This window comes from Pempheris klunzingeri, chromosome 1 (assembly GCF_042242105.1).
Source record: "Pempheris klunzingeri isolate RE-2024b chromosome 1, fPemKlu1.hap1, whole genome shotgun sequence".
NCBI lineage: Eukaryota > Metazoa > Chordata > Actinopteri > Acropomatiformes > Pempheridae > Pempheris > Pempheris klunzingeri.
Window position 1 is genome coordinate 21,581,909 of NC_092012.1, and position 288,358 is coordinate 21,870,266.

Sequence of the window (288,358 nt, forward strand, 5' to 3'; positions counted from 1 at the left end):
GTCATTAACCTGAGCTCATTGCATTACCAATACCTTTATTGCAGAGCTGTTTGACTTTGGAAGGACTATTATGCATGTCTGTGTTACATATCTTGACTTTTACTCAACTTGGAACACAAAGTAAAACAGCTCTTAGAAATATAACATACAACAGAAACACTATTGTGGTGCTGCCACTGAAAGGCTGTGAGAGGGTTTATTGTTCTATGTGTGATGTATGTACTTTTTGTCTTTCCATGCTTTGTATCTGAAAGTATTTCAACAGAGGGAAGTGTTTGAAGCTGTGCACTTCTAGATATTGGTTGCAGAGAAGATATTAAAGTTGGGATTTGACTTCATGCATATTGGAAGACTTTCACATACACCTGTAGTGAACCTTAGAGGTCAGCATACAGGCACAGGTAGTGATTTATGCGCTTTGTTTGATTCTTAAAGCTCCTCTCTTGGTGTCAGTCGTTTTACTGTAATACTGTGTGAGCTAACACTGTAGAGAAGGTGAGAATAATGAGAATTTATAGGTCTGCATCCAAACACATGTTTAGCACAATACAAATAACTGATAAATAATTGAATAATAATAATTATTGAAATAATTGAACAAATACAATAGTGATCTCCTGTTTTATTCATTTCGGGCTCATGTCTTAGTGCTGATTTCTAACAGCAGACACCAGCACAAGAGAGGGAGCTCCGGTTACAGGCATAATCATATGAATAACATTAACACTAGGCGCAGCGAGCATCAGAGACATGAGATCGCTCATCACAAAATTAATTGTCAAATTAGTTCTGATCTCATTGCTTATTATGTCATGTCTGTGTTTGCCAATGAATATAAAAAAGACAATATGCTATATCTGCAATATACAGGCCAGGGCAGTAATTCGAGACACCTGTGTTTAATGACTATGTATGCGGGGGCCATATTTGCAAATCATTTTAAATACCAATGAATGAGACATAACTGACTGACCTCTATGTAAGTCTGCTAACAATTACACCTTAGCTTAGCTCAGATAACATCACCTCCCTCAACAAGTAGGGGGCAGGGAAATATATCGCAAAAAAGGTCCAAGTGTAAGAAAGTGTAGGTCAGTTTTTATAGTTGGTTATTACCAGCTTTTTATTATGCAAAACAAATTTCACCCTCCACAACGAACTATTGCAGTCATTTTTATTCCAGTTCACTCTCCCAAGACCTCCATCTCACTCCCCGCTGGTCTTTAATAGGCCGAGGTCCTCTCTGTGACACCATCACTCACTCACACGTCTCTGCCGAGGCAATCGCTCTCTTTCCTTTATCACCAGGACTCTCCATCCTCCGCTGCAGCCACAACGAGGCAAACAATCTCTCATGAACGGCTTTCAAATGTTTAGACACAAGTCTTTATTCGCCTTCACTTTGACTCTATGTCAGCTTGGCACTTCCAACACTTACACACTTTTCCCTGCAGCATTCACACAAACAACCAGACATCAGAGGGATGCACCAAAGATCAAATACAGGCCTCGGTCATAATAGGGTCCAGTGTGGTGCATGTCATTTACGTGACCCTGGCAGGGCAGTGGAAGGGGAAGTAATGAATTAGAGTGGAGCTCGGAAGGCATTAGAGATTAGGCAGCCGAGTGGGTTCCACTGAGGAACGACTGCAAGGTCAAGGGTTAGGCATATACCACCAACAGTTGTCAGACAACCTCAGCATGTTTATTAAGCAAAGTTCTGCTTATTGTGCAGTTGAGAGGGAATGAATAGACTTGTTTCTACAGCAAAGTCAAAAGCTTGCCCAGTTTTCCCCAAATGATACAAGCAATATATTTCAGGATGGCATATACACCTCTATGTGAGCTGCTTACACAAAACAGAAAATCATATAGTATCTAAAGATTTCATGCCAGCTGACGTGGATGAGGAGAAATTACTTATAGATAATTGAAGTACAGCAACATAGTAAAAGAGGAAACAGTGATCATTTTAAACTATATATAATTCTATCAGCCCTCCTTTTTTAGGAATGATGAAATGACTCTAGGAGTAATTATATATGACAAATAGGTGTATAAACAGAGTTACAAATGAAATGTTCTAAGTTGCGCCTGGAATTTGTTTCTGATATGTACACCAGAATGTAAGTCTTTCTTCATACTTAAATAAATACTTGATTCATGATTGGAGATCTGATCCTTCCCGTTTTTGAATTTAAGGAAACACTCACAGGATCCTGACCACGTATAAATTGTACAATACTCTGTGAGAAAGAACTCGTTCTCCCTCCCTGGCTGCCTGCCCCCATAGGTGCGATAAGTAAAGCATCCTCATAAATCTGCAATCATCAAAGAAGTTCTGCTTCCAGGCATCGTAACTACAGACTCTGATCTAAGACACAGAGGGGTCAGGAGCACAGGGCGTCCTGACTCACCCAGAGGACGGCAATAACAAACTTCTTCCCCGACCGGCCAACGTCGTGCACTGGGTTCGTCTGACACATCATTTTTGTTATTCCTACAGTGAAACATTACACAGTAAAGCCATCTGACGAAGTCATAAATGACGAACAGAGCCAGACGTGGGAATCTGAGTAACTCTCAGAAGCCAGCCAGGCTTGTTGTGATGTAATTTCCTGGTGCAATGACGATAACTGATGACATGTGTTTGCTGTTAATCACTAGATGCGTCCTTTCCTGACAGTTGTTTAGTGTTTTTATACAAAAATCAAGTCCTTTGACCGTAAGATCACATAGACCTGGATGTCAGGGATGGGAACTTGAGCTCCTTGTATTTTCTGTCAACACACAATGAACAGTATAAAGGTATATAGGTGGAACACTTGTTTAAATAGTATTTTACTGTTTAAGTGCACTAAACACATGTACAGGAGCTACAGATTCCTGAAAAGACATTTGAAGATTTTACATTACTGTACATTAACAATGTCATATTTTTCTGGTTTCAATTTTTTAATGGTTTTTTAAATGAATTTTCTGAGGTTTGAGAAAAGCAGGGGAGTCTGATGGTGGCTGTATTAGCTATTTATTGCCAGCTCTTAGTTGTTGTTTTACTAATTATAGGTATTGCTTGACTCATTATTCTGGATGTTTCTTTTATTTAGTTAGAGGGGCAGCAGGAACCACGGTCTCTCTGTTCTTCTGTTTGCTTGCTTGTTTTTCAAGATATAAACTATAAGAAACGCAGAAACTTGGCATGGACAATGGACGTCTTTTATCTGCATGCACCACATGCACATAGTGCGTCAGTGGCCCTTTGATTCTAAGTGTGATTCAAGTTCGATTTTGATTTTTCACAAATGGCCACGACAGAACCTTTTCCTTGCATTTGAATTAAAGCTTCCATGACAAAAACAATTCTAGAGAAAGGAAGGCAGAGAGAGAATATCATATATCATTGACAAATCTGATTATAATGCTAATTTATGCAGTTTTGTGACCAGAATACAAATGATGAAAAAATATGATGATATGATTTAATGTCTTGTTTGTACAAATAATAAAACACTGGACATGCCTACTAATTGGCATTAAGACAAGCCTGCCGCCCAATCCGTGACGGGTCAAAGTTGTGTCCTGCTTTAACATGAAAGAAGCATGAATGGTGTGACTCCTCTCTGAAGCCCGGCTGTGCAGCCATGGCTAATGTCAATTAAACAGAGTGGCTTAGTGACTGTGACCTAAGGATGATAGCTGGTGTCAGCTACTGGCCAAGGTCATGCCACAGTGTTAACAAGATTTGATCCTCCGAGCTCTCCGCTACACTTTCCTTGCTCCTCTCTGTTTATCCTTTCTATGTGTCCCATCTCTCATAATGATATTTCACTGTCAGTTCTCGTTGCTCTTGGTTTTTTACTATACACTCTCTTTCTCTCTCCTCTTTGCACTTTGTCTTCCTCAATCCCCCCTTCTCATTTCCGTGTCTGCAGAATCGTTTTAATCAACAAGATGCCAGGTGACATTCATTGTCTCACCCGTTCCATTTTGCTCCATCGCAGATAAAACGTTCAGCATGTTGTGATTTGTGACTTGCTGTCCCTCCTCTACAAGCATCAACATAAAAGTTCATTTATCACCCTGGGCACTACATGTTCAATGAATGTAGTTAAATACTCATTTAAATATGTTCTTCGCTATAATGAGAGTACAGGAACCAAGCCCCTATGTCCCTATTTACTGGGAAAGAAATATGGCTGAAAGCTTTGTCTTTGGCTAAATGTTTATGCTGAGAGGGATTAAAATGACAGCATAAACTAACACATCAGTGTTAAATCATGTTTACTTGTCCAATGATATGTTTTATTTTCAATTTAAAATTTCAACAAAATGAAGTTATAAAGCTTTGAATTAAAAAGTGTGTCAATATCTACCATTTGGAGAAGTGATTTTGCCTGGGCTTATTGTTCATTCCATTGTCAGAACACACATCTGTACGAGAGGAAAAATCAAGAAAATTAAATCCAAAATAGGCCTCTTTTTATATAGCAGGCATTCTGACTTGTTGTACCATGAAAAACAGTCAGCCATGACAGTGTGACAGCGAAGCAGCTTGACAATGTCTGAAAAAGAAGCAACTAAATGAAATTAATCAATCATTAATTTTATTATTGTGGAATTTATTATATGTGGAAACATGGCCAAGCCAACCTTCCTGCTGAGTTCCTTCAAAAACTGTGCAAATGAACCTGAAGAACTGATGCTGTTGGCAAAGGGAGGTCACAGCAAATATTGATTTGATTTAGGTTTTTCTTCTGTTCACTCAATTTTGCAGTTTATAAATTGATAAAAAATAATTTATTTTTATGTTTTTGAAAGCATTCTTACTTTACATTTCTTGCCTAAGACTTTTGCACAGTACTGTATCTCTTTTTTCTTACTAAATAACTAAAGTAACCCCATTCCAATTTGAGAATCTCAAATGGCTCAAATGCCATATTTTAGCACTGTTTCCATGACTCACAGTAGACAGTACCTGCAGCCACTGATCCACCATCAGGAAATCCATTGATTTTCATCAGACGTACAAACAGCCATACATCCATCTGTGGTAAGTGATGCTTAGATCATCACTCAGGCTCAGTAAAATGATTACTCAGCTCAATAAAGACATTTTTATTATAACAAAAAAGCATTTCCTAATAAAGCCATGGTCTAGCAAACAGGCAGGCACACACACACACACACAAACACACATGCACATTCATTGTTGCAGGCCTTTCCCATATGCATGTGGCACATGTTCATACACACACTAAATACACTAAACAGTAAACAGAGAGAAAGTTGGACAAATGCACACATATAATAACCGACTCTTAAAGCTGAGTGGCACACACACACACACAAACACACACACACACACACACACACACACACACACACACAAACATGGAAGCAGACATACGCACACAATCACATTCAGTATCATAACAGCACTTTGTCTCACAAATATAGATAAGCTTGCAACCCATATAACTATATAATACACATTATGGAACCTCATACACAGCCATACACTGTCTCTTGTTGGTTAGAGGGTGGACAGCAACACCAGTATTATCTTCATCAGCAGCAGCAGCAGCATTAAAGCATCACTGAGCTGTGCAGGTCTCACTTAGATGATGTGATTATCTGCTCCACTGGCCACTGTCTCCTGGCTTGTTGGCTGGCTGAAACACATTAGCGACTGGGATGTTTCTGCCTGGCAGAACCGTTACCCCAAGCCTCACTGAGACCTCTGTGTGTGTGTGTGTGTGTGTGTGTGTGTGTGTGTTTGTGTCTATAAATGGTTGCACTGGCTGGCTGGAACGCATTAGCGATGTGGATATTTCTGCCTAGCAGGGCCAGTGCTCCTGTGTGGAAGGAGAATATGTTTCCTGGTAGAGTAGAGCCATCAGTCAGAGTATTTGTATGTTAGGGTGTCTGTGTATTTGCTTGTATGTGTGTGCATTCTTACGTCCCTGTCAGAACCTTGTGCAAACTAGGGTTATTTCATTTCTAGATAAGGAGATGGATTTAGGTCAGCACTAAAGGTAGGCATGTCTGAAGTGAACCGAAGGTCCTGAGACGCCAGTGCCACAAACATGTACATGCATGCATGCAGGCAGTGCCTATGAGAAGGCCCCCTGCGGACAAAAAAAACTCACTAGTTTCCTCTCAGTCAGTGAGGCAGTGAGACTGAGACATCAGTCAGACATAATGGGTTGAGACCTGCTGGAGCTTCCTGCTGGCCCACCAGAGGCTCACCCAGACGCAGCAGCACTGTACAAACAGCCTTTAACACACCTGCATGCTTCACTGAAGCCACCACAAGTGTGAATATCTCAGCCCACGCTCACTTGACATGAATACTCCACTGAAAATATGATGATGGCTGCTTGGCCGTATGATGCAGCCAACAATGTTGAACTTTGTGTTTGGAAAATCTTTGTGCTGAATTTAAAGTCTTACACGTTTTGAAAATAAATGACTGATTATTTATCACTCAGACATCATTAATGTAATGAAGTTACATGATAAATATTTTGGAAGCAGTGGAAGTATTTAAAATCATGTCCATTGTTGGTTTTGTTTTCATGCCAACTGCCCAGAGCTCGCATGTTTGACTTAGGTAATAAACCCCTGATGTTCAAAGTAATAATCTGGAATATTTCCATTTGAATTAATGTCTGTTAATTCATTATCTATTACCATGTATATACAGTATAGTCAGTATATATATATATATATACTGTTGCCCATAAAGTTGGACTAAAATGTTTTTTACCTCTTCTCATGGAATGATTGTGACAATGTGATTTATTCTTGATAAATAAAGTGTATATCTTCTCAACTTTATTGATCAAACTCTTCCAAACATATCACAGTGAAACTTAAACCACAATTAACCTTTGCAAACTGTGTATTCAGGCTTTAACAAAATTGGGGGTATTGAACAGTTATTCCAACTTTATGGGCAAAAGTGTATATATATATATATATATATGTATATACATATGTGTATATATTTTGCCCTCTCTTTTAATTAAATTAAATTCAATTTTATTTGTATAGTCCAATATCACAACAGAGTGTCTCATAGTGCTTTACAAAGTTCACTGAAATAAACAAGTGTAAGCGAACAAACAATCTAATAAAGAGTCCAGCAGTCGATGAGGCCAAAGGATCAGTCCGGTGGATCAGTCCGAGGCATCACCTGCCCTTTATGACCCTCCTTCTTCGGGAAGGAAAAACTCTTAAAAAACTTTTAGACATAATGTAGTTGAAAAGTAGAAATAGTATACAAGAAGTGAAACACAATCCCACTGTCGTTAAATCATCTCAAATAGTTTACTACTCTTTGCACTAAATATTTCTGTAACCTCCACCGTTTGGAAAAGATGACAGACTTCCATGCCAACACAGCAGTTAATCACCATCCAAAATCGTCCCCTGGCAGGACATATTGTTGTCAAGGTGTTATTTTTCTGAATACATACTGTGCCTTGAAAAAAACGTTCCTTGTGGAGCCTCACATATTGTGCTGTCATACATAAGAACAAATGTTCGAACGTGTGTGTGCTTTAGCAGGGGGTGTTGCTGCTCACTCTTAACACTCCTCACTGGAGCTGGCGGACGATTTCTGGAAACTCCTCAAAATTTGATTTAGTGTGCATGTGGGAAAGGAGCTTGGGAGGGATGGCAAGAATGAGATTGGACATGAGGGGGGGAAAGACAAAACATGGGTAGAAAATAGCGGAGGGGATAAAGGGTAAAAAGAAAGGTGATAGAAAAGCAGATATTGGTCGCTATTGTAGCCCAGCAGCCACCTCCGCCAACTCAGTGTGAATGAGCGCTGTGTTAACTTCTGAAGCCAATTTTATGCCAGTCAGTGGCTTCTGGATGGCCTTCCCTGTACCATTTTCACGCCTCTTACCGTGACCACTGCTCAGCTGCTGCTCATGCCAATATAGTCGTCACCCTTCTCTCTCCTCCCATCAACTGCTTCCACTCTATAGACCCATACACTGTTAAATTTATGGCATGCTCTCTCTCTGAGGCCGGCGCTGCCATCAGTCTGTCAACAGATTGCCAAGAAACCTGTTGCCTGAGGTGAAAAGTCCACACTCGTCTTTTTGTCTATTTAAGTCCCTTCACACAGATCCTTGGCTTTGGTAATTCGCCTCCAGCCTTGGGTTTGTATCTACAGCATAACCGCATGTAAGAGCATCTGGCAGCATACACAGACCAACACACACTACACAATATAAGCCTCTGTTCCTGTCCTTCTAGTACCTCTCCTGCAGATACCAAACCACCCTGTGCTCAGGGATCCAGGACGTGTTTGACAGCAGATGGTATGAATTATTTGCTGGAGTTTCATCCAAGGCTTCTTGGCATCTTGGTTTTTTTTTAGGTGAAATATTTATGGGGCCAGTGGTAGCCAGTGCAGACGGGTACCTCACTGTGTCGTTGTTGTGTGCTAGTGAGGAAATGAAGGACGACCACAAACACAAGGGAGTGGATCTCTCTACTAGATGAGTTCTGACTGCTCTCTCATGTGCTATCAGCACTGACGAGTCGGCCAATGTTAGATGTCAGATAGGTTTAGATCAGGCCATGCCGAGAAGCCCTCCATGCACACAAATGGTAAGAGATAGGCCGTCTCAATGTGCTGCAGCCTGCCAGGGCTCATATCATCTCTGCTGCTGGATGAAACCTCATATCTCCACCTCCTGTCCCCAAAAGCCAGGTCTCCAGTGGAAAGTTTTGACATATCACAAACTGTTTTGAATTTAGATAGAACATCATTGCATTGACTCCATTGTAATATATTTTAACAGTATATGACTATGGCAAATACAAAGAACATTGCATACAAAATTATAATTAGTATAATTAAGTGACATATTATTTATCAATTGTAGGTGATATCTGGGCTTTTTTCTTGGAAAATTTGGACATTATTATTGTTCTATGAGGGTGGCCAAATAATTTGGTGGAAAGGAGCCTGTCATACTGAACATCAGCAGACATTTTTAGGTTATTGTGAAATGGATAGCAATGTAAAGGTATTCATTCATTCTCTGAATAACTTTACTTTTATATAATTGACTGCCAATATCTTTCACCTTAAATCCTAAAACCAACAGAAAACTATTATCTGTTATGTTTTTCTATAATCTGCTGTGTTTTTGGCCTTTCAGGCCTCGTCCAATGCTCTCCCCTCTGCTCACACACTTCTGCCTGCGACTCTTACAGCCCTTCACTCGGGCAATACATCTTCTGGTATCTTATCAATCTACAGGCCACAAATGTGCCATTGTTAGAGCTCATTAGCCTTAAATGTATCACTAACCTCAAATTAAAGACAGTAAAGAGCAATAAATAAAAGTAAGTGAGGAGAATTTACAGTAAATTACTTGATTTTTGAAATTTCTTTTTTTTGTTTACATGTAAAGAAATCCCAGTGAGATAATACAAAGGTAAAGCTTGTGTTCATGCCCATTTACTATCAGGGTTCCTGTGCATCCATGTTTATAGATTTCAACTTGAACCTTGTAAACATTATTCTAGATAACAGAATATCTTCGACAAGCATAATATATATTAAACGTTTTATGGAGGCTAGCTGTCTGAGCAGCATGTGTTTAGTTTTGAAACTCTTATCCTCCTGTTGACAGATGAGGTGAGTTTTTCCATGACAACCCCAGCCAGGCCACCTAACAATAGCTCCCCCAGTCTCATGTCTGCTAACAGGCTACAGCAGCACGTTATGAGGACAAGGAGAGAAAGGTCTCCTTCAGCACCATTGCTGTTGGCGCTACAAAGAGAAAACTAAACGCTAAAATGGAATCTTTCATTATGTTTCTCAGTAGTTGAACCAGTTGTGGACACGTACAGGCCTCTGTCCTAGGCACATGCTGTGTTCCATTTACAGCAGGGATATATTCACAGTAGGAAAAACAGTGTGACAATAAATAAGTAACAAATGCTAACAATGTCTCACAACGGTGGACATCCAGCAATAATATCTATTAATATCACAACTGCTAAAGCATCCAGTGTCAACAGGCATACATACTGTGTACTGAACTCAAAACACAAAACATAAATACACTCCCCTCCAAAAGTATTGGAACAGTGAGGCAAATTCCTTTATTTTTGCTGTAGACTGAAAACATTTGGGTTTGACATCAAAAGATGAATATGAGACAAGAGATCAACATTTCAGCTTTTATTTCCAGGTATTTACATCTGGATCTGATACACAACTTAGAAGTTAGCACCTTTTGTTTGAACCCACCCATTTTTCATGTGAGCAAAAGTATTGGAACATGTAACTGACAGGTGTGTTTTGTTGCCCTGGTGTGTCCTGTTACATTGATTATTCAAACAATAAATAGTGCTGAATGTCTATGTTCAGTTTCAGATTTAGGTTTTGCCTGTGCAGACTGCATTTATAGTTAGAGGCGTAACCAACAAGAAAACCAGAGAGCTGTCCATGGGTGAAAAACAAGCAATTGTGAAGCTGAGAGAAGATGGAAAATCAATCAGTCATTGCACAAACATTGGCCATAGCCAGTACAACCATTTGGAATGTCCTGAAGAAGAAAGAAACCACTGGTGTACTAAGTAACAGACGTCGAACAGGTAGGCCAAGGAACAGCTGCAGTTGATGACAGAAACATTGTGAGAGCTGTAAAGAAAGACCCTAAAACAACTGTTGACATCAGCATCAACCTCCAGAGGGCAGGAGAGAAGGTGTCACAGTCTACTGTTCGCAGAAGACTTCATGAACAAAAGTACAGAGGCCACACCAGAAGATGCAAACCACTCATTAGCAAGAAGAATAGGAAGGCCAGGCTGGAATTTGCCAAAAAGTCCAGAGACAAGCCTAAAAATTCTGGGACAAAGTTTTATGGACCGATGAGACAAAGATGAACCTTTACCAAAGTGATGGAAAGGCTAAAGTTTGGAGAAAGAGAGGATCTGCTCATGATCCCAAACATACAAGCTCATCTGTGAAACACAGTGGAGGTAATGTCATGGCTTGGGCTTGCATGGCTTCTTCTGGGATGGGCTCATTCATCTTCATTGATGATGTAACACATGATGGCAGCAGCAAAATGAGCTCAGAAGTCTACAGAAACATTTTGTCTGCCAATTTAAAGAAAGATGCAACCAAACTGATTGGGAGATCCTTCATGGTGCAGCAAGATAATGACTCAAAACACACTGCCAAAACAACAAAGGAGTTCATCAGGGGCAAGAAGTGGGAGGTTTTAGACTGGCCAAGTCAATCTCCAGACTTCAACCCTATAGAGCATGCATTTTACCTGCTAAAGAGCAGACTGAAGGGAGAAACCCCCCAAAACAAATCACAACTGAAAGAGGCTGCAGTGAAAGCCTGGAAAAGCATCACAAAAGCAGAATGTAAAAGTTTGGCGATGTCAATGGGTCACAGGCTTGATGCAGCTATTGCAAGCAAAGGATTTGCAACTAAATATTAAGTCTTTTCACGTTAATGTATTTTAAGTCTATCTGTTCCAATACTTTTGCTCGCCTAAAAATTTGGTGTTCCGTTACAAATAATGCTATCTTCTAAGTTGTGTATCAGATCCAGATGTAAATACCTGGAAATAAAAGCTGAAATGTTGCTCTCTTGTCTCATATTCATCTTTTGATGTCAAACCCAAATGTTTTCAGTCAAAATAAAGGAACTGGCCTCACTGTTCCAATACTTTTGGAGGGGAGTGTATATCCCATATCTGCAAGTTTTCCTTATTTAAACGAGGTACACACTTTTTGTGTTGGTCTGTTTTTAGTGACTTCTGGTTTTTGACACCTGCTGAAATGCATTTTGTAGTCCCACATTGGTGGGCTGCATGCCACCCAATCTGGTGTCTTAGCCCACACTGAGAGAGAGAGCCAGACCAACCTCCTTAGAGTAGGATCAATCCCTGAAGGCTATTAAAAAGCCATTTGTCTCAATACAAATGGCAGCCAGTCATACGCAGCCCAAGTGTTGCTTGCTATATTTTAACCCTGTAGTTTGTCTCCTGTCAGGCAAAATGCTGCTTATGTTACACCAGACTCTCCAGATAAAAAAAATCATGGCTGTTCTCTGCTCACTTATCCTCGAGGTGCTGCCAACCCCTTCTGCTGACTGTTCAGCTGGTAATACACACAATTAACAAAAAGAGCTTCAGCAAAACACAAAAAGCTATTAAGTATATAGAAACAGATGATTATTGTGACCCCAAACTGATATTATTTGGATTTTAACCCGACCAGCTAGTAGGACAATTTTGCAATTTTTTCAATTAAACAAAAATTATATTAATGTTGTCACCTCCATTTCAGCTGGTTACAAACAAGTGCCATTGTGTATGTGTTTGTAAAAGCTTTTAAATGTCATCTTTTTAAATTACAGTATCTTATCATGCACTTAAAATAGTAATTAAAAACACTTGGTAGTGCTGGACATCAGACCTTCCCACCAGAGCTTAGACGCTGCATAAAGGTTCATATTTTTGGCATCTTTGCCGAAGTGATCTCTTTTGGCCAGACTGCACTTTAAAACTCTGTGCATAAGAGCATCTTCACGTTTTGTAATTGGTATCAGAATTGTGTAATTAGGAAACAGTAGCTTAGATACACAGCAAATTATCTGTTTTTGTACGAGTGGTGAGTTGCACAGTGTGCTGACTAAAGCTGTGAGGATGTCCAGAGGTTTTAAGGGAGAACTGCACAGGTAGCACATCAGCAATAACCTGATATGTAATTATTCCATGGGCATTTACTTACTACATTTAATGACGTGTGTCAGACTGTGATGTTTACAGCAATGCAATCTTACTTAATTACTCACAGTATATTGGTGCTGATGTTACTTGATCAGTCTGTGATCATTTCACTTAACAGCCACTGAAAAGCTGAATAACAACAACGAAGTGAAATACTTCATAAAGATACATTCATACTGTTTTCAATTATCTATATTAATCTTTTACATTTCAGTTCAAGAATCTCTTCCATTCTCCTTCTTTTAATTCAATCACCTACAATGAGCAGGAGTCCTAAATGTAATGCCCTGGATGTTTCAAGATTCAAGATTCAAGACCTTTATTTGTCACATACACAGTTATACACAGTATAATGTGCAGTGAAATGTTTTGAGTGCCTGTTCCAGACAGAAACAACAATAAAATAAAATAAATGTAAAATAACACACAAAATGAAACGATAAGAGTAGAAACACAAGATAAATATATATATATATATACAGGTGCTGGTCATATAATTAGAATATCATGAAAAAGTTGATTTATTTCAGTAATTCCATTCAAAAAGTGAAATTTGTATATTATATTCATTCATTACACACAGACTGATATATTTCAAGTGTTTATTTCTTTTACTTTTGATGATTATAACTGACAACTAATGAAAAACCCAAATTCAGTATCTCAGAAAATTAGAATATTACTTAAGACTGATACAAAAAAAAGATTTCTAGAAATGTTGGCCAACTGAAAGGTATGAACATGAAAAGTATGAGCATGTACAGCACTCAATACTTAGTTGGGGCTCCTTTGGCCTGAATTACTGCAGCAATGCGGCGTGGCATGGAGTCGATTAGTCTTTGGCACTGCTCAGGTGTTGTGAGAGCCCAGGTTGCTCTGATAGTGGCCTTCAGCTCTTCTGCATTGTTGGGTCTGGCGTATCGCATTTTCCTCTTCACAATACCCCATAGATTTTCTATGGGATTAAGGTCAGGCGAGTTTGCTGGTCAATTAAGAACTGGTCCTTAAACCAGGTACTGGTAGCTTTGGCACTGTGTGCAGGTGCCAAGTCCTGTTGGAAAATGAAATCTGCATCTCCATAAAGTTGGTCAGCAGCAGGAAGCATGAAGTGCTCAAAAACTTCCTGGTAGACGGCTGCATTGACCTTGGACCTAAGAAAACACAGTGGACCAACACCAGCAGATGACATGGCACCCCAAACCATCACTGACTGTGGAAACTTTACACTCGACTTCAAGCAACGTCGATTCTGTGCCTCTCCTCTCTTCCTCCAGACTCTGGGACCTTGATTTCCAAAGGACATGCAAAATTTACTTTCATCAGAGAACATAACTTTGGACCACTCAGCAGCAGTCCAGTCCTTTTTGTCTTTAGCCCAGGCGAGACGCTTGTGACGCTGTCTCTTGTTCAAGAGTGGCTTGACACAAGGAATGCGACAGCTGAAACCCATGTCTTGCATATGTCTGTGCGTGGTGGTTCTTGAAGCTCTGACTCCAGCTGCAGTCCACTCTTTGTGAATCTCCCCCACATTTTTGAATGGATTTTGTTTCACAATCCTCTCCAGGTTGCGGTTATCGCTATTGCTTGTACGCTTTTTTCTACCGCATCTTTTCCTTCCCTTGGCCTCTCTATTAATGTGCTTGGACACAGAGCTCTGTGAACAGCCAGCCTCTTTAGCAATGACCTTTTGTGTCTTGCCCTCCTTGTGCAAGGTGTCAATGGTCATCTTTTGGACAACTGTCAGGTCAGCAGTCTTCCCCATGATTGTGTAGCCTACAGAATTAGACTGAGAGACCATTTAAAGGCCTTTGCAGGTGTTTTGAGTTAATTAGCTGATTAGAGTGTGGCACCAGGTGTCTTCAATATTGAACCTTTCCACAATATTCTAATTTTCTGAGATACTGAATTTGGGTTTTTCATTAGTTGTCAGTTATAATCATCAAAATTAAAAGAAATAAACACTTGAAATATATCAGTCTGTGTGTGACGAATGAATATAATATACAAATTTCACTTTTTGAATGGAATTACTGAAATAAATCAACTTTTTCATGATATTCTAATTATATGACCAGCACCTGTATATATATATATATACACGTATAAAGATAGAATAGGATGTTAGCGAAGACTGCTTATATTTTAAATATACATACATTTACACATTTCACCTGAGTGTATAAAGCAAAAAAGGTGGTTTATCAATAACATGACAAAGCTGTTGCCATTGGACTGCATGGCCTTTGTTATGACTGAGGCCAGACAGAGATGGAGACAGTAGTGGAGAGAATGACAGATGACAACAGCGAGGGAGAGAAGACGAAAAAGGGATAAGGATAGAGACAAAGGGAGGGTGAGAGCGAGAGTTGTAGAGAGCAAGCAGGTTGGAGTGTGCTGGCTGAGCCCCAGTGGAGCCATCGATCCAGGCTGGCCTTACATCAGAGACAGGAAACCTGAGCTGCATGCTTCACCACCTTCCCCACGGAGTCCTCCCTCTCTCCTCGCGTCTAAATCGTTCCACACAACCCTCTCCTCTCCTCTCCTCTCCTCTCCTCTCCTCTCCTCTCCTCTCCTCTCCTCTCCTCTCCTATCCTCTGATCCAGGGCCCGTCAGCCGCTACTACAAGATGCTGTCAATTCATCACTCTATGGCCGAGGCTGGCTGCATCCGGCACTAAGTGCACACAGCAGTCCATTCGTAACCGTTCATTCATTATGCCCCTTTAGCATGTGTGTCTGTATGCACTTGTGGCTTTCAGTGTGTGAACATGTGCGCACGTCAGTGTGTATATTATGCACAACCTGTCTCGTCTGTCTGCTTAAGCAATTGTTTTGCAGGGAGGGGGGTGTATTATGGAGGCCAGTGCCAAGCAACTTGGGGGTAACAAGGTTAGGTTATCAAATTTGTTTAGGCGTCACAGTCCCCTGTGGGAGTCAGCTCAACCCCCACACTCCACTACCTCAACCCCCATCCCTCACTCTAACATATCTCAGCAGGTCAGTGTCATGGGGTCTGTTGTGTAGCAGCTTGGGCATTTGCTTCTGTATGTTTCAAGCACTGTAAGACTCCATTTAATATATAGTTTAAGAAATGGTATCATTTACACTCTGTAATTAGCAAACAGTTGAGTGCCGTTACAATGTCTCAGGTTTCACTGCTGTGCCTGACAATAGTGACTGGTACAGACACGCTTCAAGCCAAGAGAATGACAGGAGAAGTTAGAATTGAGATATAATAACATTAGATTAAACATAAAGTAATGTTTTGATTATTTGAAGTGCTTTTGTCTCTTTAACATAACCTCAAGCAGGACTCCATCCACTCACAGCAGTTGTGCGTTACTTAAAACTGTCTGTGATGGAAAAACTGTGCTGCCTGAAATCAATCTCACGACATTTCCCCTCACAGGGGAACTGGAAACACAGATCAGTGGCAGATTAAGTACATTCTAGGTGACAGGGTTGAACAGTGAGCAAAATAATGTTTAATCAGTTTCATTATTTCCGTATTGTTAACCAAAAAAAAGATGGTACAGACTTTGTTGAATACCAATGGTGTGGGTGATCCCTCAACTTTTGCTCTAGCGCCACCATGAGGTTGACGATGAGTGACATATCTTGACAACTATTGGATGGATTGTAATGAAATTTGGTACAAATATCCATGGTGCACAGGCGACCTTTCTTACTGACTTTGGATCATTTCTGCATTTAAATGTCCAGGGAAACCCCAATCCAGATTTGGTCTTGAGTCCAGTACCGTATTTCAGACCACACATTCTGCACAACACACACTTTGTGATACTCTCAGCTTTCACAGGGAGACATGAGCCTAATGAACAACCCAAACAGGACAAACACACTTTTTCTCCCCTCACAAGCTATATTGATTTATTCTGTTGATATCATACCCCCCCCCCCTCTCTCTCACTCACACACACACACACACGTTTACACTCTTGGTGGTCTGTCTGTCTGGTCTGTGATTCCTCACACATCACTCGCACCAAGCAACAATATCTAAAAATATAACATTATTAAATGAAACAATTCATCCTGAATTCCCTGTCTTCATCTTTATATCCTCATCCTGTACATCCTGTTCATCTGCTCTCCTGATCAATGCTGGTGGAATTCCCTCGATGAAACCAGTGGAAGAAAAACACATATATACATTTTCCCATGAATAATACATTGACTATGAACTGCAAGATGACATCAGTGTGTGCAGCTGTGTGTGGTTGTCTTGGAGAGGGTGGATTAACCAACTGCAACTGCATTTTGGGATTTATAACCTTGTAGTCTTGATGTGGATCTAATCACCTCTGTGTTGTCACACTAAAAGCTACGCATACGCTCAGTCACCCTTTAAGTGCAGACTAAATCAATAAAACCTAAGTTTTGAAAGAACTGTTTCATCCTGTTGAACTCTTGTGTTTTAAATTCAGTGAATCTCAAATAATGTAGCTTTTGTTCAGAAAAGTGATTATCTGCCCCATGGTGACATGGCAGACAGAGACAGACAGAGAATGAAGCCACTACAATACAGGAACACTGACTGAGTCAGATGTATGAGGGCCACTGAGGGCAGAGCCCATATGAAATATTATCCAAGAAGCCAGTTTGGCTGTCATGGCTAACTGGACTATTCTGAAAGGGCATTAGCCTGTCCTTTTCACATGCATGGCTAGTTGGTGCATTTGGCCCCTCAGATGAATTTTTCAACATTGCAGGTAGGTTCAGGAGCCTGATAATGTAAAAAAAAAATGCAGACACTAACAGAAGCTGAAAGCCCAGGCTTTAGTGTCGGGGCAAACAGATTTCTGGGATATGAATAATGCAAAAACCAGAAGAGAGGAGATACGTAAATAGCCGAGAGAAGAAGAAGAAGATATGGCTACATCTCCTGCTGATGGCATGTAGGAGAGAAACATGTGCTGTCCTGGTGGATAGCAATGCTGCAAATGTTCTCGTCTCAACACTGTGTATGAAAATTGTCCATGATATTTGCAACATGTCACTTTTTCCACTGTTTACTTTAACATAAAAGGCATACAATTGTTTTAAAAAATGAAGGCCCTGGGCAATATTTTTGTTGTTGTCATCAAATTCCATAAAAAGAACAAAACAAGCAATGTGTTAGTCTTAATCTCCCAATCCTTTCCAAGGTCCCCAGCATGTGTGTGGTTCCCAGCTCCAAGCCTATTCATTCCTACAAAAGATGTGTAGATGTGGTCATGTTGATAGAATTTCATTATTCAAAAGGGCAGCACAATTTCCCAAACAGCTGAGAGCTGTAGTTTTAAGTGAACTACACTCAAACAGTAGTAGGAATTTGTTGGGGACTATTTTCAGCTGTGGATTTGGTTCTTTAGTGAGTATGACTTGCATTAGGGCTGCATATAAACTACAGAGCCCATAATCATTATAATGAAGGGTTGTGTTACCCATTACAACTTTGTGTGTTTCTAATTACTTTTGGACATAATGACAAAGGAATAAGATTATGATTTGAATCTACAGACGATACCTGTTAGATGGTAGCTTTTTCTGGTTTTGATGTTTGGGTTTGTTGAAAATTAGAAATGTATAGAATATCATCAGACTTCTAAACAAAACATAGTTGTCATCAGCAGTCCTAAAAGGCCGCAGTGCCATCTCTATCCAACTAAGAACCTTCATGGTAGGTCTTGCTTTGCCCCCCACGTAGCCACAGAGTGAGTAAATGGTCATCATGATCAATATCTATTTCCTGTGGTGTCAGATTTCAGAATAATGTCCATATTGAACTGATGTTTCAGCAGACTCCCACCACAGTTTTTCTCCCCAGCCCTCCACCGTTTCCGTTGCTAAAGGAGAGAAAATCCCTACAAATCAGATTAAACAAATGATTTTCAGAGAGGCCATTGATCATCCATCTTGCTCCACTAGCCTAACTGGGAGATCCTAACAGTGCAGAATGGGCATCTGAGAAGGGAATGTGCCTCTAATCTGGTTTGCAATTCCTGTTTATCCTGCACAGATCAGCACTGTTAACTTAATAGGTGGAAACTCTTGATCTCACTGCCACTCTGAGCTCCAGAAAATCTACCCTAAAACAAAAGAGAGAGAAGCTTTTGATTTGTGAACACAACTGTAAACCAGACACTGTAACCTGTGATCTCAGTAAAGCCAGTTTACCTGCCTGACATTTCTGTGGATTCTGTGAATTTTATGAAATTTACTGTAGGTCAGGTCACTGTCTTGCCTTGCTATAAGGGGTTCATGATGGCTAATCTTGGCTATACTTTGTTTCCAACTGTGGGAAAGAGCTTGAGATTGACATGCCAAGATCAAAGAAACAAGAAACGTACCTTCTGTTCAAAGGTGGATTTTCATCTTCAGAAAGATTTTTCTCCAAGACATCACTGTGACGGTGAGTGGACCTCCCTGTTACTACTTCACCCTGCTGGAAATCTTTGTAATACTAAAAACCAGCTCATGCAAAATGCATTTCTACATCAGTAAACTGAGTTATTACTCTTATGGGAAACAAAAAAGCCAGAACCCATGTAAAGCACTAGTAAGCCAATCAATGTACAGTCTGTGCTAAAAGCACAAATCGGGGAAGGGGGAACCTACTTAAAAGCCTGCACTTTAATGCCTTAATCAATTTATGGGTGTACTGGTCATTCTGTTTAAGCCAATAAACGGGTGGATTACCTTGAAATACTGCTTCGCCTATTGACCATCTATGTTTATGATGCAAGTTACAGAGGCGTGTGTGCACATATGTGTGAGTGTGTTTTTCTGTTTAGATTTAGGCTTGACATGGTGGCTAGTGTCTATATTAGACTATGGGAGCTGCCCTGAAAAACAATTATTCTACCTCTCATTTGATTTATTATGTAGGTAACATTCTTCTAATGAGTTTATGGTCTCAATCCCTAGTTTCAAGTCTTTTTCAACATGAATGATGTGTGATTTGTGGTTTTGTGTTCATACATTATGGTCCCATTTGGAGTAAAATAGACGATAAAGCAGGATACGCTTTATGGCTTGTGACTAATCAGAGGCGGAGTATCTTCTGGTTTCACAACTCCAAACTTCAAAGTCCACAAACCAATGGGTGATGTCCACCACTTATATACAGTCTATGGTTTTTTCTCGATAGTTTGAAGTGGATGTAGCTTGTTTAGAAAAAGATGATGTCATGTGCCTAAGCACATCACATCCGGATTTAACAATATTTAAATCAAAATGTGTTCACAATTGTATGGTTTTCTATTTAGCCAGCCATGCATGGTAAAATCACACTTGCATAGTCCTGATGAAGGACTTAGCTGACATTTTGAAATGTTAAATTCTGACCCACAGGGGTCTATTGCTGTTCACACTATACATTAATAACATAATTCATCCTAATCAGTACTCCAATGTCCATTTTTAATAATTTGTCCAATTTTTAATTTGACTCAAAAATCAAAAATCAAACTGGGTGTCCTGTAAAGGATTAAAGGTTGTCTGTCTCCATTCAATCGTAAACCTATTGTGCAATCAACCTTTATGTCTATTCTGGACTGTGGAGATATTCTGTATTGTCATGCGGCCCCATCAACTCTTCAGAAGTTGAACCCTGTGTAAACAGAGCATCACGCTTTATCACATATGACAAATTCAGGACTCATCATTGTTCTCTGTGTCAGAACATTGGATGGACGTCCTTACAGACTAGAAGAAACAGCCACCTCATATTGCTCATTTACAAAGCTCTGCTGTTGAAGCTTCCAGATTACCTCACATGTCTTCTGTTTTTTAAATCCACCAACTTCAGTACACGATCCAGTGCCTACCTAACTTCCCTCACACCCACACTAACGTTGGCAGAACTGTGTTCAGGTATAACGCACCCTTTAAATGGAATGAGCAACAATCTGCCCTCAAACTGGAGTCACTCATCACCCTTAGAAAATGTAAAGCCTTATTACCTGATGTATTTGTTGATTCTTGCGTCGTGTAACCACTCTTTATTTCTCGTTTAATTTTAATTTAGTTTTGTGTAAATTCCTGTTGTGTGTTTGTCTTGTGTTTTGTTCTACGGGTTTTTGTGCACATTTTTGTGAATGTTGCTTGTTCTCAGGTCTCTCTTGTAAAAGAGATGTTAATCTCAATGAGACTGCCTGACTAGATTAAGATTAAACAAACAAAAATTAAATATAATTTTCAATTTAAATTTTACTTCTATTGAGTCAAATATTGAGTGTAAAGGAAAATGCATAAGATTTGTAACTAAGTTTTGAGTGGCTTTGAATGCTTTACAAATAATCTATGAAGAGTTTTTTCAACTGTACTTTAACTTTACTTCAACTTTAATTTAGTGTTCAACGTTAATTTTTACTTATGTAGTCATGACATGCTTATGACACTTACAAAGTCAATAGTTTGGCAAGACGATCCACGCCTGATCGAGGAAACTGTTCTGCAAGCTGTGACTGATGTTTAGAACAGACAGTTTGGGTGCTGATTGTACAATCCACCTTTCTTTTCTCTTCCACATTGGTTTGGCTAACCTGAGAAGTTGACAGATCTGTTATTACTATATGACAGAAATGGCAAAAACACAGCAACAGGAAAGTATCCTCTGACATATGCAGCACAACAGAGATACTCAGATGTTAGAAATAGGATTGACATTTTCACTGTGTCAGCAACAAATGACCTGCTCAAACTTGAAGCATCTTTCATGGCTGTACATTTGCATGCACGTGCCCTTTGTCATGACACACACTCACTCGAGCCATTTTGTTCAGAGGTCCTGTGCTTAATGTCCAATCCTCATTCGGTTTCTTTTTCAGTCTCTCACACTTTCCTTCTGCCTTCCTGTCCTCCTGTCCTCCCACTCCTCTCTCTTTCTCTCTCTTGTGCTCTGGCAGGCAGGAAGTGTCAGGTCAGGCCAGGTTATTTCAGGCCTAATTGGGAGATTGATGTTTCTCCAGAAACCTGGCACCTTGACATGCCTTTCATCCTCCCTCATGCACTTCCTCCCAAATGGCAAGAGCCAGACATGTTGACGGCTCGGTGAAACACAGTCAACCGTCCTTTTTGAGGACTTTTCTCAGCCAGTCAAACGCAGGGATGATACTGGAGTGACAAACAGCATCAGCGGGGGAAACCGCAAGAGGTCAGAAGGTCTCTCAAGAAATCACTGCTTGTGCTAACCACCTTTATCTCCCACGATTCCATAGCACCAGTCTTATCTATTACCGAGGCTATAGAAATGCTAAAAGGAAGAAAGTATCCCTGAATGAGCTGGAAGAATAGGGGCATCGGTCCCAGCTAATGAGGCTATTTGTGGGGAATGTCTGGAGGGGAATAGTGGGGGCAGTGGCTCTGTCGTGGCCCTTATCACCAGGCCACGTTGCAGCACGCCGAAACCTGAACCCCACATACACCACTTCTACAAAACAAGCGACAAGCAGCTGGGGCAGTGGAGCATGTCCTGGCCAGAGATATATTTTCTCACAGTCAGTCGGTCAGTATGTTTCAACCAAAGTTCTTGTTGGTCCACCAAACAGCATCTGAACACATTTACAAAACTTTCCAATGTCGATATTATGACCGACAATCAATCAGACATTCACACCCACTTCATTAGCCTGGTGTGCAGAGGTAAGAAAAGAGGCAGGCTTGGAACTTCTCTCTCAAAGTGTGTGGCATCATCACAGTCTAAATAAACTACTACTGCATCTGGCCCTTGGAGTGGAGTGTGGCCAACCATAAAGGTTTCATTGGAATTACTGTATGACAAGCAAAGACATAGTCCCTCAGAGTCTAAATACAGGGATAGTGTAATATCATGGATACAATTACCTATCCTTCAGATTAGATATTGTACATAATCATATGCCACTTCTCATACACCTCTGTAATCCTTACCTTTAACATGTTTGGACATTGTATATTTGGATTTGCACCTTACCGTTCACTGGATGTCAATCTGTCACTGTCTGTCTACGACTTAAGGTTAACTTAAGTATGTACATGGTAAACAGTATACCTGACAAATATTAGCGTGTTAACATTAGTTTAAAACACCTCTGCACAGTATGTAGACCAGTCTATTGGGTAGTCTTCATGAACACCACAAACTACATGTGATCAAACACAAACACAGTATTTCCAAGCAGGAAGCTGCTGTTCATGTCCCATGTGAAAACAAGTCAGTGTTGACTTACTTTAAGTTAACCATGATCTTTTCCTAAATCTAACTGAGTAATTTTAGTGCCTCAACCTAAACAAACCAACAATTTCAAGGGTATCAGCACATCATTTTAACACATTACGTGCCATAACTACATCATGTGGTGTTAAGAGGTTGTGGTCATTTCTGTATTTCTATGAGATCACATAGGTTATTTAATTTGGGTGAACCAACCTGTTAAGAACAGTGATTAAACTTCTCTAGAAATTCAATTTGGCATGATTTCAAATGAGTTATTTGGGAAAAAAACAACACCCAAAATTGTGTGGTTACCTGCTGATGTCAGTAAATTGAACACATGCAACACTGGAAACTACAGGGATCTTGAATGATTTCAGTTACCCTTTAACTTCACAGCTCTGGGCTTTACTGACCTAAAGCCAAAAAAAAAAGAACACCAGCACCAGTGGCCACAGCTAGATGTCCATCCATGACAAGATGGGCAACTGAAATTACCAATTAGTTTACCAATTGGCTGCAGCGGATTCGATTGGTTTGTAATTAATTCTAGTTACTGGCCCGTAGAGCAGGACGGATGGCGCCATGCCTTTGTCCTACTGACACACTATCCCACAGAGCTGGGCCTCGGGGGGAGGCAGCAGACATCAATACATGGCCCTGCAGCTACTGAGCCCTCCACCTCCTCCTCAACGCACACACACACAGAAAATACAGAGACAGCCTGCTCATGCTCACACACACTTAGACACACAATACCTTACACACACTCACACTCTGATACGCAAACACACACAGATGGACCCCCTTGCAGCGCTCGGCTGATTCCGGAGAAGGCGAAACCTCAACCGCCTGAGAAGGTGCTGACGACAAACAAAGACAACAGAAATCTTCTGTTTTGAGACCCCGACCCTCTCAGTGTGTGTGTGTGTGTGTGTGTGGGTGTGTGGAGTGGAAAGGGGACTTTATACTTTCCTACATTTTTTTCTATTATTGTTACCTTTGCATAAGTACATTTTTGCATGTACAAGCAGGTGTTTGTGACTGTGTGTGTATTTGTGAGTGTGAGAGAACAGTGTAGTAGCAGTGGCCCAGAGCGGAGGTCACATGGCTCATTGATACCTCCCACACTGAAGGTCAAGGCTTCTACACTCAGGAGCAGGGGAGGAGAGGTTGAAACAGATCGATGATCCAGATAAAAATACACTGCACCTCAGCTAGTCTGCTTTATGAACACACAGACACACACATTCACAAACATATTCACACACTCTCAACAAATGACTTAAATGGCACTACAAATGATCCTGCCCTGCTTTTAATGAAAGTGATATCAAAGGCAGAGCCCGCAGCAGTGACTGCTGGCTTTTAGGAGAACGATACAGTAATGGAAGACCATTAAAAGATCATAACAGCTTAAACGATGAGGTCTCTATTGTTGCTCTGGCCTAAACCTCCTGCAATCAAACCACAGTTTGCACTCAATAGAAAGGGGCACAGGTTGGGAGGTAAAGTTACTTCTTCTCATAATGGCACTACATCGACATCCACAGAGCATGTTGGTCAAAAAAGTCTCTGTGGGGCAAAGGAAGAAAGTGCAGTGGGTGAGTGGACTGAGACAGAGAGAGAGGGAATCAGACAAGAGAGCAGGCCATGAAAGACGACAATGTGTGATTTATGTGAGCAGTGAAAGGAGTGGTAATTGGGAGTAAAGCTCCTCAATGCTTTTAGTTAATGACAAGTCGACTAGTGAAAGATGTCTGCGCCACCACCACTCCTTATTATGGATGCTGGTTAACAGTGGGTAGAGGGCCGTGCCTTTGAGCACTCATCAGGAAATGAATGAAGAGATGGGGGCCATGGCAGCTAGAGATTAGAAGACAAGACAGTATGTAATTTCCTATTCAGGCAACCTTCCTTATTGCCCATCTGGCCTGTACATTTAAGAAAGCTGCCAAAAATGATCTGATAATGTTGGCCGGTGACAGGTTTTGGCTCAGAACATAGAAAAAAATGAATGACAGCAATAGCTGTGCCCTTTGCTGCTGTTCCATCAAACATATGTTAGAATATTATAAAATGCTAATAAAACATGGTGCTGCCTCAGTGACTAAGTTCCCTCAAGTCAACCAGGTGGGTGGATGGGTCAAACACTGGGTATCACCCACGACTGGGTATCGTTGCCCATGTGACACCAAAAGTCAACGTAGATTTATTTCAATTAAATAAAAAATACATTTCGTCACATACATGAAGTCAGTGCAGTTCAAGTCTGTTTTTCTGGTGTATTTACACACATAAATGATGGACACAAACTTTTTACAACAACCTTTAGAACCCATATGGCTGACAATGGGGACTGGTAAGAAGAACAACCTACCGACTTTGCTTTTATGATGATTAACTAACTGATGATTATCATTATTACTGATGGTAATGTTCTGATGTATGTAATGACTGACTTTACTATGGTGACCAAAATTACTGTATCATTTGGATCAGAGTATTTCTGGATGGGAGAATGACCTTAAAAGTTGGGCCCCTGTTTTGATATTTAAAGGCCTCTTAAAATACATTCTGACACTTAGGTAACAATCATTTTATATTCAAGAGTTGATTTCTATGATCAAACTATTGTAACATTGAACTTTGAAGACAACACTGTGTTTTAGTCTGGTCCAAAGATTGTAAAAATTGTTTGGTATTTGAGATAAACTATGGTATGTAGGGCTTTGAATAAAATGTTTTTAATAATCCAGCCCATATCAACAAGGCTTTATAACTGCTGGTTGAAGAGAAGAGCTCACATCACACCCTGTTGCTTTTAGCTTTGGGTGAAAATGCTACTGAATGATACACATGCCGACTGTAGATAAGTAGGTATGTGCTAGACAGCTGCGTATACACCACTGGCCTAAATCTAACCAAGCTGCCACCATTTCACAACATTAGCCCCGTGTTTATTATTGTCACCACGACGACTGTCTGGTAACGGTACACCTGTCACTGCGGACAAACCTGTTGATAGTATGAGACGATAGGAACCTTCTGGCCTACTGGTGGCTGCTGTCATACCTGTCTGAAGCATTCTTGTGGTAGTGATATCAACTGATATTATTATTGAATGGGCTCATAACATCCTAACTGGGTGGACAACTTTGGTTTCATTCACATGCTGGTGTGTTTGGCAACAAATTACACAAATAGCATCCATTAACAAGACAGTCACAAGTGCCTGACCTATAATATGTGCGGAGAAATAAATAGACGAGGTAGGCGACAGTGTGGTAAAAGCTAATTAGGTATTTATGCTCTGAGTTAAGGAGGTCTTGGTGTTATTGAAACAAATTAATCATGATGTGAATGTCAGTGGAAGATATAACGACAGGAGCATGAGTGAGCACATGCTGACATTTTTGCTGATGTTGCTAAAACAGAGAGGACACTCAAGACACTGACGGTATCTAATCTGCTGTTTTGTGTCATGAAACTGATCGTTTTAATAGAATGTGAGAATATCGACAGTAAAAGAAATAAACCCAGTGTCACCATTTACATTCTCATGATTTTTTTCAGAATAGTGGATAAACTGTAAAAAGTATCGCTGTGGCTTTTATCTACAAAGCTGCAGATTCATCACATGATTATAAGTTTAGAATTGCAGTTGGTCACTCAAGGATTCTCTGAGGACATTAATATCTGTCCAATCCCATAATGTAAAGTAAATTTGTTTACTCTGTCAGTGGACCTGGTTTTAAGTAAATCAAGTTGAAATAAGTTAAAGTAATATTACCTTTTGGTTTAGGGGTGCACATGAATGCACATAGCTGTAGGCTGCGCTCATCTTAATGTCACAGAACGAGAGAGCTTCTAGTTTCTTACAGGTTGAAAAATTCCTGAAAAAGCATAATAACACTAACAAAACCACAATCAATAGTTCCATTGTGTCATGACAAGAATCAGGCACAGTCCAGGTTAAATACATCACATTAAACAATCAACCTGATGTTGAATGAGATGTCCCCATTTCACCACGACTGTATCAGAACTGCTCAAGCTTGCAAAGCATACTGAGAGGGGACAGAGAGAGCGGAGGTTGCTCAGAGCATGCCTGTGGCAAACCTCCGTCAGATATTGTTTGTGTTTAGCGCTGGGCCCCATGAAGAATTGATGAAGCTCTCTGGAATGGTGCTATCATCAGGACGGGGAAGAATCAGAGCATGGCAAAAAAAACTGCATCTCTGCCTCCCCCGTGCAAAAGCTCCCACCATTTATGAGAGCCATCCATTAGCTCCAGCCAGGGGGGCCAACTCCTGTACGCATCCGCGGTCACTGTGGTGAGAGGGTGAGTGTGTGTGTGCACATGGCAGCACAAAAAAGAGAACAAGTCAGCCAAACAAGAAGAGGGAGAACAAGGTGAAGTATCATAGATTGTATTTCATGTCTGTGAAGACTCGGTCAGTCAAGCAGGAAGCTGATTGGTTGAAAACATTTAGCTGCATATTAAAGTATATGCTGTGGCGAATGCATAGACTCTCACGCAGTAGGGCCATTAGTACTGGTGACTTGTTTGGAGCCTAAGGCACTTCCCAAATGCTCAGTGGTAAAAGTGTGTGCTTGTGTGTGTGTGTGTGTGTGTGTTTGTTGAACTGTGTGTGTAAAGAATGAAAAGAAAAGAATAAAAGCAGCAGAGAAGTAACAAGAAAGATAGACATAATGTGCAGGAAGAGATACAAAGCATAAAGAAAGGGCACAGCAGTGGTAGAAGACAAACGCTGCACACACACACACACACACACACACACACACACTTACACAGCTGATCTTCTTACACAGCCTTGGCTGTCTGTAGGCTAACCACAATCCTGCTCCCTGCAGTGCTGACCGCAAAGCAGTCAACAGAGGCACACTGGGCCTTATCCTGCATGACACGCTGGTCGATAATCATGCACACCACCGCATAGCACAACACCACTGTAACTGCAATACCTGGGCCTGCCTGCCTGTCTGCATAAACAAACACGTCTGGAAGGAGCCACACTCACACTAACAGTCAGTCATCGTGTGGAAATGTAGATTTTTTTAAGATGAATGAATATTTGATCTCTTCTTACTGTGTACAGTGCACATGAGATAAAAATCAGTCTGAAGGCAGATCCACATCGACTGTGTGGAGAAATAAAAGACTGCATGACAAGAACCCCTCCGATAGTATCTGATGTACTGTATGACTTTGTGGTGAGAAACGCCTCCTCAGCCACATCTGTGTGATGAATGTTCATTCATTTGTTTAAATTTGAGGTGAATTTGAAGCATTTAGAGCACAAATCACTCCAATCAGTCTAGATATTGAAATAATACCTGATCATCTTTGCTCCTTCCTCCTCATTTGGCTGAATTGTTGTAGATGTAGAACATAATGAATGTTAGCGGTAGAGGAATAGTGGAATAGATGGAATAGTTTTGGTTGTGAAAACCCAAAAATGCTCTGCTGTTCATCGTGGTTTTACTAGTTAGAAACAACTAGGACAGTTTGTCACGCTATGGCCCTTAAAGATAAATTAAAGAAGATGCATTCTTGCAAAAAACAAATTGGTTTTTTTGAAATGTAGTGTTAAATAAGTGTGTAGTGAGTTAAGATATGGATACATAATTAACATGGTCATTCTTTAGTTGATTGAATGCCTACTCCAATCTCTCTAATTCTACAAACCATACATTAGTACGCATAATGCCTATGTCACTGTAGTAATACACAGCAGCATTTATTATTCATTAGCTGTTCTCTCATATATTTTGCTGGCTTAACAAACAGGGTAAAGGAAGGCAAAGTAGGTAAAGAAAAGAACCGTTGAATAACTCTAAGACTACTGCCTCCATCTTTCCCCGTTGTAATACTGTAAAATGTTGCCTGCACCGTCCTCAGTTTTACCATTCCTATAAAGTGTCTGATGGATCACCAACAACCGGCCCTGCGCCGCACATCAAAGACAAACTGTCACATAAAGCTGATGATGCAGCCCATACCCAAGTTCTACGTCTGCATGCACCACCAAATTACAAAGTTTGAGAGCTAAACCTCAGTTTATTTCATTTTTTTCCAGACATCAACTGACGTAAGAAATAATCAGCAGTTTTAGTACTGTATAGAACTTGGCAATTTGCTTGTTAAAGTCTAAACAGAGTCAAACATGTGCAGTACAAATATAGGTGCGTGTGACCATTGCTCACCTCTGCTCTTTGGGACGTTCTCTCACCTTTGCATACAGAAAAACTAGAAATGCATCACACAGATGACAGACAGGGAGGTTAAAAGAAAAGGGTATAAAAGAATATCTACTCTTCGCCATATAGTATGTGATTTACTAATGTGGTTCACAGACAACTTTGCCATGGGTTTAGATCCGAGGGTAAAGTCAATGAGAAACATCTCAGTTCTTAAATAATGGTGCTGTGCTCTTGAATAAGAAATAATAAGTCTTTCAATGCGAAGCTTCCAGGTATGAATGAGCGCTGCAGAGCTTTGCAGAGATCTGGTCTACATAATCACTCAGATAAAGGTCTGAAAAAGCCTCATTGATTTTTTAATAATCTGAGTGCATATATTGTGTTCTTTGTGTTTTGTCACAGCTTTTTGACAATTCTGTTCGTGAACACCTTTGACTCTGGATTATCACTCTTCCCTGTGAGTGGTGCACGAGAGGAGCAGCCGGTACCATTCGCTGTGAGACTGAACAGAAATCAAAAGGAATGTGGACAGAGAGCTGCAAAAGGCACCAAACTCAAACAACAAATTCAGAAACTCGACAGCCCCACCTGCTGCTTCATATGTGCACTGTCCTCAGGGTTCAAGTTCTCTCATGTCCAGAGGTAACTATACAAAGAGTTCAAAGCAGGAAAAGAAACAACAATATGGCTACTCCACTTATTTTACACATGCTTCAGCATCACAAATACTGTTCAGTCCATAGAAACAAATGTATTTATCCCTTCACTGTGGTTCTGTAAGGTGCTTTCCACAGTTTGAATTAATAACCCTAAAAAATAACTTAGATCAGAGTTATCTCGACTTGGAGTTGAGACTTAAGGTGGGTGTCTGATGAAATACGCATCATCGTGCACTGTAGGAAACATGGGATCAAGTGTTTTTGTGACCCTTGCTAGGAACTAAAAGTCAGGATGTCTCTGCCTCTGCTGCTTTGATTTTGACATTTTGGTACGTCTCCACAATAATACATTATCTTAAAACTCAATTAATCATGAAAATTAAATTAGATTTATGTATCTTAATTTTCTCAGGCACATTATCTAAAGTATGAGAGCCAACAATCAGAGGTGAAATCACATTAGGTTAGAATGTTATAGCTTGGTGGCAGACCAATCCAGTTTTCAATCCAGTCAATTTTAACTTTTTTAACATTTTTGTTTTATTTTGAAATTTATTTCATTGCATTTCATAGAAGTTGGGATTGCTATTGCCTTTTAAAAACACAATTACAGTAAACAAGAGAAGAAGTGAAACAAGAAAAATTATTTTTCAGTAATAAAGATTTAATACTGCTTTCTTTTTAAAAGTTCATCGGCTTGAACAAACTATTTAATTTGAATTGACAAAAGATGATTATTTCCTGTGTAATTTCATTCAGAAAATGGTTTGGACAGTAATGTCAAGCCAGCCACAAATTGCTCACTTATCCTGTAAAGCAAGATGAAACTTGGACATGTAAGCGTGAGATACTGATGAACAGCAAAGAAAACAAAATAAACACCTTTTCTCAGTATGTCAGATCTCAGGGCACTTTCCAATTTATAGCCCATGCAAAGGGGAGATTGTAGAAGCACACACACAACCCATTATCTTCCACTGAGCAAACATAAACTAAACCTGCGCGCACTACATACATGCACACACATATGCGAACACAACAACAAAAGAAAAAAAATCTGGCTTTTTGAACAAAAGCAACGAAGCAGGAAGAGAGCCGGTCCAGACGGAGTGGCCACATGTGTTGGCCAGCATCTGGGCAGACTATGACTCCCCATGTGGCGTGGATCAGAGGAGCGAAGCCGAGCAGAATCTCTGTCCTCCGTCTGATGGATGAAACCAATTAGCAAATTAGCAGTTGTCCCTTTCTAGCTTTACAGCACACACATGGATACACAGAGCAAACACAGGTATGTACACAAGCACACACATCTGCACAAACAACCCAGCAGCATGGGGTGGTAAAAGGCCTGGTCATGAGAGACTCGCAGGATTAGAAACATGTAGAGGCTGGAGAGAGAAAGAGTGAGAGCAGAAGGGGGAGTAAGCATGAATGAGGCGAGAGGAGGATGATGACATGAGGAAAAGGGAAGTTTGGAGTAGAAAAAACTGAGAGGAGAAGAAGATGGTCAGGAGGTGTAAGGAAAGGGAGCAAGGGAAGAGGGGAGGACGCGGGGGCAGGTGAGGAGGAAAGGGTGTGTCCCTGTGGAGAGAATGGCCGCTGGGCAAATTAGTGTAACACCAAAATCCAATCTGCTGAAGGGACCATGTGGGGGGAGAGAGGAGCAGGATAAGGGGGGAAATGCCTGTGGCACGCATCCTTTTTACAGAGGTCACCACCAGTACACATCAGCGCCAACGTACAGACACACACATGCACGCAAGCCCTCACACACATTTCTACTAACATACAAACTAATATGTGTGCTCGCACTTGGAGGTATTTAAAGATGTTTCTTAAAATCATCAAATAAACAGAAACACGGATATGATCGCATTATGTGACATCAGTGCTAATTAATTATTTATAAAGAGGAAAATCCACACAAAGATACATACTAGGTGTGTGTGTGTGTGTGTGTGTGTGTGTGTGCCTGTACTGCCTTCATCCTAATGTCCAGAGAATCACATCAGGGAATAATGGACACATTAGGATCAAATTGATTAACACCAGAGTATTTAGCAGTTATACTGAGGATTAAGACAGCTACTAAATGTTTCATTTAAAGCCAGACGTACATCAAACGTGAGAAAGCCCCCCCGGCTTGCTCTCTGGGGTTAGTGTGATTCTGCTCTTCCATCTACTCCTCCTCCTTTTCCTCCTTCTCCTCCTTCTCCTCCTTCTTCTTCAGCTGTTGGTTTTCAGCTATATTATGACAGCCACTACAGATCGACTCACTAGCAACTACAGGCCCTGCCCTTGTGCCTACACATCATTAGCCGTACATCTGTCAGCTTCCTAACAGGTTCCCATTAATGCAGCCAAGGACTCACTTCACTGCATTCCTATCCAACAGGCAGCAGCAGTCAGCGAAGGGCTCTGCTCTGTCCCATTCGATTTAGAAGCTCTCTTTTCTTTGACTTTTACTCTTCTCTCCTTCACTTCTTCTGATTCCCTGCTTTCTCCTCCTCATTTCATCACTTTCCTCTTCCATCCTCTTTGCCTAGCCTCTCAGCCTCGCTCTCCCCCACCTCATCCACTTTTAACATTTCCACTCCACTCCTCTCCTCCTCCTCTTCCTCCTCTTCTCCTCAGGCTTGTTCCCTGAAGTATCTGGTGAGATTCAGGGCTGATGCCAGTGGTCAACAGGGGATTAGCAAGAATGGAGGTTGAAGAATGTGTGAAAAGTCATACGCACACTCACAAACACAAGCACAGATAACCCACATGTGCACAGACCCAAACAAGCGTCACATGTTTATCTCTCAGCACACACACATGGTCCAGACCTCAACTACTGAATGGAATATAGGCGCACAAAATAAATACAAATAATTACTGCAGCTGAAATCATCTGTGGGCTTCAAAATTAAAATAAAAAACATAGAAATGTACATCAGAAAGCACAGAAAGATGTAGTGGCTAATGGCAGCGACGGTGACACTAGTCCTGGCAAATGGGCTTTGTGGCTGTGTGTGTAACTCTATCTGTGGAGGGGGAATACAGCAGTGGTTGGGTAATGGAAAGGTCATTTAGCCAATCCCCCAGGTAGGGGGGCTGGTCTGACACGGCTCGTTTGTCACAGTTCAATAACTGCCACTCAGGGGAGTGTGAGGTAGAGAGAGAAAAGGAGTGATAGAGGGGTAGCAAACTTAAGTGTGTGTGTGTGTGTGTGTGTGTGTGTGTGTGTCACTGTGTGTGTGTGGTGTGCGATAACTGCAGCACAGCTGATTCCCAGAGCTTGTCCCTCCATTAGAGGCCTCAAACGGGGTCACAGCGAAGGCCAAGCACCACCAAGTCAGCCGTCTCACTGTGAAGACTTGTAAGCCTTGGCCTGGAAGGATTATCTTCGCTCTAACTGCTAGATGTTTGGTTTTCCAAGTGGGAAAACAGAATTCTTACAACCTCTCGAACCCAAAGATTTCCATTCCAGAAGACTACGGCAAGAATAGGCTGTGTACAGTACAATCTATTCTCTGTACTAAGTATGAACTAATTGCATCTATACTGAGCCCATTTCATCGGTTCTCACCATACCATAATCTGACACATTGGTAACTCTTTGGATCGCTGTCCAATGAAAACCACATATCTCCAAATTTGGTGATTTTTATTTTTTCAGATAAACTGAAGATTGAACTCTAATTATAATCCCTTAATGGGTTAAGAACATTATCTTCTTAAACTAAATAAATCTTTTATCAACCCATTTGATAATCTGAATGTATAATCACAAAACTCAAAACGGATCTGTTTTCTTAACTCATGACAAGTTTTTTACAGTTTTAACACTTTTTTACCTGACATGGCCGTAGCCCGCCCAGACTACACTTTGTCTGTACAAATGTAGCTCAGAGTAGTTGTGTATTTTTTCAAAAAAGCATATAAATGTAAAATTAATAAAGAGATTAAAAGACCCTATTATTCTCAGTTGGCTGTATTGATTTGTTCCGTTCTTTTAACATGTCGTTAGGTGTGTGACAGAATGATCCCACAGCTTTGTGAGAAAGCCAAAGATTTTCACACATCTCATTGAGCGACTGGTGAGAGACACCACAGTGTGTCCTTCTCCTCACTTTGAAAATCAATAATAAGCTTCTCTGTGCTCATTCTCGTGTCTCCATGTGCTCCCGGGGAGATGGTTGAAGTACAGATTTGTATTCATCTCAGCTGCATCGAGGGATTCGGATTTTTATGTTCGACCCCTCGTGGAGATTTAAGAAGTACTGACTCAATAGGATGTGAGGGTTTGATGCCATGTGATACTACAATGCTGGGCTTGTTCAAGATGGCTTATAAAGGTCTGTGTCTCCCCCTTGTGGTCATCATGGGAGTGGACAATACAACTGTTGGGAAAAAATGTGCATGATAATAAAAAACAACTTTCCTTTGAGATCCATCCATCCATTGTCTGTACTGCTTATGCTGTTCAGGGTCCCAGGGGGGCTGGAGCCAATCCTAGCTGACTTTAGGAGGGGTACACCCTGGAATGGTGGCCAGTCAATCACAGGGCCAGTAGAGACAGACAAACATTCACACTCACACTATGGGCAATTTAGTGACACCAATTGCTTGCCTTTAGCCAGTGCTAACCACAGCACCACCATGCTGCCCTTTTAGAGATAATAATGTAGGTGGTGTAGGTGTAGGTAGAAAACTACCTTCAGCCAGAAGTCACAGTATTACTGACGACAGCTGTGACTGAAACCATTCTGTATGTCTGTTAGTCACAAGCAAACATTTTTTTCATCTGCAGCAAACAGGTTATATCACACACACACACACACACACACTCACCTAAAAACAGACATGTACAGTATAAATCATCTGCTGAAGTGTGAGATGAAGCCTTACACTACCTCTAGACAACACATTCACTTCCAGCCACCAAATGATAGTGAAAGAGATGCTGTTTCACACATGGGCTGAGCTTGCTGTGGTCAGTGACATCATGGGACAGAAGTTCTTCCTCATTCAAAATGACTCACAGACATTTGAGCCACCACGGGTTTAAGTGCAGTGTACTTGGCCAAGCAACAACTTTATTTAAGTTGTTGGCGAGTGAGTACAAAACGTTCATTCTGTGCTCAGTTCAAGGTAACACCTGAGATGTCACCTTTGATGTTTAAAGATGCTTTCTGGGTAAGTCCATTTCTGTGGTCTCGTGCTTTACTAAAGTTGTTCTGGTTGAAAATCAAATTGAAAGATCTTGTTACAGTGTGTTACACACATTTTGTAGTAAAGTAGTCGTGTGTTGTACAGGTCCTAAATCCCACAAAGTGTTTTCATTCATTCATGCTGCAAGTCTTCCTCAGTGTTTAACTTATTATAATGTGTTGAACCACAAGTTTTTGCATTTGCCTTATTTGACTCTCTACTCTCCTAATAAGAGGAGGGTTTTTTTTAAGTACTGTGTGTCTCTGTATCACTAGCTTTGCTCAGTGCTAGTTCTGCATTTTAACACGTAGTGCGTTAAGGATTGGCACAAGGACATGTTGCAGTAGTTGTTGAGTAACGGCGCTCTTCATTGCAGTATTTCTATGTCTTCTCAATACAGGGGTCTGAATTCACTTGCCATGCTGGGTATGATGCTGTGATCCAACGCTTACGAGATGGAAGGCAAATGTGCAAAGATGTGGAAGAGCTTTTAAAAATGAGGTAGCACCAGTCTGTGGTTCAATAGATGAACACAAAACAGACCATCCAACTTTGGGTCATTGCAAGGTTTCTTTCTGTGAGGCACAAATACTCACAAATACCACCTCTAACGCTGATTACCTAGACAGTGTGGAATATAAATGAGTGCATTTACTTATGTACTGTACTCAAATACAATTTTGACATACTTAGACTTAGAAATACTAAATAAATTTCTACTTCTAGCCCACAACATTTCAGAGAGAACTGCACTCCACTATATTCATTTGACACGTATAGTTACTAGTAAGCTTTTATATAAAATATGACACACTTTTATGATATTGTGCAATACTATAATATACTATTACAACAAATTTACTGAAAAATAGTATGACAAAGTATATTAGTAATGACAAACTTCAACATTGAAATGCTCTTACATTTGTAGAGAAGAGAGAATTCTAAAATATTCTATAATAGTATAACGTTGTTAAAGAAGACAGTATGCATAAGAAGTATTTCTACTTTTGATACTTCAAGTACATTTTTCTGATGATTCTTCTGTACCTTTACTTAACAAACATTTTACTTGTAATGGAGTATTTTCACACTATGATGTTTCTATTCTGACTTAAGTGAAGAACCTGAGTACTTCACTCACCACTGTGCCGAGATAAAGAATACACAGTAAATGAGGATAGTAGATTCATAGAAAGAGAGAAAGAGAAAAAGATCTAAATTATGATATTACTATCTAATTCATCTGTAATGACATAAAATCTACGATTGTAAAGTGTTGCTGCTGTCAAATGGTTTAAAAAGATAATGCAGTGTTACTTAAAGGCATAAGCTTACATGGTAACAGAGGGAAAAGTGCAAATGACATAAATAACAGAAGGCAGTTCAGTTTTACAAATAAATAGTAAAACGCAAACTGTGGGCTGCAGAGTAATGTGTCGTCTGCTCATACTGCACAGGGCACTGGCAGAGGAGAAGTATGGGAAGGAACTGGTGACTATTGCTCGCAAAGCTGGAAGCCACACAGAGATCAGGTACACATGTCACATTCACAGTCTGATGGCCATGAGCTCCAGTTCATGTGCTGTATCCACACACTATGCATTTGGTACAGAAGAGTTTAAACTCCAGTTTGAAAAAATACTTTACATATCTACTTTGTTAAAAGATAATGTGATGAGTCACTGTTAATGCTGCTACTGGCCTGCAACATACAATGACATCAGTCAGCTGCCTGTGAGTCTTATTATACAAAATTCTGTGTCTGCGAGACAGGGAGAGAGAGAGACAAAAAGAGACAGGGTGTGTGAGTGTGTGTACAGCACCTACTTCAGCGACCCCTCTCTCACTATACAGGAGGTCGTCGTCTGCAGCCAGTTTCCTGTTCTCTGATAAAACAATGAGTCATAGTTTACCCTCTTTTCGCAAATGCCAGTGAGGTGACCTTGGTGCTACTTTGCTCTGTTCATACTTCTCTTCTTCTCTGGTGTAGCTGCTTAGCCACACGGTTAAGTTGTGACTATGTGTTCTGAAGAAGAAATAGGAAGAAGCACATGAAACTCATGATCAACAGCCCTGGCCCGAATTTAAAAATAATTAGTTTGCAAGGGTCATATGTCTCTACAGAAAATGTACGTGATCACTGAATTATCTCTGATCTTGAATGTGCACTGCTTTTCCAGCACCTTGAGAGCATCCTTGGAACAATTAAAAACACGTGAGTTCACCCTGTCATTTTGTGCCCTGGACAAATCCAACTAAAGCATCAAATACTGCTGCTATTGCTTCAGTTTGTTGTTTCTGTGGAAACTGTGTTGTGGAATTTTATTTTTGGCTGCAGAAATCGAGAACATTGGGAACTTTCACATCCAATTGTCTGACATATTGAAAGAGGAGGTGAAAAAGATTGAGACATTCAAAGAACGGCAGAAAGAGCAGAGGAAGAAGGTACTGGGCAATAGTTGTTACTTAACTAGTGACTTACTGTCCACAAATATGGCAGCAGTTTGATTGCTCTGATGAACAATGATGTGGGGTTTGATGGCTTACTGTAGCTTGCACATAAATCATTCGTCTCTACCGATATGCAGATTGTACAGGCACACAGGTAAATAGATGTCTGTGAAGATTACAATGTTCAGTTTTTGCTCACAATGAATCAGAGAAATGTCGAGTCAACCCTTTGGTCATTTAAATCCCTTGAAATCTGTTAATTTTGTCGCTTCTGTTGTAGTTTCAAAACATCATGGAGAAGGTTCAGAAGAAAAAGGTTTCTTTGTACAAGAAGACCATGGAGGTAGTAAAACAGCCACCGCTGTCTCATTGAAATGAGCATTTTACATTTAATCCAGAAATCAAACACGTCAAACTTTCACACTGTAAGCAAACTGATTTGATGTCTCTCTGCGTCTCTGGCCGTCATTTGGCGTGAGCAGAAAACACTACACTGCTCCTCCAGTCCTTGGTGGGCCTTTGTAGCTTCTGTTGTTTCTGTTTCTGTCTTTCACAGTCTAAGAGGAACTATGCGCTGAGATGCAGGGAGGCGGACGAGGCAGAACACGTGGCTGAGAAGACAGCTGCTACAGCCAAAAACCCAGAAAAGGTGCGTTAACTAAATGAGCTGCCTCACTATACAAGAAACTTCAATACAAAAGGGGATTTAGATACAGACTTTTAAGGCACCTCATGTAGACCTTCATCCGTCCACCCTACCCCACCACAACACTGACCATCCCTTCTGTTTAGGAAGTTTCCAGCTGACAGGAGGGCAATGTGTGTGGTGTGAATTTTCTGCTATTGTGCACAGTGATGCAATGGTGCTACATCAAGTAAAGGAGGAACTGTAGTGCATTCATGCACAACTGTGTGACCTCTGTCATCTCTTTTTAAGTACATTCAGTCTTGTGCAATTTTGCAAAATGACCCTAATTATACTTTTACTTGCACTTTTGCACATTCAGGAAAGGTGTCAAAGTAACCTTTGGAACATGTCTGTTGATGTTGTAATGTCTCACCAGACCATGATCAGAGCTTGTCACACGGCTCATGCATGTCGCTTCCTGTAATTGTCTTGTAATATTTGCCACACAGATATGTCACAGGGCCAAGCACTGCAGACAGGCAGCCAATGAAGCAGGTATGACACAGAATCACGTTACGTCGCCATTTGCATCTGTGACATTCCCCAGAGCGGTTACCACTTATTATTATCTGTGTTTGGAGAATACTTTATAAGAAATCTGCACTGTTCATTTATTTGGCAGATCTTGAAAGAGACTGGACAAAGTTTACAGTTTGTGCTCATTGCAGTGTTTCATTTATCCGTCTAACTGTAACCATTCATGATGACATTCTAATCTCCCACAGAGAAGCTTTACTTTAACAGTGTTGTTCAGCTAGAAAGTGTTCGCCAGGACTGGGAAGAAACACACAAAAGCACATGCGAGGTACTGTGGATTATATTCCTCTAACATAGTTGCAACCCAGAACAAATGCTTCTGATTACAGACTGAAACCCACACCCACACCCACACCCACATCCCCTCTATCTGTAAAAAGTCTGATTATTCTCAGGGAACCTGCTACTGCTGACCAATGAAGAAGCATGTTCTATCGTGCTACATTTTTTTCATCTAATGCTAAAAATGGAACAACAAACCCACAATCACAAAGAACGACACGTCATCACACAAGTCCTGCAAGTTGTTTTACACAACAAGAATCAAGTCTCTGCAGATATGAAAGTATCAATACTACATTTGTGGTTCAGTGGTGTCTACACATTTCTAAGGTGTTCCAGCAACTGGAGGGAGATCGCATCAGCATGCTCAGGTGTGCTCTCTGGGATCACTGCAATCATTTCTCCATGCAGTGTGTCAAAGATGATGAGGTGAGCTCATTTTCTCTTCATATTTCATTTTAGATGGCTGCAAATCTCGCTTAATCCCAGCATCTCTCATGACAGCTTGAAGTATTAATCTAATTTTATTAGCAATTTATCATCAGACATTTAGCATCCTCTTTTGTATGTAATAGATTTTGAGTTTTGGCCACATTTTAGTACACTGAGTTGACATTTTCAAACATGAATGAATCTTTTTTTAATCCTTATTATGTAATAAAGCACATGTCTCTATGGATGATAAAATCAGTCTGTCGGTTGGTCGCTCCACCACTTTGGTCCTGCCTGAAATATGTCAAAAACCATAACAACTACTGAATGAATCGCTATGACATTCTGTACTGACTTCTATGGTCCTGAGAGGATGTGCTGGTTAGTAAAGACAGTGAACATGGTACCTAGTGGTACAACATGGTGCATTTTACATGCAAACCATCATCATGTTTGCCTTTAGCTCAGAGCACAGCTGTAGCTAAATACAGCCTCACTGCTATGGCTGAACATCTGTACACACTCTTTCTTGAAAGCAAGAGCAAAGAGCACATGGTGTCAGCCATTTGGGGGATGATTTATTTATTTATTTACAGTATTGAGTTGCACAGGAACTATGGAACGTTCTGATTTAAAAGGAATTACCTCCTGTTTTCAGTATTACGAGGAGGTGAGGAAGCTGCTGGAACAATGTGACATTGTGGTAGACAACAACTGTTTCATAGAGATGAAAGGCACGGGGTCGAGGCCTCCAGGTGAGCTGCGATGGTGGGCCATGTATTTGACATAATGACAGGAGAAGTGAGAAAAAGTGCCATTACGTTCCTGGATTCAGAGTGATACTCTTCTTCTAGCCTGTCTCTTTAAACGGACACACAGTCAACACTTCTTCAGCTTCCCTTTTCCTCTCACAGAGCCCATAGTGTTTGAGAGCTATTACGAGACAGAGACGTCCGGGGACAACAATGGCCAAGCTCATTTCGCAGGAGGAGGAGAAGACATGATGATGAGGTCTGACACAATCCACCTTGGGTGCTCTGATTCCCCTCTCTCGAGTGCTGTGAACATCAGCGTGGACAGTCTTCAAAACTCAGAGCCAGCACTGACATCTGTTGGTGACCGTGAGTACTGCAGTCACCTGTTAGCCCCACTGTGCTCCTGTTGGATTTTAATTGGAATATGGATTCACATAATCTGAATTCTGGTTTCATAATCTTATCACTGACCTTTTGGCAACCACCAAAGTGATCTGGATGCATTGAAATAAAACCACGATACAGTAATGAATCATTTTACTGTAGACAAGTACGGAAAAGGAGGGTGACACATTTTTCTTTTGTATCTCTAGCTTCAGTTGAGATGTCAGATGGAGGACGTGCACCCCCTCCGGGCCTCCACTATGCCGCATCACTGGCCCCAGTTTCAGCTGATGAAGACAGATACATTGTACTTTATGAATTCACTGCACAGGTGATCACTATGAACGCCTTATTTAGTCTTATCATTATAGACAATACTAAATAATAACACTAACGTACCGTGGCTCTGATTGTCTGGTATCAGTCAGATAATGTCACTCATTTGTAACTAAAGTTTGTCATCTTCTCTCATACTGACCGGTCAGGAAGAGGATGAATTGTCTGTCAGTAGAGGGGACGTGGTCCAAGTGCTAGTACGAGGAGAAGATGGCTGGTGGACAGCAGAGAGGAAGGGGCTGACTGGACTGGTGCCGGGGAACTATCTGGGCAAAATCTGAAAACACACACGCACACACACACACATCCAAACAAAATACAGACAAATAACACACACATAGACATACACCAAAACATATGCATGTGCATATGCTTTAAGGCAAGTATGCATCATTCATGAACAGACACACATGGCACTTCGCCCACACTCTCACATGTCCGCTCATGCACACACACACACACACACACACACACACGTCCATGTCAGGCTTCCTCGATAAGCTTTTCACAATCCCTGCTAATGTCCAAACTTGTGTCTTTATTGTTTTCTGATGCGTTTGCGAGCTGGGAAGGACAAGAGGATCGCAGCACGTGTCGTATGTACTCATATGTTGTTGTTCAGAGGCTGTTTTCTGTGAGCCCTGGGTAAACCATCAGCTACTGTACCGTGGAGATCAAAATACAAAAAGAATTGACGGATTAAACAGTATTTCTTCTGTAAATATGGTCACACTGGCAACATATTTACTGTCATATAAAAGCATGTGGATGAAATAGGCATTCAACAGTCATATTGAAATGTGTTTATTTGTCTCCCGACTGCTCTTCCATCCATACACAACTGTTTATCGTACTTTTTCTGTGGCACTAGCTAAATATCTAGGGGTCAACTTAACAGCTCAAAAATATTAAAACAGTGCACAGTTTCACAAGAATGTATAAAATAATGTGTTCTGGATCTTTCTAGCAGGTTTGTAACTAACAAACTAAACAGAAGGAATCCTCTGAGTGAAACAAACTGAATCTACACATACACAATCTTTAGATAACACTTAGAATACTTCTACTAATAGCACTGGAGACTAAAAGGTTCAGTCACAATTTATATATTGGCAATGCCTCACTTCTGAAGCCTGATTCAGACAACATCTACACCAAAACAGAATGTACATTATTCACAACCCGGATGTTTGTGAACATGAAGAACTCTTTCTACCAAACGTGGCTGAGAGACAAAACACAGAGCTGCTCCACATACTAAAGGTTCAACAGTGAAATAAAAACATTGAATCTGTCCTTTCTGTGGTCAAAAGTTGTTTTCCATTTTCACAAAGTCTGGTCAAACTACGTTTTTAGGAATAGTGTACATTTTCCTTTTAGCATAGATTTTCCATTTAAACAACCATGAAATACCTCCAGAGCTCCAACCTTAGTGCAAATGAGCACACAAGGAAATACATTCCATAGAACACTCATCATTTTACACATTTGCTCCAAATAACTTCTCATCATCCTCATGGGGGATGAGCCCAAATTTTATGAAGCCATTAAATTAAAAAGGAAAAAAAATCTGCATCAATATCAATAATGTCAATAAGCCATATACAACTTTGGCTTCTGGAACTATTTCAGCATTTGTAAAAAAAAAAAAAAAAAAGAACATTTAAAGTAACAGTAACTTACAAAGCATGTCAATAAATAACTGGTTTCCCCTTGAACCAACCAAACCATCAGTGTTTGCTACTTTATCATGAATTGTGCAAGGTGTGCTTGAGCTTATATAACTACGGTTGAAATCTACTGTGGACATGTCTGGTGACGCTCCTCTTGATTTGCTGAGTGCTTCGTTGGCTGCCTGCGTCCTTCATGCATAGCTGTTGGTTGTGACCAGCAGCTCGTACGCTGGGTCATGACTCCTCCTGCACAGCACCACACAGGCACAGAGCATGCCCAGCATCTGCAAGCAGGCACCACGGGAACAAGAGAAAAGCTGTTATTTGCGTCCCTATATCCTTCAGCAAATGTGTGCAATCAAAATGCAAGAACTAATGTTCTTTAAATTCTTTAACGCCTGGATCTAAAAATTAATTTCTTTCTGCCACTAAACTAATAGGAAATCACTGTGAATAAGCAAGTAATGTTAAACCAAGAAGCATCTTCCTTTGCATGGTACATTCTAATGAGCATGTTTGAGTGTAACGTTAGCGCCACGCTGTCTTTGTCACTGCTTTGGGAGCTGCTGCCATGCTGAGCTGATCAACACAGCAGAAATCCTTTGACACAATTAGGTCAGAGCTGCTGTCAGCTCGGTTTGCAGCTTTAACTGGGCTCCCAATTAACATGCTTTTGCCTTGATTTAAACATAGTCATTTAATAAGAAGTCTTATATGGGTTTCTTTGCGGCGAGGCAGCTGGGCAATGAATCAACTAGTTATACTAACTAACTAGTTATACTGGCAGTAGTTCTTTATCAGATTAAAGATCACTGTCACCTTTTCCCTTCAAGATACAATCCCATACACCTAATCCTAGTTTCATGCTTTACAACAAAATCTATTTGAGCAACATCTGCAGCTCAGCTGTATCATTTAATCGCTTTATTTGCAAGGAAAAACTAAGGTCTGCACGCTTGAAATGTCCACTGAACTGTAACCCTTTGTCAGACACTACCACAGTAAGTACGGTAGGTCAGAGATGAACTAGGAAATAGCTCGTAAAAACTACCAGACATCTACAGCAGGTTATTTGGAGATTCATTTTAATGTTCACCCGGGTGTTCACTTCCAAATAAGTGGCAGAGAACTAGGGCTTTGTTTGAAACCTGTGTGACTGCTCATGTCGCTTACGCCGATTAGCTCCACTAAAAACACAGTTTTCCATTTTCCCTGCTGATAGTGTCACTTTTCAGGTAACGCTCTCCGTCCTTCTTACCTGTATAGACGCAAAAGTGAGCGCAGCCCATATGACATACATCATGATCTCCTTTAACTTCTTCACAACAAGAGCTTCACAACCCTACAACAGAAAATATATGGCATGAACAACAGTTCCATTCATAACTTATCTTATCTCTGTTCAGTGGCTTTATGCCCCTACACCAGCGCATCATGTTTGTACCTCCTGGTAGAGATCTCCTGGTCTAGTGAGATTGCCAGTACAGTTAGTAATGCTGGGCTGGCAGCAGCTGACTGGGACACTGTTGTTCTTTGATTCTTTAAACCAGCGGGTGTTCCTCCAGTCAGAGTAGTTGTGAATGCCGCAGCAGTGGAGCTAACATGAGAGAGTGGAGAAGAACGGTGAGTGGAAATCTTCACAGTCTGGATGTGAATTTCAGCTGACAAAAGGAAAATGTTTGACACAGCAGACTTTTCCTCTCACCTGCCTCTGCACATAATCAATAGCACGGCTGGGAGCGTCAGTGTTGGTGCCGTTGTATTCGTTGTAAACCTTCTGGATGGAGTGATTCACTTCATCTTCTACCTGAAATAAAAAAGCACAGCAGCTGATATTGTCGTTGTTCAGCAGCTGCACATTTTTATGCTTTCCTCTTCACATTATTAGAAACTCATTTACAATGCAGGCCCTGAGGCAGCACTCTTACTCAAAAGGGATATGTAATATGTGTGTGCAGCTAAACAGATTAATATTAATTTATCACAGCAAACCATAGAAGTAGACACACAAAATACAGTATCACACAATATGTAGTTGCAAAAATTGAGAACAGTCTCAAATCCCAATTACTGCAAACTTTCAGCAGCACTTTCACATATCTTAACTTCTGCATTAGAGTACTGCTGTCACCCAATGGGACTGTGTTTACCTTTGCCCTGTAAATGTAGCCAAGCACAACCACCACACACTCGGTGACAAATACCAGCAGGAGAATGGCAGCAAACTGAAATGACAAAGACACATTGGTCAGAGGCTACTTGATCATGCGAGTTAAAGAAAAACCCAAGTCTTATGCTGCTTTGTGTCTTCCTTGTAACAGCAATGTTGCATTCAGTTGACTGTAAGGGTGCAAGTCAAAGGATCCACACTCACAGTTGCCAGACCGCAGGAGCTTTCGCGTATTGTCGCGCAGCAGCCAATCAAGCCAATGATGAAGAGAAGAGTCCCGACAGCTATTATGATGACAGCGGGAATCAAAGTGTACACATCTTCAAAGAAGTGGTCGTAGTCGTCGTATGTGATGAACACATAGGCTCCGATGTAGCATAGAATTCCAGCTGCAGCCTGCAGAGAGACAAAGAAACAGGAGTGAGGCAGAGAGACAGGCCCTACAGAATCTGCCTCCTCCTCCTCATCTTTTCATTTTGATTATGCATTTATATGTCTTCTTCCTGCTATTTCATGAAATATACTAAACAGTACAGTCACTCAGCTGGGTGGTATACGACAGAGCATGCTGCAGGTGCAGACAGCACTGGGAATATAGGACTGCAGTGCTGTGTTGTGTTGTGTAGGATTCCCCTCACATTCAGAACCATTATACTCGCATTGTCAATCTGTTTTGATATGTTGCATTTAAACATTTCTGAACAACTTGTGCCACATTCCAAAGACACGAAAGAACAAATTTAGCTTAATGTAGAGTCAAAGATCCAGGAGATGTAAAGACTCAGACACCCTGTGTGTGCACTACTGTCCTAAGCAGACCCATTCCCAGCTCTGTCCGTCCTGTTCTCAGTGCTGATGTGCGCCTGTGCTCTGGTGACCTCAGGAGGACTGAGGCTCAGACAGCACTGCAGCTTGGCCGCTGCCTGCTGCTGCATAACGTCATAGCTCCAGCTTGTGGGCGGCAGCAGGGACACCGTCACATCACAGCTTCTCCTGGGAGCGAACCCCCACCCACACCCACACCCACACCCACCCCCCCACCAACTGAGCGTCCAGGTCACCCTGTGTCCGTGGTGATGTGGGCTCCGGAAGCTGCCCCTCTGCCTCTCTGGGGCTCTGGCGCAGTTTGCTAGCTTGCTAACGCTCCGTCCGTGGCCTCACTGACTGGCTGATGGCTGCTGCTCATTGTTAAACGCCCGCCGCGTCCTTACCCAGAAGATGAGGTTGAGAAACACCAAGACGGTTTTGGATGACGTGATTCCACACTGGCCCATGGCGTCGTGAGCTCTGAACGTAATAAAACTGTTGCTATAAAAATATATATTGATGCACCTGCACCTTTGCTGATATAATAATAAAATGGCTTCGGTGGTCCTGCCCCACTGTGCAGATTCTTCTGGGCTCCACCAATGAAATCGCCGCACAAGTCATGTGCTCCGATGACATCACAATTCAAAACAAACAGCGTGGTGGAGGCACAGCTCTGTCACACCTCTACACCACATTAGCCTGGGCAGCCTGTCTGTTTCCTGTCAGTGTGTTTGAAATGTATGCTGTTTACAACACACAGTGTCCACAGCAAGCACAGGCCGTCAGATGGTTATTCTGTACAATGCTATTTCATTCTTGATTTAGAATCTAATCTATCATTTCTATTTTACCTGGAGCTGTTGTTCAGCTTTACATGTGCACCACAGAATGGATGTAGATTGTTACAGCGGGATGGGCTGTGTCATAAGCAATGAGAAGAATGTGATGAAAAAATAATGACAAGCAACTAAGAGTGTGCTAAAAGTGTATCCAGTGCTGTCTCCATCACTGAGTGCCATCTGCCAAAGCAGATATCTGGTGCTGCGTTGGTAATGGCAGGACATGAATTTAGGCAGCAGGCCTTGAATGACTCAACTATGATCCCTTGTGGCTCGGCTTGAACTGATTTTGGTCAGCTGGATTGTTTTTCCTGTTTTTTCACTGTGTCTAGATATGTGTCCCCCCTCTATGAACACATACTGTAAGCCTGGCAGCGACGGTCAGATGTGGTGGCGTGCTGCAGTGTGGGTCTCTGTGCCAGGGGGTGGCAGTGTAGCACTGCTAGTTTTACACTTGCATAAAATGTGTGAGAGGAAGATGTATGGTATGATCTCAACCATATGATCTTCCCTATGCTGACTACACACAGTCCCTTGGCCAAAATGACTGAGTACAATGACATTTGACATGTGACACAGCCCATCTTTCCTCACTTAAACCTATGAGACCTGTTCATCTCCTATGAGGACAGGAATGATTACTCAATTGAAAAATGAATGCCTTTGGGGCACTGAGTCAATAATGACTTGGACTGGTGCCTGAGGCCTTGGTTTTATTGAGTTAAAGCCTGCCGCACATGTCTCTGTCAGCTTTTGGTGTTCAAATTGAGCGAGAGTAAGCAGGGGCTACATCTGTTGACACTATATGCATTCACATTGTGAATTATGCATCAGGGCTACAAATGAAGTCATTATTTAAAACAAAGACCAATATGAAGCAAAGACACAAGCAGATAAGTAGGGAGACAAAGACAGGGCACCTAAAGACGTAGACATATGCTCATCACTTTGGGTCATATGCTTACAACTCATTACCTTCCACTGAATACACCATTGACTGGATTCAGCTATGGATAGTGACGGCTGCTTGGTTGATGATGTGGTTAATTATGTTCGTTAAGTTTAGAGTAAGTCTTCACTTATTGACAAAGCAAATGGCCTTGGCTCAGTCCCCACATCTTGCTCCTCTTTTATATGTCAGAAAACATTTGAAGACATCTGTTTTCACACAAGTGCGTTCAAATTTCCAGTTTGGCGTTATGAATCATTCTCACAAAAGTGCACATTGAGTTGCCCAGACAGGTTATCACTATTTGCATGGTAAGCAGGGTGATCTCCTACTGTCCGTTATGAATGTTCAAATTAAAATGCCCTCACACAACACATGAAACCCATATCCAGCTACATTTTTAATTAGAGACAGACAAAACTGTCCAAGAAACACTGCCATGGAAACAAATGATATCCTGTAAGTCATATTGCTGTTTGATTGTTTTTTTTATGACTTTTCCCTTCCTGAGTTTAGTTTCTATTTCAATTTCGTTGTGCATTCATTGTACAATGACAATAAAAAAATTCTGATTCTGATTCTGATTCTGATAACAGGTCACCATTTGGACACAGCAGCAGTTAGAAATGCTACATGGCCAATATTAGTCTCCCTGATGTAGGGAAATAGAAATATTTGCATTAACATCCCATGTAATTTATTTAACCTAATATTGATTAATCAAATATTAGGGACATCTTTTTGAGAATAACTTTTGTACAACCCATGTCTCAGTAGCCACAAATATTAAAGTGCTTCTCTGACTCATCTTAGCTTTCTCCTCTGCTGTCAGATTTATAGAGATTTCTCTTGGGGTAATAAATCATAATTACTTTTGACTGGATTCACTCCAACCAATAAAAGTGAAAAATGAATGAATAAAATCATATCTGGGCATAATGTTCTCTTTGGCAAGCATCGAATCTCCCGTGAATTTAGAGACATGAAGTTGTTCATTTGTGTAGGTAGAGAGTTCAAAGGATTACTACAGAAATCTGAGCACATAAAGGAGCAGAGCATTTACTGTCAGAGATGCTAAATTGAATCTCTCATTCCCTACGGAGCGAGGGAGCATATGTCATGGGAGATTTGTGCACGCTTAAATTGTGTGAAGAAGTCATCTTCCTCAGCACTTCACAGTCTGCAACATGTTTGGAACTGCAATTTTAATTCATTAGAGGACAGTTATATTCACTGATTCTCACACAAAAATAAAAGATTAATAATTGTTTCAACACATGGAGCAGCAATGGGCAACAGCCTGGCTTGCTGACATTTCAAACAGATGAATAAAAGACCGTGTTTGTGCTTGAAGAACAATCAAATCCAGACGGGCACTTATTGTGTATTTGTATAGAAAGTTACTCCCTCTCTTCTCTAAAGTTTTGAATGCTTTTCTTCAGGGTCTTAAATTTCCTATAACCTATTTAGTTGACTTATTTCTCAAATTGTACCCAATTTTCCAGCCTACTGACCCACTTGTGTACAATGCTGCGCACCTGAAAGTCCCAGGATCTCAAGGTTGTTTGGCAAATAATGATATTTTAAAATGTGTATTCACGGAGAGAGACAACAATTTCCTTTATATTGAACTCTGAACAATGACCTGGTAGGACTTCCTGTGTGGCAAATTTACTGAGAGCATAATCTGAAATTTCTAAACTAAAATGAATGCAGTCTAATGCGAAATAATGAAGTTATCCACTTAAAGGTGATTTGGGATGAGTGCTGAGGGGGTAGAAAAATGATTGAAAACACCTCTTAAGATAGGGCAGTACAATTTAACAGCACCACAGACTCCAGCCGCTGAACTGAGCGTAGATAGTATTCATTTTAGTGTACCTAATAAACAGGCAAGCATGTGTGCTCTTTATGCTGAGTGTGTTCTTTTCTCCAATGAGAGACATCTATCTGGGCTTCCATCCTCTCCTCTGTTACACCTGATTAGTGCACATGTTTCCTCCTACTTCTCTCTAGGACGCAGAGCATGTTCCTCTCCTTGAAAATGATGTACGAGGAATTGTGGGAGAGACATTAAAATAGCCCACAAGTTACTACGATGGATTAGCCCGAGGCAAAGGAAAGGCCATCTCACTTTCACCACTATGGATCGAGAGAACGTGTCATCCCTTTATGCAAAGGACGGGGAAAGTACAAAAGATAATATCGATTTCATGTCGAAATATTCAGAAAAATAGAGAATGTGATTTATATAAGCTGCCTACATTTGTATTTATGTAAGTGTTATTTTGGAAATGCCTTTGGCAGGATAAAAAAAAAAATCTTCCTCATGCTGAACAATCAGTGTCAGTGTTGGGCCTATAAATACGGGCTGTGAAGGTCACATGTAGGCTACCAGATCTCTGTGGAGGAGAACTCAGCAGGAGTGTTTTCATGCTGTGAAGCCCAGACTAAAACATAGTTAGAATTACAGAAGGTAATTACTGTAGTTACGATCTTTCTGAAGCCACAGTGAAATTCAGTGAGTGTCACTAAAGGGCCGCCTGAGGTCTTTTCCCCATGATCATGCTCCACCAGTGTTAACGCAGTGATCAGTGTTCCCTAACAGCTCTTCTGCTGTTTGTGCTGCTGTTTGATGGGACACAATTAACCACAACGTATTCTATCAATGTGTCATCATTTACCTGCCAAAGTCACAGCAGTGCAAATCGTTATTTTATTCAATATAAATAACTTTGAACGACAGGACAAAGTCACATATCATCAAAACAAAAAAGAAAAAACCTTTACGCGTATTGCAAATGGTACATGAGCTATAGGCTAAGAATGACAGCTACAGTAAATTACAATCATGTTGAACAGGAGACAGCAGGCTGTGCCTAATTTATTAGTTTGAACCCACGAGGCCAGACCTTCTTCCTCTGTATCACTTTCTACTTTGGATGTAGCTTTCTAAAATCTTCATCAGCAGTTCCGCCTCCTGAAACAAAGAGTCCACAACATCAAATTCAGTTACAGGATGATCATTTCAGCCGTTTTTAAATGCACAAAACCCCTGGACCCATGGACACTGCTGGTTCTCACCTGATTTTTTGAGCGGCTCTCCTGTGTGTCCACCTGCGCTTGTAACGCCACCCGCAGGAACTCTTGGAAAAGCTCCCCGAGAGCGCTCTGGTCCGCGGGCAGGGTGACATCCAGCGCATCAGCACCGAGCCCCTCCGCTGAAGGCAGCAGGGGGGTGTCCATCACGCTCTTCTTGCCCATGAAATGTCCTGCCAAGGCAAAGAAAACGACTCAGATGTAAGTGAGACCCGCAGGGGAGAAAATCATTTCAGGAACGGCACAAAATTAACATCGCATTTAAGTTCAAATTAATTTATTACATATGGAAGAAGAAAAAAAACGTGAAATAAATTCATCGGATTCATCCCCATGCAAACATGACCATTCGGTCCATAGCTGTGAGATGAGAAGATGGCTCTTACCTGTAGCCCAAAGATTGCCCCTTGGATTCACTTTAATTTTAGCAACTTTATTCCTAAGCTCAGTCAGGTCGAAACTGACTGCAGTGGTAAAAGACACGAAGGAAAAGAAAACAAGGTAAGTAAATAAGCCACACTGGCAGACATTACTCAGAGCAAACCCTTTCATCTCAACGTGCAGTGGCGAACTGTCCTCCAGGGCGCAAATGTCCAAGTATCTCCTGTTGGTCGTGGATTGCTGAGACTCACCCAGCTTTTATAGGCTCTCCTGCGCGGGGTGGGCTCTGTTTATGTTGCGTGTACTTTTTTAGTCAGTCAGCTGCATGAATCGAAACATACCCAGTCGAATCCTTATCAAGGTTTCGTTGGAGCGCGCCTCTGGCTGTGCGCTGTTTACGCATCGCACGATTCAAGACAGATGTGAATGTTTGCTGAAAACCTGACTTTTCAGCCACCCAGGTAGATGGGCAGCAATATATTAGTGCACACAAGTTCAGGAGGGGTTGATCAATTAAGGGTTAGTCTTATTTCCCCTGTTAAAGGCTGGAATGATTTTCAGAAGTTTTTTGGGGGATGGGTAGTACATTTATAGCTTTGGTAGAAGTGGCCGCAGATATTCATCACGCTCTTACAGCTCATGATAAACTGGCACATACTCCTATCACGTTTTAGGGGTTGCGCACTGTTGGTGGGGATAAATGATCCTTAATTCTAGAGCAACACATACAGTAATTTCCTGCCCATGCTCCTCTACTAGTCCCCCCACCCCCCTCTGAGGGCCAGACCCCTTACAATGAGCAACATGACATTTGGCCAGTTGCAGCATGCTGCTGTGATCACCATCAGTCCTCTGGCGACAGGAGAACCTGCTGATTCTGACCGCTAATTTAGAGCTGATAAGACAGACAACCTCTTTGTCACTTCAGGGTGCAAAAGTTACAAGTTTAGTGGAAGCGCTGCAGCTTGGATCTTGCTCTTTTCATAACCTTTGGCATTCACACACACATGTACTTGTGATTTCAAACTTTCTGCACAGCTGAATGTCAGTCTAATTAGAAGATGTCTGACTATCATAGCATCACTCTCACTATATTTACAGATTAGATGAACTGTGACAGCCGTAGTTTTTGTTTCAACACCCCATTTTCCTTAAATGACATGATGGGCATTTACATGTCAGGCTCAATACAGCTGATTGGGAGCACAATTCATTTTTTGATGAGGTGCTGAAAATATCAGTGACCCCGCCCCTGTAAAACAGGCAGCAAGGTCAAGGTCAGTGAGGTCTAATGAAGATGGCAGCCAAAGGAATTCAATTCAAAGTCAAAGTTCAAGTACCTCAATAGAATTTAAAGTGGATCTATTTTATACTGTATGTTGGGAAAGATTACTGTATGATTACATGCTGGTGTTGGGTGGCCTCTGTTAAATCCCTCTTTGATTGCAGGAACACTTAAGTGAGCTCACACTGTATAAACAAAGAGAACAGCAGCAAGGTTAATGCTCAAAGCATGTCTGCACTCATGAAGGGCCCAGCCCACTTCAGAAGAGGCCGAGTCTTTCAGAATGATTTCCAGGAGAGATATTGTCTTATCATCTCTGGAAGGAATACTGGACCGAACACAAACATGTCCGTTTGTCCATTTACTCTGATTCTGTATATTAATCTAAAACAGATGTCGTGGATGGACTTTTTTTCCAGATTACTATTGCTCTATCACCTTAAACAAATGTTATTTCCACCACTGCAGGGTAGACATCCTCTGCAGTGGCTGTTGAAGTAGAACTAGGGCCAAAAGAGGAGGAGACAAGGAGTTGAAATAGTGGATGGTAACCAGGTTTCATATTTAATATCATTCATATTCAGTTGTCATAAAATACTTCACATCTTTTCCAAAGACAATGAATCAAAAGGAAAGAAACGACTTAATTTATCAAATGCTGTCTCACATTCTGAGGATTACAAATAAAGATCAATTTGAAACTAAATCTAGCCTAGTTCCCTCACAAAAATATCTTTAAAGCTTGGATTTTTCAAATGTAAACACCCTATCCACATTTCTACAAAATGTTCAAACAAATGGTACAAAAAGCCAGTTGGGTTTGACAAAGTCTAACTTAATTCTGTTTTTGAAAGGCATGACTGAGGTTTCCTGGACGTAGTTTACTCTCCATGAGTCCTGACGTTTGGGTGCCTCACTCTCGATGGACCAACACAAAGAGGCCCAACATGAAGAGAACAGCATACTGCAGGATGAAAGCAAAGGACATTTAAGAAATAAGATGGTCACAATGAAGTGTTTAGTTTAAAAAGAAGCAAATCTTATAAACTGGGACTAATGTGACGGGGGTGACCAACTTACTTTGAACTTGGGGTAATCATTCATGAGAATGGTGACGATTCCAATGTACGGCACAAACCTGGAGATGACAAAAATGCTTTCATTGATGCATCATGTGTTATGTTTGTAACTGATAACATTTCCTACATTACTGAAAAGGTCTACAACTTAAATCATTCCACTAAATATGTTTTTACGACATTTGTTAACATAATGAATGTAACCTAACACCACAGAAAGCACAAATTAACAAAGCCTAAGCAGTAACATTAGAGATTCCTGTTGATGAATGAAGTTCAAACCACCAAAATAACTTAAGTATGGCAATTTTTTGTGTTTTGTTAATTGTTTTTTAATGTCTGAATTGATATTTTAGCCTATGGAGCGTTTATTGCTGTAGTCTATGACATATGTGCCTCTAGAAAAACAATGCCGAAGAGAGAAATCAGCACTGTCTTTTCTTCAACTGTATCTGTTGGTATGCATCAAAATACCAAGACAAACTGTGTGTGAAACCTTAAACCTGATTCTGACTCTTATTTTCTGTTGACCACTATCTTTTGTCCAGTTTCACCACATCACACACAGCATCTTATAACTGAGACTTGTCTCAGTCACAGCAAACAACCAATTCTGACTCTTCGTTTTAACACAGCATGTCAGACAGAATACACCATCCCTCTCAGGGCCTAATTGTGATCTTTGATAGTCGTTGCAACAGCGTCCCTCTCATGCACCTGGACAAGCACTGATGAAGAGGATGTTCAATACACCTACCTTGTTCAATATAAATAAACTAGCAAAGATAACAGAACAACCCTAATCCCCTAATCTCTCCTAATCACTTCTTAAAACAGCAGACATGTGAAATTGCTCCTTTTTGCATATGACCTTGTCAGTGTGATTGGGTCATTGTGCTCAACCCTTCAGATATGTCGTTCTTTCATCTTTCCTGTAAAGACTTCTGAATTGAATACATGTTCTATGCTGGGCTTTTCAAGCTTCAGTGGGCTGCAACTCTTCTCCAATTCTGATTCTGACACCTTATTGTTTACTTGTGGCTTCTACTCAATCCTTTCACATTATGGAGATAAATGTACTAATACAGTTTTTTTCCCAATAGAGGTGCTTACCCCCTAGCTCGTCCCACCACATCTTTTTTCTCCAGCCAGTGTTGGCCCTGCTTGTACAGTCCTCTGTCATCCACTGCATTGTTGTCGCCTTTGGTCAAGAACTTAATGTCTCCATTGTCTCTGTGGACAGAAATATCAGCATGATTATAGAACACAATGTACACCATGTAATTTTTCCTCCTTTTCAATACATCTATGTCTGGATGAAGATGCATGATAAGTGTCGAATATCGAGCATTTTTAGGTGGCTTTTCAATACAGGTCACACTATGAATGGCATTCTCAGGTTTGCTACACAGGCATGAGACTCAGTGATACTGAAAGTACAACTTGGACGTGGACAACAAGACTAATAAAATACATATTCATACTTTTCATGGATCTTAAGTACTCTGTGTACTATTGGGATCTCTCTGCCTTCTATCCTGAAGACAACAATCTCTCCAACTCTGATGGGATCCTCTACTCGGTTGGTCAGAAACAGCAGGTCTCCTCTGTGGAACGCTGGCTCCATACTGCCACTGAAATGAGTGGGAAATACACATTATCAAAATTAGTTTGATCATTTAAATATTACATTTCCTCTCATAATGAATAATATGCCATGCTAATCTAAACCTTTGTTACCCGTGTTTACTGGGATTGTATGGCTTGCATTAAAACTAAAGGTCAACTAAACTAACTACATATTTCAGTCAGAGGAATGACTTCACTGAAGAATCATTTGGTAGAATAAACAACACAGTCTATCCTTAGTTGTGCCAATATTATTATCAATAGATCAACAGTTAATCGATAGCTTGTGTGTAATATTACTACTCAGACTGAGCTGAAAAACGAGAGAAGTCCATGACGCCATACATACATCCATTACAGTTACATTCATGACAGCTGTTTTGCTTGTCACCCTGAGGACTCAGCACCCGGGGCATCGCAGACGGGCTCTAGGGACATGGAATGTCACCTCTCTGACGGGGAAGCCGGAGTTGGTGCAGGAGGCTGAGCGGTACCAGCTAGATATAGTTGGGCTCGCTTCTACGCAGAGTGTCGGCTCTAGAACCAAACTCCTGGAGAGGGGCTGGACCCTCTCCTTTACGCCGGGCAGGTGTAAGGATATTCATGAGTCCCCTGGCTGAGGGCCACTGTGTTGGAGTTCTCCCAGGTGAAGGAGAGGGCCGTCTCCATGTGACTACAGGTTGCTAGTTACAGGTAAGGCTCTGACTGTTGTGTGTGCTTATGCACCGAACAGCAGTTCGGAGTATCCTGCCTTCTTGGAGCCTGTACATGGCATCCTGGAAGGGGCTCCATCAGGGGACTCTATAGTTCTACTGGGAGACTTCAACGTTCACATGAGTAATGATGGAGAAACCTGGGGGAGGTTGGGGACATGGAATCTGAGTGAGTTGTTCAAAGCCTCCATTGTAGAAGCGGCTGCTAGGAGCTGTGGTCAGAAGGTCATTGATGCTGGTTGGGCCAGCTACCTAAGAACCCACTGGTGGACACCAGAGGTGAGGGAGGACTTGGGGGAAGCCTCAAACAAATCCCTGAGGTCTCCGAGGTAGTTAAAAATTTCCATGGTGGCAAGGTGCCAGGGGTGGATGAGATTCACCCTGAGATGCTGAAGGCTCTGGACATTGTTGGGCTGTCATGGTTGACAAACTTGTTCAGTGTCACGTGGAGGTTGGGGACAGTGTCTGGATTGGCAAACTGGGGTGGTGGTCCCCATTTTCAAAAGAGGGGACCGGAGGGTGTGCTCCAAATATCAGGGCATCACACTACTCAGCCTCCACAGGAAAGTCTACTCCAGGGTGCTGGAAAGGAGGCTCCGCCCAATTGACGAACCTCAGGTTCAAGAGGAACAATGCGGATTCCATCCTGGTCGGTGAAAGAGTGGACCAACTCTTTACCCTTGCAGGGTTTTTGGAGGGGTCATGGGAGTTCGCCCATCCAGTCTATATATGCTCTGTGAACCTGGAGAAGGCCTGTGACTGTGTCCCTCAAGTCCTGTGGGGGGTACTGCAGGAGTATAGGGTACCAGGTTTGCTGCTACAAGCCATCCGGTCCCTGAATAACCAAAGTGAGAGCTGTGTCTGCATTCTCGGCACAAAGTCAAGCACGTTCTCTGTGGGTGTTGGACTCCGCCATGGCTGCACCTTGTCACCAATCCTGTTTATGATATTCATGGCCAGGATCTCAAGGCGCAGCCGGGGTGAGAAGAGCGTCCAGTTTGGGGACCTCAGAATTGTATCTCTGCTTTTTGCAGATGATGTGGTTCTGTTGGCTTCCTCAGACCGTGAACTTCAGCATGCGCTGGGGCAGTTTGCAGTTGAGTGTGAAGCAGTCAGGATGAGAGTCAACACCTCCAAGTCTGAGGCCATGGTTCTCTGCTGGACAACAGTGGATTGCTGTCTCCAGGTTGGGAACGAGCTGCTGCCCCAAGTGGGGGTGTTTAAGTATCTCGGGGTTCACACGTGGGGGTAAAATGGAGTATGAGAGTAACAGACAGATTGTTGCAGAAACAGCAGTAATGTGGGCGCTGTACTGGTCCATCTTGGTGAAGAGGGAGCAGAGCCACAGTGCGAAGCTCTCGATTTACAAGTCGAGCTACGTTTCAACCCTCACCTATGGTCATGAGCTCTGGGTAATGACCGAAAGAACAAGGTCACAGATACAAGCTGCCAAAATGACTCTGACTGTAAAACAATTGCCTATGATGTTTATATAAGCCATCAATAAAAATATTCTTGATTGCATTTTCAGATTAGTTTATTAAAATATTTCTCAAAGAGGAGAGAGATGCCTAGCGTTGATAAAGAAGACAGTCAGGTAATGTCACTTTAGCTAGGGAGGGGGTCAAGGTTCTTAAATATGCCCCAACATTTCTATGGGAAAGGAATGCCTTCTAGTTCTACAATATCTGAGGTTAGTGATGGCTGCTACAATATCTTAATGGTCTTACTGGTTGTGTGATCAAATATTTGTGGTGTGAGAAAATCATCTACTGTTACTCATTCTCAAATATAACCTTGATAGACAAATAGAGACGCAGGAGTAGTGGAGGCGAGTGGAGCAGGAGAGGACTGTGCAGGAAGAGAAAAGAATATGTATATTCTAAAGTTTGTTTAATCGCATCACCCAGGTGCAACACAACCCTTTCCATCTGCTGAAAAAACCCCATGAGGAAACAGTGGCATGGCTAGATAAAATCAGAGATAACAAATGGACTTTAGACAGACCTCTCTTAACAGTGACACTTATGTGATCTTTGGGAGAGTCACGGTTTTTAGACAAAAGCCAACAAAAACTAATTCTGTGCTCATGGAACAGCAGCGTAAGCAGCTCTTCAAGACTGTTGGCTACTCTAACTCTTATAGTTTAATTCAGACTGTGGGCATGAGTGATGCTCACCACATGAGCATTTAAATCCCAAATTCACAGTACAGACAGGTGCTATAGGTGTGCTGGTACCAACTAGATGGAGGATGTGAGGACAGAATGGGGAAAAATGAAAACAAGATGAGATTAAGTGGCTGACCCACTTTTCCAGAAAGACATGTGTTGTGGTACAATGCATGTTTGTACAAACCCACAGATATCATTACTGTATCTACTGTTGAGGTCAAATACAGCAGCATGAAGCAAACAGTGGCTTACTTGTTATAAATAACCATTTGTAACTTCTGTACAAAACCTTGTGAACATTCCCATGCAGAACTCACCCCTCGAGGAAATTCTCTGCAACACTAACTCAAGCAGACACTAGAAATGCCAAATCAAGGCAAAGCGAGATTCAAAATTCAACTTACCTGAGAACAACAACAATTGGACTCTCACTGCCAGTGACAACCATCAGTCCTTTCCAGATCATCAGTGCAGAGGAAACAATCATACCAAAGTTCAGCACCTGGTAATAGAGCTGCAGACAAAAAGGGAAATATTAGTGACACCCCTTCAGAACACATCTGTGCTTGTTTCAGCTGTAAACTAGCTCAAGTTGGTACCAACTTGGTACTTAAGTCTAGAATCGTACAGCACATGTTGAGACTACATTAGAATCACTAGAGGTTCAGTGGAGATCAAACCTGGCGTTAGCTAACAGAACCATGACAATAGTGTGGGAAACCGAGGAAAATAGCTAGCTCCACTGACGGCAGCTTTATTCTTCAAAAAGCTTTCTGGGTGTCTTTTTAAGCTGCACTTTACAGCGGCGACTCATGTGAAACGTTCATGTGCACACAACAGCGACAGTGACAGACCGGCTCCAACGGTAGAAAAAGCAGTCGTCGGCTAGTTAACGTTAGCTCGGAGGTCCCCCCCCCATACAAAGAGGCGGTCAGAGAAAACTAACGCTCGGTACCAACCTGCCGCTTATTCATGCGACGAACATCGTCGAGAAAGTCTAAAGATAACATTGTTGCGAATACTACTGGGTAGAAAAAGCACTCAAATCACATAGAAACGTTCAATGTAACGAGCATATGGATGCACCGTCGGACAGCGAAACTTGCATCCGAATCTTCCGGGTGCGCTCAACCGGAAGTCCCGCCTCCGCGAGAGCTGCTGTGTTGAGGTGTCAGTTCAGGATACGAGAGAGCGGGGGGGGGGGGGGGCTCTGAGGCACTGCACTGAGGGGGAACATGTGGCTGCCTCTGGGTTTTATATCCGTGGCATCAGGACAATAATGTCAGAATCAGCTTTATTAAACATGTGTGCCCTCACAGGGACATGGAGTCGGATAAAGAGTTTGATAAAGAAAACAATAGGAAAGGTTTGGGTACAAAATATAATATATTCAGTGTGCTTAGATATATATATTGTTTTAAACAGCAGAAGATCAGTTATTACTGTGTCAGCCTCAATTTATTATTCTCTTTTTATAGATTATAATAGATAGAGAGCTGTACTGTAGATTTTTTGTAGATGTCTTTATCAATGTTGCACATTTGTGTGGTAGGTTAAAACCATGCCTATCGAATGACACCCACAATAATCAAGCCAAGGCAGCTACATGCATTACCTTAGATGTCTGTCATTTGTTTGTCGTTGTTTTTGCAAAAGCACTGAAATGCACTTGTAATTAATATTGGAATATCCAACATTAAAGCAGTGTACTGAAATTCTCAAAACCAGATTAAGGAAATAAAACATGACCTGCCTTAAAGAAAACACATTTTCTGTTGCCTGTCTGTTTCCATTCATTTGGAGTATGTCCCCTTTTTTTAAATGCCCGTTTTGGTCTCTACCAACTCCTCTGGGCTTATCTGTAGCTGCTAAATGCCCTACTTTCTTTACTAGCAGGTTATCAACTTTGTCCGTCACATGGTGAAGGGCAGGAGGCATTCACTGAGCTTATTAGAACTTTCTCCTTGCAAACAGGTGCCTGTTGCTGACGGAAATGAGGCCGATGAAATTAATGAAACTGAGGCAAAATAGATTAGATAGATGAGCTAGGTGACATTTTTCTGTTCTAGCCTTATGAATCAGTGGTTATCATTAACCAAACAACCCTGAATAGAATGAATTAATAATGTATGACATATTAATGGCTGCCTCTGAAGGTAGGTAAACCTTATTCCACAAATAAAACAGTACACTGGGTGAATGGAGGTGAGTTTACTTTCCACTACAACCTTAATTAACACCTGGACTCTCTTTATCAAAATCTCAGTTGACAAGTGAGAAGCTTTCATCACAACTAATTATTAACTGCTTTATTTAATCGTGGGCCACATCTAATTTCCTAGAGGAAGTGAGTTTAACTAAGTGTGTGATTAGTAATTAGTGACCCCCCATTAAAGCCACCAGCCATTTTCGGTTGTTGACTGAGCCTGTGGAGATTATTAGTAACACATATGTTACATGTGTTTGACCCATCATAACAAATTTATGTTGGCATTTATGTGACTCATTTTTAATTGGGTTTTTCCCCCAGTGTTTAAAAGTTCATATTAATTTTATAGTATGTTCTTAGACATTGTTGACTGTGTGTTTTTCTGAATTGTGTTTTTTTTATTTATTGTTCCTTGATGCAACACTGTTCCTGGGGACACACACATTTGTAGTGACATTCATAATGACAGGGCTCATGTTGCTCTAACATGGAATATTGGAAATTTGCCTTAAAATAAACTGTAACCCTAAAGATTTGTATTTAAAAAAATATGTTTTAAAGTTTTATTTTACTCCACTGAAGAAATGAAGAAAGATGTATACTGTATGTTAATAATTGTTGGCGTGTAGCTCAAGATTATCAATATATGTGCAATCAATATGCTCTTGGATATTTATCCATGAATGTGCTAGTGTATTTATGGCAGCTGTTCAGTCCCACACGTTGCAGTAGATCAAATATTCACTGATCTACGCATCCATTGGGCACCTTCAAACCTTAAATTAATCTTTGAATTCTCTGTTTTTGTTTCTGCTTTCTTGAATATTCTTTGAAGAGCAACACGTCACTCACCTTTGGCTGTCTGAAGTCACACACCCATATATGCTCAATCTACATATAAGCATGAATCAAAAAATATGTGAAAGATCTTTGTTCAAATCAAAGAGAGGGCTGCACAGCCCTATTAGACTGCACTGCATCATGTGCATAAGCAGGCATATATAGCATTTAGATACTGATTTTATTCAAATTTAGCCTTTATGTACCCCCATGAGAGGAAATGATATGAGATATGCATCAGAATGTCATTATTTCATAGTCAGCAAAAGCTTGCTGTGATACGGCAGATCAACTCAGCACTGACAGTCAACTTAGCGATGGCACCGAGACCAGTGGCAGCCTGCGACTTTTGGTGGACTGGAGATAAAAGTTTTTTCAAATGTCAACTAGTCTGTGGCATTTAGGGATGTGTGATCCTTTTCATACAATCTGCCTAAATGGTCACAACTACCTTGGCCTGCCAATGGTAATTGAGGTCAGTCAGACACAACAATACAAGGTCAGAATCACAGGCAGCCTTGTGAGAGAGTGGCCACACTTGCAAGTCACTGTTTCTGTTTTTCCATTTGATTTAATAAACTCTTACAAACTGTGCATTGTTACTATGTGTCTAATGAAAGACATAATGTTGGGCTGAATGTAGTTATGATATTCTATTTCCTGGTATAGCCTTGTACAGCTTTTATAGACAATTTTTGCTTGCTGTTGCTGGTGGCAAAACTGCCAAAATGAAATGCAAATGCGATTTTCTATGTGAATCATATTTTTACATGCTGTCACATAATGAGCCTGAATGTGAGACTGAACACTGCAAATGTGTTTAATGTGCTAAAGATTCAGGCTCTGAGTTTGAGATTTTCACATTAACTCAACATTATGTCCTATTAAATGAAATGGCAATTACTTAGGCCTAAATGTACACACAAAATTTCTACAGTTAGTGACTAACAATTCTCTCATTTGCTGTGTCTTATCATGAGTATTAATGCTAAGATTACTGTGAGTGATCCTGTGCTCTTTATAGCATTCCCTCAGAGCTCCTCAGTGCAGCAGGAAGAGCTGTGCCAATGCATCTTTTCCCTGTAATTTCCACGCTTTGCTCATAATTTTTTCAGTAATGCCTTGCAGGATACTCATTCTGATTAAGGCCTGTCACAGACAGACAAATGAGATGTTTCAAATAGTGAAGACATAGACAATGTGAAGAGATCTTATCTTACAAAATGAGCATGTAAGGTATGAAATGTTTGCTCTATCTCCCAAATAATAGTGATTTGACATATTTTTGTCATTCAGCGATCCGTTTATGCACACTATTGATGCCTTTATTTTGTGCACATTTTGAGATGGGTATGCCCCACCCCCCTCCTTTGTACACTATTGGGCTTGTTTATCATTGCCAATTTGAAAACTGCTAACCAGTGGCAAAATATTTCATTCATTGAACCCATAAAAAGCATAAAAAGTGTAATAGCAGCAGCACTTAGCATGGGCAGATATGATGTAGATTGTGAAAAATGCCTGAAGCCACTTTCCCAGATAACTCAAACACTCGTATCCAACATCACTTTATAGACAGTTTGGTGAAACAAAAACAGCCATCATCCGACACTGCTTCACTTCATCAATGGTGCAGTGATTGAACTAACAGTAGGTGGCAGGAGTGTCTTGTTTCATGATAGTCATCTTCTTCATGTTATTATCACACTTCAGTTACACATTTAATAATCTAGGATACCTCCCGAGTCTCCTGAACAGAGTAATAACCATGTGGACACAAGGTGGAAATCAGTGAATTAATGAGAGTCATGGGCCAAATATCATTCAGATTTGTTCTATTTACTGTTGCATAATGGTTGGTTCTAATTGTTATGGAAATGGTTTCCTTTTGCTCAAAAGATGAAGCACAATGAAAAATCTGTGAATGCCATTATCCAAAATAACTCATGGTAGTGCATGAGTAGTATTGCAAGTGTTATTACTTGCTTTTCAAACAAATATCATGAAGAGGTCTATTTTGTTGCATTTTGCTGCAGATAGTCGTGTACTTTCAGGCTGATAATAAGGTAATGGGTATTTGTCACTTGCATCTTTGAGATGTGTGAGGTGTGAGACCCAAAGTTTAATGAGTTTAAATGTTCCTATGGTGTGCTGGCTGTCCTTCTATTTTTGTCCTGCTGCCAACACAGAAGATGTGTCACACTTCATAACAAAACAGTAATGTGTAAGAAGTATGGACTATATAACAGGAGCATCAGCTATCTCACACTAAAGTCTGTCATCTCTTCCCTCTGTTGACAGCATCTGACCCTCTCATGCTGCTGGACGACATCAGAAGTGACACTAAGTGAACTTTTTTGGTTAAGCATACATTTAGCTTCCCAGCACTGTTCACACTTGTGTGTGAGGCCACTGCTTACATAAAGGATGACTCACTAATGACTGGGAATCACAAATGATTATCATGATGAAGTTAGCCTTTCACCCTGTAAACACACACTGGTTGCGACAACACTTCATTCTCTTGTTTCTGTGAGGGAATATGACTTGCCCCTGAGTGGTAGTGGTATTAACCATGGCTGCAAGAACAGGTCTTTTTTTTTTAAACTAGCCACAATCTATGTCTTTCTTTGTGTTAGATGTCATATCATAACATGCTATGGCATAAAACTCTAAACTACAATGGAGACGTTTCATCCATCCATTCATTTTCCTCCGCTTATCTAGGACCAGGCTGTGGTGGCAGCAGACAAGGAATTCCAGTTGCCTTCTCCCCAGCAACACTTTCGAGCTCTTTCCAGTGGCCAGGTGGGATTCTGGCCTCCCAGTCGCCGTCCCTTAAGGCCTGGGAGGCATCCTAATCAGATCCCCGAACCACCTCACCTGGCTCTGTCCCAATCTCCCTCCAGATGTCCAAGGTCCTCACCCTATGTCTTAAGCTGAGTGCAGTCTCCATAGGGACGAAACTCAATTTGGCTGCTTGTATCTCCTTCTCATTGTTTCAGTCACTACCCAAAGCTTATGACTAAGGTGAGGAATGGAATGTAGATTTAGAGTTAAATCAAAAGCTCCCTCTTCCCCACAACAGACCGACACAGCAGCCACAGTATAACCTTGGTACTATAACTCTGTGGTAGTTAAGAAGCTCCTCAGTGGCTGAGTGTGGATGAGATTCACCCTGAGGTGCTGAAGGCTCTGGACCTTGTTGGCTGTCTTGGCTGACAAGCCTTTTCAGTGTAACATGAAGGTCACGGACAGTACCTGTGGTGGTCCTCATTTTCTAAAAGGGGGACTAGAGGGTTTGCCTCCAATTATCGGGGTTTTACACTGCACAGCCTCCCCATGAGAGTTTATTTCAGGGGCCTGGAAAGGGGGGTCATGTGAGTTCGCCCATCCAGTTTACATTTGTTTTGTGGACTTGGAGAAGGCTTAAGACCATTACCCCTGAGTACCTGGAGGGTACTGCTACAAGCCATCAAGTCGTTGTGTATCCAAAATGAGGGGGGTGTACTGGAGTGGTTTGCAGTGGAGTGTGAAGCTTTTGGGATAAAACAGACCTGCTAGACCTACAACTTCTTATCTCGAGGGGTTATTATACCGATACAGCTCAGTCTTGGAAAGCTGCAAGCATGTCAGTGGACTCTCAGTCTTCTTTTAATATTTATTCTTCCCCTTGATGTATTTGTGCACTTTTGTTGAGTGTACTTTTGTCTTTTGTCTTGCCAACAAGGCCTAAGGCCTAAAGGGCCTACAAGTGTTTTAAAAAATGAGCCCAAATATGGCAAGCCTTTTCTTAGACAGTCATGCTATAAATAATGGGTGCATATCAGTATGATGACAGAAAGAAATGTGATGCAGTCCTCTCAGATAATAGGAGTCACTGAGATAACACTGGGTTACTTATCTTTCCAGACGATATATATGATAATGAGAGACTGCTAATGTCAGATAGACTGGATGGGATGGCTTTCATCGGAGTGATTCAGCCCACTCCATAATATGCTCATTTGTATTAATACTGACACTCAGAATTTAAAAAGCCTCCAAACATACAAGGCATAATCATACATTTTATTTTTACAGCCAGTTGCATTCAGGGGTGCAGTTTCTAAAAATGCAGTGCAATGTAGAACAGCAGCATGACAGGTTATAATATAAAAGCATAGCACCATTAGGCACTGTACAACAGTGTCATGTGAAGCTGCATGTGGCTTTTCTTGAAAAAAAAAAAAAACAAACTCCCAGCCGTTAAAACATGCTATATGACCATGGGCCTGACTGCGTATGCATCTCATGGTTTTACTTCAACTACAAAAGTACTCCTCTACATTCTCACAAAGGTGAGCATGAAAGATACATGTCTGTGCTTTTACATTGAAAATTACATAAAGACATACAATGCCACTTCAGTTCAAATGTTTCACCTTCCACATTCATTTAGAACAAATAAACTGACCTGAGATCGGGATTCACAATCTGTGACCTACAGTGGTACATGGATTGATAGAATACAAACCCAGGAAAGCTATTACTCACTACTACACTGTAGTTTCAACCCTAAGATTTGATGAATGTGGGATGCAACAGATAAACACCACAACATGTGAGGGCATCAATCCACAATAATTGATAATGGCACGGAATGGTGGCTGTTCAAATAAAGAAGTCCTATTATTTATTAATCTCTCTCCTGGTCTTAAAATTACAGATGTCATCAGCCCTCTGTCTTTCTTCCAGCTCCTCCTGGGTTATTTTCCTGATACATCCTCAAGAGTGAACGACTTCATTTGATCAGGGCATTGTTCTTTTGAGAAAATCCGTCATCTTTAATGTCTTTTTGAGTGACATCTACTCTAATCCATCTTTACAACTGTGGGGGCATCAGCAGCTTTTTGTTTGGTGGGGGTATTTCTGCCCTCTTGCTCAGCCTTCCGGGGCAGCCTGGGGCTGCCAGCAGCTTTCCTGCCGGTCTGAGGGCTGGAGGACCCTGCAGCCATTTTGCGTTGAAGTAACGGACTCTTGGAGCCTTTGGGCTTCACTGGCGTCAATAAAGACTCCATGACTTTTAGTGACCTCAGGCTGAGCAGACCACAGAAGTAGTTACACTGATGCTGGGAGACAAACTGTTCAAAAACTTTGGGACTCCCTTCAACAGATAGACCTTGATGCCTGCAGTAACACACAAAAAAGCCAAATGATACAGGCGTGAGTGACACAAATGTAAATTACCTGTAAAATTTGGTTTCCACACTACAATTTACAGAGGCAACACAATACAAATATACTAACCCTGTTGATCTGACTGAAATACCGACACGGGTGATCTTAGTGTCAACACCTGCAAAATAACACCACACAATTACTTTATTTTTCTGTTGTTCAGGTAATATATTCAGAAGTGACAGACATGCAATGTAAATTGTCACCACGTTTAGTCCAGCACTAAAAAATGGTACAAAAGGTAGAAAAAAAGTCCTCAGGACACCACAAAACATAATATATATTATAATGAGTAAAGGACCCAAAGGTTTTCAAAATACCTCGCTTAATTTTAAGATCACACACTTTTCCTCATGCTCTTACACTTTAACTTATTGTAAGCAATATTTTACTTCATTCATTAGTTTTGGTTATTTGTGTAATACATCAACCAATTTTGAGCTTCACGTGTACACAACTACTGATTTTAATATAAACTTGTTACAGTAAATGCTTGCTGTGGGATGAACCAGGAGGTAACTAAAGAATTTGACCTCTGTTTCTCAGTATTGAATGTCTCAAGGCATCACCATATTCTTAAATACTTTAGCCACAAATATGGGAAAAACATATTTCACATCACTCAAGTGTCAGCTTACCCTCTAGCCGAGTGAGCAACAGGTTGCCACTGGTCCACTGAAATATCCAGTGCTGTAAGGCACAGCACTTCAGCTCCACCTCAGACCCAGTTCTCATTTCTAGTCTGCCTGTATGATCCAGGACAGAGTATTTCTGATAGACTCCTGTCAGATCAGCCTCCACTGTGGCAAAAGGGACAGTGTTTGCAGGTCGGTACATCAAGTAGACTGGAATCACTCTGTGTAACAAAGATTGTCATGATATGACAATGATTGTGTGAGGCTTTATGGTCCATGTGTTGTAAATAACACTCAAAGAGGATGTTTACTGAAGATGAAGAGTAAAGTTGTCTTACTCACTCAAGAATGGCACCAAAGTTTTCAATCACTCTTGCCTCTGCGGAGAAGATTTTGCAGTATTCACGAGCCAAGTTCTGAATTTTACACTCCTGTGTGCAGAACATTGGAGAATAGCCAGTAAAGATAAGTCCAATGTACACCAGTATATTTGTTCTGTCTTCATTTGATTACTGCAACAGTAATCCTACGTGGGTGCTGGGAATTAATCATGGTAGTGATTCATGGTAATGATTTGTTTATTGAATGACATTTACATTTAAAATAAGAATAAGTTACAAAATCAAACCTGTCTTACACACCTGCTTGGTAATATCCAGGTTCCTGTCTATAAGGCAGCTTTCTCCTTTGCCTTCATAGGCGATGGGGTTACGTACTTTAATGATACATGTGTTTCCAGACTCAAACACAGGCTCCAGCCCATAGATGACTTTTGCCCTCCAGACTTTATGAGAACAGCCATCACCAATATGAGATTCCTGCATCATTATACGGCCAAAGAATTTGTTACCCCAGACCGCAGAATCAGCCACACCCTTGTGGAATATCATGGGTGTCATCTCGATTTCTTCTCCGACTGCACACAGATGAAGATAAAAACGGCAGTGAGAAAAAACATTTGAGCGTTGATACAGGAAAATGATGATCTGTAAAATGTTATCTTACCACCGAGGTCCTCACGTAGGGACATTGCAGCCATCCCTTCAACACAGTGAGAAAGAAGACGGAGTGAGACTGGTTGTGGCCCAGTAATGCAAAGGAAACTGTTTATCTTATGCCAAATGTAAGGTAAGAGACATGTACAAACCCTCTGCACTAAGAAGAAAATCTGTTGAGTCTGTCCCATGTTCATTTGTGATTGTGCAGCCGTAAACACCAGAGTCTTTGCATGATGCCTGAACAATTGCAAGATTGACCTGAGTTTCATCCCCTGCACTGAGAAAGAAAGAAATAACAAATAACTCAGAATGCTTCAGAAAATGTGCAGGACTTTGCAGGTATATGAGTAAAACATGTTTATTATGTTACATGAAGTAATTTGAAGCAGCATTTTATAGGAAGCTTCCAAATATTGTATTTCTGGTGAACCTATAAATAGTTACACTGGAAACTTACTTTCTTTTAATCTGAGTAATCCCCTCCTCATTTCTGTACCAGCTGATCGTAGAGTCACTTAGAACATTGAAGAACTGACACCATAGTTTGAAATGTCCTGAGGCTTCTGCGAAGGTTTCGGCCCTGATCTTACGAATAACTTGAGGAGCTGAAGGGAGATCCAACATGGACAACACAGTGAAAACACACTTCTCCATGGACTAAGGATCAAGCACCCTTGATGTATGCTGTCTGATACTGTATGTGCTATGTATACAAATTAAAACTGATGTTTCTATTCAAAAATTCACCATCCTGTGCACCACCTGTGAAGCAGCATGCATTGCTGTCTGCCACTGTGTCTGTTTTGATACTACTACTGGGGAAGCCAAAGTAGTAAGAATTTCCATATTGTAACAACTTCTAACAATTCCTAATAAAGCAATGACTCTTTAGGCAACATCTGAAATTCTATCACAACGTGAAGGCAATTTTACCTTTGAATGGGTCATGCTTGTTCTTCTCTGCAGGTTTCCCCTCAGCTTTGGGGGTGTGTATCTCCCCACTGGCCTGCTGGCTTGGTGCTTGAGTATCAGATACCATCTTCTTCCTGTTCAACAATGGAGAACGCCTTTCTGCAGGGGAGGTCTGACCACCAGGGGGCTGAAGTGATGGTGTCCGTTGTGGAAGGCTTGGAGACATCAAGAGGGTCACAGGACTGGCAGAAAGTTTGCTGCTCTGTGAAAAACCCTCATTTTTCGGAGTCTGACTATCAAGTGGTGATGTGGCCTCTGAGGCCTCCTCAAGGTTGGGCTTGGGAGTTAGGATTTTACGTCGAGCCCCAGAGGCGAGCTCTTGTGGAGTAGCAGAAGGAATGGGAGAAACACAATTTCTTTTCTTTAACAGTGGACTAGCCTCAGGAGTTGGACTGACTAAGGAGTCAGCCCTTGAAAATTCTTCAGCCACAGAGCTGTCCTGCTGTATAGGTTGAAGATTATTCTCTTGTGTATCTGTGCCGAGTACACTTTGCTTTTGTACGCTTTTAGAGTTGTGTTCTTCCATTTTGCACCGATCAAGAAGTCCTGTGGAACTCATTTCAGCAATCCCCCTTTCAGTTTGGCTGGTGAGTTTAATTTCTGGAGTTAATCTTTCTGTAAATCCTAAGTCTTTGCCTTGAGCAGGTTCATCTTTAACTCGCTCCAAAGCAGAGTTTGTCTCTTGACTACTGGCCTTTATAGGTGGCTCTATGAGGGGAGGCCCAGATACTTGACTGACAGCTCCAGATAGCTTTGAAATTGATGTATTGGTCAGTTTGTCCTCAGAAGTTGAAGGAGAAAAAATGAATTTTACATTGTCATTCCCAGAAAGAGAAACAACAGGGCAATCTTTCTGAGCGGCTGGGGTCGATGCTTTAGTTTTCTGGCAGATGTCCATAATACCTTCACCGTATTGTTTGGTGCTGCCTTCATTCTCTACAGTGGTGCCAGTGTCCACAACAGAAATAGGTGGGATAACAAGAGATTTTTGTAAAGGTTGAACAGGTGGTGAAGTTGCACCTTGAGTCTGAATTTGTTCCTGATCAGTTTTGTGTAGTTGATGATAAACCTCCATGAGTGTTTCCTTTATGTTTTTCAGAGGAGCATCGTCAGTAATTGTCTCAGTTTTCCTGTCAGCCATTGACTTCTTCTTCTCTGGTTTATATTTACTGTCATCATTTTTCAACTCCTTGCATATTTGTGTAGCAGCTGCAGTTGGATCTTGTCTACAGTCAGCATGGAGTGATGTGGTGGTCGCTGGATTTTCTTGTGTAGAATCAAGAGCTTTTATTTGTGATCTCAAGAGTTCAGCTATAGATATGACTTTTGTTACAGGTTTCTGAATTTCTTGGAAATCAGATAAGTTTGTCTTCTCTGGAGTTTTTGTTGGGAGTCGGATGGCAGGCTTGACTGACTTCAGATTCTCTAATTCTGAACTAGTTTCCTCTGCCCATTTTGATATATGTGCATTCTTCTCCGTTTCTTTATCAAATGCATGTGCAATGATAACATCAGTGTCTTTATCTGTTGAATCTTTGCTCTTCTCTGTTTCAGTGTGTTCAATCACATGTAGAGCAGCACTTTCAGTCTCCATCTCATTTGGGGCTGCACTCTTAGCCTGCACTAAAACCTTACCTACCTTGTTACCCTCTAAATTCTCATCAACTTGTATTTCTGTCCCTTCAACAGTTTTTATAGCTGTATCAACTTGGCTTTGCTGGGTGCTGGGTGAAACATTACACCCTAGGGTGTTCTCACCACCATCCGGGCTTTGGAGGGGTGACTTCTGTGTGCCTGTAAAAAGGGCTGTATAGCTTTCATTTGATCCCCTGGAATGATCCCATATGTCTCGTGTCATTTTGTCAATGGCTGCTTGAACACCATGCTGCAAAGAAAGGGTCTGGATGTCATCTGTCGTGGTCTCTCTTTCAGACGCAGTCTTTTGTGGTGGCTGTGCAGTCATCGTACACTGGCCGGGTGAAAGCTCAAGGTTGACAGGTGCATTGTTCCTATTCATCTTTGTATGGGCCTGTGTAACCTTGGGACATAATACAAGCAGAGGTTCCATGCTGTAAATACTTATTCCTTTATCCCTGAGTATGTTGGACATGGATAAACACGTGTAATATTAAAACTAGCAACTGTGTAACCAGCAACAAACAGAGAACGGAATGGAAAGACCTTAGAGCAAAAAGAAAAGAATAAAGCAGAGAGAAGCTATAAGTAAGTGAAGGTAACAAGAGACCTTTTCTTCACCTGTTGTACTGGCAAAGATCACATGGCTGTCAGTGAAGCAGCAAGTAGGGAGGCTTGCAAACCAATCTTATCATTATTTTTTTTAATTTTTTGAATAAGAAAATATTAATAAAATGTCAGTTCATCTTCACTCTGAATTCAAATCCAGCACATTAACACATGACTGAGATTCTACATTGTGCCATGACACTGCAAAGCTGCACAGTAGTATGATATCTTTGATGTACAATATAATGAAACTTAAGAATAGTACACTGCTCTGTTTAATTGGGCTGTGCCATACAAACCTGCTTCTTCAGTGTTGCCTTTATTATATCTCTATGTTCCTTTAAATAGCAGCTGCAAAACTGTCATTAACTATAGAGTCTTACAGTATACAGTATACAGTCTTTGTCTCTAATTCTGATATTGTGAGGCCTTTTCACAAGTAAGGTGGCTACTTTACATTGATATGTGGCCAGAAAGGAATGTGAATCATTTTAAGAGATGCTTCAGCCATGTTAAGTTTTGTCTCAGCTCTCAGTGCTGTCAGTATTCAGCCATGCAGCTTGAGTCAGGATGATTGCATAAGCAGTGGACTATAAAGATTCACAGTCCACATAGTAAAACAAGCATCTTATTTGAAAACAAGGAAATTACTTCCTAATTTTCTTTGTCATGACAAAATACACGTGTATTTAAATTTGTTGCATGCACTTACTTATGTAACATCATCAGTCAGATCACCGACACAACACCCCCCATTCACTTTTACTTTAACAATAAGTAGTTTTTGGAGAAATATGCTTATTCACAGAGTTAGATTTGGTCTACTACAGCGTACACATTTACTTATAGCTAAAGCAGGCAGCTTAGCAGTTTAGGAGTTTGTTTTATTGTTATTTGTTGGAATTTGAACAAATGACAAAAAAAACAAAAAAAAAGTACCAGCTGAAACAGCCAGACAAGCTGAGTCCTCTGTAAATTAGCTGCTGCTTATCTTCTCACCAAACTCTCTGAAACTAAGCGGATGAGTGTATTTCCCAAAATGTCACACTTTACAGGAAATATGCTATATCCATGTCATATCACTACATAGCGCCAAATTCTAATTTTAATTACAAATATCTGCAATGGCCAACTCCCAGGCCTTTGATCTTATGATATCAAATGCACTGCATCAATATATCTGCTGCATCTGTCAACATGTGCGTCATTCAATTTTTGTCACACAGCGAGGCATACTTGTAAAAGCTATACATAGCTCCAGGATGCTTGTATTAATGATGAGGCCTGTGTTGGCAGCACAAAGCACTCATGAGCTCATGCAAAAAGGTTCACTCACCTCAGTCAGCAGTGCTGGCAGGGGCACAGACATGTTTTTTTGGCAGGGGCTTGTTTCCTTCTCAGACAGCTGAACTCCAGCCTGTTGACATGGACGCTGAGGTAAAGCAGTCCCGCTTTCACTCCGTGTGTACGCTGAGTGGACGTCTCTGTGTGCTAAAGATCCAACAGGGGAAGTATTTGACTTCTCGTCAACATCCATGACTGTGACATGTTCTGTTTCAGTAATGTCCTCCCCCACTATGTTTAGAGGTTGTTGGGGAACTGCTGCAGCTCTTGACTTTGGTTGTTTTGAGGTGATGTAATGACTTTTGGGCAGCATTTCCAAATGTTTCTCTGTGTCTTTGCATCCAGGTTCCTTCTTGTGCTCTGCAGGTCCTGATGCAGTATGACTTGTGGATGTAATTGTGGCAGGGCGCACTGAGGCAGTGAGCTGTTGTCTCTGTGAAGTCACCTCAACACAATCATCCTTTGAAGCCCTTTCAACAAGGAAACCTTTCCTTATTTCTGATTTCAGTTTCTTGTTTCCGGAGTCTGAATCCAGAACTGCTGAGCTAACAGTGTTCTCTACTTCCATAACCTCTTCTGAAGTCTCCTTAGACTGTACTGACTCTGTGCAGACCAGGGCTACAGAGTCTGACGTCTCATCTTTTTCCCTTCTCTCCTCAGATTTATCCATTTTTGCGCTGTTAGAAATTTTAATCTTCTTTTTAACAAAAGGTGTTTTGGGTTGGTGTGCCGTGAAAATCTTCTGGGCAGAGTCATACATATATGTCCCGCTTTTGCCACCGTTTTCAATGATGGCCTGTCCATTAGTTACTGCAGACACCGCTCCATTAGTAACTGGGACTGTCTTTTCTTGCACCTCCTCCACAGCTGCCTCCTGTAACCTGGCCTCAGTCTCTACAGCTATGGCCTGATGGCTCTCCTCATTGCCCTCATCCTCCATGGAGCTTGGCGTGCTGAGAAAGGCCTCCATCGTGGAGCGGCGTTTTCTCTGCGTACGGTCTGGACTGATGGTCCGTAGCGGCTCCTGGTTTTCTTTACCTTCTGCTTCCCTTCGTCTGTTCTCAGCCTTTTGCTTGAGCTTGGCAAAGTAGCGCTGGTGGATCTTGAACTCGTTCATTTCACCCACCTCCAGAACCCCAGAGCAGGACACAATACCTTTGCTGTTGCTGGCTGAGGCCTGGTATATAGCTGCATCCTCCACTGTGCAACTGCCAAGGAAAGCCAGTTTAAGTTGCCTTAATAATACAATTAAAACTATATCAGGAAAAACAAAAGTAAACATTGCTGACAAGGAAGACTGGTGTGTTGGCTAAACTCTACTCAGCTATTTAGCTGTAGGTTTCCTTAATATACTATAGGTTAGAATGTCAAGGCATCCTCCTAGTATTCTGGACTACTTCAGTACAGAGAGATCAGAATAATACACCATGGTTTGGTTGCCTCCATCAGAGTTCCCTTTGCTGCGTAGTAATTTAACTTTTTGTAGAAAGTTTGAACAGGCTAATAAAACTGTGATCTCAGTGGTATCTTTGTAGAATAAGTGATCATATGTTGTTCCAAACATACATACTTGTAAATGTGGAGGGAATGCATTTGTCCATTGCGGAAAACTTCATATTTAGGCAGCCCACAGTATCTGTCCAACTGCACATCATCCTTATACCAAATAACTTGAGGAGTAGGGTATCCTGAAAAAGGAGCAAAGACAAAAATCAGGACATCAGGGCAAACAATGTCTGTATCAACTAAAAAGGGCAGCTGGTTAGTTTACAGTTGCTTCACTTCATCAAGTACGATATGTTTCCATTAAGTCACAAACATTTAACATAAAGCCACAAGTAAAGTTTTACACAATGTAATCTGCGAAGCACTTTTTACCTGTAACCACACAAGAGAACTTCACATTGCAATTCTCTGACACTGCTTTTGACTTGAGGGTTATTTCGAAGGAGGGCTGTGTTTCCTCAGTCAGCTGTGCCATCACACTGCACAGGGTGCTCCTGTGTGGGAGAGAGGAGCTGGTCACTTACACTGTTAAGGTGTTTTTCTAAGGTTAACATAACATACTGGATTATTGTTCGTGTAGATGAGCAGTTTGAGAGTACTATCATTCTGAAGTGGGATGGATATAAAATCTGAAATAAAAATACAAGAACTTGCACCCATTGCCTCCAGCAGATGAAAACTGATGCTGATGATGGCAGCTAATGCTGCTCAGAGACCATTTCTGATTAAAACTAAAAATTTCTCTAAAAACCACCATAGAAAGACATAGACCATAGTTTAAAAAGCATGGAAACAAATGTTTTAAGACAGCTTGCCACCATCTGGCTAGTTATGATGGACCATAACTAGAAATCCAACATTATGTTATATAATCTGGGGATTTAAATCACCACACAAATTTCCTCTAAAAAAGTTTTTTCCTCTAAATTTGTGTTTTATGTGTTACATGTTCATGAAATGAAATGATAACAGAGGTAAATCTTACACAGATCACATAATAGACAAACTGAGGAAAAGTTCTCCAGTTCAGTATGAGCAGTTGTTTGGAGTGTCCTCAGAGAGGTCTAATTAGTCCGCATGACTCCAATTATAAAAATTAACACATCACCATAAACATGAAGGTTCAAGAACATTGAACCATTACAGCATGTGGAAATGCAGAGGGCACATCACACACATACAATAACATAAACTGATGTGATGTGAGCTTGCATGCATGTTATAAGAGCATTATGGTAGTGTGTGTTTGTATGTATTCCGTGCAGCTGATCCATGTCTGGTGTTGACATCCATTTTAGTTCAGTGCACAGTTAAAGGATACTGTTACACTTGGCTGCTTGTTACTCATGATTAGGCAAACTAAACAAGACACTAATACTAAAGACAGTCACAGATTATATACTGCGCATCCTATATGGCACGCAGCATGCACTATGTAGTGCTGTTTATCAGATTGATATTCAATGCTGACCTACTGTAAATACGATGAAAGCACTAGTTAGTTAGTTTAGAGTACATTTCTAAGCTGAAGACATTTCAGTTTTGCATGAATTTTGATTGCAGCATTTGCTGTTCATCATTTCAGAAAGGCTCCAACTCCTGCTGGCAACAATACCTATGTCCATTGTCACAATTGTCGCATATCATTTCACAGTGATAACACGTGATCAACACAAGCAATACTCTTGTTAAAGTTAACAAAGGGTGACAAGGAATTAGAAGTCAAGTTTAAGGGCTGAGGGGAAATGGCTAGTGGTCTCAAAAGGCTCCGTAGAGGCTTTTCCTATGAACTGAGGTATCATTAAAAAGTTTCATGTTTGGGGGAAGAGGGGTGACAGTCAGATGTGCCAATCCGCGTTTATTCTGTATTTTTGTTTCTTGTGCTGTGCATCACACTGTCTGTCTAAAATGTTCAAAATGTTCTATAAATAAAGTTGGGGAAAAAAAAAAAAGTTTCATGTTAAGGTCTAAACACTGCTTGTTTCATGAACAAATCTTTCCATGCAGAAGCTGTTGTTAGAATACTGCTGTGAAATGGGGCCCATGCTGCATAACTGAGATGCTGTTCTTAATCAGTAGTTTATTTAGACTCTGGTGACCATGGCAACAAACAAAGAAATAACATGCTACACATGTTCAGTCCAGGTAGCACACTGGACTAACATTTCAACAAATAGGACAACACGCTGCATTAATGCTCAGTTTGTACCTGTTTTCTGGCCTCACATTAGAGAGGTAGCTGCAGCCATTAGGCCGGCTATTCCCGCTGATATTATCTCCATTGCTAGATCTTCCATTGCCAAAAGAGGGCCGTGTCGTTGTCCTCCGTGAACCCATTTTCCTCCAGATAAAGGAACGCTCCAGGAAAAAACGTTCTCCAGGAGAAAAAAGTTTGTGTTGTTACTTTTTGGGCTTTCTTGAGAGATTATTAAGAACTAAAAGAGAACAAAGAGTGAAAACATGACCACAGACAGAATAACAGACAGTTATCTCAGATAAACTTGTGTTAAAGTTCTATACTATTTTGTGTTGTTCTATAGTTTGGGATTAGAAACACACATCAGCAAAGGATGCTCTGTAAAACTACATCTCTCATACATGCTATCCTGTTCATTAGTCCTATATACAACATTCAACAGCCTATTTTAAACAGTTAACTCACCATTCACAGGTTTCTTTCCCTCCTTTGACAGATACCCCACAGCACTGACTTAAGGCTCTGCAATTTCCAATCAAACACGAGCATGCGTAGGCTGCTGAACTATTTATAGTTGGCCTGCAAATAGGCACTAGAGCACATCACACTTTCCAAAACTTGCCTTTGGACCATTTTTAAAAAAAAAAACAATATGCCAGCAGCAAACCATGAAAATCCACGTGGTAAAAAGAAACAAGAAAATCTTTTTGAAGGAGAAAAATCCACAATGATTCCAAGTCAAATACAAGGTCATCAAAGGGTTGGTAGATCCCTGAATAGGAGAATAGGAGATTTTAAAAGCAGGGCTAGTCTGTTCCCAATGGAACTACACGCACCCGGAGAGGAGACGGATCACTCGTGTGGTCGGGAGTTGGCTGCTCTTCTCAGGAAACTTTTGAGCACTGTGTACAGACTGTAGTAAAGAATCATATGAGCCTGTCAGTTGAATGACGCCTTCTTTGAAGTGTATTAATATGAGCACTAGTCACATCCAGTCACACAAGCTTACTTTCCACATAACATAAAAACTGTGCAGTTACAATGTTACTGACAGAGAGAAGGCTACAAGCAGAACCTTACAAAACAGCCCCAGTTGGTACCTTTTTCCCTCTTTGTTTTAAAAATATAAAAGAACATTATGATAATCTAATAAGGATGGTGAAGCCTACCAAGCTCTCAGGCATGCACTGTCCAGGGAGTGACAATTGCAATGTATCCCCAAAGGAAAAGCAGTAGGAATAGACTAGCCTTATATAGGCAGATCCCCCTGACTGCCAAACAGCTATGGGCTCTTATCTTTATACAAGCATGCACATACACACAGTCTCTCTCACACACAAATCAGTGATTAGTTAGTTCGTTTTTTTTGTACTTTACATGATGCACTCATTTTGTTAAACGTGATTCGTGATTCATACAACTTTGACTTTGCACATAGGTACTCTGTTGGCATTTTTTTTAGCATATAAATCATAATTAAAGTAACCTGTAGGGTTAACAACAAGCTATTGAAATAACCTACGGATAACAAAATGTTCTGGTTTCTACTTGAACTTGTTTTTCGCCTGGTAAACAAACTACAGACCCTCCAAGTCTTCTATGAAGTGTAACTGGCACTAGTGCTACTATGAATTACAGCTTCAATCAAGTTCAAAGGTATCAATCCGAATATTCTCTGCTGTTACCACATGTACTCATCATATTACACATGCCTATGTGCCTTCTGTTCAGCTATTTTAATTTTTTTGTTCCGCCCCTCCATCATGGCTTTCTGCAACTCCCACACTTCCTACGTTCCTTGCCAGGCTGGTGATATACTGACTCAAGTTAAAGACCAAGACTAACTGAAGAATTTAATGCCAAATTAAAAGAAAAATCCCAACACATTTTCTGGATGAAAAAAAAAAGTTCCTTCATGAAAAAACTAAACAATGGGGGACCTTTAACCCCCCAAATGGATGCACAGTCTGGCATTTCAGTATGGATTCCATGAGTGACTACCATACAACACAACCTATGTACACACCATAGTGATTGACGTGTATGGGCTGCAGAGCCTTGTGTGCCACTGGGAAACACAGCTGCCTCAGCATGGTCTGGATATTCTGGACAGGCTCTGCACAGAGAGATCAAAGCACAACAGTATGTGGAAACACGACTGATTGGAGACCCATGTGACTGTTTGACAGTGTATCCCCGTAAGCATGTCACCAAACTGCGGGAGAGATTTCCTAATGCCGACCCACATATGTGAAGATACAGAAAAAGTGCAGTTAAGAGTATAAAAAACGACTGAAGTGCAGCTCTGCACATCAAAACGCAACCAATAGAAATCAAAGATTGTTCAGGTGTTCCTACTCTGATAGACGTCCAAGTGTAGCTTTTCCAACAAGTTTTGTTTCCATGTGTTTCTGCCATCCAAGTCATATCATGCCCCCTTCCCCTGAAAAGAATCATGACATCAATGTTTTAATTAACAATCCCTCTTCAAATCTGATTTCAGATGGGGTCCGTGAGGGGCGGGTATGATTTCAACATTGCACGCCCATTGCCTCATGCTTTGCTATGTATAGCACTTCTCAAAATCCTGTTGTGGCTTAGTCTGGCTGATTTATAGGGGGGGGCTACAGATGATGCTCACTGAGATCACTACCTCTGGCTTTGTTGGTTCCATTATCTGTCTTTTGCAAACATAACTGTGCACAGAAATAGATAGAGGTTACCATGGCAAATGTAAATTGTTATAATGAGTCATTAGAATGAGAGTGGTAATGGACAAGACCAGGTCCAGAGGACTGTTGTTGTTCAGGGTGTGTGTTTAGATAGGGAAAGACCAAAAGGTATGAAGCATGTTGGACAACTGTCAGCTCTTCAGTTTCACTGTGGTATTCATTTACCAGCTCCATAGACATCCAATAAATAGTGACCTTTCAGCGTGTGGTCACAAACCTTTCACTCAAAATTTTCTCTGGTCCCTTGCTCTTTCCCCGGTTATAATGTCACTTGCACAACTAAAGAGAAAATTGTTAAATCTTCGCAGAAATCACCTCACCAATCTTTGTCCTTTTTTGTGTAACTGCCTATCAGAGAACACCTGCCTCCAGCCCAGCAAATCACTGTGCCCCTGACTCACAGGCGGTGTCAGCCAAAATGAATGTCAGTGTTGTGTCATTTTTATGTGTAATTAAACATCAAAAACATTTTTGATATGAACAGGTGCTGTCTGTAACTTCTCACCAGGCAAAGCAGCATCACAACACGTACCTCTGTGTTGAATGATGAAGCTCTAAGATTTTCCAGTGGAGTTAGAATGGGTAATGTGTGTAGCTCCATTGGTTGTTGTGGTTATCTTCTGAAAAGATTTGTGAGGTGATGTAAACTTGGCCTGACCCATTTTAGTGACCAGTACCAGTGTTTCCTGTTGTTTGGTTCTGTTGGCTAATCAAGTGATTGAGTGCATTCATTTTAGTTTGTAATGTCAGTTGCTGAAAAACATTTTTGCAGGTGATGCTCCAAATGAACTTTGAATTATTATTATGGTGAGAGATTTGTTAAAAAAAAAAAAAAAAAAAAAAAAAAGCCTCAGTGCTTAATAACACGCCGGCTGGGTTTTGTCCTTTTTTTCAAACTTTGCAAACTTGATAATGTGAAAGTAGAGATGAACTGTTTGGTGTTGCTACCTGTGAGGCAAACAAACTCCTGAGATAAAGCACCACCACTAAAGCTGCACCAAACACCAGCTGCATGGGAACATGCTGTTCAAATCCAACTGGGATATTGCAGCACCACATTCAAGATGATCTGAGTGGTGAGGTGTCAACACAGACAGAGAGGGAGAGGGGCTCACCAGTGAACAGGCAGCTAAGATTAGGATTTGATCATACATTGATATAATATACATATTTGTGAGTGTGTTATAATACCTGAGACCTAAATTCCAGAATATAGCTGGTGTACTGACCAGACTGTTGTCTCTCATAACATCTCGGAAATCATTAAACAAACCTGTCAGTCAGCTGAGTGACGGCCAGACCCGCGTGGCTCGGTCATGAGAGTTTTTGGCAGGGTGGCCTGGTGCCAAGTGTTCCTCTAAACACCCTCCCATATGCTTGCATAGTTGGACAGCAGATTGTTTTGATGTTTGACAGGTCTCTGTGGAAACTGAGCTTGGCTTTGTATAGGCGTGCTGGCCTGCTGTTGAGTTTGTGACATCATCTTCTGGATATTCACACCAGTGTCAGCTCCAAGGAAGCAGAAACAGGAGAAGACTTGACCTCCAAGGACAGCTGTGTGTCCCACACACATACACACATCTTGACTTTACGCAGCACTGCCCCGCTCACACCACCTTCAGCCAATCACAGGACGACTGTAAACATACAGTATGTGAAATATTGAGTATAGTGACTAATGGGCCACAGTTAATATTGCAGCACTCCACTGATGGCTGTTGCATTGAGTGGGATTAAGTTAGCCTATTTATGTTTTTAAATGAACATTTTAGGAATTAAGATGCTGAAAAGTGAGTTTCAATTGAGATTCTGGTTTGGATCGCTGCAAACTGGAGGTAAAATAGACCTTTACGTGTGATAACTACAACATTAAATATGACAAAATAATATAAATAATGCAGAAAATGTTTTCAACTGTTGAGATTAACTGGAAAATGAATAGATTTCCTAAAGTGAACAGATCAGATTAATGCCTCTTTCACTTGACCAGTTCCCTCAGTAAATTATATTCAGCCCAAGTGAAAAACAACAGGAGACCTTTCTGCAGGTAGAATTACGGTGACCTCTAGTGGAAACACTGGCCGCTCTACAACACCACCACTGTGCTGGATAACATTTTCAGTTTGATGTTTCACTACATAAGCAGGACAATGGGCATCAAGTCACACTATTACACAATAATTTGATACTTTAGCTATCAAATGGACATTGAAGAGATCACTTGTGAAAACTGGGAACATGTATGAATTTTAATTGAATACACCCGAGCATGCGCACAAAGTAAGGAGTAGAATAATGACATTGGATTTTTTGGGGTGAAGCAGTAAGACATTTTATCGTTTCAGATCCAAACTACAGTAAAAAGGCCAACTTCTGAGTCAGACACAACCTGGACCCTTCAAACCAGATGGGACCGTCCGTCTTTATATATTTTAAGTTGATCTCCATGTCAGAAACATTTTTCAAGTACACTTCTGATCTAACCTAGTTTAGCTAACACCCACTTTTAAAAATTAAAGAAATAAATGCAATATAAAAAGTTACAATAAAAACATCAGCAACATGTATATATTCATTATTCATCATAATTCGTCTACATTGTAGTAAACAGGAACTCTATTGCTTGTATTGGTTTGTGCAAACATTACTTCTTTTTCTCTTTCTTCTTCAGCATGTCCACAACAGATGGAGCCATACGCTTTTTACCTAGAAGAATATAAGAAATATTGAAGTAGGACTTTCTGTAAACGTGACAAACATCAAAAGGAGATGAACCTCTCATAAAGCATACTTGCAATACCTTGCTTTTTGCTGGCTGATTCTTCTGGGTTTGCAGATCTCTTGGCATAAGCTGCCTTCATCCTCTGGATGTTCTTCTTGCTGATCACTTCATGTTCTACAATAGGATGTGGATAGTCTTTACCCACAATGCATCCTGCTGCCTGCTGGACACTGCGTGGAGCTTTCCAGGGTTCATAGATATACTGAGCAGGGAACTTCTTCAGAAGAGGAAGGTACTTCCTGGAAAGCAAAGTAGAGGTGAAATGATTACATATGATACCATCTGTGGTACTTTGGCCTTGTTAGGGTTATGATCTTACTTGATGTAGTCTCCATTTTTGTCTGTCTTCTTGCCAAAAGCGACAGGGGAGTAGACCCTGAAGAACTGGTGGAAGAAGGCACTTGCTGAGAGCCACTGCCAGTTTCCAGCATTCAGAGCCCAGTCACCATCCAATAAAAGCTCTTCAAACACCTTCAGGAGCAATGAATGCAATGTTAGAGGAGTGCTCCAGTGATTTAGAACTGCTCTCCTAAAACGCACTCAAAATGCACAGTTAATCTACAACAGCTATAAAGGCAGGCTTGTTGACACACCCTCTGCCCTTCTTCCCAGCTGATCCACAGGTCTCCCCTGGTGAGGAAACAAGCGACAGCATGTCTGGCCAGGTGGTGGATCCAGCCCTCCTGCCTCAGCTGAGTCATGATGGCATCGATGAAGGGGAAACCAGTCCGAGCCTTAAGGGGAATACGTCCAGGATGACAGCAAATATTTATAATACCTCTCTCACTAATTAGCTCTCATTTCCATTTAAAATCATTTCGGAAGGACTCAGCACCTCTGTCCATGCGGCCAGGTGTTCGGGGTTTGTGTCCCAGTCCACCTGGGTACACACAGGGTTGCCCTCCATCTTGTTAAAGTTAGGGATCCCCACACTTGCTGTGTAGAAGAACTCTCTCCACAGTAGCTGGCCGTGCAGGGAAACTGGAGGATCTGAATGTTTCTTCTGAAAATGCAACACAAGCACACAACAGTCGATGTCATAGAAAGTTAGGACCAAGATCAACATCTAGCCTATATTTTACTGTTGAAGTGTGTTAAACATGAAAGAAATCTTGTCAACTGTGCAGCTGTATCTATAGTGTAGCATTCTACCTCCACCAACTGTAATGTGCTGGCGACACTCACCCCTTGGTAGACGTCAGTCAGTCTCCACCAGAAGGTGCGAGCAGAGAGGCAGCCAAAGGTCACATATGGACTGAGAACAGTGGTGCTCGGGCGCAAAGAGTTGGGAGAAGTCTGCGGCTTCTCAAAGCTACACACCCATCCCTGATGTAAGAGAACAGGTGGGACGTAAATGCAACACATTCTCACAAGATGTCTGAAATGATCTTATTTCTGTACTCAGCGGCAGAATGTCTTCTAGCTGGTTCACACCCGTCAGTCGTGTAGCGAGACAGAATACATGTGCATGAAAGTGGAGTACCGTTCTTTTCATATGCTCCTCCAGTCTCTTCAGAGCCTCCTGTTCTCCTCCTGGGAATTGCTCCTCTCCCAGAGCTGAGGTGTCCTGGCCGAGCTCCTCCAGTGTCAGCATCCCATATTTCTTCTCATGGCTTTCTGAGTGAGGGGTCTTCACATCTTTTGACATAAAGAATAATTCTGTTAACCCCTGTTTGGGTTCTACACACGTGTGTATGATGATTCACTAGCTTTCTCCAGTGGTGTTTGTCGTACCTTTGATATCTTCAGTGGTGGGGGCAGGGATCGGCCTCTTAGGGGGGCCAAGGGTCTTCACTATTGCCTGCATACGGTTGTAAGTGAGGGGAGCCTTCCCATTGTTTTCCTCAATGATCCTATGGAGACATGACAATCAGTGACATGCAGCAGCTTAAACACTCTGAACCCCCCAGTGTGTGCACGTGCCATGTGTGAGTAATACCTCTCTATATCATAAAGAGTGTGTGAGATCTTGTAGATGACTTCAACTCCGTGCTGTTTGGCTAGCGAGGTCACCGTCCTGTCCCGGCTCAGACTGTAGGGCTCTGTGTCATACTCATAGGTCAACTTTGTCACTCTCCACTCCTTGAAGAGCTTGGGGAACACATCCTCCGGCTTCCCTCTCACTACAAATAGCCTGAAGGAGTCGAGCACAGCACAATGTGACGATGCAGCAATATGTACACGATAGCAGCAGCACAACCAGTCTGACTTTAATCTAGAATAGCAATCATAATAGCTTTACCTGGAGTTGAGTTTCCTCAGGCTGCAGTCCAGCTCTTTGAGGGCTCCGATGAGGAACCTCCAGCGGTTGATTCCCACACAGCTGTGGTTATGAAGGTGAGGGTCCAGGATGAACACAGGGTAGAGCTCCTTACAGTCCCTCAGAGCGGCCATCAGTGCTGGGTTGTCATGCAGCCTGAGTCCCTTGCGGAACCAGTGAATACATGTATGAGCCATTCCTGTGAACACATCAGTCAGACAATCCTCGTTTATTCCACTACGACTCCTGAAGGAGGTATGTGGGCACAGTTACACAGACAATACATGCAGGGGGGTGGAAGCTAAGAAGATCACATGTGCAGTATTATCTGCATGTCCAAGCAGTAGTAGATGCAAAGCTATGAAGTTTTTTTTTTACCAACATCAGATTTCACAGACCTGCTTAAGAGAGCATAGATTTATCAGCAGGAACCAACAGCGTGCTGAGAAAGGCTTCAGCTCGGATGGAATGCATGATGAGAGTTACCACAGATGGGTCACGGCTGAGAGGAGATACTTTACCTTAAGTGTTCTTTAACACAGTTACGTCTTACTCGGCTCTGTGTTTACGGTGAAACTTGGGTTTGATAACCAGCGCGTTGACGATGTTACAAAACGGGAAGCGCTGCTACGTCATCAGCAAAATCAGCCAATCATAGGAGAGCTGGTGAAGCCACATGTAGCACCAGCAGTTTGTCAGTTTGTCCACCAGGGGTCGTTGTTGTCCAATCAACACCGGGGGTTAATGATGACGTCACTGCCACACCGCGGACTCTTACCTGTTAATGAGAGCTGTTACCTGCCGGAGGACGGCCTCACCCGAAACCCCTCAGGGTGTCTGGGAGTTTACCCAGCAGCACGCTGCCTCGCTTCAATATTGTTAAGGGGGGTCACGGCTCTCGCCCCCTGATTGATTATCCATGAAAAAGGAACAGAAGGCAGTCACAGAGTAAATACTCATGTTTCCTCCGTAGACCAAGAGCTCCCAGTCAACAGACCCGCCGGGTCTATTGAAGACACCACGTTGTGTCCCCCCCTTTCCCATCAGCCCATCGTAGCTCGCCGTGATCGTATAGTGGTTAGTACTCTGCGTTGTGGCCGCAGCAACCCCGGTTCGAATCCGGGTCACGGCATTGTGGGACAATGTCACGGCAGATGGCTGAACTTTTTCTCCTGCAGCACAACGACGAGAGTAACAGCTACAATAAGTATGTCCGTTCAGTCTGACAAACAACGGAGTACAGTGGCTCTATATGTTACGCGGAAGTTTTTCCCTCCGGCTCATTGCCGTTAGCACGAAGCCCCATCAGAGGGAGGCACAGTCAAGGAAAAGCAGACTGCTGTGAACAGGTTTGGTGATAATGGTGAAAATGAGGAAAAGTACATTTAGAAAAAGTACAACTTCTAATTCCAAATGGGCTCTTCTATGAAACTGACTGCTTACATGAAACAGGAGACAGAACAGCGATGGAGTCGGAACAGTAGACTGTTACACTATTAGACGTTATTGGCGTCGTGCTGACGTCACGGGGAGAGATCAGTCTGTGGACGGTAGAGTGTGAGAGGTGTTGCTGCCTTCACGCTCTGTAGGAAATATTTCGATTAAACAAAGCACGCGGGCCAACAAAGTGGTAAATGTGAAAATGTGACGATGTGGCGATATGGCCACTGACATGTGCCACTGAACGCCAAACATATTATGATTAGAGTTATTAAAAAGAATCATTTGGGTGTATATTTTAGTGTTTTTCACATGTTGGTGTCACTTAGGCCATTGTTCCGTTGATCAACTTCTGCAGCAGCATAAAGCCTCCCTATCTGACTTGTGAAACTACAACCCTCCCTCCTCCCACTGTGTTATTATTCCTAGCCACGTGGCTGTAGTCACGACGAACACCAGCCTATCGGAATCTGGGCTCCGCTGGTTGACTCAGTGAAGGCAGCATCTCGTCACTCCGTTGGCTCGCAGACTCGCCATTCACCAACCTCCACCCGCCCAGCAGCATTAGAGCGGCATGGCAACGGCGGGGAGACGGGGGGGTGGGGGAGGCAGTCTAACCGGACCGGAGAGAGAGCAGCAGCAGCTACAGCACTGTTTCCACTGACTAAAGGAACGCACCGTGTGCCCCCCCCCCCCACTCCGACCACCCGGCGCTCTCACTCTGAGGACAGCGATGCACCCCCGCCGCCGCTCCGCACTGCCGCTGCCGCTGACCAGGTGTTGGACCCAGGATCAGGGACGTCGTTAACGTGACAGAAGATCAAACTTGCATGGTCCCGTACGCAGACGACCGAGAAGATGCTGAGCCGACTGATGAGCAGCAGCATCAGGAGTCTGGACAGGGAGTGCAACTGCACTGTGAGGCTGCTGGACGATTCGGAGTACACCTGCACCATCCAGGTCAGTGGGGACAACAGTTCCTCTGTCTCACATCACCTTGTTGTGGAGGACGTGCTACTGACACATAGGGGGTGGTGGTGATCAGGTAAAACAACCAATAACCCCCAACCCCACCGTATGCTGCTCACAGAAGACGTTGAGATTAAAGGCATTTGCACCTTCATTGGCACAGTGTGTGACTGTTGCTATGTGCGTGTGGCCAGACGTCTGTCACCAGTGGGCTGCAGATGTTCCCTCCATCAGAGATGTTACCTGTGTGGACATCACGTGGTGTGCATTGCGTAGCATTATTAACCAGCACTATGTGGAATTTCCATCAGAAGCTGTGAAATAATAAAATACAACAAAATCAAATCTCTGTACAGCTGATTTCATTTGAGCCGCTTCACGCTTGCATTGATTTAAAGGCATTATGAGACAATTCTGGATAATCTCATCTTGAACACTTTCAGTGGAGAGTGGATTTCTTGATCCTCTGGCTACACGAGACAGGCCGCAGGCTCAGGAGGGTTCGGTCTGTACCCAAGGAGAGGTTTGAATGTTGTTTAGATTCTAATCAGCCTTCATAGAGGGAGGGCATATCTTATTTGTCTTAACAAAGCAGGTGTCAAACCCTCAGTTGTCAATTTGCCCTTCAGTGTGACCCTGGGTTTGACCATGGAGCATCACTTTGCTTTTCCTCTTGGACCCCAGGAAGAACAGCCTCAGTTTTAAAGGGATACATTATACAAATATATCCTTACAAATATAGGGTGATCAGGAGGCTTCCTCTGCCTAATCTATCTTGTTGCTTTTCAGTCTGGTATTATTAGTTGTCAGAACACAGCATGCGTTAGCATCTTCCATCACTAAAGACAACTGAAGTAGTGCTGTAAGAAGAAATAAAATGACACTAGAATACATTTAGAAAGCAGAATGTTGGAAATGTTTAGCTTTAAAACAAAGTAGCTTTTGAAGTCCTTTGGTCTAATGTCTTACTTCCCTTATTTTCACCGCCACTGGTTATTTGTTTCAGCTGTTATAGGAGTCTTTTGTTGGTCTTTATTTGCTGTTGATACAGTGACAAAGACCCACTGATTCTACCATATGGTCACCCCTGAGTCTGTAGTTTGTAGTACTGTTATATAACGTGGAATATTTTATTGCATTATCTATCCTCTGGTTACCTGGTGTAGGTGTAGATCAGTGTCCTTTGTTCTTTTCTCAGGTTTACTGATAGGTCATCCACGTACTCTGGTAGTGCAGAGTAATGCTGCACATCTGATTAGTCATTCACTCAGTTATTAACTCCCTTGCAGACTTGGTTAAAGCATTTTTCTTTATTTCTTGAACCCTGAGTTGTCTCAAAAATCAATTGTTGTATTGACATGGATAAAGGCGAGACACGACTAGAGTCAGTAAGTGTGTGTTTGCAGTGAGAGAGCAAAGGAGTAAGAGCACGTAATTAATGTCTGTTACCTCCTTTGGAAATCGAGTGTGTGTGTGTGCCTCCCTGTAACGTCTTAAGTGCGACTGCAGCATTGAGAAGTCTGTTGTTTGCATCATCTAACCCGGCTGCTTGAGTTGCTGGAGCTGCGTTTGATGCTTGTTACTGGAAGGGATTCCATTGCTTTTGAATTGGATATGACAGCACACAAAGACCATCACCACCTGTTCACTTCTAGGATCTGACGGCAAAGGCAACGGCAGCCTTTCAGCATCTAACAACTTAAAGTGGCAGCGCTGGGGAGGGGGCAGATGAAAGGGTGATTTCATGTCAGGCTTTTCCCTGCAGGCCCGTCCTCATCCTGTCTCCACCTGAATATTAAATAGCACCAACAAGTTGGATTTCATACATGTTTTTAATGTAAGGTTTAGGAGTGCACAGGCAGTTGCACTTTAATTAGTGACTGAGCTTAGTGTTAACTTTTTGCTGTGTGACTGCTTAGGGGACTTGGTGTGCCCAGTGTTCTCTGATGAGTTGTGTTCACCAAAGTAGCCCCTCACTTGTTCCCCGTTGACTTCTGAGCAGCTCCTTCACCCAGTCATGATGCAAAGGGTTTCCCTGTCAAGATATGCTGATCCCAACCTTTTAGCAACTGAAAGCACACAGCAGGGACAGAATGCTTAATTTCTACTGGAGTGTCTATTGAGAGGGATTAGCTCTCTATTGGCATATTTCATTATTTCCACCTTGGGGAAATAATGAAATATGCCATTATTTCACACTATGGGGCTCTTGATGAAACACAACTGGTCTAAATGGAAACATAATTAGGATCATCGTCTATTCTTTAAGACAACATTGCCATGTATTTGCAGGCATTAGAAAGTGTGAACATGACATTTAGGGGGCTGTATTTGTATCGAGCCTTTCTAGTCATTTTGACCACTCAAAGCGCTTTTACATCACATCCTCATTCACCCATTCACACATCATTCATTCAGGAGGAATCACTATTCCTTCACACACATTGACACTGAAGTTATGCTTCAGGACACTTTGACACGCTGACTCATAGGAGCCGGGGATCGAACCAGCCACCTTCCGATTGATGGACGACCCACTCTACCTCTAATTATATTCTACACAGTGTCTGCTAAGCTAAATGAGAGCAGGTATACATGTCATTTTTCATCTCTGTAAAAGACATTACAGTGACCTTACTGGAGCATGACAACATTTTTGGCTGACTGAAAATGGGAGTGGATGGCTGCTGTCCTTTCCTGCACACCTTGGAGATATGGCCCAGAATAAAGGGCCCTCATGAGACTCAACAAGGGTCACAATCTCCATTTAGCTCAATTAGCCTTTTTCCTTGAACGAGGCTGGTATACTGAAATCACAGGTATGACCTTCATAAATGGAAAGAAAGTCTTACTGTGAAGGCTTTGTGGAGTGGAAAATAAAGCAACCAGGCTTAGATGAAGCAAACCGTTCCTATTTTTTAACACAAACACAGAGCTCCAGACCTCTGTCTTTGCCCATAAGTCAGGGTTGACCTAAGGTATCATCACATTCCACTACCACCACACCATTCATCTCACCCATGCTGTGTGCCTGTCCGCCTCCCTACTGGTGACATTGTTGCTGATGACATCGTGACCCTGGAAGCATGTTGTGGAAAATCTCCTCCCACTCCAACCCCCTCTACCTGCCTCACTGTTTCCTGAATGGGGGAAGCCCTGAATCTTTACTGGCAGCCAACTCACCTGTGGGCAACCCCTTTTTCAGAGAACAAAGAAGCTGGCTGGCCTACCATGGATGCTTCATCCCTCGGATAGTTTCTGTGTTTATGATATAGAAAACCAGTTAAACTGTCGTAATAAAAGAATGGGCTGGAACGCCTGCCTGTGCTCCTGTGTCCTATGTACCTTCATCCCAGACATTTACCACATGGGGAGACTCATATTCATTGATTTCATATTCTCATATTCATTCCTCCAGGACATCCACAGGCTTCTCATGGCCACAGGTCGCAATACAATCTCTCAAAACAATCAATCAATCAATCTAGGATTGATACACAGCAGAGAATTCGGCCAGAATGTGACTTTATGGGCTGCTGTGGGAAACCAGTGGAGGCTAGAAGCTTTGGGAAGCCCTAGATAGGCACTTGGAGGCCTCTAGCAGTAAGGAAAATAGGCTCAGGAGAAACAGGGCATTGGTATTATGTTTGTAACTGAGTCTACAAGTACCTTCAACAAGTCCAGTTGACTTTTGCTCAACTCCTAAGGAATAACTATGACCTGGATGACTGAGAATCTTCACAGACACAATCCTATATACACCGTCCTTAAGACGAAACTACCACGCAAAGCAGCTGAACTATACAATACACAGGGAGGGAAAGGCTGTGCTGGTGTGTCTCCATAGTTTGCAGAGAGCAGGCCACAGAGAGTGAGAACTTTACAGAATTTTGTGATTATTAGTGTATTAGGTTGGTGGGTTCATTGCTTCCTTCACGTGGCAAAATAACTCATTAAGTTACTGTCCATTTTGTTTCTTTTATTCTGGAAATTATTTACAGTGTGTCTGTACTTCAGATTTAGCCTCAGTCTTTTCAGCATACAGCAGAGTCATGATGAAGCTATATCCAGGGCCTGTGCAGACTTCCTCATATCTTCAAATATTTAGACATTTTCTGTCAGTGAAACGGTGAAGTGTGGTTAAACAGCTTCAGTCTAGCAGCGCTAATCAGCAGCGTTTCACCTCCCCACATTCCACATAGTTCCATTTGATTTGTTTATTTTAGGAACATGTAAGGTGTGTGGTTAAGCTCAAAGTCAGTCTAACGTTGTTCTGTGAGTCATGTGGAACAAGGTAGCATCCTGTATACGGCTCATCTTCTGATGAGCAACATGCCATCCAGTCTGGGAGTCATACTTTGGAGGAAGATTAATATTACTTCTGTGAACCAAAAGATGGATATTTGAGATTGACAGCAAGATGGGTGACGGAATAGCATTGATCCAGAGAGATGTACCACATCACTGTGAGTAAGTGATTCAGTCGCCTGGCATCAACTTAAATCCTGTGTTGGCCACCAGTGAAATTAGGATCGTTCTTTTGAAGCCAAATGCACAACTTGGAAGGAGCTCCTCTTGCTTTGTGTTGTGAATGCATTATTGAAATAGGTTGCTCTTATCTCTTAAGTGGTCTCTCTGCATATCTCATACTGTTTTCTTCTTAGTGTGCGCTGCTAAAATTGGAATCGAGGTTGTAACATTTTGTTTTGATACACACAAGAGTCTGCTCCTCTGCTTATGTTGCCTCCTCACTGAAATAATGATAATGGATGGATTTAGCAGCATTTTACCTTCAAAGCAGATCATTTTTTCATCATTTATATTTGTCCAAAACAGACTTCAATCAAATACTAATGTGGAAATGCTTTTTATTTTTTATTTCTTTAGCTCAGAAGAAGAATCCAGAGAGTGCTGGAGCATTTAGATCAACCTTGAAATTCACTTTTACTGCCTGTGTGGTATTTTCATGCCAAGTATAGAGTGCATGATGCACGGGTGAGAGGAGACAAGCAAACAGGTGGGAGGTTCATTGAAATGAGGCAGCACAAAGCAAGTCGTGGGTATTTTGGTGCAAACCAGGTCTTAAAGAGTAGATGTCTCCAAACCACATCTGTTTCTGACGCAATGTCACTTCTCTGCTACTTTAATGATTTCGTAAAGAAGATCAAACTAAACTGCATCAAATGCAAATAAATAACAGAATAATCCTTAAAATAAATTTAAAAAAAAACAGTAGATGCATTTAAATCAGTGTCAGTGATTCTCACAGTATCTGTTGTCCACCAGTGCTGTAGGCTGTATGAAGAATCCCTGCAGTCACATAAAGGAAGCAGGACAGCTGTGCTGATAAATCTGCAGCCTCTGATTGGAGATGTGCCACTCTAGAGTGCACTGGCATTACATGTGGCCATCCACCGTGTTTAGCTTGATTAAAGTACATGCAAATGGCACCAAGCTGAATAACCACACACACCGTTATAACTCTATATTCTGTTGGTTATACGGAAGTCAGATTAAAACAGCTCATCAGTCCTGTATATCAGTGCCTCCTTTCATGTTTTATCCTTCATACATAACTTACATAGTACACATAACTGGTGTAGGGGTTTGGTACCTTGCCTCACACGGCAGCACCTAAATGTTGTGCTAATGGTACCTTGTATGGGGCAATTTGACTATCAGAAATAATTAATAACCATCAAAAGGTAATTAATGATTAAATAAATTAATGGGACTTGTAAAGTCCACCTCGATTGGGGCACCACCTCGATAAATGAGGAAAAAGTTTTAATTGATTTAACTGATTCAGTCTCATAAAATACTAAACTATCAGTTTGGTATTCTGCTTAATAATTAACTTAATAACTCAAACCAAAATTACCATATTGACAGCTAGTGGAAGGATTTCTTGACAGAGTAGAGGTTAGCCGTATTCACTCTTGTACAATATTAAAGAAGACAGCATGTGGATTAAAACATTTATTAAGACATAACAAAATCATACATACTAACAAACTAACTAAGTGTGATTAGCTAACAAACAATAGGGAGAGTGTGTGTGTGTGTGTGTGTGTGTGTGAGAGGGTGTCGGTGGAGAACAAAAGGTGGGGAAACCACATGGTGACTCCCTTCAAAATGGCCACCAGACCCCCTGGTGTGTGGGTCAGCGGCAGACAAAGGAAAGCTAAGTGCTGCAGCTGTTAGCTTAGCTTTGTCTCTCAGTCGAGGCCTATTTGTAAAACTGTATGTGTGAGTGTGAAGGATAAAGGTACCAGGTTAGGAGAGGATGGTTAGTCTGCAGACTCTGTGTCTATGAGAGCAAACTAACCTCAACTTAACTTTATGGCTGCACAGTAAACTACAACACATCACAATGATCAAACACTGTGAGCATTAAAGCAAATCAAAACCAATACATGTATACAGTAATGCTCTGCTATTTATGCCCAGTTAGAGTTTGTTACCAGTCCTCAAAAGGGAAGAAGAAGGTGGTGCTGGTGTGCTCCTGTTGCTCTGAAGATCAGCTGGCAGACTTTGGGTCATGCCTGCTGGTGCTGATAAGCTTGGTTCAGGCAGGATTTTCTTAAAATCAATTCTAAAACTCACAGGTGGCCAGTGAAGGGCAATGAGGACCGGTGTGATGTGGCCACTTTTCTCAGTACCTATTAAAAGCCTGGCAGCAGGGTTTTGTGTTAACTGCAGTCTTTGGATATTTCGCCTGCTGAATCCAGACTAAAGTGCGTTACAATATTCAAGTCATAGAATAGAATCATGGATGACCTTTTCAACCATAAACAGTCTGCAGGGGAGAGGACTGACCTAATATTTGTGAGCTGTCTAAGTTAGGCAAAGCAAGATTGTACCACCTTAGTCACCTGAGCATCAAAGATAAGTCTGAGTTGAAACTAGCACCCAGGTTACGGGCCTCTTTCCCAACATTACCCCATAAGGCACCCACACTAGAGGAGAGGTAGTTGATGGTATTAGCGCTGGGGCCACAGGGGGTGATTATAATTACCTCAGATTTGGAGTCACTCAACTGAAGGACATTTTTGGACATCCAATTTCTACCGTCAGAGGATAGAGGAAATATCAGTGGACTACATCAGCAATCTGTGCCAACTCCACTAAATCCACCTTGTATTACATTAGTAATAAGGAATGTGATAATATGATTAACAGAATATTGTTTAGGCTACAAATGGAGCCACTAGTGTATGAGTAATGTTTCTGATCTTTGTTCTCTGTTTGTGTCTGTTTGTGCACACAGTGCCGAAAGTTTCACCAGTTACAACCTGTAAAATAACCAAGCAGACACTCTCGGAGTCGGAGCTCTGTACAAGGTTTTATCCAGTAAGATTCTTTGTTGTTACCTGACCAGCCTTTAGGTACTGTGTACATACACGAGCATTTGCCCTGCTGTGTTAGCCTCCAAGGCTACAGATAAAGATCAGCTGGGTGGACCAGACACCAACTGGTAACTTTCACTTTCATCACTACCCAGCTGATTGTCTCCTGTGGGAACTAATTCCTAGTTTCTAGTTCAACATCATTTTTTTTATATTGATGTTAAACTTTAGAAGAAGAAGAAAGCTTAGGCTGTTCAGTTGTCACTTGACACAACACTTAGTGGTGAAATATGATATTACCAGTCATTACCAGTTATAGAGCTTAATAAGGAAATTTAGACATTGCCTAAAACCTAACTCTAATAACTACAGATGGGCAATTGTCAATATTTAGGGCATTTTGTTGACAGCAGACCGTATTTGTAATCAGACAAAGAAATAATCATTATGCTGCAGAGTATAACAGCTTTGGGAAACTGACAGCCAAAATTTTGAGACCTAGTTCAGTCAATGGACAATGACTGTGGTTTGCCTGTGTGTGCATTCTGTGCACATGACTAAATCCTGGATATTCTGAGACATGCATGAATGCTCTGACTTCACTGGGAAACTACTGTCAAAATGTCTTTGATCAGGGCTCTCAGTCTCAGCTCCAGTGGATCTGCTCAGCAGCTGATAACAGAAATCTGCTTGGATTGGGAAGCTCCCAGGTGTAGACTAAATGAGCTAAATCGGAAATATTATATGGTGTTCTGCTGATAGCCTGTCTCTCACACCACAGCTAAAGGTGCCGAGGTAGCACCTTTAACTGTATGAACAAGGGTGCTACTAAAAGGGCGTGCATGCTCAGTCAGTCTTCCTTGATAAAGGTTAAGCTTACAGTATTTAGCATATAGTTACTAGCTAGATGAATCTGAATTTCATCTGACGTCCAAACAGTCAGCCTGTGGCTCACAACCATGGGACTGGAGAGCTCTCTGCCCATACTAATCCACAGTCTGGGAATGCTGGTCCCCTAAGTAGATTTTTTTCTAACCTGTAATGGCTTAATATAGAATAAAAGTAGGATGTGCTTTAGACAGAGCTCCTGCTTATTAACCTCCCTGCCAGCTATGTGCCACCCTGCTGGAATCTACATGTCTTCCTGATGTGAAGGCGCCCTGCTAAATGATATGTTAATCTATAATGTGGAGAAATGGTGAGATATTAGTGTCACGACTGTTGGCCGTGACACTAATATCTCACCATGTCTATGACTTCAGTGATGTCATGGCTTCAACTCCACTTACCACACTGACTGATTGTTTTTGTCAGCACATATACCCTCATAGCACTGTACAGATTGATTGTGATGAGATTTAACCCACTGATTAAATCCAAACTCAAATACTCTGCCCAAGTTCACCTAATAGGTTTATAGAAAACCAAGACATTACAGTGTTTTGGCTACTTTGTGATGATGAGCAATCAGTGAGGATTACTTTCAGTTGATGCCAATTCCAATTAATGTTAAATTAGTGTGGCTTTATCATTTTCAATACAATCAGTAGGCTTTTAACTAATGACTATTCCACAGCTCATTACACAGATGATTTCTTTGTCTTTACTGACAGACACCTTTGCAAGTTCAAGCCTTCATATAAAGTCATAAATTCGAATAAATTCACTGCAAGGTGCATTGATGTTTCACATATCCCAGATAAGGTTAGAAATACATTTAAGATATATATTACTTTGCTGGGAAAATGCAAATCCTTTTGTGAATAAGATATGTCCGAGTATGACTTGTTTTAATTTCCATACAGATTCTTAATAATCTTTATTCATCTTTATCTGCAGTGGGATTTATAGTCCAGATGGAGCAGGGGTTATTTAGCCTCAGAGGCACTTGCGCCTCCGTGTTCTGTCAAAGGCTCACATACAGAAATCACGCCAGTGAGGATGACTGAAAGTCTGCATTTACAATTGAGGTTTCTGGCTTGTTGGCTTTCCAAGTGTGTGTGATATGAGTGAATATTTAATGCAGGTTATCTCTGATGCACATGTTTCTGGAGTTGTTTGACGGAGTCCAGCCTATAGTGCAGCGGTGATAGGAGAACCTGCCAGTGCACAGAGCTGCTTCACAGTGATGTCACTGGTTTTAATGTATAGCAGCATCTGAAGGAGCCATAACTCATAGTAAAGCAAAGCATACTCTTACTCTCTTTTTCTTTCTACCTATCTGTCTCTCTTTTTCTCTCCCCTCTGATGTCTCTTTTATGCTTCTTTTTTGTGCTCCTTCTCCTGGCTGGCTGTTCAATTCCACAAAATCCCCCCCTTTGTCCCTTTTCACTTTTATTTCTCCTCCTCTTCTCTCCGTCTTTGTCTCTTTCCTCTCTCAGCCATTCGGACTGCAGCTGAACAGATTAATGAGCTTGCCCTGACTGAACCTGACACCAACAGACAACACAGCAAAGACATGTTCTACGTGCCCCAGCAGTAAGGATGTTGGAGGCATTTCACTGAAGGCTGTAAAAGCATTACATTCATTGTTAGCCACTTAGACGGCTTAAAGTATGCAACTGAGTCAATGCTTTGTAAATGGATATACAGCGGTGTCTGTTTTCTCTAGGAAGGCAATGTTGGTCCATTGCAATGATATTCGTGGTTCCCAGAGGATGTATCCTACTGACTTCAGTGATTCTCTGACTTTTCCTGTAGCACCATAATGAGGTTCATAATGGGTGGTTTGCCATAAATGTGACCAATTCAACATTCAAGAAATTTAAAATATCTTTGGTGATTCCTTCAACATTGATCTTTGCCATCATCAGGTCAACATTTAAACGTGAGCAATACTTTGGTTCATAACATTCCCATCATTCTCAGCTGGACTGTGTGTTTGGTGCTACTCAGCAAATGTTAGCATGTTAACAGACTAAAATAAGATAGTGTTATACAGTGTAACCGCTAAACATCAGCATGTTAGCATTTTGAGCATGCTAGCATGCTGCCTGCATTTAGAGCGAAGCAAAATTGTGCCAAGGTTACTCCTCAACATTGTCATGCTCACAATGGACCGATTATTAAGTATCAAAATTGATGCAGCAGGACCAGACATTACCCACGATGCAACACAACTGTGGATACAGTATTGATGGTGAGGCTCCATGGCTCAGTGGCAGATGAAGTCTAAAAGCAACTCCTGCTGTAAAGAAAATAGTTGTATGAAATGTACTGCACATGATACACACATAATACCCCAAAGTTTGCTTTTGTCCTCCGCTAACATGAATAGGAATAAAATGATTCAGTTGTGCAGGTCCTTTAGACTGTCCAAATGTTATTGGACTGAATGGATCAAATTCTTACAGTGAATCAAGTAATTGTGCAGTTTGTGACTCTCTAAGAAAATATTCTACAGTTTTACAGCTTTTTCCATGATTGTGTGTGGGAAAAATGCTTTTGGGGCCCAATGGCAACATTTGATGGACACCATTGTTGCAATTATAAGGTTTGGTCATTATATCAAATTTGCTTCAAAGCTCGGTGGACTTCATGGGGGCTTTGTCCATGATCGAACCTGTGGGGTTTTACTTCATGACAGAAATCTTCTTTAACAGCAGCATCACAGGCTGATGTTAATACACTGAGAAACAGTCCATAGTCACTACATGGTAGCTAATTGGCACTGTTTTTCACTCATCTCATTTCATTCATTTCATATACCTGTCCATACTGTACATTTATGTTCATAGTGTATATATTTATTTAGCATTACAATATATATTTATTTACTGTTGCTTATTTTTCTACTGTTGTTTATTTTATTTCTTTCCTCTTCTATTACTGCTTATCCTGCCCCTCCCTCTGTTGCTGCTGTAACATGTGAATTTCCCCCTATGGGGGATCAATAAAGTTAAGTCTAAAGTCTAAATGCCCACATAGATAATTGGTTTACATAGAACAGGAATGCCCAGTAGCTACTGAGCAAAAAAAAGCAGTCACCAGCTGTTGATCCTGATCGATGTAAACAATGATCCATGAGGCTCTGGGCTCTTCCAAACTGACCGGGCTGCTGTGGGTCCCTCCATGTTGTACATACAGGTGGATGTGATGCAGCAGGAACTGACATACGGAGATATCACAAGATGGCTATACTCCCCATCGTGACTACTTTGTGGAACAGACAGTCATCTCCTCTTCTGTTTGTCTTTTTGAGAACCATAAACAGATCAATGCATTTAGGGGCTGTACGGGAGCGCATTTAGCCTTGCTTATGTATGATCTTCTGTTTGGTTTGTGATCTTTCTTCCTTCCTCTGGTAAACACTGGTTGCTTGTTTGTTCACCCCCTGGCATTTTGGAGAATTACCACAGTGCACAAAATATTACAAAAACGCCAATGAGGCACTTGTACACCATCTGTGGAGGTGCCACAGTGTCTCATGTGAGTATAAACAAAGCTTTGATTTTGAATGTCCGTGCTGGCGTGTTGCTTAGTGAGCGCAGCGATGAAGGGCAGGGTTCTTTTAAACCACCGTGTTACAAAAGCAGTGGTTCAGTGGTGATGACTGCCGTACGTCAGCAATGGCCGAAACCTTTTGTAGGGCATCAAAATGCCTGATTAATCACCTGGCTGATAAACAATCTGGCTCTCTGATGATGGGATGGATTTCTGGCATGTCAGAAACTTTGAGCTTGTTTTAACACTATTGGAATAGTATTTTACATGTTATTTGAAACTGCTGTCTTGTGATTGTTGTGGTGTAAAACTGGAAACTGAAATCTGTTTTGTATTGTAGTTTTGTAGGCACACTACTGTACATTCTGTTGTCCACTGCTTTACCCAAACCAACCTTATTTTTCTCTCAAACCAAAGTTTCATGGTAGCCAACAAGTAATGTGCAATATATTCATTCTCTGCATCTTTTTCACGGTGATGACTTATGTCTCTCAGGGAGGCGGTTCATCTGTGTAGTTGCCTTAGATGCTTTCAGACATAAAAATGGGAGTGAGGAGAGTGGAAACTTTTTTCGACACTTCAAGGTAAAGACAAGTCTCTTTGTAGCGTGCTGACACATTAGGGTGCTCAAGTCCAAGCAAACTCAAAAGGAAATGAAGAAGATGTTATTACAGAAGAGTAGGTCAAGAGCACATTGAGTCAAGCTGAGCTTCATCAGTTTGATTAAAATCTTAACAATTAGCATTACAGATTTTCTGCACCACATAGTGTGAATAGAAGTCCCCTCTATGGGTCCATTTAATTTTGCAGCTGAAATGTAATTAAGTAATTTTCCTGTCATATTTGGGAGATTGTGGTTTAATGTGGGGAGCTGAGCAGTAGCCAGACAGTAAACAGCCAAACTATCATCCTGCTGCATGTATAAGAGCAGTTACAGCTCTGGGGTTATGTAGTAGCTTATGTTGAAGCTCCAAAGGAAAAAAGTTCTTGAAATGGATGGTCCTTAGTTTTATAATTCTCTCTGCTTATGTGTCTCTTTCTGTCATCTTTTCACATTTCACTCAATTAGCGCATTCTGTCACTAATCCATCCACAACATTTGGCCCAGCTACAGTTCGGTGTTAGGGGTACACCGTGTCTTTACAGAGCTGGGCTGAGGCTCTGAAGATTAGCAGAATGCATGTGTATTAGCCTCTCAACACTGCTTCACTTTCTCAGCCTAGCCTTATGGCAGGGAAATCTTAGAGGCTTTACGGAAAAAAGAGAGTGGTTTCGTGTTCTCACTGGAGGGCTGCTCCTCTTCCTCTTTTCTCTTTTCTCTCCTCTTTTATGTCACACTTGAAAGGGGAGACGAGGCTTATTTGGGAAAGGCAGAGATTGCTGCGGAGTTGAGGACGTCAGCTGAGATGGGGAGATCAGGCGCAGTGGTGATTTTGTATAGACTCGTGTCGGCTGCACTGGAACTTGGAAATCATTCTGTTGTGATTTTTGCTCAGACATGGGCCTCATGTGTTATTCATGATTCAGTTCCTTCTGGCTCCAATGCTTGACATTTAATCACCATACTAATGATGTTTTCACTGAGGCGCCCTTAATTGTTAGTATGCGTGTGTCTCTGCGTGTGTGTGTCTTCTCTTTCTTTGTGTGTGTGAATGTATGTGTGGCAGCATTTGCATGCGTCAGTGTGAAAGAAAGAGTTTACTTGCATATGTCATTTTCATCTGCGCAGTATTTGTGTGAATTCACACATACATAAAAGATGGCACCAAAAGATGTTGCCGGTGTCATGTGTACACTGATGCTTTGAGAAGAAAAGGCAGCAAGCTTTAATTACACACGGATGCTGACGTCCTGTAGGGCTGCCTGCTGGTTCGGCACATTACAGACAACAGTATCCTGAGTGTGCATGCACATCCTGTGTGTGTGTGTGTGTGTGTGTGTGTGTGTGTTCGTGCTTGTCTGCTTTATGAAGGAAGGTTTACATTAGACAAGAGGAAATGGAGTCATTACACCATAAAGATGAGTGTAATGACTCTCACATGGGTAACACGCTGTGTCTGCTAATTGCTCTGCAGCACAGTGACAAAATGCAAATCCACTAATGTTAATGAGAACGAGCAGAGACTTCCTAATGCAGTACCATATATGATATATACGATATAGATATACTGAATCTTCAAGATATATATATCTTGAAGATTCATTATTATTTACTCAGTATCTTTCTGTGTGGTGTGTGGTCAGTGTAGGCCATGTGTTGTGGTCTGTGGTGTGTGTGTGTTTATGTTCCAGCTGGCTTGTTTGCCGTCTCTTGGGCATGTCTGTGTGGTAATGTGGGATGATGATGTTCCTCCTACTGGATCCACAGAGCCAGTGTAAGAGTAAAGCCGCAGAGTCTTGTTAATAATAAGGACAACAGTTGTCTCCTGGGCACTGTTGTGGTGCCCTTGAGCAAGTTATCAGTCAATCAATCAATCAATCAATCAGTCAGTCAGTCAGCCTTTACTTATATAACGCTAATTCATAAGAGAAGAAGTGCTCGGGGCACATTCTTCTTCTTCTTCACATTTCTTCTTCTTCTTCTTCTTCTCCTTCAGTCTATGTTTACACTGTACAATAGTATTTGAAGCATCAGTGTTTTTATTCACAAGCAGAATCAGAATTCTTCAATCACTAAGGACGTCGTATTATGATTCTGTCAGCATATACAGTGTTTAGCTTCATTTGAAGGGCAAGAGTGAACATGCAAGATGTACAGTGAAGTTGTGGTATGTTTATATTCACTTGTTAAGCACAGAGCTCCTGCTTAGAACATGATTTGTCTGTGTCTAAAGTCAATTCACGATGGTCCTGTCAGACAGAGCAGAATGAATTGTCCCTGTTATAGAGAGGCGTTGGTCTAGCAGCAGACACACAACTTGGAGCCTGGCAAGATGGATATTTGTGTGATGGTGATCTTGCAAATGCAGCTGCCCTGCAAGGTAAACGTTTTGCAGGACTGAGTTCATTTTAGCTGCACGTACCTAATAAACTGTCAAGTAAGTGTGTGTGTTACGTCATCCACAGCAGGATAGACGACAAATGTCGAGGCATTGCATCATGTTTGTGCTGCTTTCTAACCTTGTATTGCCTTTTTAAAAGGTTGTGTGCAGAACCATTATTTGGTTAAAAACTTCAGTTCAGCGGGTGTGAAAGGCGTGTAAGACCACATCCTTTGTTCATTCACACTGCTCCCTGTGACAGTGCAATGAGTGAATGAGAGATTCAAGGTAAGAAATACAAGGCGTATGAGAATGAGTTTATTGTATCAAATCACAATAATTACAGTAAGAAAAACATTAAGAATTGGTGCTACACTCACATATATCACTGCAATTTCAGTAGTCAGCAAATCTGCACACACACACACACACAGTTTCTATGTTTCGAAGCTCATATTCAGCAGTTATTCTTTTTCTGTTTCTGTTCCAGCTAAAATGCTGATTGAACTTGTTCACAGAATTTAAGTCATTTTCCACATTTTAGTTTATTTTGAAAGGCATGCATAATGAGACCCTGAGATGGCACAGTGTTCTTCCTGCTATAGAGACACAAATCTAGACTGCTGATTAAGCAATGTGACCCATGCTCCTGTTCTTACTTTTACTGTTAGAGGCCTCACTGTGTCCTGATCTGCTGCCATTGATCATACTCACTTCCCATATGTTCCCACTGGCTCTGCACATTACAGTAAAAGCCTTTTACTAATCAAACACCTGAAGGCTTTTATTGTGAATCAGCTACGGTGTAGCCTCGGTCACAGATTCTACATAAATCATTGTTCGATTAAAACTTGTCAACATATGTAAAGGTTTTTAGTCGTGTTTATCACCAGGTGAATGGTTCAGCAACAAACAACACCGTTGCTGCGATCACAGTGCTTCATTGATGGATGGACAGACAGATGTTGGACAAGTCATATTTTCGTTATTTTCATTACCACCAAATGAAAACTCCCTCTGTCAAAATCTTGAATGATGATGAGACAGACCCAGACTTCCTGCAGCTCTTACTTCATTAGCCTTTTTTGGTAGCTGAAGCTTTGCTGAAGTGTTGTGAATGCCTCTTGGGGAAATATTGGAACAGAAGTAAAACAAACCTCTCCAGTCCTTCAGATGGATGAATGGAATCTAATTTTCACTCAAGAGTTCAACTGGGAGAATAGCAAAACTCTAGCTGCAGCTTGCACTGATATACATTTCATTTAGACTTATCAATTTTTCACAGGGCTTCAGAGGAGAGAATTAAATCTATTTGGTTGGTCCCAAGCATTTCATAAAGGAGCAACTGAATTTAGCAAGATAAGATATTTCTGCAGTACGGAACATTACAATTTGTTGTTTTATTATTGTTTGAATGTAGATTTATGGGGTTCCTCACGAGACAAGTTGTGTGGCTTTAATAGTACCGTTGCAAATGAACTGATCTTTTTTATACACTGTGCTGCATATGCTGCTCAAAAGATTTTCTTCTTTTTGCATCGTGCCTCTGTATATATCTCCAGAAACTTGATGAAAGTAATCAAACTTATGACACTGGCCTAAATGTGGCAGTCTGTGCCAGTGTGCTGTGCAGTTGATGTGTATCTGTGCAATGCCAGATATGAATATAGACCTGTTCACAGCAGGGATATAGTGCTAAAGGAATACTTGTTGTTTGAGAGATAGTTCAGACTGATGACACTTAGCTTGGTGTGAAGACTGGAAACATGGGGAAACAGCTGTCCTTGTGTGAGAATAAAATTTTGGTCCATATGCTAATTAGGTTCATAGGTTCAAACAGTTCAAAGGTTAACTTCTCTGTGACATGTTGATGTGGTGTTCTGTAAAAAACAGTTTTCTGGCCATAATTCAATGATTATTCTGGAACAGAAGGGGACATAGTGACCATATTTCATATTTGAACAGATGCTGACTTGGTGACACTAATCTCTGGTGCCCACCATGAAACTGTGGTGACTGTATGTCTTCTGTGCTGCCAGATTAAAGATCCATGTGAGGCATGCACTATTTAGAATTCATAGCTTCTTTACAGCAACATCCATATTTGAATTGTTGTCTATTTTCATGTCTACAACCCTGTGTTCTATCAGAATCAGCTTTATTAGTCAAGCATGTGAACACATACAATGCATTTGAATCTGTGGTTTGGTTCTCTCAGTGAACTGAATGAAGACTAATAGACATACAGCAGTGTTCAGTCCAGTATTTTGTTGGACAGTTCCTCTCCTTAGATCACAGCCAGGGCAGGGGGGTCCTGTTCCTCTGGTAGTCCACCACAAGCTCATTGCTTTTGCTGATATTAAGCATAAGGTGATTGTGATTGAAGTTATTGACTGAAATCATATGGTTGATATAGTGATTACTCCCATGTCACTACAAAATACACTAATACATTTGATCAGATTCTCTACATATATTATCTGCGTGTAGACAGACATGGATGTAAACTGCAACTTGATTGGTGGACAGAGACACACAACCATGAGATGGTAATTCTACTTTATTTACCATAGATGTTTCAGAAGGCTTGAATGAATTGAATTTGTATCAATTCAATATGAATTTGTATTGAATTTGCAATCTTACCACCAACATAAAGGATGTATAGTAGACACCAATCAGAGCAGAGTATGCGTTAGATTTTTCCAAAGCCCTTTTAACAGCAGGGATACGGTCAATAATCATCTTTACCAAGAGCAAAGTCATCCATCTTCCTCCTCTTCATTTCATCCAGACCAGTCTGATGAGATCCCCCTCATTGTATGCGACTGCGCACTCTTTTTAGCTCAGCTCTTCAGCCCACAAATCTGCTGCCGTCTATTTTTAAACTCTTGCTATAGCGGAGCAACTGTATGTGTGTGGAATATTGAGCACTGCTCCTCTAACTCACTCTCACTCATCCCCTGTAACTGCGGGTAACTGTATTCATCATCGGCTCAGTTCCATACAGAACAGTGCACACTTCAGTCAAGTGCCAGCCAGAAGAGCCCTCGCTTTTTCTTCCTGGCTTTCCCTTGCGCACTCTTCCATACACACACACACACACACACACACACACACACACACACACAATCACTCTGCCATCTTTTCATCTATACATCATCTCTCGTTTTCTCTCCTCTTTTCCTCTCAAATATTCTCTTTGTCTCTGTGCTGAGTTTAGTTAATTCAGCCTCTTCTGGCATGGAAAGCAGTGGCATCAATGAGCAGACTGGCTAACAGACCATTCTGTAATCTCACGATATCTCGGAGAGAGGTGCTGTTGCAGGGCTAATCAGTTCTGCCTTTCACTAAGTCTGTGTGTGTGTGTGTGTGTGTGTGTGCTTCTTAAAACTAGAGGAAGGAAGAGGCAGCACAGGTCTGACCTCTGGGAGCTCTTTCTTCTTCTCTCCATCTGTCTCCAGAGATGGACAGCATGAGAATGAATCACTGAGAGGGATTGATCCCGGCCTGCTCTCCTCTTAGGTATCGGCATCCAGTACATATAGCTGCTGACATTTTGTGGAACATGTTGTTCCATGTTAAAATGAAATGGCTATTTTGGATGTTTATGGACCAAGCTGTTCTTCCAGAATGCAACGGTTTGTGTTTGTGCATCACAATATAGAGGTTTGAATAATACCTAACTAAAACGGAGGGAGTCTCTGTCTGTTTGTATATACGTAGGTATATCTGTCCTTTGTTTTTCCTGACAATCCTAATAGGGGACCCCCATTAACTGTTCCTTGACTTACCATTGAACGGCATGCTGGGTAAAGCTTACTCCAGTACATTCAAGAACACAAGAAGAGAGACCGGAGATGTTACATTGCTACAAACTCAAACGTTTCAAGCACCAGCGATGTACATTTCAGAGTGAATGCTGTGGTTCCTGGAAATAGCCTGGCCACTGCACTAGCTGATTTGAAACAGAGGTGTGGTCTTGCAGGCAGACAGTAAATTGTGAAAAACATCCAAAGTCTTAAAGTAGAATCAACACTGAATGCTAATAACATTGTTTGACATTTCCTGCACACATGAATGCTAAACTGACCTTACACTTCTTCAGGTATACAAAAAGACACACGTGAAGGCACACACATTCACTGTGAACTACGCCACACAGTCAGGCCTTCTGTCATCAGCACCACAGCAGGCAATTCATCTATTCCAGACACATTTTTCATCAATCACTGCAGCTCCAGTGGTCACAGTATGAAATACAGATTTGGACATCACCAGAAAATCTAATTGGTTAGATTGGCACTCAGCCCTGATGAGATCTCTGTGGCTTTTGTAAGAATCTGACTCTTAAGATAATCATTAAAAACTGAGAGAGCCAGAGGCTTTGGTAGTCACCTGTCTGTGGAGGGGTTTGAACTGACTGATCCTTGATCTGATCTTTGATGGGGAAGTTATTATTTAATTAATTATTATCTACTTCCCAAAAATTCTGTCTGTCAGCTGCATTGGGTTTTTCTGTATCATTTTGTCTCACCTGACTAAATAAGTTACAATTTAAGTTAAAGTTTGTAAAAAAAATACATCAAAATACATATTAAACACTACGATTCTTATTTTCCAGAACTCAGAATTGGGTTTCATTTGTTCATATTTGACTGACAATGCTGGCAACATGACCAATATTGCTAAACAAATGAGCCAAAGCACACAGCAAGAACAAAAACCAAAATGCAGAATATTTCTCATATGGAATAACCAAAACTGTTCCAGTTATGGCAGATTATAATATGTTCTTGTAGGGTCACATCACCAATACTAAGGAACTTGTTGAGAAAATTGGTTTTCAGGGCCTTTAACCTGCTGCAAAATATTGCATAATTTCAGAGGCAAAAGCACGACAGGGTCAGGTTTGGCCACCCAGGGGAATCACATTGCAGTTCCTGCATCTGAATGTAAGTATGTAGGTAATTGGCTTGTCATTAATTAAGGAGATATATAACCAATAGAGCTGTGAGGCAAGAGGGAGTGCTGGTTCCAGTGTTGTTTCCCATTCTGTGTTCACACTTCAGTTTCTTTCTTTAAACAGTAGCCTCAGGGCTACTGATCATAAAGACATGGGACTCTCCTGAATGATGTAACAATATTAAAGGTTTATCTTATGGCCACCCGTTTTAATTATGTCAACTTTTTCTTTTTCAGACTTTTTCAGAGAAATCTTTTTTTTTTGTACATAATGTTTGCATGGCTGATGGGTCTAAGACAGTGGTCCCCAAACTACGGCCCACGGGCCGGATACAGCCCGCCTCCACATTTGGCCCGGCCCCCTGAACAATACCAGAGACGCATTATGATTTTTTTTTCAGTCTGGCCACGCGATCGAGACTAATACACGCATAGAAAGTGACATTCTATTCCACCCTTCTGCAGTCTGTGCCCCTATCTGAACCCCCCCCCCCAGAAAAAAAATCTTTGATTTGAAATTTTATTGATTTCATAAATAGTGTAATTTTATTTCAGAAATAGTGTTATTTATTTCCTGACTTTTTTTTCTGTGAAGATCCCGGAAAGGGTTATTAATATTTGGTTATGTGTGGCTTTCTGGAAAACAATAAATGTTTACGTTTAGGCACCCCTGCAATCGTCACACTTCTTCTGTTAGCCCCATCAGAGAAGGGAAAAGTTACGTGGCCCTCACTTCCCATGATCATTGATTGCTGTTGCCATGGAGGACAGGTCAGTCAGAAGCATGAATTCAAAACTCTTTGTTGTGACGTTTGAAAACAGAACACAGCACCGTAATTGTTGTGTTCAGTCACAAGACTGAAATTTAAAAGTGAGTTGACTTAAGCTGCAGACTGTGTGCTGTCACCTGTACTCCACCTGCTGCTAACAGCACATGCAACAAAATTATAAGCTGAGTGACTGGATGACTGGATGTTTCTTGTTGGGAGTTGCGAATGTGTGTTGTGGTTGTAGTGCAACCTGGAATTTGCTGTCATGGCCTCAGTCATTAACCTTTAAATCCTTATTGCATGCTTAATCAAATGTCACATCTTCTTCCATGATTTTGTGGCTGTCCAAACGGATGAGGAGAAACTTATTGTTGAGGGAGAAACATACTCAGGCCTCAATGTCCCACAGTCCAGGCGAGAAAATATTAACTTGAGCAAATTACAGTGAAGAGGTTTGCTCCTCAGGTGACGAGTCGAGTGAAATTACTCCCAAAAGGGTCCCGAATCCAGGGCAGCAGTTCAATTTCACTTGGTCCTGCATATTATATACGGAGAATGCTTTGCTGACCAGTTGACTGCACCACAGTGCTTCCTATCTTTGCTGGACACTACTTGGATGTTTTCAGGTTGTCTGAATGTGAATGAACGTGTGTGTGCATTACCACTTGCAACTTGCAGCATTCTGTATCTTATATAGACAGCTTCATATTGTCATTTATTTAAAAAGAAATCCCTCAAAACACTTTTGGAATGTGAAATGTTTTCATGTACTACTTATTTCTAATACAAACAGAAATCTAATGGGATTCCTGAGCTTGGTTTCTGGTCCTCACAGACTTCAAGGCGAGGGCACCACCTCATTTCCATGTTTTGAAACAATCCCCAGCCTTTAACTGATGATGCAGGCTGCTGCAAGCTCTTTTTTCTCCACTCTTTGTTTCCCATAGCTTTCTTTCTCTTACCGTCTTAATCCTTTATGTCTGTCTCTTTCTAGAGCCGAATCTGTTTCTCAAATCATCCATATCAAAAGAATGAGGAGGGTCCTTGCCTCAATTTGGGATGAATACTGACTCAGAGGAGCACATAATAGACACACTGCTGTTGTGGGTTCATAAAACTTTCCTTCATTTACATTTGCGCTACATGACTAATGTGATGAAAGACAGCGGAGACTCATTTGAAATGCAGGTTTTCTATTTTCCCCAACCACTTTCCCCTAACTCAGTTCCAAGCAGCTGCTTGATTGGAAGACTTCCTCACTGACTTTTGGGAAATCCCAACACAGTTTCTGTTTTGGGCTTCTTGTGCCTTTCTCATGAAGCTAAAGGTCTGTTTTCTAATGTTTTATCCCTCCTGTAAGAATAGCCTGACAATGTGTATTCTATCACACTTCTATTATTATTGTTTGTAAAAATCAGTTTTTAGTAATATAATGAGCTACCATGAACTTTATACTTCACACATTAGCTTGGTGAGAAGTGAGTGAGGTGTGAGTTTGGATGTCCCTGTACTATTGGCTGTGCACCATCCTGTCATAGCAGTACTATGTCCCAGCCAGCCAACCCAGTGACTTTCCACCGCCCTTGGAATTTTGGAGATGCTGGGGAACCACAGGTCTCCATGGCAACAAGATTATTACATCACTACTCTCCAGCTGCTGTCGTCAAGCTGGTGTTTGGCCAAGCTCTGCGGCAGCCCGACAATGACTCCACACACTCATCACACACACACACACACACACACACACACAAACACAGACTCACACAGACACACACACACACAAACAGTAAGATTGTAAAAGAAATTCCTGCATTTATAAACGTGGCCATATTTGGATTTTGGACTGGTGGTCTGACAAAAATGGAAATTTGTAGACATTACCATGCGCTTCCAGCAATTGTGATGGCCATTTTTTTCTTTTTTCTGATAACAATTAATGGATTGAGCTTTTAAAGAAAACGGTCAAAGCATTATTCTATGCTGGTAAAATAAGAAAGGAAAGAAAAACATGGAGAAAGGAGAAAAATAAGAACAAAATAAAAGCAATAAATCTAAACAAAGTTTACATTTTATGTTAACTAAACTATTTTAAGGGAACTAATAGTAGTACAAAAATCCCATAAACTGAGATGTTTTTCCTCCGTCAGATTCTGTTGGCTCTCGTCTCCACTTGTAGCCTCCTTTGCCCCAGTTTGGTTTTCGCCTTAGGGAAGGTTAGTGCTTAAAACATTTGGCACTGTTTAAATGGGGTTAACAGTCTCTGTTAGCCCAATTTTCAGTAGGTTGGGTCCCTGTGGATGTCTGTGATAGATGGCCACATGAAAGCAAGCCAACTGTGATGTGCGGAGGATAGGGTTGTGATTGGTATAAAAAGGTCCAACAGCATCAGGTGTGTCATTTGCGTAGCTTCAGCACAGCTGGTTCCTTTTTCTTAATCCCTGTCTTTGCCAGACAGTTTTTTTTCAAGTGCAAGAAGGTTGAAAAATCCACCTTGTCCCTCAGCTACATCATTCATCAAGTTGCTATTACTGCCGCAGACAGGACAGTATATCCCAGAAGGCCTTGTGTACTTCCTGCTTCAGCAGAGGTCAGAGTGACCTTACTGCCTGACTGAACTCTCTCTACTCTGACTATGGTCCCTCAGCCATTGAACATTTATGTGTGCACAGCATGCTGGAAGCCCTGGGGTCCAACTAAAAGGAGAGAGTTGAGGATAAATGTGAAAAGAGGGGGGTTAGAAACCTCCAGGTGAGTCCCACCTGACTCGTTGTGGCTGTGCTGCAGCCTACCTGACATAATTTTACTGGATATAACAAAGTAGAATTGTATTTTCAATAAGATAGGCATTTTAAAATACTATTTTAAAATGATCCTGTCATTTTGATATGGTTGTTACACATCATCCTCTTGCCCTTGCTCGTCCAGTTCTTACGTAATTCAGGTACATTTTAGAGCAAATCTAAAATAAGAATTACGATGTCAGCACATATATCTGCAGAACAGTCATGGGTGGTGTGGATTAAAAATTAATAAATTGTCAGAAGGTGGAGGATAATGCAGGAGAATGAGAGGTGACGTCCAGGCAGATATGTGTGGGTAAGAGAAACAGAGGGAACGGAGAGGGGAAAGGAGGAATGTCAAGAAGGGAGAGGGAGAATTAAATAATTACAAATTTTTTCCAGGCCTGTGCCTTATTGAACAGAATTTTAGCCCATTTGTCATAGTTTACTCATGCCTTAAAGAAGAGATCATGACTCACCTCTTTAATGTCAGCATGTCAGCCAAAGAACGTAAACTTCTGACAGGCTTCAGTATGGACCAGTATGGGCCTCATTGTACATATTTTGGGTTTCTATAACAAACGCAGGAGTTACTGCCTCGATGAATTAGTTTGTGTTATTGTATGACTTTGGTGTTTTAAAGGATTAGTTCAGTTCAGTTCTGAACTAGGATGTTAAAACACCAACTTTACAGCAACTACATTAGCAACTCCTGTGTTCTGCAAAGTAAAATTCCTATTTTTGTCAATGGAGTCTGGTGGCTTTGAACCGAGGGATATAACTACCAATAACTACCTAATATAACTGCCAAAGTTAATATTCCTGAATTAATATTTATTGCATTCATTAATATTAACACTGGAGCACCTATTTTGGGCAGGTCACGGGAAGTCAGAGAACCTCTGTAAAATCATAGAAAATAGAGGAAGCCCTCTCCTCCAGCATCATTTACATTTTCTCTGAAGTCTCCTCTGCACTGTATAGATTTGGCTCAGCTGTTGTCACTCATTAATTAGTCAGTGAGTTCTGACTTTGCAGAAATACCTGATCCCAGTTTCCTACCTGGATGCTTGGTTGGATCGTTAATTTGCTCTTGTGGGGATAAACCACTATGAAAGTGCTTATCGTGAATTCTGGATCATGTTGGAAGACGACTGTTGGGTTCTTCTGTATGTGATTAATCAGCAACAATACTCTCATCCAAGGAAAATACTCTTCCTTTGGGGATGGAAATGCAAGTTTTGTTCCCCCACATTTACAGTTTCAGTTTAGCTGGAATCTCTTCAAACAGTATTGTCTTACTGTCCAAATGCCAAAATCCAGATGAGGGAGGCTCTTAGTTGATTAACATGTTTATACTCTCCTCTAGTTTGCCTCAATTATTGCAGTGTACTCTAGGGGTGGGAATCACAGAAGAACTCTCAATACAATACTATCATGATGCACTGCAGATGGTATCACAATACAGCGATACTGCAATACTTGATATAATGCAAGACAGGTGCCATCAGACCAGACATCACCCGGTCAGGTTGGAGAGTTTTTGACACCATGGACAATGAGAGGTTCATCTGGGAAGTGGAGAAACATTTTCACTTTAGCCTGTTGAGTCTGTGCTACAGCTCAACAAAGCAGTAAATACCTACAAGAAACAGACAAAATAAGAAACGTAGCCTGTTTGCTCATGTTAGTAGCATGAAAGGAAACATGAGCAAATCAACGACAAGCCTGAGTAAGTCAACAAGCCAGGCAAAACACTCCTCTCCTGAAACACTTCAATCTCAGTGGGATATGCCAAATAGAATAGTTTCTTCTTTTACACTACATTCACATACATGCTATGCCTCAGGAGCAAGTTAGGGTTAAGTTTATACCCAAGGACACTTCAACATGCGGACTGGAGATGGGATTGAACCGCCAATCTTCCAATTGGTGGTCAACTCTCCCCACAGCCAAAAGGAGGACAGTGTAAAAACCAGACGATGGATTTCAGGACAACACAAACATACGTAAAATACACACATAACAAATGAATATGTTCATATATTTATGAAGATGAATATATGCATATGCATACAGATATGCATAATTTCGCTGTGTAGTTAATAATACACACACATATATATATATATATATATATATATATATATACACTGTTGCCCATAAAGTTGGAATAATTGTTCAATACCCACAATTTTGTTAAAGCCTGAATCCACAGTTTGCAAATCTTAATTGTGGTTTAAGTTTCACTGTGATATGTTTGGAAGACTTTGATCAATAAAGTTGAGAAGATATACACTTTATTTATCAAGAATAAATCACATTGTCACAATCATTTCATGAGAAGAGGTAAAAAACATTTTATTCCAACTTTATGGGCAACAGTATATATATATACACCGTGTGTGTGTGTGTGTGTGTGTGTGTGTGTGTGTGTATTATTAACTACACAGCGAAATTTAAGTGTCTAACCAAAGATATCACAGTAAATCCATCCAGTGGTTGTCAAGACATTTCACTGAAAATCAAACATGTCACCCTCATGGTAGCACTACTGGAGATGTCATTATGTCAGGGGATTCATCCCCTGGGGAGCATGGTTATCTGTTTGAAATTTAGTGGCAAGCCATCCAATAGTTGTTTAGATATAGATAGATTGTGGCTAAAAACAACATCAAGTTAAAACCCTTTGACGGTGAAGGGATTATTTTGGAGGCTAGCATTAGTCCACATTCCACCAAGCAGTAGAGTGGTTTGGTACTTCTCGTGTAATCCAGTATATTTTAATTCAATGGTTGTCATACTACCTCTCCCCTCCACGCCCAGCAAGGCTAAAGACCTTTAGAATGCATCTAAAAGTCAATTACCAACTCAAAGGATCAATAATTACTCTGTTCTTTACAAAGAACAGAGTCTAATAATGCCTCTGGGACCTCAAAACCCAATTTGCTCATGGCTAATCTCTGTGTTTTTTTAACAGACTTGCTCCCAGTCTGGTAGGCTATTTTACTCCAAACATCATATAATTTGTTCATTTGACATTTGTTCAATATTGCAGCAGTAGAGCAATGATGAAAGTTTATCAAGTCTCACTATTACTGAGAAACACTGCAGCTCACCTCACAAGTTATGTGAGTGCATTCAGTTTAGGGGATGTATGTGCTGCACTGCTCAATGCTACGTAACTGTTCTCCTTCAGATGGAACATTAGTAATACCAACACTGGCTCTGATGGCTTAAACAGGGTTTATTTGTCTGTCAGTCATCCTCGCTAATGCAGAGAAATGCAGTTTGCTATGTTAGAGGCTTGGTATCATGTGATCACATGGAGCTTGGCAATTAGTTGCCATTTAAGGCTGTCTGCTTTTCCTCCTTAGTGCACAGTGGGAGTGACGCAATTGTCAGATGTACTGGAGCCTTTAATTGAAAGACTCGTACTGGAAGTATCTGTCCTAAATGAAGTCTTGTCTCAATGGGATAGTCACTCTCCCTCCTCAGCCAGGTACATGAGCTCAACCGTAACTCCTACTAGCATTCTGTGTAGATGTTCACTTTTCACATTGCCATAAGATATAAGTACGGAAGACAGTCATCCAAATAAATGTATATAGGCCATTTTCATTCTCTGCAATGCTCTCATGGCATATTAAAAGAGAAGAGGAATCGACCAACCAATGGAGACCTCTGTGATGCCTTTGCTCAATGTAGAATAAAGTGTTCTGGCTCTTTAGCGACTAAATACTCCACTATGCTAAGAAACTAGTTGCTTACATTGTCTGTTTGTTGTTTGATGCTGGGCAGGTAGTGTGCAGTTGGAAAAGCAATGTGGTAAAAAGATGATACAAGGCTCTGCAGAGCTGAGGGAAACAGTACAGTTGGGTGATAATTATCTTAGTTTGTCACTACAAGTGACCCCTTCACATGCTTGAAGTCATTTGATCCATTGTGGATATGAATGTATTCTTGAAATAGATTAAATAAATAAATTAGATGAAATATTAGTATAATTAGCTGATATAAGATATGGTGGTTACAGAGTTGAATGGTTACTATAGCAACAAGCAACTCAGGGTCTCGGGCAGAAGATGGCTGTGAATTCAGAAGTTGGGGTCTCATAAGCATAGTCCGTATAAAACAACCAGTGCGTGCCATTTTATTCTTTGGTGTCAACTCGACTTTGACCTCTTCAGGGCTCTAAAATCCTTTAAATGAAACAAGAGACAATGTATGAAGCCAGAAAGGTTGGGAGCCATAGTAATAAAGCACAGGTAACGGGTCGTCATGGTCAATGGTTGCCTCCAGAATAACATCATCATATCTCTCTCTCTTCAATCTCCGTACATGTCCTCTGGTTCGTAAAGCTACATTCTAAGGGGAATGGACTGGTCATTCCTCTGTTGTGTTGGTCATTGCATTGGCTCAGGTTGCTTGTGCTGTGCTGTTTAGCCATATTAACACTGCTTACAATTCCCTACAAGAGGAAGCTGGCATGGCTGCTGGGTTCAGCCGGCATGTGCCCTCAGAGGAGGCTTAAACTCACACTGGGGCAGCAGGCAATGCCCTGTGAAATGAGCCAGCTTGGCCCTGTGTGAGATTGTGTCTTTAGATGTTGCCTTAAATGAAATAGCTGACTGTCTGACCTGTGGCCCTGGATCAAGCTGCACTTCAAGCTTCATGCTTACTGTAGCAGACTTATATATTGTCACTCAGTCAATGGTAGTTGAAAATAACAACTTTACAGGGTGAGGGGCGAAACTATAACAGCAGAAAGACAAGAAACAACATTAATCGTCAAACAGACAGAAAACGAGTTAGTAGTATTCTGCTTCTGTTCGGCTGTTTCTCGACATGTCTGTCTTGTTGCACATTGTGTCAGGCCCAAGCATAAACCATTTGATTTCTCTTCCCTCTCCGCCAGTAAGGTTTATGTGTGAGGAGTGTGTTGTTGAGCTGAGGGCTGTGTGACAGGAATAAGAACGACTCCTGGTTGTCCTCTCAAGGGCTCAGTGAATCTCTGCAGCTCTGCAGCTAATTGTCTCCCCCACTGCTGTGTGTCTGCATTTTCGATACTGCAACAACATTGTTCCTGTCACAGGCTGCTCTGCTTTGCTTGTGATATTATGTGCCTCACCTGTGAAGATGTGAATAGGACGTCATATGATAAAAACATCACTTTTAAGAATTTGAAACAATAACTGTCTCTGGAATGTCTGTCTCAAGCGTGCTTCTGTAGTTCCATAACAGCATTTCTCCGTCCTGCCCTGCATGTTTTAGGTGGTTTCCTGCTCCAACACACCTGATTCAAATGCTGGGCTCGTCATCCTGATAATGAGCCTGATAATGAGACAGTGGACGTCTAGGAGCAGGATCGGGAAACACTGTTCCATGAAATTAAACCAGTAAGATCCCAATAACGTCCAGAAAGAGCAGTTGTCAGGAATCAGAGGGCTAACTTATACCTTCCTCAGTGTCATTTTACTGTAGCGGTGTGCTAATTTACATCTGTATGAGTTTGTGCTTGTGCTTGTCTTTGTGTCAGAGCAAGCACTCACTCTTTATGTATATGTTTCTTCCACTGTGTGTGTGTGTGTGTGTGTGGGTGTGTGTGTGTGTGTGTGTGTGTGTGTGTGTGTGTGTGTGTCTGCCAGAAGATTGACCAGCTCCATTGTCTTTAAACGAGAGCATTATCCTGCACCCTGGAATTGACCAGTCCCAGAGAGCAGAATGAGAAATGGGGTAAAACAAATGTGTGCAGTCTGTCTCAACTTTTACCGTAAATGACAACGTAAGATAAGGAACAAGCCAGTAGAGTCAGCAATATTTCAAGTTAATTTCCACCGTTCCTTGTGGTTATTACATACTAGATCTAAGTAATGTTATATTTATGACTGAGCAGACCATCTGTCAGTCCACTTCAGCAGTCAATCAGCCCTGCTTGTCAGCTGAAATGATTGTATGTATCCATCTACTCATGCGTACATTTCTGCAAAGATGTGGTGGAACTACATCCATGCTTTTTTCAATCAATTCAACACATTAAGCCATCCCCTTTTGCAGTCAAAATAATGTCACTGTGTAAAAACAATGTACTGTTAATAGTTTTTTATGATTGAAAGGGAGGGTTTTATGACAATCCAAGCTGTAGAGGAGCTACGACTGTAGCTCATAATATTGTTTATTTGCTCATAGTACAGTTTGATGAATAAATAGGGAACGCCATCATAAAAACGACATTCTTTTTATACCCACAGGACATGTGATTTACAGTGTACATGTATTCTGTAGCAGACAAAACATGCAGTTTCATTTGGACTAAAACTCACCGCCTATAGCAGATGATGTTTTTAGTCCTTCAGTGTAAAGCTGAGATGAAGTCATTGTGACTGACGGGTGTAATATACTGTCTTTCTTCATTTGTCTGTGCCTTGCCTTGAGTCAGCTGAACACGACTGAATATACATTGTATGTGTTTATTTCTGTCTAGCACACTTGCTGTGTTGCAACTGAGTTGCATTTTAGTGACTCAGCAAAATCTGTCTTTCTCTGCATCCCTCCTGGTATTTGCAGGCCGCTGTGATTGTGTACACTGCCAGCAAACGCTATCTCTGAAGTTGTAGTTTACAGCATTGTGTTTCCCATTGTTCATGACAGTATTCAGAAGGCTGCTATGATTTAGGGAAATTAATCCGGAGTCACCACACAACACAGGCTTTAACAAATGAAACATTTTGGGAATTAATTAAAAAAAAAAAAATCTGAATGGAAATGATTTATTGAAATAACACTATTGTGCAAAAACATTGCCAATGTAAAAGAAAAGCATGTTAAAATGTATCAAAATGTTGAAACTAGGAGTCATCTTTGCTTTAAACCATCTGCTGGCTGAATCTCACTGAATTTTATTAGGCAAAATATTTCCAATACAATAACTTCTGCAGACTGTATGTTATTAAATCAGCTTTCCTCAGGTTTGCCATAAATCGAAGTCTTTCCTTTCCAATGTGAAATGTACAGTCTCCACAGATTATAAAACACACTTTGTATATTTCCAACATTTGTCTTACACAAACATAGTTTGTTCTGCTGAGTCTTGTGATCCATTCTTTTTTTGGACCAGTTTATTGTCTCTGGAGCAGTAAATCAGCATTATATCTCAAATAAAAAATGACCAAATTCCCTTACCATATGTCTATTGTAGTGATTTAGCAACACAGCCTGAAACAACGATGCAGTTTTTCATGCATTTTCTAAAGCTGATACTCTGAATGATACTCTGCAAGCTACTCTTCCTGTCAGCTAGAACTTAATCTTTAGTTTAGAAGTTTAGAGAAATTCTGGACTGCTAATTTTATACTTTTGCAAAGCAGACATGATGAGTTCTCCTCAAAAGCTCTTCAGCTAATGGAATCCAGCAGGCTGAATATATTGACATGATGTGACCAGACTTTCATGTAGTTATATGAGTTGGTTTGCAGTAACTCTTGTCATCAGCGATATATGATTCTGACGCTGGAGATGTAATGTGACAGAGCTGGAGGATGACTAGAGCAGCAGAGAAGGGAAATGAAAGAGTACTGACCCTCATCTCAATGCTTTGGTGCAGATCTGGGAAAACGTGTTTTGCAGTAATTCAAGTGAATGTTGATGTTGTTCTACAAAAAAGAAGCAGTGTCTGTGTCTGCACCTGCTGACATTCAAACACTATGGGTTTTAATGTGATAGGTCCCAGTTAACTCTGCACTGGAGGATGTAATTGTACTGTGAGCTGTTGGCTAAAAGACAGCTGGCTGTGTCCCTGTGATGTGATGTGATTTTGAAGGAAAAACATAAAAATTGTGCGTAAATCTTGCCGTTAAATTGATGAGACACAATGTCTTCTCTTACTGTCATATTTGTGCTACTCTGCCCTCCAGGCATTCATTCTCTTAATCGCTAGATGTTTAAGAGACATTAGAAATACCTGGGAATGAGCACCCTTTTTGTGTGTTCTTCAAATAAACACTGATGGGAAAATATCCAGTACTTCAAAAGAAGAAAGTACACTTTTCATCTTTAAATAGAATGTTTGACAAACTCTAATAGCCTCTAGTTGAAGAGGTTATGCTTTCAGAGTGCAGCCCTTCAGCAGACGGAGCAGACTAGAGGTTGGAGAGATGGATAACAGCTCAACAGGGGGATAGAGAGCCTTTGATAGTGCTCCTTTATCCTGCAGGCCCCTGCTTTCTTGTTCAGGACCTCATGTCTGCTTGTCTGTACCAGGTTTCAACTTTGATACAAAATTTCTTAAACTCTCTTCCTCTTTCTCCAGCTCAGTGGTAATGTGAATTGTTAAGACTACTCATGTAGAAGACTACTTTTCTGACACACACTCCCTCTCTAGTTGTAAGGTGTCAACGTCCTTCACTGTCAGCTGTCATTTTGTCATCTCTGCTGTTTACATTGAAAGACCCAGATCTCCCTGCACAGTGTCAGAGCTGATAATCATGCTGTTTTTCAGAATTTGAAACCCCTCCCTGCTCTTCTGGCTTCAGCTGTTCAGCGCTACTGTAATTCATTAAGATAATTTCTTCAAAGGATCTAATTGTCAAAATCCGGCTTCTATTTAGTCAGTCATGCAATTAAAATGGCATTCATTTTTCACTCAACATTTTCGTTTCAAAAGCATCACCAGCAACACATTTATATGACCGTGAAATTCAGTTTTAGTATTTTTGATCCATGAGGCATGAGCCTGACTGGAAGGTAAGAGAAGGTTCAGTGCAAACAAGTTAGCACAAGGTGAGATGTTGGTATGTAACCAAAGAAAACACACTAAATGTGTTACTACTGTACCACATAATCACACATAATGCTTGTGTGGATCATTGTTTTGCTCCATGAAATGTCATAGTTACACGTGGTAAATAATAATAATGACCGCTGGGCTTTTATTTAATCAATAGCTGCAAAATATTGCATGTAATCTTTAAATGGTGCCTAAAATAACATGATCACAGATAGTTTATTGTTTATGAGCTGCAGGAGTTTTCTTCGATGATTTACTATGAGTTTGTTGTCCTCCGCCGTGGACCACCAGCTTTCTTACATCCTGCGTTTCAGAATTTCATATAAAAACATGTATTTCCAAGCTGTGCTCTCACATTTGTGCGTATACAGTGTTAAAGGTCCTATGTGGGTGGTTAGTCACTGCTCATGTGCCAAGGTTACATGGATGAGAAGAACACAGCAGAGGGCTTGCATGCCTTCAGGTAAAAACACTGGAAAGTAGTGCATTGTAGTGTTGTGTGCAGAGCAGGGTTATAAAATGAAAAACCTTGCACAGAAAGCATCAGGTTTTCAAAAATAAAGAGTTGATATTAATTCATTTTTAGACTGAAGAGCATTTATATACAAATGTAGCATGTAAACTTCTGGACAAAGACAATCCTCTAATCTGTAACTAAGAACAGTGTCACCTTACTGTACAAAACTGCTGCTCATAAATACACCAACTGTTTCTGGCATTTGTGATGTAAACAAAGGTGTTCAAACAGAGAGGGTTTTCCAATTGTGTCAATTTTCCGTGTGGGTAAATGCTAAGATAGTAACTAAAGTGTGTGGGCCATTATGCCATCAAAAAATTAGAATTAGACCTGGAAAAATATTTGTCTTAAGAACAATAGAAAGAATCCCTATAACTCCAAGGACCCACAGTGGCTACTAAATGCATGTGACGTTATTCTGTTCTGGAGGATCACAGTAACAAGGGGAAGTAATGCCAGTGCTTAGACGTAAGGCTTGTTCGAAATAGTTTTCCCCATGGAATTTGGCTGCATTGCTGTGAATCACATGATGCGGAGGTCAGAACCTCTGTGAGATGCATGCATACTCACAACAAAACAATGTTTTCATCTCAGCAGCCAATGCGATCCACACAGTTCATCTTTTTGTAGTAAGAAGAATAGGTTCAAGACTTTTCCTGACACAACGCACCATCCTCTGAGTTGGTGCTCAGGGTTCTCTTCTCTGGCCTTTTTCTCATCACATCCACCCACAACAATGACCATAACTGGAGGGGAAATGGCTCAGTGTGAGCTCAGCTGGTGTGAAGTTGCTTCAGTCGAAATTGCCTGAAAAAGTGGTGTTCTCCCATTGTGAGACCTTGTTGTGCTCTATTCTAGGTGCAGGACCCTAGATGTTAAGATCAGTGATGGGTTACTGAGGTGCTCTTTTCTTCCCTCGCAGCAAAAGAAGCACAACTGCTTTGGTTTCCCTGCTTGTCTCACTGGTATGTCCAGACCCCTTTATCAACACATCGGTACAACAGGGAAGCTGTTCTGCTGCTGCTCTGGCTCAGTTCCCCATTCACAAAACCTATTTGGCAGCATTCTGACTGTTATGACAGCACACTGACGGTCACATTGTCCCCAAAGGAAATAAACCAATTCATCCAGTGTGTGCTCATGCTGCTTTCTGGGGAGTATGAGGGAAGGTAATGAAAAGCCTTTTTTGTGGAGGATACACTGCATCTGTATTGTCTGATAGTAAGCATACATTCTGGTACTTCAATGAAATAAGATGATGATACATTTTGTGCATGTTTGTATGCATGTGCCTGCATGTATATAGTACATGTGTGTGTGTGAGCATGGTTGTGGATACCTCAGCCTCAGCGCCTGGTGTGTGTGTGAGCCCTGAAACACCACAGTGTCCTTCTGAATCCTTGTCTGGATGCAAGCGCAGCAGATGCAGGACGCCTCTTTCAATCACGGGCCGTGATCAGTAACACGTTTGACCTGCTGTCTGCTCAGTCAGGGCAACAGTATCGGCTGTTAGCACTTTCTACAGAACAAACCACTGCCTGTGGTGTCAGAGCACTAAGCCCTCTGTTCCAGCGGGGCCCTAGGGCACTGCTTACAGCATGCAGCCAGTGTCTTACCAGAGAGAAGTACATGCTTTTACTTAATATGAAGCTGTGTCTTGTGGTCACATTAAATCTTTTTGCAGCATACGCTCTCTGTTCTGCACGCCCCATTTAGTTTGTAGAAATGGTTTTCCTTTGTGTATCTTGTTCACTCCCCAATTCAACCACGATCTTATGCAGTGAATCATATCACTTGCCTTTTCATGTTGAGCCAAATGGTTGCTCAGCTATGTATTAGCAATGTTGCTTGAGTTAATCTCTTGAGCGTAATGCCATTATAGGGCCTAGGAATCAGAGTAATTGTTGGGTAAAGTGACCTCTGGGCATACAACACAGTTCAACTTATTTAAACCACTTATTTCTGCCACTTTGCATGGCTGAAAACACATTGACATCATCATCTATACTGTGCTGACATTTGTTGTTCCTACAAAACACTGTGAATAAGTCAGTTAAAAAAAAAATCACTTTTATGCTCAACTATAATACAACCTCTGAAGGATGGAGATTTATGTTTTACACCAGCATTATATAATGTGTCACAGAGGATATGCCGTACTAGATGCAAGTCAAGTAGACACTTGAATACAGATACCCTCAACACTCCTATCAGTGAAGAAAGCAAGCCACAATTTTAGCTGGATCCCCTGTCACTTAATATTTAATGTTTTAGAGGAAAGCACTGTGACTGATGTTATTCATTGTGACATTGTTTTTGAAAGGATGAATATTGCTCAGATTCTTTTTTTAAGATGCATACTTGCCAAACTAGACTGTAGTTTAGTAAGCTTCAAGGTGTTGGGATTGATAATACGTGAACTATGATGAATAATGGAATGAAAGTTTTATTAGATTTGCGACTGGTAGTTTTAAGTTGTCTCTTGCTCCGTTTATTGTGATTGGTTCTTAATTAGTTGTTCTCTGTCTAGTTCTTCTTGCTTTGTGATTTCTTGGAGAACTGCTCAGCATCTGCTGAGCTCAAAGCTGGTAGCTCAGCTCACAGTCAAGTTTGTGTAGACTTCATAGAGTTGAGACTGATTTGGACCCTGGATGAAGGTTTAGCTTAATAAAGATTGGATTTTTTTTCCTTCATTGTAAAGCGTTCTGTTTGTTGCTCTGTAGGTCTGTCGTACTATAGGTTTTTTGGTCTGTAGATCTGTTGTTCTGTAAGTCTCTTGGTCTGTAGGTCTGGTCTGTTGGTCTGAAGGTCTGTTGTTCTGTTGGTCTGTAGGTCTGTGGGTATGTTGGTCTGTAGGTCTGCAGGTCTGTTGGTGTGTTGGTCTGTAGGTCTGTTGGTCTGCAGGTCTGTTGGTGTGTTGGTCTGTAGGTCTGCAGGTCTGTAGGTCTGTTGGTCTGTAGGCCTGTGGGTGTGTTGGTCTGTAGGTCTGTGGGTGTGTTGGTCTGTAGGTCTGTAGGTCTGCAGGTCTGTTGGTGTGTTGGTCTGTAGGTCTGCAGGTCTGTTGGTGTGTTGGTCTGTAGGTCTGTTGGCCTGTTGGTGTGTTGGTCAGTCCATCACTTTGGTCCAGACATTGGTATCTCAACAACTATTACAGGATCAAAGAAGACACAGCAGCAGCACCTGAAGCTGTAGCAAAGTCCACATCAGTTTGTTGAGCTGTGCTCACTTCTTGTTGGTGCACTCTGAGGCTCCTACTGTCACTACGCATGCAAGACAATATTATCCTGTCAATATCATTGAACTGAAGATGAGTGATGTGTTATTTTCTGTTTACCTGATTTTTATTTGACTGTGAGCCGTCAGCATGCTCTGCTGTAATGAGCTTTCTATTGGAGCCAGAGGCGCCTGTGGGTTCTACTAGTGTCCTACACTCTGTCGGACACCAGATGGTACCCGTACGAAGGAGTTTGTTTGCAGTGATGCTTCAAATGCATCTGAAGGAACATAATTTAGACAATGTAAACTCATGATATGGAATTATACTATCTCCATGAATACTATCTACCATAAAGTAACGTTGGTCAATCATGTATCTGCTCATCTTAGATCTACAGCCAACAGGAATTGCTCAATTAGGTTTGTAATTCTATGGCTAAATATGCTCCAAGACTGAAGTAAGGTCTCTTGCAGAAAAAAACCAGACTAATAAATGAAAGTGTGGAGAACATTACATTTCTATTTGCAGAAAGTCTCTTGTGATCAGGACCAATGTTCCAGATTTTTGGCACAGTTTAGTGGATCCACTTTAGAATGACTCCTCATTTCTTAAGAGGCTCTGTTCAGAATGGCAGTCATAATTTAATGTGAGGAAATTTAGCCGTCAGGAATATCAGAGTCCAGAGTCAATGCTATTTCTTTTTGTAACTGAAAATGATGTAGATGTGTAATACACTTGAAATGATACTGTATATACATAGTATACATACTTAATGCACTCAGACTGATGAATGTAATCAAATAAATGTCAAGCAAGTATTTTTAAGAACTAAACGTAAAATATTTAGTAATTCAATCAAACTAAAGTTAAACTAAGATATACATTACACATTTACTTTTTTAAATGTAGTTTAAAGCCCTGGATTTCCCTCCAGTTCGTGTATTTTCAGATTACCTGCTTTGGTTAGCTAAAATAGCATGAAATAAGTGAAAAAGAATAAACTGTAACTTCTTAGGTGGACCTGGTGTTATCCACATTTACAGTTTATCTTGTCTTATCTGTGCTGACGGAGATGGCATGATATACCAGGATGTGCCACTGTTATTGATTCTGTATGTTCTGCCCTTGGTGTATCTGTTTAAGTCATACCAGTCATATCAATGGTAGAAACAGCACTCTCAAATGCAGCTGACAATGCGTGTGTTAAAACCACTACATGGAATGTAATCCTAATAATTCATCAGGCTATATTTTCCCACTATGACCTTCATCACCTGTGTGCAGTTTGTACATTTAAAACCAGCGAGAAACTCTAAACACTTTCTCACTTTCTCTCCATTCCCACTTTCAAGTTCTTTTCTGATCTTCACCTGAAAGGAAGTATTCTACAGCTCTGCCTTCATTCAAAAATATCTTTTTTCCAAGTCAAACTGTCTTTACATATTTATTTAACTCTCCTGTGTTTGAAATACCACTATTTTCCCCTGTAGACATGTTTTACTTGCTGTGTGTGCTTTTTTTGTATAACAAAAATTTGACTATGAACCTGCAGTGAAAATGCACATCGCTGCAGAGCTTGTTTAAATGCCAGACACAGCACCAGCTCTTACCTTTTTCTCCAGAGAGCAAGCGTTCGGCTGCACTTGATTTGAAACATTCACCTGGTCTGAATTCTTTCTTCACTTGCTCTCTTCTGATCATTTGTTTGCAGCTGCTTTCTCAATGATTATGTGCACATCATAAACCAGTGACACCAGAATGAGTTGTGTGATGGCGTGATGGAGCATCCTGTTTTGAATGACGTAATAGGCTAATTAACTGATCAACTTCCTTTCAATCTCAGCCTAGCTTACTGCTTCTGTACAAGTTAAATGTGGTTAAATGCATTCCCTTTTGTAGTGGTCTGCCATCAAGTGGTGAGCTTGTATGGCCCCCGACAGTGCGTGGCGCTCTTCTTACAATCACTTCTTGTGCGATCTTACATCAGCCATTAGGGACAAAGGGCTGCTGACTCAAGAGGAGCATCCTGGCTCCTGCTGATACAGACCCTGTATCAGCAGACCAGTGTTCTATAACTGTAATACCTGGCTAAGGTATTATTAGCACTTTATCACCATAACAACTTTAAGTGGGGGTCAAAAAGTCTCCATGTCCCCCCATTCCTGCATTAGTGTCATAAACTCTTAACCTCACAGAGGGCAACTTTGATATCACACCTTGATAGAGATGATCCCTATTGGTGTCTTGTCAGTGTGTTTTGATTGACTCTCAACAGTTATATGAGTAACAATACAATGAGTGCAACTTAACACCAAGAAAACATATGAAACATCCATCAATTCCTGTACATAGAGGAGAGTTGAATTGTTCCAGGTTAGTGTGTGAGGGCAGTAAACATGATTACAACTTTGACAATAGGTCAACAGAGGTCAACAGAGATAGTCTAAAAATCAACCACATAAGCAACCGACGCATGTTTTTTTCTCCATATTTTGACTAGATTAAAAGACTTCAGATGTGGTGAAACAAAAAAAAGATTCAAAATTCCAGGCTGAAAAAGTGTAGAAAAATACCCTAACCCTAAGCTTTAAGGTTCTTCAAGGACTTCTCTGAAGAACACTGCTCAGTCCAATCCAGCTGGAGGGTTAACGGAAGGACAGAGAAAAGAGGTGGTCAGGTTTGGCTTCGTTTGATGGCAGGTACATCATTGCCCTTGTCTTTTTTTGGAGAAAAGCCCTGAGAGACGCTCAACTTGGGCAACAAGACCCTGTTTCTCTCTCTTTTTGTACTGTTGCTTTCTCCTCTGCTCTTCTGCTGCTGTTTGTTAACTTTTCCTTTATTATTTCCCTCTTCCACTTTCCTTCATTGTACTACACCCACCTTCCTTTTCCACATTTTATTATTTATTATTACTCTCTCTTTTGTACAATGCCCCTCTTCTTTCCCCTCCAACATCATTCATAGCCAGCGTGTTTAACCAGTGGTAAGAAATCAGAGTACAGTTTCCACTAGAGCTTTTATTGGTTTCCCTCTCTCAGGGACACTTCTCCTCTGTGGCAGCTCTGCACTGGCACCAGCGGGATCCTAAGCCTCTGTCTGAACACTGATTGTGACCTACAGACTGTGGCATCACTTCAGTCAAAGGGCTATAAGATGGCAGCCTGCTGACAGTGAACATCTTTTTAAGAGGATTGCTGTCTTTCCATCTTGTAGCTGAGGAGTTTGTAGGGGCATGTAAGTGAACATAAAATGGCTATGATAGAAGTGTATTACACTGAATCTTCAGTCAACTAAGTCATGAAAGCATGTTGTTTTGGCTGGTAATGCATTGTACGGTTGTCTTTGAGGATGTAATGTGATGATGTACAGTTTTAGTATAAATTAAATTGACAGCACAGAGTGACACCACGGTACATTGTGGCCATTGGTGGGTGGTTTCAGTACAAACCAACACTCATAGGAATGCTGCACTGGTTTGTTTGTCAGTATCATTACTGTCTTTCAGACTGGAAAGGATGAAGTGTTGGTTTCTACGTTGATGTATTTGAGTTCTTATGCGTAGTTTTACAACCATGTGCCAGACACATTTGTAAGTGTGTGAACTGACAATAAGCTTGGTAAAAGTAATAAAGAACGTCTTGAGCAAAAGGGGGAAAGAGAGAAGAAACAGAAAGGTGTAAAGTAACAGTTCAACCAGGTCAACATATACACTGTACTAGCTTCAGATGAAAGAGTAAGACGAAATATGGATATCAGTATAAAAAGTGAAGCAGGCAGAAACTAGCTAAACTCTGTCCTAAGTTTTTTAAAAAATGGCCACCAACACACCTAAAGCTCACAGACTAAAAGACTGTAATTTGGTTGTTTAATTTTACACAAAAAATATGAGATATGAAACCAAATTACTTACTGTAGTCCTTGCCTAGGGTTTCCTCGAGTCTAGTCATGGGATGTAGATCTTCCTAAAACCACCAAATTGATTTGGATTAAGAACAAATAGTGAGTTAGTGAATTGATTAATGAGCTTTAGAGAAGCTGGTAGGCATATTTTTGAACTTTGGAAAGAGACAGGCAAGTTGTTAATCTGCTCTTTAGTCTTAATACTAAGCTAAACTAAACTTATCAGATCCTGGCTCTGGCTTCATAAGCCTATAAGAAACTACTATCTGCAAGCGTTTAGCACAACTTAAATTGTCAGAGCAGGAATTGTTCACCAAATATGTCTGCAGGGTAATGCAGTCTGAAGTATAAAGAAAATGTTTTAGGAAAATGTTTGTGCAAATGCAAATTCTGCTGAAAATGATTTGAAATACCTCAGTTTAAAGAAAAATGAAATAAAGCAGCTCTACTGTGGAAGCCCAGGAACATGAAACAGCATTATTTCACACACAGTGTTATTTCTGGACTCTTGTTGAGGTTAAATCTGAGGATGAATAATATACCATGAGCAAGTTAAGTAAGTGCCTGTGTGCTCTGCAGCAAGAATGAATCACCAGCATGCAGCCAATGTAAAGTATTGGCTGTGCACTTAAACAAAGATCCAATCCTTTACAGTGTTTTGCAATTACATGGAGAGGAGAGAGTCTAATCTATAAGCACGAGTCTTCCCCATAGGATGAACAGTTAGTAGGGTTTATTCACAGTTTTGCCATTGTCAGCATTTTGTATTGGTTGTGGCCTTATGTTTTTGAATGAGTTACAGCTAACACTTGTAGAATAACATCTTCCTCTATGCTCTTCTTGATCACAGTGCTGAAAAAAAACACTCCCACTCAGTGTTTTGGTCCCTTACTTTGGGTTCATAGAGTCCTCAGGTTGGGGCCCTGGAATTTTTTTAAAGGGAAGTTAAGCTAAGGAATTTTGGAAAATACAACAAAATTTTATATATATATATATATAAATATATATATATATATATATATATATATATAGTATAGTATATTTTGATATTGAAGTTATTTTGGGTAAAATGCACAAAAAACAGCAATTGCAGGTCTCATGGCATGTTTTGGTTAAACGTATGCCCATATAATTAAACCACAGCCATGCATTCAGCAGTGCAGTCTACTGATCATTTGCCAGCATCCCATTCAAGAGGAATTTAGCAACATTACAACCTTCTGCACGTACAGTGCATTAACATGTCCTCCTATAACATGTGAAACCCACATCACTGCCAAGACTACAGCACCGTTTGAGCTAAACAGAGAAATGCTTTCTAAGCTTTAATTGTATCACTGGCATGAATATTATATAATATTATATTTTTTTATGATAGGCCTATTTCAGTTAACCAGCAGAAAGCAAAGCAGCATAATCAATCAATCAATCAATCAATCAATCACAAACAAACAGCAAACACGACTAATATCAGTAAAAACTGTCGGTGGCTGACGATCCACAGCAGGATCCAGAGGAACCAGAGAATCACAGCAGGAGAACCAGGACCAGGATCCACAGGAACCTGGGAGATGAGAAAAGCACAGAAAGGCTCTGGGGAAGATACCAAGTTAGTAACAGACATTAAAGAGACATGAAGCATCAGGATGGAGAGGAAGACAAGGAGAGAGGAGCCTAGTGCATCATGGGAATCCCCCCGCAGTCTGAGTCTATAGCAGCATAACTAGGGGCTGGTCCAAAGCCTGAACCAGCCCTAAACTATAACCTTTATCAAAAAGGAAGGTTTTTAGCCCACTCTTAAATGTAGAGAGGGTGTCTGCCCTCCGAACCCAAATTGGAAGGAGATTCCAGCCTGATAGCTGAAAGATCTGCCTCCTGCACTACTTTAGAGGACTTTAGGAACCACCAGTAGACCTGCATTCTGGGAGCGCAGTGCTCCAGTGGGGTAGTACGGTACTATGAGCTCTTTAAGATATGATGGAGCCTGACCATTAAGAGCCTTGTAGGTGAGGAGAAGGATTTTAAACTTTGGATTTCAATTCTGGTTTTACTGGAAAATCCTCAAATAGACTTTTGGAATGTAGAAAGTTACACAGCTGATTGGCTACTACTTTCTCAAGGATCTTGGAGAGAAAGGGAAGGATGGATAAAGGTCTATAGTTGGATAATACACCTCAATCAAAAGTAGGCTTGTTCAGAAGAGGTTTAATTATCGCTACTTTAAAGGACTAAGGTACGTAGCCTGTTAGTAAAGATTGATTGATCACATCCAGTAAGGACGTGTTAATTAAGGGCAGGACTTCCTTAAGTAGCCCAGTAGTAATAGGGTCTAGGAGACAGGTTGACGGTTTGGATGAGGAAATCATTGAAGCCAATTCAGGAAGATCAATTGGAGAAAACTAGTCCAAATGCACAGTAAGCCCAACAGCTGTTTCCTAAGGTTGAGGTTAAATCAGAGCCTGTTGAGGGCAGGAGGTGATGAATTTAGTCTCTAATAGTTAGAATTTTATCATTAAGGAAGCTCATGAAATCGTTGCTACTGAGCTCTAAAGGAATACAAAGATCAAGGGGTTCTGGCTCTGTCAATGAGTAATAGGCATTACAGAGGGCCTTCCTATAGGTTTTCAGACTGTCTTGCCAGATAAAGCATGATTCTTCTAATTTGGTGGCACGCCATATCCTTTCAAGTTTTTGCTAATTTTGCTCAAGTTTGTGGGTCTGCGAATCATATCAGGGAGCTTGTTTCTTTTCTTTAATTATCTTCTTTTTTAGAGGGGCGGTGGAGTCGAGTGTCATTCGCAGCACTATCGACCAGATAATCAATTTGGGAGGGCCTATGATTAGGATAGGGGTCTTCTATTGTATTGAGACATAGCATTAGCTTAAATACTGATGGAATCCCTTCTTCACTATCAGATAAGCATCTGGATAAGACATTTTTATCACATGGTGCATAGTCTAGTAACAAGAAATCAGACGTTATCAGGTAATGGTCCGATAAATAGAGTTTAGTGGGAAGACTGTTAACTGTTCAATTTCAATACCTTATGCTAGAACAAGGTCAAGGGTGTAGTTAAAGCAACGAGTGGGTTCATTGAGTCCAATAATGAGATGAAAGCCGCGCTAAGACCATTATTATCATCATCCACATGAATATTAATGTCACCTACTATAATTACTTTATCTAGGACTAAATTTGATTGAAGTACACAGTAACTTGTTAACACCTTCTGCTAATTTGCTAGCGAGCTGTTATTATGTGATAACGTGCTTGATAAAGCATGCTAGTTTAAGAGTTAATCTTTTTCCATGTATTCTTTATTGTAAAACGTTTATTTTCATAAATTAGTTGTTCACTTTAAATTCTAAATATACAGTCCACATTGGCTACTTGAATTTTGTACCTTTTTCCATTAGTTGCCAGCTAGGTAACTCACCACACAACACATTTGAATTGTATATGTACAAACTAATGGGTTTTTGTCTTCAGACAACATGGCTTAGTCTTCAGAGGGTTAATCTGCTTATCTATTTATTGGTATGTGGCATTGCATGAATTAGTGCTTTTTCCTAGCCTTGTGTTTTTGGAGTGGTATCATAGAAGTGATGCCAACTTTGGTAGGGTTGCCACCTGCCCCTTAAGATAGAGAATAACCCCGTATTTCACAATTAAACCTTGTGTCCTGTTTTGAATAAGTAGCGTCACTTGCTACAGTACATTCAAGACCAGATGAAGAAAGACACTGACTGGAGATGTTACAGTGTAGCAAACTCAATCATTTCAAGCGTTACCAGTGTAACTTTCATGATGAATGTGTGTGTTTTGAGAAGCCATGTTGACCACAGGTTTTCTGAATTACAGTGTTACATACCTTTTTGTTTGCCTGCCTGGATCATGAATGATCATGAATCCAAAATACAAATACAGGTCAACTGACAGAAGCACGACTAGATGACTTTATTCCCTGCTCCAGGGACACTGCTTCAAGCATAAAGCTAGCCTCAATGGTGGCATGACTTGGCATGAGATTCGCTTTAGTGTCTAGCGTGAGACAGATCCTGAAAGTGTGAGCCTCCAAACAGAAGTGTGGGATTGCAATCTGTGAGGTTTTTTTTTTCTTTTTGTTGCAGGTCAATAAAAGCTCAATGGAATATTAGCTAATCCAGCTGATTTAATTAAAGTTCACCACATTTTTTTTTAGTTTTTAGTTTTAGTTATTCATGGAATGAAAATGAATGAAATACAAACTGTCCTGCTAAGTTGCTGAATTAGCAAAAATTTTAAACAAAACCATTATCACCCTGATAAAGATGCTTGGCCTGCGTATACTGCTAAATTGTTCATTCCTTTCAGTTCCTCTCTATAGACACTGATAGAAGCCCAATGAAATCTTTTGCCTACAGTACATCACCACATTATTTATATTTATGGTATAACTGTTAAATCACGAAGCCGTTGGTACCTAGTGTTTGTTATTTGAACTAAGTCAAAATGCGTACATAACACATCTGAATAACTACTCAACCTATCTGAAGATGGCATTGAAATATAACTGATTTATTGCTTCCATTATGTTGTCAAGGAAAGCATGTTGAGTATAAATCGTGTAATACCATTCAGCTGCTGACTGACAGGAGCATCCATTAGTCTTTCACTTCTGTGCCTGCTCTCCAGAGTATGGAAAGTACACATTACCATATCGTAAGATTATAGTAAGCCATTTACAGGCTTTGCTGCTCGCTGTCTTGGAGGCAGCCACCTTACGAACAGTGAAAATCAGCATAAAAATCATGCTGTGGAGCACTGAGATATGCTATATGCAGTTGAGCACTGAAGCAGCAAGCGTTGCTTAGGACCATCATAAACCATTCGTCGACTTAATCACGTGCTACCCAGGAGCTCAGAGCTTTTTATAAATACAAAACCAAAGAAAAACATCGTCAAGCACCAGTGTCATCAGACATTAGCCTGAAAGCAGTAACCCTTGAGGACAATTTGCTCAGTTGTTGCAATTTCCATCCTCTGGCTTAAAATGATACCATCATTTATTGATGTGGTGTTTCCCGAGCTGATATGGAACCCTTCTCAATAATTAATCTGACGCAAGGCTTGGCTAGGCCAGGAGAGTGGCGTGCTGCCGCTCCACAAAGCCCACGGTGATCATTTGGCCCCAGTCTGGGTTATTTCCATCTCTCCGTTTATCACTTTTATTATGGGTGTGATTAAACTCTGCACGTGCTTCCATAAAGCACCTACAGGCCTCTGCTTGTTTAATACATTTCTCTCCCACTGATAGGCCTGCACTAATCTCATTTACCCATGAGTCATTGTGGCTAATATCATGGCTACCTACTGCACAACCCCCCAAACCTTTGCTACTCTTACCACTAACATATCACATTTCTTGCTCTAGCATGCTATATTAATATAGGCACATGCAAGCACACTCAAATTTCTACTGTCACTGTTACCACTACCACTATTACTACCCACACATGCCTAACAACTGCTGCTATTACTAGCAGTTACTATACCTTTACTGCTACTACTGCTACTGTTACAGCAACTACTTCAGTTTCTGCTGCTATCTAAAATTCCCAAATGTTACAAAAATCCACAGATAAAACCTTCCATTTTCTTCAGCTTAACTGATTCCGAATTGCAGTAGCAGATGTCCCTCTCCTTAGCCACATACTTCAGCTCCTCCTGTGGGATCACAGGGCATTCACAAAGCAAATAGGTGACTTAATCTCTCCAGCATCTTCTGTATTTGCCCTGGGTCCCAATCTTGTTAGACTTACCCAGAATACCTTTGCCGAGATGCATTTAGGAGGCATCCTGAATGAGCAAACTCCCATGACCCCTCCAGTCTTCATACAAGAGTAAAGAGTTGGTCCACTGTTCCACAAAGGATGGAATCTGCATTCTTCTTCCCAAATTTTAAGGACTGACAATCTGTGACAGCCTCCCTTTCACCACCATTGCCCCATCAGTCTGGGCTTCCTCTTCATGAGTCGTATGGCAATTTTCGAGAGCATTTTTTGAGGCCGATGCAAGTCCTTCTTTCTGATTTCCTCTTCCTCTTTTCTGATGTCCACGTTCTATCTATGACCTCAAAAGGTGTAGTAAGTCTGCTGAACCCCTATACACTTCTTCAGCTTGACTCATCTCTGTAAATGTGTTTGTGACTGATTAAATTACCAACAAAGTCAAAATCCATTTACATTAGATGTTCAGATTTATCCAGAAGTGCAAGACTACTGCCAAGCTACCTTGGTCTGTCATCTGCTATAAGGCTGTAAACACATCCAAACCAGCCAAGAGTGAACAGGACAAACACACATACACAACACATAGAGGGCAGGGCCTCCAGGCCAGTCATCTGTGGTGACCAGAGAGGGCCAGTGCAATCAAGTATCAGACTTTGATAACTCCCACATGAGCTGGATAGAGATAGAGATACATGATAATCATGGCTCAGCACCTTTACTTTGGTCAAAGGTCCCAGCATACACTGTGCCACAACATCATTTATGCTCTGTGTGTGTTTGATCAGTATGCAACTCACACATGCAAATTAAGAACATATCTTTACTAATCTAACAACACAGAAAGAAGAAAAAATGCAACAAAAAAATACAATACAACAAATAAAGAAAACACAAATACACAAACACTGCAAATAGCACAGACAATAATGGAAACTGTTTCCAGGAGGACATTAAAAAGTGGCGGACACAACTGGGAAACCCTTGTTGTTGCCATGGTTTGTGAATCGTGAAATTGTTGAAGTTGACTGTCCATAAGTGATTTTGGAAATGTATTTTTTTGGTGGACAGTTTTGGTGTCTCCTGTGAATCATTCTGTTTCCATTTTTGGGTGTGTTTTCAGTCTTTTTAAGGTTGCTTTTGTGTTGTCAAATTAGTGAACACATTTTCTTAATGTGCTTGTCTATTTGTATGTCTTTTCTTAGATTGCAGTGCCTTGAGCTCTTAGGGCCACCGTACAAAGCAGACCTTTGGCTCTTGAGTGATAACAGAGCATCAGCCTCAGTGGTCTCTCAACACAATGTACAACTGAGAAAGTTTTACTTGGAATAGAAAGCAAGTGGTGAACACAGTTTTATTAATCTGGGGAGTAGCCTAAGGCAACTTGAATATGACTAGTGGAAACACAATTTTTCAAAACTACTGCAAATATGTTGTGGGGAAAGTTTCTTTTATCTTACTCAAACTAATCTTACACGAGGGGCATCAGCTGGTGTGTAAAATTTCACGTGCAGCTGAAAACTTAACATTCATTAGTGATTTCAGCAGATTAAGACAGATCTACATCTAGATCTTAGACTTGTAGAGAGGCATGAAAATAGTCTAGTTAGTGTGTTAGATGCAGGGAAAAAAGCAGATATTCATGTCTATCCTGCTGCTTCTCTTTTTTAACTGAAGTCTGTTAGTAACTGTACATCAGTATAGACTAACTCCTAATGAACCCATAGGAAAACAGGTTGACATTGAGCTCATTAATAGTTGCAGTTCTCTGTAGTGTGGTGTGATGAAACGACAGTGGGCAATGTTAAAGCTATGCTTGTTTATCCTGAAATGTGAATGTAGCATTACTGATTAAAACTCAACTCAATGAATCTGTTTTTAAAGCCCAATTACTATTGTCTCATTGCAGTACTGATCTGTCACATGAAAACCGTGATTCCTTTTATTTACATTCATGTACAGATTTGCACAGTGTGGTGCATCAGAAAGAATTTGCTCAAAGTGCATTTTACAGTCAGCGTAAAGTCCTTAGGTTGAGTGCAAAACAAAAATCCATTCCAGCTCACCTATTGTATAAATTCTAAACTGTATGGCCATTTATATCAATAGGTCATTTTATTTCCTTTTCCTGATATTTTTTTGGCAATAAACAGGTTTTGATCCAAGGATAGCACAGATCTAATTATTTCCCCCACACTAATACAACCTAAGGGAGAGAAAACTGCAAGAGAAACAATTCCCACACTGAAATCACATGACCACAAACCACATAAAGGATCTGCAATTTATCTACTCAGAAACAATAAAACAGTGTTTTAACTGGCAACGTATAGTATATCCTCTGCGGAGACGGCAGTGTGTTGTAGCCTGGCTCTGGGTTTAAAGGATGTTGAAGAACACTTAACTTCAGATCGATAATGTTTGTGCCTTAGAGCCTGCCTTCGTGTCCCAGTGGAGCCCGGGTCAGCTCACTGAAGTTCAGTGTGTCTCATCAGTATGCAACACAACACCAGATATACATTGCAAGTGTTTGGTCAGCTTCCTATGGGCAAGAGAGACACTGCTGCGTTATTCTATCGCTGTTTAGTCGAGCCGGATAATGAGCATGGAACAAAGTTAGATGCATCAGTCTCATCGTTACAAACTGCATCAGAGTGCAGCGTCAGGTAAATTACCAGAAACAACCGAATTACCTGCACTTATTGTGAAGCACAGTACTGGAAAGATGGAGGTACCATTTAAAATCTGTTGTAACTAATAAATCTATTGTAGAAAGTGTCTTACATTGTACATTGTGCTGATAGGAATTCCTCATGAATGGCTTCCACTAATACATTTCATTCCTTCTCATTTATTTGCTGCTGTAGTGTTGGACTTAGATAAATTGCCCTGCCCCTTTGTTGTTGTTTCATAACTACTAACTTGGACATGGATCATCAACTTTTTCTGGCACACACACACACTCACACACGGTAATACAGACACACATGCTTAGGCATGGCCTATACAAATAAAGTGGTGCATGCATAGAAGGAAATAGGCAGTAACCGCGTGATTAATTGGGAAAGCTTTTTTTGGGCATCGCTGTAGTTTACACTACAGTGCACGGCAGATGGAGGGAGTGGGAGGTATCAGCTCTGAAACTGTTGTGGATCTAGAGGTTTCACAGGTGTACCAAAGTCATTTATAATAGAGCAAGAAGGATGGAGGGTCCTTGTGTGCATGTGTGAGACTGCACATGGATGTGTGTGTTTCTATTTTTGCTGCTGGGCTAGTCAGCAGGCCTGTCGTGGTGAGTCAGGGTGTATGTGGTGACAGTGACATACAAACACACTGACAGAGGAGATGGAGGGTCAGCCCAGTGCATCCTGGGAATAAACTCGCAAGTTGACACAAGAGGACTTGATAGGTTTAGGTTGGGTTGTGAAGCATTCCGCTAGCATGGCAGGTTGTTTATTATTTTATCTATCTTTAAAGCATCTTTAAGGGGACTATAAGTAATATTAGATACAAGCTGTTACAGGGTGATTCGGCCCAGGATGAACAGTACAAGTTTTTCTGGATTATTCTTCCTAAAGCCACTGAGAAGCTCCCCTTGATCAACTGTTTATGCACAATGATGACAACCAGTCTGGCTGTGAGAGGAATGCAAGAGGAGTTTTTTTCTAAATGAGCAGCCCTTCACAGCATGGCTCTTCTGTCATGAATGACAATGAATTCAGTTTGACTTTGACGATAGCACATCCAAAAACAGGAAATAACTCCAATCTCAGGGTGCCCTGACAATGTTAAATCATGCTACCCAAGGGGTGTTTGCCATTTGATCTGATATTGAGTGGAACAGAAGTGTGAACAGGCTTCATCACAGAGATTCTCACATTGTCTTAAATGATGCACCTCAAGAGGGATTTTATCTGACATTTGTTCACACGTGGGCCAATCCTTTAATGCAACTATTCTCCTGTCCTCTCATTGTAATTGCTGTACTTAGGCATGCTATATTGGAGCAGATTAATCAGCTCTCCTCTTCCTCTGTTTCCTCCCTCTTTTCATTTGGTTTTGTCTTTCTCTTCTATTCTTCCCCTTCCGTTCTCATATGTCTGCCTTTGACTTTCTCGGACTATGCTGTTTTTTTTTCCCACTTATGAGAATGCAGTGTCTCTTCTAAAGGGCAGGGCCTAGATCATATGAGGTGTGTGTTTCACTCTCATAATTGGCTACAGTTGGTTAGCGTAGCTTAGCACAAAGAGCAGAAATGGGTAAATGGCTCCCATCCAAGAAATATCAGTGCCGGTAGATGGATTTTGTTACCTATGGACACAGCCAGGTTAGTTGTTTCCAGTCTTTGTGGTAAACTAAGCTATCCGGCCACTGGCTGTAGTTTCATGGTTACTGCACAGCCAACAGTGTGGCATCATTCTTCTCGTCTTAACTCTTGGCAAGACCTTTGCTGCCAATGATAGGGTCTTAGGATGTTTGCTGGAATTTCATTATAAAGCAAGCAATTTCTTTAATATGTTGCACCCATAACAGAAACCATCACCTTATTCATCTGACCAGTATGCATTTGAACCTGTTCGGGGCAGATACAGTTTGATGCAGGGGCCCTGCCGTCTCTGTGTTCTGCTGCCTCGGCCAGGACAGCAAGTCCACCTGATCAAGACTGTACAGTTCAGTAGATTTGAGCAACTTAGCCTCTGTACTTGGTTATTTTAACAATTCAATTCACTAACTAAAAATGTAAAAAAAAAATGCATTTCCAGGCTCTGTAATGACACAAGAGCCTATACGTGGAAGGGTCAGATTTTTTACTGCATCGCATGACAAAGGCTTCCTCTCCTTCCTATCCATCCTGCCTTTTCCTTGTTTCACACCTTGTCTTGCTGCATTTCAAGGTCTTTTTCTGCAGCAGAAATGTCTCAGAGCTTTCACAGGTGGCTGCTGCCTCAGTATGAATTTTTAAAAGCCCTCACATATCTCTCTTGAATATGGTGAAATATTAAAACACTTTTTGGTGGCTGTTTTGACTTCCAGTCCAGAGGCTCTAAAAATTGACTTAATGACTCAAGAAAATGATTTTGATGTGACACTATCACTATGTTTAAAATGTCTTGTTCATGTTAAAATGTGTAATGTTGCTTGCTGCTCTGCTCGAGCAGAGTGTCAACTTTGGATCCAACTGTTCATCATACATCAGACCGCTGACCTGGTGGATCTTCATTAAAGCTGTCCGTGAATATGCAAATAATGTGATGGAGGGGATTGGCGGTGTGAAAACCTGTGAAACGAAGTAGTTGTTTTCTATTTTTTCCCTCCCCTCCTGTCTGTAATGTCCTCCTATAGCAAGTACATTATATGAATTTTCTCATATTGTTTCTCTTCTAGCGGGATGCCAAGGGACAGTACCTGTTTGACCTCATCTGCCACCATCTCAACCTGCTGGAGAAAGACTACTTTGGCATTAGATATGTTGACCCTGACAAGCAGAGGGTAATTATTATTTTTTGACAATAAAACTCAACTAAATTACAGTTGGACAATAATTCATTTGAATCCAGTGGCGTCTTTGTATATGTATGAAGCTGCAGATTATCCACTTTGCAGAGTCTCTACATTTTAGTAGTTGGCATAAGCAGCTAGAAAGAGAAAATGTGAATATAGGTGTTCTTATAAGTTAGTAACTAAAAGCTACCACCATCACAGTGTTTTGCAGTTGCTGTTTTATGAGCACAGTGCCCCATTATTGTCAGCATGTCAGCATCTCACTGATTAGAGCCAGTTTTTCCTCACGATGTTCAGCACTGATTACCTTCCAAACAACTTTCTTTCATCTTGTCTCTGCATGGCGACCATGTTGGAGGGGGCCTAAATAAACAGAAGGCAGGGAGATGGGAGTAATTCTGCTGTGCCTTCCAGCGACAGATTTCAAGTCGTCATGCTCAGCTACTGAGCAATCAGAGCACAGACAGTTTATTAAGTAAAGATTCGGAGTCCAAAGTGCAGGTCATGACTTCTCCTTCTCTCCTTTTCAGCACTGGTTGGAGTTTACAAAGTCAATTGCCAAACAAATGAAATGTAAGTATTTCCTTTCAGTGATGAGTAGCTTTATTCCAGTGCCCAAATTTGACCTTCATGAAAAATATGTTCTAAATACATTGTGCAGAAAAAGACAAAGAAAAACACCATCACCCAAATCATCCCACCGCATTAGACAGTAGACAGTAGACAGTAGACTTCAAATGTTTGCCTTTCTTCCCCAGCCCAGCCTCCATTCACCATGTGTCTGCGTGTCAAGTTTTACCCACCTGACCCTGCTGCCCTAAAAGAGGAAATCACTAGGTAAGATTTTAAGAAAGGTTGGTGGGCTGCAGGTTGAGTGGGTGGGATGGATGGAAGTGAAAGTTTAGTCTGACAGTCTTTGCCTCGCAGGACTCTCTGTGTCCCACTGGTGATTTTTTTTTAAAGTGAGAGTTGTGACATGTTTGTGCTTCTTCAGGAATTTGTTTTGCCTTTCCAGTCGAGTCACATCTATCATTAAATACAAGCAAATTGTCCAAATGGCAGTAGGGATGAGCCAATCCTCTCACTGTATGACTCACAAGGGACATCATCTTTAAAATTATATCATCTTTTGTATTTCATGCTTTCTACCTTGTCAAAATCTGGGGATTACATTACCCTGCAGTGCATCTCAACTGCCACCAGCGCAGCCAGAAATGTAGGTGTGTTACACTAGTAGCAGCTAACAAAGCCTCAAGCAGAGATGATGGATGGGCTAAATGACCAAAGAGGATGTGTTCATGATTTCAGTGTTCACAAAGGTATTGGTGGCAGCATCATGTGTCGCAAATGATAATTTTTCTTGCAAATTTCAGTGCTAAACAGCTCTCATATTCTTAATTATGTAATGTGATCAAAGTATTTTTACAAACCTTTCCACAGACAACCTTCCTTCCTTAGAAATCCCTCAGATATAGTTTTGGCTCCGGTGTTGCTGCTCTGGTTATTCATTGCAGCTTCCTGTCAGTTTCTCTGACTGCTCACTGGTGGGATCAAAACAAGTTTTTAAAAAAAGTGGAGAGGAGAAATTAAACATAGCTGGCTTATTGAAAAGATTGTTATAATCAACTAGGGACAATTGCATCTCCAGTTTTGGAATGTAAAAAATGCTGACACAGAGCTAATCTGAAAAGCACAAAATAGCGCTTGTAGACTAACTTTAATGAACCAAAGGGGGTGTCTCTGTCTTTCGCCTTTCTATTCATTTCATTGTCTCATAAAATCAGATATAACGTACTGTCTATTATTTTATGCCTCTTGGTAGAGCTTAAGAAGAGATTTTAAAGCATAGTATTTGCTTTTGAACTGAGAATCAAAAGTGAAAATGAGTACGGTATTTTAAATCTTACTGTTTTGAAAGGTAGTGGTGCACTTTTGATTTAAACATTATTCACAACTCAAAAGTGAGTCCATGTGCAGGGGGATATGACTGCAGTGTCATGAAGCTCCCCACCCATACTGAAGTGTGCGTGGCATCCTTGACAGCTGAACAAACTGCTGTGAGGAGTGAGCCAGGGTGCTGCTGAGCGCACAGATCCCTGTAAATCACATCCCCCGACTGGCTGCCACGCAGAGAAATCTCTTATTTGCAATCCAGTTCGTCATGATTGAGTAGAGCGTCGGCAAGGGAGAGCTCCACCATCCTCCGCCATCTGTTCTGACTGGAGGCTTTCACAGACACACTAATACATAAGCAAAAACATGAGAGCTTTTCATTTTCTTCCTGACCAGAAGGATCAGTATATAAATGGGGAAATTCCCTTAAACATAAATACGCAGTGGGGAATAAAGGAAGCTTGACACCTCACTGACGATTACATGCAAATGAATTTAGTGCGTTTCTTACAAGTAACTTACATTACAGACATCAGGTAATATCATCAAGCCCGGTTCATTGTTTCACACCCCAACTCTACTCCAACAGACATTTTTCATAGCAGCGCTGACTGCTATACTATTTATTGCTTTGCTGCTTGGAGAGAAGCCGACTCACATGCCACACATTCACATTTTAAACGAATGCTAGGCAGGACAGTAGACATATGAGTAATCACTGGATATTGTGGAAAGGACTAGAAGATTGAGTTGTCCCCAGTGGACTCCAGTGTGAACCAGCAGTCATATTTTAAATCACTACTGGAATCAGAATCACATACATCTGAAAATCATTATGCTTTAGCTGTTCTATGATCAAATGGAAAACTTGGCAATCATACATTCATTGAATTAAGTGTAAATTGTGATTATGGATTCATTATGGATGGGTTGTGAAGGTGCCCCAGAGTAACATAGTCGTCACTAACTACGTGTTCCCATGTGCTTCTCCCAGGTGGAATGGCTACTTCAAGCACTTCACAGCCACAGCTGTGCTTTGTATTTTGTGCAATGTTAGCACAATAACGGAAAACCAACATGGTGCTGGTAGCATATTCAGCATCAGGAGCACAAACACATATGGAAGCACATAAACACAGTAACACGACAGACAGTAGTTAGCCTCAGAGGTCCTGAATATTCTCAAAATGTCTCACCTGCCGCCTCAAGGGACACCTTACTTTAAATAGTAACATCCACAATGTGTGCTACCAAGAAAAGGAATGTCGATATTGATCTACAGTAAATAGTGACCCAAATCAGTTTCTCTGCGTTCCACTCCACAGATATCTCGTCTTCCTGCAGGTTAAGAGGGATCTCTACCACGGTCGACTCCTGTGCAAGACATCAGATGCTGCCTTGCTGGCTGCTTACATATTACAAGGTATGACAAAAATAGGGAGTCATTATTTAAGTATATAACATGCTGCAAGCCCCTCAACCAGACTACTGCACCTTTATTTCAAATTTCTCAAACAAGCGCAAAGCCAAGCAGTGCCATGATGTCGTTTGACTGGTGCATTTGAGCCAGTGAGATTGATGGGTAATCATCAATGTTGACTTCAAATATTTCCACTCACATTAAAATAATCATCTCAAACTATGACTGTAAAGAAATGACCGTATGTTCTGTGTAAGAGGTGTGACTACTACATATGACTGGACTAAACATAATATAATCATTTACATATGACCCTGGTTTGTCTGATGGAGATCTTTAGAGTCAGAATGTGAAAATCCTAATTATATAACAACTCTTACGAACCAAAAGCTATTTACATACAATTGTCATTTTAAAGAATTCAAGGGTTTCAATGAAAAGGTCGGTATGTTTCCCTTTCACAGAATTTTGTAAAAAGTTTTGGAAGATGCCAGGTTTCCATGGACACGCTCTCTTGGGTGTCAGACTCATCCACATGCAGAGAGGTTCAATGCATTAAAACAACTACAAGAAACTTGATGTAAAACCACATCTCACAATGTATTTGCCAAATGAAATAGACTTATTTCACACCTGTCCAGGACAAAGAGGGCAGAAGTAGTTTTTAATCGTTTTAAATCCTACAATTCTCTTTTGTCTTTTTCTCTTTGCTAATCCTGCCCTCGTATCAACCATAACCAAAGAAATATAATTTTCTACTTCCCACTGATTCATGTGGTAATGTGGTACCTGTTACAATGTAAACATAGGCTCCTTCGGCCTGCATGCCGCAAAACATCTCATCTGATTTTGCAGGGAATCTGACGCAGCAACAGGCATTCAGAAAAAAGAAATAGCCCGTCATCTTGCTCGTGGTCTTGTTTGCTTGTGCAGTCAATATAGTGGCATCAGTATCAAATTGAGAGTGTTTCATAACCAGTTTAAAACTCCTGGTAACTGCTTTAAAGAATAGTTTAACCAGCTATCCTGCCAGCCAATCCCTAAATGTAAATGTTTCTCAGGTGTGCCTGTGTGGCCATAGACGCCACAGGACAGAGCATCAGTATGTACAAAGACTTATACTGGCCTGTCTGTTACATCTATCTATCCAGGGTTGTATCTATCTATTCATCTGTTTATTTACAACATGAGATAATTTAGTGAAATCATATCATGTTTTAACTGATTTGGTAATAGATGGTGCATGTGATTAAACTTGCTTTAGCTCATTTTGGCTTCCAGTTTCTTAGTTATTTTGCCTTTCCAAGTCTGTGGCTCCCTAAGCTTCCCCTTTCTGTAAAGCATTTCTTCACCAGGTGTCTCTGGCTTATAATAAGCACTCTTCCACTCACGTCAGAAAATGTGAAACCATAATGTGTGTTTGCCATATAAACTTGAATGTTTTAATGAAATGTATTTTTCAACAGCGATGGCTGCCAGAGCAGCACAGTGCTCCTCAGAAACCATGCAAGTAGCTAAGCTCTCCATGTAGGTCCTCCACCGTCTGCACTGTGACATCAGTGGTTAGTAAACCAGGCAGCTAAAGCGATGCAGAAAACACTGGCAGCCGTTTTTATCGGTACAGACATGCCACCCAAATAACTAATGCATGGAGACAAGGTGAAAAAGAGCTGCTGATGTCCTCATGTATGTTCTTGAATGGCCTGGCGTCATCATCAAACATGGAAGTTTTTCTTTGCTGTGTCTGTTTTCCCGTTTTCCAGCTGAAATTGGTGACTACGATCCCGGGAAACACCCAGAGGGCTACAGCTCCAAGTTCCAGTTTTTCCCCAAGCATTCAGAGAAGTTGGAGCGGCGCATTGCTGAGATCCACAAGACTGAGCTGATGTAAGGTGACACCTATGCACACCCCTGTGTACCTGTGCACTCCTTCATTCCATAGCAGCCCTAGTGCACGCATCACACGTGCACACGTAGTGTCTTAGGCAGTGAACATTTATAGTGCATCTTAAATCCATGTTGGTCATGGGAAATTAAACAAATACACTGTAGAGAGATAGAATACATGCAACTCTTCAAAGTCACAACCACTTTTTGACTCTAACCAAAACCAAAAGAGAACGTCTCACATTCAGAACACGGCAGCAAGTAAATAATCTGACTAGATAGGTTTGAAATTTCATAGCCACTTAATGCGCTGAGTATTCACTTCTGTTGATTTGTGTGAATGTGTGTCTGTGGTGTCTTTTTGAAGCAGTGTTATTTAGCAGGCTTCACCGTCAAATGGGCTCTATAGCACTGAAAATTTCATGTATAGGTTCAATACAGACAAAATTGTGGTGGTCAATCATGTTCGGTTGAAGTTGCCTTTTGTCTTTGTGGCTTACAGTGCAGGTCAAGCTCACAGACGTGTCATAGTTAGTGTACGTGTCTAGGAATCTGCCCCTTTAGCCTTTAGAGGCCTTTTCAAAGACTTGTGTGAAACAGAATAAAGGTTACATACTGTAACCCTAGCAATGTGAGCACATACAGAAACCTCTAACCTTGTGTGCAGAGGTCTCTACCGTGCTCACAGAGCTGCAGTGATAGTGTGTAACCTGGATTCATTAGCAGATGACTGACTTGAATCAACCCTGTTTGTTGGAAGAACCTTGGTATTCTTCTCTGGTCTTCACACACACACACACACACACATGCAATACACTTGTTAGTTACTGGTTAGAGATTTGATCCTACACTGCCCCCTATCGCTCAGCATGTTTGACAGCATTCTACACTTGAGCCAGCCTGACTGGCTAAGACTAATTCTTGTCATATACTAGTCTCTGTAAGGATTCTTAAAACAGTACATGGATTTGTAATCCCTCATTTTGGTCAGGACCCAAAGTACAAATACAGCAGCTGTAAGATGATTAGTTACTGCTTTAGTCTTTGACCTGGGACAAATGGCATCAACCAAGTCTCTGAAAAATAACGATCTTTAGACACAATGACCTTACTTAGTTAGCAGAAGAAGATAACCTGGTCAGTTTTCCCTGCCAGCTAAACACCCTCTACCAGGGGTGCAGTCATGCTATAATATTAACGCATCATGAGGATCAGGTTCCTTAACTGAGTATTGTTTAGGAATAAGTGGATGTTCTTTTCTTTGATAATTCTACTACTGCTGCTATCCGACGGATTTTACCCAGTTAATCCTACATAATCTCACTTTACATCTTACTGACAAAAACAGCTGGGCTGTATTTGCAATGGACACACTGCAGTGTCCTTTTGACACTAATCACCCAGCCACACGCTTTATGCTTTCACTGTCTAAGGTCCAGGCCCAGAATACTGATATCCCTTTTGTGTTTCATCTTAATTAACAAAAATGACCACACACATTTTCAATCCAATAATCTCCTCTTAGTTTACAGACTGTTGTGACAGAAGCCAGTGAACTGACGGATTGTTTTTTTCTCCCAGAGGTCAGATTCCTGAAATATCAGAACTCAACTTCCTCCAGAAAGCTCAGATGTTGGAGACATATGGGGTGGATCCTCATCCATGCAAGGTGGTCTTTACAACACTAATGTGTTCTGTGATGATGAGCTTGTGCTTTCTGTGAGTTTATGCTTATTGTGCAAGTTGATGCAGTTGGTAATTTTGAATGTTTTTTGAGTAAATGTGAGGTCACTATAAAGTAAAGTAAAATCTAATAAAGAATTTACAATTCCGATACTACAATAAGAAAAAAACACGGGTCTGTGTTCCTGTCAGGATGTGTCTGGCAACCCAGCTTTTCTGGCTTTTACTCCTTTTGGATTCACTGTGCTGCAAGGAAACAGGAGGGTCCATTTCCTCAAATGGTGAGTACAGACGAAAGTTAAAACTGGACATGATGATAATAATGTTTAGATTAAAGGTCACACCATGTGTGTATATGCACGTCCACATGAGTGAGACTTTGGAGCTATTTGTGTATCAAAAAAAGCAAATTCCATCAGATTTATATGGTCCAGTGCAAGGCTGAAATAAATATTTAACCAGCAATGAGATAGAGAAAGCTTTCATGAACAGACATCCTCCCTTTATTAACAGCTTGTACAAAATAAAGTGCCAGCAAACTCAACAATATGCGTAACGTTCAAGTGCAATTTTTCAAGTGTTTATGTGATCTAGCACAACTTTGCTACTAGCGTTTTTCTAAAAACAGAAGTTCTTCAGAACATTTGTTGTTCTGGGTGCCAGCAAACATAATAGACAAATTGCTCCAAAGAGCTTGCATGGCATAATCCAAGTTGTCTGAATCCAAACTGGTACATTGTTGTCCCAAACATTTGTTTCATTGTCCTCTAGATTTAGATTTCCTAATCCTACAGGGATCAAATGTGATAATGCAGTGCACCCTGCCAGGTATTACGGTGTTTCCAACTGTTGTGTGTGCAACTTTGTGGTAAAATAATAAAAGATAGAGTTTGCATACACTTTGAATTGTGTACAAATGATTCTGAGAGAGCTGATACTGCATAGATACAATGCATTTATGTGAAGAGAATAAAGATAAAGAACATGTTGATTCTGAGCCAAATGATTGAAAAGCCATAATTTAAAAAAGAAAAAGAACCTTTTGTGCTATTGGTTCCTAATGACGCACGCCAATCTGCCAGCCGCTGTGCACTGTGCTTTGGTGTGATCTGATTTTATGTGTAGTGTCCTGACAGCAGGTCTTATGATGCCCACAGACCTTCCTCCATACACATCTGTTACAAAAGAAACAGCTTTAAAGCCATTAAGAAAATGATGATGCTGATAATGGGCTGCCATTTTTTGAATGACACCGTGGCTTGTACATGCAATAGAAACGACTTGCTGATTTGTCTGCAAATTTAGTGAAATTTAAAACACTGGAGATAAATATAGGTAAAAAGTAACCTGTGACCCATTCAAGAGGATAATAGTAACATTTCAAGACAGCCGTGAGCGTGCTCAAATGTTGCCTTGTCGTAGAAATGAGTTTTTTTTATCTCTTGCAGCTTGTTCCTGTCATTTTCTGGAATCAATGTGTTTAGACTTTCTGCACAGAAATGAAACACTGTTGGCCTTATTAATTTGCTTCCAGCCACAATTATTATTTTGCTATCTTTATCCATTTTCTGTTCTTCTTTCATGCTTCTTCTTCTTCTCTTTCCATTTGTCATGATTTCCCTTTCTCTGTCTGTGTGTATCCGCCTCTAAAACTCAGGGATGAAGTGACCAAGCTCAAATTTGAAGCAAAGACATTCCATATATATGCAAATCAGAAGGAGGTATGTGCATTCATTATTAAAACGGTGCCTTTTCTAGCCTGTGGAGCTCAGGACATTAACTGTGGCCTTGTTTTATGCATGAAGACACTGCCTCTGGGAGCCAATGTAACCTATCCGTGAAGTGAAGTAAAAGGGAAATGTTTGTTAGTCGTGGATTTTAGCAGGCAAAAGAGCAAACTAAAACCTCTGTCTGAGAGTTGGTTAATGTATTATATGTTCTTGAGGATTTGCTTTGGCTGATCAGTCATAATGTCCAGTAGCCAAGAGCTCAGTAAATCTGAGAGGAGAGACTATGCAGACATAATGACAATATAGAAGTATGATTCACATATAGAGTGTATGTATGAGTTACTGTACTGGACTTGTTTCAGGATAGGAAGATCATACTGACATACTTTGCACCTACACCTGAGGCCTGTAAGCATCTATGGAAGTGTGGAGTGGAGAATCAGGCCTTCTACAAGTGAGTCCCAAGACCTGAAAAACAAAACTACACAAAAAAGGACATCACTACATTCATGGTTATGATGTGTCCTCTTCCCATTTCCTCACAGATTGGAGAAGTCGAGTCAAGTGCGCACTGTGTCCAGTAGTAATCTGTTCTTCAAGGGTAGTCGCTTTAGATACAGGTAGGGAATGTGTTTGGAACTTTATTACTATTAATTAATCACATTAATTACATATCCACACATTAGGAACATCGCTAGCTACACATATATATATATATTGTATATGTGTGTATATATTCTTGGTGTTGCAATGTTTGTTTTAGTGCCCACGTTTTGTATAATTCACATATTAACAGTCTCTTTTTATGTTTTCTTAGTGGAAAGGTTGCAAAAGAGGTAATGGAACAAAGTGCCAAAATTAAGAGAGACCCGCCTGAGATACACAGGTCAGAATTCTTAGAAAATATTGCCAGCAGGCTTAAAGTGATCTGAAATGTGTGTTAACGGTGATTATATATACACACACTTATACATGTGTCTCTTTGTCCAGGGCTGGCATGGTGCCAAGTAGGAGCTGTCCGTCCATCACCCACGGCCCTCGTTTGACCAGTGTGCCCAGGACCCGACGGAGAGCTGTGCACATCTCCATCATGGAGGGTAAAATACACACTCAGAACGACAGAGAAATAGTGTGGAGGAAAACATCCTCAGGCTGTCTGACAACATGCAGTCTGTGTGAGTAAGCAAGAGGCGAACTCCTGCAGTGGGAGGCAGATGTTGGTCAGTAAGCCTGCTCAGATCACTTAGTCCACTGGTTCCCATCCTTTTTGTCAGATGTACCCCCAAACCCCTGCTAGATCAGCTTAAGTACCCTGTTGACCAACAACATCAAATTACAAATGTGTAGTTTCAACCATTTACCCATTACTTTTAAAAACTGGACCATCTGTTCTTGTTAATTCGTTTTAATGCACTCACAAGCACAACAGCTAGTGTTCAGGTGGTGCAGCCTTACTAAGTATATGTTGTTTTGTAGAAATAAAATCTTAATTTCTATTTTTTCTAATCTATACACGTACCCCCTAGCTACTGCAGGAGTGCCTCCTGTGGTACAAGTGCCATTGATTGGGAATCAGTTTCTTTGTCCATATGACTTGATCTGCACACATACACACATATCTGTTGGAGACAAAGTGATGTGAACTTGTGAGTGTCAGTCACTCTCTCCTCACTCCTTTGTGTGATACATCTCTTTCTCTCTTGGAGGTGCACTTTCTCAAACAACCAGGCACGCACTCAAGCAGAGCCCATCAGCCAGTGGCCTTAGGCATTATTTTGACATAAGAGTCATCCTGTCAGTTTATAAAGGGCACTTACTGTCCCCTCGTTCCTCCAGCAGGCTTTTAACCTTTTGCCAATGCTGGCACTGTATGTAAATGTGCTCTCAGTTAACCAGCCTGCCTAAAACTAAATAAACTTACAGCACAGTCTGTTCCCAGCAAAAAAGGTCTTTTGTCAAACTAGCCCCCCTCTTGTCATCGACAGGGAGAGCAGGCTCTGACATTACTCCCCACTGTTGCCAGAGTGAAACAAACCCCCTGTGTTTTGTCCTGTTGCTCTGTCTGAGCTGGTATTTCCACTGGTAATAATATCTCAGGCTGAAAATAGCTCCTGCTGTCAGAGGCCACGCCGTGTGTGTCACAGCTGACAGCGGGGGGGCACGAGGTGAACTGTGGCACAAGTGGACCCCATTCCTGGGCCTTGTCTTTCACTCTGTGTCTGTCTTCCCATTTATCTGTGCTGTCAGCCTGCCTGCCGGAGCTGGTTGGAGAAGGGAGTGCTGCTTAGCTGGCCAGCCGCAGACAGACAGAGAGAGGAGAGACAGTCTCAAGAGATAGAGAAACAGAGAGCAGCGGTTAGGGTTAGTCACGTGTTTTTTGTTCTCCTTGAACCATGGTGAAGTGTCTGATCCGGATCAGGACCAAAGTGAACGTTCACCTGCGCATGATTAACCATTGCTACCGAGATGTGAAGGTGCGCGTGCTGTCTCTGGGACCCAGGCTCTTGGGGAAGGCTCTGGGGGTCCTACCACTCTTCCCTGCCCTCCCTGAGGGTTCTTCCACCTCAGGCTCTAGTCCTGGTTCAGGACAGAGCTCCAGGACCCCTTCCAGGCTAGCTGTCCCACCCCAACTCCATGACTGCAGCCCGTCAGCCAGCCGTGCAGGTAAAAGCCTGAGCCAGTTTTTAGAGTGCTGCCTTTTGTGGCCCCTGAATGCTTGTGGCCAGTGCAGTGGGAGCCAGATTTGAAAAGAGCTGTTCCGAAGAATCTCAAGATGGATGACTTCCTCTTGAAGATTGATGTTTGAGCAGTGGGCCAAATATTTCAGGGTGATGCTGTAAGTTTCTCTGATGCCAAAAACCAAATAAATATTGCATCAAATTATAGAACGATCGAATATGTTGTTGGAGTCCAACAAAGTGGAAATCAGAGTGCATTGTCATTATCCAGCTTCCAGTGAGAATGAGGATCAAGTGTTGTTCTTATGTTTCATGTTTACTTGAACTTGAGAGTTGTCGCTTGTAAGTATTTCACACAGATTACATGAGTGGGGGGAAGGATCATTTTCTTTTTCGAGTGTAGGTCATGACAAGCTGATCATTAAAAATAAATCACCACATTAGAATACTTCATGTCAGTACAGTGCTCAACAGAGCACCCTGCACTTGAATATTTTGGCAGCCCAGCAAACAAGGCTAAACCTTTTAAGGGCTTAAAATAGGGACCTATAGGGTTATAGGCTGCCTATATAGTAGCACAGTTGCATCAGTGACTTGTAGGCGTAATAACGAGCATCTTTTTTTTTCACTTCTCATGAGTTTACAGAGAATAGAAAAATACTGAAGCTATAAACTTTGAGTTTGATGTGCATGGAAAGAAATGAAAGAGTCTAATCTCTTAACTAATTAGAATAAATCCTGTGAACAATTAATTCTAGCAATACAGAGAAACCTGAAATCTAAGAGATTGTTTTCATGTGACACTTTAATTATCTGTCACATTATATTTAGCTATAATATTTCCATGTCTACTTCCAATGTTGATGTTCCTGTAAGAGACTGTTGATGCATTTCTTTAAAATGTATTCTTTTTGACTGTGCTTTAGAATAATGTTAAGTGTGTGATCCACAGAGCACAAATGAGACACTCTCACATTGTCAGACTGTATCATTTCAGAAAAGAGCTACGTATTTTCCCCACCCTGATTGCAAATGGCAACGCACACTAGCACACACATGCATTAACAAAAGAGCACATTCCTCTCATTTTATTTACTTCATACTCTTTACAGTATATTACCTGGTCAGTTTTTGTTTTGTGTTTTTGCCTTTAACTCTTTTTAGTGTTCATGGATGTCTCTTCACCTCATACTAGCAGTACTTTACACATTTGTCACTGTTATAGCACACAAATAGTACAGTCTTTTAGATACAGTATGGTCTGATACTGTGTGATTTCTAAACCTTCTTTGACCAGATCTACTCCCAGTTTGGCTGCCTCACAAAAAAGTCTGTTTATTGTATTTTGTCATCAAAACCTGAGTATCTCATAGATTGCCAGATTTCTTTAGTAGTTCAGATTTTACATAAAGAAAGAAAGGAGGTTTAAGAAAGTAATGTCAGAGTCTTTGTTTAAGTGTCTTGCAGCAACACCTCCCTGTTATTGAATAGATCTCTCTTATCAACTGCCCCCCCCTCTGCTGTGTGTTTTCAGGTCTGGAGTCCCTTCGAGACAGCGCCCACTCCACGCCAGTGCGGTCAGTCTCCCATAGCGACTCCTTCATGTCCTCTCGGGGCCATATGGTGGACAGCAGTGAGGCAAGCACGTCAGCAGTCATCTCCGACGAGGCCTACAGCCCCTCAGACAGCGTGCTGCCTACACCCGTGGCTGAGCACGGGATGGAGATGCCTTTGGCTCGACACCTCAACGGTGCTCCCTGCACCATTGATGAGGAGAAGGAGTCAAAGGTGGGCGCATCCAAGGAGGGGCAGGTGGCGGATTTCACCTCTGGCAGGAGAGCACTGCGTATGGTTAGAGGCAGGCCGTCAGCACCAAGCGACGTAGAGGAGCTGAACAAATTCATCCTGAGTGTGTTACGTCTGTTCCTGGTTACAATCGGACTGCTGTTCGCCCTGCTGCTGCTCCTCATCATGCTGACAGAGTCAGACCTGGACATTGCCTTCCTGAGAGACATCCGCAAGACACCGGAATTCCAGCAGTTCCACTTTGAATACTTCTGCCCTCTGCGGCGCTGGTTCGCCTGTAAGTTACGATGGATGGGAGGTTTCCTCATCAGCAAATGAGGCTAAATGAAAGATGACTGAATGACACAACATGGGCCTCCACTGACGGAGATGGGACACATTCAACAGACAGGTCAGGAGAGAGAGTGGGAGGAAAGACAAGAGAAAGGATGGCAGCCATTGTCCCCAATATCAGCTCAGCTTCTCCCAGGAAGGAGTTCCTGTCACAAGCCAAGGACTGTCCCCTCAAGAGCCTTGATTATTATGTTTGACCACCGCTGCAAGGAGAGGAAATCACATTTTACTTTGGAAATTCAGGTCATTTCAATTTTATTATTACACAAAATAACGGTTTAATTTAAACACTGAAAGGGACAAGCAAGTCTGACAGACTTCACCCATTCAACCACAGATAATAGTTGCCTTTATTTTTGTATTAATTTATATGTTGCAACATTATTGTAAGACAGAGTGACCCGATGTGTGTTGTGTGACCGGAGTTTGGAGAGAAGGTGGGAGGGCATTCACGCTCATCTAATTTTTCACATTTCAGAACCAACAGCAACTTTCATTAAATGTTATCGTGGTCGCTGCTAAGAGATTGCAAACTGCTGGTTTGAGTTGTACGGGTATCTGGGGGTTAGAGAAAGTGTGAAATGGAAAAGCAAGCAACACTTACTGAATGTAGATCAGTCCTGAGTCAAATACTATTTGCATCTATTATAATGTATTTTACAACACCTGTAGGCATTCATGGATGATGCCGTAGAGCAGCACAAGCGAGTGTTAAACAGTTACAGGAAAGAATAGGAAAATGAATTTAGTATACTTCTAAATGATATACAACCTCCCTGACTTTCCTGAATTGTCCTAATGTAGTATAGCAATCACATCATCAATCCGGTATATTAAAGTTAAACAAATACTAACAATTAGTCGCAGTAGCTATTTGACCCAGGAGTGATGTCGGTGCTGCTCTGTTTGATGGCTTGAATGAGTATTTCTGTAGTAAGTGTAATGTGGTTCGTGGTCAGATATCAGTGTGCTCACGCTACCATTTCTTTTCCAGCCACTAGAGCACCAATAAAGTTCAGTCCAGTGACTATAAATTAAGGATAAATTGTAAGGATATAAGTAAGTAATGGAGGTGGTAGGTTTACTGATTTTATAACATAGCAGCCAAATAATGCTAATAGCTACAATCAACTTCTGTATGTAAGGAACACTTGTCACTTTGCCGTAGTTACTTTTACAGTAGTTGAAAAGGTGAAGGGACTATGTGAGCTAGCCCTGTAGTGATAGTCAAGTGTTTGGTTAGCTCTTTAGCTCCCACACTCTGTAGAGGGAGTTTATCTTGTTGTGCAATACTGTTAATATAAAAAAAAACAAGATCCTTTCCACTGAAGGAAATATGACCTTGTTTTACCTTTGTAAAGTGCAAAAATTAGTGCTACTTTCCCACAGTATACAGTTAAGAGAGCTTGTTTTTAGTTCAAGACCCATGTTGAGTGAAGGTCATATAACTTTGTTTAGCCCTGCTGTGTTCAGATGTATGCATTTATCTGTAAAGGCTGAATATATTTAAATCATGTTTCCATTTTTGTACAAACCGATGTCTCGTTAACACATCGTTAACACAAGTCCCCACAGTGACTTTTCCTGGACTTGAAGTATTATTTTTTACATTAGATATATATATATATATATATATATATATATATATATATATATACATAGTGGTTTTCAGCGCTGCTTACATGTGAGCCTAAGATAAGTCATGTTTACGTCTCACTGCAATCGTCATCATCACACCTACCAAAGAAACCTCTGTTGTCTGATATTTCTGTCAACAGATGGAAACTCTGATAGTCTGCTGTCCTTCTCCAGCCTTATTACATACGTGTTATTTCACAGGTTAGCCTGCAGTGCATCTTTACAGCCCAGAGCAATCCGCAGCATCATTAAGTCAGTTTGAGACAGTTAACTATTGGTCCTCTTAATAAGCCTGCTAGTAGTTGCTTAGGAAGTGTATATGCTGTGTGTTGGTGGTGATTATAGGCTGATCAGCAGCTATAGAACATTAAACCTAAAAGACATGGATGTTATTTATACAACAAGAGGAATGGCTTAAGAATGTGACTGGCTGAGGGGCTTAGGATATGCAGGCACCTATAAGCAGTTTGGAAAGTTACTGTAATAATATTCGACGCTTTTCTTAAAAAAATCCACAGGTTGAATGTTAACATGGAAAACAATACTTTGAGAATCACTGTAGTATTAAATATGTAGGCTTAAATGGTTGATTTTATTTTTGTACAGTATTTAAAAATTTCAAATTGAGAAACCCTCATATTTTGTGGTTGGTTTTCAGACTTGATGAATTACTGATGTCTTTGCTTCAACTCAGATGGTGCTCGGTGGTTTTTGATGTGTTAGTTGAAAGCTGAAGACAACTTACTTTTTAACTTTACTTTTTACTAGAATTCGTCATTTGTCTCACTTTATGTTCATGTGTATGAAAAACTTGACATAATTCGAGCAATAAATATTACAGATAATGTAATGAATAGTAACAACCATGAACTGCAAACTAATGTTTGTCTGTCTGCAGGACATGCCAAATGTCTTTTGAATCTGCTAAGAAAGCGAACCAGCCTGTAGCTGCATGTCTGATTCCCCAGAGTCAAAGACACTCCTCCAAAATATATCTATGGTCAAAAAAACATTTTCATGTAAATCCTGTTTGGTTTTGTGCCTACTCCTAGACTGCTCTTCCTTGACTCAATCTGTAGAAACACAGTAGATGTTAGTTTTTTTTTGGGACAGAACATATAAACTAACTGAACAAATCCATCAAGTGATCCATTTTCACCTGACTTCAGACATTTTGCCATGATTATATTGGAGCGATTTGTATTTTAGCCTATTATAACAGCAGAAGTAGCATATTCATCTACCTGAACTTTTCTTTTTGCAATGCAGGTTAAGTATTTTTTTGTATTGCTAAAATCTGTTTCACATCACTTGAACTGCACAGTGATAAAGATGGGTGACAGTTTCATTGACAGACAACTCTTGTACTTGTTCTACTGGATCATGTAAGCAGGAATCAGGCTCCAGATGTGGTCTTTCTGTATGCTCTTTCCTGTACCATGGCCATGCACATGGAAATGTCTCTGTAAGCATGTGTTCTGCTTTTATTACCTCCAAACAAGACTGCTTATTTCCAATCACTGACTGAAGACTGGTGTAATCTACTTATGAATAAACATAATCTATTCTTTACATCTGGCAGCTAGCCTGGTCACAGTTCAGTCACAGAAATAAGAAAATTATAGTACTACCACACATTGGCTTTTTATGTCACGATGCTGCCATCTTAAGGTGGCAATGATTCTGCTGAGCTCAATGACATTCACACTCAAAGAGTTTCATATAAAAACGTCTAGATTTATTATTTTAACAAACAGAATGATTAAAAAAATAAAAAAGCTATTTTACAACAGTCACCTTTCACAGCCTGCAACAGTTTTGGGCCAGAAACAAACATTACTGGAAGAGTATAACAAAATCATTCGCTACCTACAGTGTCAAAACAATGTTTTCAAACCCTGACTCATACTTTATGTACGTAGGATTCTTTTGACTGATCAACAGAAGCAGATCATGTGTGAAATCAAAGCCTCTACATATAGTAACTTAAAATGCACTTCTACACACCTCCTCTGCATATCCTGGCCAAAAAAAACCCTCCAAAAAACAAATGACAAATCTGAAACAATGTTATTGTTCCAATCAGGGTGAATCAAATTAACTTGCAAGAAACAGAGTATCCCCTAGAGAACAGTGGGGTCAATGTATGACACAGCTGTGAATGTCCAAACAGCTCGGGAGTTGGAGCAAAACTGTGCTGTAATTTCTGCATTTCAAACACAAGCACTGCACATGAGGAAAAACATCATCTCCAACGAGGGCTGGTGACAGCATCAGGCTGTGAAGATGCTACTCTGTAACAAAGGCCTAACAGCTTGTAGAGGGAAACGGTAAAAGGAATACAGTTAAATGCAAATAACTCCCAGAACATGAAAAATAACTCCAAACAGCAAGCCAGCTCTACACGAATAGCTTCTAAACAACAGTACATTCTCAAGTACATTTGTGGCAAACCCTAACCCTGCTCCTTCACAGTCCCTCTGCAGCTAGACAGAGTTTGAGCAGTTTTTCAAAGTTGCTAGAAGAGTGCAATGTCCCTTGAGCAAAGCTCATACAGCCCTATCCTCATACAGTAGTAGTGGGCATCCTGTTCAGTATTAGAAAGGTGCACCTAAAGGCCAGAGAGTGTAAATCGGATTGTAGAAATTAATTTTCTATTGGAAGAAAGCATAAACCCTCACGTCTTAAGTTATTGTAAGAATACATGAAAAAATGATTATTTTTTTTTAGTAGATGCTGCATCCACTTCTGAGGCCGAGACGCGTTTCATTGCATCAGTGAATGAATGTTTATACTGTACCTGTGAACATAACATCCTTCAGTAACTTCTTTGATAATGTTGTCTTAAAGCTCTACAGAGATCCAGATGGGAGAACAAGCAAGAGCTGACGGTGATGAGGCATCATCTACACTGTATGTGTCCACCTGGACTCTGAGAAAACTACTTCCTCACTCGTTCCACCAGGTACCAGGGATCTTGGTCATACACATTTTGGTCTTCATTTCAGTCAGAGAAGACATGCAGGCGCCCTGACGCATTGCCCCCCAGTAAGGCATTCCTTGTGGGGTGGAAAGCTGTGACAGACAGCACTGTGTTAAGGTTCTCATCGTCTGTGAAGGAGTGCTGTGGCTGGCCGCTTTCATGGAACACCTGCACCCTCCTAGGCCTCGACATGCTCCCCACCACAAAGCAGTCTTCCTGCTTGGGGTCCCAAACTGCTGAAAGCTTGGTCAGCCAGCGGCCCGTGTGCATGTCATGTCTGAAAATGAAGATTGATAAGACGGGTTGTGAGTAAGTTAAGGCTACACGAGTCTCAAGGCACAGAAAAGAGAACAGGAAAGTCAGCGAAACAAGTGGAGGTACCTGATGGCTGTCAGCAAGGGAGATTTAGTAGTCACTGCAGATGTGTCGTATATTCTGTCAAAGGAGTTCAGGACAGACATTGAGCCAGGGTTGATAGAGAACATTTTAGTATTAACAGTTAATCAAATGCTGCGCTGGCTTCACCTTATGTGGTTATCCATACAGGAGGTGAGAACCCTGTTGCCTGTACCCGGGGAGAAATAAGCACTGGATATGCTTAGAGAGTGGCCGTGCAGCTGGGAGACTGCCTGGGTTTTGACCTTCTTCAGGCATCTGCCATCGTAAATACTCACTATCCTGCAGACAGGATCAAAACATTAGTTTAGTACAAACAGAAAGGCAAACTTACATAAGACAGATACATGTGGATCAGAAAGAGTTGCCTGAGAAGTTACAATTAAAATCAACAGCCAGACATACTTGCTCTCTGCTACTGCGAAGTAGTGCCTCTGTAAAGGGTGCACGCTAACACAACGCACAGCCTTGGGGTCCAATGAGTGGAGGGACTCGTGTGAGTTTCTACAGAGAAATTAAATACCAGAGGTTATTATTAAAAAGTTATTATTAACTGAAGGGACACTTGAAACTATTCACCCTTCTTATTCTTCAACGCAATGGAAAGACGGAAAACTTCTGCTCAAACACAATACGTTACCCTGGGGTCCGCCTGTCGACAATGGCAACTTCTCCATTCCAGTTTCCAACTATTAGTGTCGAGCAGTCATGTGACATGAAGTCAAACGTTTTCAGGCCATCATCAATGTCATACACCTAGAAAAGTGTGCAAAGGAGGATACATTCGATTTTGAGTAAATTACGTACTTATTCCAAATGTATAATTTTAGCTTGTATTCACGAGATTTATCTCTCAACTTTCACAGTAGGAAAGTTACAAAAAGTACATTTGAAGGAACTAAGGTTATCTCACGTCATCAAAGACAGCCTTCTCTACGTCCATGCAGCGCAGAGACCCGTCGTAGCTGAGGCTCAACAGATGGGTGGGATGAGCGCTGGAGAACAGCATGCAGCCCACTGGACGGGTGTGGGGCTCAAAGAGCAGCACACCATCATCGTCCCAATCGCCACCCTGGCAATAAAACACCTTCATGTTGTTTCTGAATGTACATTTCATAGGATATGAAATATGAATATGAAAGGGCATTTGTGTGCATCTTTTTCCTGTAGCTATGTTGTTTACTAATGTGTTAACAGTAGAACCAGGTGATGTAGTGTCTTGAGACCTGTTGAAGCCTGCACCTCCTGCCCTCTAGTCACATGATATATATATATATATATATATATATATATATATATAAAAACATATATAAAAAAAAGAAAACACACCAGCTTCCAGAGTCCAACTTTTCCCCACTTGTCTCCTACGGCCATCAACAAGCTGCTTGAGCAGGGGTGGAAGGCAGCAGAGAAGATGCGGTCTTTTACCACTTTGGCCACTCGGTCCTCAGTTATCCTCATGTTCTTAAGGGCTGAGCGGTACCTGCGTAAAGACACCAGTGCAGATTTTTAGATACTGTATGAACATTTTCAACTGTTAAAGTGCAAAAATGTCACCATGGATGCGCTGGCCGAAAGCCAAATCAAATGCCCTCAAAAGGAGCAGTCACTTCTTTATAAAGCTGAAATATCAGGAAATTGAAATCTTACCCTTTCAGATCCAGCATCGTTTTTCTTTCTTCTTTTAAATCCTGTCAAAAGAATATCATAAACACCAATTCTCATTAGTCATTACTACATCTCTCAAGATTAGACAAAACATATTTAGCTATTTATTGTTATGCCGGTGGCACAACAGTCAACAGCTAAATAGCACTGGGAAGGAAAGAGACTCCTACCTCGGAGCAGAGCTCAAGAAGTTGTGAAGGCAGCTTGGTCCCCTCCTCCAGGTTTACTGGATCCATGGGCAGAGGGCCAGGGGGCTTCTTGAGTGGTGAAGACTTTTAAAGCAAGTAAAATAACTAAATTGAGTAAAAAAGACAAGAAATGAAGAAAGAAAAAGAACAGCAGTGGAGTGGCATGAACTGAGTTATCATAGTAATGTCTATTGGAGCTACCTGTTCATAAGTGAGCATCCCTCTGGGTTCAGGGGGTAGTGTCAAGATCACTGCCTCTTTATTTTGGAGACGGAGGGATTTTCGAGCTGGCAGCACTTCTTTTACAGCAGCCTGTGACCTGCCACCACAGAAACTGAGCATTACAGCAAGCCAACACTGGTCTGTGACTTCTGAAAGTTTATTCTCAGAACTGAGACTAAAAACAGTCTACAGACAACAGTCAAAAAGCAGAAGTGGTCAACTTTCAATCATATGAAATAACTTTTCAAAAAGCAAATAATAACATCTGGAAAAGATGTGAACAGATAAAATGTCTACTTAGTCATCTTTATCCAGAAATGATTGGATGAATCAAAAGATCAGTGGTGACAGCCGACTGTACCTCATGATACCCCTCTGCGATGGCTTTGGTCGTGCCAGCTGCTTTAAGTCCTCGGTTGCCTTTTGAAAGAAGAAAAATCATTTTTACCCTTCCCATCTGTTCACAGACAGTACGAGGAATGAGCCACTGAGAAATTAAACGCATTATATTTACAGCATTACGTGCTATTCTCGGTTTAATCAAATGAGATTCAATCTATATATTCATTGCAAAGAGAATCCATTAAGATGGGTGAGAGCTTCACAATCTCAGTAAATATGGTCCCTCCCTGAAGCCAAGCGTCCCTGGATTTATGGGACGGGGGTCAGACCACATGGAGCCCACACTTACCTGGAGTAAGTTGATAGAAGACAGAAATGCCTGGTTCTGTCTGATGTTCTCCAGGCGCTCCAGCTCATAAGCAGAGAGTCCTCCGTGCCCCCCCTGTGCCACACAAAGACACACACCTGGCATTAACTCTTCATTTCAGAAAACATAGAAGCTTCATTCACTGACATGCAGTGAATAAAAGGCACAAAGTAGGATTGTCATACTCACAGATGGATGCTCCACATCACTGTTTTCAACATCCTCCTCTTCCTTAACGTCGTTTCCGTCATTCTGGCTCTTTTGGTCATCGTGCATGTTTGTCCTCTATCAACAGAAGCACCACCATCACATCACATCACATCACATCACACTAGAGGTGTCTGACTCGGTTCAGTGAGGTAAAAGGTGTCTTACCCTCTTCTTCCTCGGTGTGTGCGCTGGGCTGTTTCCAGGAGAGTACTTGAGGCGTTTAGGCGCCAGGACGGACCGTGACGACCGCCGGACAGCTCTCTGGAGATCCACAGGTGTCATCTCCTGCAAAGTGTCCATTAGTAACACCGAACTTAAGGAGCTCACGCGACAGGAAGCAGCAGCGCCGTTCAGCTTTTTCCAGAGAGGCACGAGTTTAACTCTCGACACTTAAGTGCATGAAGTCAGCGAGTTAGCTGTTGTCCACCTTCCTAACTAAATAACTTTAAGTTAGTTTCGCTCCCAAACTGAGCTTATGTTTGTTATCCAGCCCCTGGTTAGCTAACACAGGTACAATGATGGTTACGACAGCAAAAGCACAGTAAAAACTCACCGACAGCTGTACCTTCACAACAACGTCGCGTTTTGCTCGTCTTGTCGTCATTTTAAGGCCCTTGTAACAATAAGTGTTAGCTAATACAAAGAAATAGAAGAGGGTGACACACACACACTTCACACCTGGTAACAGTGCTGAGTACTGAGAAGACTGTGAGGAGCACAATTGGCGCCACATGTTAGAAATGTTTTGTAACTAGCCCCGCCCCTCTGTGTTGTGAAACAAAATCCTAGCAGCTCATTGGTTAGTTATGAGAATAAGGGGCTGTTCTTCTTTGCCAACAGCCAATAAACGTCTTACAATGTGAACGACATCTCGTCTCTTGCTTCGCTTCCATAGAGTCATTGGGTCTGTTTCTTTTATGCACCGGCGACCGCTTAATACAGTGTTACAAACCATGTTAGTGTCAGCTGACAAGATAAACAACAGGCCAAAAGCCATGACAGCTTTCCTAATGAACAAACTGCCAGCATGGACAGTAATGTTGTCAGTATGGTTTTATGTAGGCCCGAATGACATTCAACACTCACTTCTCACTTGACTTACATGTTTGGAGGGGCTATCGTGGTGACCTGAACGCTAACATTCCCGACCCTGAAATTTAGTGACCTTTCTGCAGGCCACAACAACTATCCCCCCACTGGAGGATGAATAAAGGTGCATCTTATCTTCTCTTAGCGTAACAATCTCCGTCTACTCGCCGCACCACAGGCGTACGCCGGCATTGCAATGGAGCTGACCCAGAGCTGATGTCGCCACCTTCTGGCAGATTAGGCCAACAGCAGTGAGAAGAGGCTCATTCCCCATGAGGGAGATCAATAAAGTATTATTTTATCTTAAATCTGAAAATTGATAAGACACAGTTGTCATCACTAATACAAACAATAGTATAAAGAAAGGCCCCAAAGCATATGGGAAATATTTTTTAATAACAAAACATGTAAAAATTCACACAAATGATTGCTTGACATCTGAGCTGACTGGTTATGAACAGTGTTGGTAATGTTGACAGTGTGACACACATTTATTGTTTGTAACAACACTGTATACAAAATGCTGAACACAGCAAAGACACTGCTTTTACCCTCTCACTACCACTATATTTTCATGCCATGTTTTAAGCTCTAAGAAAAACCCATGAAAAACTGGCTGAGCGCTACAGTCTCCCACAGTACAGTTACACTTGAATAATCTGACGAGTCTGACGTGCTTCAGAGGATCTTTTTAGACTGTACCTAAAAGATCCAATTCATCATTAGAAGACAGTTTGAAAGGAAAAAATGATATTGCTAGAATGAACTTAAATACTCACTAAACGTGCAAACAAACAATTGACATTTGACAGTGACATTTGTTTAGTCCACACCCTCCTATACATCCACTTTAACAGGAAATGTGCTCAAAGCCAAGCACAATGTGGTGTATATATCTTTAGACATATGTGACTGTATGAGGTGGTGCATGTGTCTTTAGAACAGCACAGCTAAATGTACAAGAATGTGGTTACTGGGTATCTATGGTAACATATGGTTCAAACTTCCACATAAAACACTTCACGTGACAAAGAGCACAAACTTCTAACCATGATGTTGTCCGTGGGTGACATTTTCCTCAGTTTGATCAGTCCTCCATGTTGTTCTCATGTTACTTCTCACATTAAAGGTAGAGGGTAGGAAGAGCATGCAGCCAGTCCGCACATGTTTTTTCCACGCTCAATCAAAAAATATCTGGTGGAATAAAAAAAAACAAAGATGTCCACAAACCCTGAAGACTGGAAAAAGTCATAACAGTGAAATACAAACACACGGACACAGACTATATTTACCCATCCACTCCCCAGGCTGTGCCCCAAGAGTTCTTCACAATCCAATATGGCATGCCGTTCTCTTCAACGCCGTAACCCACAGCCAGGACTGCGTGATTCACCATGTCTGCTGTGTTCTTACAGTGGGCGCTAAACAGACAACACTTTTAGATCAATAGAGTACATGTCTTCTCTAGGTACGTGGGCTGCTATGCTCCTTCAGCATCACATTACATCCTGCCTATGCAAAGATATGTTGTTCAGCTGTTCCTGTTTCTAAATATTACAAAATAATATAATATTTTCTAAATAATGCACTTCAAGAGAAAACAGCTAAAGGCTGATTAAAATCAACAAAATTTAACATTTAGACATTTCAAATCTGGCTCATTTGTCTCCGGTTCCAAACATTACATGTGCCTAAAACACTGTCGTCTTTTCAGTTAATATCAGCAAGGTTACAATAGATAGTGCTGAAAGAGCTCCTAAGCATAAGCACCAAAACAAATGAGCCATCAGACCATCACAATGGTCAGCCTATGAATTATTATTAGGGGTGGACATGTTCCAAGCCAGCAGGCAGCAGTCTGTGTGGTGAAAAGCTTAGTAGCCGAGTACCTCTATTCTGATCACTGCACTAGTCTGACACGGATGGTGAAACACACACAGGTGACACAAAGTGGCACAATACAAAAATAAAGGACTGAATGCAGAACATGCAGAGGTAGAACTGCAGCCAATCTTACCATTAAACCTGCTTCAACTTATGTGTTATGCTCTAATGTAGCTGCAAGCCGGTTTCTGTCACCTAGTAACAACAGCCATCAACTAAGCTTTGAGTTTTCACTGGTGGCCTTGTTAGTCCAATAATCCTCACTCATGACCAAATGAGGGACAAAAGGGACAGAAATAAGTGGCCACAGTCCTCTGAATATTTCTAATATATTTAGAAACATATTTCTAACAAGATGTTAAATAAATAAAATAATTTCCTTCGGGATTAATAAAGTTGATCTTATCTTATCTTATCTTATCTTAATTTTGGACAACAGGAAATATAGAAGTGCTATATGTAAGTGCTTGTCGAGTTATTTTGGCTATTGAGCTCACCTGGTGTAAACACCTTCTCTGTAGTGCATGAAGTCAGCTGTGACCTCAAAGGCGAAGGACACAGGGTTGAGCCGGGCCACAGCATCAACCATGGCCTTTTCATCATACTGTGGATGGACAAAAATGACCATTAAAAAGGCTTAGGAGGCAAAATATTAGCAGCCCAGTGTAGCAGACTGTAAATGTAACAGAGGCACAATGTCACAGAAAAAAATCTCATTTGTTTATACTAAAACAGCAGCTTCCTGTCTGTTCCTCTTATCAGGTTACCAACAAAGACTGTATGATCCAACAGTAATTTCACTTGTACAATTAATTGCATGAACTGTAACTTCACATGAGCACACTTGTCCACTCACACTTGTTATGTTGACAACATCCAGGACAAAAGCAGCTGCACGTGCAGGTTCGAAATGGCAAGAGTCATCCTAAGACAGGAAGCACAAAATTCATACACTAAAGATGAATATTTTACATTAATATCATCATGATGAAAGTCCAGAAAAGTCATACATAGCCTTTGTATGGATAGTCGTCCTCTGTCATTAGACCGTTGTTGTATTTGATGTATTCAAACGCCTGGCTGGGGAGCCCACTGGAACACACCACGCAGTGTTTCACTGCTTAAGGCCGTATACACAGCCTTATATTACTATAACTTGTAATGCCTTCTATGCTATAGCTAGAACTATAAAGAGTAACGACATGAAATAACAAATCATGTTACTTACCCCAAGCATCCATGATTGTTGAAGGCTTTGGCACAGTCTATCAGCTGCTGCTCAGACTGATACACAACACAAACAATAACACGAGCAATAAGCAATAACACTGTATTACAGTCAATGGTACTACTTCTAATCATGTTAAGACCCAGACAGTAAAACAGGGATTTCTTCTGCAAGCACATCTTCTACATAATCCTTGAGAGAAAGTAGATCCCTTCGAATTTCTATATATAACCTGAAATGTCTATTAGATGACTGAGCTGAGCATTACTAAATAATCAGACAAATCTCACCAGAGGTATTAGTTTCCCGCTAGTGATGGCATTCACTGATTCCAAGCAGCCAGTGGTGGAGAAGGTCCAGCAGCTTCCACAGTGACCCTACAGAAACAAACACTATCTCAAAGCACTGACACAATGACATTAAAGGGTTATTCCACTGATTTTACACATGAAGGTTAATTGCTTGTGAGTTATATAAGTTGTATAGTTGTATAATGTCAACTGCCTCTCGGAGCTTTGTAAAGTCATAGAAAATGACCCTGATGATGTCATTAGGGTTAACTCGGGTTGGTTCTTCAGACTACAAACGTGGACATTCAGGATGCTATTTCTTGCATGATGGGAAAGCGTGGGCCCACAGTAAAGCATATATCTCACCTCATTTGTATCAGTTTGAATTTGCCTCTCACAAGTTCCCCAACTTTATAGTAATTGTACTAAAGTGTTGAGTACTCCTTTTTCTTACGGAATGTAATAATAATAATGACAGTGCAGTATTTTTTGGCTGTTCAGCACCATATTAGGATACCTGGTTCTTTACGGGAGTCACAAAGTTGCCCCTCATCCTCCAGTCCACAGACTCAGGATAAGGAGCAGTGCTGCTGACATGACCCCATTTAGTGGCTGAGCAGTTCTACAAGAGAACAGAATCAAAAGACAGTAAACAAAAAAGCACATGTATGAAAGCCCCAGCTGCATAAAGTGGTCTGTATTTTAATGTGTATGTCATACCTGAGGCTTTGTCAAAAGATAGAATTTCCTGAATTCTTCAAATGTCATGTCTGAGAACTGATTCAGAGCCACTAGATTTGAAAATGAAAACCTTTGTGAGAACATGCATGCCTTCTAAAGGGGAGCTGACAGTGCACCCTCTGTGGTAACGATATGTACATTACACGCTATGAAACAGGATTTGGACCAAAAACTGTACTGTACTTGTGAAGGAGTGATTCCCGGCATTATGATGATCAATTGTCTTCTTATTCTCAGTGAATATGTGGAGCCGGTGGTAATACTCCTCAGAGTCGTAAACTTTGTTGTGCTGCCAGTTAGAAGAGGAACGTAACAGCACATACAAGGGAGAAAAAAGTAAGGTTCAAATAAACCTCATCACTGCATACAAAATAAAACAATTCTTAAGACTAATGTGTAAGTGTACAGTGTCTTTGCTATTAAGTACGTACCTCTGACATCCACTTTTTGAATCCATATTTGTCTGATAGGGCACAGGACGAAGAGGACAGTTTATAAAGCAGCGTAACAGTCAGTGTCTGTCAGACTTAGTCCTGAGTTATGACAGGGAAATAAAACTAAGGACATTTACTCAAGTACTATACCGAAGTGCATGTCATTTAACCCTTTCATGCATGAATTATAACCTCACTTAAGAAATGTGCGTTATGCTCTAATGTAGCTGCAAGCCGGTTCCTGCCACATAGTAACAGCCATCAACTAAGCTTTGAGATTTCACCTTACTTAGTGTTTTTATTCATCTTTAGGCATGAAAAACAAGGTTTGAACTTTATTTTTTTTCAACCCATATTTTATAAAGATATGTTTACATGTCCACGCAGGTGCATTCTTGTAGAAATATGCATTTAACAAACAAATGAATAAAATTATATAATAAAGTGTGTTGAAATGTGAAATGTGATGTGAACTATAAAATAATATAATTTATACATGCATAACCAAAACACAGAAATATACAGTGCATCCAGAAAGTATTCATACCGCTTCGCTTTTTTTAATGTTTTATTTTTAATACATTTGCAAAATTTTCTAAAAAAACATTTTTCACTTTGTCATTATGGGGTATTGTGTGTAGAATTTTGAGGGGAAAAAAGAATTTAATCCATTTTGGAATAAGGCTGTAACTGTATGAATGAAGGCTGTAGCGGTATGAATACTTTCCGGATGCACTGTAGCTACTGATGCATGATGTACACTTCAGTGGACATGTGATAAATCATAATTTCCTCCCAATGTAAAACCAATACTTGGAAAATTTAGCAATTGCCTGACTCCTTGGATGTTACTTGATGTCACCATATTATTCTTACCTGCAAGGGTCTCTTTTTATAGAAGGTTTGAACAGAAGAAAATGAGCAACTTGATGTTTCACTCTTGGTTTCACTTGCAACGGCTTGGCACTGGGTAGCAGTCAGTGTATGAGATGATGCAGTAGCATCCACTGTAGTGGCTGATGTGCAACTATGCCATCAAAACTCATGCATATACAAGAAAACAGCTTTTGAAGAGCTGTGCACTGTAGTGACCTCTATGCATGAAAGGGTTAATAATAATTTACCATTTCCACTGGACTGTATTAATGTGACAGCTGTCGTTACTGGTCACAGTACAGACTGAGATTTTACACACAACATTTAATGATCTTATTAGAAACAAAACAAAAATATGATGCATTAATATCAATCAAACTGCCCAACATATATATATATATATATATATATATATATATATATATATATATATATATATATATATATATATATATATATATATATATACACACACACATATATATATATAACTATAATTAGCTCCACAGAGACTAAGTACAACACTACAATGATTCTCATCAGTGCCAATAATTCTAGGATATTAGAGAAAAATGATGGAACACCTTTTGCTCCATTATGAGTTGCATACTTTTACTTTCAGTGCATTTTTTTAATGAAGTCAATTGTAACAGTAACTATAATGCAGCATTAGTACCTTTACTTTAATAAAACACGTCTTCCACTTTTGGTCACGATAGAAAAAAGTAGCTGCAACAGTGAAACACGCTGCAGGGAACACGGCTGTGAGACAAACAGCTTGGATCCACACAAACAAACCGGTCAACTCTCCGTGAGTGGTCACTTACCTTTGAGGAAACTTGTCGGTGCCGAGTGAACTACAGCCACAGCGGCGATCATGAACCACGCAGCACCGAGCGCCATATCTGCCCCCTACCAGCTGTATGACGGTCACATGACTAGGCTTCCTTTTGTCAGAGCTGTTGAACACCCTCCCACCCACCCCCCGGATCTCTCCCCCAGCCTCAACGTTTAGACTAATACCACGAGCTGAGCTCACAGTGTAGAACAGACATGGCAGCCCAGGAGACACTTCTCCCCCTGAGAAAGTATAGATTTATTAACAAGAGGTAATCAGGAAAGTATACACTTTTATACAAAACTGGAAATACTACTCAAGCTGTTGAAATAGACTGAAGGATAATTGTCATACCACTGGGTATTGCTCACTGCAAACATCTGATGTGCCTGTTAGAGGGTAAAGATTCATGTGCAAGGGTGGGGTTTCAATACAGTACACATACTGTTCTAGATAAAGTTTGGATTTGAACACGTGAAAGTGGTACATGCCTGCCACTTAAGCTTTAGGTGTTTTTCTATACAAAGCCCGTAAAAAAGACCTATAAATATTCCAAGAATAAGCACAATATTACTACTGTATAGTTCCTGCTAACACAGTGGAGTAGACAGGATACAGAATGTGTTACACTTATAAATTGTTTTCAATGTTTGTTTTAAAGTATCATACACAGAAAAGTTATTACAGAGCTGAACGATAATAAGGATAACACATTTTGAGGGATATGTTTTTAACACATTGCACGTTAGGAAATGCATCAGACTGCCTGTACATGATATTGTACACAGCAAATATTTCTGCTTCATTGGCAAATCGTAGAACAAAATAGTTTACATACTTTTGTGGTATATAACCCATTTCATGATTAAGGCAAAACCATAATGCACTGGCCAAAGAGGATTAACCATAAAAACTATGCTCTTAGTGTCTGAGTGTAGAGGCTTGGAATTTAAACTTCCTGAAGTGGCTCAATATTGGTTACATCTGCTACATACACTGCCTGGTGCTTATACTGTATATACATTGTGGTACCCACCAGGGGAATAAGGTGATAATAAGCAAAGCATAAAAACTCATCTCTGCAGACTGAAAAACATGACCCAGCTCCATCTGAAATTAGCAGGTAACCTTATGCAGGTTGACTCCAGCTCTTCCAAATCTCTAATCCATGTCATTCAGTGGCTACAAAAAACATTCAAGCACATGATCAACTTGAGTCCCCACTGCAGTCCCACTTTTCACCTCCTTTGTTTCTCTTTACGGTTTGAAATCTTAAGATTTTCAAAAATCTTAAGATTTTCAAACCACCCTATTTTTGGTACTATTTATGGTTGTCATTTTTCTGCAGTAGGATATTTACATTCAGCCAGAAGTAGTTTTCAGTGTTAGTGGCAGAGCCGGCCATTCCTGCACTGTATTCAAATCAAGCAGGACTGAGATCCTTTAAATAAATGACCATGCATCCAGTGGATTAGCAGATATTTGAATCAATTCGACCTTTTAAGTTTTACCTTTTCTACACTTGTGGATGATAGTAATGGGTGCCATACTAATCAGACAGAACATTTGCAGTGGGACTTGTTCAAAGACAACAGCAGTCATGTGCTGTTCTCTCTGTGACTTTGACAGAAAAGTGAGAGTTGATCACCATGTGTCAAATGAGACCACCATCTCTCGTGAATGAGAGCCTTTTTTAGGCTGCACATTCCCATTAGGATAGGTCTTAATATCATGTCTGTATACTCTCTCATCCGTCTATTCTGTGGCTGAAAATAACGTCATTATAATATGGCATTTAAGACAATAAATAACATATAAATACTCTGTAGCTATATAAATAAAACCTCTCTGGGCTTCTACTCAGTCTCTAATAACGAATACACAAGTCCATCGGGGAGCACATACTAGAAGGGCACAGCCTACTGTGTCTAATACAAATAATAGTCTATGTACATTATGAAGTACTGTTCCTGTACATTCCATATGGGGTTGAGAAAGACCCTCTTCATGATGAAGTTTTGGGCTCGATCCTCAGAGACGCTTCATACAGGCTCTCCTCATCCAGCGCTGTACTGCTGTCCAGCAAGTACTTTGCAACCTTAAGCAACGATGACACAGACAAAGCAGATTGTTGAGGATTTCTTAATGTTTTTTCAGGCTCTACTTGTGGAATAGACGTTGAATGAAAACACAAGAACTACCAGTTATTCACTTTTTATTCAAAAAGTATTCATTGTAGTGCTGCCTGACCCTGACACTTTCAGGCATTCTGTTCAGGTTAAGATAGAAGTAAAGAATCAATTTAGCTGATTTTGACCATTCAAACTTGAGCAGACGCTCAATTGGCCAAAATCTACTGTTACTAAAAAATTCTGACTTATATCAATATGCTTAATGGACAAATACTGGGCAGCTCATGAAAATGTATAAAACACAAAATAAAATCATCCAGAATAAAGATAACCTCACCTTTGGTTGATATTCAATCTTGTAGGCTGTTTGCTGAAACTGCCGTATCTCTCTGATGATGTGAGATATCTGCAGATAAATTAGATAAAATCATATAAAACTCAACTCAACTTTGCAGGATAATATTGTCAACTACTTGATGCACAGGTTGCTGACATGTAACAAAAATGATAAGGTGGAATCAACTCAGAACATTTCGCTGCGCATTATACTGTGTATAACTGTGTATGTGATAAATAAAGGTCTTATCTCTTATGTCAAACCAGAAACAACATGCAGTGTACATTGTATGTATGTTCTTCACACACTGGTATTCTTTACCATTCTCATCTTGGAGAAGTTGACCAGGTTGTCCTCAGTGTAGTTGGGTGTTCCCTCTTCGATGAAAGCCAGGTCAGTCAGATACATTCCCAGGTAGGGAACACATGGAGGGTCACAGCTGAGGACAAAAGGCCAGTCAAAGAGAGACCCAAACATAAAGAGGAATCTATGAACCTACTCCACTAGAATGTGGGAGCATAGTTAAGTGAAGTACTGAGGCTACTTACTTCTTCAGAGCTTCTCTCAGGTTCTTGAATCGTCCCTCTGATGACACCAGCTTCTGTAACTTGTCGATTACAGTCTTTGTCTGGAAAATGGATCAAAGCAAAATTTTGCCAGCAGCTAGAAATGTATCTTAAAAGTATAGTTCAACATTTTGGGAAATGCATGTATTCATTTACTTGCCCATAGATGGATTAGATGCTGGGTACCACTTTCAAATCTGTACACTAAATATGAAGCTGGGGCCTGGAGGCAATTGGCTTAGCTTAGCATAATGAATGGAAACAGGGGTAAACAGCTGGCCTGTCTCTGTCCAAAGGTAAAAATCCACTCAGCAGGACATCTAAAGTTCACTTATCAACAAGTTCTATCTTGTTTGTTGAACCCCATACAAAAACCAAAGTGTAAAAAAAACAGGTTTTGTTTTTACGCGACGTTGCACTCTGGAACTATTTCTTGAGCAGAAGAAGTGAGTTACTGGAGTCTCTGCTGGTCGCCTGTCCACCGCAGAGTGACAGCAAGACTCCACTGTGTCATAGAGGCCTTTATATTTAGTGTACAAACATGAGTCAGAAATGGCTGATACCTGCTTGGAGACTTTGAGCCAGGTCTTCTTGAGGCGGAAGATGGAGCTGCGGTTCAGGGAGGATGTGATCTCCAGCATGGCGTTGTAGTTGTGGAGGCAGCGGCAGATGTCAGCCACAGCCACCCACTTCTCGATGACACCCACTCGCATGTTGACATCGTCCCACTGCAGGATCTCTGTGGCAATCCTGTTGCTGATCTGATGGGAAAAAAAATACAAGGTAATGATAATAATGACTATCTATCTATCTATCTATCTATCTATCTATCTATCTATCTATCTATCTATCTATCTATCTATTATTATAATTATATAATACAGCTCCTCACTCTGAGTGTACATGTTGTTGTATGTTATTATTAGTAGTAGTGGTATTATTTGTATCATTATTATTATTATCATTATAATTACTTTTGTGTTTGAAGTTTATTCTTATTCTTTTGGAGCTGTGTGTAACAAATCTATCTATCTCTAATACACATACATTTTTGTTAACAATACAGGAGTAAGCACATACATCATTGAAATGCTTGGTTGTTTTCATAATGTACGGAGTTCTCTCATTCTTGTCGTTCTTCATCCAGCCTTGACCAAAGAACTCCCTGTACAAAAAAATAATATTTTTTCAAATAATCAAAAATGGATCAACATTCACTGCCGGCTTTTGTGTGTTTGTACACATGTGTATGCGAGTGTACTCACTCATATGGGATGACCTTGAAGACCAGGTGGTCCAGCAGTGTGAGTTGCTCAGCTATCTCCAGGGCAGAGTGGCTCTCAAATGGCTCAGTCTTACAATCCTCCATGGCCTGACACACACACACACGCACACACACACAGAAAAGCACCCCTATCACAACTAAAGCACAAATCTCAATAATATCAACAGTAATAATACTGAAAAGTATATTGTATATGATATTGTTATCTTTCTCTCACCATCTGTGTGATCTCTTCCAAGGTGACCTGGTTGTCTCCAGGATCCTCCTGAGTGAGAGTCCTATAGTCCCTCAGAGGAAAAGAAAATACTTCAGGGATATTAAGACATTTCTGCTCAAAAAGGGCTATCTATGTACATTTGTTGTTGTTCGCCAGGGCTTAGATTTAGGCCAGGAGCTGGGTGGATGTACTGTATCACTAGTTCCAGCTTTTATTACCATGACTGATTGTTGGCATCAGAAACTTTTTTTCTACAGAATGCTGGCAAAGAGATGTGCCTTTCATGACTGCATCAGCAATCAAGTGACAATAACAGAAAACCAACCGGATAATGTTAGCAGCTGCCTTTCTTTCCTGTGTGAGAAGCTCTGGGTCATGCATCACCTCCTCCAGGAAGCCAATTACCCGCATCTTCAGCTCTGTGTTCAGCTCAAAGTCCTGAGGACCAACACAGGAGCAACAGTTGAGTCATTACAGAAGTGTTGTTTTTATTCTGCAAAGGCACGGAAAGATAGAAAGAAACATAAAAATAAAAGAGGTTAACTATACCTGTGAGTGTTTGGAGACCCAGTGACGTAGCACATTCAGGACTCTGTTCGTGGCTGCTCTTCTGATCACAAACTCTTTGTCCCCATTCCTCTGGTCTGTAGGAAAACCTGGTTTAACAAAATTACAGCCAAACTGAATTCCTGCACTGATTCCACAGAAACATCAGCTGTGTGATTTAACACCAAGAACGAATAAACAGATGCTTAAATGACGGCATAAAATGAACAGAAGACTTAACATTTGTAAACAGGCACTGTGGTGGTCACGACACACTAAACTGCTCATGCTTTGGACAAATCATTACATTGGCTGATCAATGCCTTCATCTAATGTCTCTTTTCCCAGAAGCATGGCAAAAAAATCCAACCAGAATTGAACTGTTTTTACAAAGTCAACTGTTATCTGTTCAATGATTTTTATAAGGTGATGGTACTGTTTCAGTAATTAGATTACAGTAGTTGTACTTCTTAATTTCATGATATCTAAATGAAAGGGACAGCAGACACGGGAAACACAAGTCTCTCTCTATAGGTGAAGAGAAGAACCATCCCTTCATATGACTGACCCGCGCTGGCGAGCGACATGCGACGGTACTTCTCCTTGGTTGGAGTGCCTTCATTGGCACCAGCAGTGGCGATGGCGAAGGCCGAGGCAGCAGAAAGGGCACTGCGGTTGTTGTCCAGCTCCCGACAGGACGACACTACCATGCCATTGTTGAAGGAAAACAGGGAAAACTCTACAGGGAAACAGAGGTGAATGATTAAAATCCTTCTCTTCATCACTGTCATCAAAGCTTAATTAAATTGAGAACATTTTTCTAACATAAACCAATATTACAACCATCCCAGTGTGCATTTCCGAGCCTCTGACAAGATTAGGCTGAAAGGTGATTAAAGGTGATTTGATTCCCTCTGTGAGGTGCTGTGGATAGTACTATATGTGTACAGTCAAGTGAAGTTGTTGACCAGTGGAGGGCAGCAAAGAGCTTAGACAGACCCAGCACAGTGTGTGTCTGCAGCCCGTGCCAGTGACGGTGTACACTCCAATGTGTCTGTCCCCCTCCTTCACTCCCTCCCTTCCTCCCTGCCTTCCTTCGTTCAGGCGGGGGTGGAATAGAAGAACATGCACATCGTTGCTAAGGTACAAGGTTTCCTTCCACCTACTCACACAATGCACTGGCTTCCCTTGTATCCAGCACCGTGGGAAGAGAACACACTGGGGATGAATTGTGCCTGACTACCTACGGGGTGGATGCTCCCTCTCTGTGCGGTACGGGGAGGGCCAGGAGGCTGTGGGTGGTTTTTTATCAAGACCTTATTTGGCTGTAGTTGCACTTGTCATTTTCTGAAAAAAAAAAGTTTGCTATACAGTCTACGCTTGCAGGATGCATTTAGCTCTATCAATTGCTCTTCTCATCCAAAGGACAGCCTCTAAGTGACAACAAGACTACATCACTACATCCGACCACACATTACCCTCATAAAACTGCAATTTGTTGTTTTTACACTCTGGCTTTTGTACAAATGTAAAAAATGAGGTATATCATGTTAATCAGTGAGCATTAGTGGACTGTGTTACCTTTGAACAGAGCCAGGCTAACTGTTTACCCCTGGTTTTTAATTTCTTTCAATGTTAAAATAACCCACAAATGGCGGTAGCTTCTTTTTACATTTCCTGACTTGAGAATGGTTTTAATCTTCTCATCAAATGTTTTACAAAATGCCGAACTATCGTTGTAAACTTGATATTTCTGTGTGGCAACTAAACAGTCAGGAAATATCCCGCCTGAGCTGTAATCTGAAGGCCATCTGGTGTTACTTCTGCTACAGATCTTTCTTTCTTTAGTGCAGTTTGACTGGACAGTTGCTCTTTTTACATTTGATTTGATTTCATTTTAACAGCTCATATTATCTTATCTGGTTTCTGACATCTTTAGTCACGTAATCTGCCAGTTGGAATTATTCATTCAAGTACTGATAGAGGATGTAACATAAGAAAAGCAAGCCTGGTAAATGTGCATCATGGTACCCATGTGTTTTGCTTTTGATATTATCTATTATTATTGATTTTGTTTTGTCACATTCTAATTTGCCAAGACACTCCCCTGGCAAGTACTGTATGTCACTAGCACTAAGCGCTAAGCTCCTGTATCTTGCCAGCTTTTATAATCTTGCCAAGTTAATTAACATTGTTGCCATCTCATTTGTTTTTTAACGGGTGTGTTGGGATTTAAAAGAAGATCACAAGACGGTATGAGTTGTGCTGTACCGGAGTTTTTTGACTTGACGGTCTTGGGTGTTGATGGTGACTTGGGAGGAGACATTTCTGCCTCTGTTTCGTCATTCTGACTTGGTTCCTCATCACATTCCTCTCTCACAGACAGATCTGGACAGAATTTTTTTTTTCACAATCAAGAAAAACAGCAAAGAAAAAAGAAGAAATGTTAAAACTGTTGGGTTGTGCTTGTGGTAGCTGGACAAAAACTGGATGTAATGCTGCATCTTTGCTGTCAACTTTTCCCTTTTGACAGCTTGTATATGCAAACTATAAATCAGCACTATTTTACATCTTCAATGGGATAGAGAGTAAAAGTAACAGTAAAGTCAAAGTTGCTCTGGTATGAGTAGGGTATACATGAGCATGATAGTGGGCCACAGTACAAGTGAACCTCATTAAAACTGAGCAGAACTCTCAGACAGTGATTCTGACCTTGCTTGTTGAGAACAGACTCCTCAGCCTTGCCATCGGATTTGTTTTCCTCATCTGAGATTTTGTTGGCTATGGTGCTGGACACGTAGAGCTTGTTGATGTCGAGGGTGGTCTTACTGAAGGGTGACATGGTGGAGTGCATGGTTGCATAGCCATTAGGAGAACAGCTGAGAGCAGCCAGGTCCAGGGCTTTGCCCCCTGTGATGATCGGGATGTTGAGGGAAAGCTTGCGACGGCGGTTGGGTGAGGATGTCTTGGAGATGGAGAGGGGAGGAGGGGAGGAGAACTTGCGGCTGGCACGTGGCGACGTGGGTGGCTCGCCATAAAGGAGTTTGTTGTTCTGGCTGCTGGCAAAGAAAAGCTCCAAAGATCTGCAGGAAAAGAGAGAAAGGAGAAAATGAAAAAGGGGAGAAAATGACCAGAGGAAGAACACTAAGAAGGGAATCTCTCACTACTGAAAACAACAGTTTTTGGATTTTGTGGAATTATTCCCAGTGACCTGAATAGAAGCACGTGGAATTTGAGAAATTGTGATAAAGGGGGTGCATGGTGTACTTGGTGTCTGTACACAGAAGCTAAGAGGGAACATGTTAACCAAAGGGCTGTTTAGGAGCTCCTGCTTCTTTTATTTAAGCTACATTGTTTAAGACAGCATCCTCCTTGCACTGAGAGCCACCCCCTCTGAAGGCCTATAAATAGCATGTCAAGTGACAGTGTGGGAGGCACGGGTGCTGCCAACAGCTACCAGCCCAGGGGAGGCCCACAGAGACATGGGGAGGGAGAAACACAGAGGCAAGGGGAGCCAGATAGAGACAGAGAGGGAAAGTGGGAGAAAGAGATAGAGGTACAGTGCAAAAAAAAGCAGGGGCAAAAACAATTAGACTGAAAGGGAGGGGGCGAGACAGGAGCAAGATAGTGGATACGGATTCCACCAGAGTGAAGGCTGCTGACTAGGAGTGGGTGAATGGGAAGCCTCCAGCCCTGTACGGTGGTAGCTGCAGCCATGTTGTGTCTCCTCACCTAAATTTGCAAAACATTAAAAGAATGGAGAGGAGAGGGTCAAAGATGGGAATAGGAGATTGTAGGGTGAGGAAGAGGGATGGAAAGAAGGGGGACACAAAATGAAAATGAGAAAAAAAAAAAGCATAAAAAGCAAAGTGGAGAGTCAAAAGAGTGCAAGTGCAAGTAAAGAAAGCAGGAAAGAGAAAAGACGAGAGGAGATAATTAAGCAGGAGAAGAGAGGAGTAAGACAAAAAGAAGGGAGGAGAGAGGAGGAACGGAGAGCAGGGTCTGGGTGCAAAACACCACTATCAATATTTAATACCGAGTCACTGCAGATGATGGGAGGAAGGGAGAGAGAAAGGAGGGAGGGAGAGGATGAGAAAGGGAGAGGGTGGGGTCCTGCAGCAGAGTGAAGGGTTGCCATGGTGACAGCGCAGAAGAGAGAGGAATGGTCAGACTTGTGGAAAGAAACATAAAAGTGAGAGAATGGAAAAAGGGTTAAGAGAGGAATGAGAAGGAAGAGTAGGGGGTTTGGAGAGGTGGATGCATGACCCAATTAACAGTGATGGTGGACGTGAGAGAGAGGAGTGGATGTGCCGGTGTGACCCCTCACTGCTTCTCCACCTGTCCCCTCTCACCTGGACAGGCCATGATAGCACGATGGGGGCTGCTTACAGACAGTCCACGTGAGAGCAAAGACAAATCCAGACACCCGGGAAGTCCCACCTTTTCACTGCACCATTGCAGCACTGTTGCTGCATCCTCAGGAGAAAATATGTGGAAATTTCAAACTTTTTTTCCTTTCTCAGTTGTCACATGCTGCAGGGATTGGCCCTGCAGTGACGTGCTTGGAGGAGTATAATGTAAAAAAAAAAAAACATTTTGGCTCTGCTCTGTAAAGGTGTCCACTTAAAATCTAACAGAGAATATGCAGGAATAGTTGAAATTATATAAACACTTGAGAGAGAGAGAGAGAGAGAGAGAGAGAGAGAGAGAGAGAGAGAGAGAGAGAGAGAGAGAGAGAGAGAGACTGTGGAGTAACAATTGCACCACTGTTACAGAGGTTGGACATGTACAGGTCCTCTGTTTTAGCTCCAGATCTGCTGTTTCTGCCGATTGAAATACTTGCCCTGTGATTGACTGATGTTGGGCATTTCAAGGCTGTTCTCCTTCACATGCACAGCACATTGATTTGCTTTGTTGTTGAAAAAGTGCTGCAAAAATAAACTTCTCTTCCATACCTTCACTTATCGAATAATAGAGTGGAGTGAGGCTGTACTGAGCTAGCATCTGCATACTAATGTTGATACATGATGTTTACCATGTTCACCATCTTAGTTTAGCACATTAGCATGCTAACATTTGCACAAACTACAGCAGAGACTAACAGAAATGTCACTAGTTAGAAGCATTTGTTCATAAATCAAAGTTAATTACAATTTTGACCTGATGATGGTGCTGAATGGAAAGTAAGTGTGATTCATTCTCTGACAACCATGCATGTCTGTTCAAATGTTCACAGAAATCCTTCCAATAGCTATATAGATATACTATATTTTATTCAGGATCAAGATGGTCTACCAAACAACCAAGCCACTACACAAGCCACATGTCATAGTGATGATTGCTGAATGCTGATATGACCCACCTGTGGAGCAGTTTTTGTAACAGTTCCATCAGTTACATTTCTTATGAACTAGAAGTGCAGACAACATAAAGCATTCTGTAAATATGGGGTGTAGAATGCTATTGAGGGGCAAGTTCATACCAATGAGCTCATAAAATTCCTAACTAAACCTCTTGGAATTAAGTCACTCAGGGGTCACTGACCGTGCAGGGATGGCACTGATGGGCTTTTTGTAAATGGTGATGAGCTTGTCCAGCACCACATCCGCACTGGTGAAGACACGATAGGAGTGGAGGAAGGTGTTCAGGAAGTCGATGGAGAGGAAGCGTAAGTCAGTCAGCCTTTCCAACAAACGCTCCACGCTGGCATAGCGGATCTGCAGCACCTTGCAGGAATTCATCATCTTGCTGAAGCGGATGTCGACATCATCACAGTACAAGCTGGTGTCCGACCTGCGTTGGGGTTTCAGTGAGGTTAGGAATGTCACTCATAAGGGATTTAGCTCTACTCATGCAGCCCACCCACAGTCGGTGCACCCTTTCTGTTAATGTGTGGGTCACTGGTTAGAGCATTCACATTGCTATGGCTAGGGTTGTTTACCTGCTGAAAAAACTCCAGAAACTCCACAAAAACTACCTGAGTTGCATTCTAAGGCCCAATGTTTCTAGTGGTGGCTGTGTGTACATACATCCAGTAGGACACAGGTAATTTCTTCAGCTACAACACTAATGTTTGAGTGTAAAAAAGTCCAGTTTTTATCTTTAGAGGCTGTTTGAAGGTTTAGAGTTGGTTTTAGGGCTAAAGGTTAGGCATGTAGTTGTGATGGTTAGAGTCTAGAGAATATGTTATGTCACTGAGGGCCTTCAAAAGTATATAAGTACAAATGTGCCTGAGTTTGGTCACACATACAGTCATGCATTTTTTACGCATTTGTCATGTATTTGCGCTATGCCTGCACCAAGCTCTGTTTGTGCATGTATAATGTATGTGCATTTCTGCGTGATGTTCGACTCTCACTTAATCATCTGTGGCACGGAGACTTTACTGTTTTCCTCGAAGGCGTTCATCATCAGACCATTGCAGCGGATGTTGTCAATGCACTGTGGGGCAAACAGGCAGACAGAGAAAAGGCTCACTGTGAGTATAACAAAGCAAGAGGGTGAGTTCACAGACCTGTGTTCGATACAACTTTGTACACCTGAAAGTACTAAACCACAGTGTTTCTCTGTTTTGTTGTTTTTAATGATGACGTTCAGCCCCAAAAAATTAGCCTATCACAAGTGCAGCTATGGTAACAAGCTGGGGTCAAACGTCAGCACACAAGAATGTCAACTATACAGTCATTTTCCTTGATTATTGATGGTGTATGTAACCTCCATTTTTATTCAAACTGACCTACAATAGCTATCTTTTTTTCATTATATTACATTTGCAGCCTACAGCCACAGCTCTTATTTTATGTGTAAACTCTCCTTCATCTAATTCTAAGTCTGATCATCACTTTACAATCCTGCTGTGGGTTCCTTTGGAACATATTCAGTCTTGAATCACAAAGGCAAGGACACATACCTGGCTTATGTCGCTTGTCCACGCTGACTTCTCCTGTCGGGATGAAGCCACCAGGATGACAGTGTAGGGTTGGCCATCTTTGGGCTCCACCATAACTTTAAAGTCCAGATGCTCTGTGTCCTGGCCACTCCGCTCCCCTTTGGCTGCAAGGCACAAATTCAGCAACCTTCATTTTACTGGAACAGGGAAAATATAAAGTACTGTGCAAAAGTCTGAGGAAGGTGTGAAGAAATGCTGTAAAGTAAAAATGCTTTCAAATATATAAAATCCAATTATTTTTTATCAATTTACAAAATGCAAAGTGAGCTAACAGGAGAAAAATCTAAATCAAATCGATATTTGCTGTGACCTCCCTTTGTTGTCAAACAGCATCACTTCTTCGGGTACACTTGCACAAAGTCAGGGATTTTGTAGGATCATAGTCAGGAGTATGATTAGCCAATTACCAAACAGGTGCTGATGATCATCAGTTTGAACAATTTATTCACCGAAGGGCAGGAGAGCGTAACAGTGAAGCATGGTGGAGGATCCTTGAAAGTTTGAGCCTGCATTAATGATGTCCTCAATGCTGATCAAATGTTGATTTGATTTAGATTTTTCTTCTGTTCACTTGATTTGCAGTTTGTAAATCAATGAAAATAAATGATTAAATTTTATATTTTTTGAAAGCATTTCTTCACACCTGCCTAAAATTTTTGCACAGTAGTGTATATATATGTACTGTGAGCACACTATAAGAGGAGAGATGAGCAAACAAGAAAACAAATATGATCAAATAAAATAAAAATTAAGTTGCTTTTTTCTGTTCATAACTGAGTTCAAATGTTGAAGAGGGAAAAATTTAATTTTACATACAAAGTCAGCAATTATGACAAGTATTATTTTGGTTAAATTTGGTGGTGGTGAGTCAAGAAACAATATCTTTCTAGATCGTCTACAGCTCAGAAGTCTACACCTCTCTGGATAGTCGTGTACATGGAATGGTGAATTGTAGAGCTGCATCCAAAGGGCTAAAAAAAAAAAGCCTCATCATCGGTAAGATCATGTAATATTTTATTTATTTGCAGTTTACTGTAACAGTGGCTGTCAGCACAACAGTGAAGGATGAAAAGGCAGAAATTTGGTAAGCAGCCAGGAGAGTCATGGTAAGACTATGAAAGGATATTCATAAACATATCACAAATGCAATTCAATATCTGAAGACTTCTTCTACCAAAATAAAATGTGGAGTGATGTTGGAGAGAGAGAGAGAGAGAGAGAGAGAGAGAGAGAGAGAGAGAGAGAGATGGTCTATGAATATATGAATATACTGTACGTAGTAACTTACACTCATCATCTGTCCCCTCGGGCTCCTCCATCAGTGTGCAGTCTATGAGAGATACCACTCCATTCTGTGACAGGGTTCAAAGGTCACATGCAGCATGTTACCAGCTAATAGACAGTCGAAGCTCCTACATAGTTTTAATGCATTTTAAACAATGCTGCTGAAAACAGTGCAGCCTTTGTATATGTCTCCACCAGAGGAATTAAACTCTGGCTCACTGAGATCATACAACCTCTAACATACAATTTGAAGATGTTTTCTGGACATTTTCTGGAGAAAATAAGCCAAACTAAGTAGACCTAATAATAAGAATTACTGGTTACATAATGTAAGTCTATGCATCGTTTGTGTACTTTTTGATGTACTTTTATTTAGAAAGATCAAGTTCCTGTTTTTACTGTATATTATATTGTATGTTTTAACACACATATGACTGACATATACACTTTTAAAGACCCTTTTAGGATTAAATACGGAAAGGGTTGATTCTACAGAACAACTGGGCTAAATGTAAGGCTGTCACGCTGTACCTTAGTGATGTGAAGTTTTCCCCCGGAGCCGCGGGTGCAAATGATGAGGTGTTTGGAGAAGAGGAAACACTGCCTCTCGCCTTCTTTCTTCAGAGACAGAGAGCCCAGTCTGCCTCTTGTGATCTTCCCTTTCTCACTCATCGGCACCTGGATCAGAGAACCTGTGGAGTATCACGCACACACACAAGCACACACACGCAATTTGTGACTTACCATACTGACTTTGACCTCGACCTTATAAATGCTGTCTAACCATGAAAGCCTTTAATGAGAATAATATAATAACATAACAATGTGGGGGCAGGCTTTATTAGATAACAAATAAAGTTAGCAAACAAAATAAAGAATCAATATTGGGATTTTTGTCTTTTCACTGTCACTTTTAATCTGACCACGAAACAAGCTTACCTTGCCTAACAAATGTCTGACTGGTGTCCAGCAGCACCTCACAACCCTCCACAATCATCCGCTCGATAGCTAGGTTCTTCCTGATGTTCTCTGTCTCACTCACCTCATCGTGCATGATTCTGAAAAGACAACAAATACTCACAAACTCCGGCACTTCACAGCTAAAGTAGTACACTTCATTCATTGATAAAGGAGTATCCCTCCACAAAATCACTGTATGAACCCAAAAGATATTCCATATCTATCAGATTCATACATGCTACTGCTTTTAATACACACAATGCTCCCTAAATTGTTTGAAGGACTGACTTTCTCTGACTAACGTACACTGTAGTATAACATAGAATACATTTTCAATGATTGGACTGACTAACTTCTACTTATCTACCTGGATAGTTCTTCCAGTTTTGACTTGGCGTAGTCCAAACTGTTTCTCTCCACATGCTCATGGGGTGTGTGAGCCAGTAACTCATGCAACGTGAGGATGTAACGAGGGATCTGAGAGGGAAACAGAGAGAGAGGTGTTTGAACTACGACTGAAATGAGCATCTGTAATTGTCTTGTATTAAAAGGTATGATTCATATTTTGACAGGTCAAGAGATTTAAAGCTTTTTAGAAAGCAGTCTCAAGCATCTTGACTTGAACAGCCAGAGTCTGATGATTAGTTGGTCTTTAAGCCTGTCCAAGGTTTGCCTGAAAGGCAGAACTGTCGATTTGAATATGACCAGAAAAAAATTTGAATTTTGTTCACTGTCACTGGAAACATAAAACATCATCAATAAATATTCCATGAAACATTATATTTCTTTTATCACCATAACATCCACTTTTGTATCTTCACTTCAAGCATGAGTCTCGGAAAGTTACTCATTACAACACGTAAGGTGACATCTCCCAATGGTCCAATTTGTAAGAACTTGGAATCATTCATTTTCAGACTTGAATAAATCGATTGCCTAATGGAGGCACTAAATGGAAGGAAAAATGGAAACAAGGAACATTCATCAGCATTGTAACCCAGTAATTTCACCTGAAACATGGGGTAAGTGAGGAAGGTCTCCAGCGTCCTCTCTTCACAGTCAGGCTTGGCCTCGTACTGCTTCAGCAGCTTGTCAAAGTCTCGGTTCTGTTTGCAGTGGGCCAGGATCTGCAGGCTGTACTGATGGTTCCTCACAAACTCCTGGTAGATGTTCAGCATGGGCAGCAAGATGTCAAACAGGTCAGCTGTAAGGAGAGGAAGACATCTTCCTGAGTACATGTTTTGTTTAGTGCCTTCATACAGAATGTTTCCTGTGTTTTAATCATCTAATCTCATAAAGTCTCACACAACCTATGAGCAAGAGCTACAAACACAGGCAATTCTTTACAATTCTAAATGAAAAAGAGTCAGTGGCTCTGTAATTGTAAAACTTTTGTTTGTGTACTTATGAGCTGATTTTTTTCAATGTCTTTTTTCTGTGTGATTGGTGGTTGAACTGTGTTGGTGATGGAGGGCTCGCTTCTGTCTCTCTTACCCAGCACGAGTGTCGGCCAGCTGGCTATCCTGGCCTTCAGGCCCTGGTAGAAGATCTGATGGAGGAACATGATGGTCTCACTGATAAAACAAATGAGCAAAATGGTGGTCAGAGTGATTGTTTCTCCCTCTCTTGTTCACAAATGTTGGGAGCTCCCAGCGTGCCAAGCGGCACCACTGTCACATCCAGTGTCACCACCAGCCACCTGTTAAGAAAGATGCTGCTGACGTCATCGTGAGTGATGGGCGGCTTCTTGGAGCTGGCAGCCATGCGGAGTGGCCGCAGGAAGTTGTTCACCAGGATGTGGAGTTGCTGGACGTATTCGGCCTCGGCCTCCAGCATGCTAAACACCACTTGGTTCCTCTTCCTCATGCTTTCAGCGTGGGGAGAACGGATGTAGTCCTGGATGATGGTTTTCCACTTTCTGCGGCAAATCCAACCTCGCAGGAAACTCTGGACCTGTGACAAAAACCGTCAAAAAGTTAAGATACCAATGTTTGTATATGTGTATAAGTATTTGTGGCTACACATTTCTGAGGTAACCCAGTTTTGGAAGGATGTCAGCAGCCTAATGAGCTCTGTCACCTGTGGTACAATGAAAAATCCACAGCGAGATGTAGATAATCCTTCCATACATTGAGATTTCTATCTTCACAAGTTGAAGTGGAAGGCACCTTTAGTCGAGTCAGCCTCAGATCAGTATCTTGAAGCTAATGTTTGTCACAGTTATGAAGACAAACTAAAGCTAGTTCTGGTTTGAGGTGTCACAGAGAGACAATTTCTAGAGTTTGTACTAAAATCTGCATTAATTGCATTAATTTTACGGCAACTGGGGAGCAGCACAGCGAGCTGTAAGCACAACAGTGACGCACTATTACCTTGTAAGGGACCACAGAGAACATGCTATCAAGCAGCCTGTTTACACATCCTGCAGACACTGCGTTTCTGCTGACCTGACAAATGTGAATCCAATATTCACTCTCCTTCAGGCTCTGTTATGGTCTTTGCCAACTCCTGAAAAGAATATCTTCCTGTTTCGCTGCTGCTTGGTCCACTATATTCACCACCTAGTCGCTAACTGCATCTGTTTGCAATGTCATTGAACCAAAGCAGTAAAGCTGTCGGCCAGAAAAAAACAAAACACTGAGCTCAAAGACACTAAAACACTGTGTAGAGCTGAGGGGACCTGCAGGACCAGGGGATAATTATCTCTAGTCACTACAGCTTTAAAGTAACCAAAACTTTTCAAAGGTTAAAAATAAAACCTGTAGGTGGTCAGAAATGACGTAGCATTAAAAAACCTGTTTCGCAAACCATGCATAACCCTGCTGTAACCTATCCTAGACCATCACTCCATTCCCAGTGTTTTAGCTTTTCCTGATAAAGAAAGAAGAGTGAATGAGTCTAGATTTCTCCTTTAAAACCACGTGCCAAAGCAGTCACAGCTCACCTTTTTGATCTTCTTGATCTCTGTGTCATCTTCACTGGGAGGAACCTCTGGATTCGATTGGATCTTCTCATTGTCCTTAAGCAGTCCAGCAATCTGAAAATTGGCACACCATTGCATTGACTGAGTGGGCTAAGATGAGCACCTCATACTGTATGCAGCTAAAATCCTGTAGCTTTTTATTATGATTATGAGTGTTTTATTAAGTGTCTAACTTTGTTATGTTGCTGTCCATTAGCTGGTGTCAAAGAATTTAGATATGAACAAAACTCATGAAAATATTTCCTTTTTCATTCTATTAAGTTTTCTTTCATGAACTTCAATTAGAATGATACTGTGCATTAATAAGAATAGAATGAAGAAAAAGATTTTAATAAAGGACAGAAACTAAACAACATAACCCAAAGTCTGTTACTACTACACAATTTATCCATGAAAAGTGAAACAGTTGATTATCATTTTCTGGTACAGACTGCAGTATCAGGTACAATAGAGGCTGATTCATGCATTCTGAAAACATTCAATTCAATTGGAGCTATTCATTAGCACATTAAAGAGAGATGCATTTGATCTAGGTTAGACTGAATAATTGGGATACGAACTCAACAGAACTGCAGAGTCTCTAACAAGGACATCCTGGGGCGCTGCAAACTACAATGCTTGCCATGAACTGAGAACATTGTGGTTTAGAATTTGGGTTGTGACCTTTGTCATATGCCCCCTTCCTGTCTGCTTTAGATTCTGAGCCTTGCTACTTTCACATCTTTTCACACTGTGTCTTCACTGTGTGCCGTACAATAAAAACACATACACAGGTTTTAACATGAAATTATAAGGCAAGTTACCTCTGATTTTAGTCGCTCTATCTCAATTTCCCCATCCTCTATCTGTTGTCGAAGTTGCTTGGCAACCGTTTTCTCCGTCTCCACTATTTGGAGTAGATGGAGATACTTCTGCATGAGGGTCTCATGTTCTGTAGCCAGGTTCCTGTAACTATACAGACACACACACAGACATTATAAGGACCTCATTAACGCATGTTTCATGGGCTCTCCATAGATTTATCAAAGCAAAAGCAGGCCTCTGATCAGTATGTGTTTGAACCACAGACCTTATGTCCATACAGACAGCAGGCCCTTTTGCGGAATTAGTAAACCATGCAGAGGAAATTTAAAAGCATTAGAATTTGACAAACAGACATCAGAAACCTCTGAAAAAGCAATATGATGATATGTGAATGTAGCATACATTGCCCTGCTCTGTATTACATGCTTACATGCCAACTTCTATACATTAAATGCTGCTCCTTTGACTGAGCACTAATCAATGCAATCTTCAGTGAGTTCAATCAATTGACCCTTCACCATACAAATGCACAATGCTAACATTTAGAGTGATTGTATTGCATGACCCTCTCTTCTCTCTACATCTTAAAGGGGGATTTCTGTCATTATACATCCCAGAACTCCATACGCCAATAATAATAATCATAATAATTTTATTAATTTATATAATAGCTTTTTAAAACTAGAATGATAACAGGTGTCCACACAATAATCCAGTGGGTAAAGTTTTAAAAAAGCCAGTACTTTGTCTTAGAGGGCTTTCACACTGAAAGGGCAAGGAAATTATTTCCAATGGAGAGAGCGTCTGCACAAGCCATGGCGGCTCACACTACACTGATTTTCCATCAGTTTATGTGGCAAAAATTCAATTAAATTGAATCTCGAATCGACCTCTAATACACCAACCTCCACAGCATGCATCCAATAGATGCTGGAACTCAGTTAACTAACTTAGTAAATGTTATGCCAAAGTAATGCCAACATGCTAAATTAAGCTGATCAGCAGGGAAAACGTCAGCATGTTAACAATGTTGTTACGAGCATGTTAGCATACTGATGCTAGCATTTAGCTCAAACAAGCACTGCGTAGGAATATACTACTTAGGATACAATTCGTTCTATATATTTCATTTTAAGGTCCAACTGCAATCACATCTTGCCACCTCTAACTGTAGTCAGCGTCAGTGTCACACTGTAAGGAACGAAAAACAATTTGTGCTTTGACTGGCTGTATCAACATAAGGCCTCAACCTACGTGGACAGACACTTGAATGGCGTTCTCTCGAACTAAAGCAAAAGCAGGGGGCGCCATCATGAAACTGAAAAACATAAAATGCTAATTTCTCCCATTTGGTCTCTGTTTTCTCAAAGGAGAACGCAGGACAAGTGATTTACCGAGCAGATATTTATGCTCTAACTGACTGAAAAATATTAGGCTCCAAGAAATTAATAGTGCTGTAATAGTACTGTAATTGACCATTTTGATTCTATCAAGTGGAAACCTTGTATCTCCAGTTATTTTAATGCTATTCAATAAGAATTCTACTATTTATGGGCTGATGCTGTTTTTCTACCTGCTCCAGAAAAAGATTTTCACAAAAGATTTTTTTGAAAATAAATTTTCAGTCTTGGTGAGGTATATTATATTATTTTATTATATTTTGAGACTATTAGTCTCGACAGTAAGAACAACATGGACACATGGGAACTGTTGTTCTCCCAGTGGGGTCCAGCCAAATGGCCCCCCACACACATGCAAACACACACGCATATACACAAACACACACACACGCATATTCTATTTTCAACAAAATCTTGATCCTCAGAACATCCTCAGCTGAATGTGTGTATGTAGGTGAGAGGTCATGTGTGAGGTACCTGGCCTGTGTGATGGCAGCCACCCACTCATCACAGTCCTTGACGTCCTCTGTCCGCAGCTCCAAAGCCTTCTGGTTGTCATGATTGAACGTGACAGTGAAGTAATACTGAAAAAAGACATAATTAAGAGGGATAAATATTTTTTTCAAAACACAAGGAGACATTTAGAACATAATAAAGCATATATGTCAAACTCAAGGCCCGCGGGCCACATCCGGCCCGCGATACAATTATATACGGCCCGCGAGATAATTTCATGTGACTATTAAGAACGGCCCGTCGGTAAACAGCACTCCCACCTCTAATACTACAAATCCCACAATGCACTGAACAGCTGCCGCCCCTCCTCCCGCAGGTATAATGACACACCGATCAGCGGATCAATGCATCGCTCAGCGGTGTTATAGCGACACTTATGGCGCGTTTCCACTAGTTTTTTTTTTTTTTTTTTGTCAATCAATGCTTTATTGAAAAAATACACAAATAAACAAGTATGGCAACTTGATTTAACATACATTGTAACAATATAAAGAGATTGCGCGCGTTTCCACTAGTACCTACACCAAGTAGAGCTGAGTAGGTACTAGTGGAAACGCGCCATTAAGCTACCCCCCCCAAAAATAAATGGCTAAACGAAAAGTGGACTTTGAAAACAGAGACTTTCAAAGCAGGTGGGGGGCAGAGTTTACCTGTTTGTCTGTCGGAGGTGAACCTGTGTGTCTTGTTTGTGGAGCTGATGTGGCCATAATTAAAGAATATAAATATAAGACAAGATAGTACAAAAAAGAAAAAAAAAATCACTAAATGTTGAGCCCGTTTGGCCCGCGACTTAGACCGTGTTTTAAATTTTGGCCCTTTCTTTGATTGAGTAATAAAGGGTCTGAAGAGGGAAGCCTTGATGATCTTCAGGAAATCTGAACTAAGGGAAAACCTCACGTGATTCATCGTGATTGATCTTTTTCTTAAACCTACATTTTGTTGAAATTAAAGTTGGGCTCATACACACCATGTGTGTGAGTGAGTGGGAGAGAGGGATCCTGAGGGAAAAGTCTTGAGAGGTTCATTATAAAGCCTCTGTGCATTCTGTCTGTAACCTGGCAACTCCACCCGAATTGGTGGAAGCAACAACTGACGCCATGTTTTGTTTAGTTTTGTTTCCCCTCGCTCCAGATTTGGCAGAATTTTAGAGACACAAACACGTCCGCTTCCTCACCCATTTTTACTGCCTCACCTGTTATCACCAGCGACCCGACAGCCTTAAAGGTTCAGTTATGGAAAATGCATGTAGAATTGTTTTCTAATAGGCTTATCAGATAAAATCCTCAAATCAACAAAGTGGTGGTCATTGCAATAATAGTACAGACAGCCTATTTGTGGAAGAAAAGCATCAAATTATATAACACAGATGCATTGTAAATAGACCCCCACAAATCCAATATATTGGATTTTTTATCCCTGCCAAATGCCAAGAGCAAATCATTTGTGAAGGGGAGTAATGTTCCATATTTCCTGATGAGCAGCAGAATGGGCCTTTGTCAATAATGTGCTTCCCATCTCTCGCTTCTTGTGAGCTGGTGTGTCAAGCCTTTTAGGCAGCTATATTTAGCTCCACGTCACTACATTTTTTGCCACAAAAGCATGCCTACTTATCTCTCGGTAAGTAGACAATATAGCCCAACTTAGACAACGTAGTAAATCCTTGTTAAGTGTTTATGAACAAAAACTATTGAATTTCCTCCATAGAGGAGAAAAAGAGAAAAGATTAATCACATTTACTTATGTAATGATGATGATTACCAAACTCCAGTGAAACCTTTCTGATCCAGTTTTTTTCAATAAAAATAGAATACTAATAAAAATACTTGTACTAGAATATGGCCCACACTTTTAAAAGCCAATCTGTATTAACAGCTATTTCTAGCAACAGCTGAGACCCGGTTCCCCCTTTAACAACTTCTAAAACCTACACAGCATTGTTGTATCACTTCCTGACTATTTCTAACTTGCTAAGGTGCTGAGTTGCATGATTTTGTTCTAATAACATGTTTTAGTGTCTGCTACAGAAAAATGACACCTTACTTCTGTGTCGACGCCAGCTGTAAAACACTGTTTAATAGAGTGGATTCTTATATGCTTGATATATGTGATTAATGCTGACAGTGCTTCTTTCACAGCACTATATCTCCCAAAACCCTGCTAACTCTGTTTGGATTTCTGTTATTGGAGGTGTGGGTAAATTGACAGAAAAAGAAGCACCTGACTAGAGGACAACCTACTATACATTGAACGAGCCATATAACATATGAAACATGATTGTGTTTTCCTTACAGTGCTTTAAGGTCAGTTACTTATTTTGTCACCGTCATTAAATGAGAAACTCCACTTTTAATCAAAAAGAAGCATTACCACTGCAATACATTTCTAGAAATATGGTCAGATGGGAAAAAAAACATAGAAACATTTTGTTTTTTTGCATAGTTTGAAACACCAAAAAGTGCAACTAGTTTAACTGAAATTGTAAAAAATATAAAAATATATTTAGAATATTGATAGTCCATTGTGATACAATGGACCACTATCGATGCATGGATGCATTCATGGACCTGCTTGGTCTGGTATCGTTCTTTGGTGCCTGTTTTCTGGACTCAGATATTATTACATATAAGTTCTATGATTACTTAAAGTTGGCCACAGTCAGGTTGTTTATGTAAGAAATGTTTATTGTGTAACCTACACTTCAAAAATATATTAGAACTTCATGAAGTGGCTTCCTAAAATCATGATCCTATGTTCCTCTTTTTTTGGTAAATGTGACACATAAATGAACGGCATAAACAAAAACATATCAAGATTTTCCACTTCAAGCCCCCCCCTCCTTTTATCACCACCTAAGACAACGTACCTTACATTTCTCATATACCCATATTTGCTGTACTTGCTAAGTGAAGCACAATGCCGAGGCATGTTGTTGCACATTTCATTGGCCCCTTCAAATGCACTTTTTCAGATGCAAATAGGGGTTGCCATAGTAACTGTAGGCTTAAACGTAGCTCTCCTTCTAAATGGAGAATAAGAACATTTAAAAAGTAGAACACTCCAAAGAATACAATGAGAACGAAGAGACAGACAGAGAGGGAGGGAGAGAAAGATCTTTTGCCTTTTTGAGGAGTGGGGGCTATAAAAAGCGCTGTAGCCCTGCAAGGTGGCAGTTGGCTTGGCATCTATTCGCTGCTTTGTCCCTCTCCCTGTCACACACACAGATAAGATCCAGCACTCGCCCGGCCATTCCTCCTGCAGCTCTGACACAGACACAAACACACACGCACACAGTGCATGCACACACACTGCTAACACACTCAACAGAAATCTGCTGTAATCTGCGTATGTAACAGGTTTAATGTCCAAAATCTACAGTAGCATTGCCTCAGATGACCTCTGCAGTCTGCTCATTGACTCAAGTGTCAATCTTTGTTTTTCCAGAGTGGGGAAAGTGAAAAGGAAATCTGTATGCCCTCAGACACCTGCAGCATTGATTACACTTTCTGTCCTCATTTCACCTTTTATAGATCGACATTGGTGTATGCAGGAGGACACAGTGAGGCAAATATAGACTTCAAGCCATGCAGAGTCCCACAAGATGCACAGATGCGGACACATGCAGACATGTTCGAAACTGGTACGACGGATATCGTCCTGTGCACACATTTCTGCAAATATACATCTAAATGTTATATGCATGTGCACATTCTTAACACTACAATTTCACACCCCATGACAAATAGCACAAACCTGAGGGAATATATTCCTAATACATATTACACAAAGGGCACTTGCTGAACACAAAACTGTGCTATGTTAACTGAAAGTTTTCAAATTCATTTAATTTACTGTTGAAATAAATTCCTGCATGAACAGCTGTCATCGTGGATGTCCATAATTCATCCCCAGAGTGGAGTATGCCTCTTGTCCTGACACGTTAAGGAAATATGCTTGACCCAAATGAAGAATGTGAATATTTTCTGATCTGCTACATTTAGTATGGTTTGATTCATTTTAAGCTACTTAACTTGGAAAGAGCACCACGTGACACCATGGACAGCAACAGCAGGTACAGCTGATGGAAACAGCCTCACACAATAACTGCAGGAGCCACTGTGGACAAGCTAAAACTCAAAACTCTACAGCAACTCAAACCCAAGTAAGATGGTAGATGTTCAACACTGAGAGGCTGGACAGTTCAACAGATCTTCATAGAGGATGGGTAAAAGTTACATTTGAGTCTGACAGTACAGCATCAAAATACATGCAAAGAGCAACAAGCATTTCCACAATTGGGTGATCGATTGGGATGGACGTTTAAGTTATTTCTATTTAAGAAAGCTGTGCATCCAGTTAGAAGTTTAGGATTTTTCATAGGACTCAGCACAGACTTTGTTGTACGAGAGTACAGAATTGCAGTTCTAATTATAGGAGCAGTTGTGGCTCAGTGGTAGAACAAGTCTTCACCTAGTTTGAAGATTGGAGGTCTGAATGTATCCTGAACCCCATATTGCTCAGTTTGTTCAGAATAGATGGATGAACGTGAATGTAGAGTTTGCTTTGCTTTGAGTGGTCACTCAAGTACAAGTACAGTCCATTTATCATGTAGTTATCTAAAACACACAATGTTCATTTGGATTTTTTTTTTTTTTCAAATTTATGAACTGACAAACATTCCAAGCAGCATCCGTGATCATTAGCTCACAGAAAAAGTCCGACAGAACAGAACAGCCTAATGACACAAACGTGGTGCGAGCTACTTTGCAAAATGAAACTTGGTTGCCTTTAATTTGTTGTATCAGCTTTGTTGGTAGGTGTGACATCTACACGGCCTAGAGTCCACGTTTTTCAACATTTATTGTGAGAACTTTCATACATACGATCAGAAAGATGAAGGATTATAAAAGAAAATTGCTCCCTTGCACTGCTGCCAGATTTGACATGGAAAGGCATTAGTGGAAAAATGTCCATTTTTGCCTCATAAACAAAGATTGTGATGGCTTGAACACATAAAATGACCGATCACTTTGACTTTCGACCTCAGTTCTTCAGCTCTGCTGAAAGCAGCTGGCAGAGCAGATTTCAGAAGGTGACTGCAGTCAGAGCACACAGCAGCTTGACCACTTCTCTGGCTATTAAATGCTTTTATGCCACAAGGTTTATTGCCTCCACCGACAGAACGTCCCAACCCTCCAAACTGTTTCGTTAGAAGCAACCATGCTTTCTCTGAGATTATTTCTGACGGTGTCACACTGGCAGAAAAAAACAGTGGATATTGTTTAGCCCTAAAACACATGATAATCCATGGCACTAAATGCCCGTGGAATTTAAAAAGAATGGGGGATGTGCTGAGAGACAAAAAAAAAAAAAAATCATGCCCGGGACATCGTGTGGTTTTCTTTCGTGGCTGTCGTTAACAACCCTATAATAATGAGAGAGCTATCAAATGAGGCAAGCCGCTATGAAGCGGGGAGAGGCAGTTGCCAAGGTAGGATGCTATTAATATCAAGACAAGGAATTAAATCAATACGTCAAAACGACAGGGAAGGGGGCAGCTCTCCTCCGCAACATGGCAACCTGCAAAGTTTGGATGCTGTTTAAGTTTGCTCCCTGCATGGGAACCGCTTCCACTGCACGACTGAGGCGTCTGAAAATGCAGCTTATGTAAAAGTGCATGTGCCGCAACATATTTCATGCTGATAACGAGAAAAGAGGTGGTAAAAGCAGTTCCTGTGTTTGCAAAGTTTGCGCAGAGAACTGCATCCATCCTGTTGACTTTAAACCTCTGCAGATGTTTGTGTGCATTTGATGAGTTGCCTCTGAGGCAGGCTGTGTTAGTGCAGAATCCATTCAATCAGTTACGATGACGCCATTACGTAACACCGAACGTCAAATGAACATCTCTGGAACATTGTTTACGTGATAAATAGATGTTGGGATAAAAACAGCAATAGTGTCGTATATATATGAGCCCTTTTTCATCTGCGTGTTCCGAACACCTCCTCCCACCATGTCGCTGTGACAAAGTGCCTCGCTGATGAGTGCAAGTTTCTCCCTCCAACACTGACAGCGATCAGCGGAGATGACAGCGTCTGATCGCTGGGAAGGATCTGATCTGATCTACAGTGTGAGTGAACCTGGCGTTCAGGGGCTCACGGTGTGGAGGAGGAATCTCACCTGCTTCTCCAAGCATTCCTTCACTGAGAGAGACGGTTTGGGTGACGGCGCCCGGTCACACACGCATCCCTCCAACAGGTACAGTCCGGAGGGGCGTGAGCTGGAGTCGTTCTCGAAGTAAAACAGCATATTCTGCAACAAAGCGAACCACTTTGAATGCCATTTTGTGTTGTCTGAGCTTTTCTTACTCAGGCTGCCTCGCCTCGTCCCGTCCTTCTTCGCCAAAAGAGCCAGATAGGTGATGTGGCCATCATTGAGTCTCATCCCTTTCTGCATTTTGGCTGCTGAATCCGAGAGGATGTGCGGGGATGCCTGCGGGTTCTTACATGTTCTTCTTCTCCTCAGCACCTCCGAAACACATGCGGACTTGGTGGGCAGCAGCCCACTCCTGTGCGCCCATCCACAGCTGCCACGCTCCCGTCTGCAACGGCGAAAGAGGAGGAAGAAGAAGAAGAAGAAGAAGAAGAAGAAGAAATGGTTGCAAAGTTACACATCCGACTGCACTAATTCCACGCTGCCAGTGTGGCACAGTAGCCCCCCAGCTCAGAAAAGCCTTCCCCGTGAGCCCGAGCCGCTCATGATGAGGACTGAGGTGTCCCCGCGCACAGCCGACAAACGCGCACACAAGCGCGCGCGCAGACACAGCATCCTGCTCTCACAGGGGGTGGGGGGGGGGCAGTCACGTGACCTGTCCACGGAGCGGCAGATTTCAGCACCTTGGACAGAAACTCCGAGGAACAGCAACAGAGGAGGGAGAGGAGGCGCCGCTTCTTCACGTGGAGAATCCCAAGATAGATAAGGCTTATCAGGCCCTGAAGACCCCCCCCCCCCCCCCGCCCTCCTCAACACACACACACACACACACACATCCCACCACTCCTCAGAGAGAAGTGCTCTCTTTCTCAGAAGTGCAGAGTTGGAGCTACATGTGGGTTACAGGGTTTTGACTGATTCTGGGATGAGGAACTTCTGCATGAACAACATCACTCATGTATATGACGTATTCAGCTTGACTGCCCTGCTTCGTTTCTTCTTTTCTCCGCCAAGGAGCTTATGCTTTCGGTGCTGTTTGTCCTTACAGAAAAACAACTGGGCCAATTTTCACGAAACTTGGTGGTAAGGGTGTAGCACGGGCCAAGGAAGAACCCGTTCCATTTTTGGAGAGCATCCAGATCCAATTAATAGCGACCCTGTTCATGTTTTAAAAAGTTCTTAACCTGTTTCGTGTACTGTTGAGTATGGTGCTCATATTATTGTGCCCACATATCCAACTCCTGTGTATTTGTAAACTTGAGTTAGGTACTTTTTGGATTAAGATTTTAAATGAGAAAAACACATGATATTGTAAAATACAATGCATTATGAAACATTAAAGCAGTGGTTCACAACCTTTTTGACTTGACAGCCCTTCCAAAAATTGTTGTCATGTGTCTTTGAGTTGTCAGCAGTACTACGATAGAGAGAATTCCCCTCTTAAGTTCTGATCTTGTAACAGCATCACTTCTTTCTTCTTTGTGGTAAAGCTGAAAATCTTTCCACGCTGCCGCCACAATTCGCCTTCTCTCTCTTTCTCCCTCCCTGTCTCTCTTTGTCTCTCTCCATCCCTCACCTTCCATGTAAAGAGGATGTAAGTGCTACAAGAGCACACTTCCTCTAGCTCTGCCCATACTCACACTTCCTGTGTAATTAATAGGCTGGAAAACAATTCACCATCCATATTGTCTGGCAGACTGGTAGCCACTAATGGTGAACAGCAACGGCCACATCAAATGGGCCTTTGCAACTTGTGCAGTTTTAACATTTGTAATATAATCTCTCCTCTTGGCAGCTTTCCGTCTTCACTCCCACAAGTGAAATTCCCTCAAGTCACATTTACTACACTGATTTCCAGGCATCAGTACAAATTTACTGCCTGTAATGAGAACAGACCTTGCATTATTCCAACAATGATATAATTTGAAATAATGTATGGCCACTAAACCTTTGTCTTTGCTTCTCTCTGTCCTGTCCTGCCTCTTTTATAGAACACAGAGAGCACAGAGTTAACAAAAGCCTCTCAACGCTGTCCACTGCTGCGACATTTACATATCTGAGAGAGTGAGAGAGATACTCATTAGGGTTGGCCCATAATTAATCCTGGATTAGCATATTGGGGCTAGGACACACACAATGGTCTATTTCATCACAGGGTGTTTCACAGTGGGATCACAGTGCTTTGTCTGTGTGGGATCATTAAAAGGATCCAGGGAGGTAACGGGACATAATTGAGTCAGATTCAACTTGCTCTCATTGCTAGATTCAATCATCTTTCTTGGTCTTTTTAGTGAAAAGGACAGAGGACAACCCACCTATCTAAGTATTTGATTTCTATTTCTTTTTTGGTGGCAGGTGCAGTGAGGGGAAGGGAAAGTGAAGGGAGATATATGCAGCAGTGTGGAATGAGCTGCAATTCAACCTGCATTAGCAGACTGAGCCACCAGGAAGCCTGAGGCTCAGCTCTGTTGCCGGACTCCTTCCATCCCATAATCAGCCCCTCAGACAAGGGTGGTAATGAGCTGGTGATTCTCTTCTCTGACTAGCACTGATAGTAAAGATTATTTTTATGGCTTCCTATTATAGATGGTAGAAAATGGAAAGTGACGCAGAAGATTGGAGAGACAGCACGGTGATGACATTTCACAAAGGTCACGAAGGAAATTCAAACCCATGAAACTGTGACCAATCAGAAAGCAGCTTTCAGAGGGCGGAGCCACCGCTAGAGGTGATTTTCAGACATATTGTGCAACAGGATTTTGAAGCATCCTTTATGGGTTGTTGCGGATCAAACATCTGCTGTCAATAAACCAGTTATTCATCATCACCACTGGGGTGACAGAGGGGTTAATGGAAGGCTGAGATAATGAAATGAGTAAAATTTTGGTTTTTGCCAACTTCTTATCTTGTTGCATTGATCTACACTTGTACTCTGTAGCCCTGTGACTTCACTGTCTGTCATGCTGGTACAGATGTTAACTTACTGTTAAAAGTCACATTTGTCTATTTCTCAGCAACTTGGGGGCAGGAAAAGTCAACGGCAAACGGACAATCTCAGAACACTGACACAGGGAAGGGATATTGTACAGCAATTACTGCAAAACAAACCCTCTGAAGCAGACAGGTCTTGAATCATCCTGGAAGGGTCCTTCATACAAAAACGACTGCTGCACGCTGTACAGTATCCCACTTACTACACGGCTTCATACAAAAGAAATCAACAATTTGACTCAAGATACTGACTTAAAAATAATTTTCCTGTTATACAGAAATAACACACTGTAATTGACCCATCACAACCGAGTATTCAACCAAGCCGTGCAATAACACCTCCTAAAGTTATGGGGTGTTGGGACAGTTGCAATGCACATTCAGCAAAGACAGAGCAGAATTATCAATCATTTAGAGATGTGTTTTTGACTGCCTAACAAATGTAAGCGTTTGCTCTCCTTTTAGCTCCGTTCAGTCTTACCAACTGCTGAGAGAAAATGTCTGGCTCTTTAGCTGCTAGATGCTACTTTTATCACCGGATAGCCACTAACTTTGTGTGTCTGATGTTTGGTGTTAGGTAGATCGCATGCTGTGAGTTTATCTGAACTTTTTGCTGTTTGCTGATTCCAGAAACCTTCATCCATGTCATTACAGTTATATTACTGTCTGAATGCTTCATACACACTGTTGCCAATAAAGTTGGAATAATTGTTCAATACCCCCAATTTTGTTAAAGCCTGAATACACAGTTTGCAAAGATAGTTGAGAAGATATACACTTTATTTATCAAGAATAAATCACATTGTCACAATCATTTCATGAGGAGAGGTAAAAAACATTTTATTCCAACTTTATGGGCAACAGTGTATATTAGAGACAAATGCAGTACCTCATAACAGTCAATTTTATAACAGATGTTCATATACAGTTCATATGCTACATTTATTGTCTGTGGTTGTAGCTGATAATAATCAATATTTTAGTATTAGATTCCAGAACTGCTGTTTTCAATAACCAACATTGTTGGAAAATGCTGTTTAGTGATCTATGATCCTGATTATGAATCTACCAAAAAAAAAGCAATTGTCCTAAATATGGATTCTTAAATGTTTATTCAGGTGAGGTTTTTATGTAAACTGGTCTATGAATGCTGGAGTGTCTGAATTCCTGAAGCACAAGATGTGTACTTCCTTTTCTGTCAGTGTCTCCTAATATTTCTGTAACCACACCAGCCAGTTTGCAGACCGTGAGGACCATGGATCCTGCACCCATTTAACACAGTGATTGTCTGAAGTCACATCCCATTTGAGATGCAGTCAGTCTTCAGCAGGCATTGAAGTAATGCAAAGACTTGCCGGATTAGGCAAGAGGCCTTAATGCTCAATCAACACTTGTCTGTGAAATGCCAATTTGCAGGGTGTGTATGTTTAGACCAGTTATTTACATACATATTTCCACTGTGGTTTGACGTCTGAAAACGTTAGTTACAACTTTTTCAGTCATACTGCATTACTGAATGAAACAAAAAGTTGGGAACCGTCAAGTATATTCATTGTGATGTATTTGCAGGAAATGATGCTACTGTATGCACTGTGTCTATTCTCAAAACCCATTAATAAATACTGTAGTGTGCTAAAATGATTTTTTAGCGTAAATTGTGATTCTTTCTATAATACATTAAGAATCAGCTTTTTATATTGATGCTCAGGTGTTTGTGTGTGTCCGTGTTTATCAGTGGCAGTGTTCACTGCTCATTTTCTGTGGTGGCAGATTGGTCAGTATGGGCAGTTCCCAGACTCAGGGACTTGGCTGCAGCTCTACACACTCTGCTGTGTGCCAGGTACTGCATGCAGGGTCACCACCTGGCTGCAGCATCCTCAGGCCGAGCAGTATCAGAACTGACTAAAAGCTGCGCTTTAGATGGGAATGAACACAGCCACAGATCTCACCCACATATTACCTATGCGAGCCCAACAAATACAAACTAAACAGGAGGAGCAAAGTGGTTAAAACCAATGTAGATCCTGAAAATGCAACATTACCAAACTGGTAATATCATTTTAAAGAGAATTTATGTTCTTGTTCTTGTGATTTTTAGTACTTGTACTTCAACAGAAGAAGAACATTTGCTTTGATGCCCTTTCTTTGCTGTTCTTTTGTCTATGCAATGAACCATTATTTCAGATATTCTGCTAAATGACAGTCAGTTATCTTTGGGAGAGTGTCAGAGTGTTGTGGTGCTGATGTCTAATTTTGCCAGCCAGGTCTCATTTGATTAAAATTTGTGGAAAACTGTCACGTGTAGGTAGACGCCTGAACATGCTGTGTGGTTCAGCAGCCTATTGACAAAAACACAATCAGCACAACTGTAAGCCACAACAACACAAAATTCTGTGGTTTGGATTTATAAATCTTCCTCTCTTATGACTATCTGCATGCATTCACATGTAAGGTTCTATTTAGTTTTTATATTCTGAATGCATTTCTAGTGAATGTGGTTTTGAGGTCTGTTGGTCTGCACCTAATTTTGCTTGATAAACATCCATTATATATTTCTTCTGAACTTTTGAAAATGTTTTTTCCAAGGTGATGTATTTTTTGCTGAGACTCTGTGAAGTTAAACATTTTTGTCATTTGAATATGAACTCCATAGTAACACATAGATTTTACTTTTTTAATGAGCATCTCCAACTGCAACCATCAGCTGCAGATGACCATCCTACCTTCCACCACCCTAACCTCCACTGTGTGACCCTGCCAGAGTGCCATCTGTCTCTCTGTCTAACAGGCCCAGAAGTTCCACACACTGCAGCATTAAATGGCTGGACCAAAGATATATGCTAATGTCATGCAAATGCCATATAGCAAATCTGGAGGTGAGGCATAGTAATGAAAGCATCATAATCAGCCAGATAAGTGCACTGTCCTTGACAAGCCGGCCACCGCATCCTCAAATGTTACTGAAGGTCAGTGGACAGCACATCACTGGAGACACTGCTGAAGCTTTAGGCAACATCTGCTGTGACACGTGGCAGCATGGACACACACAAGGGGTCGCGTACGCGCATGTGATCATGCACACATTCAAGCATTTGCACTTACAGACTCCCTGCACCATCACACACACACACACACACAGTCCTGGCTATGGGATGAAGGAGGCTGACTCATGAAGGCATGTGTTCATTATTATAATATAGTCAGTGTGGAAGCATCTTCGCATTATATTCTACATCAGGTGAAATATGAGATGGTGGTAGATTTGTACAGGCTGTGACCGCTTCCTTATGTCAAGTCTGTTGAAATGTTATCAGTTCACCAGTTGACAAGAATTGGAGTGGAATTTGTGCTTCTTGCACATATATGCTCAGTGCCCACAGTGTGTGAGTGCAGGGTCAGGTGCAGGACAGTGTGTCGCTTTGCAGCATTACAGCATGCAAGGAACCAACAAGAAGAGCATCTTCACCTAGTTCAGCGCATGTGTCTATCCCGGTCACTGTATCACTTCCTCCTCCTGTTCCAGGGATCATGTATGCTGCAAATCCTTCCCAGTCACACTAGCTCAAAACTCCTGAACAAATGAGTACTGTGTAAGACTGTGAGTCATAGTTACAGTGAATTATCACCTGACTCTGTAGTTCTCATCAGTTCTATAGAGCTTTATTGCACCTTTTAGGTTCTTGTTTTGGTTTCTCAATGACTAAACTTTATTGATTTGGTTCAGTCTCTCTGCTCTAATGTCATCATTCTCACCAGCATAAAGCATCTTCAATTAAAAAGCTCTAAAAACCAACTGTATGCAACCTGGTCAGCACTGAACACTCGACAGATACCATTAGAAGCTAGCATTTACCAGCGACTTTCATAAGGTCGACAGAAACACGACTCCAAATGAATGCTAATGTTGCAGTGAATCAGCTCAATGTGTTAATAGGCAAGTTTCTTTATTAGATGAAAAGCTGATTACATCAGTGATGTATTTCATCGCTGATACACAGTAAAAGTCTGGGAGTATTTAAGTTTTAAATTGCCAGTTAGACCTGATCTTGCTCATTCTTTCCAGTCACTGATCACACAAGTAACGCAAGTTTCTTACTTTCCAATCACAGAAAAGCTGAGCAGCACATTTTTTTGTGCACTATTTACATTATTGTTTTGCAAATGCTCTTCAGCAAAAGTGTGTCAAAATGTGAGCGCTGCTTACATATTTTACAAGTCAGTGAGTAATTTGTTGTCAGAGCTATTACTTGAGTAGCATCAAAGCTAAACAATGAGGGCAAAAGAAAGAATATCACTGAAGCAAACTTACAAAAGTGAAGCTAACCCTAACCCTAACCCTAACCACAAGCACAGATGATTATTACACATTTACTGTAGGTACACACAGAGGCGCAAGCAGACACATACCCACACCAACACACGGCTACCAACACTCAAAACATACATATTCCAGCAGTAAGTGTCATCAGCCTCTCCTCTGTCTTGTTCCTTTTATAGAAACTGTTTGGTGGAGAGGCCCAAAATTCGATCATGCATTTTCTCTTGACTGAAGCCCTCCATATTTAGACAGTCTATTTGTGGCAGTGTCTCTCCACAGTTGCCTTTGCCATGCCCTGAGGAGAGAGAGAGAGAGACTAATAAACCTCCCAGAGTATGCCTCGCTTAGTTTCCAAACTGCAGTAGAACTGGCACACACTGCCTGCGGTACATAACAGGACATGAGCACACTGATAAATGGGAATAGGCTCAGTAGCCTACTGGGGGGTCAACATAACTGGAGGGATAGATAGCCTGACCTGTGCAGTTTTATCTTTAGCCTTTAAGAGATAAGAGATTTAAAATATAATCAGTTTTAAACCTATATATATATATATATATATATATATGTATATACACACACACACACACACACACATACATATACATATACATATGCAGTAGCTACAATATTTTTAACAGTGCATGAGGTAACTAATTATATTAATTGTATGTGTAGTAATGCAGGGGCATGCAAAAATTAATCTTTTATATCGCTCTTTTCCTTCTGAGTGATTTGTGTCTATTATGAGACAGACACTGCAGACACTGCATGTATAATACTCAGTATAGTATAGTACACAATACTGTTTTCTTTCTTTTGACTGACTGTATTTCCTTAGCTGAAATACAGCTATGCCAAAGTAGTTACAACACAAATAGAGCCAGGTGCAACAATTCATGTTTAATTTTTTTAGAAAGGATAACCTCTACGTATCACTGATCAGCATGTAGTCCCAACAGATCAATAACTGGTTAGAACAGGTCGGTAATTAGGCAACAGGTTTGAAGTGAAGACTGCTGATCAGAGATCCAGACATCAGCCACAAAACCTGCTCTGTACGACGGAGGCCAGGAGAGAGGACAAACCACACATAGACACAAGAGGCAGAACTCAAGGACACTATTCACACAGAGAGAAGAAGAGAAACAAGGTGCTGGGAGAGAATGGGCAGAAAACATGCAATTCAAGGACAGTTATGGAAAAATAGAGGTGAATGGAATTTTGTTTGTGCTGCTGACTTAAATGAAAATAAAGTGTCTTCCCAGTCACATAATGAGAGAAGGTTCAGAGGGCAGTATGGATTATCCAGAGAAATGGATGCCGTCTTTCTGGGATGACATATTAGTGCTGAACTTTCTGGTGCAGAAATGTAATTTTGCTGCAAATGCTGCAAAACAAAAATCATTTACACACATTGTGTTAGGGTGGAGGCAGAAACACCAGAGGCAGATATCTCCAGATCTGGGCAATTTAAACCAAATCTTAAGAAGCAGTAGAATAACTAAAGGATAATCTCAATATGATGATTGAAAAACATGCTTGTAAAATATGTACAAAAACAGTGGTCACTTATTTCATGTGTAAAAATGTAACTTTAATTAGTGAAATATTTGGGCTGATTTATAGATTAGGCCCTTTCGTGTGCATCACCACATTTCACATGAGAAAACAACATATTGTGCACAGTGCTCTGATCTCTGTGACATCTCAACAGCTGTGATTTGCCTTTTTTTTAATTAAATATCCCCTGTGTCTGGTTTAGTGTGATAAAAGTCAAGTCTCTCTTAACAGCCAGGATATTCTAGGCTGAGATCACCAATGGATGGGTGACCTTGCAGGAAATGAAGACTTTTTTCTTAGCCTTCTTTTTGCCTAAAGTGTAAAGTATTGATAGTACTGGCATCACTAAGCTGTATCTGTATTGATATCGGTACAAATAAAATCTTTATAATACATCCCTGATGTCTATGATTGGACACTATTGGAAGAATTAGGACTGGAGATAAAAGCAGTGGGTGACACCTGAGTGGAGGGTGCTGGTTCGCAGTATAAGAGACAGGATGAAGAAGGAGCAGTATCTATGTGACTGATGTCATGTTGAATGTATCATGTATCACCACATGGCAAACAAGCTACTACAAGCCGAACTTCTTTAACGTTTAATTGAGCAACCAACAAACCCTTCACAACTGTATTTACCATCAGCTAGCTGGATAATAAAGCATCCAACCATACCTTTACCTTAACGCTAAATAAGCTTCTTTTTTACCATTACATGAAGCACAAAAAATAGCTTAAAAGCTATCCAAGCACCCCCTCATTGTTCAGTGTCAGAGCTGAAGTTTTCTTTGGATCTCTTTGAATTCACTGTGTTTTTGAGCTGAATTGGTATGAACTGAGGTTGTGACACAGTCAGTGTCAGAGTTTGTGTTTGCCTTATTCTTCTTGATCACATGTGTCTCTATAAAGCCACTGGCCAGGTGTAAGGTTGAAGGTAGTGGGGTGTCGAAAGGCACTTGGCCAGTAGTGCAAGGCTTGTGACTTTCAGTAATTAGAGAACAGGAGGGAAGCAATTTTCAAGCTTCTAATTTAGCTTAATGTGAGTTTATATTTTAAGTTTAGACTTTTATGACTATCAAAGTTTCAGTTCAAAAAAGATGCTACTCAGCATGATCATGAAATAGAATTTTGTTCAAGCCTCATTTCCACCACGTGGTATTTTCACACTATGTCACTTTTTCATCACAAATGTGCTCATTAAATGTATAAAAATTAGACAGAAACACCTATAATATTTTGTACATGTGAAAAATGGTGTAATTATGGTTCCAAATAATATACAGGATTGGAAAAGTCATAAACGTGCAGTATGAAAAACTTTAATTTCCTTTCATGGGAAAATTAGATATACATGATCTTTCTAAATTTAGGCAGATCTATGTATGTATCAAATTCATCAGTTCCACACAGACATGACATCTACGACCAAGGGCCAGATGAGACAAAGAGATGGAGAAGACCAATGGGCCAAACTTAAACACACTACATGGTGAGCGTCTCTCCTCTCCTCTCTCTCCTGTGGCTAAAGCGCCACAATCACTAAAAGCTGGTCTTTGAGAGATGAATATTAATGGTTGATTTCTCAGATCCAATTTTTTTATATACAATGAGAATATTTTCACTGTATCATAGACAAGCATGCACATTCTGTCACCTGGGCACTGACAGTTTCAAAGTGAATGCAGCGCTTGCCCTCTAGTGTTCAGAGGCTCACAGTGACAGCAGAGACACGGTAGATCTCAGTTCGCTGGGTTTACCATTTCAACTGCCAGGTCCTGATGTGTGCTGGCAGCCCTCCATGATCACATTTCACCCTTCAGTGAACAGCAGGGGTGTAAGCACAGCACAACAACAGCAGAAGCTCTGAAAGCTCTGCAGTGTTGCTTCTCATTTGTTCAAGTCCCAGTGAGGTCGACAAGCTCGCTTTCAAAGTCTATCAGTTACACGTTACTTTCTCGATGTTTGAAACCGGAGCTTGTTATGTGTTGTTTCTCCCACACAGTAACATAATGCTGCTTCTTTTAGTTAGCTGGGAATCACCCCAATATCATGCCACTTGTGATTATTACTATAGAATCAGTCAGATGCATAGTGTTCACACAGTATTTCTATCTGAAGTATTACACTGGCTCACAATCACCTGTGGGTTAATCATGTTATATGAGTCACAAGTGCACACAAGCAGGAGCACCAACAAACCACTGCACTTCCTGCACTACATGTTTCAAACACACACACACACACACACACATACACACACACGCACACACGCACACACACACACACACACACACACACACCCGCGCGCGCACACACACACACACACACACACACACACACACACACACAGAAAGCTGTAGTTTGTTGTCAAGGACACATGATTTCAAACCCCACATGGTCTGTGTCTATGGCAACTGGGAGCTGTTTTGGCCTGTCAGAGTGGACTTAAGATTGGTGTGGAAATGAAACTCAAGGATCATATACACACTGGTTCAAGTACCTGGAATGTGACATCAGTGTGACAATTTATTCATTTATTACCTGTGTTCAGAACAGTTACATTTTATGGAATTGTTATATCTGAATATGGACTAGGATATGTAAGTGTGTTTGTTTACATATGACACACAGGAACACACCAAGCCCACACCCACCAATTAAAAAACTATATAATTTCCTTTGCAAACTATTAGGCCACAGTTTGTTGAGAAAACAAACAAAATATTCATTGAAAATGGTGTTTCAATCAACTTGTGATTTTTATTTTATTTTACTGCAAATGTATGAGGCTTGTAGTGAATGTGTTTCAGAAGCAGGCTATCAGAAGTTCAAAACTTAAACCATTAATAGACATTGGATGTTGCCAAAATATGTTCGGTGTGCAGTACTGTACAAAAGTCTTAGGCAGGTATGAAGAAATGCTGTAAGAATGCTTTCAAAAATATCAAACTTAACTCTTTATTTTCATCAATTTACAAACTGCAAAGCAAGTGAACAGAAGAAATCAAATCAATATTTGCTGTGACCTCCCTTTTTACAAACAGCATCAGTTCTTCAGGTTCACTTGCACACAGTTTTTGAAGGAACTCAAACATCTTGGAGAACGAACCACAGATCTTCTGTGGATGTCGGCTGCCTCAGATCCTTCTGTCTCTTCATGGGATCCCAGACAGACTTGATGATGTTGAGATCAGGGCTCTGTGGGGGGGGGGGGGGGGGGGGGGGGGGGGTTAGGGTTAGGGTTAGGGTTAGGGTTAGGTTACATAATGGATAAGTATCTGTATCTGTATTTCTCAGCATTGAGGACACCATTAACTCTGACCAAATCCCCGACTCCATTTGCAGAAATGCAGCCCCAAACTTACAAGGGACCTCCACCGGCTTTACTGTTGCCTGCAGACACTCAGTATTGTTCTGCTCTCCAGCCCTTCAGTGAACAAACTGCCTTCTGCTACAGCCAGATATTTAAAATTTTGACTCATCAGTCCAGAGCTCCTTCTGCCATTTTTCTGCACCTCAGTTCCTGTGTTTTCGTGCATTGAGCCTCTTGGCCACATTTCCATGTCAGAGGTTTGGATTTTTGGCTGCAAGTCGTCCATGAAGACCACTTCTGGTCAGACAGTAGATGGTTGTACCTTGGTCCCACTGATTTCTGCTAGTTCTGAGCTGATGGCACTACTGGACATCTTCCGATTTTAAAGGGAAGTAAGCCTAATGTGTCTTTGATCTGCTGCACTAAGTTTCCTTGGCCGACCACTGAGTCTATAGTCCTTTGTGCTTCTTCAAAAGAGCTTGAAGAGCTGGGAGAGACCTCGCTGATGCAGCATAACTATCTTGTGTCTTGTTGCTGTGCTCAGTCTGGCCGTGGTGTATGACCTGTGACATGGAACTGTCCTCCACAGTCTCACCCTGGTAGCAGAGTTTGGCTGATCCTCACCCAGTTTGAAGCCTCCTACACAGTTGTTTCTGTTTCAGTTAGTGACTGAGTTTCAACCTACATATGACATTGATGATCATTAGCACCTGTTTGGTATAAGTGGTTAATCATACACCTGACTATGATCCTACAAAATCCCTGACTTTGTGCAAGTGTACCTGAAGAACTGATGCTGTTTTGAAAAGGCAAAAGGTGGTCACACCACATATTGATGTGATTTAGACTCACTTTGCATTTTGTAAATCGATAAGAAATAAACAATTACATTTTATATTTTTGAATTCTTACTTTACAGCATTTCTTTGCAACTACCTAAGACCCTACAGTACAGTACTGTATGATCGCCTCAGGGACATGGGGGGGTGGGCATTTTTACTACTTGTGATAGCCATCTAGTATGGTGTGTCAGTTTGCACTTTTGGCCACTAGAAGGCATTGTACTCATGGAGATGGCTCACATTATGTACTGTCTTACTTATTACATACAATAAGTTTCCTCTTTTTTAATGGTGCAACAGTTCTGATAGTTCCAAACTACTATCTCCAAACTCCAAACTACATCAGACAAAATACATGCCATGCATGCCCCATGATACAAGGTAACACAAAATGTGTAATTTTGTATGTTCTTTCTGATATAAACGTACTTTTCATTACAAAATACAATATAAATACACAATGTATAAAAGTCATAATTTTCTTCCATCTAGATCTGTGATATTTAAATACAGCCATAACGCAACATAAGAGTAATGTTGTTACAGGAGGCTGTTTTACCGTAGTTACCATAGTTTTACCATAGATACAATCAGACTTTCTTTTAGGAGAAAAGTCTACTTCATCCTAATATAAGACTTTATCAAGACAGGAGCAACAGCAATTTCCATGTTAACAAGAACGTCCAAATTTCGAAGTCCTCATGTAGAACACAGACATATGGCTCTTGAGACTACTGTAATATCATGTTCAGTCAGGTGTCCTTAGTTGTTAGTTTGTTGGAAGAGTCTCACAATAGAGGGCACTGTTGAACGTTGGATATTTGGCTGGCTTAAACCAGCCGTTGTCATTGATCAACCGTAAATAATTCCATCCGACACAGCAGATCTGTGAGTAACTGATGTGCATGAATTGTTTGTCTGATCATTTAAGCTGCATAGATATGTGAGAGTGAATGTTATTTGGTTTTGTGTTTGTTGTCAGCCTGTTCCCACTTGAAATAACTTCAACGCTATGTTAGAGTCTAAGATTTGTGAATTGTTTCACATAGCTGCAGTAGTAGCTGCAAGCATAGAAAATTTAAAAAATGCATATTATGCTAAAATTGACATTGAAGGATGTACTTGCAGTCCCCTACAGGTGATGGTACTTGAATGATGAGATTAAAGGCCAGTGACAACTGAAATTTTCTGGTTTCAAAGCCATTGTACATGTTTGATTACCGTCTTGGACACTCAACTGGAATTAAATCTTTATTAATGTTATTAGTTTCACATGTGTATCTCCTGCTATGACAAGTCAATCAATCAATCAATAGCGCCAATTCACAACAGCGTTATCCCAAGACGCTTTCCATAAAGAGCAGGTCTAGACCTAACTCTTTAATTAAGAGAGAGACCCAACGATTCAGGAGTCGAAGTCAAAATGTATGCCTTGAAAATGGTCTATAGGTCGACATTAAAAAGTTACAGTGAGCATAAAGTCAAGAGTGAACAGATAGCAACCAAAGGACAGAGGTGTACAAGGGGAGAACAAAATACTGTTTTCAATCATTAAAACGATTTTATGACCAATATTCTTAAATCATTCCAGCTACCATAACATTATTAATTTCACTTCACTTCATTAATTTCAAGTATAAAGTTTAATTCCCCTGTTTCACAGCCCGATCTGTGAAACATTTAGTGCAGAACAGTAGTCACTTTTTCACAGCAGACCTTCTGACTCGTCATAGCAGGAAAAGCGCAGGAGTTGCTGTTAACTTTAATGATTAAGCCAGGACTCCTGAAGTAACACAGGATGCGCAGTGTGTTCATCCATCAAGCACAGCTACTTAGGACAATTCACTTAAGACATCTGAACTCAATCAACACTCAAATATCCAAGTGCAAACACTAAACAGCAAACATTACACAGTAATAAGAATTTCAGCAATGAGAGTTTTTCTTGGCGTGGTGATAGAAGGTGTATGACAGCAGTCCTTACAAGTGGGAAAACCTTCTGCAATGCCACAGGAAGCATGTGGGGACATTCCACTGGAGTCCCTCCAGGGGAGGATTCGACACTCCAGGGGGCACTTCCCCACTGCCTGGCTAGGGCTAACATCACGTGTGATGTGTGGATGATATTTTATGGCCTCATATAGCCAGAACTTTGCAGCTGAGGAAGACGATATGATGAGAATGGATATTTATGGTATGATTACAGTACTGCAGTGAAGTACTTTCTTTTGATTGGTGTTACCTTACTTTTTTATACTATACTATACAGCAATGAATTAAAACCTTTTGAAATCTGAGTGTTGATGGTTTCTCCCATGTTCCTGTGATTTGTGTTGATTGCAATAGAATAGAGTTTTTTTTTAGCAAAGTGATTTGATTTATTAGAGACATATTTTTTAGATGTGTTTCATTTAGATGAAGAATCTGTATCTGACTTGTCATTTAAGAGGTTTGTACAGATTAGTCATTGATTTTGTCTTTATAATACAGAGAAAGCGGTGCATAAAATTTGGCTGTGAACAGTGTGAGAGCCACAGAGCAGAGGGGCCAGGAATGTGTCCTCTCTAATCCCAGTGAGAGACAGAAGATGTTTTAGCAGATCTCCTCTGGTCCACATGAGTGGCCCTGGTGTCTGATGTTCCCACAAACTCCGGAACTGGATAAAGAGAGACTGGTGCCTGTTTGGTTAGCACCAGACTTTCACACTGACGAGAGGAACTCAACTAAATAATCAACAACAAAGCCAGCAGAGATAACTACAGCCCTTCCTCTCCCGTTGGTATGCTAAGACATCACAAAAAATCAAGAGCAGAGTGTTAAACCATGCGGAAGAGGGCTGCACATTAAAGCTGTATGGGTTCAAATGGAGCAATATTACAAATGAAAAGTAAAGATTTAAACCAAAATCATCTTTGTTTCATCTTTGGACCCAAACTAAACTAAACTAATTTGTGTCATTTTGTGCCGATATAGGTAAAATGTAGTCAGCCCTTAAATTGGAATTTGTTAGTATGAATTATAATTTCGATTTGGTGTGCAAAATTATCATAAAGGTAAATTATATAAATAAAAATTATAGAATATGTTTTTATTTCAAAACAATTTCCATGTAGTCAGACTTCACAGTAGCCAATATCTTAAATCAATCTTTATTTTGCACCATGCACCCATGTCACGTTTTGGATTCATATGCCTTTAAATGTGTCCGATCATGGATTGGGCCCAGTGAATGTTTAAATAAAGTGGTGAGAATATTTGAATTTGCCTCTTTGAATAGAAATGTGGAAGTTGTGACTCCTGACTTGAGGAGCTGATGGGAACCGTGCGGTGAAAAGTCCAGAGCAGCACAGCATGTGCTAAGCCAGGCAGACAGCTGACTCAGCGCCTCCCCTGTTGTCTGTGTGCTCAGTCGACAATGTCTATATCCCTTGTGACAGAATACAGCCTCAGGGCCCAAAAACCCCTCACGACCATTCGAAAATCCTCCTCCCAGCCCGGGCCCTGGAATTCTTACAGACAACCCTGATCCTGATCTGCCCTCGCTTTCTATTTCCCGTAAACACAAGAAGAAGCATGAGAGAGGACGTTGGGACGTCAGACTACTATACTGTACCATAAGATTGTTTTATCAGTGTGCTACAGGTGTGTGTAGACAGAACAGATGTAATTTAAAGGCATTGATTAAACGGGTAATGTTAACACAGGTAAAGTCACCATTACCAACTGTGACCCAAAGTATATGTTCATCCTGCTTTGTTTCTAAATAGTGGCACCCACACCTGTCCCTGTGGAGACTCATACTGAAGTGAGTAACATCCATATCAGCCCTTAATTCTGTTTTACATTAACTTTACTTCATTGTTGACCTCTATATGTATTCTGTGTATGTTAAGATAATAATAATCATAGAAAAAAGTAAATATGTCATGTTTTATATGTTGTACATACTGTGCATGAACAAATATATTTTCCTTTTGTTTGCCAGACAGTAATTCACAGACATGTACAAACAGCAGACATGACAGAAATTGACAGTATGTAATCCTACATAGTGCTGGTACTGATGTTTTGGGTCAGTTACACCCCAGAGGTCTAACTCACTGTTAGCTCTCTAATGAACAAACTATTATAAAACTCCAGAGACAGAAATCAACAAACCGCAGATACAGAGCATGGGAAAATCCATCGTATTTAATTAGGCCTATGTTTTACAGCCCAAACAGACCAGATGTATCACTCTCTGAAGCAGACCTCTGAAATATGTCATCAGTTCAAAATCATGTTCATAAGCAATTTTGACAGCGTGTTAAGTACGTCCTTTGGGCTGTTACAGTAGGACCTTAAAAATTGCAGCAGAATTTGATCAACATGTCTGTCATGTAATCTTAACTGAATTTTATATTTTAAGCTTTACACCTGTAACGTGCTCGATTATTACGTACCTCCTTTAAGTGTATTAATGATTCAATTAATTGATAAATTGATTTCAAATATATCTCATTGTTGAATCACAGCATTCAAGTCTGCGTACAACCTGAACTATAACTGTGTATTTCACATTGAAGATACTTGACTAAACTCCTGCATCGCTTGGGTGGAACATTAACAGAAGTAAAAATCGTGAGATTATTATTATCTTTATTATTGGTTGTGGTGGCAGCATCAATTTTAAGAGTTAGATGTTACCATATATTAAAGCACCCTATTTTATACAAGGGATTCTGAGTGAGGACACAAAGTTAGAGTTAAGCTAAAGAAGCATGGTCTGATTATAGCTACACCTATACTGTGTGTAAATGACTGGTGACACAGAGCAGCTTAGTCACCGTAGTTGCTCTGATTCAGCTCAACACATGCATAGACTCGTCCAAAGGTAATCACGGCATGGCCTGCTCTGCTCTGCTTTAGGCCTGTGAATGCTGCAAACCTGCATTCCCGCACCTGCCCGAGGCACACACTGTTCGCTTCAGTGTACTCTGAGAGGAAGAAATGGAGAGATAGAGGGATCCACTGCAAGGTGAAGAGCGCTGAAGGGTGAGAGAGAGAGAGAGAGAGAGAGAGAGAGATGAAGACAGAGAAAGACATAAGGAAAATGGCTGGAACAGAGAAAGAGAGAGGAGCCTGCATACCAGAGGGACAGTAAAACCCAATCCTCCACTTCACACACATTCTCATTAAGGCTTTATGATCTCCAGAGGAAGAAAACAGGCGCGGATGATCTGATGTTCTTTGCTGGGGGGGGAGCACATGCCACTGCCTGCACCTGTATGCTGAACTAACTCCACATATCAGGGTGTATTATGAGATACAACTGTGGTAGTTTGTGGTTCCTACAATACCCTGCAAAACATGTGCAAAACACATACATGAAGAAAGCATTGAAGATTCACATAGCCATGGGTGGAGAATACAAAACAAATGACTTGACTTTGAAAATTGCTTATTTGTGCTGAACTGAAACAGGAGCTATTTCCTTCTCCCTCTGCATGGGCCCCCGGAGGAGGAAAGGAGAGTGAGTGGTCAACATTGGTCTTTCTAGGAGCAGCTGAATACCAGAGGAGCTGACAGGTATGTACATATTGGAATGTGCTTCTCAACCACACCTGTGGCGAACACACCCGCCAAGCCTGGCCTCTCTCATCCCACTGGCTGATCTCTCTGTGATTGACAACTGGAAGAACTATTTGGCTTCTGTCCACAGGAGCCAGGGGGCAGGTATGGTGAGTTCTGAATATGAACCAATGGCAGCAGAGAAATCTCTCCAAGCCAGGCGGGGCTGCAGTGAAATAAAACTCATCAATGGGGTGTGTCTCTAAAGTTTGTCAGCAGTCAAACAGTGAAGGGCCACTGCTGCAGGAACCAACAAAGCTTAACTAGTTCCTTGCTGCTGCGTGGGGATGTGAGCGGTTTTCAGCTGGCAGAGATGGTAGAAAAAGACTGAGAGGGACTTTCTTCCATGACTTTCTGTGGCTGAATGATGGAAGTGAAACAACAGTCTCATCTCATCTACTCCAAACTCGAGAACTCCTCTTTCAGAGCCAGGACTTTGTGGAAGGAGATGGCAGCTCCAGGCACTCCATGGTTGGGGACTTTTTAAACCTCTCAGGACCTTTAACAATAAGTCCTCCATCACAGTGTGATAGATATTTAACAGCTGTTGTGGTGCTGTGGTCGCTCACATCTCCTTATCACTTTTCCAGCCCAGCTATAGATTCTGTATCCGTTGGACGGAGAACTGATAAGGGCATGTGCATGACATTACCTACAGATACTGGAGACATCTAAGTCAGGGAGCCTTTGGGGTAATTCAGTCATTTAATACGTAATTGCTGATGATGTTAAAGGCTGTTAGCTTTTACTTGTTTGCTTTTAAGCTACAAATTCATTTTAGAAGGATGACTATAAACCTGTGATTTATTGCTTTACAAAAATGTAAGAGTTGTTAAGAAACCAAGAGTTTTATGTCAAAAGTTGTAAAATGTTAACTTTGTAAGTGTCTAAAAGGTTCTTACGTAACACTAACATTTAGGTTGCATTGTAATTTAGCTTTGATTTGCTTATAATTGAATGGTCTAAAGTCTTTTTTAGATGTTTAAGTTCTTGATATATTGAGTGGAACTTCACATGCAAAGGTTTGACTTTACACTTCTGTTGCACAAATAAGAGTGGAGGATACATTGAAACATAGATTCCCTTGAGGCAGCTCTGGGCACACCTGGTTTTAAGTCATAATTCACTGAAATATGACAGAATGCAACAATACAGCTTTCTTTGTCAGGGGTGACCTCAGGCAAGATACATTAAATTTAGAAACCAGAGGGGTCACAGTGAACTTGGACACCCAGACATGATACAGCACGATCCACTACAACCTAACAGTACAGAGGATGATGCAACTGGTTAACTGGAATACAAACATTAGGTGAGTAACTTCAATGCGACGCATGGCAACATCCTGACATGATTACCACAAAAACACAGCCTTAGAATTTCTATTTCTAATTTCAAATGATTGAGTGGCTAGTTTCAAACGTAAATATAACGTATTATATCTCATACTTAACATACTGTACAAGAATAAGCATGTGAATACAAAAAAAGGGGATCAACATCAAACAGAGACAACGACTGAAAGCTGGATAGCACGTGTATAAAGGTTCATAGGAAATGATGTGAAAACCCTGATGTGAAACATAAAATAACATTAGAACAAAGCTGCGATTCATAGCGAAAAATCTCACGAAATGTCCGAGCTAGGTCAAATAGTTCCCTTTTGTTTCATTTGTCTTTTCATCTGGTTTCACTTAAAAGAGCTCTGGGGAAACTCTTTTAAATAATCGAGCGTCCAACAAGGAGACACTCGGTTATTTAAAAGAGCTTGGAATACCATCATCTGTTTTCCCGTATCTTAACGTGCTGATAACCCAGTCACAAATACCTGGACTCTCTATTTGTTTCTGCATGTGATGATGTGGCTCTGAAAGTTGTTGTTGTGGATATATTAAGCCATCAATCCTCCATAAATATATGTATATAATGTATAGTTATTGCAACTGTTATTTAATAACTGCGAGAACAAAAAAAACTTTTAATCACATGTTTATTGCCAAAAGCATTACATTGTTGATGGTTCCTATTGTCTATTTCTGTACTGTCAATTCTGAGCAAGCTTAGCTAACAAAAAGGTACACGGGTCTCATTTCAATTCTCACCTCAAAAAATGAAAGCACCAAAATGTTCTTGTTATGATACAACAAAAAGCATCCACCATCATGTATAGAAAAGCACATGCATGCACATGCACACGCACACGCACACACACACACACACACACACACACACACACACACAAGAGAGCACTCTGTAGATGGCGAGACATCTGGATCTACTGGCTGCCTCCAAACTGCTCTCTGCCCCCCAGGCGTCAACTCCCTCTCTACACCTGGTGGAGGATCATCTTTCCTCTGAAGTGCAACAATACTTTCACCACTGCCGGCACATAAGGTCACTTCCCAAAACACTTCAGCGCTACTTCAGCACGGTCTCCCTCTTCACCCCATGCACAAATAAGCTTTTCCTTTCCTTGTAGTTCTTAAGAAAAATGTAGTATGGTTTTATAACTGTTTCTTTAATGAGGTTGATGCAGAATTGATTATACAAACTATACAATCATTTTAGCATGTGGTGGCAATTGTTGATAGTTGCCATGAATAAAAGTGACAGTGTGAAGTCTTAAATGTGTCTTGGAATTTGCAGCACAGATTATACAATGAAAAAGTGCGTGCCTGTTTCATCATATGCATTCTGGTATTAAAAAAACAGTTTTTTGTATTAAGTTAATTGTAAAAAAAGTGCTCATTAAAAAAAGATTATGCTTCACACACATAATATAATGTCTTTTAAGTCTAAAAGATTTGAACAGGGAAAATCACCCTTGATGATGCAACGCTGTGATAAAAGCAGGACAGGTGTTTAAGCCAGACCAACCATGGAAGCACTGAGGTCCCACAGCGCCTTGGCTGCAGCATCATCCAGGGCCTGAGGTGCTGGTGTTTTGGGGGCACAGTCACTGTGTGATGGAAGAAATAAAACAGGGGGATAACATCAACAAAAATCTGATAGTGTCGTCATTGAGTCTGATGTGGTACCACTTGCTAATGGATCTGCAGAAGTTTGTACAGTTGCACTCAAAGTGATTCAACCTCCATTGCAAATTAGGTATATTAGCAAAATGTACAAACTTTCAGCTGTGTTCAATGAACAACTCAAACAAGACAGCTAATATTACAGGTGGTTTCTCCAAATTCAACACAATATAGCACTTTTAATGACAGGATTCAAAAAGATAGCAAAAGCACTGAATCTTCTTAGAGATACTGTTGGAAGCATAGTTCACCAGTTCAAAGCTAAAGGAACACTGACTACACTACCTGGACGTGGCAGAAAGAGGAAGCTATCAACGGCTGCCACCAGATTTCTGAGGCAGCCAGAAACCCTCGAATAACTGCAAAATATCTGCAGCGACACTTGGTGGCAGCAGGCACTGAGGTTTCAGTTTCTACAGTAAGGCGCATACTAAACACTGCCTCACCGCCTCCATGCCCCAACTCCAAGATGTACACCGCTACTGACCCAAAAGCACAAGGCTCCAACATGCTTGCAACCATATAGATAAGACACAGAAGTTTTGGGATTCTGTTCTGTGGAGCAATGAAACAAAACTAGAACTTTTCAGGTCTATGGATCAGCGGTATGTCTGGAGGAGGAAGAATGAGGCAGACGCTGAAAAAGGACACTCTGCCTACAGTGATTCATGGCGGTGGCTCAGTGATACTCTGGGGCTGCTTTGCTTCTTCTGGCACTGGAAACCTGCAGCGTTTGGAGGGCAAGATGGATTCAATCAAGTATCAGGAAATCCTTGGAGGAAACGTCAGGCCGTCTGTGAGGAAGCTGAAGCTTGGGCATCATTTAACCCTCCAACAGGACAACGATCCCAAGTATACCTCAAAGTCCACCAAGGCTTGGCTTCTGAAAAAGTCCAGGAAGATACTAGAGTGGCCGTCACAGTCGCCTGACTTGAGTCCCATAGAAAATCTCTGGTGGGATTTGAAGAAAGCGGTTGCAGCACACAAACCCAAGAATATTAGAGAGCTGGAGAATATTGAGGAATGGACTGAGATCCCTCAGGAACACTGGTGTCTGGCTATGCATCACATTTGCAGTAGGGTATAAGGGCAAAAGGGTGCTCGACTAAGTACTAAAGATGCTTGTCAAGAAGGGGCTGAATAATTTTGAGACTGCAGGAGTCATTAAAAGGGGCATATTGTGTTGAATTTGGAGAAACCATCTATAGCATTAGTTGTGTTGAGCTGATTAATCTGTTGTGGTTTGAGTTGTTCATTGAACACAGCTGAAAGTTTGGATGAATGGGGATTGAATCATTTTGAGAGCAACTGTATAATAAACTTACATTTATTTACATTTACTCCACCATAAGTCATAATCACATTGTCATTATTTATTATTATAAAGGACTGAATTCCACTGCAGCTATGAACACCACTCAGTGAATGAGTGTTCACAGCCAGGTGAGTTTTACTGCCAATGTACTTGCCTGTAGTAGAGGCCGCTGACATTTGCCAGGCTCTCGTCCACAGCGCAGTAGATGGTGGTCTGAGCTCCTTCCCAAGGACTTTTGATCAGCATCAAAAGTGGCATGACTAGGATCCTCTTCCACAGAGCTAAAGTAGGGAATAAGTGGCGGCCTAACTCGGTGTGGATGACCCCAGGGTGAAGACTGTACACTGTCACACCAGTGCCTAATGAGAGGGATGCATCACATACATTTGCAATAGAGGGCAACACCTAAGCAAACACAACAGAACTAAAAAAGTAAAAAAAAAAAAAGGTTTTTATATATTAGACCTTGTGTTAATTTAATAATTTAAAAACTTTTTGGGACAATCCACCATCATCTTTACACTTGCAATGCAATTAATAATCACATTAAACACATTCACTGAGGGGGTGGGTGAGAGGAAGATGTTAGCCAAGCTGACGTCCATCATGGACAACACCTCTCACCCCCTGCATGAGACTGTGGGGGCCCTGAGCAGCCCCTTCAGCAGCAGACTGATGCACCCCCGGTGTAAGAAGGAGCACTACTGCAGGTCACTGTTCATCCCCACTGCTGTCAGACTGTTTAACAACAGTGTTACATAAACCTCATGACAATATCTGTGCGATACTTGCAATATCTTGTGCAACACATGTACACACGTGGACAAAATTGTTGGTACCCCTCTGTTAATGAAAGAAAAACCCACAATGGTCACTGAAATCACTTGAAACTTACAAAAGTAACAATAAATAAAAATTTACTGGAAATTAACCATTGAAAATCAGCCATTACTTTTGAATTGTGGTTCAACAGAATTATTTTAAAAAGAAAACTAATGAAACAGGCCTGGACAAAAATGATGGTACCTCTATAAAAGATTGAAAATAATTTGACCAGAGGGACATGTTTAACTCAAGTGTGTCCTTTAATTGGCATCACAGGTGTCTTCAAACTCATAATCAGTCAGTCTGCCTATTTAAAAGGTGACAAATAGTCACTGTGCTGTTTGGTGACATGGTGTGTACCACACTGAACATGGACCACAGAAAGCGAAGGAGAGAGTTGTCTCAGGAGATTAGAAAGAAAATTATAGACAAGCATGTTAAAGGTAAACGCTATAAGACCATCTCCAAGCAGCTTGATGTTCCTGTGACAACAGTGGCACATATTATTCAGAAGTTTAAGATCCACGGGACTATAGCCAACCTCCCTGGACATGGCCGCAAGAGGAAAATTGATGAAAAATTGAAGAGACGGATAGTTCGAATGGTATCCAAAGAGCCCAGAACAACCTCCAAAGAAATTAAAGGTGAACTCCAAGGCCAAGGTACATCAGTGTCAGATCGCACCATTCGTCGTTGTTTGAGTCAAAGTGGACTTCATGGGAGACGACCAAGGAGGACACCACTGTTGAAAGCAAATCATAAAAAAGCGAGACTGGAATTTGCGAAAATGCATATTGACAAGCCACAAAGCTTCTGGGAGAATGTCCTTTGGACAGATGAGACAAAACTGGAGCTTTTTAGTAAGGCGCATTATCTCTATGTTCATAGACGCAAAAATGAAGCATACCAAGAAAAGAACACTGTCCCTACTGTGAAACATGGAGGAGGCTCGGTTATGTTCTGGGGCTGCTTTGCTGCATCTGGCACAGGGTGTCTTGAATCTGTGCAAGGTACAATGAAATCTCAAGACTATCAAGGCATTCTGGAGAGAAATGTGCTGCCTAGTGTCAGAAAGCTTGGTCTCAGTTGCAGGTCATGGGTCTTCCAACAGGATAACGACCCAAAACACACAGCCAAAAACACCCAAGAATGGCTAAGAGAAAAGCATTGGACTATTCTGAAGTGGCCTTCTATGAGCCCAGATCTAAATCCCATTGAACATCTGTGGAAGGAGCTGAAACATGCCATCTGGAGAAGACACCCTTCAAACCTGAGACAACTGGAGCAGTTTGCTCACGAGGAGTGGGGCAGAATACCTGTTGACAGGTGCAGAAGTCTCATTGACAGTTACAGAAAGCGTTTGATTGCAGTGATTGCCTCAAGAGGTTGTGCAACAAAATATTAAGTTATGGGTACCATCATTTTTGTCCAGGCCTGTTTCATTAGTTTGTTTTTTTAAATAATTCTGTTGAACGACAATTCAAAAGTAATGGCTGATTTTGATTGTTTAATTTTCAATAAATTTTTATGTATTGTTACTTTTGTAAGTTTCAAGTGATTTCAGTGACCATTGTGGGTTTTTCTTTCATTAACAGAGGGGTACCAACAATTTTGTCCACGTGTGTATATATTCTATATTTTTCTCATATTTTTATATTTGTTGTATCCCTGGTTTTTGCACTGCATCTGTTATTGATACTTTGTTTCTGCCCCTTTTCTGTGTTTTTCCCCAGTGTGGAATAAATAAAGTCCCTCTTATCTTAGCTTATCTTATTTGAAGAGTGTTGGGTTGCACTGGACACTACCTTGCAGTCTTCCAGCCAGCTCTCTGCAGAAGAGCACATTGGCCAGCTTGCTTTGGCGATAGCTCTCCTCACCTTGGTAGTCTTTATCAAGGTTGATATCATCAAAGTGTATATGACCTGCAAGAAAAACAATTCAGTGTGGTCTTTAGGCAGAAATAACATGTTGAAATTCAGAAACAATCATGCGAGTTCGAAATGGAATGACAGTTGTTAGAGATGTAATTTCAATTATGAAAGATATATGGGTGTATTAAACAACTAAAATGACATTCCCCCCTCTGAGCCTGGTTCTGTTCAAGGTTTGTTCCTCTTAAAAGGGAGTTCTTCCTGCCACTATTGTCTAAAACCTGATGCTGCTCATGTGGGGATTCTTGAATCCTTAATGTTGAATTCCTGAATCGTTGGGTCTCTCTCTTAATTAAAGATCTTGGACTAGACCTGCTCTTTATGGAAAGCGTCTTGAGATAACACTGTTATGAAGTGGTACAATATGAATAAATATTTATTTATTGATTGATTGATTCCTTTTACCCTTCTCATGTGCCAGGCTGGAGACGATGACAATTCGACTCGGGGCTGACTTCTTCAGCAGGTCAAGTAGACAGTTGGTGAGGAGAAAATGTCCCAGGTGGTTGACACCAAACTGCATTTCAAAGCCATCCTCAGTCTTCCACTTTGGACACATCATGATACCTAGCAATCAACAAAAACACGGAAGAACACTAACTAGTCTTGGTCCATCATCAGGAGACCCCAAATTGAGGTCACTTTTCTGTAACGTTGGGAGAGGATAAATACAGCCAGTCGAAACATGTGGGATCCTACAAATTGTTTAACTGTAAAGTGTCATTTTAAACTCCTCAATGTGCCTGTATGTCATGAAGTCAGACTATATGTTTGTATGATTATTTTATGCATTGACACAAGTCCATGCTGCTGACTGACTATGGAAAAACCACAGCAAAATACCTGCGTTGTTGATAAGGATGTCCAAGTGTTCCTCATTCTCCTGTACATCTTTGGCCAGGTCTCTGACAGACTGCAGTGAACAGAGGTCCAGTTTCTTTACCACCACGTTGCCGTTTCCACTCTTCTGCCGGATCTCATCAGCTGCAATGCGAGCTCTGGTCATGTCTCTGCAGGCCAGGATCACTCTGGCTCCTTGACAATAAGAAACAGTGTCAGTGTCATTAAGATTTAAACAGTGATAGGAAGTAGTACTTAATTAGTAGTCATGGTAACAGTCCATTTAGGTAAATCCCTCTGTATACACGCTACACAGATAACGACAAAGTGCAAAGCAAAAAGATAAAAAAGACCAGTTCTAGAGAGTGTATAAATAATATGGGCGTCACCTCGCTGGGCCATGTCCAAGGCTGTCTCCTTTCCAATGCCAGTGTTGGCTCCTGTGATCAGGACTGTTTTCCCATCAAGCCTGACCTTGCTGCGACACACTGCCCCAGCCATCCATCTACGCAAGGCCAGTATGCCTGCCCCTATGATAAATAACAACAAAGATAATATCACATGTGGTGTAATATGCCTTGTTGCGTTTGTCTTTTTTATTTGCCTTTTATTCTTATCTATTTCTTGATGGTGTTCAGTGACTTCCGGTTCTTTGTTAATGTGAAATGTAGAGCTGATTATTCTGTGGATTATTTTCTCCACTGATTGATTGGTTTGTAATAACACCATTATTAATCATAAAGAGTCCACAGTGTCACCTTGACAATGCAAAGGCTATTTTACCCAACCAACGGTCCAAAACTCAAAATTATTAAAAGATAAATTAACATAATTAAAACAATTAAAAGGAAAAGCAGCAAAGCTTCACATTTGTGATGCTGGAACCAAATAGCATTTTTATATGGAAAAAATGACAAGAGACTATCAAAACAGAAGCCATTTAGTTTTCTGTCTTAATTTGTAAAGTAACTAGTGGGCTAACTACAGCTATCAAATAAATGTAGTGGAGTAAAAACTATATTTCTACTTTTCTGAAATGTAGTGGGGTATATTATGGAAATATAAATGTATGTATGAAACAAAATATAAGTACTACTCCTCATAATAGCCCACCATGTCTGACACACATTCCCCACACATAAGGCTTACCTCCCCTTGCATTGCATTGATTTAAGGAAATGTGGAAACGTACAAACACAGTTTACAAAACATCCTGACGACAAAATCAGTGATTTACCTGCAGCAAAAGCAGCTGTGAGAGCGGTCGCGTGGCTCTCTACAAAGTCCCTGATCACCTCTGCGTAGTTTTGCATATTTGTTAATCATTAACTAGAAGCTGGAATGGAGAGATTACAGCAGCAGTAAAGTTAGAAGCTCTCCGTTTCAGACTAACACCGGGGTCAGGTCCTGTCTAAACCTTGGCCAGGAGTGTTTCTCTACTCTGTGTTTTTGCAAATGATTTCTCCAACAGGAGCGGAGGCGGAGTGTGCGTCGACTGGGATTTTCACAATAAGAGTCCTGTTCAATGTTTACCCTGCGTTGTCATAGCAACTGCTGCAGGACGTGACTAGTTACTCTGCTGATGACTTTTGCTTGTGTCTACAGGTCAGTTTAGCCCAGTGAATTAAGGTCATCTACTGCAGGCCTCTGTGTAGATCACACTACCCTCACATCAGTGCAGCGCAGCTCGCTCACCTTTCTACTGTTAATTTAGGCTGTGAGTTTGTGAATAAAGCAAATAAACTGCGCATATGTATGCAAAATAACTCCATTATTATTGTCATTATTATTATTACTATTAGCATTATTATTATTATTATTATTACTAGTAGTAGTAATCGCAGTATTACATTGTTATTATATTGTTATTCTTTTATTTTCCTAATTTCATGAGTCTGGGAAATGGAATTTGTCAAACCAACAGCAGTGGAAGTGAAAGGACATTTACATCTCAGCACAATATTGTGGAGCATGTACTGCTCTATACTTCTACTCTTTCAGATGGACATATTGTACATCATAATATGTTTCAAACTAAGACTATATGCAAAGCCTACAATCAGTTTAAGATATGACATTTCACAGATGAAACCTACTAGCTGTTACAATGAGCTCCACCTGGACAAGCTGCAACATTAAAATGCTGCTTACATGCATCAGTAACAAAGGTCCAATGATAAAATGATAAAGCACTTACCTGCCCCATACTGTATAGCATTTTACTTTTGATGCTTTAGAACCATTTTGTCGCTTACATGTGTTACATTAGAATTAATACATGTATTTATTATTTATACAGTCTTATGACTTACATCGATTTTCAATGCACAGCTCTTGTGATTATATGGTATTGCTACATTAAATTATCTGAATACGTAAACCACCACTGAAAAAAAAACAAAATCAATGTATGCATTTGCCTTTTATAAGGTACTGGACATTTATTTTGAAAGCCAGCCGTCACGTGTGGTCGCAGGGTGGATGTGTCGCAGTAATGTGGCGCTTCGTGGCTTTAACCACTTTTAAAATGGGTTGTCTTACAGTTTGAGGTTAAATTGGGTTAAAGAACAAGCTGGCTGATTTTTTAACCAAAAAGTGGACAGTTTGGGGTTTTTTTTAACAAAAAAGTAAACAAACTTGCCCCGGAAGTTGTTGACGCTCGTGCCACGTCAGAGCTCCAGCCCTGCTGCTCGTCAGTCTGTGCGGTGGCTCCGTGTTTCTGCCGCCACCATGCTGTGCCTCGGACTGGGCTGTCTGCTGCTCCAGCTGTTTGTGGCGTCTGGGACCGAGCTCACGTTTGAGCTCCCCGACAACGACAAGCAATGTTTCTACGAGGAACTGGAGAAAGACGTGAAGTTTGACATAGACTTCCAAGTGAGTTCCTCTGCAAACTTCAGCCCTGTCCCTCTGTGTTTACAAGACGCAGCCAAAGTTGTTTTTTAGCTGTGTGGCTGTTAGAGTGGGTCAGGCCTCTTGTTAGTGGAAAGGAAGAACATGTATTGTTTTACTACATTATATCAAAATGCATCTGCTTTTAGTAAGGGGGAGCTCAGGTGGCCTCATCAAACCCGTTACCTGTTGTTTAATACCAGTTAAATTCTTACAAAATGTCTTTTGGAAAATGTTCTCTCAGCAACCTACCTAACTGGTTTCCTGCCAGTTGTTGTCAGTTCAACAATGCACAGTCCATATATTACAACATATGTTACGATGGTCCAACTATTATTTCATTATCACCATTATGTCTTTGGTGTGTGTTTCTCTTCTTTCAGGTGATTTCAGGTGGCAACTATGACGTGGACTGCTTTGTCACTGATCCTCAAAACAATGTGTTGTATAATGAGAAGAAGAAGCAGTACGACAGCTTCTCTCACACCACAGCGATGATGGGCGTCTACAAAGTCTGCTTTAGCAATGAGTTCTCCACTTTCACACATAAAATAGTGTACCTAGAGTTCCGCCACGGAGAGGAGGAACCCCTCCTGCAGAGCATGTCCAGTGCCACAGCACTGACTCAGGTAAGTCTGGGGATCTTGGTTTACAACTACGAGGGAGAAGGTGTAGAAATGCAGGAGCGGACTGTGGCTGTCACCTGACTCGGTGTGAGTGGGTATAAATAAAGTCGGACCATTGTTCAATAAAGATCAAACGTGCGCAATCAAAATGTTCACAGGACCACAAAATGGCATGTGTTTGCCTTCATGTTAGAGTTTTTCCATCGCTGCCTTGCTGAGCATTCTGTTTGGTCTCATTCCTCAGATTGTAAACACTTGCAAAAAAAAAAGAGACAAAAAGAAAACCACATATTGTCACATTCATTATATGAACCAATAATAATAATAATGATAATGCATTTTATTTGTAGTGCTCTTTACATTAGCAAAGCTCAAAGTGCTACATAAAACACCAACAGGCAAATAAATAATTGAAAAATCAGTCAGCATCATAAACACAGCAAAAGAGAAAGAAACAGCAATAGTGTTGTGCTCAGGAGGCTATGCTAACTAATCAGCTTTTTAGGTGATAGCAAGTGCATTATTAAAACGACAGGACATTTACAGTATAGTTAGTTTAGCTGCAGAAGTTTGATGTCTGTGCTTCACTAGGTGGAGCTAAAGTTCTTCTGATTTATGTCTCAGCATGTAGTGGAAATATTGATTCAACCATGGCTGAATATTTTCTTTCAGTGTGCTCTCCTTACCCCACAATACCTGGATGTGTTGACACCCCTTTTTGGACAGTTCCTCTCTTTTAGTTTTACACAAACTGCGGTCAGAAATGTCAAACATTTTCATAAATACTGCAGCTTCCATCATTACATCTTATCAGAACAGAGAATAGAGCATCAAATTCAGCCTACTTTCATAGGTCCCTAGTTATGGATATTGTATGCTGTGCTTTAATATTATATATATGGTTCATTTTGGCTGCTTAAAGTCCTGGGACTTTAGGAAAAAGTGTAGGAAGTTGAAGTGAATCTGCTCAGAGATTATATTTCAACGCCCCAGGCTGCACTGAACACCTGTTTAATCTGTGTTGATCATTCTACTTTCAGTTGGAGTCGTCTTGCGTCTCCATTCATGAGATCCTGAAGGTGGTGGCTGACTCGCAGACGTGGTACAGACTGAGAGAGGCATATGACCGCACGAAAGCAGAGCATCTCCTCGAGCGGGTGACATACTGGTCTGCTGGAGAAACAGTCCTGCTGTTTGTCATTGGCATCGGTCAAGTCATGTTGCTCAAGAGCTTCTTCACTGAGAGGAAAAGCTCTGTGGCTGCCACCACTTAGAACCTGTAGTCTTGCGATGCCCTCAGAAAGACAGTTGGAACCTCATCACTGTGAATCTGGAGATTAGCACACATTGTCTAGTAGCTTCACCAAACCCTGTTGTTGGAGGAATAGTTGGGGACATTTTCTTAGTTTTTCCTGTTTAACCTGGGGTCAGACAAAAGCAAATGCCTTTCCCATGTCTGTGCTCTGAATAGCAACAACATGTATACTTGTGTTGAAAATGAGATTGACACCTTTCAACCGTGCACAGATCATTTATTATACTTTGTACCACATCAAACAGAGTTAGTGTAATCTATCTGTTAATGACCTGGGTTGCCTTACAAGCAGGTTTTTCATCTGGATACTCAGCCATTACATAGAGAACTGTGGCACATTGATGTGTTTCTTCTGAATGTCAGTTTTATTTGTTTTATAGCATGTTATGGTTATTATCTTAATTTATGTGCAAAAAGTTGTTAAGAGTTGTAAGAGCTCAGTCTCCCTCATGCCCTTGTGTCTCATACAAAGTGCCTTGAGAAAATTCCTTTTGCATTTCTTACCAAGCTGAAAGTTTACCATTTAAATGTGTGTAACATGCCTCTCTGTTGTTACTGATTGACTGGATTCCCTCATAATGCTAGAAATGATTACAGGTGTGCGCTATTTCATAATGAAACATGTTTAGTGTCGTTGTGACAGAAGTGACATTGTTTTTTTCCACCTGTTTGTTTATCTGTCTATTTCATTTCTGTAAAAACCTGTCAAAAATTTGCAAATCCACTTTCTTATCATTGTGGGATCAGGGTTAGCATTCTGAGCATTTTGGGGGTATTTTCTGGTAATGTGATGGCAATTCAGATCCAGGCTCACTTCAAAATGGAACTGAAAAAGTTTACAGAAGAACCATGTTTTATCATTCAGTAGGAAGCATAGATAGTTGTGCAGGACATAATCTTTCTTAGTGTTTTCCATTTGAAATGTGAACCCCACATTACAGGACTTAATGAAAGCTGTTTTTGGCTAATGGTAAATCATTTTTGAAATGCACCGCAAACAGAGCCTGTGTCTTGTTCTTTCTAGCTGTGACCCTGTGGCCCTGTGGCCCTGTGGGCTGCTGCTGTACTCTGCCCTGAGGCACATGGCTAGTTAACGTTGATTAGACACTGATGCTTTAACCTGTCGGCAAGTGGGAAGTATGCGCAGCTTCATAAACCGTGTCGATGGAATGCCCCTCAGGATCTCAATGGAACATAACACTAGCTATAATATAGAGTATTCAGATTTTAATCTCTCAAATGGGATTTTAACACAAGGAATGTTGACATAGATTTTTGTGTCTACATACGAATGCCTTTGCTCCTCCAACACATTCACATTTCTCATATGATACGTTGTGGTAAAGGGTGGCCTGGCCTGGCCTGGCCTGCCTCCAGACCAGGCTGCAACAGCAAGGAGGCCTGACGTCAACTTGAACATGAACTCAACACTGAATTCGACGAGCGCTCGTGGCCAATCAGAGTGCTCTGCTTACGCTGACGTGCGAGGAACTCATTGACTCTTACGCACAGTTAATGCTTTTACGTCCTGCGTCACCAGTTTACCGGTTCTACCCATGGCACTACCGACCCGCCGTCAGGTGCATTCATAGAAGGCGCACAGTTCAGTCCGGTTTGAACATGGCGGCTTACCTGAAGGCCCTGACGACCGTGTCCAGATGTGCGTCTGCTGCTTTATCACAGAGCCCCGCTGTCTCACCGACCGCCGAATACTTTCACAGACGGCAACAGAGAAACTGTAAGTCCGCCGCCGACTAAAACCACAACAAAATGATCAGGAATGACTTTTTCACAGCATGAATGCGCTCGACTGACTGCGGCTTACTGTAGTCCACCTAAAGGGGCCAGAGTGGATACCAGGAAGTCGCTGTGGCTGATGGGGAACTGGACCACACTCACAAGATCCTCAAAATGAACACAGATGGATCAAAAACCCAAGGCAGAACTGAGAGTTAAAAAGTAATAGAAAACATAGAGGTGCAAGAAACCAATGTTATAATAAATACTGAATAAAAATATTTTGGTATATGACATGTAAGTGCTCGTTGATGTGTACAGCCAACAGCCAGATATGAATTGCATACTGTGTGGTATTCTAATGAAGCCCAGATTAGTGGCTGGTGCCAGTCTGTCTCCTGTGAACCCACGTGTTGTCAGGTACAAAAAGGGCCCGATAGGTAATAAATGCTATCGGCGTAGTCATATAATCCCAAGGTCACAATGTCTGTCGGAGTTCCAGTGTCTCAGCAAGAACAGTCCTAGTAGCTAGTAACATAGTGAATGAGATATTGAATGAAATGCAGTCGTTTTGGAGATATTCTTGACTTGTTGACTGGCTTTCCCACAGGGATGTGAGTTTAAAGAGTCACACACCAGCCAGAGTAAACTCAACAACCAAAGTGCAATGCAGGGCAGTGGTTTCACTCTAAAGCAATGAAATCATAACTGCTAGGAAATGACCTCCAGATAAATGAATTTTAACTAGATAAACAGCCTCCACTGTGAGCCCCTAACCCGTTCAGTGTCATCATCCCCTGAACATAACTGTACATTTTGCAGATGCCACAAACCGTATCAAGGTGGACCAGCCAGTGGTGGAGATGGACGGAGATGAGATGACTCGCATCATATGGGAGTTCATCAAAGAGAAAGTAAACGGAACAGAGTGATAAAGTTTGTATTTAGAGTCAAAATGGTTTGTAATGATCAGAAACACTGTGTGTGTGCATATCTGTGGTTTCTGTGCAGTGTCGTCCTCACACAAGTAACACATCAACATATTCTTCATGTACAGCTCATCCTGTCCAATGTCAATGTCGAGCTTAAGTACTTTGACCTGGGTCTGCCCTACCGGGACCAGACAGACGACCAGGTCACTATTGACTCTGCTCTTGCAACTCTAAAATACAACGTGGCTGTCAAGTGTGCCACCATCACCCCTGATGAGGCCCGAGTTGAGGGTAAGTTTGGCTCATGGAGTGTAATTATATGCTGACTGTGCTGTTCTAACATGCATCCCTATGCATTACAGCATACTTCAACCAATAGCAGCACTCGCAATAAAATAAAATACAGATGTATGCACGTTAATAACAACACTTTTATGAGGTAGTTTGTTAACTGTGCTGGAGCTTTGCTTTTGGTCGTTGAAAAGCTTATACACAATTTTTTCCAGAGTTTAAGCTAAAGAAGATGTGGAAGAGTCCTAATGGTACCATCAGGAATATCTTGGGTGGAACAGTTTTCCGTGAACCAATCCTCTGCAAAAACATCCCTCGTCTTGTTCCTGGTTGGACTCAACCTATAACTATTGGCAGACATGCCTTTGGCGATCAGGTAAGAAATGCAAATGTGTGTTTGCATCCAAGCTGACAGACGAGCAGTCTCCCATACCAGGTTTGATGTTTAATCCCACAGTACAGGGCGACAGACTTTGTTATTGACCGGCCTGGGAAGTTCAAGATTGTGTTCTCCCCAGCTGATGGAAGCAAGCAGAAGGAGTGGGAGGTGTATGACTTCCTTGCAGGGGGCTGTGGGATGGGAATGTACAACACTGATGAGGTAAGAATGAGTTCTTTTGTAGAATTATTTACATGAAATGTGGGGAGTGTGTAATGTTCTGTAATGTGGTTTCTTACGTGTTAAATCTGGACCATATTACTATATTTTCTTTGCACAGTCCATCAGTGGATTTGCTCACAGCTGCTTCCAGTATGCCATTCAGAAGAAGTGGCCTCTGTACATGAGCACCAAGAACACCATCCTCAAGGCTTACGACGGGCGATTCAAAGACATCTTCCAGGACATCTTTGAGAAGTAAGACACTGAACACATGAGGATTCACTCTTTACTGATTTATTACCTTGCTCAAGGAATAAACTCTTTAACAGACACATCAGAATGTCATCTTGTAAAACCAGATGAACAGCCACAGTGAAGAATACACAAACATTTTCATCATTTTATCTTTTTCAGGGAGTACCAGCCAGAGTTTGACAAGCTGAAAATCTGGTACGAGCACCGTCTCATTGATGACATGGTGGCCCAGGTCCTGAAGTCGTCTGGAGGATTTGTATGGGCCTGTAAGAACTACGATGGAGATGTGCAGTCAGACATCCTGGCTCAGGGTAAGTGCACTTCAAATTGATGATTGGTCGGCAGCTGTGGTGTTGCAGTGTCACAATTTTTACATTGGGCTATGTCTTGTTTTTGTGATAGGATTTCCTTGTGACAGCAGGTATGTCTGTGTGTTTTGTCCAGGTTTTGGATCTCTAGGCCTCATGGCATCAGTACTAGTGTGTCCCGATGGGAAGACCATTGAAGCAGAGGCTGCTCACGGCACCGTCACCAGGCACTACCGTGAACACCAGAGGGTAAGAGCCAACAGGTGACACCATACTCTGTGTGTGTGTGTGTGTGTGTGTGTTGTTGGATCTAATTACACTTTCAGACACCAAGAGTGAGGGAATGTTTGCAAAGACCCAAACACATTTTACACCCAAATATTCAGTGGACATATTAAGGGCTGGGACTTGGTGTTAGGTTTGAAATTGGACTTAAATTTTGAACAAGGGTTTCAGTTGAAGTTGTGACTAGGGTATTGTGTTATTGTGCCAAATATTAGGTGGAGTTACACTGTCATGTGACTGTGACTCAAAACAGCTTTTTCAAGCTATGTCCCAAGACAGTTTTGCAAGATTCTCCATTTATTTTACACTCTCAAGGATGAATCCAGTGCAAACCTGTCAAACATGGAAATTCTTCAGAATAATGAGTTCTTCAATGATGGAGGTGCACTGAGATACCAGATTCAATTCAATTCAATTCAATTCAATTTATTTTGTATAGCCCAATATCACAACAGAGTTGTCTCACAGTGCTTTACAAAGTTCAAAACTTATAAAAAAGTATTGTATTTTATAGAAGTAAAGTACATCTGTGTCGGCTGTTTTTTTTCTTGCAGATATTTGAGTTACACTGGAGTTTGAAAGCAGAGCTTTTTTTCAGTGATTTATCTCATTAATTGTAAATCTATAGTGCACATCCTTCAGAATGAAATACTCACTATTTACACCTTTTTTACTCCAGAAATCCATGTTAGAAGATGCAGAGATATTAAAGCTGGGGGAAGTAGCTCCCAGCAATCCTGTTTGTGATCCCAGTGCAGTTATACTGTATAACAGCAGCTTCAATCATCCCAATAGTGATTGTGATCCTGGTGCCATTATAAAAGGTTACATAAACATGAACTTGAAATATCTGCAGCCAGTTAGCAGGAGGCTTAACTGTTAGCAACATTCAACATGGCCACTCATCGCCTGCTTTCATGGTAAATCTACGTGCACATCGTATGGATGTTGATAAGAAATCGTATAGTAATGTTACATCCATGACACATCCCAACAAACCACTGCAACACAATTAGATAAGTTCTCTCAGCTCTTCATCTCTGAAACGCTTTGCCGATACTGACTCCACTTTGTACTATAGACACAGTTGTTGCCAATGCTGGAATAGCCACTTTTTCTCCAGGATTTTCTACCATTGACACAGGCTTTCACCAGAATCTGAAAAAACATCCATGTGCATCTGTGTTTGTACAACAGTTGATAGTCATGCTTTCTCTGTGAAAGAGTCTGTGATTGGCCAAAGTCTCCAATCACAGGCTAGATTTTCTAAAGCTTGAATGTGAGCCAAAAGGAGATTCTGAAGTCTAGTTTTCTCTCAAACCACTTGACAAAATCTTGAAAGATTATTATAGATTTTTTCCCATAGACACCAAAGGTAGGCTTGAACGTCTCCATCCACAGCAGTATCAGTAGACCAGAATTAAAAGCAACCACAAGACAAATTGAAGTTTCAGAAACCAACTTTAACTGTGTCCTTGCTTTGTAGGGAAGACCAACCAGTACCAACCCCATTGCTAGCATCTTTGCTTGGACCAGAGGACTGGAGCACAGAGGCAAATTGGATGGAAATCCTGACTTGATGAAGTATTGATTATTTCATGTCATTTGGTCATGTGACATACAGTATGTTTGTCATTTTACATCATAAAAATTTGTCACTCCAGGTTCTCCCAGACGTTAGAAAAAGTCTGTGTGGAAACGGTGGAAAACGGTGTGATGACCAAGGACCTTGCAGGCTGCATCCATGGCTTGGCCAAGTATGTTTATATTTTCAGATCCTTCAGTCACGCTAAGTCTGTGCTGCATGTGCGCAATCTGTTTTGTGAAACTTTTCTGATGTTTTTACATTTTACCCTCAGACATTCTACAAATGTAACCCCTATACTGTGATCTTACAGCTGCAAGCTGAATGAACATTATGTCAACACATCAGACTTCCTGGATGCTATCAAGACCAACCTGGACAAAGCTCTGGGCAAATGAAGAACAATGAAGACACAGTTGTTTATGTACACAGGTGAATCCTGTATGCAGATTTTTAGTTCATTTTTACCTTAAGTGTACGAACCGTTCGCATCCAATTTTCAGGTTTGCTATTTTTGGTGCCTTATGCCAATGGTCCAGTCTTGTATTGCACAATTAAGTGATTGTACTGTAAAGATTAATAATCATGCTAATATTAACTTATAAAGTTTGTCTTTCACATTTAATAAGAAGGCATCTTTTAGGAATTACATAGAATTAAGGAGAAGAAAGTCATGTTTTGCACTATCAGCACGGATATGAAAAAGGAATAGTGATTGCTAATCACTCATTGACAAGCACTGTATATGGAGTTGCCTTTTCTTTTAGCTTGGTTGTCATTTTGTCCTTTACCTTGTACCTGAACACTGGGGCAGAAAACTCAGTCATTAGCACAGCCTGCAGAAAACAATTACAGGTTCTGTCATGTTGAAACCAGTGTTAAATCCATAACTCTTCCAGTACTATAGAGGTTACTGCACTGCCAAATGTCAAATCTCAGTGCAGAAGCCAGGCACTAATAGTAAATGCCATCTGCATGCAATTTCATTTCACTTCTTAATTCCATGCACTAGCACATATGAGCTGTCCAGTGGTGCATTCATGCATTGCTGCATGCTCATTTAGTAGGCATCATATGCACCCTCCAGTGTAAGTCAGTTAATACAGTGCAAGACAGTGTTTGCACCAGCAGGGGGCCAGGCCTGATGGGAGTTTTGGCAGAGATATTTGTTGTGGTGACAATTACAATGTATCACCAGCAGATGTCGACAGTAAGCCACCTATGGACTGTACCATATTGTGTAGGACAGCTCATCATTCATTGTATCGCTGTAAAAATGCTCTGGTTTTAACTGTGCTGAATTCTGGCCAAAATGTGACGTGCATAAGTATATGTGAATAGGATCTCATAAGGCTTGGCTAATTGAAGGCAATGAGAGTATGGAGACATACAAATACTGACAGAACAATGGTGAGATAGCACATTGTTCTTAAGTTCATTCTCAATCTAAAGCATTTGCTATTGGGAAGTCCTCACGGAGGCTAACTTTATAACTGAACCGCTCGCCAGGGAATATGCTAGCCTATCTCTCCCAGTCACTAAAAAGTCAAAGAAAATGAACAAGGTGCCTCTATCACAAAATTACCAGAAATTAGCATTTAGATTACCTTCCCCACTCCTTTTTAAATTTCCTCCTGGAGGAACATTCCCATGGAACTAGTAAGTGCTAAAGGACCTCCCACTTAATGTGATCTGCAGCCATAAAAGAGTCATATCTCTGAGCAAATTGATTAATCACGTCCCAGGAAATAATTTCCCATGGAAGTATAATTTGAGAACAATGCAAAGCATTCATGAAACAGTGGTGAACCAATCCATTAGTGCACATTTTACAGTGGGAAACCCAAAAGTTACAATACAGCCACCATAACAAGAAATGTTGCCCTATCTGCAAATTTCATATTCAACAAAAGACCCTCCTCTCTTTTGTCTTTTAGAAATGTCCCAAGAGTTTAATTCCCAAAATGACAATGCTGACGTGTAGCATAATGTTTACCATATTATTGTAGTATGCTATGCTAATTGGCACAATACACAAGGAGCTGTTGAGTGTTTCATTAACTTATAAAACTAGAGTAGCTGTGTGCCCATCCACGAAACCTCAGTGGGACGGGTGCTGGGTACAATAATCAGTAACACTGCAATACACAGAATACCTGTGTACAGGAATCAAAGCAATGTTTCAGTCAACTACAACTCTCAAATACCCATGTGATGTGAATAAAGTCTGTGCCAAATATGAGGTGTTGGTGAGTTTTGGCAATCCATTCCATAGTTGTCAAAACATTTCACCCAAAACCAGAAATGTGAACCTCACAGTGGCTAGAGGATCTGTCAGGGGATCACAGTCAGCAAGGTTCTTTCTCTGGGGACTATGAATGTTTTTATGGCTGTCTACCTGATAGCTGCTATCCCTAGAGTCACTAGCATGGCTAAAAATACCAGACTCTGAGGATTACCCCCTCCCCTCCCAAAAGACAGATTGAAACACCAGTCTCCATCATTTAAACTAGAGAACCTTTATTAAATAATTCATGGTCAATTTCCATGAGGTCTCAGTTTTATATTCCTCATTTCAAAAAAGAACTATTAGACCATTCCTCTGGTTTAGTGTGCATATCAACGCTGACCTGCATGGCAGGACAGGGGGAGCTAACCGTCCTCCCCAAAACACAATTATGAACAGCAGAACTAGAGTCAGTCCACTTTCAATTCAAATCAATCATTCAATCAAAATGAAACCAGGACTACAAAACAATTGCTTTTCTTCTTTTTCTTCTTCTTCTTACAGATTTGATTTGATTTGGACTTTTAAAGGTTGTTTCTTTTTTAGAGTTGGGGGGGTTCTTTGTGAATTAACCGAATTGAAAGTGGAGTGAAAACAGCCCTGGATTTAAGAGTGCTGAAACTACAAACAAAAACACCCAAACTGCCGATTCTGCGTACAAACTGCTCATTCTTCAATTCGCATTTGAACTGACAACTGAAATATCCCTATCAAGGAAACTGCAGTTTACAAAAAAAAAAACCTACCAAGAAAGCATGTCTGGTTGTGTTTCATAATATTGCCATTGTGGGGGGTTTGGAAGATTCTGTAGTCTTATTTCCCCCAGCACTTCTCCTTGAGGCAAATGAGTTCACTCTTACTGAAGACAGTCTTCACAGAAAATTAACAGGTCTCAATGAAAAAGTGCTTTGTATTGTTTCACTTGGTAATTCGAAAATTAGAGAAGTATATTCACTACACAGGATAGATTAATGTAAAGCTAAACCATGTGAAACAAAAAACTGTAGGTAAACACACTGCATGTTGAAGAATCATTTGTACAGTGAGAGGGCTTTACATGTCGGTAACACTGTTTTCTGTTATCAGCCGACATGGGACAGTAGCAACTTTGGTAGAAAGTGCCCTGTCAAGAAAAAGGCTACAATGTCCTGTGCACAAAGCACACACACATTTAACAACCATTTAACAAGCCCTCAGTTTAAACACGGTTTAAACTGGAGGCTGGGCAGGAACGGGTAACTACAATTAGGAACTGTTTAGTAAGAGCATTCAAACCTATGAATATGTTGTGACTATGTATCAAAAGTTCGATATACAGTGAGTAAATAGCTGACATGGAGGAAGCTTAGTTGCAAATGTATCTAGCTGGCACTTTCAGTCAAAAATATAAGGGCATACATTGGTTGTGAATGACAAAAATGGCAAAATGGTAAACAAATTTCTATCACATCAAATGTAACTGATGGCTCTGCGACTGCAACGTTCTTTTTTTGTCTTTTTTTTCTTCAAATAACTGATACATACACACAACATACAGATTCGACTGTCCACCAGTGAGAGTCTTTGAATCAGTAAGCGCAGTAATCCCAAAAAGAAGGAGTTCCAGACCACGTCAACAGTTTCAGTGTCGCTGCTATCAGCAACAGCGTTGAAACGTCTCCTTTGAAGCGCGTCTCCTTCCTGGCCTCCCATCAGAGTCCAGCAGTTCTGGCTCTACTGGAAGGAGCCCAAAACTTAATGAAAACCCTTCCCCAGTGTCTCCCAAAGCCTCGACAACAACTCTGTCATTTCCTTCTGCCTTCAAAAAAAATAAAGATAAAATACAAAATAATATGCTTTCTGGTCCATCACCGCTCAAGGTGTAGTGTAGCTGCTTGTATCCTTCCCAAAATTGTAATACTCCTCCATGTCTTCCATGTTTGCTGTAGTGAGTTTGGTGAGGTTTTGGGAGCCACCATTGTCCATATTGTCCTGTGATGTAAAGCTGAAGTTCTGTCCTTCATACTCCCCCTGGCTTTCCATTTCTGGAAGAACTTCTGAAAAATACAAAAAAAGCATTAGAAAACCCTTCTTCCTTACGCTAAATAGAATCTGTATCACCATGCTGAAGAAATTCCTGGGCCAACACTGGCTGTGAGGGGGTGCAGTCCATGTTGGACGTCATCTATTGCTTTCATGTTAATAGATACAAGTTCTTGCCTTGAGTTAATAGCATTTAAGTATTAATTTCATTTGGCGGAATTTTCCTCTGCACCATTACATATATGTTTTTTTTTTTTTTTAAAGTAATCGTATAAAAAATTGTGAGTGAGATTTGAATAATAGTGGCCTGGCACCATAAGCATGCAACCCCATACCTGTCCTAACATATCAAATCATAAACAAAACACAAACAAGCAAGAGAAAATACATAAAACAATTCAAATGTGCAGCAAAAAATGGCCTTTGGAGTAATTGTTGCCTGTTTAAAAAAAAAAAGTAGTCAGTAACTTTTAAATATTACTTCAAAATGAAACTATATTATCCACATTAAATGCTTCTATTTGTGTGTGTGTGTGTGTGTGTGTATGAGAGAGAGTGTGTTTTAGCCAGGCCAGTAGCACGTTTACAATCAGAGGTTCACTGCAGAAAATGTGTGACCAACCTTTGCTGGATTAACAGCAGTTAAAGAAAGTGTGACTATGTGTGCAGTGGGCCTCACCTTGCCCTTCTGGTGAGACATCCATTCCATGCTTGACCTTCATGTGCCTGCTGAGGTTTCCCTTCAGGTTGAACTTACTGGTACAGTAAGGACACTTGAAGGGCTTACTACCAGCATGGAGATGCATGTGGCCCAGCAGGTTGTACATTCTGTTAAAAGACTTGCCACATACCTGAAAAAAAACAAAACAATAAACTGATCAAACCCACGTCAAAGTGTAGAAGTTTATTGAACTGCTTCCTATTCTTTCATTGCTCCTTATCTAAATCTTTCACATTAAAGTTCAACTTAACTTAAAATGCACCCTCACATCTCATTTCACACCAAAATTAATGAGGAAATCTCTTGGCTGCTATCACCCAGAATTTCTTTTTTTTCTAAATTGAACAAGGTCAAATATTCACCTTGCATTTGAATGGCTTCACAGGCAGGTGGACGATCATATGGGTCTTGAGGGTCTGTTTCTGGATGAAGCTCTTGAAACAGACGTGACACTGGAAGGGTCTGACGCTGTTGTGGATGAGCATATGCCTCTTCAGATTGGCCGACAGGGTGAACTCCCGGGAGCACACGTCACACTTGTGGCCTTTCATCCCCTAAAGAGTCCAAACAGGAAGGAAAGGGTTGATCATTCAAATACAGCAATGTGTACTGTGTTTTTTTTTTCTTGTCACATTGTCAGTGAGACAAGAAGCAGATTTATTGCTTGGGGGAGACGTACAGGGAGAGACTGAGGCACAACACTGTGTGAGGTGAAAGGGTGCATGTAGATGATTCCGAAAACAACGAGAAGATCGTCATTGTAGTTTGGCCATTGATTTGGCTGCTTGTCAACACAGTCAGCAGTTGTCAGCTGCAGCAGTGGCACTGGCACACAGCTCAATTTAAGCACTTTAAAACTCTTACTAGCCGATTGCCGCAGTCAGTATTAAAAGAAATAAAATAAAAAATAAAAATTGCAATTCTTTGCTGAATCACAACTCGGTCACATCCGAACATTTACATGGTGTACACATCTTTAGATTTGGTGTACCTCTTAAGAACATCATTATCTCCATTGCAATTACACAGCCATAAATCCAGTTAGAAATCACAGAAAAACAAAGCTCCTTATAAGTCCAGAACTTGCCTGGGAATCATCATGAGTTATGTTGTCGTCATTATCAAAAGTAATCCAGTGATAGTTTTCTGTACATCCATGAGGATGCTGCAACCAGGAGCTGCTGATAGCTAATTCAGCTTACTTTTAATCTTACCAATTTGCCAGAAACACTAGACTAAAAGTAGCAATTCACAGCATCTAAGGCCTTGAGGCTTGTAAAGATGAATGTGCTGCTGTACACTCTGCAGTCAGTGTCAGCAGACAAAATAGTGGGGCTGAATAAGTGGATTCTAGGTTATTAAGAAGAACTAATGTGTACTATAGGTTACTACTGTATCGAAAGACACGACAGTGTTTGTATAAGCAGACAAATCTGGCAGACAGTCAGTCCACCCACTGTCTGTACAGCAAATCAGTTGTTGCTGTTGTCCACCAGGGGGAGCAGTAAGCAGACAACAGGCTCAGATACAAGCCACAAAAGAGACTATTTACATCACTGGCAATACAGACTGCTCTCTCATTTCAATCAGTGTGGTTTAGGATTGTTGTTCCCCTGAAGGTAATCAAATACGAAGTACGAATGCAAAATCTGAATTGAGAATTTTCATTTATCACTGTGTGTGACTTCTATCAGAGACTAGCTGAAATCATCTGATCTATCCCTTGCTTTGGTGAAATGAAGGGCGCAGTTTCTTATGTTTCATATGTGGTGTATTTTAGAATAACAACAATCAGGAAGAATCCAGTCCTGTGGTTATATTAAATGATTTGTTATCTCTAAATGCCCCATCTTCCTCACCTGTGTGTGAGTAATTGTGTGCATGTGTAGAACAGGCAGGGGATACAGACCAATTACAGACATTTCATTCAGATGAGGACTATAATGGGGAGTACATGAGGGCGCTCAGTACCGTGGATGTACAGAACCAAATCTTTGTGAAAATGCAGCACCGAACAGACAAATCCATTTTACCTCTCATTTCCTTCGCTGTTTGACTTTTTTGTAAGCCCCATTTCTCTAAAAGCAAACAAAACTTGACCAGTGCAAATTAGGCAGAGAGGCCTTTTTCCTATTGAAAGGTCATAACATTTGTGCAAGTCACACTGCATGGCATGCAACAGAAACCGGTAATCAAAACATATTTTTAAGAGATTTTTTACAGCTAGAAAAAAAAATTATCTGGCAACAAAACAGTCCTGATTTGTTCACAAACCTTTTTCAAAACTACAAACTCAGTTCTCTTGATGACGTCCAGAGGACACACATCCTGCTACTGCATGTAAAATCTAGGCACATATCCTGATCCACATAGATGTTAGCACTACAGTGGTAAAAGCCCGATATGGATGAAACAACTTCTAGCAAAGTATGTCCTATGTATGTTGTTGATGAAGTTTGCTTTTTCATTTTACTAACTTAGGTTAGGTGCTAGTTAGCCTATAGATTTTAGCAATTTCTAATTGCCTCTATTCTGACCTCAGAAATCTCAATGATGTTTTAGTCACAACAAAAAATCCAATATATAGACAAAAGAGGGTGCAGCACAGAGCATGGATGTGCCAAGTGCTCTTACCTGTCTACTTCACCCAGATATTAGTGGGTAAAGGACAGGAGATGAACTGAAGTGAGGCCTTTGGACAACTGAGATGTGGTAGCCTCCCTTTGCTGATCCGATCGTGCCTCTTAATTTGTGTGTCTGTTTGCTTTCACTCTCCACTATCATTTTCTTTTACATGAAAAAAGAAAAACCCACAACAGTCTAATAGAGATCTATTCAGGTAATCTTTACAGTGTGTCTGTTACTAGACAGTCAGGAAGTCGGGGTGGTAGCAGAGGTGTCCGGCCACAGTGTCAGTACCTTATGAGTGAGTGAGTGCTGGCGTAGGTGGTGGAGCTGCACAAACTCCAGGCCACACTGGGAGCAGGTGTAAGGCCTCGGGCTCTGGTGCTTCAGAAGGTGGTTCTGGAGTTGGCTACGGTAGGCAAACGACTTGTTGCACTCTGTGCATTGGAAGGTGTGGGGGCCCTGGTGGCTGGTCTGGTGGCGTTTGAGGTGGGCATAGGTGGGGAACTCCATGCCGCACTGCGAGCAGACGTGGCAGCGTCCGCGCTCGTGCTTCACCTCGTGCGCTCGCAGCTCGCTGGGGTAGGCGAAGCCGCGGCGGCAGAAGCGGCAGCTGTAGGGCTTGACGTCAGTGTGTTGAAGCATGTGTCGCTTCAGGTGGCTGGTCTGGGTGAAGCCCTTCTTGCAGACCGTGCACTTGTGGGGTCGTGTACCTTGGTGGGTCAGCAGGTGGGTTTGAAGATGACTGGGCTGCTTGAAGAGCTTCCCGCAATGTGGACAGGCATGCGGTTTGATGCCATTGTGGCCCAGTATGTGTGTGACCAGGTTGTACTTGGAGGTGTACGATTTATCACACATTCTGCACTTCCAGCGCTTCAGACCATCTCCCACATCTACGCAGTACGATTCATCAATCTGGATGTTGATATCTAGCCGGTCCACTCTGCGGCCGCCGTGCCGACGGGGAGGCTGGGGGTGTGGAGGCTGCTGGTGCTGCCCTCCGCTCCCATCTGTCCACATCATGCTCTGGCTGCTGTCTTCATATTCACCCCCCATGCCCATTTCTGTCGAATCATAGCTGCCCACTTCACTGGTCTGGAAGTAGCTGCTGATGGCTTCCTCCTGTTGTGTGGGCTTCATCATGCTGTTCCCCTGGTGTTCTGCCTCTTCTTCATCCTCCCTGCCACCTCGACCATGACCCCCCATAGGGCGCTGGCCCTGCAGTCCTCTGTGGCCCTGCTCCCCTCCTCTGTGGCCAACCTGGGGGGGAGGAGGGTGAACGTGTGTGTTGGGTTGCTGCTGGTTGGATGCTTCCCGCTCACACTCCGCACAGTTCTTGTTGGTGCCTCTGAGGGTGGCTGGATCCACTTGTACTAATCCACCTCTGGAAGCCATGTTGTTAAGCATGTGGACACAGGAGGACATTCCAGAGTTCACACCTTCCCCTTTCACATGGGACGAGGACACATCACTGCCCTGAAGGCTGTGGCGATCGGGGCCGACCATTTTTCCATCTGGATGTTGAGGGGGCCCCTGTTGCCACCTCCTCTGACTGCAGCTGGGTTGCATCTGACCGTCTTCTCCCAAGTTGTCTCCGAGGTAATCTCCGTTGGCTCCAATAAGCTGGTCTGCGTACTCGTAATCGACTCCGTCTACTGGTGGTGCGGGGGACTCTTTGGGTTCACCGGTGTAGAAGCCATTAGGTGCAATGGTAGCTCCAAACACTTCATTCTGGGAGATGAGACCTAGCACGGCGGCCTGGGCCAAGGACAGCACAACTACTGGATCTGTCTGTGTGCCTATGTCCACCAGCCTGGCCATTACCTTGGGCTCACATCTACCCAGGCGCCGGCTCGCCTCCTCCTGGAACACAAAGAGACACGCAGAGGCAAGAGATCAGCACTGGAAGAAAGCAATTAACAAATATACATCTAACTTTAGTGATATAGACAGAAAATTGAGTTTGTTATGACTCATTTCACTGCTCTGTTATTGTGAAAAAAAACAAATGCAACTATGGATTTTTTCTTTAGTTAGTTGCAGTTTCTTCATTTTAGGTGAAGGCCTGTTTTTGTCGTTTCAGCCAATTTCTCACATCCAACTTGGCTAGGAGAAGCTACGCAAACAATTGACAACATCACATCACTTGCTGTTAATAGTACACACTTATCAATACATCACACTCACACGACAACCAAATGACGTGCAATCTAAAATGTCTAATCTAACGGCAGAAAGTAATGACAATAATTTGGCAGCATCAGCAAAAGAGCAGACTGTCCTCCAATGAGAATTTGTCCTTCATCAAAAGTGATACAATAAGAACAAAAAAAGTGTCTAGGCTGATCAGCCAATCAGAGTGCTGAGCCAGTTGTTGGGAGACGGAAGGAGAAAGAGACAGACAGGAACAGGGATTTTATTTTTAAAAAGGCCTTCATGACATCACTGTGAAACTATAAAAACAGAACATTTCCTCCTACAGACACTACCCTCATCCCTAATCGATGGCTCCGACACAAGAAGTCCACCTGAATGAAGAGTGTCTGAAGGTAAAGCTTTAGACCCAGTGACTGAGACACTGTGAAAGTCGCCATCCTAATCCAGCGTGCTAACCATGTATGGCTACTGTGTGTGTGTGTGTGTGTGTGTGTGTGTGTGTGTGTGTGTGTGTGTGTGTTGTGGGGGATTAGATGGCCTAGTGATCTACACACAAACATGTGGGAGCAAGAGGGAGAGAAGAGGAGGAAAAAACTGAGAAAGACTAAGAAACAAAAAGAATGGAAAAGCAGGAGAGGAGACAAGAACAGAGGAAAGCAGAGAGAGAACAGAGGGGGAAAAGAGGAGAAAGCAGAGACAGGGAGGGAGGGAGGGAGGGAGGGAGTGAGAGAGGCAGGAGAGAGAGCTTAGAGCAGGCAAGAATCTAGTGGAGGGGAGGGGGAGAGGAAAAAATAAAAGGGAGAAAATGAAAGGTAGAGGAAGAGTGAAGGAGAGATAAGGAGAAGAGAGGGGGAGGGGAGGGGAGACAGGAGGGAAGGAGGAAGGCTGAGAGAGAGAGAGAGAGAGAGGGAGACTGGGGAGGGAGGGGAGAGCTGAGTGAAAGAGTGAGAGGGTGAGTGTGAGACAGCAGTCAAAAGAGAGCAAGAGGAAGAAAGAGAAAGAAAGATATGTAGAGACGATGAGAGGGAGGGAGGGAGAGGCAGTGAGCAACCAGGAGACAGAAGGAGAAAGAAAATGGCAAAATGAAAGCCAGACAGAATAAAAGATAAAAAAATTGTGAAGTGGAACCGACGAGGAAGAGAAAGAGAGGAACAAAAAAAGAGTTGAGAAAAGCTCAAAGGAGGGGGGGGACAGAGAAGGCGATGATGAGTTAATGCCAGTGACAATTCTTAATTTGTGACAAATAGGGAATCTGCAGACAGCAACTTTAAAAACAAAGAAAATCTACAAAGAATTAAAAGCATCTCTGGACGCAGTTTTCCACCTATCTTTCAGCTGTAGCACGTAATCAACCTACGTTGGCCACCACGACAGTAAACTACCACTTCACATGCTACGAGTGAGAGCCAGTAAACTCACCACGCTCCTCCTGCTGTGAGGTTTCAGGTGCTTTAAGGATCTCATTCTTCAGAGCAAGTGTTGAGTGAGAATAGGCTCAGTTCGCCTCCTATTTATATGTGAGGGATGGGGGGAGGCGGGGCTACCATTGCCTGCCTCCACCCCCTTCCTCTTCTTCAACACAGCTTGGGTATTGACTCTGGTCACACCATCACAGACACAGACCAGACGCACACAAACAAATATTCTCTCTACAAATGAACATGTGGCCAGTAGGTTTCAAAACAAACAAAGGCAGCAGCACAGACGCACGGGGCTCCTTGATAGTCTGGTGATAAATGGGCTAAGTCACCTCAAAGTCACAAGACACACACACCAACTACAAAAATAAAATCAACATCAAATCAGTCTGAGAATTATGGATCCACCAGGCAGCCTTCCGCCTCAGTCACCCTCCTTTCTTCCATTTCCGTCTGTCATTCTTCGTCTTTGTTTTTAGCCATCCCTGTCTCTCTCCTCCGTTATCTGTTTATTCCTGTAGCTCTATCTATTACTGAGTCCTTTTCTGTGTATGCTCTATGTATCTCTCTCTCTCTCTCTCTCTCTGTCTCTCTCGCTCCCTCCCTCCCTCCCTCACTCACTCACTCACTCACTCTGCGCCTTTGTATCTTTCACTCTCATTTATCAAGAAAGGTTTATGAGTACGGAAAAGTGTTGGAAGATTGTTTCGTGCACAGACTTTGATGCAAGTATGTGATAGCAGAGGGGAAGAGAGAAAGAGGGAGAGAAGAGATGGAAGGTGACTGACAAGGAGATGAGCGAATGGAAGAGAGAGAGAGAGAGAGAGAGAGAGAAGATGAGAAAAAGAGACGAGGGAGTGGAAGGAAAGAATACTGAAGGAAAATAGAGGGGAGGGGTGGAGGGGAGAGACAGAAAGAGAGAAAGAGATGGAGGGGGATGGGAAAAGTGGAGCAGTATGCGGTAAAAGAATAAGAAGAAATGGAAGATGGATGGAGGGAAGAACCAGATGAAATGAGAGTTAAAGGAGAGAACAAAAGGTCTCACAACAGGCCACAATGTGTCGCCTCAATCACACACACACACACACACACACCGATTGGGCCGCTCATTGACACCTCAGGAAACAGGAGGTTTCAGGTGTGAAGAACTTTCATCTCTTCACATCATCTCAACACCAGCGCACCGCCAGCCAAATTGGGGACGCGAGGAGAGACGAGACAGACATGGAAGCTGTGAGACGGTGCAAAACGGTGGCCTGAGAGTCCACAAAGGTCACACACACACCCCACCACTGATAAAACTGCAAATTGCCAAGCAGTAAACTATGGGGGCACATGAAAAATCGACGGACTGACACGTCATCAACACAAAACCTACATTCAACATGTCTGTGTGCATTTTTGCAGCAAAAACCTGGGTTAGTGTCAGCACACGAGTCATCGTGAACAGGTAGAAAGGCCCTCGTTTCCTTAGCAAGAATTTCCTGAGACAATGGGAGTCAATGGAAGTGGCAAAGAGTGAAAGGACATTTGATTGTAATTGTAGACGCTGATGTGCATTAATAATGAGTGTATGAGCCTGTAACATGTAATTTCCATAAAGTGATCACCTTTCCATTAGAGTGATCACGCAGCCTCCCACATGTCACAGAACTGCTACAGTAATCACAGGCCGAGTTCACCTTCACCTTCACATTTTTTTTTTATCGCAATGTGAAGAACAGCCTTGTGTTTACTTTGAGGTAGATTTTCTATCATTGTCTCCCCCCATGAGAGATAAAAAACAGAAACATTTTGACTTTGAGGTGCAGGGGTGTTAAAGAGGAACTGTCCAATGTTCCGCAAATGAAAAGACTCAACTGATCACTTTGACAAACCAAGGATCTGATTCAAAGGACCAAAATCTGAAAGCGATGGAGAGGAAAACGGATGAGAGAAACCTCTAGTTTCCAAAGCACTGACTCAGTTACTTAGGAATAAAAAGTTGTGAAAATGGCATCTGTATGATTACTACTTGAAACAAAAATTGTAAAATCTATAAATATGCACTGAATTAAAAAGCATCAATTAGGTTTGCACAAGTGGAGCTATTCCTTGATTTAATTGATTAGTCAAATGACAAAACATCGATTAGCCTTTTAACTCAAAAATGCCCAAATTTTTCGATTTTCCAAGCCGATAGTAATGTCTTACAAAACTGTGCCAGAATATTTGATAAAAATGTAAAAATATATTCACTTTAAATTACGTATATCTCACCATTTCATGTGGAAGTGCATATTCAGAAATACAGCAAGAGCTGAGACGTGACCAGAGGGGGTGTATCGCCTCTACTTTCAGCCTCACTGATTTCCATGTTTTCACCTACAAAATAAAGCTTTCCACAAATGGTTGACACCTCTGTGGTTATAGTACAACCCACCTTCAGTCAATCAATCACAACCCAGGCAAGCACAAAACAACACGAGATGCTCCCACTAAAGATAGTCTGTAAAATAAAAATGAGCTGGATTGCACTATAGTATTGGTTAAGCCATTTACATCCCACAATTATGTGATAGGCCTAAAGAAAAAGTAAAGAAATCCTAGAGATAAAACTCTAAAAATGCTTAATCAAAAATGCCAGTGTCATCTCAGATCATTTGAACTTTTATCTACTTTAAAATGATGCACATGATCGCAGAGATACAGTTTCACTAACAGGAAACCGAACAGACAATTCTCCAACATAACTACACACCAAAGGGTGTGACTTACATTTTTCAACTGGAAGAACTCATGCTCTCTTGGGTGCCCAAACTTTCAGCAACCTCAGCATTTCAAATGTGTGATCTGATCAGAGACGGTTTTAAAAAAAAGAGCAAGAATTTGCCCAAAAGAAATTAAAAGACAATTTCACACTAACTTTGCTGCACATAGGAACAGCACAACAAACTTTCCAAATACATACCCCAAAAACTTAGGACATAGTTACAAAGTCGGCATCTGATCCAAGGGACCCACAGAGCAGCCAAACATGGCTGCTTGAGAAACACTCTGATGCCAAGTGCACACCGCTGTCTGTCTCAACTCGTTCTGGAGTTATCTGGAGAAAAGACACTAAGGTGGAACAGATCATTTTAAAGCATCTCGTCATGGCAATATTTGAGTATGTTCTAGTAATAGTGCTGAAAATGCCAATCAACAGAAAAGTCATTGCCAGCAATTTTGATAATCAATGCTTTGTTTATCAAGCAAAACCCCTTCATGGGTTCAGCTTCTCAAATGCAAGAATTTGCTGCTTTTCTGCTTTGATAAAACAAGATATTAGAAGACATCACCTTGGACTCAAGGAAAGTGTATGATTGACATTTTTATTTATTTTCTGACATTTTAAAGACTAGATGAGTAGGAAACAAGCTACCAAACTAAAATTAAAAAAAATACAGTTAGCTGAAGCCCAGATTTGTAAATAATACCATTCAAACGGCAACTAAAGCTAGGTATTAATCCTCAATATTTTTTGGTACTGACTGAAATGTATTGAAAGCTGTCAACCAACATAAGTTGGCAGCCAATATTTGTTCAGACTTGTTACAGTTTCTGGTTTGAATCAGTTTCACTGTAATTCACTTTAATTTACTGACTGTAATATCATTAGGCAAACATCTTGTGTTCAGACACCTTTTGGCTTCTTTTGTGTAGAACATGTTTAGATTTGCCAAAATAGGGAACCATGAAAGTGTGATATCCATGATGAAATTCAGTTGAGGGGCTGTCTAAGATAGTCCTATATATTTGTCTTACAACCACTATTTTCAGTTCTAACAACTTCACCTTTTGAGCTCTCATATTCACTCACTGTGCATGTGACTTTTAAGCTCTGTGATCTGAGTCGTAGTTAACTTATTGGCTCGTGTTTTTATGTACACAGGCTTGTAACTTTTAACTTATTAATATATAACGTAACGTTAACTTTGTCTGATACAGCTCCCCTCATTTTAATACTATATAGTATTGAAAATACCTTCAAGTCATACCCAGCCCTACAGAGACACTTGGATTTTAGTTGCATTAAATCCTCAGAAACTATCAATGGTGGCAGCTTCCAGCTGTGCAGGAGGAGCAGCTCAGTTTATGAGGCCATCTTGTCTGTGAATGTGAAGGGTGAGGCAGTCACCTGGCCCATCTAGTTTACATTCCCCTCAGGATTATAGCTGTCATTTGTGGTTGTTTTGTAGCCCGCCAAGTTACCCACTTGTTGATTACTGACAAATAGAAGCAACCACCATGTTGGGGTAAAGGCTAGTTTTGAGGCAGATTGTTAAAGGAGGCAAGTGGTTATATGGGAGTTATTGTGAATTACAGAGGCCAGTAAATAGCACCATAGATGGACAAGTTTAATGGGAAACGAATATGTGATGATGGGCACAGGCGCTTTTAAGTCAATGTACAGCCTTTGCTGTAGAATTAGAACGGTTTCCGTCACTATTGTTGGTTTTTTCCGTGACAGAAAACTGTTATTTTAATAAAGTTTGTATCATAAATGTCATGAGGGAGTGTGGTAAACAACAGGATAGAGAGAACATGGAGGAAAGAGAGAGAGAGGGAAACGGCAGAGGACAAAATGGGGGCGTAATAGAGGAAGCAGAGAGAGAGAGAGAGAGAGAGAGAGAACAGATGATTGCATGGAATGAAAGAGGGATTGAAGGGGGAGGGAGGGGAGGAGATAAAGAGAACAGGGACGGGAGGGGGAGTGAGTGAGCGAGTGAGGGAGTGAGTGAGTGAGTGAGCGAAATGGTGGAGTGAGGGAGGAGAAAGAGAGAAAATGAGAGGCAGCAGTGGGGGAGGGGAGGATGTTGAGAGAGAACAAGGGAAGCAAGAGTAAGAGAGAAAGACAGAGAGAGAAAAAAGATACAAAAAAAGGGAGAGAGAGAGAGAAAGAGAGAGATGGGGCAGGGAGCAACGTGAGAGTGAGACAGAGAGGGAGGGAGGGGCAGTGTGCAACGTGAGAGAGGAAGAGAGAAAGAAAGAGAGAGAAAGGCAAAGAGAGAGAGAAGAGGGAGGGATAAAGCATGATGGAAATCGAGAGCAAGAGAGGAAAAAAGAGGGAGAGCAAGAGAGAGAGAGAATGAAAGAGGGAGAGAGGAGGAAAGAGGAACAGAGAGGGGGGAGGGGAAGAGAGCTGGAGAGAGAAAAACTGAAAGAGGTAGAAAAAACAGGGAGTGAGCAAGGGAGAAAGAGACCACAAAACCTATCTCACTCTATTTTGTGGTTTCACAAAAATGGCTGCAGCAAAAGAAGAAGAGAAAGAGGAAGAATGGTGTTGTTCGTTTTCACAAGTTGTCTCTCCACACACACACACACACACACACACACACACAACCAGTAAATTTATAATATGCCAGCATCACTATCAACCACCCATGTTAATCACTGTAGTGGTGAAACTGCTCCATTCAGGTATACTGTAATGTGTTCACAGATAAGGAGCAGGGCCAAAGCTTGGGCTGACTGAAAGTCTTTTATTCATCTTAATTGCTAAGATACTCAATCCTGCAGTACAAACTAATATATTGGCCGACTTTATATCATCACAGATACATAGGTATTTTCGGGGGAAAAGAGAGCACTGGTATTGGATTAGCACTGGGGATTGCCAGATGTCCTGAGTCGAGAATCAGCGTCAGTGAATCAGTGTATCAGGCATAAAGATCCTACTACATGATTGGAGAAGATGCACTCTTAAAGCATCAGATGATTAGGTACAATATGTGCCCATATGAGTAGGAATGTGTGAGCCTTCATGGGACACAGGAAGTGCAGGAGAACACAGAAGCCAGCATTTTAGTGGAATAGAAAAAGTCTTTGTATTTGTTAGGATGCTAGCATCATAATATAATAATACTATGTAGATATAACACTTGTAGGTAAAATCCTGATAATATATGGAGAGAAGCATTTCACTTTTGTCAGTTTTTCTAATGAGCTGCTTACCCAGCCTCTGAAGTGATCACTCTGAAGGTGAAAGGGTCCCGACGCACCCAACTGACCTCGAAGAACTTGTGCCAACAAAGATCGACTGGCCAAAAGTTACACTTCAGCAGTTACTCATCGGGGTAGTTAACTAGACAGTTAACTATGTTGAGGTCTAAATCTGAACCCCAGTGTTGTGATCAGATTATGATAGATGCATAGATGTGTGTGTATGTGACGTCATTCTCTTGTGACTTCGGTGCCTCCCCCCCTATGAATCTGTAGCACAAACGCTTGGCAGCTAAGCTGAGTCCATAGGAAAAAATAAAATGACACGCAGTTTCTACAGCAATAGTTAGATACAGTTTAAGTGGGAAAATGGCTATTAATATGTCCACTGTTGGAATAATAACTATTCCAACAGTGGACATTTACAGTACATTTAAAAGTTTTGCACATTTTAACACATTTGAGACCTGGCTTTACAATGTTTTTTGTCCGCTCTCCATCTACCAGCAATGGTAAATTAGCCACAGTGCACTTTAAATTGTAATCTCGCAACACACTTGTCAAAACTTGTGAAATACAGCAACAATACAATAAGTGTGACATTGTTTATAATTATAATATTGCAGGTCAATAGAGGTGGATGCTACAGAGATGCAGCTGCAGCATAGTCATGCACTATTTATAGTTATAGTAAATACTTGGAATATGATGCTTGAGAGAAATAGGATTTTATTACACTACGACAGTCACATTATTCTGAATTGAATTCATAAATAACTGAGACCTGATATTAAACGGCATATTTATACAGACAAATTAGAAATTTAAAGAAAAAACAGTATATATTCGTGGAGGACTGTAACAAATGCTTCAATACAGGGGGGCACTACAGCTCACTGAATGGTCCGATTAGTGTGAAAATGATGCGAATCATAAGCTGAAGCCTTCACAATCACCAGGTCCCACCTTTAGGAGATTTGGGCCTGACATATTGGAGAGCATCATCATCATCATCATCAAAACACTGAGTGAAGGAATATCTTTGGAAGACTGATGTTCATCCCAGCTCTCCATCTCCCAGCATTCCTTTGAAATAACGACTACTGGTATGAGGATATTAAATGTACATTTCTGTTAATTATTTGATCCACAAGCCCTAAAACAACAACTAACAAATGTATGAAAATGAAACACAATAGTATACAATATTTGACGCCACAGATGCCACAGATTCAATGCAAACCCATACAAACAATAAATATAACAGCATGCTGGATCTGATCAGCACTGTGAAGGGAGGAAGCCCTCTTCTTAAACACCCATGCAGAACAGCAACAGCAGCTCCCGCTAAGAAACAGCCATTTCACATGGCAAAATGTAAGCGGTGAACACTGAGTTCAGGCACCACTGTCCACTGGTCAAACTGTATTGACCTGTAGTGTAGAATCCCATAAAGCACATTTTTTTCTTGAAATTCCCGTGGATTACAGACAAATATGAAGTCAGGGAACAGTGCAGAGTTGGAGGCGCTCACTTCCATGTGCCATTCTTTTAAACATTTGATTTTTTTTGTTATCAGGGCCCACAAAGGGGGAAAGTAATGCTGATAGGTTTCGGTGCCTTGAATTTAGGCTTTGATCTGAAACCCACTCTGAACGGCCTTCTGTGAATGTGCCATCAAAGCTTCCAGCAGGTGTAAGTGGCAGATTTAAGGTAGCCTATTTGCAGTGCTTGAGGCAAGTATACATTATGATTTATTTATGAATATTAAGTCCCAAATTCCAAAACATGCGCTGTATTAACTGGTAACATCTGATCTTTTCTCTCCTTGAATGTAAGTGAAAATATCTACACAACTAAAGAGACTCACATTCACGCACTATCTCACTGTTCAATTTCTAATTTTTCAGCGTAGATATAAATGGCCAGGGAGACATGTCTGGTTTTGTTAAATGTTTATGAGGTCATCAATACAGGCCAATGTAACAGCATTATAAAAATCAGTCTCAGATTTCATTTTATTTCTGCCATGTTTCACCCTTATGTTACAAAGTCACTTACAATAGCATAGTAAAATATAAATGCATGAAGCTATCAAACAGAATCACTTTGAGTGGAATTATGAGAAAGACACAACTTAAAGTCTCAATAAACGTCATCTGTGCTGCTCTGTTAAATGCTGCTGTGGGCCTACCATTTTGTTCCAGTGCTTTGTAACTAATAGTTTCAAACTACATGACTCCTTTCTCCTCCGCTCTCCCATCACTCTTTCCTCATGTTTCCATGGATACACCTCCTCCCCTTATTTCTCTCCCTTTCCCCCCTTTTTCAGCACTTCCTCTCTTCCAGTATCGTCCCTACCACTCTTCCATCTGTTCTTTCTCCAACCAATTTCTCTCTTACTGATCTAGTTGAATGCACATGTGGTGTGGTGATCAGGATCCCAGACCTGGACACATGAGAACATACAAAATATGATGTAAAAGGAAAATAATGCCTGTTATAAAAAGGAAATTCCAACTACATGATTAATCTTCCAGTACAATATTGATCCCTGGGGGGAAATTTGTTTCTTTTCACTTCAACAGTTTGAGATCAGCTACACAACGGTGCCCCCAGTGACAAGACTGAGATTTAGTGTCTTGCTCCAGGACACTTCAGCAGGGCAGACATTTGCTGGAATGGAGTGCAGAAGTTTGTTTTCCCTGCCCACCATTTAGTCTTCTTTCACCTTACAGTAGGTTCTTGGATATGGCAATTGGAAATTCTCCTATATTTGATTGAATACATGGGAAGATTATGATGTTCATCAAGTTAACCTGTTTGTGGCTCTCATCCAGTGGTACATGGCAACAGAACAGACATCTATCACATGGCCTGAAAATACACTGAAGACAGGTGCCTATTGGGCCTATATAGTAGAAAATGTAACAGAAGGACATGAATAAGAATAAATATAAGGGAAAAAAGACATTCTTTAGCATCACAGATATTATTGACAAGACATCAAATAATGCCTTAATGTAACACTGAAGACAGATAAGATTCAAGATCTTGACCATTTGATCTAAAATGACAGCTAATAGTTTCGCCATTGCAAGCCAAGTAAAGTCTTTAGAGATGATGCTAATCCAGTTTGTACAGATCCTTCTGAAACTGGAAACACTTAAGTAAAGCTGCTAACAATATTACCATTACACAATTTTAAGTCGATTTAAGGGCTCATTTGCCAAACGAAGCAATTCAATCTAAAGGCCGGGTTGTACTGGAAAAGAGAGCTCGAGAGAGAAGCTCAAATACGGGCTCTTTGCTCACATCTGCACAGCTGACCAATCGCAACCTCAAGTGTGTTTGAATGTCGGTTCAGAGAGTCACAGCAAAGGTGAGACACAGACATAGACATATGGGTGGGGGGTGGGGGGCTGTTTGACCATCCTGTGCAAGGAGTTCTGGTGAAGCATACTTCCAGCTTAAGAAGGAAATCTGGCCCTACACCCACAGCAGTGAGATTTAATCCATCTACCATCAGCCTAGATTCTAGGCACATCTACACCTTGCAGCAATGTTTGTATTAAATGTCTGTCAATGTGAATTCATTTGCATCATATTGCATTCTTGTGCTATGAGCTCCTCCGTCACATGCACAGCATCTCGCACATGTACAATGTGACTGGGCAAACCTGTCTGACTGTCAGAGGACTGTATGCATTGCGGCAAGTTGTGAGGACATTGTTGGGTTGAATCGGTTTCTTTACTTCTTGTTTTTCTTTTAGGAATGGCTTGTGGTGGATGTGTCACACTTTCTAAATTACCTCAAACACCTTTTGGCATTTCTGACCTGCAATTTCTTCTTATCGCACACCAATACATGCATTGTTATCTCACAGCCTGAGTGTAAACCCGATATCAGCAGTAATGGCTGAGCAACACAAGGCGTCAGTCAAACCAACACTGTAAAATGGCTGTACTGTCTCCAACTCCCGCAAGAATAACGCCATTCATCCACAGAGGTGTAGCACAGCCGAACATACATCACTAACTGTAAAATTACTGGGGCAACTACCGAGCATCACTGGCCTGGGAACTGCACGGTGTCACGACAAAAGCCTCATCACTGACAGAGAGAGACACAGAAACAGTGTGAAATGACAGAGAGGAAATGAGAGAACGGTAAACAGAGACAATAAGAGAGGGAGACAAAACAGAGAGGCATCCATGTACACATACACACATTCCATGCACACAAATATACACACATAGCTAAAATTACATTCAAGAGGGCATGAACAATGCCACTGCTCTGCACTAGGCTGGAAAGTGGTGGTTAGCCAAGTGAACAGAGGCTCACAGAGACGGTGAATGTGGTTACCTATGTGAATGAACTACTACACTACTACTACTACTACTACAGTGACCTACTACTACTTACTACACACAATGGCTGACTGACAAACTGACTCACCAGGCAACTAGCAACAACTTCACACAGTAAAATCTGTCAAGGACATTAATTAGCCATTAGCAGCGAGACCAGCAAGAATAAAGACTGTTATGACTGGACCCTAATAAGCATTACAAACTGAGGTTGTCTATTAAAACTACAATATAAATAAATAAATATAAACAAATAGAAGTAAAAAAGACAATTAGAAGTGGTATTTTCAGCTCTTCTCTTATCAGGAACAAACAGATACAGCTATTTTGCCGGTTATCTGAATTCTGACAGAAACTGAACACAACTTCATTTCAGAGTCTACAGCCATGCTGGAGGAACAGTGATGCTTTGAACTAAATTCTTACTAACATGCTAACAATGTTAGCATGCTGAGGTTAAGCCTGTATATGGTTGACCAGGTTCAACAATTGCTAATGTTCACACAATACACAAAGTACATCTGAGGCTGATGGAGATGTCATTAGTTTTGCAAGGTATTTGGTCATGAAAAGTAATGGAAAAAATATATAATTTGACCTAATGATGGCTAGATGAAAAGTAAAAAAATAAACATTAAAATTCATCCTGAGAATACCATGAATGTGCGTGCCAAAATTCATGGCAAATCCATCCAATACTTCCCATGGCATCCCATGCAAACCACAAAGATCAACCTAATATGGACGTGGAAAAGTCAAAATGACACCATGAATGTCACAATTCATGGCAGTCCTTCAAATAGAGATATTTCAGGACCAAAGTGGTAGACAGACTGACCAACACTGCTAAACCCCTGAGCCAAACTAATGGCATGCTGAGAAACATTCCCCCGTCATTAGCTACAGATATCAGGTAAAATGTAGGGCATTTGAGGAAATTTGTCATCAGCTTTCAAGTCTAGATCATATTTTGCCTGCTGTCTCTAATAACCAAATGTTAGTGAATCAAGCTGTCTAGTGGGCTTCTTAGAAGTGATAACAATTGACAAGACTGTTTTTGCTTAGACTCACGATCATGTTTTCTCACACAGTCCAACAGTTGGATAATATGCTGACAGTTCTGTTATTATAAAACATTCAAACATGCCAACGCTTCCACCAAACATTCAACTATTATGTAATGGGAAAACAGATAATGGTGTATTATTAGTAATGAAGCCAAGTGGAGCAAGCTGTAAGCCCACTTAACAACAAAAAGAAACATTTTGGTGTTATTTATGAACAATTCAATGTTGCTGGCCTTTTTTCCCCAGAAGGCCTGAGTTCTGCCGGTTTCAAATAGGCCTACACATTTACACGCATACAAACAAACTGGCATTACATGCTGGAGGTCGCTCAGCATGGCTGTAACCACCAGGCCCTACACATTAGGCCTTTGTGCTTCGAGAAACATCAGCCTCTTTTTTTAAAACCCTGCCTGCAGCACAGCCGAGCGCTGCAATGTGCTGACACCATCATCAGCTATTCTAAACCTTTTACCACAGCTATATTCCCACATCCTGATAAAGAAATGAGGGAGAGAGAGAAAAAGACAACACCTAATTTTCATTTATCTTCATTAACAAGGGTTGTGTTGAGTTTTCAGTGACTGGTAAGATGAGTGGTTTCGTTTTTTAAGAATGTTGTCCTGATGTGCTTTGTGTTTGGCCCTGCTGGACCTCAACACTGTCACCCTGTAGCTGATGATCCATGGACAAATGGCTTATGATCCCCTGAGTAGCACAGATTGTATAGTAGCAGCAGCAGTATAATATATTATTGATCCAAACTTGGGGAAATTCATTCATCACTGTGCAAGTCAAGCTGGCCAAGACATTAAAAAAAACTGTACAACTAAACCTGAGGGCATAAATTCTGCAGATAAAGTATGTGCCTCAATTGTTGAGAACTTGCCAGGGTTTTTTGTTGATCTTGACAATTTTTAGAAACACTATTATTAAATACAGTTATGGGATCATCATACATAATGTCAAATACTATTCTGTCATCATCAGGCAATCTTTCCACACTACAAACAAAGCAGCCCAGGTCCGAACGCTGAAATATAGTGCCTGTATTATTTGTCACTGAACGCAAAACATGAAAATCACAAGGCAGAGCAGATTAGACAGACCATTAACACAAGGTTAACACAGAAAACAACAAATATAGCAGCCAGCTGAGACTCTGCAAGTTTGCAAAGCAAATGAATATTTGTTGAGATGCCCTCAAGCAAAAACAGACTGGAGATGTTATCATCAAACAGTTTAAGTCAGAGAGGCTCAAAACTGCATTCGGAGAGGAAGAGCACTCCAATCAACCATGTGGCTATGACTGGTCATCCACTACAGCTGCTTGACAATTTCGGGGAGAAAGCACAGCCAGAGTCAATAAAATCGGTCTTTAGAAGACAGAGGTGGAATCCACAGAGAGAAAATACCAGACCAGCATCATTTGACCAATATAAAGCAAAAAAAAGGAAGGCTAACATGACTGGACCTGTTTAGTCTAAGAGCTGCAATGAAATAGGATCTCCTGACAAAAGGCTTCTGTAACACTAGAAAGGGGTGAGTTGGCCAGAGCCTGTTGATGCCCTGGATATCCTTGGGCATGGAGATGATTAAGTCAGTTAAGTCATTTCAGGACGAGCGTCTGCCAACTCCGACATTAGAAATGGGTCACTCTCAAAAACGCAAACAGTGAGATCTGCAGTGAATTAAGGTCCACATGTCCAGTGATACCTTGATGATGCCGAGTCATCTGAACATTTCCAGCAAAATGACCATCAATCAGAAGATCCATAGACCACAAGGGAAGGGGGTGGGAGGGTGTATTTCTAATTACTGCCAGCCACTGAAGTGCACTGACACCAAACTGCATCAGAGCACATCTACAGGCCCCAGGCTGCCGACTGGTATGCACAGTATGCAGCAAAGCAGCTGCATACTGTGCACCATCCACATTACATGATTAGACACTGCATGGCAGGTATGCAAGGGGTCAGCAGTATTATCACTCTTTCTGGCTTTGCATTTAGATCCGTGAAGCGACACCGAAACAAGTCCAAATAAGAGTGAGTGTGCAAAGCCAGGCAGCCACACAGGTCCTTCATGTGTCATGACAGCCACTGTGAGATGCAGTGCCCTCATTAGGGCAGTGGAGGATACCTGTGGCCTATCACTGATCTCTGACAGCCCGGTGAAGAGTCAGCCCAACTGGTGGGGGCCTGTCTCCCGCACAGGAGCAAGCGGCTCGGGCTACATGTTATCTGCTGCAGTGCATCGTCCCGGTGCTTCACAACCCCCCCGCCCCCTCCTGCACCGGGTTGGGACCAAATGTGGTCCTCACTGCAAGCGATATACAGTAAGGCTGCGTTCTCCTCACACCTCAGAATCAAATGATTACATTTGTTCAAATCATTTCCCTCCCAAACGTACTGTATCTTTAACAGAAAAAGGGCCGACAACTTAACAGCAAAAAACTTTGTTGAAGGCAGGCCTACGCGAGACATCCTGGCCTCCCGTGTCTCGGCATGAAGAGGTGGGTAATGTGTGTGAGCGGGGACAGATTAGTGATGGGGCAGACCCGGGCTAACGTGGCCTGCTGGGAGCCCCTACCCCTATATGCGTCTCTTTCCCCATTCTCTCCATCCCCCCTCTCGACGCCATCTGTTTGTGGCATGAGAGAATGTGGAAGTAAAAAAAGAAAAGACGACATTTTGACTGTAGTTGCTGACCTACATCGACCGTTTTTTGTTTGCCGAATAGCGTCAAACCCGCACCCGAAAGACACCCGTGCAAAAGCGCACAGGCGCTAAAACCGCCATAGATGACGCGCGGAGGTTTTGTAGCCTGGTCAGGAGGAATTTAATAAGTTACGGTTGAAACACTCCTCCGCCTCGCCGGGCCGGACAAGTCAACGCTCCGTGTACATGCTTTCTGTTGTCGTCAAAAAGGAAGAGATAAGAGGAAAAGACAACTCACCTGGTTCCAAAATCGGTTTATGGTGGCGGCGTGATTGTGGTTAATTTTAATGTGGGAAAACACTTACAACGGTGGATCCCCGTTGTGTGTAGCAGGAAGGAGGGAAGGGAAGGCGAGAGGGGCTGACGTGAATGAATAAACAACTGAGCTCCTCCTCAACGCCACAAGTAAAGGCGGAATGTGGCTGACTTAGTGGAAATCACCACCGGCCAGCAAAACATCCTCTTCGCGTGGTCTTCATCCATTCATATTCTTGTTTTTAACAAGGTGTCCAAACCTTTCATAGCGACTATTCTGTCTAAGCCACCAAATGTTAATTTGCTCGTTCAAAAATGCCTGGTTTTTGTCATGAAATGACTATTCCGTTATAGTACTATTTTTTTTTTTATTTCAATATCAAGCAACAAAAACCTACGAGTGTTTTTAAAAAAAAAAAAAAAAATGTAAAACACATAATTTGTATGACATTAACAAAATCCGCCAGGTGGCACTATGTCTGTACCCTGACAGCAGGACCGACATGAGCAACCTCCAAGACCCCCTCCAGACAAGTCACAAATAGAATAAATGCTTTGAATAATAATATTATTGCTAATAACATATCTGATATGGATGGAAGAAGATTAGAGACACGTGACAATTTGTTTGAGTTCTAGACTATTTGAGTTTGGATTTTGTTCTCATAAAGTCAGAACTCAAGCACGCGTTTCACATGTGGCCTTAATTCTTTTTCACACATTTGTGTTTATTCAGCACAATGAGTTTGATTAAACCCCCGATCTCCTTCGTCTCCCTCATTAAAAACAAGAATATGAATATGAAAACATTTTCCATTTCAAAACTTTAACTGAAAAGTCCATTCTCAAGTTATGGGAACCATTGGCTCCAAGCTTCCACATCACACATATGTAAGTTGTACACTCAACCACAATTGGCCTATAAACTAGTTCTGATGTCACAAAATCCTGCTTGTGTGTACACACCTTAATGTCAAACTTAAGTTAAACACAGAGAAACCTGATATCGCTCTGAAGGTCAAACATCCACGTGAACAAATGATTGAAATGATGAATGAACATTTTGGTTGAGGGGGGCTTTAGTTTAACCCAAAAACTGTTTACTGGTGGGAACCAGCTGGTTACGCCAAAAGGGGATGTGTGTCTCCATAATGTGGTTTGTGTGAATACACACACACACACACAAACACACCAATACAGAGATTGAAAAAAAGCTTTGTGACAAGAACAAATTTGGATTATCTAATTGGTATAATATACCCATTTCAGTGAAAAGCTGTCACTTCTATATTTTGACTATTTGGTGTGACTAGACTACGCACTGAATGCCAGATCTCCTCAGAAATATGATGTATTTTTTCTCTGTTTTGTATTTTTAGATTTAGATTTTTAAATTCATTTTGGATCAAGAAACTCGCTTCTTGATATACCCAAACTCCTAATGCATCCTCTGTTAAATCCAAATGATTCCAGTTATTCCATTAAAATCTGTCTTCTGTATCCTCGCATGAGCCACTGGTGGTGTTTTGATTAAACTAATTCAGACACTAGGAATGATGAGTAAAAGTTTTGAAACTGTGCTGCAAATATTAATATCCTGAAGAGTAATGTACAATTCTGACACTAGAGGGCACAGACACTCCATTGAACTTGTATGACTGAGTGGTAAATGTCTTTTTCAGTGTCCAAATGATTCATATGTTATTTGATTAAGATTCCTTAATGTGGGAATAACTACATCAGTCTTGTGAAATGTCAAAGCTGCTCAAAACAGTTCCACTGAACAGACTGAGACCAGAACATGTTCTGTGTGGTGTAGCTCTCCTTTAGAGGCACTGATGTCTACAACATGAAAGCAGATGGTGCTCAATTGATTTCTTTAATTGTTTGATAAGATGATTGTTGTAATATTGTTCAGATGTGCTCTTGGTACTTGTCTGTGTGTCTTGACTGTTTCTTCCATTCTGCCGTACTGTGCTATTAGCCTACACAGAAGGCTGTGCAGCCCCCTGCAGCCTGAGCCTTTCCAGTGTTATTGACAGAATATGCACTTTTACATAAAGGTACTACTGTGCCCTTCAGTTTTCAGACGTCCATCATTACAAATGTACTGTAACTTTAATGTACTTTGCGGTTAGTTGTTTCAAACTTAGATTAAAACTGTGTCAGCAAAGTGAGATGACTTTTTATTGATTGTTATGTGTAAGAACACATCGTCAGAGGGAAAGTCCGCTTCTTTTCCCACAGGTAGAGAACAGCACTGTAGTGCATAACAGACAATGTGGGGGTGTTTGGGAAGCTCACTGGGTTATAAGTCATATTTCCGGCCATTTGAGGCTTTTTCACATCTTTTGTCATAGTGCGTGCCTCCATCTTTCTTTCATGTGTCAGCAGAAAAAGTGCTGTTCACATAATATGTGTATATGCAGCAAACGCTTTGACTTATAACACACAGTCCTTCTTTTCCATGCCGACATATTAATATTCCAGTCGGGTACTGTTGGTTCATCATGATGCACTACCATGATAATTTGACTGCCTGCTTTTCGCATTGCAGAAATCTTTGCAGTGGAGTCTTTGGAAATGGCTTGAAAATGTTGCTCCTGTGGGTGGCTGATTTAACAGCAAGGTCCATCTCCTCCTCGCCTGCCTCCTCTCTGCCCTGCCTGTCTAGACTGTGATTATCATCTGCTTCATCACTTTGGATGGTTCACTGTTTACTGTGCTCTCTCTCCCTCTCCTTCTCTCTCACACGCCCACAAAGAGCCACAGACATAATAAGATACCAAAGCAGATTGTTGTCAGCCCTATCTACCAATAAATCCATTTTCATTTTATTTGAAGTACATTTATCAGCAAGTCGTAGCATCAGAAGCTGGTGTCCATCCTCTAAGTAGCCTACAGTATTTCCAGGCTGATGCAAGGCGAGTGTAGCATTTATGACTGCATATGTTTTGCAGGATGTGATATATGTTGCACAATGATTAATCAGACACAGATATACTCTTAAAGGGAAAATACATTAGACAGTATGCCATGTTCTACTTGGTATGGCCTCAGCTAGCTGAGATCAAGTATAATTTTCTTCTAAATCCACAGATAATAGAGCCAACGATGACGTCATCTGCAAGGCAATTGTGTAGCAAGTTACTAACAGCGAGTGCGCAATGGAGTTTGAGACAGAGAATAACAGGAATTTGGGCAGGTTTGTGCAGCACACCTGCAATATAATAAAATGAAGTTTATTTCCATGATTGTAACATGCTCAAACTACAATTTTGAGCCCACAAACCCACTTAAAGTTATTGACAATAGAGCAGCCTGCCTTGTGTCTTGATTACATAACAGATCAGAGCCTGATTTACATCTAGAGTTGGGACCAGTCTCACTAGTCAGACTTTCAGTTTTGGATTTCAACAGTGCCATCAGTATAGCTAATGGAAATGACCATCTGGCTGTCAATTGGTCCAACATTTTGCTCCAAACTGAAATATCTCAACATTTTCTGGATGGTTTTCTGTGACATTTTGTACAGACTTTCATGAGCCCCAGAGGATAAATGATTTTGACTTTGGTTATACCCAACCCCCCTTATCCCCATTTTAGCACCACCAGTAGGTTAATATTTTTGGCTTTTAGTGAAATATCTCAATAACTCTTGGATAGGTTGTGATAACATTTGGTAGGCTACAAACATTGATGTCCCCCTCTGGATGAACTGTCATCATTTTGGTGATTTTTTTCTATTCAGTACCCTAATCTGAAAAAAATAACATGTGGGGTACCTCAAGGGTCCATTCTCGAACCGTTTATATGCTTCCCCTTGCTCAGATCATTGAATCTTACAACATCTGATATCATACCTATGCAGATGACACACAACTCTACGTAACAGTGTCTCCACACAAATGTATCAGACACACACAACACATGGATGTGCCAGAATTTTTCTACAACTAAACACAGATAAAACTGAAATTATTGTTTTTGGCCCCAACAAGCCCACTCATCGAGTCAGAAATGTTGATGTTATAATGGACTCAATTCCCACATAAGAACAATCATCAAATCAGCCTACTACCACCTTAAAAATATAGCCTGAATTAAAAGATGTTTGTCTAAACACGATACAGAAAAACGTATTCACACATTGATCTTCAGCAGGCTGGACTATTGCAATAGTGTCTTCACGGGTTATAAAAAAAAATCAATTACACACCAGCAGCTTGTCCAGAATGCCAGAGTCCTCACTAACACCAAGAAGGTGGAGCACATCACACCGGTTCTTAAATCCGTCCACTGGCTTCCAGTGTGCCAAAGGATAGATTTTAAAATCCTATTACTTGCTTACAAAGCAATAAATGGTCTTGGACCCAAATACATAACTGACTGACTTATAAAATATGAGGCGTCCAGACCCCTCAGGGCATCTGGTGCAGGTCTACTCAGTGTTCCCAGAATCAGAACCAAGCAAGGTGAAGCAGCTTTTAGTTTCTATGCTCCCCACTTATGGAACAAGCTTCCTGAACACATAAGGTCTGCTAAACCTGTCAGTGCATTTAAATCAGGCCTTTAAACGTTGCTATTTACTGTGGCTTTCCAATAATAGAGCTACATAACTTTTTTAAATTTGTAACTATTTATACACATGCTTTTATTGTCTTTTAATGCATCTTCTCTTAAGCTTTAATCATCTATTTTCTTGTGCTTTTATTATCTCTTACATGCAATTTAATATTTCTGTGTCTTGCTTTTGTTGTGTTTTATGTCCCTGTAAAGCACTTTGAATTGCCTGAAAGGTGCTATACAAATAAATTTGCCTTGCCTTGCTTAATCCAGTTTGTCTAATACTTTGGTTTATGATTAGATACCTGCAAAACTAATGATATTCCCCGTTTTGTGTTTTGTGTTTTGTGTTTTGTGTCTTGTGTCTTTCAATTGAAATAGAAACCCACTCATTCTTGTCCTTTACTTTGGCTTTAAAGTTAATATGTATTAATTGCATGAGTCAACTTGACTCAGCTCAACTTGAAGACAATAATTACAGACACACACTTTTTATATCATTTTTAATGACACGAATGTGAGGTCATAAAAATGAAAGAGTGCCCAGAGTGCTCAATTTGTTACACCAGTGGATTTTAAGTCTGGACTGCCATGTGTTTGCTATTCACTCAAAGCAGAGTAGTACTCTGTTTTCCCATTTAGTTGACAACATGTTTTTATTGGGGTGTAACAGCATTACCTCATGTGTGCTTTGACAGCTCGCTCCAAGCTTTCAGTGCTTTCCAGAGATGTACAGGCAGGGCGTGTTCGGGCAACTTAAGTTCACATGTTCAAATTCAAACCAAATCCCCAGAGAATGCACAAGCTGTTGTGCAAGACCCTCTCTCAAAGAAATATCCTGTGTTGTTATGAATCATTAAAAGACAGAGCATTCTTTCTGTTTTCTGGACAGCTGTGCATGCAGGCTCAGATGTGAACTTCACATGTTCAAAACATATTAGTTTTTTAGTGAATGCATATTAATGCCTTTATGCATGCTTCTTTCCTAAATGCTAAACTATTGTACAAAATTGCATACAACCTGTTGCACACACATTCCACAGGATTGTAGGAAAAGCATGTGAACTATGACAGCAGTGTGAATGCCACAGTGGGGCCAGAGTGTCTCAAGAATCCTACTCTGGTGAGTAGATTTTAATATAGCCAGGGTCATTGTCACCTCCTGATGGAGACCTCTTATTAACATAGGGACATCCTCCTCCTGCATGACATCCTGCCCCACAGCCCACTGCACCAAGTTCTTGTGCCTATTTCAGGATATACATCCCCAGTTAGGTTTGTTCAGGAGTGTACGTGAGATGTGTGTAATGAAATGTGTGAGTGAATCAGAATCAGAATCAGGTTTATTGTCATTATATGTATACATTTACAAACAAGACAATAAAGACAATAAATAAAGATATTAAAAACAGGCAAAAAGGAAATATATATATATATATATATAAATATATATATATATACACACACTTATCAAGAATATACACAATTATCAAGAATAACAGTTATGAAATAAACACTATGTACAGAACAGTGCAGAACAGTGCAATGCAGCATGAAAAACTGAGTAACAGTGTATGTTCAAAGATAGTGCAGCTAGCCTTTGCTTAGAGGCTGCTGAGGTAGTCCTGGTTCGGAATTAAGGAAAACAGGGGGGAGGGGTGTGATGGAGGCCACAGCTCTGGGGTAGAAGCTGTTCCTCAGCCTGTTCGTGGTGGATTTTAAAGTTCTGAACCGCTTCCCAGACGGAAGCGGTTCAAACAGGGAGATTCCAGGGTGTGTGGTGTCCAGTGTGATGCTCCTGGCCTTCTTCCTCAGTCTGCTGGCATAGAGTGTGTCGAGGTGAGGGAGCTTCAGCCCGATGATCCTCTGAGCTGCCTTCACCACTCTATGCAGGGCCGCCCTCTCCGCCACCATGCAGCTCCCAAACCACACGGTGATGCAGTTTGTGAGGATGCTCTCGATGGTGCTGCGGTAGAAGTTGAGCTTAAGCTCCTTGGGGAGTTTGGCCTTTCTCAGCTTTCTGAGGAAGAAGGGTCTTTGCTGAGCCTTCTTCACCAGGTTTGAGGTGTTGGTAGACCACAGACAGATTGACAATGAAGAGATGGTTTCATCAACAGCTGGGCTATAACCTCAACACATGCACAATAGGTGCCATCATGGAGGTGCCATCATGGAGAAAACCAACAGAAAACACAAGACAGAGGGGTCGTTTAGAATTGCACTGTAGTTAAAAGTGAAACCTGTTGATGAATAACACTTATCTGATATCATATCTGAACATTCTTTTGAATACGGTACTTGATTCAAGTACATGAGGAACTTGATATATGATTCTTGAGCCAACTTTGAAATGTGGTTACATCATTCACCAGGTGAAATAAATCAAATGATCCTCATGTGTTGCAAAATGCTTTTAAAAACTTTTAGTCCACAGAAGAAGGGAAAGCTTAAAAGATTTAAATACTGGCTCTTAACATGTAATGTTCCTTAACCCAAAATGAATGATCGCAGTTACTGCTAACCTTGGAGCCACGAGAGCCACCGTGTGTCTTGCCAGTAAAAAGCTTTTGATGTGAAGCAATTCAATTCAATTCAATTCAATTCAATTCAATTCAATTCAATTCAATTCAATTCAATTCAATTCAATTTATTTGTATAGCCCAATATCACAACAGAGTTGTCTCACAGTGCTTTACAAAGTTCACTGAAATAAACAAGTGTAAGCGAACAAACAATCTAATAAAGAGTCCAGCAGTCGATGAGGCCAATGGATCAGTCCGGTGGATCAGTCCGAGGCATCACCTGCCCTTTATGACCCTCCTTCTTCGGGAAAAAAAGAGAAAGGTGAGAGAGATCCAGCTCCCAAGGACGGACAGGCTGTAGCCTTGGACAGACGCACATCCATTGGCTGATGGAGAACCACATCAGCGGGACCAGGACCAGGATCCATAGGAACCAGAGAACCACATCAGCGGGACCGGGACCAGGACCCACAGGAACCAGAGAACCACATCAGCAGGGCCAGGACCAGGATCCACAGGATCCACAGGAACCTGAGAGAGCAGCAGTAGGATGTTTCACCACCACTAACAATCAAAATAAATACATAAAGTAGTAGCTAAAAACCGAAATCTGACTTCATGAAAAGCTCAAGAATTATAACTTTAAGCAGTAATTATTATTTCAGTGTTATTGTCTTCTGTCTCTTGACAGACCAGTAATGTACTGTGGTATAGCTAATCTAGCTTTTTCCTTTTTACATGTTGGAAATGTATTCATGTCTGTGAAGGATATCCTCATTACACAATTTTGGAATTGGCTCTGACCCATCAAGTTTCCTTGAAAACTGCACCTTTAATCAGTATGGAAGTCAGACCACTGAACACTTCATTGTTCTTATGCCACTTTTTTCCTTTCAGAGCCCTTCTGGTCATTTCCACTCTTTTTTAAAACAAGCACAAAACCTGTCCAGCAATCCTTTTAACAGTTATAGTGCTGTCATAGGGTTGGGCATAAATGTTAAAAAATGTGAAACCATTTTTTATGATATTTTAAGATGTATTTGTCACATACACACTTATACATAGTATAACGCGCAGTTAAATGTGTCTTAAATTATTTTTAACAATGATTTGTATTCACCAGACAGATTTCAGTTTATTTTGAAAGCCAGAAAGTTTGTACCGTTCTAACTGATTCCAGATAATGACCCTTTAAGGAAGTAGTGTAGGCAATGGATGGATGTTGAATAAAGTTTTAGAAAAAGAAAGCTGATGCTTCCTCACTGATGCCATTTTATCAGGCTTTGTGCTCCCTCTGGAGCCATTTTATAAAACTTTTTCCATATATGCATGACTTCCCAAACAGACTTTGATGTGTAAAATTGATGGAGTTTCCCTTAAATGATTCTAGTGATAAACAACGACAGCTGGAATTACAATCAACGTGGCAATAGGCAGTATGCGCATTTCTCTGAATGCAGCAAAAATCTAAAGATGTCACATGCTTATTGATCCATTTCCAGTGGAAGGATGTACACACCTCTCAGAAAGCAGAGAGCAGCTTATAGGTTCCTCTGAGTGAAAAGACATTTCAGTGAGGTTGCTGGTATCTATCTGGCTCCAGTACAAAGCTTTTATATGGACCTTGTGATTTGGTGGATGGGAGGATGTAAGCTGTGCACCTGTCTGTGGGGTCTCTCCCTCCTTCTTTGAAAAAGAGTGTTTTATAGCCCGAGGTGAGCAGCTACCACAGGTGCTGTCTCTGTTTGATGTAGGCTCTCTGATCGGGGGAAAATCCACCCACCTGTATCCATCTGACTTATTGAAAACTTTTTTCTCTTCAGAATACACATGCCTTTTACAGTACTTTCCAACGTAGAGTATGAGACTTTGGCACAAAACAAAGAGATGGAGATTGCAATTTGAAACTGTGATGAGACGTTCTTTATTACAGGTGGCTTGAACTAAGGGTTTGCTATAGTTCAAGAACTTTTCTCTTCTTTTTTTTTACCCTGGTTCTCTACAAGGATCTGTAGAAAGCTGCATTACAAAGATTATTTCATCTTGCACATACAAATTTGGTGCTTGCCTCCTTTGAGATTTTATTTTGCTGTCCTTTTGTGTCGCTGTCTTTAAGTTTTTAGCTCTTTCGTAGAACTTAGAGAAACGTTTCACAGACTGGGCACTTAAGACTGGACAGAGAAGGAAAGACTTTAACCGTAGCAGTTCACATCTGCAAAGTGCACATCAGTTATAAGCATGACACTGGTCACTGACTCATATGTCACTGAGACACATGTGATAGTTTCACGCATGCTTTTATGTATCAATTAAAGGTTATCCTGTATAAGACAGGTCAAAAAATGGGCCTGGGATTATGCTTCAGCACATATTGTTGGCAGTAACTTACATCAACACTGGAAGACCAGTTGTATTTATTAAAGGGAAGCAAAATGACCCAGAGGCCTTGTTGGACACATCTCTGACTTTATTGTGGGCAATGGCAGTTATCATTTTTCTCCTCTCTCAAAGGTGCATTTAGCGGTTTTTAGCCTCACACTTCACTACGATGTACAGTTTGATGTCATAATTTATGGAGGTCAAAGATGCTTCAAGTGTCACTTTGGCTAAGATGTGATTTTAATGGTGGTTTATGTCTAGGAAACTACAATTCAACTGTACTTGTATATATATGTATATTTTTCAGTGTCTTTGTTCAGACTTCCAATAGCAGCTTTCCCCAGGGAAGTAATAAATCAGACTTTTTTGATGTGATGCACCAGATGGACACAGTATTTAATTCATTCTTTCTCTTTCTTGCTCAGAGCCCTTTAGTAGGAAGTATAACACCTACAAACACACTGTGCTAAGATTGTTCACCTGCACCTCCAAAATCACTCCAGCTTTGCCAGTCCACATGTGTATCCCTTGTTCACAGCCACAGTGTTACATCAAAGGTTTTGACCAATGGATGTATAAAAACCAAATGGTTTTTAAAGTTGGACTTGCATCTTGACTTGATTGTTTTTCTATCTGCACTATCAGTGACAGATCATAATGTGGGACTAGAATATAGATTGAGTCTATTCTGTCTGTCTGTTTATTTTGATGTTGTGATATATCCATAAATACCCTTTTGTAGGTGACATGGGAACTTCACAGATGCATTTGTTCATAGTGTGATTTTATTGAATGTCTATTATTAAATGTAAGCCATTATGTAAACAATCATACCTCTCCTCCAATCACATCCTGTGACTGTTACTGTAACCTAGACTACGCCCCTGATCGGATCAAGAAAATCCCAGCTTCCCTATTCTCTCTCTACCTATTTTTCCTCTGGTAGCTGTCTGACCTCTGGGCAGAGGTCGTCCTCACCATGTCCTCTGCTGAGGCTGATGCACCAAACACTTTTTCTTACAGCAGCGATGTGAAAGTTTGCCTAAGATTCCTAAGCATACACAGCTACATAAACAAGTTTAGTATTTGCAGCGACGGCACGAAATCTGTCAGCTAATGTTACAAGCAACAAGTTAACACCAAGATGCTAACTCATGAGATGCAAAGACACTGGACAAATCGACTCTGGAACCACAACTAAGCTTCACTGTGATGTCTTTTCATAGTTAGGTTACTGGTAAGCCACAACATGACATTAGTTATACTTTATGAATGTACTCATAGCCCTAGAGTTCCATCCAGTAAGTTCTATGTCTTGCATGGAAACTAACATTCCTCTTTTTTCACTTGGCACTGTTATCATACACAGCTCACACACACATCGACTTTGAATTGGCCTTAAATATAGCCACAAACACAGAGAGGAAACCGGAGGAGAAATCTCTCGCATGCATACTCTTTAATATCTCTCACATACTCTTTTGTTTCTTACCTAGCACGTATGTTCAATCTTGAGCACAACAGATGGAAGCAGAACAAAGAAACATACACTGTCTGGTGAGCACCACATGCTCACACAGTCACACACACTCACACACTCCCTATTGTTCGTTAGTTACATACATTTCGTTTCTTTTTTACATTACGTGTTGTGCGTTTTGCTCTTGATATCATTTAAATAAATGTGTTTGTATATACATGCTGGTCTTTTATTAAAGGGGACTTCCCTTCCTTCCTTTCTTGCTTTTTTCCAATGGAAATGCCCACTCAACTGCAAAAAGCAGTGACAGGTTATGGTGCAGATGCCCTCCGCTCCCTCAACCCCATACAGTTACACACACAGTGCGTGTGTGTGTGTGTGTGTGTGAGAGAGAGAGATGAGAGGACACACACACACACACATACAAGCAGGCAGGCAGACAGACAGATCGATGTGTAGAAATGCGCATCTCAACTTATCAGTTTTCCCTTTTTGAAGGTTGGTGCCCGAGTATGACTTTAATGTGAATTCTGTTATTCAATATAAATACTGATTCCTACCTGAACTGAATGTAAATCAGTTTTTTTCTTTTAATGCATTTACTGCAATATTTTGATGCATATTATGCTGTTGCACCTGCACTGAGGAGTTTTAACGTTAAATATCCAGCATTTTTAATCTTAAATGTTTTTTATATTAGCAATAAGTCAAATGATGATGTTTAATGTGAAAAGAGACTCTCATAGTGCCAAATCCACAAAGGCCAGTTTATTAACCTATTTTAGCTTCTTGATTTGGCCTGCAGCTTTGCTGTTTTCAGTAAAAAAAAAAAAAGCAGGAAAGGAAATCCCTACCTGCCCAGCACCAAACATCAAACAGGCAAAGTTCATGGCTGGCAGGTGGACATAGTGCAGTGTTTAATAGCTAAAGAGTTACATCATTTTTTTCAAAACTAAAAAACAGGGCTAAAAGGTAAGTGAATATTGGATTTTGGTTTGTCAAGTAACCGGAGACACAAATCCATTAAATGCCTGTAAGAACAGAAGTAAAGACTAACCAACATAAGTCTTGGATTTATGCCTTGTATCCTTCATGGTTATCATAGAATAACTAAGCTACTAAATATGAATCTTTTGTTGCGCTCTGACATTTTCTATTGTGTGATATATTGTATTATCTCATGCTAAATTGAGATGGAAAACATGTAAATCTGTCAAAACTCTAAAGACATCAAGGGATCTATAAAAATCTAGGTTTTGTAATAAACACAAATGCATTGGCAGAATGATGCGAAGTACAGGATATGACAAGTGTTTCTAGAAAATGACTACATTTCTTGTCAGAGCCTCTGTCATTGCATCATATCCGTTTCTCCCCCTCTGGATTACTGGATTCATGCGTGCTGGGATTGGCTTGGCTGGGCTGGGCAGCGATGTTGTCTGTTTGCTGTTTGTTGTCTGCTCTTCCCTGGATCTCCTGTCTCCCTCTGTCTTTCTTCTCAGATGTGTCAGCCCATCAATCATTGATGTCTCCCCCTAGGACTTGACTTATCTTTCACCTGCAGCCAGTCTCACAGCTGTTCTGTGAGCTCAGCACAGGCCTACATGCATGAACACACAGCTTTGCACAATATAATCTCCTCGGAGGCTATGTGGTTTTTAGAGAGTCCAAAGGGTGATGTATCACATGCCTCTGTCTCAACATGAATCATCTCACATACAGAATTAATCTCCCCAGAGAGTTATTTCCTCTGCCGGTTTGTTTCTTCTTTATAGATTTTGAACAGACTCTGGAGTGACAGATCAGTCCAGATGCTAGCTTTGCCTCCTTTTTGCCACTTGCATCTTTGTATGAGAATTAATGCTATTATTCAATATATGTCCCACCTTTTCTGCCATTCCCAGGAGCACAGGAATAAAAAGCCTCTTTTCAGCTGCAGAGGCTGTAATTCCATGTTGTCAGAGCCCATTGTACTGCAGAAGCTGCATCTGTTGTTGTTGTGAATTGTCTATTGATGGCGTGGGAGCAGCAGACGCCTCGACAGGCACAATTACGCTGTCTCACAAACCAGCAAAACTTTATTTCCTACACATGGATCAGCATTTTCTTGAAGCCAAAGGTGAGGAAAGGCTGAATAAATATGTTTATCCTCGTCAACAACGGACCTCGAAGCTTTATGCTAATGCTCGGCGCCACAGCTGAGCCTACAGTTACATATTCATGCAAATATGATTAGCAGGTCATATACTCTCAGCACTGCCTCAGCCGTCATCAATTCATTTGACTTTGGTTTTTGGTTTTGGGCAGACAACTTGCTTGCAGAAAGTTTAAACCAAAATCAAACAGACAGAGTGGCCCATGTTTGAAAAGCTGTTTGCAGAGCTTTTTGAGTATCAGAGTCTTTCAGAGATGTGAATGCTGTTGACAGCAAGTGTTTTGTATTTCTACTTAATACAATGTACAGAGCAAAGTGATTTTTTCAGACAGCAGCCAATTGTAACAGATTTTGGATGTTGTTGCATTAAGGGGCAAACATTCTAATCTAAAAAATGGATTGCAAATAGGATTGCAATACTAGACTACTTTTTTTTCTGGAGAGTCAACAGGCAAGAAGGTAGTGGGGATTTACTTCATGTATTCATTGTGTGAACCCCTTTGGATGAATCTCTCCAGCAGTATTCATAGAATATCATGGTGAAACACGTGACAAACTGTTACAAAGAGGTAAGTACCATAAAACAGACTGGTTTAGTGTTTTAACTCTTTAAAAAAAAACAGTGGGCCTGGTCCTGTTACTGCAACCAAACAGTAATCTTCCATAGTCACAAAGAAACGTGCCTGGCTGTTACACAGTGGATATGGACAATAATGTTACATGACTCATGTCTCCACAACAGTTTATATGAAAGATGATACCAACATCCTGGTTGTTTATTCCAACATTTTCAACTTGGCCTTCCTTCTCTGTATGGAAAAATCCAAGGTTCAAAGAGTGAAAAGTCAACAACTATGACGGAATATAAGTTGCCCTGACAATAACATGAAACCAACAGTCAAAGCAGAATTGCTTTGCTGGAATTAGACAAACATCGACAATGCAAGTGAATTACTGTTCTACATGACTTGTCCTGAATAAATGGTTTCCTTGAAAAGTGACACAATCCTCTAGTCCAGCTGGGAAGAAATGTGCTCTGACAGCTGTGCTCAGTCCCTGGAGCCAAATAAAAGGGAAAGAAAAAATAGGACACTGCTTCACATTACCACTATATGTCATTTTACTATTTGTCCAAATTTTTGTTCATTTTATATTAACACAACAAATAAATGCTAATGTACATGGCAAGTAAAAAAAAAGATACTGATATTATCAATAAAATGTTCTCAGCATGTTTAATTTCTTTTCCACCATAAATGGCTGCCTTTCCCTGACCTAGCTTTAACCAAAGTGCTCCTGTTGCCTTAGCTTAACCACAGACCAGAGTGTGGATGCGTTCTCTGGAATCTGTGTGACAGTCCTGCACTTTGTAGGCCCACCATCCACTCCAAACACCTTCTACTGTCTACTGTGGTATGTAAATGTAGTGTTTTATTTACTGAAGAAAACATTGTCAGTGAACATAATCCAGGTCGATTACATTTGTCAGCAAAACATAACTGGCAAAGCAAATAAGTAATTTCTAGGTGACAGGGTTGATATGTCAACATGCTGAGAAAAAAGTTCAAAATTGTCAAAACTGAACCCGCAGTATCAGGGTAAAAATACTGTCCACCCTTGATGTAAAGTCAAAAGATTGTTCGAAAATGCATGTGCAGCCAAGAGCAGCCAGGATCTGTTCCCATTTAGCCAGGAGGAAGTTGACCTCATCAACATGAGAATCGTCAGATGGCTGACATCATAGGGAGCCTATCCACAGCACTTACAGTCCTCCTGTCAAATCTGAGAGTTTCCTTTTTTGGTGTGTGTCGACTGTTTAGCGGGACAGAGACAGAATGTGGGTGTGTATTCAGTCCTGGACTGGACCTTGCACAAAACACTATTGAGACAAATCAGGGGCATCCGCCTCAGACTCCCCTTAACGTCACATTAGTTATATAATGACAATCAATTGCTTGGCCTTCCCCTATGGTGCTGTGAATGGTTGGTTCTTGGGAGTTTAACGCTCTCAACACTTAACTGACCCTAATGTGGCCAAGCTGACATTTGCTCCTACCCTAACAGGTTATATACAGCGAATCACAGAGGGGGAACAATTAGGTTTTCATAGTGGATTTCCAGTTGGCTGGAATATATACTGTATCTCTCTTGTTAGTGGTTGTAAGCCGAGGTGTTTCACACAACCTCTACCAATAGGGTACAGGTTTTCCAGCAAGTTTACCAAACACAACTTAATTAATAAAGGAATTCATTCACACATTAATTAATTCCCTCATTCAGTCACTAAATCATTTATAGCCAGCCTATTTCTTTCTCTCTGCAATCCTGCTGAATTGTGTAAAGTGCTTCACATCTATGACAATATTTGTTCTCACTGAAGGAAAACCTTTCGTCAGCTTTTCCCCCATTTCCCTTATGTTCCCACTATGTCATCAGTGGATGACTGACTGCCTAGCTGATTAATTGGCTGGCTGGCTGGCTGCTTTGCAATCAAACTGTGATTGTTTGACTAACCGACTGGCAGACACACAGAATGAATGATGACTAACTGTACAATTAGTTGGGTCTTTTGCTGACTGATCACCACTATGACCGACTGGCTGGTTTCCTGGCTTACTCTATCAGGTGTCATCAGTTGCTTTTATTAATGCGTTAAACATCACTGGCTGAGTTAAAGGATAAGGCTTGCATCATTTTACATTTCCACAATACCAACAGTATGTTAGCAGCCTATGGCACCAAAACCCTTTGGTTCCAACTGAAAAACAAATTGTTGGGAAAATGGGTCATAGATTTAAATTTTTTGCAAATATTACTCAAGCAGCAGTAAATAGTGCATTTGCAACTATGTGAACACTATTTTCAAGCAATATTTGAATAATTTTTATCATTTCACAGAAGTGTTCCTCTCTGAGGGCAGACTTCATTTAGAAAAAGTTGATGTCACACACTTCTGCACCAATCAATATTCTAACAACATTTGTATCAAAATGTGATGACAGTTGCGAGGTTATTTGCCTGTGTTCTAAGACACTGTCAATTAACTTTGATCTAACCTCTCCCACAAACTCCTGATGAAGTAGCTTGGCAGAACACTGATAAATTTTACCTATGTGACTTGTGATTGTTGCCTATTTAGTCATGAATATTGGATGGATGGATGGTGGGAAAAAAAGGAAGCAATTGATGCATCTCTACACTTAACACAATCAAATAGATCAGTGTTTACCAATCCTGCTCCTGGGGGCCCACTGTTCTGCATGTTTTAGATATTTCCCTGCCCCAATATACCTGATTAAAGTGATCAGCTTGTCATCAAGTTCTGCAGAAGCCTGATGACCGGCCATTCATTTGAATTGGGTGTGATGGAGCAGAGAAACATCTAAAACATACAGCACAGTAGGCCTCCAGGACCAGGATTAGAAAACACTTAACTGGATAATATTATGGAAGGATGAGATCTCAGAATCCCGTGTAAGGTTTGGATCTCAAGAAGTGTCATTCAGCAAAGCTTGGAGTTCGTAGTTGTTGTGAAAGATCTGTCAAGTTGATGAAGGCAGATGAAAGAGGTCAGGACAGGACAGATTATCTTGTTCTTACAAAACTTTTTACTTCTGGAATTGTTTGCCTTCATGACTGACTAATTATCTAATTATTTTACTCGAATGATTTGTGTCTTTCATTGCCAGTGTCGAAACAAGCTGTTCCATAAGATCTATCTGTGTGTCACCCTGGGCAGTCACAGTCAGGGATCTCTCCTAGAAAACTCCATATTTGTCACTTTTGTTTTCCTTGGATGCCTTGTGCAACAGGGTTAAATGATGGTTTAAAACACAGAGATATCCTGTTTCTGTCATCTTTCCTTTCTCTTCCACTCCATTGCACACACACAATCACTAGAAGAGGTGTCTCTATTTGCATACTGCAACTCAGAACAGTTTTAATAATCAGTAACATGCCAGGACAGTGTTTGTGTATTGTTCCTGAAAACACAGTATACAAGATGAACTTCAGAATGCACCTGCATATCTTGTTCTTTGTTTCCCTAAACTCTGAGAAGCCCTTGACCGGAGTCTATTTAACTGAAGGATCTTGTAAAGAACAGAACAATTTGTTCCGCCAAAGGGGAGACAAAACATACACACACCAATGAGTAAAAGTTCCTTCAAGAGAAACCCAGGCAATTAAAGTGATGAGTTACACCTGGGGGGACAAAGTGATAACCATTCTCTTGACACTTCATTAAATCACTCGAAATGGAGCATGGGAGAAGGCCCCTTGTCTGTACATATTAGAATGTATTGTTTATGTTGATGTTTTGGTGAAGTGGAACATGAGACAACAACTGCCCTCCACTTGTCAACCTTATATCTAGTTTTTTATCCAGATGTAGTGTTTTGGTATGTATACAAACCAGAGTCAGACAAAGACATTTGTGCTGATATCTTCTGATGTGAATTTTCAAAGGAGGAACAATTTCGCCTGCTGGACAGTTTGACATTTGTCAGAATCTACAGCCCAAATCTACCTGATGGTTTAGTTCCATAGAGCAGAGTGACTGACATCCGAAAATACAAGAAAAGACAAAGCATGATGATTAACTAAGTTCGGTCAGCAAAATTGAACTGAACTGCTACGGGGGTGAGTGAATTAACCAAGCAAAAATAAAGGGACCTAACAAATGACACATGAGGGGAACATATGGCCTTCAAGTGGGGCCGTGTTTATTGTGTTCACGATCAGAGGCCAAATGAACACCCCCACAAGCTGATATTGATTGTTGATGTTGTCAGAAATGGCAGAGGCCAGGAGTCTTTTGGCATTGATGTTGCCTATCAACATTGTTCTTATATCATAGCCACTAGACAGTGGCCGACAAACTCCATAGAGACTTCATGAGATTTGGAGATTTCATGCATCCTGGTAAATTTATATGCACCAAATTGTGCTTTCATGCATTAGGTTTAAAGTCCTCTGCTAACATAAATGTAAAGGACATAAAGAGTTAATAAGAGTAAAGCACAGTTGCATCAGCTTTGCATCAGATTGGACATTAGATCCTCAATAAACAAAATAATGTTTAGAAGAAGCAAGAACCCATTGATAAACTCAAATGGCAAATGACCTGGATAACCACAAACCATTTGCTATGGTGGATGACTAAACAAAACATCTATTTCTGAAAATAAATTGCTTTTATTTACAATCTGTACAGAACGACTTACCTGGATGTAGGCTTTGACTACCAAGTGTGGCTAATGGGAAATCTTGAAAGAATGGTTGAGTGATGGCCCAGTATCTAGTTTTTATGATGGGTCCATGGAAAATACATAACAAATCACATCTTGTATTGATTGAAAACGTTTTGCCTGAACACAGTTGTTTTTATTTTTGGAGAAGAGCCAGGCTAGCGGTTTCTTCCTGCTTCTAGCCTTTACGCTAAACTAGGTTTATTGACTCATGACTAACTGTGATCTTTAAAGCACAGACAAGACACTGGTATACATCTTCTCATCTAACTCTCTGAAAGAGAGCAAATAAGCTTATTTGCCAAAATGTTAAACTATTTAAAATTGGACCTTTTTGCCCTGTATAATGAGCTTTGTCTTAACGGATTGGACAGTGGATAAAAGCAATGGAGACACAATGTCTGTGTTCACTTTTAACCTAATGGACACTATCCTCAAAATGGTGCAGAACATCATTGTATTTCTGTCCACTGCTCCCATTTAGTCAGAACAGATTGCACCTTTTTGACCTAAAGTCCAGGGGTATTGGCCTACACAGAATCTGACCTTTATGTTCCAGTTTTCAGAAATTGTATTCAACGCACTTTTCAGCCACACATATATTTAGGCTTTATTCAGTTTATGATAAGCTAATTTACTGTTTGTGGCCATGTAAGTGTCTGATAGGGGGGAGAAGACAAGGACAAGCATGTACCTTTTTTCTCTGCCCAACCTTAGTAAGTCCTTCTTTAGCTGCTTGGGGGCAAGAACAGAAGTCCCTGTGTATCTGAGGGAGAGAGAGGCCTGGCCATAAGGTTGCCAAGGCAACAGGGAACAGTGCAGGCATGGTGGTGAAAGAAGAGGGAGTCTGGGCTGATAGGGATAACTGGAGACGCCAGGGGACACCTTTGTGCATTCAGATAGTCCACATTTCCTTTCGAGGGGGAAAAGGGGATTTTTTTAAGCCAAACTAAATTAAACTATAAATAGTGCTGGTTAGGCAGTGTCTGAAATTGAAGAGCCCAATATCAGGCAATGTACCTCACAGGCAGACACAGAGCATTTTCTGGTATTCAGACCAGAGTGTATGGCTACTTTGATCTATTTCTCATGTCTGCTTTATTAGATACATGGTCTCCAGTGCACTGAAAATGAACACACTTGACATTATATGCAGTTATCCGTTACAAAGTAAAATATATCCTATGAGAATTAACACTGGCACTTACTCTAAAATATAGATTTTAATATGGGTTCATCCCCTGGTTATTTCATTTATCTAAAACCAGCTAATGAAAATATCTACTGATATACTGTTCTGTGCCTGTACGTTTCCATTCAGGTTGAACATGTATCATGGATAAAATGTTAATGAATGAGGTGCTGTTCTGCATTTTCCAGGCTTTAAATATAGATAGATTTACATAAAACATGGGACGCAGTGAAGACATATTGGAAATATAGGGTTGTCCAATCTCATTGACTACATACAAAAAATATTGTGGTTTTTGTCATAAGTCCTACTTTCAGACAGCTAAATTGAATTAACTTTTTGTCAACAGCAGGTTATGTCCAGACTGTAGTGCATGTCAGGTGTCCTTGTGGCTTTGGTGATTTAAGATTTGTGCACTGTAATTGCAACATCCCTGGTTCAATTCCAGTGGGGTACCCTGTATTGCATGTCTTCCTTTTACTCTTCCTCGACAATTACTGTCTCTGTTATCTTTCAAATATCAAACAAAATGCAAAATACCTCACAAATGACCTGAAATAAAGCAACTGCTTGTCAGTTTGATTTAGGCACATGTGCATTACATCCTATATAGATTCCAGGTGTTTTGCAGTTGTGTGGTTTTTTTCAGTCTGCATCCCTGTCTCTTGGGTAGGACACTGAAAAGTGCCCTCCAATTTAGATTTCTCCTGTATGAATGGGCGAATGTAGTGTCGTGTGCTTTTAGTAGTCGAAAAGAATAGAAAGGCGCTATACAAGTACAGACCATTTATCTGTAGGCCCTGTAGGGAACCACAAAAACATCTATTTACTGTTCTGTCTGAGGTCTTCCTTGTGCCAAGCACCTTCTTCTTATCAATCCAGCTGTGCCTCATTGTTCACTGTGTAGTGTTTCCTTGTGCCTGACCACAAGGCATTGTTTTCTGGTTTAAGATAAGACTCTCGGTATATTATGAGTGCCCACTTTGACTGAAATACATATCCCCAGCTACTTCGGCTGTAGAGCCATTGACCCTGCGGCAGAGCAATGATCTCTTCCTGGATCCAAATGTCCATAAGCCTATTAGAGAAGGAAGAGGCACTTTTTGTAGTGCATGTTGGCTAACTGTCACACTGTCATGGCTTGCTGGGACACCGTTAATGTCATTAGTAACACCTATTCTAATATGACAATGTCTGCTGTAAAAAAGGGGCTATCAACACAGTAATTATATGCACATGTAATTTAATAACTGCACGATATGAACTCCTCATACGTGAACTCTTTCATGATTTAACAGAATTACCACAGCACACATTTTTCCATAAATGCTAATAAAATCAAAAGCAACATGGCAGCATAAAACAAATCTATGCTATGATATGAAGCAAATGGAACACTGTATGTACACATGCCATACTGATCATCTATCGCAGTCTGACCTGCCGTTCTCATGTCAGCGGTTTTAATTAGTGCTTAGTTTCCAGAGCCTGGGAACCCTGCCACCATGTTGACTTTAGATGTGGCCCTCTTCCCAGCAGGGCATAGCTTTGTTTTTGTAAGACTAGGAAGATACAGCTTCACTGGAACGTACACATGACAGGCTGGCCAGAACAGGGAAGATAAAGTAAAGTAATGTAAACAGCTGCAGGGTGCTGTTTTATCATTCAATTAAAGCATTTGCAACCTGAAATGCTACAATATTTTTGGAGACCAAGCCAGTGATTGGATAGTCGTGAATACTATGCATTTGATCTGATACTCTGACACACGGATTCTCCCACTCTGATAAATACAGGTTTCACACTGCATTGCATTATTGTACCTGTAATCTTATGAGGCTTCTCTGAATGAGTTAACAGATTTATAATATATTAATGTCACTTTTAGTATTTGACAGGGCCTCCTACAATAAACAGACACCACTCTTGAAAGTATTCATGTTATCAGCAACATGCAGCAAATGATTCACATCCACTCACATGTGGGCACAGGTCCATTAGCCTTTGTCACATTTCATTTAGTAAGTCCAGAGGCTCTGTAATGGCTTGTGACAAATAAAAGGTCAAATCTATTAAGAACAGGTTACAAAAGAATGAGTGAGGAACATATAATTAGAACCATACTGGAGCATGTCCATGTAACTAATATAGAATGTCTTTGGAATTCAAAAGAACCTTTAGCTGAGCTGAACTGGAAAATCTACAGCATTACCTTGGAAGAGACAGTCTGTGGTGAACTTATGACCACTGCCTGTAAAATTAAAATGAGTTGAAATAAGGCACTTTTCTTATCTCTGACAGCCCACTTCACAGAAGATGGATGGAGCATTCGCAGTCAGCAATTCCTATGTGGCAGGTAAGAGGACAAATTCATAAAAAGAGGTCTTTCTTTAGCTAATTATGACAAAAATCTGCCTTAACTTAAAACAGCAGTGAGAATCATTAGGTGTGGGTGTGTGAAAATATCCAGTATCTCATAAAATGGCATTATGTCAGTGGAACCATTTTTGTTTGTTTTCCAACTAAGAATGTATCTAAACACATTATGCATGTTCGAAAATGGCTGCTAAAACATGTGAAAAGACTATGAATTGTGTACGACTGAACTGCAGAGTTAGACTGGGGGGCGGAGGTCAAATGGTGGCTTGATGACGCACTGGAGTCTCCTTACCATGACTCCTCCCCCAGGACTATGTAGCCTTCAGGCCCAGTTTTTAATTTGATGACAACTAGAGCTCAGACAGCAGGGACTCCCCTTAGCGAGCTGACATTTTCGGATGAGGGATTGGAAGCAGGCCCAGTTAAACCAGTCCAGAGTCCAGATCTCAGAGAAGAAGCGAGAAGTTTTTGGGTTCAGCAAAATCTGAAGTGGAACAGCAGGCTACGCCTGGATAGTGTATGAGTTTTGAGATTCCATCTGATATGTCAACCCTTCAGCAGGCTGATACACTGGCTTAATAAAGTCGCAGATTTTAGGCAAAAAGTGTTGGGTCTTGGTCATCCAGCCATCTGACATTTCAAAAATCTCTCCATAGGATTGCAAGGTGATTTGTATGGCCAGGGATTTAAACTCAGGTGCAGCAGTTTTGTGCATCATGTCAGACATGTTAGTTCACCTCAAGCAAAGGAGTTGCCGAAGCCCAGCTTCAGCCGTTGCCAATTATAGATACTGCCTTTGAAACGATAAGTGTGGATATCGTGGAAGTCCTGCTGGTAACCGTTACATACTGGTGATTTATGACTATGCTACTTGCTATCCTGAAGCTTTTCCTCTCAGATCAGTTAAGGCTAGACAGGTTGCCACTTGTCTACTACAACTGTTTTCTAGAGTAGGTATAGCCAGAGAGCTTCTGTGGGACCAATTTCCTGTCAAAACTACCTCAACAGGTGTATCAGTTAGGGCAGGTGTATTAGGCATTAAGGGCATTAAAACCACCCCATACCACCCCCAGTCAAATGGACTTGTGAAACGGTTCAACCAGACACTGAAGAGCATGCTGAAGATGTTTGTCTCAGATACAGGTTCAGATTGGGACCAGTGGCTTCGCTATCTATTATTTGCCTATTATGAGGGTCCACAGGCTTCGACTGGATTCTCACCATTTGAGTTGCAGTATGGTCGTCAAGTGAGGGGGCCACTGGACTTGCTAAGAAATCACTGGGAGAACCCAACAGCAGCTGGAGAGAATGTGGTTACATATGTGGTGAAAATGAGGGAGACTTGAACAAATGGCTTTACTGGCACAGCAGAACATAAGGACTGCACAAACCAATCAGAAAACCTGGTATGATAAAAAGGAAAGGGTTTGGCAACCAGGACAGAGGGTGTTGCAGCTGGGTAGGGTAACCTATGAGTTGTACATGCCAGACAGAAAAAAGAAACATCAAACATTTCATGTGAACTTCCTGAAGGAATTTTGGGTTCCGTCACAGCAGCCAGTCCAGCAGCCAGTTAAGCAGCAGTTCTTGGTTTGTCTGGTCAAAGATGACAAAGGGGAAGAGCAGTTCATTCCCACAAACAATTCCAGGCTTGGTTCAGTGTCACTTACACGTCGCCATCCTTCCCAGCAGGAGGATATAAGGCCTCAGAGTTGTTTCAGGAAAAATCTGGGTTCCCAGTACAAAGTGCATTTGAGAGAAAATGCTGCACCTCGCACGAAGTTCTAGAATGAGGAGTGTCTAGTGCCACAGCTCAACAAGGAGATTGAGTTGATGGTGGAACTGGGAATTGTTGAAACATCAACAAATGAGTGGTGCAGTCCAATGGTGCTGGTCCCCAAAAAGGATGGATCTCTGAGGTTCTGCATTGACCTCAGGTGTCTCAATGCTTAACTGTTGGAGAGAGTTGGGGGAAGCAAATTTGTCTCCACTCTTGACTTAAGCAAGGGTTACTGGCAGCTGGCTCTTGCAGCAGAAGCGAAGGAACTGACAGCCTTCAAAACACCTTATGGACTGTTTCAGTTCAAAGTGATCTCCAGGGGGCACCAGCGACATTTCAGCAACTCATGGATGGGGTGTTGAAAGAGGTGTTGGAATTTGCAGCAGCATATATACCTAGGTTATGTGGTGGGGCATGGAGTAATCAAGCCACAGGTGTGGAAGATCAAGGCAATCCATGCATATCCAGTGGCCGCAACCTAGAAGAAAGTGTGTCCTACAGAGAGGGCAACAGCTCTGACTGACTTGACAAAAGCCTTCGCACCAAATAAGGTCAAATGAACTGAGGACTATAACGGAGCCTTCAGTGACCTTAAGGCAGCCACCACAAGTGACTCAGTTCTTCAAAATCCTGACTTCACATAGCCATTCACAGTGCAGACAGATGCCTCTTGAATGGGCATAGGGGCCGTGCTTCTGCAGGAGGTGGAGGGACAGAGGTACTCAACAGTGGAAAAATAGTTACTATAGAGATACTATCACTTGGGCCATCACTTTGTCCTAGAGACAGATCATTGGGCACTCCAGTGGCTACATAGGGTTAGGGTTAGGGTTGAAGGACTCAAACAATCGCATTGCAAGTTGGTACCTCTTCTTGCAATATGACTTATGACCTATGACTTTACTGTATTGGGCAGGGAAATCTAACCTACTGGCTGATTGTCTCTCTTGCATGTATGAAGATTTAAGTACTTTAGTCTTGAGAGAAGGGTGAAAGAATGTAATGGAGACCAGTGGTTCCGTTGCCTTATGTGGTTGGTCACAGTCTGAGGTAAAGCATTTGCTCACCTCTTCCTGGTTGTCTCTTTAGTAGGGGGAGGAGGCAAAAGGCTGAGGTGTGTCCAAGCACCTACTTCAGAGCTCCAGGAGTAAACCATTACAATGAGGGGGGGGCGTAGAAGCCAAAAGGATAGTATGTGTGATTATTTGAGTGTATGTGTTCTTGGTTTATGGTAGGGAAGTGTATTTATGTAAATATTTATTGATCATTCTTTATATTCTATTTTTATGTAATAAATCTGTGTGAACGTTTCATGTAGAGTTCAACCTAGGTGAGCTGTGACAAATGAATTACAACTGTTGACCAGTATCAACCCAACTTGACAATACTGATCTTTGAGGAGATGGAGAGTCATTGAGTCCAAAATAGAGAAAGCTTGGGTAGCTTATTTGTTATGTTGCAGCCATTGATAAAGTATAAGAACTGGATACCGAACTTAAGATGGCACCTATTCAGTCCAATAAGAACTGCTGATGTGGCACATACACCAAAAATGTTTCTAGCTTCCAGATTAGGTTGCAGTGTGTGTGGACAAGCCCATAGGAAGTGTGCAGGCTTAGAAACTAATCTGACACAGTGGCCAAACCGTGTAATTACAACAATGGTGTCCATTTAAAGTCAGACATTTTTAGCTTCATGTGCCATTGAGCAACTTCCATAGGAATAAATGGGGCCTCGCCTTCAATTCTGTATCCAGTTCTCTTTATATATTCATGTATGCAACCCACTTAATATGTGCAGTTGTGTTAATCTTATCATGACTAAGGCCCAGTGGGGCTGGTGAATGGCACAGCGGTGATGTCATTCAGACAAAAAAAAACCTTTTCTGGGCTTTGGAAAAGTTTTACAAAGATTAAACTCCTGTGGCTTAAAAATATACACTACAAAGCTTAATAATTAGCAATGTTTATAACTGAGGGTGTCCTGTCAACAGTTTTACAAATGTCTCTTACATTTATTGTCTACAGGGAAAATGCTGTTTGGGCCACAGACTTTGGTTGCAAAACCTTGTGGGGCCACAAGGAATATTGTGAGTGGTTGCCTGGCATCCAGTACTTACAATACATCCATGATTGCACCATTTACCTAATCTCCTTACAAGTAAGACTTGGTTTACAGACGGTTATGAGACCACACGTACATGTGAATTTGTACCATTAGTGACCAAGTTAATGATCTTACAAATGTGCTAATTAACCATTAGCAAACTCATTAGCACAGAGACCTTTATTTTTCTTTTTCTGTGAATTCTTATTGAATGAAATGATGTGCAGTAGTGAACAAAATGCCAGTGGGAGTAAACAAAACAATAGAGTGAAAACAGAGACAAATTCCAGAAGCGACTTTTACTGACGAGTGCAAACTCATCAGCTCACCTAGCAAATTAACAGTTGGTTCTCCAGCTACAGCGATTCATCAACAAGGCTTGTAAGTAGTTAATATGTCACCAACCTGGCCCCATCTGTTTAGTGCGGATGAATGTCACTTTGCACTGTGACCGACTCTTATGACAAAAGGAATGAGGTAGCGGCATCCTGAGTGACAGTGCAACATAAAAACATGCTGCAAGTCACACAAAAGCCTGCAGGACTAAACAGACATATAACTCTGTTTAATGAAGAGAGCTGGGAGGGAAGATTTCCTTATCTGTGTGTTTCTGCCACCTGCCTCCCTCCTATCTTGTTTTCTGCCTGTCTGGTGCCAAATTGTTACAGACAGAGCAGAGGTGCAAGAATGACCCTGAGCTGTCATTGTTTTCCTACTAACGCCCTTTCTTCTCACTCCCTCTTTCTCTCCCTCCTTCCCTCTCTCTGTTCCTTTTAAGGGACGGCAGGCTGCACAAAGACAGGTGATTGCTGCTGCTATAGGGTGAAAAAAAAAGGATTTGTTTTTTTCTCTTCCATTTCTAGTGCTATGTCAGAAAGTGTTTGGAATCACTCACCTGAAATATCAGTGACTTCCTAACAGGAAGCCATTAGCTGGTAGCTCTGGGTGTGTGTCCTCTGGTGGAATTGAGATTTTTAATGTCCATCTGTATCAAACTGCCTATATGACATCCATGTAATAGAAAAAAGGAAAGAAAAATAAGTGTTTGGATTGTATGTGTGCATGAAAGCTGTAAGAATGCTTATTTATAATTGGCAGGTTGTTTGGGTGCATGATCTATGAAATGTGGTGTGATTATAATACCTTATTTATTATCGCTCTTGTTTATATTCTGCTCATGTATGCACACACACACACACACACACAGGTGCAGGCACCATGACGACACAGCACTGTATGCAGCATGGACACAATCTTTAATCATCCTTTGGTCTGCTGCAGAGAGAGAATATACAGTGATGATGATGCAGACATAAACACAAACACAAAGACACACATAAGCATACACACACACACCTTCCCCCACCCATAGCCCACCCCCTGCAAACCTGCCGTTCCCTAGTCCATGATGTAATGCTACCAGACCCCTCCTCTACCGTCTCACCCTCCCTCCGTCTCTTATACACTCCTCTCTCTCCTCCTCATTCTATTGGTGGCTCCCGCCTGCATCTGCTGGATCAGCTCTGACTACCCGCACGCACACACATGCACACACACACTTCTACGCTCCCTCTCACACACTATTACACATACACTATCAGGGGGATTCCTCCGCCACTGCAGCCTTTGCTCGCTCCACCTGGCTCCTGTCTTCCGCTGTGGGGGGAAAGCACGGTGAGTCCCTCCTTTCTCTTATGACAACAGGCAAGTGGCAGGCTAGTGGTTCACAAGAAGACAAAAGGATGAAAGGACGTGGTTCTTTTTTCTGATGACAGTGGCGGACAAACACCAGGATGCATTGCTGCCAACGCAGCCTGGGAGGAGAGGCTCGCAGCTGAGTTTGTGCTTGGGGTGATGAAGTGGCGTGAGTGTGCTCTGCTACTACAGATACCGGTCATCCGGGAGCTGGGTGCCATGGCAATAGATTGCATTCAGTTAGGGTCTTGGCTTATTGTGTTGTCTGTGTCCGAGGAAAGTACTGGAGGCCGTGGTGGGGTGCACGTGTGCTCTGAAATTTGTTTGTATATGTGCCCGTGCAGCCTGAATTATTACGCCAAAATATGCTCCAGGGTGTTGTGTGTTTTCTGGTTTCCTTTTATAATATGTCTTATAATTCCTCTTACAATAAATATGCCAGTCACCTTGCTTTGAGATAACACAAGGAAGGCGAAAAAAGATGTTGAAAGCTGAGTCACATTAATGTAAACCGAAGCTGCTGCTGCTGCATTAAGGTCCTGTGATGGGTTGTTCTCCTTCCAGCTGGACAGGGAGGATATACTGGCTACTGACAGTCTTATTATGTATTGTTCCTGTTGTGTCACTGACAAAATAGGGTGTGTGCATGTGGTGTGAACTCATCCGGCTTTGGCATTTGGACACTTGCAATGCTCCCTCTGTCTTTTCCTTCCCCATTATGTGCACTAGGCTGTTTCGATGGAAGGCTCAATGACAGTTAAGAAAAAGGAATTGTGTTACTGCTTTATGATGATGAAAACTGAAAAACAAAGTCCCTAGTGCATTTTCTCTTTCTGTGCAGTGGATGACCAAATTGCATTGTAGCAATGCACTGCAACCTAACCTTTTATATCCAGTGTGTTGAAATGTTAATATTTTATAATGGTTGGTCTACTTCACATGTGGACACTCTCATAACTAATTCATCCAGATGTTTTTCCATTCCTGTATCACATGGACCTGACAAAATGCCAGACAAAATTCTATGTTTTTGCATTTTAGTATAAATGGCTAAAATCTGTTTATTTTAAAGCATGTCCATCCTTTTTAGTTGATTAGTGCATTGGAGGGAGCCATAATGCAAATAAATATCTAGCAAATCTGGAGGGAAAAGTCACCAGCACAGTGGCAGTAAACCAAACACTGACAGTGAGCCAAACAATATATTTTCCACGCTAGATAATCTGCATGCCATTCTTCAATTAACCAACAAACAAATTAGCTTTGCTATGCTCTTCAAACTTGCTCATTATTATCAGTGACTGCATTTTTGACTACACAGGAAGACACCGACAAAAATATTTTGGAAGTCAGCTGGCCTTGTTCAAACTCTCTGCAGTCCCTCATGTAACAGTGTGTGCAAATATGTTGGTGTATTTTTTAATCAGTGATTAGCACATGAAACAGCTCTTCCTCGGGGCTGTTTGGCTCTGACATACTCTCTGTAGGCATGAGTGGAAAGTACTAAGGATGGTGGTCTAACCAACAAAGTAGTAAACCAACAGGCAACAATGGGGAGGTGCAGTACATAGTCAGTTCCCATTAGCTGTTAAAACATTATTTGGGTCCTTAAAACGTTAGTGTGTGGTCATAATGATTTCTTACTGTTTAAGTCCCATTACAGCCAACAGCAGACCCTGTGTTTCTCCACTTTCCCAAGGCCTTTAAAAGTAAGACCAGCAGTTAATATTGCACTCATATGCTGCATTTTGTGAAGCCGACAGAGAAATCTAATAGTTAATTTTCTCCCTAAAGCAGTTTTTCTGTTATTCAAACATCCTATGATAGTGAGGACTCTCCTCTCATTTGTTTCTTTGGATCTTCCTGTGAAGTGAAATTGAGGATGTAAAACTTGCGCTGTTGGTAATTTAGATGTGCTACACTTCCATGTAGCTGTTAATTAAGTATCTTCCCCTTACTGGGTGTGCTGACATCAGTCCAATCAACAAAAGGAAATGTGAATATCTGAACCCATGCAATGTAGAGTAGTGAAAGACTAGGAAAGTAAAAAAGGTCAATTTAATCAAAATTTCATTGACTTTGCCAACTCTGTTAGCAATTTGGACCCTGAACACAACACAGAAAATGATTCATATACCTTTCACCTTCTTGAGGACCTCAGCTAGTTACTGTTTAATTGTGTGCAGGTTTACAGCTGTTATGTTCTTTTTTTTTTTTTTAAATCAAAGATTATGAGTGACTGATGATCTCTGGTTCTCTCATCCTTAAAACACTGAGGCGCTCTTTCACCCAAACTGACCTCCAAATGCTATGCATACTACCTTATCAGGAAAAGAAATAAATGTATGAGAGTCAGAATCAGAGACTAAGCAAAGAACAGAAGGTTGAGAGAAAAGGAAAAATATGAATGATCCTTGTTTAATAGTTGAAAATCTAGTTTGTCTTCTGCTATTATGACTGGCTAAACGAACTAAAATCAATAAATACTTGCTTAAAAATGTGTAGGATTACTAATATCTTGCATAGTTCTCCAAGCAGCTAATGGAAATTTCTCAATCTGTTTTCAATAAGTTGTGTTTTTGGTAATATACTATAAACCTCCACAGAGCTTTACTGAAAGTGGAGACCTAAGAATCACAAAGGCATTTTCTCACATTTAATGATATCCCCCTTTAATGATGTACCATGTTTAATGTCAAAATTAATAAAGTTATTTTCGCTGAAAAATTCATAAAAAAAATCAGAAACTCATTATTTCATTCCCAGTGCCTGGAGGCTTTCTTCCACAGACCTCCCCCTTCCCGCTGCGCAGCTGTGCAGGACCTTCACCTATGCCCTCCTACTGCGGCATCCACAGCTTCACAGCTTCAAATCTGTAATGAAAGAGCCAGACAAAGAAAATCTATGTATTGAGCAAACACACGCCAACATCTTCATTGAAACTGCACTAGCCGTCACTCATGTCACTTCCCACACGCTCTCGGGGGAAAACCAGACCTCATTAATGTGCATTAATCTCATAACGTCCTATAGAATTCATATTAATGCCACATGTCAGCCTTTCCTCCAGTGTGTGCGCACAGACGGTGTCAGACAGCAGATATTGGTTCTTGTTCATTATGGAAGAGAAAGAAGCACCCAAACAGTTAAACAAGCTCCAGTATGTGCTCTAGGCATCAAGACTTTAAGTGCATCTCATAATCTTTACCATGTATCAGATGCTCTTTATGTGGTTTTTGTCTTTTTTTGTCTGTGTGTCACTTTACTGTTTGCCGGTCCATGGAGCAGAGACACTATGAAAGTAATCCAAAAGACAGGCTGCTTGCATTCTTATTTCCTTATTGTTGTCTGCTTTCATATGAATTCAGTTGCTTTCCTTTTTGTAAAGTATTACTTAGCAGGCAGCCCTCAAGAAAAATCAAAGGAATGAAAAGTTGCTCACAACATTAAATATAACACACTGCAGAACCTTGAAGGTAACATTGACTTTTTACATCGATAATCTCAATCATCCACTATTCAACTCTAGATGAGTTGTGATAAACTAGCTGGTAAACCAAAAAGCCTTAAAACTCACTGTGGGATGACTGAACATGTCAGGAATGAAAGTAAGAGCCAATTAAAGATGATTGCTGGATTTGCATCCTCTGTCTTAATCATTTTTCCTGTCACTGTACACAGAGGAGAGAACGAGAGAGAGAGAATTCTGCCTCTCAGAGGTGAAAGGAGTTTTGATTGTGGCGCTGACAGCATTGAATAATGGAATTTTAAAAAATATTAATAAGCAATATGCCAGTCCATAAAATCCACAGATCACAGCAGTTGTCAGTGAGGGTATTATAGGGGCTATTACTTTGGTGTAAATTGAGCCCTGCGAATTGTCCAGAGTAACCGGATCATTGTTTCTGTTTCTGTTTTTTGTGCAATGCTAGTGACTCTGTGAGCATGGCAATGTGTCTTGGTCAGCCTGACCAACACTTGGAACCAGACTGAAATCTCTCACCAACTATCAGATGGATTGCCATGAAATTTGTTAGATGCGTTAATTTTGCCCTCTGTGTAAATATTGATCCTCTGACTTTTTATCTAGCACCATCATTGGATAAAACTTTTGGTTTCTTACCAAATAAAGCTAATGGCATTCCTTAGCCTCAGCTGTACCATAACTGTGTCCCTAATCCATTCCACATACAGATTTTATACTGTTTTGATAATTAATATAACAAAATACATATAACACTAAGAGGAAAAGATTACATACATGTGATGTCAAATACAAGTTTGTCACTGGAAGTTAAATTTCACAAATAGGTTTTCTGATGTTTTCTTTTGAACAGTTTAACCTCCACTGACAATTTGATAAAATTTTTTCAGCTGTGAGCTGTTCCCCTGTTTTCCTTGTGGATTGCATTGTGGGGGAGTAGTGTGCCCGAACAGCACTCTCAAAAATCAACTGTATTTGGTTGGCATGTTATCTGCTTTGAGTAAATGTTGTCACGACTCCAGTGCGAAGACGTTGGCTCCACTGGCTGAATATGTTGGGTGGCCAGAACTTTGCTTTTACATTTAATTTCAACCCTCTTGATGTCTAATTTTGATTTTAGAGTGAATTTTGACGGTACAGTCATGTAGATGAATCAACAGTTTTACCTTGAAAGACATATGAGGACCGTTTATAGAGGAAGCAAATGGGACAGTTTCAGACCAGTATATATAGCCATGAATTATCAGCGTGAAGAGGCACAGTATCCTGCATATAGAGGGGGGAGGGTGGAATTGATTGAGATGTGGGGACATTTTAGGGACTGTCAGAGCAGGACAAGGTGCGGACATGGGGATGAGTCATAGTGCTGTTAGCTGTGCAGGAGGCACCTGCTGTGGCTTCTGACTTCATCACAGCCTGCAGGAGTTGGGGAAGTCAACAACTCTTGTCTTCATCCCCTCCAACAGGAACTTTTCATGCTTGTACAATTTAAAATATATAGTATCTGTAATTATATTTTGTACAATTCCATGCTTTCCAGATTTTCACTGTAGATAAATGGACTGTACTTGAATATTGCCTTTAGTCTCAAAGTGCTTTAACACAACATTTGCTATGTAACTACGTTAGCTAGTTACAGAGGCATAAATTCTGTCACCATTCAAGTGCAATTAAAATTTTGACCAGATGATGGCACTAGATGGCTTAAGTCATTAGTATTGATCCTCTGGAGATCATGAACGCCCATAGCAAATTTCATGGCAATCTGTTCATTAGTTGTTGAAATATTTCAGTCTGGACCAAAATGGTGGAGCAAAAAACATTGCCAAGCAGCTATCATGACTAAAAATGACATTTGTGGTCATTTTTAAAACCTCTCAATCTTTTTTAACTTTGCAAGTTCTTAGTTGCTAAGTTTCATTGCCCATGCGTGTAACACTAAATAGTATACACATAGGTGTAAGGCGACAAACATCTAAATGTTGAGTTCATTTTAGCCTGTTAATAAAAAAGAAGTGGCTTTCATTGACAAAAGCTTGGCTCTGCTGTAAGCTGCTACTACTTACAGCCTGTTGTGTGAGTAAATTCACAAAACATTAAAGAGAGTCTCCATATCTGGTGTTGTGTATTATTGAAAGAGTCTGTCACATACTTAACCCCAATAAAAGCTCCAGGGGTGGCTGTGACCTTAATATGAATGGCTGCTGTATGCTCCCCAGTGTGTTCGTGTGTCGCAACAAAGGGATATTACTTGAGTGCAGCGACAGATTAAGAGGGAT

The 288,358-nt window shown here is 41.1% G+C and overlaps 14 protein-coding genes and 1 non-coding gene across 17 annotated transcripts; 5 read left to right on the plus strand and 10 right to left on the minus strand.

Moving 5' to 3' along the window:
• Positions 1-34,925: 34,925 nt before the first annotated feature.
• On the plus strand, positions 34,926-42,235 carry pstpip1b (proline-serine-threonine phosphatase interacting protein 1b). Its single transcript, XM_070829957.1, has 14 exons — positions 34,926-35,056; positions 35,472-35,572; positions 36,532-36,606; positions 37,255-37,289; positions 37,413-37,519; positions 37,806-37,868; positions 38,082-38,174; positions 38,663-38,708; positions 38,939-39,018; positions 39,363-39,461; positions 40,123-40,219; positions 40,379-40,585; positions 40,813-40,934; positions 41,089-42,235. The coding sequence occupies exons 1-14, from the start codon at positions 35,024-35,026 to the stop codon at positions 41,218-41,220; spliced, it is 1,290 nt and encodes a 429-aa protein (XP_070686058.1). The 5' UTR covers positions 34,926-35,023; the 3' UTR covers positions 41,221-42,235.
• Positions 42,236-42,556: 321 nt separating this feature from the next.
• Positions 42,557-46,113, minus strand: tspan3b (tetraspanin 3b). Its single transcript, XM_070829966.1, has 7 exons — positions 45,994-46,113; positions 44,987-45,178; positions 44,763-44,837; positions 44,318-44,419; positions 44,057-44,209; positions 43,871-43,954; positions 42,557-42,896 (listed from the first exon to the last, which is right to left on the minus strand). Exons 1-7 carry the CDS (start codon positions 46,054-46,056, stop codon positions 42,804-42,806), a joined length of 762 nt encoding a protein of 253 aa, XP_070686067.1. The 5' UTR covers positions 46,057-46,113; the 3' UTR covers positions 42,557-42,803.
• A 3,969-nt stretch (positions 46,114-50,082) lies between these two features.
• nmbb (neuromedin Bb) lies at positions 50,083-51,066 on the minus strand. Its single transcript, XM_070835397.1, has 3 exons — positions 50,866-51,066; positions 50,465-50,652; positions 50,083-50,360 (listed from the first exon to the last, which is right to left on the minus strand). Exons 1-3 carry the CDS (start codon positions 51,029-51,031, stop codon positions 50,307-50,309), a joined length of 408 nt encoding a protein of 135 aa, XP_070691498.1. The 5' UTR covers positions 51,032-51,066; the 3' UTR covers positions 50,083-50,306.
• Positions 51,067-52,691: 1,625 nt separating this feature from the next.
• sec11a (SEC11 homolog A, signal peptidase complex subunit) lies at positions 52,692-58,860 on the minus strand. Its single transcript, XM_070828453.1, has 6 exons — positions 58,699-58,860; positions 58,144-58,253; positions 54,709-54,858; positions 54,338-54,457; positions 53,226-53,283; positions 52,692-53,109 (listed from the first exon to the last, which is right to left on the minus strand). Exons 1-6 carry the CDS (start codon positions 58,747-58,749, stop codon positions 53,059-53,061), a joined length of 540 nt encoding a protein of 179 aa, XP_070684554.1. The 5' UTR covers positions 58,750-58,860; the 3' UTR covers positions 52,692-53,058.
• A 5,985-nt stretch (positions 58,861-64,845) lies between these two features.
• On the minus strand, positions 64,846-76,044 carry alpk3b (alpha-kinase 3b). The gene is made up of 13 exons (XM_070835381.1): positions 75,917-76,044; positions 74,080-74,201; positions 73,772-73,889; positions 72,194-73,409; positions 68,575-70,651; positions 68,099-68,246; positions 67,791-67,918; positions 67,649-67,684; positions 67,285-67,559; positions 66,986-67,074; positions 66,647-66,864; positions 66,078-66,126; positions 64,846-65,957 (listed from the first exon to the last, which is right to left on the minus strand). Exons 1-13 carry the CDS (start codon positions 76,042-76,044, stop codon positions 65,642-65,644), a joined length of 4,920 nt encoding a protein of 1,639 aa, XP_070691482.1. The 3' UTR covers positions 64,846-65,641.
• A 4,860-nt stretch (positions 76,045-80,904) lies between these two features.
• cry5 (cryptochrome circadian regulator 5) lies at positions 80,905-84,301 on the minus strand. 2 transcript variants are annotated; one of them, XM_070835497.1, is made up of 11 exons: positions 84,200-84,301; positions 83,661-83,877; positions 83,358-83,552; positions 83,153-83,271; positions 82,902-83,056; positions 82,604-82,744; positions 82,254-82,421; positions 82,012-82,152; positions 81,738-81,889; positions 81,437-81,657; positions 80,905-81,342 (listed from the first exon to the last, which is right to left on the minus strand). In XM_070835497.1, the coding sequence occupies exons 2-11, from the start codon at positions 83,873-83,875 to the stop codon at positions 81,281-81,283; spliced, it is 1,569 nt and encodes a 522-aa protein (XP_070691598.1). In that variant the 5' UTR covers positions 83,876-83,877; positions 84,200-84,301; the 3' UTR covers positions 80,905-81,280. The 2 variants fall into 2 exon arrangements, with proteins under 2 accessions (XP_070691598.1, XP_070691679.1); XM_070835578.1 differs by lacking the exon at positions 84,200-84,301 and adding an exon at positions 84,077-84,136.
• A 437-nt stretch (positions 84,302-84,738) lies between these two features.
• On the plus strand, positions 84,739-84,810 carry trnah-gug (transfer RNA histidin (anticodon GUG)). The gene has a single exon. It is a non-coding gene; the product is annotated as a tRNA-His (tRNA).
• A 1,166-nt stretch (positions 84,811-85,976) lies between these two features.
• LOC139201569 (FERM domain-containing protein 5-like) lies at positions 85,977-150,480 on the plus strand. The gene is made up of 14 exons (XM_070830928.1): positions 85,977-86,078; positions 136,949-137,053; positions 137,596-137,638; positions 137,824-137,902; positions 140,284-140,381; positions 142,142-142,265; positions 143,847-143,934; positions 144,141-144,229; positions 145,606-145,669; positions 146,041-146,132; positions 146,224-146,298; positions 146,496-146,564; positions 146,669-146,775; positions 149,891-150,480. The coding sequence occupies exons 1-14, from the start codon at positions 85,977-85,979 to the stop codon at positions 150,478-150,480; spliced, it is 1,725 nt and encodes a 574-aa protein (XP_070687029.1).
• Positions 150,481-153,931: 3,451 nt separating this feature from the next.
• Positions 153,932-159,092, minus strand: wdr76 (WD repeat domain 76). Its single transcript, XM_070833976.1, has 15 exons — positions 159,063-159,092; positions 158,675-158,794; positions 158,489-158,584; positions 158,282-158,374; positions 157,952-158,010; positions 157,570-157,687; positions 157,351-157,452; positions 157,163-157,203; positions 156,842-156,995; positions 156,426-156,584; positions 156,153-156,268; positions 155,918-156,016; positions 155,642-155,794; positions 155,498-155,551; positions 153,932-155,393 (listed from the first exon to the last, which is right to left on the minus strand). Exons 2-15 carry the CDS (start codon positions 158,789-158,791, stop codon positions 155,138-155,140), a joined length of 1,617 nt encoding a protein of 538 aa, XP_070690077.1. The 5' UTR covers positions 158,792-158,794; positions 159,063-159,092; the 3' UTR covers positions 153,932-155,137.
• A 930-nt stretch (positions 159,093-160,022) lies between these two features.
• Positions 160,023-166,010, minus strand: LOC139200238 (pro-cathepsin H-like). The gene is made up of 12 exons (XM_070829493.1): positions 165,879-166,010; positions 164,173-164,204; positions 163,925-164,030; positions 163,721-163,791; positions 163,518-163,622; positions 163,001-163,087; positions 162,711-162,766; positions 162,493-162,574; positions 162,339-162,407; positions 161,980-162,086; positions 160,891-161,019; positions 160,023-160,792 (listed from the first exon to the last, which is right to left on the minus strand). Exons 1-12 carry the CDS (start codon positions 165,952-165,954, stop codon positions 160,717-160,719), a joined length of 996 nt encoding a protein of 331 aa, XP_070685594.1. The 5' UTR covers positions 165,955-166,010; the 3' UTR covers positions 160,023-160,716.
• A 1,872-nt stretch (positions 166,011-167,882) lies between these two features.
• LOC139200517 (ras-specific guanine nucleotide-releasing factor 1-like) lies at positions 167,883-192,321 on the minus strand. Its single transcript, XM_070829834.1, has 27 exons — positions 192,046-192,321; positions 185,830-185,936; positions 183,952-184,099; positions 183,110-183,202; positions 181,865-182,118; positions 181,660-181,739; positions 181,176-181,369; positions 180,533-180,642; positions 180,145-180,263; positions 179,737-179,897; positions 179,210-179,273; positions 177,883-178,025; positions 177,331-177,413; positions 176,517-176,765; positions 173,685-174,055; positions 173,244-173,360; positions 171,541-171,711; positions 170,976-171,082; positions 170,752-170,864; positions 170,427-170,487; positions 170,190-170,296; positions 170,005-170,089; positions 169,488-169,685; positions 168,907-168,986; positions 168,680-168,797; positions 168,359-168,427; positions 167,883-167,987 (listed from the first exon to the last, which is right to left on the minus strand). The coding sequence occupies exons 1-27, from the start codon at positions 192,319-192,321 to the stop codon at positions 167,895-167,897; spliced, it is 3,771 nt and encodes a 1,256-aa protein (XP_070685935.1). The 3' UTR covers positions 167,883-167,894.
• A 20,367-nt stretch (positions 192,322-212,688) lies between these two features.
• LOC139199263 (retinol dehydrogenase 13) lies at positions 212,689-220,039 on the minus strand. The gene is made up of 7 exons (XM_070828314.1): positions 219,899-220,039; positions 219,051-219,191; positions 218,665-218,856; positions 218,227-218,388; positions 217,696-217,812; positions 215,220-215,424; positions 212,689-213,674 (listed from the first exon to the last, which is right to left on the minus strand). Exons 1-7 carry the CDS (start codon positions 219,972-219,974, stop codon positions 213,578-213,580), a joined length of 990 nt encoding a protein of 329 aa, XP_070684415.1. The 5' UTR covers positions 219,975-220,039; the 3' UTR covers positions 212,689-213,577.
• Positions 220,040-221,365: 1,326 nt separating this feature from the next.
• Positions 221,366-224,136, plus strand: tmed3 (transmembrane p24 trafficking protein 3). Its single transcript, XM_070828324.1, has 3 exons — positions 221,366-221,535; positions 221,934-222,179; positions 223,217-224,136. The coding sequence occupies exons 1-3, from the start codon at positions 221,392-221,394 to the stop codon at positions 223,448-223,450; spliced, it is 624 nt and encodes a 207-aa protein (XP_070684425.1). The 5' UTR covers positions 221,366-221,391; the 3' UTR covers positions 223,451-224,136.
• Positions 224,137-225,063: 927 nt separating this feature from the next.
• On the plus strand, positions 225,064-230,163 carry LOC139199253 (isocitrate dehydrogenase [NADP], mitochondrial-like). The gene is made up of 11 exons (XM_070828301.1): positions 225,064-225,229; positions 226,051-226,142; positions 226,286-226,451; positions 226,667-226,827; positions 226,909-227,052; positions 227,171-227,307; positions 227,467-227,618; positions 227,752-227,864; positions 229,387-229,484; positions 229,565-229,657; positions 229,799-230,163. The coding sequence occupies exons 1-11, from the start codon at positions 225,112-225,114 to the stop codon at positions 229,881-229,883; spliced, it is 1,359 nt and encodes a 452-aa protein (XP_070684402.1). The 5' UTR covers positions 225,064-225,111; the 3' UTR covers positions 229,884-230,163.
• Positions 230,164-231,985: 1,822 nt separating this feature from the next.
• znf710b (zinc finger protein 710b) lies at positions 231,986-255,168 on the minus strand. 2 transcript variants are annotated; one of them, XM_070828290.1, is made up of 5 exons: positions 255,076-255,168; positions 237,435-239,003; positions 234,878-235,069; positions 234,474-234,645; positions 231,986-233,808 (listed from the first exon to the last, which is right to left on the minus strand). In XM_070828290.1, the coding sequence occupies exons 2-5, from the start codon at positions 238,959-238,961 to the stop codon at positions 233,627-233,629; spliced, it is 2,073 nt and encodes a 690-aa protein (XP_070684391.1). In that variant the 5' UTR covers positions 238,962-239,003; positions 255,076-255,168; the 3' UTR covers positions 231,986-233,626. The 2 variants fall into 2 exon arrangements, with proteins under 2 accessions (XP_070684391.1, XP_070684383.1); XM_070828282.1 differs by lacking the exon at positions 255,076-255,168 and adding an exon at positions 240,717-240,761.
• Between the last annotated feature and the right edge of the window lie 33,190 nt (positions 255,169-288,358).

Coding starts and splice junctions, on each gene's coding strand:
- alpk3b (XM_070835381.1), bottom strand. CDS start 76,044: ATGGGTTCACGGAGGACAACGACACGGCCCTCTTTTGGCAATGGAAGA. Junction 68,247..68,574: donor CAAGCATGACCCATTCAAAG/GTAAAATTGCCT, acceptor ATCTCCCTTCAG/CTCCTCAAGTTATTCGTAAG. Junction 67,685..67,790: donor TTTTCTTCTTAGTGCAGAGG/GTTTGTACATGT, acceptor ACTGTGTTGAAG/GGATGGCTGCAATGTCCCTA.
- wdr76 (XM_070833976.1), bottom strand. CDS start 158,791: ATGACACCTGTGGATCTCCAGAGAGCTGTCCGGCGGTCGTCACGGTCC. Junction 157,688..157,951: donor TCGCAGAGGGGTATCATGAG/GTACAGTCGGCT, acceptor CTGTGGTGGCAG/GTCACAGGCTGCTGTAAAAG. Junction 155,795..155,917: donor TTCGCAGTAGCAGAGAGCAA/GTATGTCTGGCT, acceptor TCCTGTCTGCAG/GATAGTGAGTATTTACGATG.
- LOC139199263 (XM_070828314.1), bottom strand. CDS start 219,974: ATGCAAAACTACGCAGAGGTGATCAGGGACTTTGTAGAGAGCCACGCG. Junction 218,857..219,050: donor CTTGGACATGGCCCAGCGAG/GTGACGCCCATA, acceptor CTTATTGTCAAG/GAGCCAGAGTGATCCTGGCC. Junction 217,813..218,226: donor CAGCCTGGCACATGAGAAGG/GTAAAAGGAATC, acceptor TTTTTCTTGCAG/GTCATATACACTTTGATGAT.
- LOC139200517 (XM_070829834.1), bottom strand. CDS start 192,321: ATGCAGAAAGGGATGAGACTCAATGATGGCCACATCACCTATCTGGCT. Junction 185,937..192,045: donor AGGAATGCTTGGAGAAGCAG/GTGAGATTCCTC, acceptor GTCTTTTTTCAG/TATTACTTCACTGTCACGTT. Junction 181,740..181,864: donor AGCAGCATCTTTCTTAACAG/GTGGCTGGTGGT, acceptor TTGTTTTATCAG/TGAGACCATCATGTTCCTCC.
- LOC139200238 (XM_070829493.1), bottom strand. CDS start 165,954: ATGGCGCTCGGTGCTGCGTGGTTCATGATCGCCGCTGTGGCTGTAGTT. Junction 163,792..163,924: donor CGGGAATCACTCCTTCACAA/GTACAGTACAGT, acceptor TTTCAAATCTAG/TGGCTCTGAATCAGTTCTCA. Junction 160,793..160,890: donor ACAGCCTGGGGAGTGGATGG/GTAAATATAGTC, acceptor TTATTCCACCAG/ATATTTTTTGATTGAGCGTG.
- tmed3 (XM_070828324.1), top strand. CDS start 221,392: ATGCTGTGCCTCGGACTGGGCTGTCTGCTGCTCCAGCTGTTTGTGGCG. Junction 221,536..221,933: donor AGTTTGACATAGACTTCCAA/GTGAGTTCCTCT, acceptor CTCTTCTTTCAG/GTGATTTCAGGTGGCAACTA. Junction 222,180..223,216: donor GTGCCACAGCACTGACTCAG/GTAAGTCTGGGG, acceptor TTCTACTTTCAG/TTGGAGTCGTCTTGCGTCTC.
- znf710b (XM_070828282.1), bottom strand. CDS start 240,761: ATGAGATCCTTAAAGCACCTGAAACCTCACAGCAGGAGGAGCGTG. Junction 239,004..240,716: donor CTCACAGCAGGAGGAGCGTG/GTGAGTTTACTG, acceptor TTTGTGTTCCAG/GAGGAGGCGAGCCGGCGCCT. Junction 233,809..234,473: donor TGTCTCACCAGAAGGGCAAG/GTGAGGCCCACT, acceptor TGTATTTTTCAG/AAGTTCTTCCAGAAATGGAA.
- cry5 (XM_070835497.1), bottom strand. CDS start 83,875: ATGGCTCATACATGTATTCACTGGTTCCGCAAGGGACTCAGGCTGCAT. Junction 82,153..82,253: donor ACCTGGCCGCATGGACAGAG/GTGCTGAGTCCT, acceptor ATTCCCCTTAAG/GCTCGGACTGGTTTCCCCTT. Junction 81,343..81,436: donor ATCAGCCAGCAAAAAGCAAG/GTATTGCAAGTA, acceptor ATATTCTTCTAG/GTAAAAAGCGTATGGCTCCA.
- pstpip1b (XM_070829957.1), top strand. CDS start 35,024: ATGTCACCTTTGATGTTTAAAGATGCTTTCTGG. Junction 37,520..37,805: donor AGAAAGAGCAGAGGAAGAAG/GTACTGGGCAAT, acceptor CTTCTGTTGTAG/TTTCAAAACATCATGGAGAA. Junction 38,175..38,662: donor CAGCCAAAAACCCAGAAAAG/GTGCGTTAACTA, acceptor TTTGCCACACAG/ATATGTCACAGGGCCAAGCA.
- LOC139199253 (XM_070828301.1), top strand. CDS start 225,112: ATGGCGGCTTACCTGAAGGCCCTGACGACCGTGTCCAGATGTGCGTCT. Junction 227,053..227,170: donor GAATGTACAACACTGATGAG/GTAAGAATGAGT, acceptor TTCTTTGCACAG/TCCATCAGTGGATTTGCTCA. Junction 229,658..229,798: donor TGCATCCATGGCTTGGCCAA/GTATGTTTATAT, acceptor GTGATCTTACAG/CTGCAAGCTGAATGAACATT.
- nmbb (XM_070835397.1), bottom strand. CDS start 51,031: ATGAAAGGGTTTGCTCTGAGTAATGTCTGCCAGTGTGGCTTATTTACT. Junction 50,653..50,865: donor GGGCAATCTTTGGGCTACAG/GTAAGAGCCATC, acceptor TTGCCTTGGCAG/GACATTTCATGGGCAAGAAG. Junction 50,361..50,464: donor AGAGCCGCTCAAAAAATCAG/GTGAGAACCAGC, acceptor TCTTTGTTTCAG/GAGGCGGAACTGCTGATGAA.
- LOC139201569 (XM_070830928.1), top strand. CDS start 85,977: ATGCTGAGCCGACTGATGAGCAGCAGCATCAGGAGTCTGGACAGGGAG. Junction 86,079..136,948: donor AGTACACCTGCACCATCCAG/GTCAGTGGGGAC, acceptor TTTCTCTTCTAG/CGGGATGCCAAGGGACAGTA. Junction 137,903..140,283: donor CTAAAAGAGGAAATCACTAG/GTAAGATTTTAA, acceptor TCCACTCCACAG/ATATCTCGTCTTCCTGCAGG.
- sec11a (XM_070828453.1), bottom strand. CDS start 58,749: ATGTTATCTTTAGACTTTCTCGACGATGTTCGTCGCATGAATAAGCGG. Junction 54,859..58,143: donor CCAATTGTTGTTGTTCTCAG/GTAAGTTGAATT, acceptor CACTCATTTCAG/TGGCAGTATGGAGCCAGCGT. Junction 53,284..54,337: donor GTGGTGGGACGAGCTAGGGG/GTAAGCACCTCT, acceptor TGTCATCTCCAG/GTTTGTGCCGTACATTGGAA.
- tspan3b (XM_070829966.1), bottom strand. CDS start 46,056: ATGGGCCAGTGTGGAATCACGTCATCCAAAACCGTCTTGGTGTTTCTC. Junction 45,179..45,993: donor TTCTCAACCTCATCTTCTGG/GTAAGGACGCGG, acceptor GTCTCTCTGCAG/GCTGCAGCTGGAATTCTATG. Junction 43,955..44,056: donor CAGGAGATCTCTACCAGGAG/GTACAAACATGA, acceptor TTTCTGTTGTAG/GGTTGTGAAGCTCTTGTTGT.